Below are 288,358 nucleotides of genomic sequence, written 5' to 3'. Positions count from 1 at the left end.
CATAGATAATTGTAGCCTTGCGGAAAATCTGGGAACTTTTGATAAAGGAAAATTAGAACGTCTTGGACTGAACTTAACTATCAGTTTCTATTATATCCAGAAACCAAAGAGAGGACCAGAAAAGAAGGGGCAAGAACAAGACAGAAGGGAGACACATCTCGGTCCAAGATGCAACACAGGGCCCGGATACTGGTGGCTCTGTGGGGATGGCAGGGCCAGAAAGAGTTTACCCCAGAACCTGAAGGGACACTGTGTTCGGGGGGTACCTTGCACCTCAGATCAGTATATTCGAGGGAGCTTCGCCTCCCCGAGGGTTTTTGAGAACACCTTGGCTCCGTGTAAAACGGACTGAAAACCCACTAATTATTCGAGGTACTAGGTACCATAGTTTTGTCCGATGGCTAATCCCCTCTTTAGGGGTAAGCAAGTTTGGAGAAAGCTATCGTGAATATATCTGCTACATTAGAGGTTATAGAAAAAGCTACAATTGATGCAATTCAAGGGCTGCAACTGGAAATACAATCCCTAAGTAAAGTAGTACTCCAAAATAGAATGGGATTGGACATGCTTTTAGCAAAAGAAGGGGGCTTATGTGTAGTTATAAACCAAACCTGCTGTACCTATATCAATCAAAACCAATGAATTGAAACAGATCTTGAAGAGATATGGGAAAAGACTAGAATACTACATGAAGCTTCCCAAGATGACACTTCTTGGGACTTGACAGACATATTAGAAAAATTAACCTCCTGGTTGCCAAATTTGACATGGTTGAAGCAATTGTTTGTCACTATAATAATCATTATTCTCTTGTCTGTGGTTCTTGGCATAGTGGTTCGATGTGGCTTTTTGTGCTGTAGGAGTACAGGAGACTCTTACAGTGAATGGAAAAAGAATCAGTTACGACGAAAACTCGAGACCAACAAATACTTTGAGAAGATGCTAGATAGGGAAACAATGTATTAGAAGTACTAGGATTAGATATAGTAAAAGAATTTACTATTTTCTAGAAAAGGGGGGACTGAGACAAGGGGAGTCAAAAGAATCTCAGTAGACATAATAAAGGGGGATGAAAGGTGATGTTTAGCGCTTACATTGTTGAAATTAGCTGACATAGAGACAGTCCTTGATAAGAAGAGCTGGTCCTAAGAACCAGCCAATGAGGTAGAGACAGTTCCTGATAAGAAGCAGGGGCTGGCCCCAAGAGCCAGCTAAGACTGGTCTTGCGCCTTGGGTGAATACCAAGAAATCACTGAGCCTGCGCAAGAAGAAAGGTTACTAGCGGTGACGAAGAGGAGTCATCTATCTTCATCTCTGTGACCACCAGACGACCACCATTAAGAGGCACTGCGCAAGCACAGCTGAGAGGAGACTATGGAAATGACCTCTCGGAGCTAATTTTAATATGAAGCGGGGACAGGTCATGCATATGTATAGGCGTATTGTGAATATGTAACACTTGACCGTATAAACTTGAAGCGAACTGCCGAGTCGGGCGCCCACGACTTTGGTGGGACTACCCCCCATGCTGCCCAGCGCTGAATAAACATACCTACTTTACAATCTCACTGATTCTGGAGTCTGTTTCTGCACGTCACTATAAAAAACCGTGGAGACAAGCCATGGTGTGCACCCACCACTGAAGAATTGAAGACTGAGGACCAACGGGACACCGCTGGATCCGTGGTGGTGACTATCCTTGCAACTCTATCCCGACTGCTTGCTTGATTTCTGCCTTTTCTTCCATTCTATCCTATCGCTACTATTTTCCACTTTTGATAATAAAAACTCTTTTGGGTACATGGCATTTGACCTCGTTTGTGTCTTAATCTCGCTCTTGGGATCATATCAAAAACTTCCCCGACATTGGATCGGGACACCCACTTACTCCATGTGGCATCAGTTGCATGATGTGTAGAGGAGACTTTCCTTTTGAACATTCAGCCCAGAACCAGCAGTTGGGGTGCCAAGAGGAGCTGTGTTTCAGTACCAACCATTTCTGAGGCAGCTCGAACTCCTTCATATGCTGCCAATATCTCTTTTTCAGTTGGAGTATAGCAAGCCTCGGATCCTCTGTATCTCCGACTCCAAAACCGCAGGGGTCAGCCTCGGGTCTCCCCAGGTGCTTTCTGCCAGAGGCTCCAGGTAGGGCCATTCTCCCCAGCTGCAGTGTAGAGCACATTTTTAACATCTTGTCCTGCCTGGACTGGCCCAAGGGCTCCTGCATGAACAATCTCCCGTTTAATTTGTTCAAAGGCTTACTGTTGCTCAGGGCCCCATTTAAAATCATTCTTCTTCCTGGTCAACTTGATAGAGAGGGCTCACAATCAGACTGTAATTTGGAATATGCATTCTCCAAAAATGCACAGCACCTAAGAAGGCCTGTGTTTCCTTTTTATTAGTCGGTGGAGACATAGCTGCTATTTTGTTGATCACATCCATAGGGATCTGACGACGCCCGTCTTGCCATTTTATTCCTAAAAACTGAATCTCCCATGCAGGTCCCTTGGCCTTACTTTCTTTTATGGCAAAACCAGCCTTCAAAAGGATTTGGATTATTTTCTTCCCTTTCTCAAAGACTTCTTCTTCCGTGTTGCCCCATACGATGATGTCATCAACATATTGCAGGTTTTCCGGAACTTCACCTTTTTCCAGTGCAGCCTGGATTAGTCCATGGCAAATGGTGGGGCTGTGTTTCCACCCCTGGGGTAATCGATTCCAAGTGTACTGGATGCCCCTCCAAGTGAAAGCAAACTGCAGCCTGCACTCCGCTGCCAGAGGGATTGAGAAAAATGCATTAGCAATGTCAGTTGTGGCATACCACTTGGCTGCCTTTGATTCCAGTTCGTATTGAAGTTCTAACATATCTGGCACAGCAGTGCTCAGCGGTGGTGTGACTTCAGCCCACGATAGTCTACTATTAGTCTCCACTCCCCAGTAGATTTCCGCACTGGCCATATGGGACTAATAAAGGGTGAGTGAGTTTTGCTGATCACTCCTTGGCTCTCCAGTCGACAAATCAGCTTATGGATGGGAATCAGGGAGTCTCGGTTGGTGCGATATTGCCGCCGGTGCACCGTCGTGGTAGCAATTGGCATTTGTTGTTCTTCAACCCTCAGCAACCCCACAACCGAAGGGTCCTCACAGAAGCCAGGCAAGGCGGACAGCTGTTCAATTCCCTCCGTCTCCAGTGCAGCTATACCAAAGGCCCAACAATACCCCTTTGGGTCCTTGAAATACCCTCTCCTGAGGTAGCCTATGCCAAGGATGCATGGGGCCTCTGGACCAGTCACAATGGGGTGTTTATGCCACTCATTCCCAGTTAGACTCACTTCAGCTTCCAATACAGTTAGCTCTTGGGATCCCCCTGTCACACCAGAAATGCAGATGGGTTCTGCCCCTTTATAATTTGATGGCATTAGAGTACACTGTGCGCCGGTGCCTACTAGAGCCTTATACTCCTGTGGGTCTAACGTGCCAGGCCATTGAATCCACATTGTCCAGTAGACCCGGTTGTCCCTTTCCTCCACCTGGCTGGAGGCAGGGCCCCTCTAATCCTCGTCAGAGTATCCAGTACTCACTTCTCATAAAATTGGCTCAGAAGTCCCTTCAAGAGGATCAGAAATGAGATCAGCCCTTCTACTCTGTCTGGGGGACTGCTCACGGGAAACTGGAGCAGCATTTTTCCAAGAAGAATCCTCTTTTCTGATTGCTTTTTCTCACAAATCCCGTACCCATGCATCTAGGACTGAGGTAGGTTCTCCATCCCACTTCCTCATGTCCTCTCCATGGTTACGCAGGTAAAACCACAGGGCACTGTTACGGATGCACAACTAACCAAACCCAACAAGTGTTAAAGCTCAGATTTATTCTTCAGTAAAAAGTTAGTTAGAGGTCCAGTAACATTTTATAAAACCACAGGCTCAATGATGTAAAGGGAATTAATACTACATGGCTGACTTAAGAATCCCCGAGATTTAAAGTGACGGCTCAAAATGTGCATATCACTCACCTAAAAGCTGAGGGCTCTCTCCCTCGAGGAGTTACCTCGGGCGGTGCCCCGGCCCGAGGGGGAGTCCCCAACTGCATACCCGCTGCTCCGAGGAGGACTGCCAACATGTCCTCCGGCGGGACGCCGTTTATACCCCTGTCGAATCTGACCTGTGGTCATTTAATTCTATTGGCTAGGAGGGTCACCTCGGTGTACCTGGCGCATCTTGATTGGCCAGTTCAAATTTCAACCTGTGGCCTCCAGGGTTTCCTTCCCCTTCTCCCTTCCTGGAGAAGTTTTGTTTCCTGCTGGCAGGATGGGGGGGCGGGATGTACTGCCGCAGGCACCCCTTCATGTATACCTTCTATCTCCTCTCTCTTGAGCAGAGGAACGCTTACTCCTAATAGTTGCGACGTGGGCCTGTACAGGTGGGGAGAAGGACATATCCACTTTGAATTGCTGGAACTCTCGGGACAATTCCTCTACAGCCGAGACACAGGCCCATAGGGAGGAAGAGAGACTTCCTTCGTATTGCCGGAGTTGGACAGCCAATTCGTCCACCGTTTGTCCATAGCCTTCTTTCCAGGACATTACTGCCAATGAGTTGGCATAGGTCAGTGGTGCACTTCATAGACACTTCCGCTACATGGGTTGTGTGCATTGGACTTCATCTGGATCTGTGGGTGACTGCCCATTTTCTGGATCATTATAAATCACCTCCAGCACGGCTAATTCCCTCAGGTACTGGATACCTCTCTCCATGGTGGTCCACTTGCCTTGGTGACATGTAACTTCATCCTTGAAGGGGTATCTTTCCTTCACACCTGACAGAAGTCGCCTCCAGAGGCTGAGGACTTGTGTTTTTCTCCCAATTGCCTTGTCAATGCCCCCTTCCCTAGACAGGGATCCCAGCTGCTTGGCTTCCTTACCCTCGAATTCCACACTACTGGCCCCATTATCCCAGCATCGGAGCAGCCAGGTAACAATGTGCTCACCTGGGTGGTGGCCAAAATCTTTTCACATGTCACGCAACTCACTCAGGGATAGAGATCGGGTGATTATTTCAGGTTCTGCCTCTTCCTCCTGTTCTCGTGATGACCCTGGTTCACTTTCATCTCTCACTGAGCGAACTGATTTCTTTGCGTGTTTCTTCTTCTGTATAGGGGCGACTGATACTGGCACAGGTTGGTTCTCTGGTTTAGCTGCAGTGCCTGTAGCTGGGGTAGGGGTAGACATGGTGCCTGTCGCCAGGGTTGGGGTAGCCATGGTGCCTGTTGCTCTTTTTTCCGTCTCTTCCCCCTGAGGGTGCTGCCTAATGTCAAGCAGTGTTTGGTAGATACTGGCCAGGGCCCAGCATAGGGCAGTAAGTTGTGTGTCTCTGGAATAGCCACAGCATTTTCCTTTCAAATATTCTACCACTTCATGAGGGTTCTATAGTTGTTTGGGAGTGAACTTCCAAGCCACTGGAGGTGAGAAGTTCTTTAGATACCTGCCCATATCCTCCCACATGCCGTGCCACCCATGACTATCCAGTCTTGGGGCAGATCTCTGGGTGGTATTCTCTAAAAAAACTTTTTTGTAGCCCTAAACAAGATCTGAAACACATTCAGGTGACATAGCACTAACAGCATGCTGGCTTCCGCATCCCAAGGATATTCAAAATTCTCAAAAGCTGTTGTAATTAGCCTGAAGGAGAGAAGGGAGGTCAATTGACAGGGGGAAGTATCCCCCCCGACTTCCCCATAGATTGGGTACAATTACCAATAAATTCCGATAGAAGGCGCCCAAAGTATGGAAATGATATCACTGCGGCATACAGTTACCAGCTTAACCTCATGACCAGTGATGTAATCATTTCATAAATCGACATTGCCCAGTACAGCAAAATGATAATCCCGATCCCTTTCCCAGAGGTGATAAACGTAACTGCAGGCAATACATAGAGCATATAAGAACTTACAAAATGCCACCATATGAACAAATGAACCAACATTGTGACTAGCATCTATTTATCTAATATAAGAAATGCGTATGACAAATTTGTTTCAACACACTCTGGCCAGATCTGTCGTTATCTCAACCCTTCGTGTCCCACGTTGGGCGCCAAAAAGGACTGTCGTGGTTTCAGCCCAGCCGGTAACAAAGGACCACACAGCTGCTCGCTCACTCCTCCCACCCCGCTCCAGTGGGATGGGGAGGAGAATCAGAAAGAAGAAAAGAAAAAAACAAAGAAACAAACAAAAAAAAACCCGGAACCTCGAGGATTGAGATAAGGACAACTTACTGGGACAACACAAAAAGAGAAGTTACAACAACAACAACAGTAGTAATAAAATAATATACAAAATGAGTGATGCACAGTGCAACTGCTCACCACCCGGAACCCAACGCTCCACCACTTCCCCCACCGAAAGCCGAGAGGACACCCCCCAGCCCGCTCCCCAGTTATATACTGAGCATGATGTCACATGGTATGGAATAGCCCCTTGGCTAGTTCAGGTCAGCTGTCCCAGCTGTGCCCCCCCCTCCCAGGTTCCTGTGAAAATTAACTCTATCCCAGCTGAACCCAGGACACTGGCATTTCCAACTAATACCCAGTGACAACATGAAAAGGTTTTGCCGCAAAGCATTGGCATTTAATGATCATTTTGCTGAACCTCCAAGCAAATGAATGTTATCTAAATACAATATTTAAAATGTTTGAAATTGCATAACGGAAACGCCAAGAGCAAGATTTAAACTGTTGTGTTCAAATAGTGGAAAACTGTTTTAATCAAGGTACATGGGGAGAATTCATGAATTAACATTTGTTATCTTTAACATGTCTTTCTAAGAAATAAAATCCAGTGCAAGTAAAATTACTATCCTGACACACATACTGATGAGTAAAGATCTGAGTAAAGGTTTGAGTGAGTTACTGTAAATTCTATAATTGTCTTTACCACCCAGGATGTTTATCTGAGGATCAGTCTACCCCCCCAGCCCTGCAAAATCAGGTTCTCAATATTAAAGCACACTGAGTTTTTTACATTATAAAAGGATGACACCTTGATTCAGCTATTTGAAATGTGTTTCAGAAATAATTCAGAATGAAGGATGCATTTGTACACTGAAAACCATCTTAGATATCCTTATATGATCACCAGATTTCATGCTCCACAATGCAAGTCAGGCATGCACAAACCAAACAGTTCATTAATATTTTACAATTGCCCATCATACTGAAGCTTATGGCTATTAAAATTGATTTATCAGGTATTTGTTCAGGTTAGCTTGTAAAGAAATGGATTATCTCATTTAATCTCAGAAACTGAAGTACACAATCAATCAGAATCTTAATGCATATCCAGCACTTGCTCATTGCATCAGTTTTCTCTCAAGAGTCAATTTTGGGAATCCTCTGTTAGCAAACTACTAAAACAAAATGAACAACAACTAACCAGAATCCATACAAGATTATTCTTCAAACTGAAACAGTCTCCTCTCTTTCCATCCATTCAAATTAATTAGCTTTACTGTATGCTTACTTGGTATTAATTTTCACACAGCTAGGAAAGAAAAAGAACAAATTAACCAGGCAGGCAAGTAGATGGGCTCCTCAGTTCTATATATAATCTCTTCACAGAAGCCAGTCTATACCAATACAGACATAGTAAATTTGTCTGATAAAGGTACAGACAATTTGGTGGGGAAGGCTGCAGAAAAGCAAGCAATCACTATTAGATATCACACAGTGGGAAGAAAACATTAAGGTTGTCCTCATGACACAGGATATAAGCACTCCTCTAATGTACTTATCCTGGGAAGATAAAACAAGTGCCATTATTGCCAGTTAACAGTGAGAAGCTGAGGCACAGTAGGGATCTGTCTCATGTCTGTATATGCAACGAAGAACTGAGTTCCACAGACTAAGATGCCTTGACTGTACCCTGTAGCACTGCGTGAAGGCACCCACATGGATTCAGGCACAGTCACTCACCGATTAACTCAAATTTGGTCTCGGCCCTTAAGCTTTTCGCTAGCCATTCATAACAGATCTGTTTACGGGCGGTAATAAAAATTATACATGAAAAACACATTCAAAATGGAAAAGCAAAAAGTTTCTGGTACATACAACCCAGTTACAGCTATGATAGAAAACTGACAAATCAACATGCAATGCCATTAGTGTACTGAGGAAAAAAAATCCTATTCATTCTAGATGCTCAATCCTGCCTATGTGAGCTTATATTAAACCCAAAGGAGAAAAGCTTCAGCTCTAATATTGTATTTATTTCAGATTAATCTATAAAGTCGGATAGTTTAGATTAACAAGTATCTAGACAGATCTACTAAGGGCTTGGTAAAATTTACTCTACCATCACTAAATTGATATGTATGTATTAGCTTACTCCACATCTTCCTAACTCATGAAAATTCAAATTAGTTTCACCATGGATGCATTTCTTATTCCTATGCCACTACTTAAAAATAGTAAGTTATATTTTACCACATCTATCAACACCAGCCTGTGTGGCATGAAAAAAATTAACCCTGTTGGCACATCTAGAACTTACCCACTCTCACAAAGATGAATTTGTTCTTTGTTGTGGTGGGTTGATACAGGTGGCAGCTAAGCCCTCACCCAGTTGCTTGCTCACTGCCCCTGCAGCAGGATGGAAGAGAGAATCAGAAGAGCAAAAGTGAGAAAACTCATAGGTCAAGATAAAGACAGTTCAATAAGCAAAGGAAAGAGGAATTAAAAACACAAAACAAGTGATGCAGACATAATCACTCACCACCTCCCACAAGTAGACTGATTCCCAGCCAGTCTCTGAGCAATGGCTACCTCCGCAAAAAAACCCTCCCCTCAGTTTTTATTGTTGAGCATGACATTCCATGGCATGGAATATCCCTTTGGTCAATTTGAGTCAGCTGTACAGGTTGGGTCCCTTCCCAACTTCTTGCCCACCCCCAGCCTACTCGCTGGGGGGGAGGGCAGAGTGGGAAAAAAAGAAAGTCTTGACGCTGTGCAAGTACTGCTTAGTGATAGCCAAAACACTGGTGTTTTATCAACAGTATTTTAATCACAAATAAAAAACACAGCACCATACAGGGTGCTATGAAGAAAATTAACTCCATTCCAGCCAGACCCAGTACACCTGTAAAAATCTAATGACTTCTTTTAGAGAAACAAAAGGTACCATGAGATTTCTTGCTACTTAGTTGGAGGCCAAGAATGCAGGCTAGGGAAAAGTCATATTTGTGCCACTCATAACACTCCTTAATGATCTCCTTTTTGGAGACAAAACATGGCTGGACAGAGAGTAGTCCAGGATAACTGCTCATTTATACAATCATAGAATCATTTAGGTTGGAAAAGACCCTTAAGATCATCAAGTCCAACCATAAACCTAACACTACCAAGTCCACCACTAAACCATGTCCCTATGTGCCACATCTACACATCTTTTAAATACCTCCAGGGATGGTGACTCACCCGCTTCCTTGGGCAGCCTGTTCCAATGCTTGACAACTGTTTTGGTGAAGAAATTTTTCCTAATATCCAGTTAAAACCTCCCCTGGCACAACCTGAGGCCATTTCCTCTTGTCTTATCACTTGCTACTTGGGAAAAGAGACCAGCACCCACCTCACTACAACCTCCTTTCAGGTAGTTGTAGAGAGCGATAAGGTCTCCCCTCAGCCTCCTCTTCTCCAGACTAAACAACCCCAGTTCCCTCAGCCGCTCCTCATATGACTTGCTCTCTAGACCCTTCACCAGTTTCATTGTTCTTCTTTGGACACGCTCCAGCACCTCAATGTCTTTCCTGTAGTGAGGGGCCCAAAACTGAACACAGTACTCAAGGTGCGGCCTCACCAGTGCCGAGTACAGGGGAACAATCACTTCCATAGTCCTGCTGGCCACACCATTTCAAATACAAGCCAGGATGCCATTGGCCTTCTTGGCCACCTGGGCACACTGCCAGCTCATATTCAGCCGACTGTCAACCAATACCCCCAGGTCCTTTTCTGCCAGGCTGCTTTCCAGCCACTCTTTCCCAAGCCTGTAGCATTGCATGGGGTTGCTGTGACCCAAGTGCAGGACCCGGCACTTGGCCTTGTTGAATCTCATACAATCGGCCTCAGCCCATCGATCCAGCCTGTCCAGATCCCTCTGTAGGGCCTTCCTACCCTCAAGGAGATCAACACTCCCGCCCAACTTGGTGTCATCTGCAAACTTACTGAGGGTGCACTCAATCCCCTCATCCAGATCTTTGATAAAGTGTATTGGTTTTGTGTGGCAAGGTTTTGGTAGCAGGGGGGGTTATACAGGGGTGGCTTCTGTAAGAAGTTGCTGGAAGCTTCCCGTGTTCGAGAGAGAGCCAATACCAGCCGGCTCTAAGACGGACCCGCCGCCGGCCAAGGCTGAGCCAATCAGTGATAGCGGTAACGCCTCTGTAATAACATTTTTAAGAAGGAAAAAAGTTGGGACAGGCAGATTCGGCAGCCGGAGAGAGGAGTGAGAACATGTAAGAGAAACAACCCTGCGGACACCAAGGTCAGTGAAGAAGGAGGGGGAGGAGATGCTCCAGGCGCCGGAGCAGAGATTCCCCTGCAGCCCGTGGTGAAGACCATGGTGAGGCAGGCTGTCCCCCTGCAGCCCATGGAGGTCCACAGTGGAGCAGATATCCACCTGTAGCCCGTGGAGGACCCCACGCCGGAGCAGGTGGGTTTCCTGAAGGAGGCTGTGACCCCGTGGGAACCCTGCGCTGGAGCAGGCTCCTGGCAGGACCTGCGGATCTGTGGAGAGAGGAGCCCATGGAGCAGGTTTTCTGGCAGGACTTGTGACCCCGTGGGGGACCCACGCTGGAGCAGTGTGCTCCTGAAGGACTGCACACCGTGGAAAGGACCCATGCTGGAGCAGTTTGTGAAGAACTGCAGCCCGTGGGAAGGGCCCACGTTGGAGAAGTTTGTGGAGGACTGTCTCCCGTGGGAGGGACCCCACGCTGGAGCAGGGAAGAGTGTGATGAGTCCTGCCCCTGAGGAGGACGAAGCGGCAGAAAACAACGTGTGATGAACTGACCGTAAACCCCATTCCCCGTCCCCCTGCGCCGCTGGGGGGGTTGGTAGAGAATCCGGGAGTGAAGTTGTGCCTGGGAAGAAGGGAGGGGTGGAGGGAAGGTGTTCTGAGATTTGGTTTTATTTCTCATTACCCTGCTCTGGTTGATTTGTAATAAAGTGAGTTAATTTTCCCCAAGTTGAGTCTGTTTTGCCCGTGACGGTAAGTGGTGAGTGATCCCTCTCCTGTCCTTATCTCGACCCACAAGCTCTTTGTTATATTTTCTCCCCTGTCCAGCTGAGGAGGGGGAGTGATAGAACAGCTTTGGTGGGCACCTGGCAACCAGCCACGGTCAACCCATCACATAAAGATATTAAACAGAACTGGCCCCAATACTGAGCCCTGGGGAACACCACTTGTGACTGGCTGCCAACTGGATTTGACTCCATTCACCACAACTCTTTGGGCCCAGCCATCCAGCCAGTTTTTTACCCAGCAAACAGTACACCCGTCCAGGCCATGAGCAGCCAGTTTCTCCAGGAGAATGCTGTGGGAAACAGTGACAAAGGCTTTACTAAAGTCCAGGTAAACAACATCCACAGCCTTTCCCTTGTCGGCTAAGTGGGTCACCTTGTCATAGAAGGAGATCAGGTTAGTCAAGCAGGACCCGCCTTTCATAAACCCATGCTGACTGGGCCTGATCACCTGGTTGTCCTGTACATGCTGTGTGATGGCACTCAAGGTGGTCTGCTCCATAACCTTCCCTGGCACCGAGGTCAGACTGACAGGCCTGTAGTTCCCCGGATCCTCCTTCTGGCCCTTCTTGTAGATGGGTGTCACATTTGCTAACCTCCAGTCAACTGGGACTTCCCCGGTTATCCAGGACTGCTGATGAATGATGGAAAGTGGCTTGGTGAGCACTTCTGCCAGCTCCCTCAGTACCCTTGGGTGGATCCCATCCGGCCGCATAGACTTGTGTGTGTCTAAGTGGTGTAGCAGGTCGCTAACCATTTCCCCTTGGATTATCATACGGGGCTTCATTCTGCTCCCCATCCCTGTCTTCTGGCTCAGGGGGCTGGGTACCCCAAGAACAACTGGTCTTACTATCAAAGATTGAAGCAAAGAAGGCAGCATTAAGTACCTCAGCCTTTTCCTCATCCTTTGTCACTATGTTTCCCTTCGCATCCAGTAAAGGATGGAGATTCTCCTTAGCCCTCCTTCTGTTGTTAATTTATTTATAGAAACATTTTTTTTATTGTCTTTAATGGCAGTAGCGAGATTAAGTTCTAGTTGGGCTTTGGCCCTTCTAATTTTCTCCCTGCTTAACTCACAACATCCTTGTAGTCCTCCAGAGTTGCCTGCCCCTTCTTCCAAAGATCATAAACTCTCCTTTTTTCCTGAGTTCCAGCCAAAGCTCTGTTCAGCCAGGCCAGTCTTCTTCCCTGCTGGATCATCTTTCAGTACATAGGAATAGCCAGCTCCTGCACCTTTAAGGAACAGTTAAATTTGCCAGACAAGAAGGTATATTTTTACTTTTTATTAAATGAAACTACATGCTTCAAATGACACTTTCCCATGTATATTTGCAGTATCTGGACATATATGGTTAAATCCATATGTTACGGATGTACACATAACCAAATCCAACAAGTGTTAAAACTCAGATTTATTCTTCAGTAAAAAGTTAGTTAGAAGTCCGGTAACATTTTATAAAACCACAGGCTCAATGATGTAAAGAGAATTAATACTACACAGCCGACTCAAGAATCCCCAAGATTCAAAGTGATGGCTCCAAAACGTGCGTATCGCTCACCTAAAAGCTGAGGGCTCTCTCCCTCGAGGAGTTACCTTGGGCACTGACCCCTACCCAAGGGGGAGTCCCCGACTGCAGACCCGCTGCTCCGAGGAGGACTGCCAACGTGTCCTCCGGCGGGACCCCATTTATACCCCTGTCAAATCTGACCTGTGGTCACTTAATCCCTATTGGCCAAGAAGGTCACCTCAGTGTACCTGACACGTCTCGAATGGCCAGTTCAAATTTCAACCTGCGGCCTCTAGGGTTTAGGTTTTTTTTCCTTCCCCTTCTCCCTGCCTGGAGAAGTTTCGTTTCCTGCTGGTGGCATGGGGTGGGTGGGGTGGGGGGAAGTGTACTGCCACACAATCCACCCCATGACCACAGTCATGATTCAACTGGTTTCCTTGGAGTGGTGGTACAGTCACCTCTTGCCTCCAAAGTTAAAAGGGAGCACAGTCTGATTAATTTGATGCTCGTTGTGGGCCATCATTTCATTCTGGTCTAGAATTAAAGTGGAATATCTGACAGAGGAATATCCAGTGTATGGACAGGTTTTAAGGGTGTATACTTAACCGTTAGTACAGGCTTCGCTACCAAGTGTTTGATAGAACTTATTGCAATACAGATTACAGTAATCATAACTACAAGCATTATTAAAGATTAGAGAAGGCTGGTCGCCCACCCCATGAAAGAAAATCTGAACATATCAAAACTTTTCCCAACCAGTTGGTCCCTGGTGCAGAAGCAATTGCCTCCGAGTCTCTTGCCGTATTCGCTCGTTGATTTAGTCTTGAAGCCACATTGACACATTTGGAGTGAACACAGCAGTTGTCCATTGACATGTTCAAAACTTCACATACACCCTTCTCTTTCTTTGGCATCTAATCCAATACAGCCCACTTTTGATAGTCATTTTACCGATATGTTATAACTGATAGTTTAAGAGTCCCCAAATTGTCAGATGTAACGGTGGCTAAGGTTGATAGCTCTAAATTCAGTTCTAGGGTGCTCTATCAATGTTTCCTGAGTACCATACACAGTTGCCCCCATGGAATTTTAGGGTGTAGTGTAGTACCATTCCAATTCCACCCCGTGATCCCATGGGTTAGTTGGAGGATATAGTCACATCTGGTGTTTCATACTGAACTAGCATTTACTGCACCTGGTGACCAACTATAAACAACATGAGCATAACCTCCTCCCCCATCCAATCTGAACCTCCAACTATAATTGTTACATTGCTCTCATGCGAGGTCAAGGACTTGCGATATATTAATGTCCATCATTTTTGCCACGACATTATCATCCAGATCTTCACCATCCACGCCTGTCACCGTCATCACTGTCAGCAAAAGGACTGGAATGACTCGTTCCTTCATGGTCCTGTAAGAAAGCACAAACTAGGCCTCGGTCTTAAAACCGGGTCACAGGGTTAGAAGTCCGGTATTATCCACCGGGCACTGATGTGGTGGGTCTTTCCACTCCCATGAGGTAGTCTCAGAAGACCAATGTAATCAACCTGCCACGTGCTCCAAAGAGCCTTGCCTTGTCTAATATGCTGGGCCAGAGCTTGGTTTGGGTGATTAGCTTTAAGCCTTATTCGGCATTGCGGGCAAGCTGTAAGAATTGCTCCACAGGTTTTCATAGACACTGGCCAACCCCGAGATTGGCATTCATAATAGAGATCTGCTTTCCCTGAGTGGTCTCGCTTGATATGCAACCATTCTGCTAGTCTATCCCAATCTTCCTTCTCACTGGTGACCATCCTGATTTGAGCCAGGTGGTCCACCTGTTGATTCCATTTCGCAGCTGGGGTTCCATCCTGAGCATGTCCCTTCACCCATCCCACCTTTAAAGGTCGGGATCTCCCTATTGCCAGGAGACGTTGCCAGTCCTCTGTCCTCCACACTTTCACATGGCCTACTTCCCACTTACTAGATTCCCACTGACATATCCACTCTGTAGCACCCTTAAAGGTTGCGTAAGAGTCAGTATAGATGATGGTAGCACCATTGTCTACGGCCAGTAATAAAGCCTGTAGTTCTCCTACTTGTGCGCTACCGTCACCCTCTTCTTCGACTTTCTTCCCAGTACCAATCTCCAATGCCACTGCTTTATATTGCCATTTTGATCCCACTCGATGGGCAGATGCATCTGTGAACCACACTCCCTGCACATCTGAGCCTGCCACAAATTCGGGTGCCTCCTCAGTCGGAGAAGGTTTATACGGTTGACCCAGCAAGGCTGGGTCAGGGTTCACAGGTTGCTGTAGTTTGAAAACCTTAGTCGGACCCTCTTTTAGTGGGAGCAATTGGCTTATCCCTTCTAGGTATGCATACCATTTCTTTACTGTGGCCTTTTGGGCTACTCCCTCCGGAGGAGGTGACCCATTGAGGATTGAATTTAAGAGAGGGAAAGGACCCTGTACTATAACATCCTGTGAAGTACGCAGCTTTTCAGCCTCTTTAACTGCTCTAGTGAGGGAAAGGACCCCCTTTCCCCAATCTGAATATCATCGCTCCATCTCTTTAAATGCAGTGGAAGAGAATAATAATGGTCTAGCTGGTTCCTGTGGCCCCTTTTGAAACACGCCACGGTATGAGGCATGTTCAGCAAATCCCCATTCCACCCTTAACAGATCTCGTGGATGCAATGGACCTAGTCTCTGATAAGCCTTAAGCTCATCTTTCAGAGTGTTAAGGGCTTCCGTATGTTCCAAAGGCCAATCCCATTTTCTATTCTTTCGGAGGAAGTCATAAAGAGGGCAGGCAATCACTGAAAATCCTGGTATATGTTTTCTCCAGTAGCCCAAAGTACCTAACAGCTGTTGTAATTCCGTTTTATTGCCTGGAGTCTGTCCCTTTTCAATAGCTGATAGAGTGTCGTCAGGTACCGCAACTGCTCCAGCTATCCACCATGCCCCCAGGAATTTGACTTCTTGTCCCGGACCTTGACATTTAGAAGATGGAATGTCTAGCCCATTCTTGACTAAGATTCCAGATGGCCTCAGCCACTTGCCCTACCTGTTCCTTGTTGCCCCCACCAACTAGGATATCATCTATATATTGATATATGCAGACACCTGATGGTACTTCCACAGCATCGAGAAGCTTGGCTAAGGCATTGTAAGCAATAGTGGGGGAGTGCTTATATCCCAGGGGAAGTCGATTGAAAGTGTATTGGGTCCCTTCCTAAGTGAAGGCAAACTGGGGTTTGTCCTCTTCCCTTAGGGGAACCATAAAAAAACATATCCTTGACATCTAAAGCAGCCATCCATGGGTGGGCCGCAGCCTGTCTTGCTGTTATCACTGAGGTAATACTTGGAATGGCAGAAGTTAGTGGTGGGGTATTACTGTTCAATCTTCTATAATCAATTGTTAGTCGCCACCTTCCATCTGATTTGCGGACTGGCCAAACACGAGAATTATAAGGGGAATGTGTGCAACTGATGATCTCTCTTTTCTCCAGATCGTTAATTACTTCCGAAATGCCCCGTTTGGCCGCAGCTGGAAGTGGGTATTGAGGGACAGGGGTTACCTTAGATTGCGGTAGTGCAGGAGCAACCTGCAAGGTTCTCACACGAATAGCCTCTGCCTCCCTGCCCCCAAAGCTCCACACCCTACCATTGGGTAGGTCCCATTGTCTGCCTGCCAGCACATCAAATCCCAGTATATTTCCCTCATAGGGGCTTAAAGCCACCTCCACAGCTGTCATTCTTTTTTCCCCCCGGTAGCCAAAGTTGGGTTCGAGCTATGGGGCATTTTTCTGTCGCCCCTGTTACTCCTCTAATGTTTATAGCCTTTCTTGATGGCCTAATTCCCAGCTCACTAGCTTGTAGATCATTTAAAACACTAATTTGGGCTCCTGTATCGATTAAGAATTCCAAACTTATCTGTTTGGGGCTCACAGGAATGTGTATATAAGGCTCTTTATCAGCAGACCATTGGCAAGTATTCACTATGCAGATTGGGCGTCCTGAACGCCAAACCGCAGCTCCTAGTTTTTAGCCCTTCCAGTTCCTCTCTCAGTGCCGCGAAAGGGTCCCGTTCCTCTTCCCGAGGCGGCGGGGTTGCTGGCGCTTCCCTTTGGTCTCTAGCTTTCCCCTCCAGCAATCCCACTCCCGGACGCCGCCGGCGGACTGCCCGTGCAGCACGGCTCGGGGTGCCCCCAGTGCCGGTGCCTTCCGCCAGAGACCGTTCCTGCCGGGATCGCAGTTCCGACCCAACCGATCACCCGCGAGTTCGAGACCGCTCGGGGCGGGGTTTACAACCGGCTGGACGGACCTTCCTGCTGCCCTCCGTTAACTCCGACAGTCCCTTTTCCCGGATAGTAACAGATTCTCCTCCCTCCTTGGGGTCCACACCCCCAGCCCAGTAGGCTACTCGGGATGTTATCGACTGATCACCCGTCGGTCCAGCACTCAGAAACACTCCCGGTCCCCAGTAACCTCTCGCTTCATCATCACTCAACAGTATCCGATCCTCCCCCGTTAGAGAAACTCTTTGCAAATACTCAGTTTCGGTTTTGCCCGGCTTGCGCGAAAACTTAGCTTGCAACTCGCCGAGCTCGGGTCCGACCAAGGGGCCGTGCAAACAGCGCTCCGGGGGCTCCCACCGTGAGGACCCGCGTGCCCTTCTGTTTCAATAAGGGGCCACACGTCCCTTTCCTCCAATTCCACCTTCAGACAATCTATTTCCCCTTGCCTTTTAGCAGAATCACTCTTTCGGTTCTGTGCTTGAATCAAGCAGGCGCCCAGGAGGCTACACACACTGCCTTTGCCGTCTCGACTACTTCCGCAGCATAGTTCTACTCTCTCCACGACCGCTGCTGGGTCGGACCACTTCTCCTTCGCCCAGTCCAGACCTGGGGGAGAAGGGCTGCAGCTGTGCTTCTGTCATAATTCCTCCATTAACACTATCCTGCCGACTATGCCAATTTAAAATGTTACGGATGCACGCATAACCAAATCCAACAAGTGTTAAAACTCAGATTTATTCTTCAGTAAAAAGTTAGTTAGAAGTCCGGTAACATTTTATAAAACCACAGGCTCAATGATGTAAAGAGAATTAATACTACACGGCCGACTCAAGAATCCCTAAGATTTAAAGTGATGGCTCCAAAACGCACATATCACTCCCCTAAAAGCTGAGGGCTCTCTCCCTCGAGGAGTTACCTTGGGCAGTGCCCCGACCCAAGGGGGAATCCCCAGCTGCAGACCCGCTGCTCCGAGGAGGACTGCCAACGTGTCCTCCGGCGGGACCCCGTTTATACCCCTGTCAAATCTGACCTGTGGTCATTTAATCCCTATTGGCCAAGAAGGTCACCTCAGTGTACCTGACACGTCTCGAATGGCCAGTTCAAATTTCAACCTGTGGCCTCTAGGGTTTAGGTATTTTTTTCCTTCCCCTTCTCCCTGCCTGGAGAAGTTTCGTTTCCTGCTGGCAGGATGGTGTAAGAGACTGAATTGTTTGTCTCAAAGATTGTTAGGTGTGAGGGACTGGACTGTCATCTCAAGGAACTGTGAACTGTTTATCTCGAGCCCTTTGTCTCTGAGATGGCCTGTTTGAGCAGGACACTCCTCTGTCCATAAGGACGATTACCAGGCCATTGAGGCATCCAGGGGAGGAAACGGGGCTGGAGCTGATAAGATACTGGTTTCTGGTGTTGATCACCCGAAAGTCGTGTGATAGACGAAACCTGCAGCGGGTGACATCATCGAAATATGCCCTATAAAAACCATGGAGACAAGCCGTGGGGGCTCCCACCACCGAAGAATTGAAGATTGAGGACCAACGGGATGCCGCTGGATCCGTGGTGGTGACTATCCTTGCAACTCCCACCACTGACTGCTTGCTTGAGGACCAACGGGACGCCGCTGGATCCATGGTGGTGACTATCCTTGCAACTCTATCCCGACTGCTTGCTTGATTTCTGTCTTTTCTTCCATTGTATCCTATCGCCACTATTTTCCACTTTTGATACTTTTGATAATAAAAGCTCTTCTTGGTATATGGCATTTGACCTTGTTTGTGTCTTAATCTTGCTCTTGGGATCATATCGAAACCTTCCCCGACGTTGGATTGGGACAAATGGGGACATGGGATTTCACTTCAATTTCTCCAACAAACTTAAGCTTTAAGCTAACCAAAAGCATTCCTTAGAGATAGCTATGAAAAATGTTTTCATCTAAATACCTCAAGGGTTGTAGAAATCCAGACTCTGGAATCAAGCCCTCTCAGGGCTTGTCATCCATGGCCTCTCCCCATCGTGACTCACAGTGTTGACCAGTCTGGCCACAGTAATATGGCCAGGAGTTACCTAAGGACATTACCCTCAGTTACAAATTTCACCTCATCTCCAATATAAACTCAATTTATAGATGCAGCACCTCCTTATGATTTGCCTGCTAGGTTCTATCCTTCAATTTACTTACTCATATCTTTTACTGAAATCACACTGGGAATCTGCTAATTCTTGTTCAAAGACCTCAAAATTTATGCTTGGACCCAAACCATAAGTAAATATTATTTGTATATTCTGTTCTATGTTCAAGTTGCCAACCTATCAAACAGAAAACTTCTTTCAATAATGTGTACAACATTTATAGTTGTACACTGCTATAAACTGCTGGATAATATGTTTTAGAATTATTTCAACAGGACAATATATGAACAGAGTGCTAATATAAGGTTTTGATTTATGTGGGGGCTTTGTTTGTTTTCAGAAAACATAAAAGCAAGTGAACCATTCTCAAGCTCGCCTATTTTCCTGGTAAAAACAGTAAATTAATATAGAAAAATACCCCAGTGTTTTCAGTTTAAGCAAAGCAATATTGTAAGCTGTGTGATAACCCAGAATCGAACAGAAGCGAAAGCGTGAAACTAGTTAACGCTAAAGTTTAAATTGCATAAAGATAGAGCATTTGTCGTGGTTTAACCCCAGCCAGCAACTAAGCACCATGTAGCTGCTCACTCACTCCCCCCCCCCCCCACCCAGTGGGATGGGGAGAAAATTGGGGGGGGGGGGGGGAAGTAAAACTCATGGGTCGAGATAAGAACAGTTTAATAGAACAGAAAGGAAGAAACTAATAATGATAATAACAATAATAAAATTACAATAATAATAACAAAAGGATTGAAATATACAAAATAAGTGATGCACAATGCAATTGCTCATCACTTGCCAACTGAAGCCCAGTTAGTTCTTGAGCAGCAATTCCCCCCCCCCAGGCCAACTCCCCCCAGTTTATTTACTAGATGTGATGTCACATGGTATGGAATACCCCTTTGGCCAGTTTGGGTCAGCTGTCCTGGCTCTGTCCCCTCACGACTTCTTGTGCCCCTCCAGTTTTCTTGCTGGCTGGGCATCAGAAGCTGAAAAATCCTTGACTTAGTCTAAACACTACTTAGCAACAACTAAAACATCAGTGTGTTATCAACATTCTTCTCATGCTAAATCCAAAACATAACACTGTATAGCTACTAGAAAGAAAATTAACTCTATCCCAGTCGAAACCAGGACAGTATTATATAGCAGAAAAGTAAATTAGAATAAAAGTTACTTCACAGTCTTCTAAGATATCTTCAACAAAGATAAGCAAACTCCTTGTACTTGGTTTATGTGGCAAGGTTTTGGTAGCTAGAGGGAGGGGGCTGTAGGGGTGGCCTCTTTGAAAAGAGAGCAGGGGCTGCCCACATGTCAGACAGAGCCAGTTCCAGCTGGCTCCAAAATGGACCCACAGCTGGCCAAAGATGTGCCAATCAGCGATGCTGGTGGTGCCTCTGTGAAAACATTATTAAGAAAAAGTAAAAAACGCTGCACAGATGTGAAAGAGATAAATGATAAAAATGTAAGAGAAATAACTCTGCAGACACTAAGGTCAGTGGAGAAGGAGGGGGAGGACATGCTCCAGGCACCTGAGCAGAGATACCCCTGCAGCCCATGGAGAAGACCATGGCGATGCAGGTTGTTCCCCTGCAGCCCATGGAGGACCATGGTGGAGCAGATATCCACACTGCAGCCTGTGGAGGACCCCACACCACAGTAGATGGATATTCCCTGAAGGAAGCTCTAGCCCATGGAGAGCCCACGCTGGAGCAGTGTCCTGGCAGGAACTGTGGTCCATGGACAGGAGCCCATGCAGGAGCAGATTTTCTGGTAGGAACTGCGGCCTGTGGGGGATGCACGCTGGAGCAGTCTTATCCTGAAGGACTGCACCCCATGGAGAGGACCACTGCTGAAGCAGTTCTTGAATAACTGCAGCCTATGGAAAGGACCCCACGCAGGAGCAGGTGAAGAGGAAGGAGCGGCAGAGATGAAGTGTTATGAACTGACTGCAACCCCCATTCCCCATCCCTTGTGGGCTGCTTGAGGGTGGGAGTAGGAGATAGAAGAGTCAGGTATGAAGGAGTGAAGTTGAGACTGGGAAGAAGGGGGAGTGGGGTGGAAAGTGTTTTTACCATCCTACTCTGTTATTCATTGGCAATAAATTAAATTAGTTTTCCCTAAGTCGAGTCTGCTTTGCCCATGATGGTAACTGGTAAGCGGTCTCCCTGTCCTTATCTCAACCCATGAGCGAGAGGTGACCCATCACCTTATTTTCTCCCCCTTTCCTGTTGAGGAGATGGAGTAATAGAGTGGCTTGGTGGGCGCCTGGCAGCCAGCCAAGGTTAATCCGCTGCAGTCCTCTAGTACAATATTTTAACCAACAAATCTTATTTCTTATGAATAAATATTTACCACAAAATCCAAAATATTTTCCTATTCACCTCAAAAATCTTTCTTAAAATATACAGACATCAGTTTAGACTGTTTCATTAGTTAACTACAGATTTCTACACAGGTAATAGGCAGAGGCAATAGCACACCAGACATGCCACTGAGGATAACTCAGTATTTTGGGTTTTCTTTTTTTAAAATAATTTTTGCATTAAGATAAATTTGTAATTTAACACTGATAACAGTATATTTAATCCTGGTTTTGATCAACAGTTTTCTCCAGTCTTCCTAAAAACTTACTGCTTCATTATTCCTTGTAAGTTAATTCCTGGTTAGTTATTTAATTAGGTACATTATGTAAGCTGTCATAGCTTGACCAGTTTTGTAGTAGAGATGAAGGTGAGGACTGTAACAAGGGAGTGTTAGCACTGTCACAAAGTAAAGTTAATTCACTCACATTATAGATGTGTATGGTGTCTTCTAGAGTAGCAACAGTTAGAAAGTCTTAAAGCTGTCAACATCATCTACACTAAAGCTCTCACCAACATCTCCATCAAGCTGAATTACTACCAATGAAATAGTATCCATCAAAAAAGTAGTGTTTGGTATAGGAGATGAAACCATGGAAGACATACTCTAGATACTTGCCCAGAGGAATGCTATTAGTGATGGGCAGGCTGGTACTCCCTCGCCCTTCTCCTTGTAAACAGGCCTTTAACCCAGTACTGAGCACACGCAAAGCTCAAGAATCACTGACCTCTCTCAGCTATGGGACAGGTCATGTGTCAGGGCATGACGGTCTGACAAATTCAATGTCTCAAACATTTGTTAAAGAGCTTTGCTGGAGAAAACAGCCTCTGTAAAAATGCTGGAGTTTTGTGAACAGGACAATGTGGCCGGAGGAGAGGGCCCCACGGAGGGTGGGAACGCACTTCTCCAAAGCCCCAATTCTTTATCTTAAGTGACCAGGAGAAGGAACACAATTTATGCCTTCCTGGAGGAAGAAGGCCCCACGGAAGTTGGGACTGTGCTTCTATCTTAAGCGGTCATGCCAGCAGAAAAAGAGAGAGGCAACTCCACAATGAACCCCCCCCAAAGCTCACTGACCGATTCCAGTGAACCCCAGGTGTGGGAACTGCGCATGTTGAGATCATCAACCAACACACTATAAAAGAAGAGAGAACGACTTCTCAGTGCACGCCCTTCGGAACTGGATCTCTACGCTGGCTGGACCAACGCTGGACCCAGGACTGGTGAAACCCTTTTCTTCTCTCTTTCTTTCTTTCTTTCTCTCATTCTCTCTCTCCCTCTTTTCCTTCTCTCTTTTCCACAGTCCCTACACCTTATCCTTTTAAACATAAACCGTTGACCAAGTCTGAGACTAGGAGTGGATCTAGCCGCCCCTGGGCTCCTCTTTGACAAGAAGTCCAGAATGTAGCGTTGCTACATATCAAGGTGCCACGATTAGATCACTGGTCGACCCGGACCAGGGAAGAGACAGATAACACACATGGTGTGAGCGTCAACCTCCTCCTTTATTGCGCAGTTAATTCCTTTTATACTAACAACGGTAGGTGGGATCACTGATACGTCATAGGGAGGCGACGACTAGCCTTCTACCTTTCCATGACATCGCAAGATCTTCCGAACGCCATACCCTACATCTCCCCCTCCCCATGTCTAGTTAGCTTCTATTGCTATAAACAGTTACCACTTCTATCACCTTATAACGGGGTTTCTTCTGCTAAGGGTGTATAAGGAACATAAGCATATGCAAGCATGGTTTGCTGGACTAGTCTATTTAACAAGTTTCTAATAAACGCTAAGATACAGGGGATGAGCATACAAATAATCACTAACATACATAGACTTCCTGAAGTGAGTCTATCGTGTCGTTCACAGTCAAGTTCATCGGTGGTATGCTGATGTTAAAGCTTACTGTCTGGGGCGTCCAGATTTCCGCCTGTGAGCGATTTCGACTCTTCTGTTGACACTTGTTCGTACACAACATTTTCAGCTCCTTCTTTGACAGCCGGATCCCATAAAGACACGTATTGATGGGCTCTGAGAGGGATGTCATCCGGATACACATCGGGCCCCCCCAATTGGTTTTGCATCCACTGCCAGAAATTCATAGCAGATACCCAGAACGTCACAAGCCAGGAAAGGATGACAGCGATCTGTAAAGAAAAACACTCAAACACTACGAGGTTAGGGCAGGACGAACCATACGACTAGGGACCCATTTCAGTAGCCCTTCAGGCATCTGTACACAGGCGTACCCCCGCCCGAGGCAACGCAGCTCAAACGGTCCATCCCATTGGCGTGTCTGGGGATCACGCACACGGACCAATGGGTAGGGGCCTTTCTCTTCCATAGTCATAAAATGTCGTTGCGCCGCCGTCTGGTCCAGGTCCCCCCGAATTGTCTGATTTAATGAAGTTAACGCAGTTAACAGGAGACGCTGTGTACGGAGAACAGGTGAGTTATCCCGTAAGCAGGAGGGCTCCGCCTGCTCCCCCTCCCTAAGACGATCTAGCAGGGTCTTTAAGGTTTGATGTGCTCGTTCTACAATGGCCTGGCCGGTGCTGTTATAAGGAATGCCATGTACAAGGTCAATACCCCAGGTTGCACAAAATCGTTTCACCTTTTCCGCAGTATAAGCTGCACCATTATCCGTCTTGATCTGTTGTGGAATCCCCAGTTGGGCTATGCAAGCACGCCAGTGTTGTACAACCGCCAAGCTATTCTGCTTACTGTGCACTGTAGCGAGAATATATTTACTATAGGTGTCTATGGTAACATGCAAATACCGCAGTGGCTTAAAGGGAGCATACTCCGTAATATCTGTTTGCCAGATCTGATTTGGTCGTAAGCCACGAGGGTTGACCCCAGCTTCCCAAAGAGGTCCTTGAGCACAATGGGGACAGGCAATGACAATCTCTCTAGCTTCGGCACAGGAAATGCCCGTTAGTACGGCCAAACCTCGGGGACCGCAATGCAAGAGGCGGTGTAACATTATCGCGCGTGCCCTCGCTGGCATGCTGTTATCATTACCGACAGCAGCTAACAACGCTCGTGCCGCGTGGTCGACGCAGCTGTTCCCTTTGGCTAGCGGTCCAGGGAGACCAGAATGACTGGTGACATGAGTAGGGAAAACGGGTGCACTACGCAACTGTAAGGCGTTCAACAGCATACTGGCTATCTCCGTAGAAGAAGCTAGGGCCCATTCCCCCGCAACTAAGAGCTTACATGCATTTAGCTATTTTACTATTGGTTGCACACATTATTCACGCACTGTCCACGCGCCTAGTTACACTTAATGATTGGTTATATCAACACTGTACACGCGCATAAACATAAAACATAATTGGTTATACTAACTAAAACATGCGAGACTTGTCTCAGTCTAATTGGTCAAGATAAACTGCCGAATTGAGGTTGTTTGTGCCAAGTTCCCTTTATCGTGGAATGTGCACCTGTGTTTTTCTAATTGGTATCTTTCTTTTTTTGTCTTCTTGTTTATTCTGTTCAAGGCCTTCTAAAGGCGTCTGGACCACATGGCAGTGGTCGTGCGTTGTTTTGCACACCCCGGAGCCCCCTGCTGGGCCCCGGAGCGGCATTCCCGAGCTCTGTGCCCGAGCTTGCCACATTTCCAACAACGGAGGTTGCCCGCCCCCACCCCCTGAGCCGACCCTCTGGGTTTGGTTGCGCAATCCTTCGCTATATGGCCTCTACCCCCACATCGGTGACAAGCTCCTGCACCTGCCTGCAAAACTTGTTGCAAGGCCGCCACTACCGGACGTGCTTCCCGGTGTTGCTCTCTCTCCAGTACATGGCGCATCATGTTACCTAGGGACGAACCCGCTGGCAAATGAGAGACAAGCGCTGCGCTCTGTGGGTTAGCTTGAGCCCTAGCACATTCAAGCACAATCGCCTCTTTAGCCGCCTCCGGGAGGTTTGCCGCCTGCACAGCAAGCTGAAGCCGATCTAAAAAGGCAGTAAACCTCTCGGCAATCCCCTGCCGAACTTTCACGCAAGGGGGGTCCGCTCTATCCATGGCCGCGACACGCCTAAGTGCGGCCAAGGCAGTTGTTGCGACTGCCATAAAGTCACGTCCGCGCATGTAATAAACGGGTTAACTTTGTTCATAAAATCTCACGTGGGGTTAGGGACATTACCACCCCACTTTGTACTCTGGCTCCCATAAGTCCATGCTTGAACGAAAAGCCCTTCTATTTTTGTCCTAGTTTTAATCCAGGGAAGGGGTATTACAATGCACCTAACCAATATTACTGTACTTATTGGAACTGTGTTACAATTGCAGAATATTACTGCTAACCTTAACTTTTAGTCCAGGTGTTTTAAATAAAGTTATAGCCCTTGTTCAAAGCAAGATAGAATCAATCCAATTAATGATAATAAGACAACAATATAACAACTTAGATCTTACATACCAATCGGGAAGGAGGAAGAGACATATTGAGATTTAACAGATGCCCCGTGTAAATAACAAAGCTTGCTTAAATGGTGCGTAAAGGTCACGGGAAAAGGGCAACGGCTATAACTTACTAGCTAAGGAGGGAAAAGAACAACAGCCATAACTTACTAGATAAGGAGGGAAAAGACAACAGCTGCAATTTACCAGATAAGGGGATTAATTCTGCCAAGACTGTACTTCTCCGCATCAAAAGACATTCTACATCAAAGGACACTCATCCTTGAGAAGATCGACCGAATCTGCCTAGTAACAAACCTGCACGAGTGAAGAAAGAAGGAGCAGGACAAGGCGGAGACTTACAAGAAAGAGGTGCATGAACTGTATATAAGGAGTGTAACTATAACATAAAGTTGCGAGCTTTTGGCGGAGCACTGTCTCCCCGGCCGCCCAGCGCTGTTTTGCTCTCTTATCGCTTGCTAATAAATTCGATCTTTTTATTTAATACAAATTGGCTCCTCCAATTTGTCACGAGCCTCTATAACAGCGCATGCCTTGTGCCTGCGCCTGAGGCATTGCAAACTGTCCCTCCCCCCATAAGCTGCTCTATGGTCACCCCCGCCAGGTGATGACTAGGAGCCTGAGCATCGGCCACTACCTTAACGCATTGAGCCCGCCATTCCTCCTTGAACAGCAACAGCAATGACGGGGGCAATACTCCTCTCATTAGCTGCATCACATCAAAAGGCGCAACAGGTGTTGAGAGCAGACATTCAAACAAAGTGAGCGCCTGCGAAGAATTCACTCCATGCGCCTGCACAGTACTCGCGAGCTCCCGAATGGTTTTTATATCAAAAGGTGTCCACTCATACCCTCCCCTCGCTGCTGCCCGAATAGGGAGAACGACCGGTTGAAACTGAACCCCTGAGAGGCAACATTCTTTGGCCACCAGTTGCCAGTCTGTGCCCCTCTGGGTGTCCCCTTCCTGGCCATCCCCCGCCCCCGGCGTCGGAGGCATCAATAGCACCGCACGCTCCGCATTCTGTATAGCCCCCTCAAGCCTCCGCAACAAGCCCTGCAGTCTCTGCAAGGCGTCCTGCCCCCCTTCTGTCTGCACCGGTGGCGCAGGTTTCAGTGGCCTCCGTACTGCATTATCCGCCTTCCCCTCGTCAGAACTATCAGAACCGATCTGAGGTGGCACCTCACGCCACCTCCGGAAGGACCCAGACAAGGTTTTAATCCGCTCCGGCAAGGGCGCAGGTGATGGCTCAGCAGGCGTAGGCTCGGGTAAAGGTTCAGGAGGCTCAGTCCGCTCTCCCGGCAAGGGTGTCTGATTTTCCCCACGGGGAGGCGCCTTCCCCCCCCCCATAGCCTCCAGCCCCTGCAGCCTCGCAATTATCTCCTCCAGGGGTGGCCATTCCTCCCACTCTCTCAATTGGCGGTATAAATTGCCCTTGACATCCATGCCTGGGACCCAGTCTAAAAGGCGTTCTTCCAAGTCCCTCCGAATCACCCGCCGCAACTCCTCCCATGGATACTGTGGGGGAGGCGCATCAGGTCCCGCTGGTGCCGCCTCTACAGGAAAAACCTCCGTCTCCACCGCACCCTCCGTGCCCATGTCCGCAATCAAGGACGGACCACTCTGTGAGCCCCGCTCCACAGTCGCCTGCTCCGTCTGAGTCTGACTCACTGTCCCCGAGGGCACTGTCTCCCGCTGTTCCCGAGGCGGCGCTGCATCCGCAGACACAGCAGCTCGCGCTGCCAACAAGCACGCCTTAGCCTCCCGTACCACCGCGACCACCTTCTCTACCTTTCCCCAACTCTGTAATCGTTCAGCAGCTCGGAGCAAGGACTCCCGAATCTCTCCCCAATTTGGGGGGCTCAAAACTTCGCTAGGAGACCCAATGTCTCCCCGGCGCAGCAACCATTGGATGCATTCGCCCGTGGGGCCCTTCCTAATCGAACCGCAGGCACCCACCTCATCGGCTAATGCCTTTAATACCTTAATCACTTGTGCAAGCCTCATCGTCGCCTGTGCGACCGATCACGTCGGGGTCACCACTATGTAGCGTTGCTACATATCAAGGTGCCACGATTAGATCACTGGTCGACCCGGACCAGGGAAGAGACAGATAACACACATGGTGTGAGCGTCAACCTCCTCCTTTATTGCGCAGTTAATTCCTTTTATACTAACAACGGTAGGTGGGATCACTGATACGTCATAGGGAGGCGACGACTAGCCTTCTACCTTTCCGTGACATCGCGAGATCTTCCAAATGCCGTACCCTACACAGAAAGCAAGGGGGTCTGCTCTGAACCTCGTGACTCAACGGGAGGGCTCTCCTGACACAGTTTCATGTTCCTTTTTCCATTTCATTTTTCTATACTTCCCTTCTCTTCTCAAACAGCAGCTTAATGACATGTTGCAAGGTTCATATTGATAAGTTCACGTGTACTTGGGCAAGGTTAGCTAGGTTGACTAAATGTTGATTGTTGTTTGAACTCCCCTGGTGTCATTTAACAAACGTGTGGTTCACTGATGCTTCCGCAAAAAGGGAAGGAAAGACGTGGAAGTATCGAGCAGTAGCATTACATATTGATTCAGGGGAGCATATGATAACTGAGGGAGAGGGTAGTGCCCAAGTAGGGGAGTTAGTTGCTGTGTGGAGTGTAGTCGTTAAGGAAGCTGAGACAACAGAACCAGTATACATTTATACTGACTCCTATGCGGTGTTTAAGGGATGTGCTGAATGGTTACCGTTTTGGGAACAAAACCAATGGGAAGAAAACCAAGTGCCAGTGTGGCAACGAGACAAATGGGAAGAAATACTGAATATCGCCAAGCAGAGATCTTTCTTGGTAGGCTGGGTTGCTGCACACCAGGCAGGGGATAACCCGGCCCACCTCCTAAATAACCAAGTAGATTCCTTAACACGTCTAGCCAGTCTTGCCATCGATGGTGAAGCAGAGAAATGGGAACACCTTCTGGAGTGGCTGCACGTGAAGCGTGGCCATTCAGGAAGTAAAGACCTGTACAAAGAGGCTATTAGTAGAGGATGGGCCATTACATGAGAATTATGTAATACTGTTATTTCTGCATGCGGTCAATGTCGAGTTCGTTTGGAAAAATATAACCCTTTAAAGGAGCAACCCCTACATTTAAGGACAAACAAAGGTTTATGGCAAACGTGGCAAATTGACTATATTGGCCCCTTTTGGGTATCAGAGGGAAAACGATATGTGTTAGTAGGAGTAGAGGTGGTATCAGGACTAACACAAGCTGAAGCTGTATCCAGAGCAACAGGAGAAAATACAGTGAAAAGTCTTAAAGTATGGTTTAGCTGCTTACCCAAGCCTCAATCAATTCAATCTGATAATGGGAGCCATTTCACTGCTGGAGTGTGGACACATATTTAGCTAACATTGGTCACAAGAGCATTCCAGAGGCCTTTAGAAGACCTTGAACAGAATAAACAAGAAGACTAAAAAAGAAAGATGCCAATTAGAAGAACAGAGGTGCACATTCCACGATAAAGGGAACTTGGCACAAAGAACCTCAATTCGGCAGTTTATCTTGACCAATTAGACTGAGACAAGTTTCGCGTGTTTTAATTGGTATAACCAATTATGTCCTATGTTTATGCGCGTGTACAGAGTTAGTATAACCAATTATATCTTATGTTTATGCGCGTGTACAGTGTTGATATAACCAATCATATTTTATGCTTGTGAGCGTGTACAGTGACTTTGCAGAATATGTGACTATAAGTATGTGTGTGTTTTAGAAATAAAGTGTCGTCTGTTGTCTGCTCCCAAGATTACAGGCGTCCGTCTACTTCAATCTCCTCACTGGAGTAGTGCAAGAATGGGCTAAGGGTGAGGAAATCAAGTGGGCTTTTCACACCCCTTACTACCCTCAAGCTAATGGTATTGTGGAGAGAACAAACGGACTTCTAAAACGAGCTCTGAGGCCCCATGACCCAGGGTGGGCCTCGCAAGTACCAGAAGCAGTATACCGAGTCAATAGCCGGTGGGGGGCAAATGGCTGCCCCCAACTCCTAGCATTCTGTCCCACACCTCCTTCTATTGTCCCAGGGACGAAAGGTGACAAAGACCCTGCACACTTGCTCCACTATGCTGGACAACCAGTATTAGTGGAACTACCCAGTATGGGGCAAGTGCCCCTAACCCTAAAGACACCTCTTAACCTCTATTCCTGGGTGGCCACAGATGCCCATGGGAAAGAGCATCGTATCAATACCCAATGGATTGTCCCATCCTTCTAAGTGGACCTTCATGTTCTGAATTAAAGTTGTTCCGATGTTAAATGGCTGATAAGAATATGTTTTTTCTGTATCCCACTGGCTGGATTCTAACAAGCATATCAGTTAAGATGCACAATATAAACCTAACCCTCTGTTATAGTACTAAAACCATAGCTGCTTGATTGCTTGCTTATGTTTTTGTTACTCTGACTAGTGATGCTGTGTTGACTTCTCAGAATTCCTGAGTTGGGGGGAGGACACAGAGAGCTTGGCAGCAGACCGCGTTGGAGTTCTTGCAGCGGCACCTATGCCACGTTATCAGAAGCCCACGGCAGGACTTATGTTTTCACTTGATGAGTGGGCCATTACCTGTATTGTTTGTTTGATTTTGGTTGTGATATTTTTATGGTACAACAGGGAAAGATGGTTTGGAACTCCTTCCTCCTTGCCTTTCTTACTTTTGGTGCATCTGGACAAGGAGAAAGGGCCTCCAATTTAGCTTGAGAAGTGATACAAGGATTCATACATGTCTGGAATAGAACGGATCAGGGGATCTGTATTCAGATTCCTACTTCTGCCGAGCAGGGGATTAGATTCGGTTTGATACCCATGAGGCTCAATATTGGAAAATATAATATGAGTAATGGCATTATAGGGTTAGTAGATGCTCCGTTTGAGTATCAATATCGAAGTGATTATACCTCCTCTGGCAGATGGTGGCGAGATGAAGCAGCCTTCTATGAGATCCCTCGGGACACGGGGTGGCCTGACTTAATAAACAAAACTTGTAAGCGATGGAGATTGGAGGTCAGTCACGAAATTGGTATTAGTCATAGCCCGCCGTGTCCTCCTGGATTCAAGGAAGCCTATTCCAGACAATTCCCACCTTCTCCATCCTGGTGGAGAATAACAGGCTGCCCTTCCTATCACAATATATCTTGTAATCTAGTGCCCTTTTGGCCTGCTTCCCCGGAAATTACCCCTTTTGAATTACAATATAATGTAAGATGGGATTCGGCTTGGTGAGTTCACATACCTGAAAGGAAGGGACAATATCCATCAATGAATAGCACCCACACTGCTTGGGGATGGTCAGTGAAACACATGTTAAAAAACCAACCTCTTCACTTATTAAAGAAAGAATTTGTGGGCACACCTGACGTGCGGAAACGGACTCCACAATCAGTGAGATTGTAAAGTAGGTATGTTTATTCAGCGCTGGGCAGCACGGGGGGTAGTCCCACCAAAGTCGTGCTCGCCCGACTCGGCAGTTAGTTTCAAGTTTATACAGTCAAGTGTTACATATTCACAATACGCCTATACATATGCATGACCTGTCCCCGCTTCATATTAAAATTAGCTCCGAGAGGTCATTTCCATAGTCTCCTCTCAACTGTGCTTGCGCAGTGCCTCTTTATGGTGGTCGTCTGGTGGTCGCAGAGATGAAGATAGATGACTCCTCTTCGTCACCGCTAGTAACCTTTCTTCTTGCGCAGGCTCAGTGATTTCTTGGTATTCGCCCAAGGCGCAAGACCAGTCTTAGCTGGCTCTTGGGGCCAGCCCCTGCTTCTTATCAGGAACTGTCTCTAGCTTATTGGCTGGTTCTTAGGACCAGCTCTTCTTATCAAGGACTGTCTCTATGTCAGCTAATTTCAACAATGTAAGCGCTAAACATCACCTTTCATCCCCCTTTATTATGTCTACTGAGATTCTTTTGACTCCCCTTGTCTCAGTCCCCCCTTTTCTAGAAAATAGTAAATTCTTTTACTATATCTAATCCTAGTACTTCTAATACATTGTTTCCCTATCTAGCATCTTCTCAAAGTATTTGTTGGTCTCGAGTTTTCGTCGTAACTGATTCTTTTTCCATTCACTGTAAGAGTCTCCTGTACTCCTACAGCACAAAAAGCCACATCGAACCACTATGCCAAGAACCACAGACAAGAGAATAATGATTATTATAGTGACAAACAATTGCTTCAACCATGTCAAATTTGGCAACCAGGAGGTTAATTTTTCTAATATGTCTGTCAAGTCCCAAGAAGTGTCATCTTGGGAAGCTTCATGTAGTATTCTAGTCTTTTCCCATATCTCTTCAAGATCTGTTTCAATTCATTGGTTTTGATTGATATAGGTACAGCAGGTTTGGTTTATAACTACACATAAGCCCCCTTCTTTTGCTAAAAGCATGTCCAATCCCATTCTATTTTGGAGTACTACTTTACTTAGGGATTGTATTTCCAGTTGCAGCCCTTGAATTGCATCAATTGTAGCTTTTTCTATAACCTCTAATGTAGCAGATATATTCACGATAGCTTTCTCCAAACTTGCTTACCCCTAAAGAGGGGATTAGCCATCGGACAAAACTATGGTACCTAGTACCTCGAATAATTAGTGGGTTTTCAGTCCGTTTTACACGGAGCCAAGGTGTTCTCAAAAACCCTCGGGGAGGCGAAGCTCCCTCGAATATACTGATCTGAGGTGCAAGGTACCCCCGAACACAGTGTCCCTTCAGGTTCTGGGGTAAACTCTTTCTGGCCCTGCCATCCCCACAGAGCCACCAGTATCCGGGCCCTGTGTTGCATCTTGGACCGAGATGTGTCTCCCTTCTGTCTTGTTCTTGCCCCTTCTTTTCTGGTCCTCTCTTTGGTTTCTGGATATAATAGAAACTGATAGTTAAGTTCAGTCCAAGACGTTCTAATTTTCCTTTATCAAAAGTTCCCAGATTTTCCGCAAGGCTACAATTATCTATGTCCCCCCCAAATATTATCAGAAATATTTAAGCAACGGCCAGTAATTAAGACCTCTTTAGGGTCAGGTACCTCCAGATCAAAGCTGGGTCCCCGCTGGGTATTTCCCTTTCCATAAAGGCATAATCCATTCCTGTCTGGCCCATCTTTAATAAGAGATGTCCAATTTGTGGTTGGGACTCCTAGAAAGGGGAGTTCCATGTTCCCCTGAGGAAGGGGATTACATACCCAACAATCTGATAAATTTAGTACTTTTGAGATACTCTCTGTCATATTTAAATAAGTATTTCGATCCCAAGCCTGCCCCTTGGGCAAGGTCCAACTCAGGAGCATGACAATCAATGTCTTACAAATTTGAGCTTCAAAGGTCCCTTTTCTTGTGAAGTCCATTGTCCTTTGGGTGCCTTCTTCACCCTAGTGTGATGGAACCAGGCGCTCCGTTCCTTGATCCTAATCGCGGTGAAGGAGGTAAGTAATACTTGAAATGGTCCTTCCCACTGCGGCTCCAGAGTTTTTTCTGTAAGAGACTTTATATATACATAATCTCCTGGTTGTATATTATGTACAGGCCCATCCAAACCTCTCCCTCGAGTCCCTACCACATGCTTCCTGATTTTATTAAGTTGCTTGCCTAATGCTACCATGTAAGAAGTCATAATTTCATCCCCCGCTTGTACAGACACCCCTCTCTGTATCCCATAGGGTTGTCCATACAGAATTTCAAAGGGGCTCAGTCCTTCCCTCGCCCTTGGTCTTGTTTGTATACGCAAAAGGGCTAAAGGGAGAGACTGAGGCCATGTCAAATTTGCTTCTTGTCCCAATTTCACAATTTGCTGTTTGATTAAGTGGTTCATTTTTTCCACTTGACCACTCGACTGGGGGTGATATGGAGCATGAAGCTGCCAATCTATACCTAAATGGCGGCTAATTTGTTGTACTATTATTGAGACAAAATGTGGTCCTCTGTCAGAGGATATGGTTGCTGGAACCCCAAAACGTGGTATTATCTCTTGTACCAGTATTTTAGTTACCTCCCGAGCTTTAGCCGTTCTTGTTGGGAATGCTTCTGGCCAACCTGAAAAGGTATCATTTAATACCAATAAATATCGATACCCCCCTTTTCTTGGAAGTTCTGTAAAATCAATTTGCCATTGTTGTCCAGGCCCATTGCCTTTTCCAATCCGGCCCATTTCCGGCTTGGGGGTATTCTTAGGATTAGTCTGGAGGCAAAGATCACACTGTTGAGTCACCTGTCTCACCGTGGTGTATAAATTTCTAGCCACAATTTCTCTTATCAAATGATTATACAGAGCTTCTGTTCCCCAATGTCTTTTCCTATGTTCCTCCCGTATCAAATGCCATAATAAGCAAGAGGGAACGATTAGCTTTCCTTGTGGGATATGAGCCCACCCTTCCTCATTATATGACCCTTCTAAATCTGTAATGAGCTTCTGATCTTCCTTGGTGTATTCTGGCTTACCTTCTAGGGAGATCTGCCTATCCGGAATTAAAGCCCCTTCTGTTTTTACCTTTGTTTTGGCCACTTGTTTTGCCTCTCTGTCCGCCAGCTCGTTCCCTTTTTCCAAATCTGAGCTCACTTTCTGGTGTGCCTTAATATGCATAATTGCTACTTTCTTAGGGAGTTGGACAGCTTCCAGTAACTTCAGAATTTCTTCTGCATGTTTGATATTTTTCCCTTGAGAACCCAATAGTCCTCTCTCCTTCCAAATTGCTCCATGTGCATGTACAACTCCAAAGGCATATTTTGAGTCTGTATAAATGTTCACAACTTTGCCCTGGGCCAACTCCAGGGCGCGGGTTAGAGCAATTATTTCTGCCTTCTGTGCGGAAGTGTTCATGGGCAAAGCCCCTGATTCTATTACCTCTTGGCTGGTGGTGACGGCATATCCCGCATGTCGATTACCATTTAGGACGTAACTGCTTCCGTCTGTGAACCACGTTTTCCCGTTTTCTATGGGGCTGTCTTTCAGGTCTGGGCGACTGGCGTATGTTGCTTCAATGGTTTCCAAACAGTCATGATGTACCGGTTCTCCTGTGTTCCCGCTGAGAAAAGAAGCTGGGTTAACAATGTTAGTGACTACAATCTCCACATCATCCTGCTCTACCAATATAGCTTGATATCTCAGGAATCTTTGTGGAGAGAGCCAATGTCCACCTTTTGCTTCCAGTACTGCTGATACTGTGTGAGACACCAGAACAGTCATTTTCTGGCCCAGAGTAAACTTTCGGGCTTCCTGTATATTCAGTATCACAGCTGCAACCACCCGCAGGCATCCAGGCCAACCTTTTGCAGTCGTGTCTAACTGCTTAGAGAAGTAGGCAACTGCCCGTCGATATGGACCCAGGTTTTGTGCTAATATTCCCAGGGCAATGCCCTGCTTCTCGTGGGAGTAAAGAAGAAACGGCTTACTCACATCTGGGAGTCCTAAGGCTGGGGCCGACATCAAAGCCTTTTTCAATAGCTCAAAGGCTTGTTCGGTCTCCTTGTTCCACTCAAGGTGTTTCTGCTCAGTGGCTGTCAACGCATACAGTGGTTTAACAAGCAATCCATAATTATAGATCCACAATCGGCACCACCCTGTCATTCCCAGAAAAGTCCGTAACTCTTTTACTGTCTGAGGTCTCCGAGTTTGACATATTGCCTCTTTACGGGCCTGTCCCAAAGTTCTTTGTCCCGCACTAATTTCATAGCCCAAATAATTCACTTTGCGTTGCATTACCTGTGCCTTTTTCTTGGATACCCGGTACCCCTGGAGTCCCAGTAAATTTAACAGACTCACCATCCACGTCATACAATCTTTCTCTGTCTTGGTGGCGATCAGGATATCATCCACGTACTGCAACAGCTTCCCCTCCTCAGACGGGGCTTCCCAGGATTCTAAGTCTTTTGCAAGCTGATTGCCAAAAATGGTAGGACTATTCTTAAATCCTTGTGGCAACACCGTCCAAGTGAGCTGGGTCTTTCGACCACTCTTGGGGTTTTCCCATTCAAATGCAAATAATTTTTGGCTGGCTTCATGGAGAGGGAGGCAAAAGAAGGCATCCTTCAAATCTAAAACAGTAAACCAAGTCAATTCAGGTGTTAATACAGTCAACAGGGTATATGGGTTTGCCACTACTGGGTAAAGATCTTCAGTTATCTTATTCACCGCCCGTAAGTCTTGGACCACCCGATATGACCCATCGGGCTTCCGAACAGGTAATATAGGGGTATTGAATTCAGACTCACATTCTTTTAATAATCCCAATTGCAAAAATTTTTCTATCACTGGCCGGATTCCTTCTCTGTCTTCCTTCTTTAGGGGATATTGTTTAATTCTTACCGGCTTTTGGCCTTCCTTGATCCTAACTTCAACAGGTGGAGCACTTTTTGCTCTTCCAGGTGCATCAGTAGCCCATACCCCTGGGTACACTTGGTTTAAGATGTCCTCATTAATGCTTCCTTCTAGGGGGAGACTGGTTAAGGTTAGGCTCAATATTTGAACATATTGCTGATCTTTTACCTCCAGAGTAATTTCTCCCTTTTTGAATACAATTTTTGCTCCCAATTGTTCCAACAAGTCCCTTCCCAAAAGTGCCTTTGGGGAGTTGGGCATATATAAAAATTTGTGAATGCCCCACTGTTTTCCTAATTTATATTCTAAAGGTTTACAAAAATATGCCTTTTCACTTTGGCCAGTCGCTTCTTTCACCATGACATAATCATCTCCCAGGGGCATCAAGGCTTGGTTCAGAACCGAGTATGTTGCCCCCGTATCTACCAAAAATTCTACCTCTTGTTGTGTTTTCCCTAGCTTAATTATAACCAGTGGATCCGCTAGGGTAGATTCCCCAGGTTCCCGTCAATCTCCCTTCACATGGGCTACCGTTCTTCCTGTTTGAGCCCTCTGATCCTCCTTGTTCCTTGGGCATTCCTTTTTCCAATGACCGAATTTCTTACACAAAGCGCATTGATCCTTGCCCAGTCGGGGCAAGTCTCGTCTAGGCCCTCTTCCTCTTTCTTCCTGGATAACAGCCATTAATTTCCTTTGCCCTTGCCTATATCCTTCCTCTCTGTTACTAAATACTCTCCATGCTTCATCCAACAATGTTTCTAAATTCCTACTCTCTGTAGGTCGTAATTTCTGAAGTTTACGCCTTATATCCCTTGTAGATTGACCCAAAACCAGGGAGACTAATTGTTGTATTCCTACCTCTGACCCAGGATCCAGCGGTGTGCTGCGGCGCATCACATCCCTCAGTCGATCCAGGAATTCAGATGGAGACTCGGAAGGACTCTGTTTGACTGCATATAAAGCTGACCAATTTATAGTTTTGGGGATTGCTTTCTCCATTCCTTTTGCAATCCAATCCTGATACCCCTGCAATCTTTCCATATGTGCAGATCTATTAACATCCCACTTTGGGTCTTGGAGAGGGAAATATTCCTTAATGTCCCCTCCTGTAATCTTATAATGGTCTTCAGCAAGATTCCCTGCTGTTTTTAAAAATCAGCTGTTTCTCTGTCTCAGTCATATATTCCAATAATAGCTGTATATCCTTCCAATCAGGGTTATGCTGTTTTACAATAAATTGGAAATGCTTAGTTACACTTACCGGATCACTCCTATAATCTTTTGCCACCTTTTTCCATTCCCCTAGGTCAGCAGTAGAAAAGGGTACTTTGATTAACATCGTCCCACCATCCGGCCCCACCGCCTCTCGGAGAGGTGCTTGTAAAGCTGTTGAGGTAGTTTTCTTCCTAGTACGGGAAGATACAGGGCTGTCCGGGGGGGTTGGAGTTCTATCCGAGTCTACATCCTGTTGCTGTGATCGAGGGGGAGGCTTAAACAAATCAGTTAGATCTTGTTCTGGTACCTGATGGATTTTATTTGCCTTAGTACATCTTTGTCCGATACTACATGCCGAACAACACTGCCTCAGTTTACCTCTAAGCTCCTTGTTGTTCTCTCGCTCAAGTGCAAGCACCATGGGGTCCTGTGGGGATACCATTCCACAGTCCCTTTGCCATTCCGGATGGTTTCGGAGGGTGAAAAACATGTCTGCATACGAAACCTCATCCCATTTTCCTTCTCTCCTTAAAAACAGCATTAGTTGTAATAGAGTATTATAATCTACTGACCCATTAAGTGGCCACTTAGCATCACCTTCTAACTTATACAACGGCCACCATTGATTGCAATATTTAATAAGGTTCTTTTTATTTTCCGTACCTCCGGTCCCAACAATATCTTTCCAGTGGGCAATTACACAACCCAGAGGACTCTTCCTCAATACTCCTCCTTGATTGTTTCCCATCATAGAAGTGTGGAATTTGGGAAAACACTCAAGGCAGTCTGGTTTCCTCTGTTTGATGTACAGTACCACCTCCTCCCACAAGATTTACACTTCAACAAAACCCAAGCCGGATGCTACTTGGTAATTATTATATAGTCCAGTTGCAAGCCCACATACAAAGCAGGGAATCACCCCTATTAAGACGTAAAGACATTCACACATTAACAAACATACATACACCTATAAATTTCAACATATCATTTCCACACACCCACACAAAATCTTTAACATAAACTTCCAAACATTCACATCATACAATCATGGCTCCAGTTGACAACCTTTCAGCAGCTGCAAAAGTAAACCAAGCGCAATTGCGAGGGGGTCCGCTTACCCTTCTCCTGCCTCTTATATACCAGTCATCGACAGGTCCGTCCTGGCTCCCGATACTGGGATGCAGCGGTCACCCCGGATTTGCTCGATCTACCTCCAAGATCGCTAGCGGCCGCTCTATCGGTCAGCAAATCCCCCCTTTTTTTTACCATACAGGGTACCCTCCTCCCATACGGGGACTCTGCTGCACGCCAGACGTCTCTGTGCGATTTACCAGCTGCCCCGGCCTGTACCTTCACAGGCTCCCTCTGTGAAACATACCGTTTGGTCCGCGGCTTCAGGAGGTCGTTGTCCGCTCCCGCGGTGAGCGGCTGGCAGCGGAGGCTCCTCCGAGGAAAGTGCTCGGGGCGCGCCGAGGGGCGTCCGCTCCGCAGTCGGTCCCGCAGCCGAGCAGAGAGACTCCTGGCTGGCTCGCCAAACTGACGTGCGGAAACGGACTCCACAATCAGTGAGATTGTAAAGTAGGTATGTTTATTCAGCGCTGGGCAGCACGGGGGGTAGTCCCACCAAAGTCGTGCGCGCCCGACTCGGCAGTTAGTTTCAAGTTTATACAGTCAAGTGTTACATATTCACAATACGCCTATACATATGCATGACCTGTCCCCGCTTCATATTAAAATTAGCTCCGAGAGGTCATTCCCATAGTCTCCTCTCAACTGCGCTTGCGCAGTGCCTCTTTATGGTGGTCGTCTGGTGGTCGCAGAGATGAAGATAGATGACTCCGTCACCGCTAGTAACCTTTCTTCTTGCGCAGGCTCAGTGATTTTTTGGTATTCACCCAAGGCGCAAGACCAGTCTTAGCTGGCTCTTAGGGCCTGCTCCTGCTTCTTATCAGGAACTGTCTTTACCTTATTGGCTGGTTCTTAGGACCAGCTCTTCTTATCAAGGACTGTCTCTATGTCAGCTAATTTCAACAATGTAAGTGCTAAACATCATCTTTCATCCCCCTTTATTATGTCTACTGAGATTCTTTTGACTCCCCTTGTCTCACACCCAACCCCAATGATGCCCATTTGTTAAACTGTACCCACATTATAGATTGTACCACAGGTGCTGGCAATCCCATCGAAACGTGGATCAGTTTGGAAGTTAGAACCTTAATTCGAGATATGTGCACCTGTTGGGGGTATCCTAATTTTGGATACCGAAACCAAGGTAGACAATGTAATCACATGACCAATAATGTTAATATCTGGCTAAAATGTGGAATTCCCATTAACCACTTCCCAAGACATAAGGTGGGAGAGGATAATCAAATACCTCGGGGAGACACAGCTATTTGTCAAAACGCTTTGTATGCTGCCCCTGAGGGGACTGTCTGGGGGTTGCTCAGATGGGAAAATGTACTCGCACTTGAATGTTATCAAACATGCTGGATTGCGGTGTGGTTTGGGAATTCCTACTATGTGTCCCAGGCGAATCTTTGAATATACCACACCACCTATTCACAGGAAAAAATGAGAACTTGATGACCCAAGTAGCACCCAGAAGTGGATTCAAAGCATTCTAAAACCTGATTATTATACCTGGGGACAGAAAGTATCGTTAGAGCTAGAAGCATTCTTTGCACCATCTGGGTATATTGTTCGGCACCAATGGGTGCTAGAAAACCTAACTTGGTAAGTACATGTATTAAGTAATTGGACTTGATATGCCTTTGGGGAACTAAATCTGCAAGTGCAACAAGTATCAAAAATGGCGTTACAGAATCGTTTAGCCTTAGATATGTTATTGTTAAAAGAACAAGGTGTGTGTGGTATGTTGAACTTGACTGAATCTGAATGTTGTATTACCATTCATAATGCCACGACCTCAATTGAAGAAGCCCGGGCAAAGATGAAGGAGATTGCCGACCAGACGGGGGAACTCTTCCACGCAATGCAACCAGCTGACTGGTTTGATGGCTGGAATCCAAACTCATGGCTACATTCCATTTTGGGATCCTTGGGACTGACGGGATGGGGAAAATGGCTTGTAAATATTGGACTTATGATATTAATTGGATTTATATGTTTAATAGCAGGCTTTGCCATAGTAAGATGTATGATTAGCCGCTTACTAACCTCAGCTGTCTCTCTCTCTTCTCCTACTGTCCGCTATATTAAAATCACCACAGATGAAGATGATATGAACGAGAATCAAAGTACAGCGACTGTTTGAGCCACGGGGTGGTGCGACGGTCGGACAAATTATAGTCAATGTCTCAAACATTCGTTAAAGAGCTTTGCTGGAGAAAACAGCCTCTGTAAAAATGCTGGAGTTTTGTGAACAGGACAATGTGGCCGGAGGAGAGGGCCCCACGGAGGGTGGGACCGCGCTTCTCCAAAGCCGCAATTCCTTATCTTAAGTGACCAGGAGAAGGAGCACAGCATATGCGCCTGGAGGAGGAGGCCCCACGGAAGTTGGGACTGTGCTTCTATCTTAAGTGGTCATGCCAGCAGAAAAAGAGAGGCAACTCCGCAATGAACCCCCCCCAAAGCTCACCGACCGATTTGTCGCGTCCCAGAGTTGGAGCGACTCAGGTTCGTGGATTCCCTTTGTCAGAACTAAGGTGAAACGACACCAGGGGAGTTCAAACAACAATCAACATTTATTCAACCTAGCTAACCTTGCCCAAGTACAAGTGAACTTATCAATATGAACCTTGCAACATGTCGTTAAGCTGCTGTTTGAGAAGAGAAGGGAAGTATAGAAAAATGAAATGGAAAAAGGAACATGAAACTGTGTCAGAAGGAGAGCCCTCCCGTTGAGTCACGAGGTTCAGAGCAGACCCCCTTGCTTTCTGGACTCCTTCTCAGAGAGAAGGAATCGGTCGGAGAGCTTTGGGGGGGGGGTTCATCACAGAGTTGCCTCTCTTTTTCTGCTGGCATGACCGCTTAAGATAGAAGCACAGTCCCATCCTCCGTGGGGCCTCCTCCTCCAGGCGCATATGCTGTGCTCCTTCTCCTGGTCACTTAAGATAAGGAGTTGTGGCTTTGGAGAAGCGTGGTCCCACCCTCCATGGGGCCCTCTCCTCCGGCCACATTGTCCTGTTCACAAAACTCCAGCATTTTTACAGAGGCCGTTTTCTCCACCAAAGTTCTTTAACGAATGTTTGAGACATTGACTATAATTTGTCTGACCGTCACACGATTCCAGAGAACCCCGGGAATGGGACTGCGCATGTCGAGACCATCGACTAACACACTATAAAAGAAGGGAGAACGAGTCCTCAGTGCGTGCCCTCCAGAACTGGATCTCTACGCTGGCTGGACCAACGCTGGACCCAGGACTGGTGAAACCCTTTTCTTCTCTCTTTCTTTCTTTCTTTCTCTCATTCTCTCTCTCTCCCTCTTTTCCTTCTCTCTTTTCCACAGTCCCTACACCTCATCCTTTTAAACATAAACCATTGACCAAGTCTGGGACTAGGAGTGGATCTAGCCGCCCCTGGGCTCCTCTTTGAGAAGGAGTCCAGAAAGCAAGGGGGTCTGCTCTGAACCTCGTGACTCAACGGGAGGGCTCTCCTTCTGATACATTTCATGTTCCTTTTTCCATTTCTTTTTCTACACCTCCCTTCTCTTTTCAAACAGTGGCTTAATGACACGTTGCAAGGTTCATATTGATAAGTTCACTTGTACTTGGGCAAGGTTAGCTAGGTTGAATAAATGTTGATTGTTGTTTGAACTCCCCTGGTGTCGTTTCACCTTAGTTCTGACAAAGGGAATCCATGAACCTGAGTCGCTCCAACTTTGGGACGCGACACAGGGTAATGTGTAAATACCGTTTCCTGAAGTTTATAGCTATCATTTACTCAAACACATCTTGTCATTCACAAGAACAAGTCACCACAACTTTACAACACCATCACTACAACACCATGGCCTGCCTTCTTTTTAAGTGCCTGTTTTTGGATGGGGGTGGGGTGTTTCTTAAAAAAAAACAACCAACAACCCAAAAGTAAGAGCCAGGCAACAACCCTACAGGCCCAAGGTATATGAAAATCTGTCATTTGTCTCCAGTCCAGTTACACACATGGTAGCAGCAGTGAAAACTTTAGACATTGCCTACACTGACAGGATACCTCCCCACCATCAATGCCATTCAGCAGCACCAATAGAAAGCCAATGGCTTTTGAAGGAAGAGGTGTTGGCACTGGTTGGTATTTTAATCTCTGCCTTATCCACGCCTCCCTCACGCACATAGGATTGGATGGTGCCTGTGTGTGGTGGGTTGACCCTGGCTGGGTGCCAGGTGCCCACCAAAGCCGCTCTATCACTCCCCCTCCTCAGCTGGACAGGGGAGAGAAAACATAACAAAGGGCTTGTGGGTCAAGATAAGGACAGTTTAATAAAGTGAAAGCAAAGGTCATGTGCGAAAGCAAAGGAAAACAAATGATGTTATACTCTACTTCCCATCGGCAGGCGATGTCTGGCCACTTCCTGGGAAGCAGGGCTTCAGTATGCATAGTGGTTGCTCCAGAAGACAAACATAAAATAACGAATGCCCCACCTTCCATCTCCCTTTACTTAGCTTTTATATCTGAGCTGACGTCATATGGTATGGAATATCTGTTTGGTTAGTTTAGGTCAGCTGTCCTGGTTATGTCCCCTCCCAAGATCTTGCCCTGCCCCAGCCTGCCATTGAGGGGGGGCAAAAATGTTGGAGAGACAGCCTTGGTGCTGTGCCAGCACTGCTCAGCAGTAGCCAAAACACTGGTGTGTTATCAGCACCTTTCTAGGTACCAATGCAGAGCACAGCACTATGAGGGCTGCTATGGGGACTATTAACTCCATCTCAGCCAGACCCAATACAATCTCCACCCCTTATTCCATACCATTTGTGTCATGCTCAGGTCCCACATAATTTAATACACATATCTTCTAACCATGCCATTGTATTTATTTCCCGTTACTGAAATCCCTTCTTACCAACACTTACAACTGTAACTACATACTTAAACCACCTTTATACCCAACATACAGATTTATACATTCTTATTAATTACTATCCCCTGTCCTTTAAGAGATAGATATTCCATGGGCTTCTTCCACTCCTCCAGATGTTCACACACAGGTTATGACTTGGGCCCCATCCATCAAGATGAGTGGTCAGGACAGGAGAAGCAGTATGTTCGATGGTTGGGCACCAACACCGGCTTGGTTTGGGTCACCATTGCACTTGTCTGGTTCCTTGCGAAGTTCACTCCTCTGAAGTTCAGGTCATTCCTGCTACATTACTTCCTACAACATACAACTCACATCACAGATTACTTTTCCCCCAAGGTTAAATGTCCTTGAGGCACACACTGGGTCTCCCCATCCTTCCGCATTACCCACCAAGTACACCCAGGTCCTTGAGCAAAGACAATCCCATGAATGGGTGTAGTGGGTTGACCCTGGCTGGGTGCCAGGTGCCCACCAAAGCCGCTCTATCACTCCCCCTTCTCAGCTGGACAGGGGGGAGAAAATATAACAAAAGGCTCGTGGGTCAAGATAAGGACAGTTTAATAAAGTGAAAGCAAAGGTCCCGCGCGAAAGCAAAGAAAAAACAAATGATATTATTCTCTACTTCCCATCAGCAGGCGATATCTGGCCACTTCCTGGGAAGCAGGGCTTCAGTACGCGTGGTGGTTGCTCCGGAAGACAAAAATGCCCCCCCCCCTTCCGTCTCCCTTTATTTAGCTTTTATATCTGAGCTGACGTCATATGGTATGGAATATCTGTTTGGTAAGTTTAGGTCAGCTGTCCTGGTTATGTCCCCTCCCAAGATCTTGCCTAGCCCCAGCCTGCCATTGAGGGAGGGGGCAAAAATGTTGGGGGGACAGCCTTGATGCTGTGCCAGCACTGCTCAGCAGTAGCCAAAACACTGGTGTGTTATCAACACCTTTCTAGCTACTAATGCAGAGCACAGCTCTATGAGGGCTGCTATGGGGAGTATTAACTCCATCTCAGCCAGACCCAATACAATGGGTTTGCCTTTTCCCATGGAAGGAGCAATCCACACTGCCTTCCCCATCCACTTCCCCATGTGCACTACGGGGACCTTATCTCCTCCCACAGTATGAAGGGGTTTTGTTTGGGCAGGACCAGGACGGTTAGCAGATCCTCTGGTGTTAACTAGCCAAGTGGCTTCTGCTAAATTTGTATCCCAATGCTTCCATGTCCCATTGCCTAGCGCTCTCAACATAGTCTTCAACAGTCCATTATATCTCTCAATTTTTCCAGATGCTTGCGGGTGATAGGGTAGGTGGTACACCCACTCAATGCCATGTTTCTTTGCCCAGGAGCTTATGAGGTTATTTCGGAAATGAGTCCCATTGTCTGATTCAATTCTTTCTGGGGTACCATGTCACCATAAAATTTGCCTTTCGAGGCCTAAGATGGTGTTTCGGGCAGTGGCATGGTTTACAGGATATGTCTCTAGCCAACCAAGTAGTTGCTTCCACCATCGTGAGTATGTAGCGCTTGCCTTGGCGTGTTCGTGGCAGTGGTCCAATGTAGTCAATTTGCCAGGCCTTGCCATATCGAAAACCCAGCCACCGCCCTCTGTTCCAGGGAGACTTTACTCGGCTGGCTCGCTTGATTGCAGCACGTGTTTCACATTCATGAGTGACCTGTGTGATGGCCTCCATGGTCAGGTCCACCCCTCGATCACGAGCCCACCTATATGTTGCATCTCTCCCTAGATGTCCCGATGTCTCATGGGCCCATCGAGCTACAAATAGCTCACCCTTACGCTCCCAGTCCAGGTCCACCTGAGCTACTTCTATTTTGGCAGCCTTGTCTACCTGTTCATTATTTCGATGTTCTTCAGTGGCACGGCTTTTGGGCATGTGAGCATCTACATGATGTACCTTTAGAGCCATGTGTTCTACACGGGCAGCAATGTCCTGCCACAATGCAGCTGCCCAGATGGGTTTACCCCTGCATTGCCAATTGGTCTTCTTCCACTGTTGTAGCCACCCCCATAGGGCACTAGCCACCATCCAGGAGTTGGTATAGAGGTAGAGTACTGGCCACTTTTCTCGTTCAGCAATGTCTAGGGCTAGTTGGATGGCTTTCACTTCTGCAAACTGACTTGACTTGCCTTCTCCTTCAGTGGCCTCAACGACTTGTCATGTGGGACTCCACACAGCAGCTTTCCACTTTCGATGGTTCCCTACCACACGACAGGATCCATCAGTAAACAAAGCATAATGCCTTTCGTCTTCTGATAACTCATTATATGGTGGTGCCTCTTGGACACGAGCCACCTCCTCAGGCGTTGCTCCAAAATCTCTGCCTTCTGGCCAGTCCATGATCTCTTCCAGAATTCCTGGGCGGTTGGATTTTTCCCAGTCGAGCCCGTTGCGTAATCAATGCTATCCACTTACTCCATGTAGCGCTGGTTGCATGATGTGCAGAGGGGATGTTTCCTTTGAACATCCAGTGTAGCACAGGCAATCGTGGTGCCAAGAGGAGATACGCTTCTGTACCAACAACTTCTGAAGCGGCTCGAACCCCCTCGTATGCTGCTAGTATTTCTTTTTCAGTCGGGGTGTAGTGGGCTTCTGATCCTCGGTACCCCCGGCTCCAAAACCCTAATGGCCGACCTCGGGTTTCTCCTGGTGTTTTCTGCCAGAGGCTCCAGTTGAGACCATGCTCCCCAGCTGCAGTGTAGAGTACATTTTGTACATCTGGTCCTGTCCGGACAGGCCCAATAGCTACTGCACGAGCTATTTCCTGTCTGATATGCTCAAAGGCTTGTTGTTGTTCTGGGCCCCATTCAAAATAGTTCTTTTTCCGCGTTACTCGATAGAGAGGGCTCACAAGCTGACTATAACCTGGAATATGCATTCTCCAGAACCCCACAAGGCCTAGGAAAGCTTGTGCTTCCTTCTTGTTAGCTGGTGGAGACATAGTTGCTATCTTGTTGACCACATCCATAGGGACATGACGGCGTCCATCCTGCCATTTTATTCCCAAGAACTGAATTTCCTGTGCAGGTCCCTTGACCTTGCTTTTCTTTATGGCGAAACCAGCTTTCAGAAGAATCTGAATTATTCTTTTTCCCTTCTCAAACACTTCTTCTGCCTCGTTGCCCCACACGATGATGTCATCTATGTATTGTAAATGTTCAGGGGCATCGCCTTGTTCCAGTGCCGTTTGGATTAGTCCGTGACAAATGGTAGGGCTGTGCTTCCACCCCTGGGGCAGTCGATTCCAGCTGTATTGGACACCTCTCCACGTGAAAGCAAACTGTGGCCTGCACTCTGCTGCCAAAGGAATGGAGAAAAATGCATTGGCAATATCAATTGTAGCATACCACGTGGCTGCCTTTGATGCCAGTTCATATTGGAGCTCTAACATGTCTGGTACAGCAGCACTCAGTGGCGGTGTCACTTGGTTCAGGCCGCGATAATCTACTGTTAACCTCCACCCTCCATCAGACTTTTGCACTGGCCATATAGGACTATTAAAAGGTGAATGAGTCTTGCTGATGACTCCTTGGCTCTCTAGTTGATGAATCAGCTCATGGATGGGAGCCAGGGAGTCTCGGTTTGTCCGATATTGCCGGCGGTGCACCGTCCTGGTAGCGATTGGCACCTGCTGTTCTTCAACTCGCAGCAATCCCACAATGAAGGGATCTTCCGAGAGGCCAGGCAGGGTAGATAGCTGTTTGATCTTCTCTGTGTTTACAGTGGCTACACCAAAAGCCCATCGGTACCCCTTTGGGTCCTTGAAGTACCCTCTCTTGAGGTAGTCTATGCCAAGGATACAAGGGGCCTCTGGGCCGGTCACAATGGGGTGCTTTTCCCACTTGTCCCCTGTCAAGCTCACCTCAGCCTCCAATACAGACAATTCTTGGCATCCCCCTGTCACTCCAGAGATCCAGATGGGTTCTGTGCCCCTGTACCCTGATGGCACCAGTGTCTACCAAAGCCTTATACTTCTGTGGGTCTGATGTGCCAGGCCATCGAATCCACACAGTCCAGTATATCCGGTCATCCCTTTCCTCCTCCTGGCCGAAGGCAGGGACCCTCTATTGCTGTTCCTTGTCAGAGTATTCACTGTCTGACCCTTGCAGTGCCAGACCAGAAGTCCCCTCACCAGAATCAAGTGAGGTGGTTTCAGTTCTTCTGTGCCTGGAGGATCGCTGATTGCTGTCTTGGGCCTCTACAGCAATGACACTGACAGCCTTCTTGGGTGACCCCTTCTTAACAGCTGTCTTCCCTCTTCACATACATGGGCTTCCAGCTTAAAGGTGGGTTCACCATCCCACTTCCTCATGTCCTCCCCTTGGTCACGCAGGAAGAACCAGAGTGTACCACATGGCATATGCCTTGGGCTCCCTTTCCCTCAGACCGGGGCAGGAGAGGACTGATTTCTTGGAGCGTCCCTAACAGCCAAGGCACTGTCCTGTAGGGATGAGGAGACACAGAGATTTTCTTCAAAGTTTTGGAGCCAAGACGACACTTTCTCCACAGTTGGTGTTTCCATATCTGGGCAATACATTGCTGCCAAGCTGTTAGAATATGACGCTGGGGCACCTTGAATCACCTTCCTCCACATGGCCCATGTGCACAGGACATCCTCTGGATCTTTGGAGACTTCCTCATCATCTAGATCACTGTAGATGCCTCCACCACTGCTAACTCTCTCAGGTACTGGATGCCTTCATCTGCGGTAGTCCACTTTTCTGAGGAGTTCCTTGAATGGCTATCTTGCCCTCACACTTGAGAGGAGCCGGCTTCAGAGACTGCAAATTGCTGCCTCTTTTCAAATTCCTCTCTCAATTCCCCAGTTTCTAGCAAGGGATCCCAGCTGTTGGGCTTCCCTACCTTCCAGTTGCTGACTGTTGGCCCCATTATCCCAGCATCCGCTCACCTGGCTGGCTGCTGTAGTCTTTCTGCATGTCCCGAAGTTCCGAGTAGGTCAGGGACTGGGTAGTTTCCCCTTCCTGTCTAAATTCTCTCACTCCTTCCTCCAACTTCTTTATTGAAGGACTAGCTTCTTGATCAAACCTTTCCTCTTCTTCCTCTTCCCTTACTAATCGATGATATGGATCCGTTGATCTCCTTGTCCATTGTTTCTTTTTCACTACTGGGGCAATTACTTTGGTGGTTGTTGTTGTTTGGGTCCCTATCTCAAGCATGGTGTCCTCAGATGCAGTTTGGGTCCATGCCTCACCCACAGTCCTCTGAGAGTACTGTACTGTGGCTCGGTAGGCATAGGCCAGGCCCCAGTACAGTGCGAGAAGCTGCTGGTTTTCATTGGGATAGGCAAGGCACCCCTCTATCAGATGGTGCATCAGTTTACCAGGGTTGCTTGCCTGTTCGGGTATAAAGTCCCAGGTTATGGGAGATGATAACCGTCCTAGGAATCTGCCCAAATCCTTCCATATACCCTGCCACCCAGGGACCGGTCGCTTGAGGGCACATTTCAGTATTGCCTCACCCGAAACTTGTCTTCTCTTATACCAGGATGAGACCAGATTCTACAATACCCATAATATACCACCAGTATTAATTATTAGTATTGAACAGCTCACATAAGGGTGAACAAGGACCTTGGGATCCTGCACAGTAAAACCATTCACACCAATGCTTGGTAGGGAGAGGGAGATGTATTCCCTCATCTCCTCCACAAAATAGCTCCACCAGCACAGCAAAGCCATCAGTGCCAGGGCAAATCACATCATAGCCGTTATTTGTATTACTATGTTCCCAAGCTCATTAAAACAGAGATAAGCAATGCAGCCAACAAACTCCGTGACAGGCACAGGAGCTTGCCACTTAATAACTAGCTATAGCACACAATGCAAAACGACAGACCATGCCAGGCAGAAACCTCCCAGCCCTGCCAGGGCAGAGGCAGGCCGAAGTTTCTCCCTGCCTCAAGGCAGGAGGGCAGTTCCCTGGGGACCCGGCAACAGCAACTTGCACTCACTCAGCAGCAGTAACTTGAGTTCCCGGCGGGTGTCCTACTTGTCATGATGCAGCTGCCGTTTGATCTCCGGGCTGATACACTGCAACTGCTCCTTAGCAGAGATGCAGCAGCCGGTCATAGCCAGCAGCACCCCGGCTCCTGGTGCCAGAGGGGAGGTGAGGAAAACCTTTTCCCAGCTGGGGAAGTCTGGTTCAGGTGCTCTGCCAATGTCCCAGGAATCCACCTTACCGCATGGTAGGGAAATAGTTGACTCCTGCCTGCTACTTAGTTGTTCAGTGTCAGTGGGATCTGGGCTGAGCTATTTCACTGCTACTGTGAATCCTGCTAACAAGTAGCAATTATTAGCTTTATTACAAAAGGTGTGTTTGCTGTTCCTAAATATACAAAACGCTGACTTATTATAGAACCATCACCCACTCTTTTGAGGAATCGCAAGCTAGCTCCTGAAGTAATATAGTGCCAAAGGGAAAGAATTACTTAGTCAATTTTGCTAAAACTGCAAACATAACTGTATGCTGAGGGTGGTCAAGTTGGCAAGTCCTTCAGGTTAGAGATCCATGGGGTTTCAGGAATGCTTTCAGTTCAGCCCCTTATGTTCTGTGGGCAGAATAATCTCTAGAGCTGTTTTGCATTACAGGAACAGGTGTGTTCCTACATCATATGCCATGTCCCAGACATTGAAGACTCATAAATGAGTTTGCAAAAGGTGGTGAATGTGTTATGAGTTTCTAATTCTAATAAATGTCCGTAAAATCAGCACATAATTTTAAAATTGGTTAAACATGTATGTTTTCCAAGTTATTTCAGGTTTAGAAAGCAAATTTTCTGGTTTGTTATTAGTTTGTGGGGGTTTTTTGGGTTTGGGTGGGGTTTTGGTGGGGGAGAAATTTATTATACAGAAGCCAGACCCTCAAGTTTATAACAACACAGTGCATACATTAAAAATCAAATTCTCAGAGCTTTATCTGCTTTCTCTGTGTTTTTCTTCAAAGTTTTATTTGACTCTGATTCTTTACTTTGTCATCTTCCTATCATATTTTTCTTTTCTGGTTTATTCTGAAGAAAACAGAAACCCAGTAATGGTACTTGAGCTTTTGAACTTGCAATGTTTTAAATGCATTCAGTAACAAGCCTCAAAGTTTATGCAACAGTGATAGGTGAATCTGCTAGAACCATAAGTAAATATTTATTTAAAGAAGCATAACTGGTTGATTTGTTGATTTCTTGACCAAAGGTAGTTGTATATATTTATGTTTTAAACATAAAATATTTTTTTAAAAATATAAAGCTAAGTATTTCGAAGTCCACAAAAAACTATATCCACCTTCACCAATTAAATATGTGAGAGTAAGTAATTATAAAGAAGTTACTTCATAATTTGAAAGCTAAATATTTTTGTATTTTTAGTGATAGTAACTTTTTGTAATATCTCCCTAATATGAGAAAGAATGTGAGCAGGATTTAAAGGAGTCAGGATCCTCCAAGTTTGCTGATCCTGGAGTTTCATAGAAATGTGGTTATTTTGTGAATAATGTTATTCATTGCTAGTGCAGGTTAATATTTGCCTTGCCAAACAATATTTGTTGACCAGTACATACAGTTTGAGATAAATGTCAGAATTAGTTTTTTGGTGAATGACAGAAAGGTGTACACAGTAGTACAATTCCCACTACCCTAACAACTTTGAAAATGCACATCATATCTCTGTTCCCACATTAGTACTGGCTCTCCAAGGAAAAATTCAAAGTCAGTGTAATCCAAATTTTGTCTTAATGTACCTCCCTTACCTTTATTAGTGTTACTCAAAGGCAAAAATAAGCATCTACAGAAGAGTTTTCAGGATTGTGCTACATGAGGTTTTCTACTTGGTTCCACTGAAATACACCTGCTCAGTTCCTAAGGAGCAGCAGTAAAATTTTTTTTTCAAAACATGAGGATCCCAATTCCCTCATCAGTGATTCTTTAAAAAAGCACTTTAATGCAACAAGCAAAGGAAGGGAGAGGAAAAGAGAAGCTACACAGGTTCCTGTCTTATGGGTAGCAGGGAAAGGCTTCTAGCTCAGTGTGTCTTCAAAATACTTGTGTGCCATAATACAGTCAAATTCTGGAGAATTTCTCAGTGACTGTGGAGTTCCTTGTTGTCGTGGTTTAACCTCAGACAGCAACTAAGCACCATGCAGCCACTCACTCACTCCTCAGTGGGATCGGGAGGAGAACAGAAAACAAGTAAAACTCATGGGTTGAGATAAGAACAGTTTAATAATTGAAAAAAAATTATACTAATAATAATATAAGGAAGATAACAAAAAGAGAGTGAAATATAACCCAAGAAAGACAAGTGATGCACAATGCAATTGCTCACTACCCGCTGACTGATGCTCAGCCAGTCCCCAAGCAGGGAGCCACACCTCCTGGCCAACTCCCCCCAGTTTATATACCAATGCCATCAAGCTATAAAGGGGCAGAACCCATCTGTATTTCTGGGGTGACAAGGCGATCCCAACAGCTAACTGTATTGGAGGCTGTATTGGCTATGTGTGGCAAGGTTTTGGTAGCGGGGGGGGTGTTACAGGGGTGGCTTCTGTAAGAAGCTGCTGGAAGCTTCCCCTGTGTTCGAGAGAGCAAATGCCAGCCGGCTCTAAGACAGACCCACCGCCGGCCAAGGCCAAGCCAATCAGAGATAGTGGTAACGCCTCTGTGATAACATTTTTAAGAAGGAAAAAAAAAGTTGGGACAGACAGAAAACGGCAGCCGGAGAGAGGAGTGAGAACATGTAAGAGAAACAACCCTGCAGACACCAAGGTCAGTGAAGAAGGAGGGGGAGGAGATGCTCCAGGCGCCGGAGCAGAGATTCCCCTGCAGCCTGTGGTGAAGACCATGGTGAGGCAGGCTGTCCCCCTGCAGCCCATGGAGGTCCACGGTGGAGCAGATATCCACCTGCAGCCCCATGGAGGACCCCACGCTGGAGCAGGTGGGTGCCCGAAGGAGGCTGTGACCCTGTGGGAAGCCCGTGCTGGAGCAGGCTCCTGGCAGGACCTGCGGATCTGTGGAGAGAGGAGCCCACGCTAGAGCAGGCTTTCTGGCAGGACTTGTGACCCCATGGGGGACCCACGCTGGAGCAGTGTGCTCCTGAAGAACTGCACGCTGTGGAAGGGACCCATGCTGGAGCAGTTCATGAAGAACTGCAGCCCGTGGGAAGGACCCACGTTGGAGAAGTTCGTGGAGGACTGTCTCCCATGGGTGGGACCCCACGCTGGAGCAGGGGAAGAGTGTGATGAGTCCTCCCCCTGAGGAGGATGACGCGGCAGAAAATAACGTGTGATGAACTGACCGTAAACCCCATTCCCCGTCCCCCTGTGCCGCTGTGGGGGGTTGGTAGAGAATCCGGGAGTGAAGTTGTGCCCGGGAAGAAGGGAGGGGTGGAGGGAAGGTGTTCTGAGATTTGGTTTTATTTCTCATTACCCTACTCTGGTTGATTGGTAATAAAGTGAGTTAATTTCCCCCAAGCTGAGTCTGTTTTGCCCATGACGGTAATTGGTGAGTGATCTCTCCTGTCCTTATCTCGACCCACAAGCTCTTTGTTATATTTTCTCTCCCCTGTCCAGCTGAGGAGGGGGAGTGATAGAACAGCTTTGGTGGGCACCTGGCGTCCAGCCAGGGTCAACCCACCACAGAGGCTGAAATAAGCCTAACTGGGAATAAATGGCAAAAACACCCCATTGTGACTGGCCCAGAGGCTCCATGCATCTGTGGCATAGACTGTCTCAGGAGAGGGTATTTCAAGCACCCAAAGGGGTCTACCACCCCTATTTGAAATGGAAGAGAGAAATGAATCAATTTCCACTAGATCATACAATGACTATGGCAGAGTGGGAACAGGAAGCCTATTTATATAACTGGTTTCTGGTCAGATGACTAATCTTTTTCATCATAATTCAGTTTTTAAAAAGTCCACTTCAGATTGTCCACAAATTTGTGTTCTAAAAGTTCCTGCATATAATTTTTAGAAAAAGAAATTAGATTTTATTATTGAAGAGGTTAATGTCCCCCCCAACACAGTTTTCTAACACATTACAGGCAAGACCTTTAGGAGTAATTACTTGTTTTCTTTTTTAAGTCAATAGTTTATAACATCCTTCCTCCCTCTCTTCCTAACCATGCATGTGTCCCCATATATTTAATATCCTTAAAGCTTTGATTTACCAGGAACTAAAGACTTAGAAATTGTGTGTTTAACTGAGAATGCCAAGCAGCATGTTTTATGCACTCTTAGTACAGAGGTTGTAATCAGATATATCAATGCTCCTTTCCTGTAACTTATTCCTTGAGGTATAAGCTAAGTTACAAAAATCAACATATATATAAGTTGCAAGCCATATTAAATAAAGAGCTTTGAAAGCTACTGTTAAAATTTTAAATTGGGTTTAACGGAGAGCAATTAATTAAAGGGTTCACATAGGGATAGATGAAATAATAGTCTGAATTGTTGAGTGACTGAATTTTGGTTAAAATCTAAGCTGTAACCAGAGATTGCAGGAAACACTGAATTTTTATACCACAGTAGGAGTGAAATTCTATCCCAAAATAATCTTCACAGACTTGGATGAAACAGGTTAGGAATAAAACAAAATCATGTTTATGTCTGGAAATAAAGTCCATTGAATCAAAACCATATAAAATATTGAAAATAATTAAAATCCTGTAATTTATATCCATAAATTATATGGAAAGTAATATGAATGCTGCCTTTTATGAATATACAGGCTGGTCTCTAAAAGACAGCACTGTCGGTTTCTTTAAGATAGAACATTTTATGGTTCAATATGTTCTGCAAACCAGGCAGTGGAAATAGAACAGATGATTGCCTACCCAATTTAATTAACAAAAGACTGAGAAACATTAGTGAAGACAGGCTTTTGGATTCATTCAGTTAAATGAATTAAGAAAAGAAATCATCTATGAAATCAGTCACAAAGTTTCTGAAAATATTCAAGGTAAATGTTCAATAAGAATTAGACATGATACATAAAAGGAAGTTTGACTTAAAAAATTATAAGAAAAAGTGATTAAAATACATATTGCTAATTTTGCACAATGGAAAACACTAGAGCTGCTGGTAATATCAGCAGTAATGGCAAGTTCTGGCAATGCTATTTATTTCTAGGAGAAAAAAAGCTAATTTAACTGAAATATTAAAAATGTAGTAATCTTTTAAGGAACTAGATTATAAAAAAAGACAGACAAAGCTGGAGAAATGTACCTACTATCAGATTGAGTGTTGACTGGGAAAGAAACAGCAATGCCAAGTGATTCTAAGTTCTGCCCATTAGATTTTGAAATAGCTAAATATTATGGCTGATAAGGTCAGTAATGAAATAACTGTAAACCATATTTAAATATTTAAATTGTTTTCCCTCAAACGCAACTCAAAATAGATCCATTTGTGGCCAGAATAAGATACATTTCATAAAATAACAGACTAATATGTGCAATACTCTTGGCTCTTCCCTTGCATTTTACCTTGATGACACAAAAGCTCACCTTATAAATTGCCAGCTAGTCTGGGAAGAGAATCAAGGAAGATCTAGCATTTACCAGAGTACTCCTTTGAAGGTCTCAGGACAGATATAGACAGATATTTCTGATCGTAAGATATATATATTGTGGGAGATGATAACTCTTCCTGTGAACAGAATAATACAAAGCTAGCTTATAAACAAAGCATAAAACATTTAAAAGAAATGTATAATCAAAATAGAAGAACATGCTAAGGGTACAATATTTCTCAGTGTTATTTGTATCATCAAGATGTGTTTTGTAAATCAGTTATTGGCATGGTTGGTGATATCTAATGGCTTTGTGCCACTCAGCATGAGTTAAATAGTTATTTTCAGAACTACATTGTCCTGGTTTCAGCTGGGATAGAGTTAATTTTCTTTCTAGTAGCTGGTATAGTATTATGTTTTGGATTTAGCATGAGAAGAATGTTGATAACACACTGATGTTTTCAGTTGTTGCTAAGTAGTGTTTAGTCTCAAGTCAAGGATTTTTCAGCTTCTCATGCCCAGCCAGCAAGAAAACTGGAGGGGCACAAGAAGTTGGGAGGGGACACAGCCAGGGCAGCTGACCCAAAGTGGCCAAAGGGGGATTCCATACCATGTGACATCATGCCTAGTATATAAGCTGGGGGGGAGTTGGCTTGAGGGGATCGCTGCTCGGGAACTAACTGGGCATCAGTCGGTGAGGGGTGAGCAATTGCACTGTGTATCACTTGTTTTGTATATTTCAATCCTTTTGTTATTATTATAATTGTAATTTTATTATTGTTATTATTATCGTTATTATTTTCTTCCTTTCTGTCCTATTAAACTGTTCTTATGTCAATGCACAAGTTTTACCTTTTTCCTTCCGATTCTCTCCCCCATCCCACTAGGTGGGGGGGAGTGCACGGCTGCATGGTGCTTAGTTGCTGGCTGGGGTTAAACCATGACAACCTTGAAAGATTATCTGGTCCAACCTTTTGTGGGAAATGGAGCCTAGATGAGATTATCTAGCACCCTGTCCAATCACATCTTGAAAACCTCCAGTGATGGCGACATTGCCACGTTCCCTGGGGAGGTTGTTTCAGTGATTCTCACTGTAAAAAATGTATTTCTTATGTCAAGATGAAACCTCTCCTGGTGCAACTTGCACCCTTTGCCCCTTGTCTTCTCCATGTGTCTCCTTGTGAAGAGAGCCTCCGTCCTCTTTGTAGCTGCCCTTTAAGTACTGGAACACTGTGATGATGTCCCCCCAAGCCTTCTCTTCCCCAGGGAGAAAAGTCCTAACTCCTTCATCTTTCCTCATAAGGCAGGTTCTCCAGCCCTTTGATCATCTTCATGGCCCTCCTTTGGACTCTTTCCAGTCTCTCTGCGTCTTTCTTGAATTGTGAAGATCAGAACTGGACACAGTATTCCAGGCACGGCTTGACAAGCGCTGAGCAGAGTGGGATGATCACGTCTATATCTCTGCTATTAATGCCCCTGTGGATGCAGCCCAGCATCCAATTTGCCTTTGTTGTTGCAGCGGCGCACTGCTGACTCATGTTCAGTTTGCTGTCTACCAGTACCCCCACGTCCCTTTCAGCAAGGCTGCTTCCTAGCCTGTATTGAGCTCTTTGGTTATGTCATCTCAGGTGCAGGACCTTACACTATTCTATTAAAATGTTGAAAGCAAAGACTAAAAGAATATTAATAGATTGCAGAAAATGAAGTCTGGAACAGCTGATATGTATGCTATTTCATTAAATTTCTGATGAGAGAGAACTGTCTTTTTACTTGCTGTGCAATAAAAGAATAAATAAAGGACATATCTGTGGCTCTATAAGAAAACAAATCAAGACATATTATGTACTGGAGGGTTGAGGAGAGGAATTTACCTTCCATTTTTTAATAGCCTAGAATAAGGCAATCCTTATTCTTTATGTTCTAATTAAAACAATTGAATGAAGAATTAAAAGAATTAAGACCTAAAAAGATGATCAGCTAAGCTACTGAAGTCACAATTACATTTTCTAATAAGAATAACATTTTCTATTAAAAATAAATAAGAATGTTGTGAAATAATTGAATTATGCATATTTTGCAGGTCAACTATTAGAATTAGTTTCACTTAATTAATTTGGGATGCAAGTGTAGTTTTCCATGTCTTGCTGCATTGCACTGTTCCCCTCTGTTGCACTTTGGAGCTGTCATTCTGAACGCTCTACAATAGTATATATTATTGAACTCTGAACTCAGAATATGAGAGTAAGGGAGAAAGAGCTCTTAACCTGCATTACTTTTCTATCTTTTGTGACAAATTAGGCAAGAAATGTGATCAGTGTGATAGACAAGTGTGAAGGGAGAAGGAAGGAGTGTTTTGGCCAAGGAGACAGTAAACCTTGAATGTCATGTGCAGTGACATGGCATTTTCAATACCTTCAGAAAGAAGATTATTTTTTTTTCTTTTTAAGAACTTACTGGAAATAAACAGGAATTCATTTTTTTTCTGAGACAAATGAAAGCCCAATTCTTATTCTTTTCCATTTCTAAAACCAAGCATGACTTGTTGGCTTCAGTCTGAATACAGTTGGTTTTAGTCCATATTTACACAAACTTGTTATTCTTACAGGGGAGCAGAAAGTCTTTCTTGTCCTACCATTTTCTTTAAAGACTTTTTTTTCTGAATACAAATTAAATCAAGACCTTTCAAAGTGAAAAGGGCAATCCTCCCAAACCAGAATACCTAGTAGCCCATGAAGTGCTTAAAATGAGGGATTTAGATACTACTCACTGTTCATGGAAATTTCAGGATAAGGTTTTAAGAGGAGGGTAGTCTTACTCCTTGTTTTCTAACTTGTAAGCCTTTCTTTTGGCCACACACTTCTACCTCTTCCCTTTAGTCAGCTTGGTGCTTGTCTGAACCATTGATTAGCCAAACTGGCTCAAAAAAATGGAAAAGTAGAGTACTAAACCAGCCAAGCAAGAAGAGCAGAAATGTGTGGGGTTGTTTTCACCCAGTTTACTGGCTTACCAAGTACCAAGGGCTGACACAAGGGAGAGGGAAAGCACCATGTAACTGAGATCCAGGAACTGAGGAGGAATTAGAGGGTGGTTCATTTTGGCAGCAATAAGCTATGAAATTGGGTCAGCTGCTTTGTGAAACTTCACTGTCACTGATACCAGAAGTGTTCACGAGGAGCAGGCAACTGCATATTTTGTGGCAGATGAAGCTTTCTCTGTTTACAAATAGTCTGAAACTCCTAAGTGTTTGGGACAGTATAGTACAAAATGGTTTGGCAATCAGGTCATATGATAATAGTATGTGATGTAAGTTTATGTCACAACTATGCACAATTTATCACATAAATACAGTTTGTATATCTATATCACATATCAAAATATCACAACTTGCACTTGCATTTTTGTTGATGTTATTCTCACTGAGACATAAAGGTAAAATAAATCCTTCCTCACTGATCCCTCTCCTTTACATTCTGCAACAGGAAAGAAAAATAATTAGCAATTCACTGAAGTCCTTAGGCAAATTATTTGCATTCAAAGAATCTTATTTAAACTGTTGTAATCACATAATAGAGAACAAAGTCATTTTTGCAAGTGGCCTGAAATTCTGTTTCTACAGTGGTAAAGATGTGAGATCCAATGATTGTTGTTCAAGTATGAGCCAGAATCCTGAAAAGCAACATGTAGGCATCTTTCTGTTATACCTATCATCACATAGGCAAACAAAAAGATAAAATAAACAGTCTGATCTTGCAGTACTACTGCAATCATGAAAAACACTTAAGAAATTCACTTAACAGACTACAAATTCTGAAAGTTTTCTATTAATAGACATAGATTATTATTTCTTTTCCCCCATGCTTCTGAGTTTCTGTTGTACACAAGCCAAAAAAATTTTAGTAATAATGTCAAATAACTGTATTCACTGTACTGAACCTTAAATGTTTTGAACTTTCTGGCTGTAATAAAGATATTCAGGAAATTTTAATATATGGACAATGAGGACAGAGCATGTATAATTAAAAAAGTAATCACTGGAATAATACATCTATACAATATTTATCATATGAAACATTTTGGGAGAGCAAGAAGCCCAAATATATTTCAGAAAAGCTAAATGTCAAGGAACGAAGATACTGTAATACAAAGTTATGGCCAAAAATACTGTATTTATAACCAGCAAGATTTTTGAGGAACAGTATTTATGCATTAGTTTTTTCAACAAAAGACCAAAAAACCCACACCCTATTTTTGTCCCCCAAACAATAGACAATACATGCATTTAAATGACACTTTAAGAATAGCAAATATCTTTATTTTTTTAAACACTGCAAATTAAAAAATGTATCTGACCCCCTCATATATTGATCAAATAACCATTTCCTGCAGCATGATAAATAAGGAATCCAGCAATAGACTTCAGCTTAGACCATCTTTTGAGAGAGAGAAAAAAACACCACAAAACCAGCTTTAGAATAAGATTGATCTGGTTGAATTCTCTTGCATTTTTGACACTATCATCTTCAACATCAAATTTGCTCAAATAATTCTTCTATTCCTTTCTTTCCTGCAGCATGGCTACTGTGAAAAAGCTTGAGTGAAAGTTACAGTAAAATCCCTGTAACTAGATAAATAATGACCCTCAATGGATTACTGATTACATGGAAATGTTTGTTTTGATTGATACAACTCAAAATATTATGGGTAAATAAAAGCAAAAAAAAAAAAAAAAGATGAGATATCAGTGGTTCTTATCAAACCAAAACACATTGTTTTTCAAGATCTCTACTAAACTAACAAATTGGACAGGGACATATGACCTTAGTTGTTTATGTCTGAAGAGGGACCATATCTACAAAAGTGTGAATGTCTGAAATAGCCATTAAATATCTACAACAGGCCATTTTAATTTCTTAACTTGTGACAGTCTCTCCAAAACATATTTACTTTATTGGTTTCTTAACTAGAGGTAGGTAATTTGTAGGCCTTGTTAATATACTGTGCACACTTCATTAGTTTACTAATGTAATGCAGGATAACCATGCACAGAGCTCCAAGAACAGCAGCACATATAATAAATTATTTGGGCTTTTTTTTTTTTCATGTGGGTTAACATGTCTTTGTTTTCTCCTATTATTTCATTATTTCGTGAAGAATGCATAACAAGGGAAGGGGCATTAGGTTGAGTAATCTTAAAGTCTTTTGCATCTTACAACCAAAAGCTCAGAGTCTAGCAATGTCTTCATATGCAGCCCTTTTACCTCCTTTTAAAGTTTTTGCAAATCATGCAGTCAGTTCTGACTGATAGCCAGCATAAAGTCTCTTCTCCGCTTTCAAGCTTAAAAAAGTGTTTCACAATCATGTGGCAGTATGATTAAAAATTACAGTTCATACACCTTGAAAATCAAGAGAGTCTGAATTATAAAAAGTAAACTGCCCTTATATCTTCATCATCCTATATATGTCAGGACAGTGCCAGTTACTTAGTGAAAAAAGCAAGTTTAAGATTTCTGTAAAACACATATTATAGCTTGTTTGTACTAGTGAACACCTAGAATACACAGGTTCCCAAGATGTTTTCCTTCCCTCCTCTCCCATTTATGACATTCAATAAAAGCACATAATTTTGGCAAAGTTAAAAGGGTTTCTGTCTTGTTTTTGCCTTCAGTTTCATGTTAGAGGCACATACTTCTGGACTCAAGCACTATAATGCATAGTGGAAATCACCAATTAAAACAGCAACAGCAATGGAATATATTGCAAGTGGGAACAGCTATGTCATTTAAAAAGGAAATGTTTTTGTAAACACTGTCACACTGCAATGCTGTGTTAGGTGATTCATGTAAGGCTTGCATTAGCATGCTGAATATATATTTTTTCAGAATATGCTCAAATGATCTAAACATTGCCACAGGTTCAACTCAATTAAAATATACCAGAAGTAGCCCAGTGGCACTCACTCTTTAATTTTACAATCACAATATATCTATAAACCATGAGTAAACTTTTGTTTTGTTTTTATACAAAACTTAAAACCCCATTCTCTCCCCCCCCCCCAGTATCCCATAACAAAACAAAACAAACCCCAAACCTTCATTAGACACCACTGGCTTTTTTTTTTTTTTCTACAGTTCTATTTATATCACTAAATCCAAGGTGGCCAATGTATTCCCAGGTTAAAAGAAGGGATATTATCACGCACTCCAGAGTCAACAGTGGAAACAGAAGATTTGTTATGTTTATAAGCAAGATCAGGACCAATTTTATAATGACATATATAACAAGAATAACTGTTCTGATCACATATTTAGAATGTCAGTGTCACTTTTTATAACCTACAACTACCTGCTTTAGCTTTATTAAATAAAATTCTTTAACTCCTTAAAATTGTTAACACTAGCAACTTTGTTGTTGTTAGATCTAAGGTTTCTGTAATTTCTGAAATGTTTAACTGATCTGATGCTCTGTATTTTTTCATGATATTTTTAGGGAAATAGCATATACCCATTAGTACTTATGTTCAATAGTTTGAAATGTCTCTAAATTCACTTTTCTAATAAAGGCTATTAGAAAAGTAAAATTAACTGAAGTTGAATCTGCCAAATACAAATTCATATTTAAGAGCTTATGTTCCAATCCTAGATATAATGGCATACATTCTTCCAGCAAAAATGGTTTCTACATCTGTATAAAGCCCTGACAAGATTTAAGCGTTGTTTTGATTGTGATTGTGAATGTCCTCTGTGTGTCTCCAATTTACTTTTACTCAGGAATGTACAAATGATTTTATACAGCACGATGCTAGTACAACTCTGTACTATAATAAGCTTTTTTTGCTTTTTAAATTAAAACAACAAATCCCTAGTCAGAAATAAACTGACCAAATTTACATTCTTCTCTTAAAAAAGTAAATAAAATAACATTGTTTAAAATGTGAATTAGCTGTAAGACATACAATACAATTACATAGATACATATCAACACAGCACATCCAATTTGCCAAAAATTAATGATTACAAAGCCAATAGTGATGCTGCCATATATATATAGATGTATGTACAATGATTATAACATTCATAACTGCACTATACCTACAATCAGTTTTCAATTATAAGGTTTTTTATGAGGCAGCAAAAAAATAGCAACTGTTCTTGTTGTTTTGGAATTGGGAGGGTTAAGGATGAAAAACATCTCATTAGTATTTATTAACTTTGTTACTGATAAGTCATTCTTTTTCCACCTCTCCTTCGCAGCTGAGAGGCAGGAATTTCTGTGCTAAGTGCACTCTAGTGCTACTTGGCATTGTAATCAATCCAATTACATCTGACCTCTGAGTTCTCTGTAGCTTGCTAGCAATCATGCACCTGGTCAGAAAAACACCTTTCAACCTAAGCTGCTCATCTATGTGTGCTACATTTTTGTTGTTAAAAATTTGCATGTTTAAATTTCAAGAGTGATCTTTCCACTGTTTCATTTACATTAATAAATCTTTCTAAAGAACATCAAGAGAGGCTATTTTTATTTTGCATGAAGCCTATCAAATGTCTGTGAATCGGTTAAGAGGCAACCTTATTAAGAAAGGTTCCTGAATGTGATCACTCATCAATAATTTCATGCTGTACAAAGGTGCTTTGATATTATTACAGAAAACATTGTATGCAATCTCATGCCATCTCTGACATAAGGAGAGAGTTAAAATGTCTTCTATACATGTATACCTAGTAGCATATTCACTCACGCTTGTTTTTGGCATTAGAAAATGGAACACTTTCTAAAAAAGGGAACATATGAGCTGAAACTATATTTGTTTATCATTTAGCAGTTGACTCAATCAGGTCAGTACCCAATCCATCAATTTGGCATTTCAATTGGTATCTTATGTTTCAAAAATATTTGTTTTATAAAAAGCCAGATTTGGCAAGATTTTATACAACAAAAATATTTTTTCTACTGTGGAAGAACACACTTTAAAAAAGCTCTAACTTAAGAAAAAATGCACACAACTGAAAAAAAACCCAAACACCACTGTTTCAGGCTGTAGCCACTGGGGAAAATGTAGTGTCCATGACATTTCTGTTTGGCATTTGTGAATAAAGAAAAGAGAAAATAATGGCACATGACAGTTAAAAAGAGATTCTATGATATTCCATGAACATCCCAGGTTTGTGTCTTTAATTATTCCATTACTTTCTTCTATGCATCTTTCTGAACTGTGAAAGTATGGTTAAATTCTAAATCCATACACAACTATTTCTATTTTGCAATCCCAATATTGTAGCCTCAGAATTGAAGACAGAATGAAAACACCCATGTCAAGAATTTAAATATCACACTATCAATACTTTTGATCCTTCAGAGAAAGTACATTCTGTAAAATTTGAATGACTGATAACTTCAGTTCTGATGATAGCATTTTTCCTGACCAAATCACTCAACAGAAAATATTTTACCAAGGAATGCAACTGGGAAAACGGCCATTGTACCTTTAAAAACATAAGGGGGGGAGGAAGGAGGAAGAGAGAGAAAGGGTTAGGGAAAGAGGAAACTAGTTTAATTTTGCTTCAACAGCAAAAAACTGTTATCCTTTGTGAGTGTACGACTGAGAATTTAAAACACAAAAAATAAGAAAATGTACTGTGAATGCACATCAGCATCTTTTGGTTTTCCTCCATACAGTTTAAATAAAATCATAATATTAACTAAAAACTCTGTGGACATTCACAGAGTCCAGGCCAGCAATAAATTAGTATTATGCAATTTGTTTTCACAGATAATACAGTCCGTCTTGTGTATCTTCAATCACGCAAAGGTGGTCTTGGAGGGCCTCTTAGGCACAGTTAGACCAGGTTGTACTCCTTCAGGTTTAACTGTAGGATTGTGTCCTTGACAGCAGCAAAGACGAAGCGTATATTCTCTGTGTCTGTAGCACATGTGAAGTGGGAGTAGATAATTTTGTCACTGTCTGGATTCAGGTCTACAAACATCTTCAAGATGAACTCTCGTGCTGCTTGTGCATCCCGTTGTGGTCCTGATAATTAAGAAGAGAAAGTCAGTTTTTCCTAGTCAATTCAATATTTGAGCTTCTTTAGGAAGGGAACCTTAGGAGCAGAAAACAGAAGAAAGACTCAGTCTGTGACCCTCGTATAAGAGAAGAAGGGAAAATCTTTACTAATAAATACTACCATATACACTATTTTTTCCCAGTAGGAACCATTAAAAAATAAAAATGAAAGGAATTTCCAGAAGTTGATCATACAGGAGCTGTTCTTTTCCTGCTGACTATCCTCTTTCTTCCATAAGATGTTTAAAATGGAGAGATGAAATTGATCTATAACCACACAAAATGAACAACAGAAGAAATAGTTGCTTTATACTAATAAATATTTTAAAAAATTAATAGAATTGGTCCATTTTCAGTCTATATCTACTATATTTAAACTATATTTAAGTACATTATTTTAAAACATAGCATAATCAAGTTACATCCTAAACTGGTCTGACACTGTCTCCAATATAGCCTCATGCAGGTCAACAAGGGGAAGTGCTAAGTCCTGCACCTGAGGAGGAACAAGCCCAGGCACCAATATATGCTGGGGGCCACCCAGCTGGAAAGCAGCTTGACAGAAGAGGACCTGGGGGTCCTGGCGGACACCAAGTTGAACATGAGCCAGCAGTGTGCTCTTGTGGCAAAGACTGCAAATGGTATCCTAGGCTGCATTAGAAGGAATGTTCCCAGCAGGTCGAGGGAGGTGATCCTTCCCCTCTCCTCAGCACTGGTGAGGCCATACCTGGAGTCCTGTGTCCATCTCTGGGCTCCCCAATACAAGAAAGACATGGACATACTGGAGACAGTCCAATGAAGGGCCACAAAGATGATTAAGGGACTGGAGGAAAGGTTGAGAGAGCTGGGACTGTTTACCCTAGAGAAGAGAAGGCTCAGGCAGGGATCTCATCAATGTGTACAAATACCTGAAGGAAGGGTATAAAGAAGATGGGCCAGGCTCTTGTTGGTGGTGCCCAGTGACAGGACAAGAGGCAATGGGAAAAAGCAGAAACACAAGAGTTTCCATCTGAACATCAGGAAAACCTTTTTTACTGTGAGGGTGACCGAATACTGGAACAGGTTGCCCAGAGAGGTTGTGGAGTCTCCCTCCTTGGAGATATTCAAAAGCCTTCTGGACATGGTCCTGGGCAACAGGCACTAGGTGACCTTGTTTGAGCAGGGGGGTTGGACCAGATGATCTCCAGAAGTCCCTTCCAACCTCAACTATTCTGTGTGAATTTTGTCTGGGTTTTTTTTGGACAAGCATTTAACACAGGTGTATCTCCACTTGAGTGATGATAACAGAAAGGTCCATAGAGCCTTCTCACCTGCAGGATGTCATCTAGGGCACCTGTCACACTTGTAACTTGAAAGGGCAAGAATATTTTCTATTCAACTGTCAGTTCTCTTCTGTATAGTACTATCAAACTAAACTTACACTGACTCATAAGTATATAATAAGTATGGTCTGATCCTGCAAGCTGTTCACTGTGAACACATCCTTTCCTCTCAAAAAGGAAAAAAAATATAACTTTTTCCTTTTATCACTCTCTAGTTTTGAAAATGAGAGATTTAATCTTTTTTGTAGCTTTTGAATCTGCTTTTCACCCTCTGGTGAGACAAAAGATATGTTATTGTATGAATTTGATTTTTTTCTCTGTTACCAAAGCCTCCACTCACTTACCTTAGAATACCTAACTTTTCACCTCAGGATAACTTTCTGAAAGTACAGCTTCCTTAGAAACAGCTGTGTGTTCCACATAATGTTTTCTGGGACAAGCACATTAAACTTCACATAAGTAACATAAAATTAAAATAAAGGAATCAAAAAAGAAATGGTATAATGAAAGGGTAGGAGGAGTGATACTGGTTTCTCTGACAGCCACAGAGAATTTATGACACTTCTGTTCAGATATCCAACCTTAAACAAAAACAAAACAGCAAAAAATAAACAAACAAAAACAAAACAAAAAAAATCAAAAAAGAATATGTGAGACACTGTGTAAAAATGAGAAATGTATTTTTATGCAATTTTAGCTTTATACTTCAGTTCAAACCATCACCCCAACTTACGAACAAGGACAGAATAAGGTCCAATGCTAATATGATGTTACTCATCTAGAATCAATAGTTTCACATGAAAGGTACTGCCATCCTATCCACAATTATTGGAGGTATAAAATAAAATCCTAGTAATCTAGAAAATCCTACAAGACTTCAGTGACTTTAAAAATTTGGAGTATTAAAAATTGCTATTTTTAATAATTTTTTCCTTTTCATATAATTTTTTAAAAAACCATGACCAGCAAGTCATTCAACTACAAACTAACCATTTGGTGTACTAAGTAAAATTTTGTAAAGAAGAAAATGGGTGTAATGAAGAATGGGTGATAATCTTTGTCCTAAGAACCTCTAAGCAAAATATGGGCAAGGCTATTACATTTTTTCATTACCGCAGTATAAATGGGGCATGAGCTCTGGTGGCAATATACTTACCATCATACTCTGGGAAATAATCAACTAAATGGGAGTACATAATTTTCTCCTCTAAGAGATCTTTTTTATTTAAGAACAGAATGACTGAAGAATTCTGGAACCATGGATATGTGATAATTGTCCTAAAGAGTGCTTTGCTTTCTTCCATTCGATTCTGGAATAAAAAAAGAGAGACTAATTTATGTGGTCGTGAAAATAATTTTTTAAATTTTTTTTAAATCAATCCATGCAATTCCATTTCATTTGATAAAGAGATCCATTTCATGTTTTCCAGCTTCTTACTGAAATGTAAGATTTAACCGGTTCATTTACAATTCAGAGGTAAGTGGTAAATTAAATATGCAGGCAGTTTCCTTTTGCAAACTCAATGACACAAGCATAATTATTCTTTAAAACACAGGACACAGACATGATAGCTGTAACAGGTACTGTTGTAAATACTGACTATGCACAGTTATGATCAGCCAACAAATTCATGGGTACTGAAATGCATGTGGTTCAAGGCAGAGACAAGTGTGCAACAAGACATAATAACCAAGTTTTAAAAACCTTATTTATTTTATATGACTTTCCTGAACTTATAATGCAAGTAATCCTTAATTTTCTGAAAGATATCAGCTTTAAAATAGTTACAGGTAAATTTGGAATTTATTCATTGATAACCTGAGAATATTTCCCCAAATCAAAGGCTTGACATAACATATTACAAATGGTAAATTTGTTTCTAACATCATTGGGTTAGCCTTTACTTAAGCCTTGCTTAATTGCTCCTGAAAGGCAAAATGCATTATAGTGGAAATGTAAGTAAGTAAAGCATACAGTTGCTTGTAAAGGCTTTCTGACACTGTAAAATTCTGTTGTGCTTTGATAAAATTCTGAAGAACTGTTAGGCTGACATGATGCAGCTAATAAAGAGTTGGAACAAATTGAGTTCAGTACAAGGAATTAACTCTACTTCTTTCTTTATTTGGAAAACTCTAAGGCAGGCCTGATTAGCTACATATGCAAGTTTTTCTTAGGAGCTGCCTCCTGAAAACAAGTTTCACCACCAAACAGGCTGCCAGAGAACAAAATCAAGGAAGCAAATCCTGCAGATTCTGCTGTTGCTGAGCCATAGAACTGTAGAATCATAGAATCGTTTAGGTTGGCAAAGACCCTTAAGATCATCGAGTCCAACTGTTAACCTAACACTACCAAGTCCACCACTAAACCATGTCCCTGTGTGCCACGTCTACACATCTTTTAAATACCTCCAGGGATGGTGACTCAACCACTTCCCCGGGCAGCCCATTCCAATGCTTGACAACTCTTTTGGTGAAGAAATCTAAACCACCCCTGGCACAACTTGACGCCATTTCCTCTTGTCCTATCTCCAGCCACCTGACAGAAGAGACCAACACCCACCTCACTACAACCCCCTTTCAGGTAGTTGTAGAGAGCGATAAGGTCTCCCCTCAGCCTTCTCTTTTCTAGACTGAACAGCCCCAGTTCCCTCAGCCGCTCCTCATAAGACTTGTGCTCCAGGCCCCTCACCAACTTGGTTGCCCTCCTCTGAACACGCTCCAGCACCAAAATGTCTTTCCTGTAGTGAGGGACCCAAAACTGAACACAGTACTCAAGGTGCGGCCTCACCAGTGCCGAGTACAGGGGAACAATCACTTCCATAGTCCTGCTGGCCACACCATTTCTAATACAAGCCAGGATGCCATTGGCCTTCTTGGCCACCTGGGCACACTGCCAGCTCATATTCAGCCGACTGTCAACCAATACCCCCAGGTCCTTTTCTGCCAGGCTGCTTTCCAGCCACTCTTCCCCAAGCCTGTAGCATTGCATGGGGTTGCCGTGACCGAAGTGCAGGACCCGGCACTTGGCCTTGTTGAACTTCATACGATTGGCCTCAGCCCATCGATCCAGCCTGTCCAGATCCCTCTGTAGGGCCTTCCTACACTCAAGGAGATCAACACTCCCGCCCAACTTGGTGTCATCTGCAAACTTGCTGAGGGTGCACTCAATCCCCTCGTCCAGTTCATTGATAAAGATATTAAACAGAACTGGCCCCAATACTGAGCCCTGGGGAACAACACTTGTGACTGGCCGCCAACTGGATTTGACTCCATTCACCACAACTCTTTGGGCCCAGCCATCCAGCCAGTTTTTTACCCAGCAAACAGTACACCCGTCCAAGCCATGAGCAGCCAGTTTCTCCAGGAGAATGCTGTGGGAAACAGTGACAAAGGCTTTACTAAAGTCCAGGTAGACAACATCCACAGCCTTTCCCTTGTCCGCTAAGCGTGTCACCTTGTCATAGAAGGAGATCAGGTTAGTCAAGCAGGACCCGCCTTTCATAAACCCATGCTGACTGGGCCTGATCACCTGGTTGTCCTGTACATGCTGTGTGATGGCACTCAAGGTGGTCTGCTCCATAACCTTCCCTGGCACCGAGGTCAGACTGACAGGCCTGTAGTTCCCCGGATCCTCCTTCCGGCCCTTCTTGTAGATGGGTGTCACATTTGCTAACCTCCAGTCAACTGGGACTTCCCCGGTTATCCAGGACTGCTGATGAATGATGGAAAGTGGCTTGGTGAGCACTTCTGCCAGCTCCCTCAGTACCCTTGGGTGGATCCCATCCGGCCGCATAGACTTGTGTGTGTCTAAGTGGTGTAGCAGGTCGCTAACCATTTCCCCTTGGATTATCATACGGGGCTTCATTCTGCTCCCCATCCCTGTCTTCTGGCTCAGGGGGCTGGGTACCCCAAGAACAACTGGTCTTACTATCAAAGATTGAAGCAAAGAAGGCAGCATTAAGTACCTCAGCCTTTTCCTCATCCTTTGTCACTATGTTTCCCTTCGCATCCAGTAAAGGATGGAGATTCTCCTTAGCCATCCTTTTGTTAGTAATGTATGCAACATTCTGTTAGAAAACTCAGACAGTTTTGCTATAAGAGTATTTTCACTTGTATTAATTTACATTTTAAAGTGACCTGCTGAAGAATGGAAAATAGGAACTGTAAAAAAACCCACCACCTAAAAAATTCAATTTTGTAGAAGTTGATAGTTTAGTTATCTTGTATCACCACAGAATCTTCAAGAAATTTATTAATCTTTACAGCATGTTGGAGTGGTGAGTGAAAGTAAACAGACAGATTTATGGATGGAGAAACTAAGGCAGATAAGTAAAATCTTTGCTTTTTTGCAATCAGTTACATTGATTTCAATGGTGCAAGAATTTCATTCAAGAAGGATAAAAACTGAAATATCAACAGAGCTGAGCATAAAACATAAGTCCTTAGGTTAATTGTTAAAGCACAATTGTGACCATTCCTTTTATAACTTTATAATATATCGACCTAATAATAATATCATAGTTAAAACTCGAGGGGAGTCAGAGGAGGGGAAAAAAAGAGGGAATACATATCCTAAATTCACACAGTGTTTTTTTTATCATTTTTGTTTTCTGTGGTTGTTTGGTTTTTTTTTGTTTTTTTTTACTGCCACAAACTACACTTACACTATGGACAGTAGTACCTCTAACTATTAAGGGTTGAGAAAATAAAATACCTAACATGCTCTAAAGACAAGAGCATACCTGTATATTCTCCTGATGTCTTAGCGATAATAAATCCTGTAGGATCTAACTCTTCCATTTTATCCCTGTAATTGCCACCTTCAGGTGGGTGGTTGTTCCAAAACTGAGCCCCTCCTTAAGAAGTAAATAAAAATGTTTACCAGGCTTTTTCCCTTTCCCTGTTGTTATAAGGAAGGTAGACAGGATCTCATTAAACACATATTAAACTCTCAGCAGTTTTTAAAAACTGCCCCAAAAGCCATCACTGTAAACCTGAATTTAAAATGTATCATTATGAAAAACTATTAGCCTCTGGCTTCTATTAAAAGGCCCACATGAATAAAACGTTTTGCTTTTTGTAGTTTCTGTTTGATAGAATCAGAAAGTTTAAAAGAAAGCAAAGGCATAACAAAAGAAGCAAAGAGATGAAATGTTATACCTTAAATACTAATAGAAAGTAATGGACTTTTTAGGAAAATATTACAATTTGAATTTCTGAGTTTAAGGACTGTTTTTGTTAAACTTGTCACTCATTTACAATGAGGAGCAGGTGCAGCAAATTTATTTTGGGGTAGCTGATAAATATCCAATTTAAGCTTCAAGGATAAATATTAGGAGAATTAATTTCTTACTGTTATTAATTACTTATTATTATTCCTGGCTAACCTGCTCTAGCTGACCTTGCTTGAACAGGGAGGTTGGACTAGATGATCTCAAGAGGTCCCTTCCAAATTCAAGCATTCTGTGATTCCGTAATATGTAAACAATCTGGATTCAGCAAAGTACTTAAGCCTAATTCTAACTATAAATATGTATGTACTTCTGCAAAACTACTCCTTTGCTTATCATTAGGCATAAGTCAAGAGAGAAATTGTGCTGTAAGCTGCTCTGTTAGGAACTGAGTAGGAAAATATCATCATAGGCTCTTCTGTTGTTGAGTAGCTCTTCCCAAGAGGGAACCTCCTACATTCTTTGCACTAAGATACTGGGGCACTTACATTTGGAGAATTTTCCCTTTATTTCACCAGAAATTACTCATTATAAAATTAGGAATGGTAATTTACAGTTTATTTCCAGAATCAGACTTATCATACAATACTACTACTCCTACCCAATACACATGTAGAGTTTGACTACATGGGTGGCTTCAGAGTAAGGGTTAGGTCTATCAGTGGTAAAATGCTGCAGTTAGATGAGAGCAGTTACTTTTTGTCCTGGTTTCAGCTGGGATAATGTTAATTGTCTTCCTAGTAGCTGGTATAGTGCTATGGTTTTGAGTTAGGTATGAGAAGAATGTTGATAACACTGATGTTTTCAGTTGTTGCTAAGTAATGTTTAGTCTCAAGTCAAGGATTTTTCAGCTTCTCATGCCCAGCCAACAAGAAGGCTGGAGGGGCACAAGAAGTTGGCACAGGACACAGCCAAGGCAGCTGACCCAAAGTGGCCAACAGGGTATTCCATACCATGGGACGTCACATCTAGTATATAGAGTGGGGGCAGGGGGATTGCCGTTCGGGGACTAGCTGGATGTCGATTGGCGGGTGGTGAGCAATTGCACTGCGCATCATTTGTACATTCCAATCCTTTTATTATTACTATTGTCATTTTATTAGTGTTACCATTATCATTATTAGTTTCTTCTTTTCTGTTCTATTAAACCATTCTTATCTCAACCCACGAGTTTTACTTCTTTTCCCGATTTTCTCCCCCATCCCACTGGGTGAGGGGGGAGTGAGTGAGCGGCTGCGTGGTGCTTACTTGCTGGCTGGGGTTAAACCACGACACTTTTATAACCTAAAAGAACATAGAGAGCATGACTGTGTGTGTACAGCAGCAGGGATGCTGCTGCACTGAGACCATTAAGCACCATAGAACAAGTAACAGCCACATATTTAATCCATTTAAATGAAAACAGCTGTAAGTACTCACACCATCACATCTCACATTGAAACACCACTGAAATGACAGCAGAGTATTATCCCAGAAGTTTTAGCTGAAAGGAACCTCTGGAGCCCATCTAGTCCAGCCTTTCACTCAAGTAGGGTTATCAGCAACACGAGACCAAGTCAGTCATGGCTTTGTCTAGGCAAGTCCTCCAAGGATGGAGATTTCACCACCTCTCTGGGTTCCCTTTTCCAGTGCTAAACTAACTTCCAAAGGAAAACTGTTTCCTACAAACACATTAACTAAACTAGCTGTTGTGGTGGTGCATTCCTTCCCCTTCTCTGGGCTGATCTACGAACTCGGGAAGTTTCGCTAGGCCTTAGCATAAGTATAATGAGTTGGGTGGTTAAACATCCCTTGACCATACCAGGAACTCTTGCATGGCTAAGACAGGGAGTTGCACTGACCGTTCCAAGGACTCCTGCTGCTCAGTGGAGGCGGGGGATGGGAGTAGAGATAATTAGTCATTTCCTGACAACCTTGAGACATATGTCAGTCCTCTCCTAACTGCCTTGGAGCATGCCATATCTGAATCTTAAGTCATTCTCTGACAGCCCTGGAGCCTTCCTTATCTGAATCTTAAGTCATTCTCTGACAGCCCTGGAGCCTTCCTTATCTGAATCGTAACTCATGCATAACAGTACCGGCACAACTGGTATCCCAGTAATTTGGTGATGACTAAAGCCAAACATTTCCCAAACCTATAAGCAGCAGTACTAAGTGAGACCCTTTGAGCTCTACTGAACCACACTGGGCTGTGACCAGCATCTCCCTCTGAGTGGGACACCTCTCAGAGCTCGCAAACTTTCCTGCTTGCGAAGATTGGAGGTCTGTCGCTGAAAGCCAACAAGACTTGGGGCTGATACTCTCTGCTCCTTGAGGCTCAACCCTTCGCCCGTTGAGAAAGCTGCCGAAGCATTTGACGTGAATATTTTCACTGAACTTGAAGGGAATTTTTGACAGGTATACCTCTTGACTCGCGCATATATATCTCTTAGTGTCTTTATGCATGTGTGTGTACTTGTGGCAGGTACGCACCCCTGACAGGAAACGAAACTTCTCCAGGCAGGGAGGAGAGGAAAAAAATACAAACCCTAGAGGCTGCAGGTTGAAAATTGAACTGGCCAATCGAGATGTGCCAGGTACACTGAAGTGACCTTTTGGCCAATAGGGATTAAAATGACCAAAGATCAGATTCGACAAGGGTATAAACGGGGTCCCACCAGAGGACATTTTGAATCAGTCCTCCTCGAAGCAGCAGGTCTGCAGTCGGGGACTCTCCCCTTGGGTCGGGACACTGCCCTAGGTAACTCCTCGAGGTTGAGAGCCCTCATCTTTTAGGTGAGTGATATGCGCTTTTTGAGTCATCATTTTAAATCTTAAGAATTCTTAAGTCGGCTGTGTAGTACTAATTCCCCTTACATCACTGAACCTGTAGTTCACAAATGTTATCGGACTTCTAACTAACTTTTTACTGAAGAATAAATCTGAGTTTTAACACCTGTTGGATTTGATTGTATGAGCCTCCGTAACAGTACTAACCTGAATATTCTATAGCAAGTATATTACAAGTTATTGCTTTTCAAATCTATACTTAAATTACTGTCGTGAACTTTATTCAGCTGTGAATGAATCTCAGGCTGCTATTATACATATACTCATAATCCCTTTAGATATAAACCATTGACCAAGTCTGAGACTAGGAGTTGATCCAGCTGCACCTAGACTCCGACAGGAGTTTAGAAAGCAAGAGGGTCTCCTCTGAACCTCGTGACTCAACAGGAGGGTCTTCCCTACCCTTTTACATTCCTGATCTCCGTACAAATCATGAGAAATCAATTCTAACTCGATTTTTCTTTGTATGTTTCTCTTTTACCCAATTGCATCTTTGGTCTCTGTATACATAATTTTAGTTTGTTTCTGACTTAATTTTCCTTTGTGCATTTCATCCATGTATTAAGTAACAGAGTGAACCTTGCCATCAAATTCTGTGAAGTCGCGCTTTTATATAAATTCCTATTAAATCATTTTTACTAATACCATTGGAGGTGATTCTTTAAGTGGTCCAAACCACTCCATTTCGCGACAAATTGGCGTAGTCAGCAGGATGGTAAGTAGTATCACTGATTACTTACAAAAACATGGAATTAGTTCAAGTCCCAGATTTTCTGAGGAATGGGCTTGTGATAACTGGTATGATTGGAAATTTGTGGAAGAACAGCTAAAGCTAGCCAGGGGCCATGTAAAGGATGTTCCATTTTAACACAGAGGAACAAGCTCTAGCTCTTCATTATGCAAATGTTTCTTGTACTGATATTTTGTGTTCAAAAGATTTTTTATCTGCAGAAAAAAAGAAAATATATATATGCATGTGTGTGAACATGCATGAACAGATATAATATATACAGCAAATAATTTTGGCACAGAAGATAAATGTGTTATTTTCTCTAGTTTCCAAATAAACGAGTTCTGGAGATTTTATTTCCCATGGAAATAATATTTTAATCCTGTCTGAGAGTTCATATTATTCCTCTGCTCCATTCCCAATTATTCTGGACTGCTAAATGCTGATGAATAAAAAAAAGGCAACTAAATGTTTTACATGTTTTTTTACATGATGCAGAAAAAACAAAGTGCTCTGATCTCAACATCGTTTTCTTTCAGCCTTCATGGTAATCCATGTAGGACTAGCCTGTGAATAAGGAACTCAAAGTGCTGGATGAAAATTGGAAACATGCCTAGATGTGAACAGAAAGATAGTTCTGATGTAAAAATGAAATACATTCTTCAGATAATTGTCTCCACGAAGAATGAAAGTATTCTGAACTCTGTGGCCTCATGTCGTTTCATATTTTTGGCCCACATCAAAAGAAAGTGTGACTGGAACATTGTACCAATTTGTCAGAGCACACTGATGAATGCTACAGAAGTTCCATCTAGGCTTTGGACACTCATCTATTTTACAGATGTATTTTGTCCAGATTCAAAACATAAGCATATAGGCCTGCATCTACATACCTGTATACAAGCACAAATAAATACACACTAAAATACCTATCCTGTATTCATGTATTTCAAGTAATTTTAATACAACAGACTTTAACTTGAAACGGCAGCCGGAGAGAGGAGTGAGAACATGTGAGAGAAACAACCCTGCAGACACCAAGGTCAGTGAAGAAGGAGGGGGAGGAGATGCTTCAGGCGCCGGAGCAGAGATTCCCCTGTGGCCTGTGGTGAAGACCATGGTGAGGCAGGCTGTCCCCCTGCAGCCCATGGAGGTCCACGGTGGAGCAGATATCCACCTGCAGCCCCATGGGGGACCCCACGCCGGAGCAGGTGGGTTCCCGAAGGAGGTTATGACCCCGTGGGAAGCCCGCGCTGGAGCAGGCTCCTGGCAGGACCTGCGGATCTGTGGAGAGAGGAGCCCACATTGGAGCAGGTTTTCTGGCAGGACTTGTGACCCCGTGGGGGACCCACGCTGGAGCAGTGTGCTCCTGAAGGACTGCACGCTGTGGAAGGGACCCATGCTGGAGCAGTTCATGAAGAACTGCAGCCCGTGGGAAGGACCCACGTTGGAGAAGTTCGTGGAGGACTGTCTCCCGTGGGAGGGACCCCACGCTGGAGCAGGGGAAGAGTGTGAGGAGTCCTGCCCCTGAGGAGGATGACGCAGCAGAAAATAACGTGTGATGAACTGACTGTAAACCCCATTCCCCGTCCCCCTGTGCCGCTGGGGGGGTTGGTAGAGAATCCGGGAGTGAAGTTGTGCCCGGGAAGAAGGGAGGGGTGGAGGGAAGGTGTTCTGAGATTTGGTTTTATTTCTCATTACCATACTCTGGTTGATTGGTAATAAATTGAGTTAATTTTCCCCAAGCTGAGTCTGTTTTGCCCATGACGGTAATTGGTGAGTGATCTCTCCTGTCCTTATCTCGACCCACAAGCTCTTTGTTATATTTTCTCTCCCCTGTCCAGCTGAGGAGGGGGAGTGATAGAACAGCTTTGGTGGGCACCTGGCATCCAGCCAGGGTCAACCCACCACATATGTACAAACTAGACACATAATTAAGAGAGGAGAGATTATATTGTTTCTAAGCATTGGTTGTTAGAGGAGTCATGATACAACTTGGGTAGCTGTGCATGCTTTTCTTCCCATTGGAAACCTCCAATTCTTTAATTGCAGATCTTTGTCACTGGATTGCAATTCATGGATATATCATTTAAGCATCATCCTACACAGGGCTCTGAAAGACAGGCAGTCTGAACACTTGTCTCATTTCTGTGCATGATGTCCCCTTACAAATTAGTTGAAGACTTAACTCCTCTAAGGATATGAAGTCAGAAATGGTGTCTAACTCAATCCCAAACATACCCAGTAAGTAAAAGCCTTTGAGATACACTAGCGAAACCTCTCAACTTACTATAGCCTCATCTGATTTATAATCCAAATGTATTTCTCTTGAATAAGCTAAACAAGGAAAGAAACAGATTTACAGCAGAAAGTGTATCATGCAGTACGTTTTGAAAATACAAACCTGAGCCTTAAGAACTCTAAAACAGTTTCAGAATAATGAAGGGTCATATACACAAACACAGATGCACTGAATGGCAAATAATAATTCTTATAGATTTATATTTATACATGTGTCCTGGTTTCAGCTGGGATAGAGTTAATTTTCTTTCTAGTAGCTGGTACAGTGTTATGTTTTGGATTTAGTATAAGAATAATATTGATAACACACTGGGGTTTTCAGTTATTGCTAAGTAGTGTTTAGACTAAGTCAAGGATTTTTCAGCTTCTGATGCCCAGCCAGCAAGAAGGCTGGAGGGGCACAAGAAGTTGGGAGGGGACACAGCCAGGTCAGCTGACCCAAAATGGGCAAAGGAATATTCCATACCATGTGACGTCATGCCTAGTATATAAACTGGAGGGATTTAGCCTGGGGGGCAGATCGCTACTCAGGAACTAACTAACTAGGCATTGGTCGGCAGGTGGTGAGCAATTGCATTGTGCATCACTTGTTTTGTATACTGAATTCTTTTATTATTATTACTGTTATTTCATTATTGTTATTATTATCCTTATTAGTTTTTTCTTTTCTGTTCTATTAAACTGTTCTTATCTCAACCCATGAGTTTTACCTTTTCTTTCCCCTGATTCCCTCCCCCACCCCACTGGGTGGGGGGGGGGCAGTGAGTGAGCGGCTGCGTGGTGCTTAGTTGCTGGCTGGGGTTAAACCACGACACTCCTTTTTGGCGCCCAACATGGATCACGAAGGGTTGAGATAATGACAGATCTGACCAGAGTGTGTTAAAACAAATTTGTTACAAGCATTCATTATATTGGTCTAATAGTCACTGGTCACAATATTGATTTATGAGCTCTTAGAGTTGTTGCGCTCGATTTTAGAGTTCTGTTATGTATCACCTCACTTGCTGTATGTAGTCCCTGTGCTGCTGCTTATCATCCGTGGGAGGTGGATTAAGGTTTTCACTTTGATGTACTGTGTAATACTGGCTTATGGTATGATAAAATTATCGGTCGTGGAACTAATCTGGTATTTGCACTCAGCATTGTCATCACCTCTATACTTCGGGAGCCATCTGTTGGAAACTATTAATAATTACACAATTTACCTTTCGTCCTCGGAGAGCCAATCTATGGGCAAGACACTTTTCTTCCCCTTTCCCTTATCCTCCAGGCTAATTACAATAGAATTTGAGAATTTTGAAAATTTTTTAATATCCTTGGGATGTTGAAACCAGCATAGTCCTATTGCTAGGAACTAGCATGTTCCTGAATGTGGTTCAGGTCTTGTTTAGGGTTAAACAGCTATTGAAGAAGATCACCCAGAGGTCTGCCCCGAGGCTGGATAATTATGAGTGGCAGGGTGTGTGGGGTAGTATGGGAAAATGCCTAGGCCGGTGGGTACCTCCAATGTTTTGGAACTTCACCCTTGAACAACTGCAGAATACTGAAAAACTAGTAGAACATTTGGAAAAAACATGCTGTCACCCCGGCAATTCCAGGGATACAGAAATTAATGCAATGTGCTGGGGCCTGGCCCATGCGTATCGAGCCCTGTTCAACACTATTCAGTATCCTCAAGGGGAAGAGAAGGTCTCTGGATCTAACAACAAGGCGACAGGTACTGTGGTGACTCCAACCCCGCCAACAGGCACTGCAGTCACTCCAACACCGGCAACAGGCACTGCAGTTACTCCAACCCCCACGACAGGCACTGCGGCCACTCCAACCCCCACGACAGGCACTACAGCTGAACCAGAGAACCAACCTATGCCAGTATCAGTTGCCCCCATACAGAAGAAGAAATATACAAAAAAATCAGTTCGCTTAGCGAAGGATGAAAGTGAACCAGAGTCATCACAGGAACAGGAGGAAGAGGCAGAACCAGAAGTAATCACCCGATGCCTATCCCTGAGTGAGATGCGGGGATATGCAAAAAGATTTCAGCTGTTGTATAGGTGAGCACATTATCACCTGGCTGCTCTGATGCTGGGACAATGGGGCTAATAGCTTGGAATTAAAGGGTAGGTAAGCCAAGCAGCTGGGATCACTTTCTAGAGAAGGGTGCATTGACAAGGCAATTGGGAAAGGGACACAAGCCCTCAGCTTCTGGAAGCAACTACTGTCAAGCGTGAAGGAAAGGTACCCTTTCAAGGAAGATGTTATATGTCAACCCGGCAAGTGGACCACCATGGAAAGAGGTATGCAATACCTGAGGGAATTAGCCGTGCTAGAGATAATTTATTATGACCTGGACAACACACAACTACCGAAACATCCAGACAAAGTCCAATGCACACGACCCATGTGGCGGAAGTTTGCACGGAGCACACCATTGTCCTACGCCAACCCACTGGCAATACTGACCTGGAAAGACGAAGAGGCACTGATGGTGGATGAAATGGCTCGCCAACTCCGGCAATACGAAGAAAATATCTCTTCCTCCTTATGAGTGAGCCTGCATCTCAACTGTGGAAAAACTGTTCGAAAAGTCAAAAAAAATGATCGAACTGATCAAAAAGTCGTACTCCCTACCTGTATGGAGAAGTATCTCGGCTATTAGGGGTGAGCGTTCCTCTGCCCAAGAGAGAGAATACAAAAGGTATACACCATGGGGTACCCTGTGGTTTTACCTGTGTGACCACAGAGAGGACATGAGGAAACGGGATGAAAAAATCACCTCAGTCCTAGATGCACGGGTATGTGAGTTGCAAGGAAAAAACACCACAAAAGGGGATTCTTCCAGGAAAAATGCCACTCCAGTTTCTAAACAGAGTAGAATGGCTAATCTCATTTCTGATCTTCTTGAAGGGATTTCTAAGCAAATTTACAAGAAGTGGGTAATGGATACTCTGACCAGAATTAGAGGGGCCCTGCCTCCAGCCAGGTGGAGGAAAGGGATAACCAGGTATATTGGACTGTGTGGATTCAATGGCCGGGCACATTAGGCCCACAGGAGTACAAGGCCCTAGTAGACACCGGCGCACAGTGTACTCTAATGCCATCAAGTTATAAAGGGGCAGAACCCATCTGTATCTCTGGTGTAACAGGGGGATCCCAAGAGCTAACTGTATTGGAAGCTGAAGTGAGTCTAACTGGGAATGAATGGCAGAAACACCCCATTGTGACTGGTCCAGAGGCCCCATGCATCCTTGGCATAGACTGCCTCAGGAGAGGGTATTTTAAGGACCCAAAGGGGTATCGATGGGCTTTTGGTATAGCTGCCTTGAGACAGAGGGAAGTGAACAGCTGTCTACCCTGCCTGGTCTCTCTCAAGACCCTTCGATTGTGGGGTTGCTGAGGGTTGAAGAACAACAAGTACCAATTGCTACCACAACGGTGCACCGGCGGCAATATCGCACCAACCGAGACTCTCTGATTCCCATCCACAAGTAGATTTGTCAACTGGAGAGCCAAGGAGTGATCAGCAAAACTCGCTCACCCTTTAATAGTCCCATATGGCCAGTGCGAAAGTCTAACGGGGAGTGGAGACTAACAGTAGACTATCGTGCCCTGAATGAAGTCACGCCACCGCTGAGCGCTGCCATGCCGGATATGCAAGAACTTCAATACGAACTAGAGTCAAAGGCAGCCAAGTGGTACGCCACAATTGACATCACTAACGCATTTTTCTCAATCCCTCTGGCAGCGGAGTGGCAGCAACAGTTTGCTTTTACTTGGAGGGGCATCCAGGACACCTGGAATCGACTGCCCCAGGGGTGGAAACACAGCCCCACCATTTGCCATGGACTAATCCAGGCTGCACTGGAAAAAGGTGAAGCTCCAGAACACCTGCAATACATTGATGACATCATCGTATGGGGCAACACAGCAGAAGAAGTCTTTGAGAAAGGGAAGAAAATAATCCAAATCCTTCTGAAAGCCGGTTTTGCCATAAAAGTAAGTAAGGTCAAGGGACCTGCACAGGAGATCCAGTTTTTGGGAATAAAATGGCAAGATGGATGTCGTCAGATCCCAAGGGATGTGATCAACAAAATAGCAGCTATGTCTCCACCGACTAATAAAAAGGAAACACAGGCTTTCTTAGGTGTCGTGGGGTTTTGGAGAATGCATATTCCAAATTACAGTCTGATTGTAAGCCTTCTCTATCAAGTGACCCGGAAGAAGAATGATTTTAAATGGGGCCCTGAGCAACAGCAAGCCTTTGAAAAAATTAAACGGGAGATTGTTCATGCAGGAGCCCTTGGGCCAGTCCAGGCAGGACAAGATGTTAAAAATGTGCTCTGTAACGCAGCCGGGGAGAATGGCCCTACCTGGAGCCTCTGGCAGAAAGCACCTGGGGAGACCCGAGGCCGACCCCTGGGGTTTTGGAGTCGAGGATATCGAGGATCCGAGGCTCGCTATACTCCAACTGAAAAAGAGATATTGGCAGCATATGAAGGAGTCCGAGCTGCCTCAGAAGTGGTTGGTACTGAAACACAGCTCCTCTTAGCACCCCTACTGCCAGTGCTGGGCTGGATGTTCAAAGGGAAAGTCTCCTCTACACATCATGCAACTGATGCCACGTGGAGTAAATGGGCCACACTGATCACACAACGAGCTCACGTAGGAAACCCCAGTCGCCCAGGAATTTTGGAAGTGATCACGGACTGGCTAGAAGGCAAAGATTTTGGAATGTCGCCAGAGGAGGAGGTGACGCGTGCTGAAGAGGCCCCACTGTACAATAAACTGCCAGAAAATGAGAGGCAATATGCCCTGTTCACTGACGGATCCTGTTGCATTGTGGGAAAACATTGGAGGTGGAAGGCTGCTGTATGGAGTCCTACACGACAAGACGCAGAAACTGCTGAAGGAGAATGTGAATTGAGTCAGTTTGCAGAAGTGAAAGCCATCCAGCCAGCGTTAGACATCATTGCTGAAAGAGAAAAATGGCCAGTGCTCTATCTCTGTACTGACTCATGGATGGTGGCAAATGCCCTGTGGGGGTGGTTACAGCAATGGAAGCAGAGCAACTGGCAGCGCAGAGGTAAATCCATTTGGGCTGCCGCACTGTGGCAAGATATTGTGTCCCAGCTAGAGAATCTGGTTGTAAAAGTACGTCATATAGATGTTCACATACCCAAGAGTCGGGCCACTGAAGAACTTCAAAACAACCAACAGGTGGATCAGGCTGCCAAGATTGGAGTGTCTCAGGTGGACCTGGACTGGCAACATAAGGGTGAGCTATTTATGGCTCTGTGGGCCCATGATACCTCAGGCCATCAGGGAAGAGATGTAACATATAGATGGGCTCGTGATTGAGGGGTGGACTTGACCATGGACCCTATTGCACGTTATCCATGAATGTGAAACGTGCTGCAATTAAGCAAACCAAGCGGTTAAAGCCCCTGTGGTATGGAGGGCGATGGCTGAAATATAAATATGGGGAGGCCTGGCAGATTGACTATATCACACTCCCACAAACTCGCCAAGGCAAGCGCCATGTGCTTACAATGGTGGAAGCAACCACCGGATGGCTGGAAACATATCCCATGCCACCGCCAGGAACACTATCCTGGGCCTTGAAAAGCAGGTCTTGTGGTGACATGGCACCCGAGAAAGAATTGAGTCAGACAACGGGACTCATTTCCGAAACAACCTCATAGACACCTGGGCCAAAGAGCATGGCATTGAGTGGGTGTATCACATCCCCTATCATGCACCAGCCTCTGGGAAAATTGAGCGATACAATGGACTGTTAAGGACTACATTGAGAGCAATGGGGGGTGGAACCTTCAAACACTGGGATACACATTTAGCAATAGCCACCTGGTTAGTCAACACCAGAGGATCTGCTAATCAGGCTGGCCCTGCCCAGTCAGAATTTTACGTACTGTAGAAGGGGATAAAGTCCCTGTGGTGCACATAACAAATATGTTAGGGAAGACAGTCTGGGTTACTCCTGCCTCAGGCAAAGACAAACCCATTTGTGGGATTGCTTTTGCTCAAGGACCTGGGTGCTCTTGGTAGGTGATGTGCAAGAATGGAGAAGTCCAATATGTGCCTCAAGGGGATTTGATTTTAGGTGAGAACAGTCAATGAATTAAACTGTATGATGTTAGTTGCTATATAACCCTGCCTTTGTATTTTATCATTAATATAATTGTTATATGCTATATCCATAGTACTATAGTAAGAATCACTTAGATCAAGCAAGAATGAACTCTGATAAAACTGAGCAAAGCGCAGTAGTGATGGAACCAGAACTGACTCCAGCATGCAACAGTCCAACATTACACACCATCCTCCTGCTACGCCCAATGTCACCCGCTCACCATACCGCACTGAAGCCCGATCCTGCTCTGCTGACTGAGAGGACTTTGCACCATCCCTCCTGCCCAGAAAGACTGGTATGACAGATGGAGCCCAAAGTCATGGACTAAATGAACTCAACGGACATTTTATAGAGATGGCCTATAGGCTAAGGGAATGATATCTGTGTGTGTATATATATATATATATGTATCTCTCAAAGGACAGGAAAAGTGATGGTGATTAATTAGGATGTATTGGAAAGCATGGGACCTGAGCATGACATAAATGGTATAGAATAAGGGGCAGATATTGTCCTGGTTTCAGCTGGGATAGAGTTAATTTTCTTTCTAGTAGCTAGTGTTGTTTTGGATTTAGTATGAGAAGAATGTTGATAACAGTGATTTTTTCAGTTGTAAGTTTTTGAGTCAGATCTCTTACACAGATGACAGGCACAAGTATCGAATAACGATTAGATTCTATTATAGTATCACACTGATGCTATCCATAAGAAAAAAGTAGGACATTTATACACACTCTCTCACTTTCGTGCTGAAATTTTAATACTGTTTCACAGTTCAAAGGTTATTTGAATTTTGCAGAGTGTGAAAAAATATCCACTGACTGATTACCAAGGTTTCCAACTTCAATTATCTTCTTAATGAACCTTTCACATCAAAGTGAGGAATAAGAAAAATATTTCTTGTAAATTTCTTAATATAAGGTGAGAACTAACACATTTAAAACCTTTTCATATTTGTGTCACACCCACATTTTGACAAAAATACACTTTGCTTTATGTGGAATAAATAAATACATTCTTGCTTTCTGGTAGTGGAAGAGAAGGGAAAATGATGGGAATAAAACAGTGTTCTGGTATGCTAAAAAAATCCATTTAGAATCATAGAATGCTTTGGGTTGGAAGGGACCTTTAAAGGTCATCTAGTCTAAACCACCCGGCAATGAGCAGGAACATCTTCAGCTAGATCAGGTTGCTCAGAGCCCCGTCCAACCTGACCTTGAATATTTCCAGGGATGGGGCATCTGCAACTTCTCTGGGCAACCTGTTCTAGTGTTTCACCATCCTCATTGTAAAAAATGTCTTCCTTATATGTAGTCTGAATCTACCCTCTTTTAGTTTAAAACCATTACCCCTTGTCCTATCACTACAGGCCCTGTTAAAAAGTCTGTCCCCATCTTTCTTATAAGCCCCCTTTATGTATTGAAGGGCCTCAATAAGGTCTCCCAAGAGCCTTCTCTTCTCCAGGCTGAATAACCCCAACTCTCTCAGCCTTTCCTCATAGGAGAGGTATTCCATCCCTCTGATCATTTTTGTGGCCCTCCTCTGGACCTGCTCTAACAGGTCCATGTCTTTCTTTGTACAGAGGACTCCAGAGCTGGATGCAGTACTCCAGGTGGGGTCTCAGCAGAGTGGAGTAGAGGGGCAGAATCACTTCCCTTGACCTGCTGGCCACGCTTCTTTGTATGCAGCCCAGGATATGTGTATTGGCTTTGTGTGGCAAGGTTTTGGTAGTGCGGGGGGGGTTACAAGGGTGGCTTCTGTAAGAAGCTGCTGGAAGCTTCCCCTGTGTTCGAGAGAGCAAATGCCAGCCGGCTCTAAGACGGACCCCGCCGCCGGCCAAGGCCGAGCCAATCAGCGATAGTGGTAACGCCTCTGTGATAACATTTTTAAGAAGGAAAAAAAAGTTGGGACAGATGGAAAACGGCAGCCGGAGAGAGGAGCGAGAACATGTAAGAGAAAACAACCCTGCAGACACCAAGGTCAGTGAAGAAGGAGGGGGAGGAGATGCTCCAGGCGCCGGAGCAGAGATTCCCCTGTGGCCTGTGGTGAAGACCATGGTGAGGCAGGCTGTCCCCCTGCAGTCCATGGAGGTCCACGATGGAGCAGATATCCACCTGCAGCCCCATGGGGGACCCCACGCCGGAGCAGGTGGGTGCCCGAAGGAGGCTGTGACCCCGTGGGAAGCCCGCGCTGGAGCAGGCTCCTGGCAGGACCTGCGGATCTGTGGAGAGAGGAGCCCACATTGGAGCAGGTTTTCTGGCAGGACTTGTGACCCCGTGGGGGACCCACACTGGAGCAGTGTGCTCCTGAAGGACTGCACGCTGTGGAAAGGACCCATGCTGGAGCAGTTCGTGAAGAACTGCAGCCCGTGGGAAGGACCCACGTTGGAGAAGTTCGTGGAGGACTGTCTCCTGTGGGAGGGACCCCACGCTGGAGCAGGGGAAGAGTGTGAGGAGTCCTGCCCCTGAGGAGGATGAAGCGGCAGAAAATAACGTGTGATGAACTGACCGTAAACCCCATCCCTGTCCCCCTGTGCCGCTGGGGGGGTTGGTAGAGAATCCGGGAGTGAAGTTGTGCCCGGGAAGAAGGGAGGGGTGGAGGGAAGGTGTTCTGAGATTTGGTTTTATTTCTCATTACCCTACTCTGGTTGATTGGCAATAAAGTGAGTTAATTTTCCCCAGGCTGACTCTGTTTTGCCCCTGATGGTAATTGGTGAGTGATCTCTCCTGTCCTTATCTCGACCCACAAGCTCTTTGTTATATTTTCTCTCCCCTGTCCAGCTGAGGAGGGGGAGGGATAGAACAGCTTTGGTGGGCACCTGGCATCCAGCCAGGGTCAATCCACCACAATATGGTTGGCTTTCTGGGCTGCGAGCACACATTGCCGGCTCATGTTGATGTCAGGTATAGAAAATCCTGTTGTAGATTAGAAAATCCTGTTTTAAATTAAGTTAGTTAATCATTTTCAACTTCAAACAATTTTAATAATACCTAGAGAAGTAGCCAAGATCATTCTGACCCTTTCTGTTCTTCCTGATTGATGATACGTCCCTCTTGGCAGGAAAACGAACCATTGACCCGATACAGAGCGACTTAGTGGTCAAAGTGAGGAGGGGATACCTCCCCGACCACCGAAGACCACCTGAGACCCCCGTGCATGCGGAGAAGGCATTTGATGTGTCATGGTTATATAATCCTATGCATGTGCATTAGATAGTTTGAGTATGTACTAGGTAGGAGTAGTTTAATAATAAATTGTATGCAATTGTTACTGTATAAAAGAGACACACCTGATGAATCTGGTGTGCTTGATTTGTGGAAAGTCCACCGAGCACCCAGGCCTGAATAAAAAGCAATATCTCTCCTGAGTGTGTGAGACTGGTCTATTGCACACCGGGTAACGAATCCATTTTTAGAATCATAGAATCATTTAGGTTGGAAAAGACCTTCAAGATCATCAAGTCCAACCATTAACCATGCCCACTAAACCATGTCCTGAAGTACCCTGCCCACTCGCTTTTTGAATATCTCCAGGGATGGTGACTCAACCACTTCCCCGGGCAGCCCATTCCAATGCTTGACAACCCTCTCAGTAAAGAAATTTTTCCTAATATCTAACCTAAATCTCCCTTGCCTCAACTTGAGGCCATTTCCTCTTGTCCTATCTCCAGCCACCTGACAGAAGAGACCAACACCCACCTCACTACAACCCCCTTTCAGGTAGTTGTAGAGAGCGATAAGGTCTCCCCTCAGCCTTCTCTTTTCTAGACTGAACAGCCCCAGTTCCCTCAGCCGCTCCTCATAAGACTTGTGCTCCAGGCCCCTCACCAACTTGGTTGCCCTCCTCTGAACACGCTCCAGCACCTCAATGTCTTTCCTGTAGTGAGGGGCCCAAAACTGAACACAGTACTCGAGGTGCGGCCTCACCAGTGCTGAGTACAGGGGAACAACCACCTCCCTGTTCCTGCTGGCCACACTATTTCTGATACAGGCTAGGAGGCGATTGGCCTTCTTGGCCACCTGGGCACACTGCTGGCTCATGTTCAGCCAGCTGTCAACCAGCACCCCCAGGTCTTTCTCTGCCGGGCAGCTTTCCAGCCACTCTTCCCCAAGCCTGTAGCGCTGCATGGAGTTGCCGTGACCGAAGTGCAGGACCCGGCACTTGGCCTTGTTGAACTTCATACGATTGGCCTCAGCCCATCGATCCAGCCTGTCCAGATCTCTTTGTAGAGCCTCCCTACCCTCAAGCAGATCGACCCTGCCTCCCAAAACATTTTAGGACAACAATGTCCAGTTTTTCATCCACCAGTACCCTAAGTCCCTCTCCGCAGGGCTGCTCCCAATCCATTCATCCCCCAGCCTGTATTGATAGTGGGGATTGCCCTGACCCAGGTGCAGGACCTTGCACTTGGCCTTGTTGAACCTCATGAGGTTCACATGGGCCAACTTCTCAAGCTTGTCCAGGTCCCTCTGGATGGCATCCCATCCCTCAGGCATGTCAACCGCACCACTCAGTTTGGTGTCATCTGCAAATTTGCTGAGAGTGCACTCGATCCCACTGTCTGTGTCATTGATGAAGATATTAAACAGCACTGGTTCCCTGAGGGACACCATTCATCACTGGTCTTCATCCGGACACTGAGCCGTTGACCACTACTCTCTGGATGCGACCATCCAGCCAATTCCTTATCCATCTAACAGTCCATCCATCAAACCCATTTCTCTCCAATTTAGAGACAAGGATCTTGTGGGGGACCGTGTCTGAAGGCCTTACAGAAGTCCAGATAGATGACATCCGTAGCTCTTCCCTTGTCCACTGACGTAGTCACTCCATCGTAGGCAGCCACCGAATTAGTCAGGCATGATTTGCCCTTGGTGAAGCCATGCTGGCTATCTCGAATCACCTCCCTGTCCTCCATGTGCCTTAACGTAGCTTCTAGGAGGATCTGTTCCATGATCTTCCTGGGCACAGAGGTGAGGCTGACAGGTCAGTAGTTCCCAGGGTCCTCCTTTCTACCCTTTTTAAAAATGGGTGCAATTTTTAATTTTTTAATTTTTGCTTTTTTATTCTTTACAAAAGCTTGTGTCAAGGGCTGATTCTCAATAGATCGCAGCGAGGGAGCAGCTCTGCTATGTACGAAACCCTGACCCAGAATCAGGTCGTCTACGAATGATTTAGCGCCAAGTGCCCCACGATCATGCAGTATGTGACAGGGGAGAGGCAGCGCTGCATCTGCCCACCCCTCCAGTCCCGACCGATCACGAGCGGCGCTTCGCACTGGGCCCGCCAGCCGGCTGTCGCAAGCCCACCGAGGTGCCAGTGGCGCTGCAGTATCGCTACGGTCTAGGCGGGATTCTGACTCTAGAGGCATTCCGTCATAAGCCCGCAGATGGTAGCCTCGCACCAGTGGCTCCTCAGCCAAACGCATGCGCCAGGGGTCTGAATCTGCGGTTCCTCTCGTACTGAACAGGATTACTATTGCAACAACACATCATCAGTAGGGTAAAACTAACCTGTCTCACAACAGTCTAATAGACAGGATACAGCTTACTGAAAGCCAAAACTAAGCTGCCCAGATGGGTGCTTAACTCCAAGACAGGCTGGATCCACCCAAGAGCCAGAGGAACGCAGGCCTAAGGCTGCTGGAATGTACAAGTTTCTGTACGTATGACTTGAAAAAATGCTTTGAATTACAGTTATGAACATATTCCAAACTGAAAAACAAAAAGTTTCAAAAGTTTTTCACTGATGTTAATAAGGAACATAAATAGTTTAGCAGTGAGGTGGAAGAACCATCTTCAAGACAAAGAGGAGTTTTAGAACTTTTACCTCCACGTTTACCTCCAAAACGTTTTGTTTTGAAAGTGAAAACTTGAAAAAATCAAGACAGCTTTATGAGTAAGTTCTTTTTCATAAGAGTTGAAAAAAGGCATGGAATAATATTACTTCAGTCATTTCAAGGTAGTAGGAGAGCCCAAGACAGAAGGGAAATGTTCAGTCAATATGTTCGCAACATGTCCTTTGTTGTTATCAGCTAAAAGTGTTCACATGACTGTATACTCTGAAAGCCCAGGAAGATATTCTTCCATCTTCTAAAGAAGATGGCCAAGTTATAAATAATTTAACACACTAACATCCATGCAAAATTGTGAAAGTGAGGTTTCCCTTTAATCTCCTCCTAAAAAGACTATTTCAATGTATTTTTATTTACATTTACCAGCAACCAAAATGTTCACAAAGACTAGGAGCCTATTTATAGCACACATTACAGTCTTAAATTCATCTCTCTCTACCCCATTAAGCAGGATGCATTTTATGCTGCAAGCTATTTGCATTACTATTTTTCCTTGTGTCATTCATGTTCCACTCCATGTTCCATACTTGGGCTCTAGTTAAAAACACAGTACTGGTAGTGTGATTCTGTTAGATCAATACACTGAGAAAAATATTTAACATCACATGTGACACCCTACCTCCTGACACCCTGCCCCCTGACCAATATTGGCAGCGTAGACAGACTGCCAACACCCTGCCCCCTGACTGACATTGGCAGCGTAGGCAGGGTGCCACCCACATTATTCATGTGAGGTATGATTCTCTCAAATCACAGAACCATTGGTGGAGCCAAGGGGCAGTGCAACTCTTACTCACATTCAAAAGGCATTTGCACGATTGGCTGTTGCTGCCAGATGACCTGGACACCATGCCCTGCCCCCTGCCCCTTCCCTGTGAGCCTTGCAGTGCCTCACCTTCAGCCCCTCCTTCCTCTCTCTAAGGTGCTGCCTGAGAACTGGTGGGTGGGTGTCCACCACCAGACGGAGATCGCCTCCTAGTTCTGTTTCCCAGCAGACCTTTTTGCATACCCTATGTCCTAGCCCTGATTAGAAGTTGTCGTGAATGACCGGCACTCAGTTGTGGACACCAGGGCCCAAATCTCATCGTTGGATCACAGACTGTGATTTTGTATTTCAGGAAGTGATAATGCCCATGATGAGCCCGGAGTTGCTGACTCAGCCCAACTACTGGACCACCCTCGACGAATGGACTGATCTGTGTACTGGTTTTGGCTGGGATAAAGTTAATTTTCTTCATAGCATTCATATGGTGCTATGTTTTGGATTTATGACCAAAACAGTGTTGATAACATAGGGATGTTTTAGTTATTGCTGAGCAGTGCTTGTACAGCATCAAGGCCTATTCTGCTTCTCACACTGCCCCGCCACTGAGTAGGCTGAGGTGCACAAGAAACTGGGGGAAGGAGGACGGGAGGGGGACATTTGGCGTTATGACATTTGTCTTCCCAAGTAACTGTTAACACGTGATGAAGCCCTGCTTTCCTGGAAATGTCTAAACATCTGCCATCGTCAATGGGAAGTAGTGAATGAATTCCTTATTTTGCTTTGCTTGCATGCACAGTTTTTGCTTTACATATTAAACTGTCTTTATCTCAACCACAACAATCTGTAAAACTCCTCCTGCTATATTGCTGTTTATTGTAGTTGTTTTACTTGTACTACCGTCATTTATTCCAAGCAAGCCCCTCTTTTGAATATGCTGTGGATACTGTTCTTAGGGACAGTCCACCAGGGCCTTGCTGGTTGGGATCCTAACTTGTTAATTCTCACATCTCAGGCGCTGGCAAATGTCAGAAAGGGAACTGATTGTTGGATTTGTACACAACATCCTGCATCTGGGCACCAAGGGGTTCCTGTGGTGGGAATGCTGGTATTGGTAGAATTGTTGGGCCATGCACCTAAAATTTTTGTCAGATATTACTCTATTTGGGCTAATCTCTCAAACACCAACTACCCACTGCCGCCTTGGTAAAGAATGGATCAGAATTCTACGTCCTCCAGAACTTTATGGGCTATGCTCTGTCCCATGATCAACTACAAACCATGCGGCAGGGTCCATCCTACACCATGCAAACCTACCATGCCAATATTGACAATTGCCTGAAAGACACCACTTGCTGCCGTGACCTTAGCACAATAGGTGCCCCCAGCCTATACTGGCTGTGCAGCAGCTGTGCTATGAAAACCCTCCCATGGAGTGAGAGGGGACCCGCACACCCGGACTAATAGTGCCTAGGATGCATGTTGAAGAAAACCGCTCCGTGACTCATGTCTGCAATTACGCTGATGCCCTGCGACATCGGTGTGGTATTAACCCTTTGGTAGAATGAGGATCCAGATTTCACCAGTTTGCCCAGACCCTCCTTCCTTGGCTAGGGGTTTCTGAGCTGGAGAAAGCAATCATCAATCTCTCTGCTACCCTAGAAAATATAGAAAACATAACAACCAATGCCATCCAAGCACTGCAGCAAGAAGTTGCTATAGTATTACAGACTACCATTCAAAACCACTAGCCTCAGAGTACTTGCTGGCCACGCAAGGTGGCATTTGCACGTTAGTAAACACTACCTACTGTGTCTATGTCAACCAAGATCTACGCATTGAGACCAACCTTAAGAAAATCCAGGAACAACTAAAGCCCTTGCATCAGGTGGCAACCGAAAATATTGATTGGTGAATTGCGGTCATGGCTTACGTCTTGGTTCCCAGATGTCAGGGTAGTTGTCAAAAGAGTTTGGCTATATTTTTTGTAATTATCTTGTTTATTGTCATTGTTTGTGTTTTGTTTCATATCAGTGGATGGGGTTGTAGATTGTGCTGTAAAGCATTTTCCCAGTCATGGTCAAGCCAGTCCCTGACCCAGGTTGGGGCCACTAGATATAAGTGGATGCTGGTTGTATTCTCTTTCACAGCCTCTCTTGTAGCAATTGGGAAGATGCCGTAGTAATCACCTCCCAGATGCCTGCGCAACTGACAGTTGATAGAGGTGATTCTATGGTACCCACCTGTCCTGGTTTTGGCTGGGACAGAGTTAATTTTCTTCCTAGTAGCTGGTACAGAGCTGTATTTTGGATTTAGTATGAGAATAATTTTGATAAGACACTGATGTTTTAGCTGTTGCTAAGTAGCGTTTATCCTAAGTCAAGGATTTTTCAGTTTCCCATGCTCTGCCAGCGAGGAGGTGCACAAGAAGCTGGGAGGGAGTATAGCCAGGACAGCAGACCTGAACTAGACAAAGGGATATTCCATACCATAGGACGTCATGCTCAGTATATAACTGGGGGGAGTTGGCCGTTAGGGGCCAATCGCTGCTTGGGGACTGCCTGGGCATTGATCAGGAGGTGGTGAGCAACTGCATTGTGCATCACTTGTCTTTCTCGGGTTTTATCACTCTCTTTTTGTTATCTTCCTTTTCATCATCATCATCATCATCATCATTATTATTATTATTATTAATTTTATTTCAATTATGAAACTGTTCTTATCTCAACCTACGAGTTTTACTTTTTTTTTCCCCCGATTCTCCTCCCTATCCCACTGGGGTGGGGCAAGTGGCTGCATGGTGCCTAGTTGCCAGTTGGGGTTAAACCACGCCAGTCCTTTTTTGGTGCCCAACGTGGGGCACAACAGGTTGAGATAACGACAGATCTGACTGGAACACATTAGAACAAATTTTTTATAAGCATTTATTATATTAGTTCAATAGTCGCTGGTCACAATGTTGACTGCTCTCAAAAGTTGGTATGCTTGTTCTTAAAGTTGTGTTATGTAATACCTTACTTGCAGTATATGCTCCCTGTTGTGCTGTTTATTGCTTGTGGGAACTGGGCTAGAGTTATCATGTTGTTGTACTTTGTAACACTGGCTTATGATATGATAGAATTGCTGGTCGTGAAACTAGTCTGGTATTTGTACTCAGCATTGCCGTCACCTCTGTACTTCGAGAGCCATCTAGCGGAAACTATTAATAATTACACTTTTAACCTTTTCTCCTTGGGAAGCCAACCTATGGAGGAGACATCTTCCCACATCTTCCCCTTCTCCGCCAGGCTAATTACAATAGCGTTTGAGAATTTTGAAAATTTTGAATATCTTTGGGATGTTAAAACCAGCATGGTCCTATTGCTAGGAATCCTGAATTTGGTTCAGGTTTTGTTTAGGGTTACACAACTATTTAAGAATACCACCCAAAGATCGACCCCTGTGACAGGTACCACGGCTACTCAAACTCTGGCGACAGGCACTGCGGCTACTCCAACCCTGGTGACAAGCACTGCGGCTACTCAAACCCTGGCGACAGGCACTGCGGCTATTCTAACCCAGATGACAGGCACTGTGGCTACTCAGACCCCGGCAATAGGCACTGATCTCATGATGCACCAGCTTTCAACCTCTGACTATGTAACTTATAACCTGCAGGTGTTGGAGCATCAACCTCACCTAGCTTATTATATAACTAAAAACCCGCCAAAATAACACCCTAGCCTATAACTCCATGTCAAGTGATCATTTGAGAGAATCAAGGGGTAGAAGTGACACCCTGCCTCCTGATACCCTGCCCCTTGACCAATATTGGCAGCTTAGACAGACTGCCAACACCCTGCCCCCTGACCTACATTGTCACAACTCTTCTCCACATTCAAAAGGCATTTGCACAATTGGCTGTTTCTGCCAGAGGACTCAGACACCAAATGTCCCTGGCAGTCTAACATAGCCATGGCATCGCTTATGATCCTGTGTTCACTATCGGTGATTGGGTGAGTCGCTATATTGTGGAATTGTTGCTCATCTTTCTTACTTCCTCACTAAAGCTTTGTTTTATAACGTGTTGTCAGACTCTATTACTGTTTGGACCACAACATCAAAGATATATGTCTTACAAAACAAAATAAAAACATTCTGATACCCGCCAAGCTAAAAGAATACAAAAATAAATAACAAGATGTATTCACTATATAAGCAACTGAAAATTTCTTCTTTGTAACAGCTGTACTTTTTAAGGAGATGGTTGATGATATAAATAATGTAATGAGATTTCTTTCTTTTATGGGAAAAGTATAAATTTAAAAGCTTTCAGAGCTCCCAGTCTTTCTTAAAAAAATTAATACTGAAGAAAGTTGAGAATACAATCATGACTGTCTAGGGACATCTGTTTCACCTTGCTATGTCAACCGTTCTCTTAAACAATGAAATCAACATATACACAGTCATGAAGAACATTAAAGTGTTTTTTTCATCTAACTTCTGTAAATGAATGTTAAAAATTTGCATAGAACAGTGCTGGTGAGTAAGTTTGATGAATAATGGGAATAGTCTTTATGAAAGAAAAAAATCCAAATATTAAATTCCACCCCTACTTCGTAAAACTGTATACAAAATGATGGGTACTACTGCATTTTGCCTGCTTAGTTCATACATTACCACTCACAAGTTTCTTTCTTCTTTTATTCTTTGAAACAGCAATACAAGTAGAAAATATAAGCTAATATAAATCCTATACTTTAAGTTGATGGAATGAAGTTTACTACTTTAGGGTCTGTTCTAGCAAAGAACCTATGAATTTTATTTTAATTCCTACTGTCTATTTTTATGGCTCTGCTACGCAACACTAACTATGCAAATAGCTACAATAAGAACATTTATCTAGTCAACTATTCCACACCTAACACAAAATAGATAGGTTCCACTGACCCTCCATGGAGGAGATCAGTTTGTGTCATATTATTTGAGGATTAGCCTCTTAATCCCTGTAGAACTTCTCATTTCATTACATGTAGTTGCATATGACTGCTGGTAGACATTTGGAAAACAGCCAGGACTGGACAAGCCAGTCTGCTTTGAAAATGTCTTAAAAGAACTAACAACTTTGAGTTTTGCTGTTTAGCATGAAGTATTCAATCTATCATTATACTTTACTGGTCCAACAAATTTAATATCCAAATAATTATGTAAAAACACACACATTTCTACTGAAGCTCTCTACAAACTTGTGCTTTAATCAAATTTTAAATAATATGTAAAATTTAAAATTAATTTTAGTGAAATCATTTTTTCTTAAAAACTGGTGATTTATGCTGATGCTTGCTTACCTCATTGTCTGACTCCACAAGCACTTGATCATATTCACTAAGAGCTACTAGGAACATGATAGATGTGACATTTTCAAAGCAATGTATCCATTTTCTTCTTTCCGATCGTTGGCCTCCTACATCCACCATTCTGCAAAATTAACAATGATCACATCAACTCCACAAATACCTTAGCAGATAAACATACAATCACATATGGAACATTGAATTCAAGAATTTAGTTGAAAACACAATTTGGTTTGTTTTTCTTAAATATTTTACCATTTGTATTGAAGACTAATGGAATCTGTTATAAGTAAATGTTATTGTATTTGCTTTTTAGTCTGATGTGCTTTCTGAATTTGAATTATTATGGGTCTCAAAGCCTTCAAATTTCTGATATTCAAAACTCTCATCATTCTGAGCCACAATTCTAGAATGTATGCCCTGTATATTCAGCAGAAACACATGTCCACAGAATGAAGTTGGTGGCCTGCCTTTCTCCCAAGAAATTACCAGCCAGAATTCCAAACTTCTCAAAATTCCAAACTTGTCAAGGCTGCCTAATTTTAAGAGTATAAATAAAACACAATCTGTATTTACTAAAGTTGTTAATAGTCAAAATAAAAACTCAAATTTGCTGGCAGAGTGTACTCCAAATTCATTATGGATCTCAATGTAACTAGACACTCCGGTGTCTAACTTGAAATTGTAATTGCATAGTTATTCTTTAAGCAATTGTATTTGCACTCAAAATGAGCTGTGGGGAAAATTATTTGTAGGAGTAGTATTAAACTTACAAATTGTCACTTCTCTCTAAAAATCAAGTACAGAAGTGGTACCTTTACATTTCATAATTTATTATTCATAATAAAACTGATATTTTATTGAAAAATGACTTACAGTTTTTCCATCAATAATAACTACCTTCAGAAAAAGACAAGTCTGTTTGTCTCTCATCCTCTTGACATCTTTAACAACAGCTGCTAATCATATATGGACAAAACCATGAAAATAAAATGAACAAGCTCGAATTTTAAAAACATTGAGTAATTTGTACTTTTAACCAATATCCTATACACAGTATTACTAATGTAAAAAGAAACAAAAGAAACAAAGCAACAAAGCAAATGGGTGTTAAACTTTTTTTTCTACCTGAAAATGACACTTTGTAAGTCGAATGGATATTCAATGATCCCTGTTGTTGGGACTCGAACTCTAAGCACATCTTGCTGAGTTGGCAGATAGGCCAAATCTGCTATGCGGTCCAAGTCGTTAAGGTAACTATAGATGGGGAGAAACAACAGGAATGCAAGACAGTGATACCATAATCCCACTGAGGAAAAGAGAAAGGAAGACTTGGGAAAAGAAATGGGATGTGGCATAGAAAGAAGTGCAACAGAAAAAGAGCAATATTGACATAAAAGAGGGAAGGAAATATAAAGGAGTGCTCCATTCTCCCTTCCTAGTCATTTTCATAGCTTCAAGTAAATTCTACAAAAGGAGAGCATGATTATTATGATTTTCATATAAATTTACCTGGTTTTCACATGTTGAATCACCAACAATTCAAAATTTTCAGTTATTCAATTCTGGTTAATTTAAAGACAAATAATATGATAAAATGTGTAAGAAATATAAGACTATAATTTTATCTGAAACTATAACATATTTCTTGATAATTACTCTGCAATGTCTACAAAGGATAGATAAACATGAAACTCCCAAGTGATAGTGAACTATTAATTATCAGTTTTGAAATGGTAGGAGGATAAATGGCACTCTTCAGACATAAAAGAAAAAAACCCCACACTGACAAATTAAAAAACTCTGCACCTGAAATTCCTGCATCCAGACTGAAACTTCTGATCAAGTTAATAAGCCTGCAGTACATGAAATACATCCCAGTCAGTTAGCAAATAATCTGAAACTGCAATAAAATTGCTTGTAAGGGCTTGTCAACTACAACACACAATTCTTTTGCTATTGCTTAATGGTGATTTTCAAGTATAAAGCAGCAGTGCACTGGAGGTTTTAATTAACTTTCATAAGAGATGCTTCAAAGAAGAAGGGATAATATACCAATGTGTGATAGCCTGTTTGGGTCCAGGAGTCGCACATTCCATGAATTCAGTGCACCAGGCAGCTTGGGCTCTCCCCAGGGTAGATGTCTGGGAAAAAGACTGCTGCAGGAAATTAAGTTTTTGTGTATTTGATTACTTCCAAGCAGAAGAATGACCTAGTTGGTCAGAGTTAGCTACTGGTAAGATAACCTAAGGCTGCCCTGATTCATTCCAGGGGAGGGTAGCAATGTACTCCTTGCAATTTATCAAATCATTAAATATCACTAAGCTCTGAATGTATTCTTCATAGTTATTATTCAAGGTGTTCTTTTTTAAATAAATCCACACAAGAAATAATTAGACTACTTCTAGATACTCTGAATGATTTGTTATGCAATAGTGAAAGTAAATTGTTATGAACAATGACAGAAACAAAGAGATTTGAGTTCTACTTTACAGCAAAAATACAGAAGAATTAATTTGTTAACTCTGGGAGGGAGCCAAAAATATTATCAAATTTTCCTCACTATGATTTTATTCATGAAAGATTAAACTGATAGTAAATTTTAAATGTGAAAATATTACACATATTCATAAAGATGTATTGAACCATATATCTCAGAAAAATGTTCATATCCAGAAGTTACTACTCTGAAAATATTTTCTCAGAACCGTGACTAGCTTTTGCCAATAGGAAAAAGGGCTTGAAAATCTGAGCGTTTCATCTGCCCTTAGTTGTTTTATACAAAAAGCAGAATGGATAAGCTGATCATCAATTTGCTGGGAGGGGGAAATCCATAATAAATCCATAACCACCACAATAGGAAATCTAAAGAGATGCTGAAACACTAATTGGCCTCTTCTTCCGTCCCACCCCACCAAAAACATTGGGTTTGTTTTGTGACTTTATTTCAGAAAAAAAGAAGGGTACAAAGAAGCACTGTGGATCATTACATGCTATAGTGGTATTCATTAAAGCAGGAGAGCTTTAAGAGAATAAATTTGTAGGTGACCCATTCATACAATTGCTTGTTGCATTCCTTTGGAAAGCCTCAGCTGTAGTCTCCAATATGTGAACCTGGTTATTGTACCTCTGCACCATGAAAATTTTGAATATCCTTGGGATAGTGGACATACTACTAAGATATGCGGTAGTGCACATCTGACTTTTTTAGAAATACAATAATTTAAAGGGACATTATTAAATAGTCATGTCGCATTTGTGTTACTGGAAACTGTTTAAAGAGCAAAGTGTCCTAGCTAGTATCCTAGCACAAAACACCGATGTCATTAAGTTCCAGAAGCACTAATTTATCCTTTAAAATTACATCTTTTCCTCATCCTCATTCAGTTCTGCTCAAGTTCTGCTCTTACACATGTACTAAACAGAAAACTTCTTACTCATTTCACCAGTAGCACCTTCTAGAGGCTATACAGAATCCTTACACAACCTCATAGAGTCCTATTTCCTTCCCTGGATATCTTCACTTAACAGTTTAAAGGATGTAGGGCTCTCTACAAAGTCTCTTAAATTATGCATTCAAACCCATAATCATGGAAACAGTGTCAAAACCAGTAAGAGTACCTCACAGAAAAATTCATATAGTATGCACAAAATTATTGAAAAAAAAGCTTTGTTACTAACAAATCACAACCAGAATCTATAGTGCAACAAAAGCAATTTAGAATACATCCTGCAATTTTTTGTTTTTGAATAATGACAACACTTAGCCCCTACCACTTTTCCTTCTCACTAATTTAAAACTTAATGAATAAATATAACACTGTATTCATGAAAAAAGACTAATAATTCTTTGTTGCACAACCTTATTTTCAATCTTTTATTATTTTTATATTCCTGCCATGAGCATATAGAAAATATTCAATAAATTGTTTTAAAATAAAAATAGCTTTTTCCACTATACTGGGTCTGGATGGGATGGAGTTAACTTTCTTCATAGCAGCTGGTATGGTGCTGTGTTTTAGATTGGTGACTAAAACAGTGTTGATAACACACCAATGTTTTAGCTATTCCTGAACAGCGCTTGTACAGCTTCAAGGCCTTCTCTGTTTCTCACTCTGCTGCCCCAGGGAGTAGGCTGGGGGTGGGCAAGAGACTGGGAGGCGACATAGCCAGGACAGCTGACTCAAATCGACCGGAGAGATATTCCATGTCATATAACATTATGCTCAGCAATAAAAACTGGGGGTTTGGTCTTTTCCAAGGTAGCCATTGCTTGGAGACTGGCTGTGCATTGATCTGCTTGTGGGAAGTGGTGAGTGAATGCCTTTGCATCACTTGGGGGTTTTCCCCCCACTCTTTCCTTCACTTATTAAAGTGTCTTTATCTCAACCCATAAGTTTTCTCACTTTTGCTCTTCTGATTCTCTCCCCCATCCCTCTGGGGAAGAAGTGAGTGAGCAGCTAGGTGGGTGCTTAGTTGCTGGCTGGCGTCAACCCACCACATCCTCTTAAATTTTTGTTTTGTTTTGGTTTCGTTTTTTTAACAGAGACATTTGTGTAGAAGAATTACTTGGGCTGGAATTCAGATTTTAATGCAATTTGTACATTCTTGCTCTGAAGTAAAGGAACAGAGATTTATTTTAACTTTCTTCTCATCACCATATTTTATGTTACTTAATTTCACACTTTTGCAGGAGATTAGCCACACTTCCTGTTACCATATCAGTAGATATAACTTTCCATTCCTGTATCAACTTAGAGGGAATTAAACATGTTTCTGAAAATCAGACTGAAAGCTTTGCCTGCATCAGCAACACAAAATTCCTTTCAAGATACTCTAAAATCAATAAAATCTCCTTATATTTCTCTTTAAATCTCACGTCCCCTCTGATACAAAATAACATAATTAATTAAAAAAAAAATCATCATTGGGTAAGCATGTGTATCATCGGGATTGACATCAGGGTCTTTCTGCTGTACTTGCACCCACTGCTTTGTACCACATCTGAATACTATGCAAAATAGCAGAAATTAATTGTTTCTCTTTAGTCATGTACAATCTTCCCAAAATGCCAGTGGAACAAAATCAACACACTTATGCTCAATATCATTATAATGACTTTTGTATTAACTGCATAACAGTATACTTTTATGCCTCTAGAATTGCATACACAAAACCAAGACATTTTCCATTAGGAGGGATGGGGTGATGGTTTGATTTTTTTAAAACAACTTCCTTATTGGGTTGACAGAATATTTCAAAATGCTGAGCAAGAATATGGAAAGTGTAAACGAACAGAAGTGAATATTTACATAAAAAGGAAAAGACAACTGCAATGCCATTATTATTTAAACACACACTACCAGCAAGCGCAATTTTCAAATACCATTATTATAGCTGTTACGGTAACACAGAAAATTTAGAATTTCATTTATTTAGAATAGAATAGTTCCACTTGGAAGAGACCTACAAGGATCATCTAGTCCAACTGTCTGACCAATTCAGGGCTAACCAAAAGTTAAAGTATATTATTAAGGTTGTCCAAATGCCTCTTAAACACTGACAGGCTTGGGGCATTGACCACCTCTCTAGGAAGCCTGTTCCAGTGTTTGACCACCCTCTCAGTAAAGAAATGTTTCCTAGTCTGAACTTCCCCTGATGCAGCTTTGAGCCATTCCCACATGTCCTATCACTGGATACCAGGGAGAAGAGATCAGCACCTCCCTCTCCACTTCCCCTCCTCAGGAAGCTGTAGAGAGCAATGAGGTCGCCCCTCAGCCTCCTTTTCTCCAAACTAGACAAACCCAGAGTCCTTAGCTGCTCCTCATAGGACATTCCTTCCAGCCCTTTCACCAGCTTTGTTGCCCTCCTCTAGACACATTCCTTCTTAAATTGTGGGGCCCAGAACTGCACACAATATTCAAGGTGAGGCCTCACCTTAGATAACCCTCTAATAAAGGGTTTATCATAGTTTATAAGTCTTTATTGTTGCAGTGAATTATATTCAAGGCTTCTTCATATCAAAGGGTTGGATCAACAAGTTGAGTGGATCAACTGGTGGTGTGTGTTTCTCCCTGAGTTCATTAAGAGAGTGTGACTATCTCTCTGAATTAGCCAGACCAGCATGGGAGGAGTGTATACTTGGCTCAGCCCAATATAGAGTGTAAGAACTGAACAACTAGCAAAAGAATTTTGAGGAGAGCAACAGGCTTGAGCTGGTTTCAATCCACATATTCCTTCCTGGCACCTGAGGACACCCAGCGTCGTGACAGTGAGCATATTATAAAGAACAGTAATGGGAATCACATTGGTATTGACACTGGCACAAGCAGCAACTTTAAATAAAAACATCAAAATATCAAACACCTTTTCCAACTGTAACTGTGCAGGCCAAATCCCTACTCCAGCTGCTTCTCACTGTACCTTTTCCCAAAAGTCACAGTCCACCCCTAGCTGCTAGCTGTTGCACTTGTGCAATGTCTCCATAACCTATTGCTGTGAAAATGATTTGGAATAGCAAAGAAACACTATGGAAATTGTTCAAATTAAGCCAGCTCGTTTGACTGATACAGACTGGGGTGTGGGAAGTCTGTAACCTCCAGCAGGGAAGCAGGATGGAGTTACCTCTTCCACTGGTTTATCTGCAACTAGAAGAGGACTTGTGAAGACATTTAATTTATAAGACACCCAATGAAATTATAGGGCTACATGAAATGTCTTGAGAGCCTCTGTCTGAATTCAGACTGCTCTGGATGAAAAGTGAAAGTGAATACTATGAGAAAATGAAGATTTTTAATTATTTCTTTGTATAATTACTTATTAAAGACACAATTCACCATGGCTTTTAAGCACTCATCTACTGCAGTTCTAATCAAACTACTGACAAATACATTGCTCATGTGGGCAAACAAATCATGTGCACATACAAAAATTTTAAGCACATAACAGGCATGCATGAGGGATTTTAGGATAAGGGTCTAACTAAAAAAAACCCTACCCAAATAAAATTGTAAGCCCTTAGAAGCTTGCATGCACACATGCATGCACAAATTCTGCAATCAGATTTTGTGACACAACTGCTTCTCCAGTATACACTAGAAGTTGCTACATGCATGTACTCTTGCAAACAAACCAGGAAACTTGTCATAAACATGAACTTTCACAAAAAGTGTTGCCAACAACTGCCAAAACCAGATGTTTTCTTAGTTTATTAACTTCAAAATTTAAAACCATACTAAGGATATGGATATTGGAAATATCCTGGCCATTGTCTTAAGGTGGAGTCCAAAACCAGATAATCACAGTTATTACTGGGAAGTCAGTTATACAGTTAGCAGCAACTGTGCAAACAATTTAGGGCAGAACTACACGGCACTATGATTTTATTTTTACCACCTGCTAAGAAATGTCTTATTTTGACGAGACATATTGTAGTTATGACCTCTCACCCAAATGGTACTTATTCAGCTAAGCATTATACAAAAGAACAAAAAAAAAGGAAAATTGCATAAAATTACTTTAAAAAAACCCCAGTAACATAGGTCTGAGTAAATTTATACTACAAACCAAGTTTAAAAAGTTAATTATAGCTATAACTACTTTTTTAAAAATGAATTTGAATGGCTGCTGAGGTAATTTTCTGTGGGGTTGCTATAGCAACAGACAGAAGGTGTATTACCAAAGTAATGTATGTGTAACAAGCTGCTAACAATAGCTCTCTCTTAACATCAGAAAAAACTGCTAAAGTATCGTAGCATACTTGTGATCTGCACACTGATCAGAAATAGAAGAAAACCTTTTGTTTCCTAGTCAGTGCTGAGAAAGAAGTACTTATTTTTAATGAATTATATATTTCGTGTGACATGGGCCAAAACTGCAGCCAGCCTTCAAGGAAGTTACCAGGCTATGAAGGTGCTAATGATACCCTTGAAAGAGAGTTTCAAAGGTACTGTTTGTCCATATTACAAAATAAACAGGAAGAACGTGATAATAGGAATAGACTAATTAGCTCTGTATTTTCCCATGTTTTTCTCATATAGAAATCAGGCAAAGTGACAAGACTCCTAAATGTAATAAACAAACAAGAGTAGTTTTAACCAATAACCCTCTTGAAGAAGTTAAATATAACCCCATTCACCAAAATCTTGTAACTCAACATTCAGCTTTAATGAATTTCCCAGAATTATGCCACCTAATGAAGACAGACCATCAAAACTTATCTGAATGTACTTTCAATAAATGAAGTTTTGAAACATTTTCAACATGAACAAACATGGGGCAGGCACTTCAAACAAACACCCACCTCCAGCCATGAATTACTATTTTTCAGTATCTTTGAGGTCAGATTTCTGTTGGAAATAGTCACATGATATATTAGCATTTTCTCAGGAATAATTCCATCAGATGAACTACCCACCAGTCAGCCTCACCTCTGTGCCCAGGAAACCATGGAACAGATCCTCCTGGAAGACGTGTCCAAAAACATGGAGGACAGGGAGGTGATTCGAGAGAGCCAACATGGCTTCACAAAGGGCAAATCGTGCCTGACTAATCTGGTGGCTGCCTACAATGGAGTGACTACATCAGTGGACAAGGGAAGAGCTACGGATGTCATCTATCTGGACTTCTGTAAGGCCTTCAGACATGGTCCCCCACAAGATCCTTGTCTCTAAATTGGAGAGAAATGGGTTTGATGGATGGACTGTTAGATGGAATGGATATGGAGTTGGCTGGATGGCTGCATCCAAAGAGTTGCAGTCAATGGTTCAATGTCCGGATGGAGACCAGTGACGAGAGGCGTCCCTCAGGGGTCCATATTGGGACCGATACTGTTCAATATCTTCATCAATGACACAGACAGTGGGATCGAGTGCACTCTCAGCAAATTTGCAGATGACACCAAACTGAGTGGTGTGGTTGACATGCCTGAGGGACGGGATGCCATCCAGAGGGACCTTGACAGGATTGAGGAGTGGGCCCATGCGAATCTCATGAAGTTCAACAAGGCCAAGTGCAAGGTCCTGCACCTGGGTCAGGGCAACCCCCACTATCAATACAGACTGGGGGATGAATGGATTGGGAGCAGCCCTGCAGAGAAGGACTTGGGGGTACTGGTGGACAAAAAATTTGATATGAGCCAGCAATGTGCACTTGCAGCCCAGAAAGCCAACCATATCCTGGGCTGCATCAAAAGAAGTGTGGCCAGCAGGTCGAGGGAGGTGATTCTCCTCCTCTGCTCTGCCCTGGTGAGACCCCACCTGGAGTACTGCATCCAGCTCTGGGGCCCCAGCACAAGAAAGACATGGAGCTGTTGGAGCGGGTCCAGAGGAGGGCTGCAAAGATGATCAGAGGCCTGGAACACCTCTCCTATGAGGAAAGGCTGAGAAACTTGGGGTTGTTCAGCCTAGAGAAGAGAAGGCTCCAGGGAGACCTTATTGCGGCCTTTCAATATATAAAGGGGGCTTATGAGAAAGACAAGAGAGACTTTTAACCAAGGCCTATAGAGACAGGACAAGGGGTAACAGTTTTAAAGTGAAAGAGGGTAGATTTAGATTGGATATAAAGAAGAAATTTTTCACGATGAGGGTGGTGAGACACTGGAACAGGCTGCCCAGAGAAGTTGTGGATACCCCCTCCCTGGAAGTGTTCAAGGTCAGGTTGGATGGGGCTCTAGTCAAAGATGTCCCTGCCCACAGCAGGGGCAGTGGAACTAGATGATCTTTAAAGGTCCCTTCCAACCTAAGCCATTCTATGATTCTATGATTCTATGAATTCCTGTAACTGTAAACTCAATTTAGTATATACTCTAATTAATCAAGAGAAAGCACTAAAGGATGGGCAAAGGTAGACAGCTATAGCCTTCATCTATTTGTAAGACTCCTTTTCCTTTCCAAGACTAAAAATAAGGTTGTTCTATTCAGGAATACTGTCCAATAACTCTTCCCAAACTCATGCAATCTGATGGAGCAAGATGCTAAATTAATATTCACGAGCATATTAATAAACCCCATGCTTAGAAGGAATCCTGCTGGAAGACCTTATGAACACAGGAGAAATTCTTGGGGGATATACTGCCTCTGAAATGTACTACTGAGGAGAAGGAATGTGACTGGCACCACACTAGAAACCCTCCAAAAGAAATCTCTAAACAAAAAATATGTTGAGATAGAGGTGATTATTCACACTAATAAAAGGGTCAATCTAAGACTAGTAAAGATGATTTGTTACAACACAGTCAGCAAACAATTAGACTTTTTCTTAATCTATATGAGGAGAATGGGAGTACAGGGGAAGAGGGAAGGGACAAAACTCAAGAAACTATAAAGTTTACTGTTTAAAAGAAAGTTTGTTCAGGAGATTACAGGGAGGAGGTGAGTAGGTTGAGGAGTATCAGGGAGTCTAAGAAAGAGGCTGACTACTGGAACTGCACCCTACCTTCCCTGGGACAGACCTGTCAGGCAGACAGGACACATGATACGTAGGATTACCTATCCTCTCTCCACCCGGCAGAACATGGTGACTTAAGAGATGGGGGGGGATGGTGACAAGTTCCTGCCTGGCATAGCAGATGCATCTCCTCCGTGACTACCTCACCTTCCCAGGTGTCCTTATACAATAGATATGATGCTCTGCAAGTGGAACCAAACAATGATAAGGATAATAGTCCATCTAGGTTAGAGGTGTCACCAGTGTTAAGTCAGCCTACACCCCACATCAAAACCACTTCCATAAAGAAAAAAATACAGGTTATTGTCATAGGAGACTCTCCTGCGGGGAACAGAAGGCCCAATATGCCAACTAAACCCACTTCTTAGGGAAGTCTGCTGCTGCCCTGGGGCCAGGGTTAAAGATGTTACAAGAAAACTTCCTACCCTGGTACAGCCCTCGGATTATTATCCATTATTGCTTTTTCCTGTAGGCAGCGACGAAGTTGCAATAAGAAGTCCATGGGCGATCAAAAGAGACTTCAGGGCCTTGAGACGACTGGTTAAAGGATCAGGAGCACAAGTAGTGTTCTCCTCTGTCCTTCCAGTTGCAGGGAATGATGGAGTAAGAAACAGGAAGACCCAGCTGATCAAAACCTGGCTCCGTGACTGATGTCACCGGCAGAATTTTGGGTTTTTTCATCACAGGTCAGTCCACATGACACCAGCCTGCTAGCGACAGATGGGGTACACCTGTCTCAAAGGGGGGAAAAGGAACTTTGTTGAAGAGTTAGCAGGGCTCATTGAAAGAGCTTTAAACTAGATTTCAAGGGGGAAAGGGATAAAACCAGGCTCACTAGAGATAAGCCTGGGGGTGGCATGCCAATGTTTGAGGGACGGTGTGCTAGTAAGGTCCTTCAGTCTGCTCCACGACATGCTGACTGCACTGGAGCACATTTGAAATGGCCCTGTACTGATGCACACAGCACCTTAGCCATCACAGTGGAGGTAGGGGATGGAGATCCATGCGACAGCAAAGACACAAGGGTTGTTGATGTGTTAGAAACCATGGAAGCACCTGAGAACAGTCCCAAAAGAATTAAGGCTTCTCCCCCAAAAAAGGTGGTAGGATCAATAGCCCAACTGAAGTGCATCTACACCAATGCACGCAGCATGGGCAACAAACAGGAGGAGCTGGAAGCCATTGTGCAGCTGGAAAACTATGACATAGTTGCAATCACGGAAACATGGTGGGATGACTCAGACAACTAGAGTGCTGCAACGGATGGCTATAAACTCTTCAGAAGGGATAGACAAGGAAGGAGAGGCGGTGGGGTAGCCCTGTATGTTAGGGAGTGTTTTGACTGTCTAGAGCTTGACAATGGTGACAATAGGGTCGAGCGTTTATGGGTAAGAATCAGGGGAAAGGCCAACAAGGCAGATATCATGGTGGGAGTCTATAACAGACCACCCAAGCAGGATGAAGAGGCAGACAAAATATTCTATAAGCAGCTGGGAGAAGTCTCACAATCGCTTGCCCTTGTTCTCGTGGGGGGCTTCAACTTACCAGATGTCTGCTGGAAATACAATACAGCGGAGAGGAAACTGTCTAGGAGGTTCCTGGAGTGTGTGGAAGATAACTTCCTGACACAGCTGGAGAGTAAGCCAACTAGGGAAGGTGCCCCGCTGGACGTGGTGTTTCCAAACAGAGAAGGACTTGTGGGTGATGTGATGGTTGGAGGCTGTCTTGGGCATAGCGATCATGAAATGATAGAGTTTTCGGTTCTCGGAGAAGGAGGGGAGTTAGCAGAACTGCCACCTTGGACTTCCGGAGGCCAGACTTTGGCCTGTTTAGGGGCCTGGTTGACAGAGTGAGTCCCTTGGAAGGCAGTCCTGAAGGGCAAAGGAGTCCAGGAAGGCTGGATATTCTTTGAGAAGGAAATCTTAAAGGCACAGAAGCAGGCCATCCACATGTACTGAAAGACGAGCTGGCAGGGAAGAAGACCGACCTGGCTGAACAGAGACCTTTGGCTGGAACTCAGGAAAAAAAAAGGAGAGTTTATGACCTTTGGAAGAAGGGGCAGGCCACTCTGGAGGACTACAAGGATGTTGTGAGTTAAGCAGGGAGAAAATTAGAAGGGCCAAAGCCCAACTAGAACTTAATCTCGCTACTGCTGTAAAAGACAATAAAGAAAGGTTTCTATAAATAAATTAACAACAGAAGGAGGGCTAAGGAGAATCTCCATCCTTTACTGGATGCGAAGGGAAACATAGTGACAAAGGATGAGGAAAAGGCTGAGGTACTTAATGCTGCCTTCTTTGCTTCAGTCTTTGATAGTAAGACCAGTTGTTCTTGGGGTACCCAGCCCCCTGAGCCAGAAGACAGGGATGGGGAGCAGAATGAAGCCCCGTATGATAATCCAAGGGGAAATGGTTAGCGACCTGCTACACCACTTAGACACACACAAGTCTATGCGGCCGGATGGGATCCACCCAAGGGTACTGAGGGAGCTGGCAGAAGTGCTCACCAAGCCACTTTCCATCATTCATCAGCAGTCCTGGATAACCGGGGAAGTCCCAGTTGACTGGAGGTTAGCAAATGTGACACCCATCTACAAGAAGGGCCGGAAGGAGGATCCGGGGAACTACAGGCCTGTCAGTCTGACCTCGGTGCCAGGGAAGGTTATGGAGCAGACCACCTTGAGTGCCATCACACAGCATGTACAGGACAACCAGGTGATCAGGCCCAGTCAGCATGGGTTTATGAAAGGCAGGTCCTGCTTGACTAACCTGATGTCCTTCTATGACAAGGTGACACGCTTAGCGGACGAGAGAAAGGCTGTGGATGTTGTCTACCTGGACTTTAGTAAAGCCTTTGTCACTGTTTTCCACAGCATTCTCCTGGAGAAACTGGCTGCTCATGGCTTGGACGGGTGTACTCTTCGCTGGGTAAAAAACTGGCTGGATGGCTGGGCCCAAAGAGTTGTGGTGAATGGAGTCAAATCCAGTTGGCAGCCAGTCACAAGTGGTGTTCCCCAGGGCTCAGTATTGGGGCCAGTTCTGTTTAATATCTTTATCAAAGATCTGGACGAGGGGATCGAGTGCACCCTCAGCAAGTTTGCAGATGACACCAAGTTGGGCGGGAGTGTTGATCTGCTTGAGGGTAGAAAGGCTCTACAGAGGGATCTGGACACACTTGTGCAAATTTTTCAAAACTTCTAAATGGGAAATGGGGTTAAAAAATTATACAGATATTAAAAGCATATTTAGTAACACACACACAAAAATAATCCTCAAAGAAATGCATGCTATATACTACTTAATGTAATCTCACTTCAGTTTCTGAATTTCCCTAGTTCAATTGCTTACTCTTCAGTTTTTCTATAGGAAGCACCACTACACAGCAAATTCCACGTCTTTCTTCAGACCTTCCTTTTATATTTATTATGTCTATTGCATGATAGGTTAAGCACACTTCTACCACTACTACTTTATCTTAAGCTTCAGCCTGTTTCATGTGGTAAAGACCTATCATTTTTATTTGCTGTTTTATCTTATTGTAAACTATACACAAATTAGGTCATGTAAACTGTGAATATATAAAATCAGGGTCTGCTATTCTGCAGCACAAATTACGCAAAAATATAGCTTTAGAACCTTCAAGTACATTTTTTAAAAAGGGGAAAAAAAGCAATGAACAATATAAAAATGTTTATTAAATGATGGTACGCCTGTGTATATTATTATAAATCATGAGTATATGAGAATTTGGTTCTCGCATCAGACAAATAACTGTTTTTTACAGGTAGTTGTTCATAATTTACTATCCCAGTGATGTTAGCAGCATAACAAGTCTCTTCTTTTTATAGAGACCTGCAACAAAATTACACAGACGTGGGATGCCCAAAGAATTCCCTATAGTTTTATGAAACAAAAGATTTTATGTTCTGATCACCAGAGGCAATAGCAACTAACAGAGTAAAGTGTTGTAGTAATAACTTAGGTGTATATACTGATCTTTCTCCTTGTGGGTCCCTAATCACATTTTATTTAGCACACAATCAACTCCACTGAAATGCATCTACTTCTGAAGTGGAACATGGAAGCAAAATGTTACTTTTAAAGGATAGGTATGAGGAAATTAATTGTTCAGTAGAATCTATGGAGAACTTCAAACTCTGGTAGAATACCATCATACAAAAATTACTAGCTGACCAAAGCACTACAGTTAATACAATATTTTTTCAAAAGGTGACACATGAAGTTTAATGAGAAGACATAATCAGGATTGATCTCTTTCACTCCCTGTTAACAATCAGTGATATGCTGAAGATGTCCTGGGAGTCGCACACTGGAGCTCTGCATCACTTCTTATTACAAAGGAAGGTATTGGAATTTCTGCATTTATGCATTAACTGCCCAGCTAACTCAGCTCATGCTATCACAGATATATGCAGACTGTATTATCATACAATAACAATTTAGTTTTATTTGTCTTCCTTTTTAAAGTTGATGGCAAATGCAGAAACAAAAGCCTAAACGATTTCTCTGTATGTATGACTAAAACCAATGCATTAAATACTGACTGGCATAGATAAAGTGGGGTAGGAACTTGGGGGAGAATTATATTTAATTATCTGAAGTGTTATAAAACACAGTCAGGGAAGAGAAGCTAAACAAATATCCTCAGTGCTTGTGTAACAACCAGAAAACCCTTGGTTGGAGGTACACAATGACATAATTCTTCCATCCAAAGGGGCTAGCGAAGGTGAAGTTTTTTAGCAAGGTTATAGGAATATTTCTGGTTACATTCTAAATGCTTCCTATGGTCATGAGTCTCCACAAACTCTAGTTATAGCCCAAATTTTGCAAGTTGTAATACAAACGTGAAATGTTACTTCTAACAACTGTCTCTTCTTGGCAAGACCATTGCCTCTCTTCCCTTTAGACTTTGAAAAACCATGATATAATCAGACTGTTGACCGGTAACTTGTTTCTATTTGGGTTAAGGTCTGTAGAGTATATATATAGAGAAAGATCTCATCTCACACAGCTATTATTTCAGGCTATCCACACTGTGGTGTCGGTTTACATCTGTCTCACACTATGAATGGTATCTTTGAAGCCATAAAGGGAAGTGGTTTAGTGGTAAATAAGCGGGTAAGTCACCCAGTAATGTATATGGGAAGTGAATAATGTCTATTTATATGATGTGCTCTTGACTTTACTACAGCTACAAGTCTAGAAATTACTTGAAAAACAATATGAACATCCAACCCATTGGTGCATCCGTTAAGGGGAGAGAATGGAATGTATTTGCTGAGCTACCAAGAGGTTCAAATCAACTCCCACCTTTCAGGAAACTTACTTTCTTAGACACTCCTCTCACCTCTTCTGGTAAATACACATCTATCTGACATATTCTTCCAGTGTACTAGCAGTGGATATAAAACTTCAGAAGTGTTGCTAAGAATGACAAAGCAGGTCAAGAGATGACAGAAAGTGAAAGTATAGAAACTTACAGGATATATTAGAAGCTAGCAGCAGAATTTAGAAACAACAAGAGAAACAGAAAATACAGAGAAAGAGATTTAGAAAGACAATGTGTACTAACAGTAAGGGAAAAAAAAAAAGCAACACAGGGAACAGATTAAAAATACTACTACTGTAAAAACGCTGGGGGAAAAAACCTGAGAAGACTAAAGGAGAGACTCATGCAAGGGATGAAGGAAGAAGCAGCATGAGATTGACACATATGCTTCAAAACATATACAAGAGATCTGCTGGCCAACAAACTATTGTTTCGGTTTTATATATCAAGTCAGATAAAATTACTGAAGTCTCACCAAGTCAGTGAGCACTGGATGCTTACTTCCTTTTAAGTGCTTTGTGAATCCCAGTAGTAAATTTCAAGCATTATGTTTTGCTGCTTTGTGACATAGGGACTTAAAGCTAGCAAATTGTGTTTAGATGTTTTATCACTAAACACATGGACTGTATTTTTGAAACAATGTTTCTTTGGTTTCTGCTAATTGCTTTTTCTGGACTTACATATGTAAAGAAACTCTACTTGCAAGCATAAATATATGAGAAGCTCATATAAAGACTCATATATAGTGGTTCATAATTCTAATGTTTTATTACTCGTTCTAAAACAATTTTTGCAGAACTCCATAAAATGTACTATAATCTATTAAAATTAAAATCTACAAATCTGCAATAAATCATGTTGTTAAATGGTTACATATATCGAGCTTTAAAAATAACCAATCAACTAGTACATTTACCTTTTGGAAGAAAATTTATGAAAATTTTGTTTCTATAGCTCCTTAATGAGCTATACTATTTTAATAATACTCAAAAGATCTACTATGGTGATGATTTCATTAGAACTAGGTCAAAACTAAGATATTCAGTACAATTTGATCTGAAGTAGTATCAGATGCTCATTTCCTACTTTGGAGACTTACTAATTTTATTGTATTCCTCTAAGGCAACCATTAAAATATATAAATTTATTTCAATTTTGAAATCAGTATTATATCTATCATGGAATAAAAGTTAGGACCTACAAATATAAGAAATTAAAAGTATAAGAAAAGCTCTATTTCACCTCCTACTTATGTTTGCTGTTCATTTCAAAATGAAAACAATCAGAAAGTATAGTCAGCCTAATTTGTCTCTAAAATTTTCTTTTACCACTTATGTACCCTAAAGATTATCACTTATATGTAATTTCCTATGATTTTTAGCTTTCTTACCACTGAAAAATAAAACACAATATTGTATATTTGGGGACACTGAGAATCCATGCAATACAAGAGACATTTTACTGTACTTTGCACCACTGTGCACCAAAATATGCATATACAAATAATAAAAGTGGTAGATTGGGAAGGTAACCAGCTCTACAGGATAGCAGATTGCATAGGACAACAGGAACCCTGTATGTGGGGCTGATAAAGCAGAAGCAGAATGTGGTGTAGTAATAACAGCATCGGAGCAAATCTGAGCAGACCTAATTCATGCACTAGTAGCTCTCTAGCTGCCTAAATTGCATCAGCAAGATATTTTTAAGTTTGTCTTGACTCAATCATGTATAAAGGATTGTGCTAGATAAGGACCCTCAGACTACTGTGCAGATAAATCTCACCCCAGACTTCTGTTATGTGTATGGCCATGTTCCATTGACTTTAATGGGACCTTCATGGTGCCTTTCAGTTTCTTCTGTGCTTTCCTCAGTAAGAGGCTTCCTTTCATGCCAACCTGACATGAAGACTAGAATGATATAATCAGATTAATTTTCATAGCTAATCTAAAAGTTCCAGTGGAGACCATGTAAGTTTTTGCCACAGCTTTAATAACTAAGTATGCTAATTCTTTTTCTAGTGAGCAACACCAAAAGGTCATCCTCCTCTACCATCATCCTTTTTTTTTTTTTTATACAGATGAAAAATTTTACCAGAGCTATATAGTATATTACTCAGAGCAACTAAATTTCTTGGAGCCAACATTTAGACAGTGCTCAGGGTTCAATGTTAAATTCCATATTACTATTTTATCAGAATCCTGCCACAAGAGAGTACATGCATACCATTCAAGACCAAGTTTAGTCACATATGCATTTTCATTGTTGTTGATCTATAACAAATAGGATTTAACTTAAAATGCTTTTTTTCCACCCTTTACAAATTGAAGTCTGTTTTCAGTTATGTGTTTGCCTTCTTGGCAGCCATATTCTTTCAAGATTAGGTCTTGTTTGTACAAAAGAAAGACAGTTGAACAAAACACAAGAACACTTGCTTGATACTATTTACCTCATGACCAGGACCGCAAAAGAGAAAGGGGAAAAGGGGAAAAAAGGGGAAAAAGGGAAAGAAAAGGGAAAGGGAAAAACCTAGGAAAAGATATGTTCAAGGGCATTATAATTTTTATGAATTGCATGGAGGTCTACCCTTGATTGCACTTCCCTAGTAATAAACTTAATGTAAGATTTCAAATTATAATAGGCTTATGTTTTGGGAAACAAACACACACATAAATAATACTAAACTAGATACACTACCTTCCTTACAGTAGCCTTTACATTCAAGTTATTAAGTGTATGTTTGTGCTGAATATGCATGCACACACAGATACTTGTACACACACACACAAAAAACTGTACATGTACGTACACAAAAATATAGCGTAAAAAGATAACAAGTAAGAATTACTTTGTTAGAAAGAACAGAAAATAAGATACAGTTGTTTGTAACCACTATATACTTACTATTTAGTTGAATCCGATAACTGATATTCTCGTCGTCTATCATAACATTCCTGGATTCCAGGGTCATTCCATAAACTTCTTATTGCATCTACATAGGGGTTCTCAAAAGTTGACACCTTCTCTACATCGACTTCTCGAACTAACTGTGCATGAGCCTAATTTGAAACAAAGAAAACAATAAAATTTATTTTGTTTTCTATGTTTACAAATAGTTCATATACAGTGAATGTGATTAACAGGAATAATTTTTCAGACTGGCCATCTCACCAATGCGAGGTTATGAAAGAACGATGATAAGGTGTGTTCAAACAAAAAAAGTAATAGGGATGATATGAGAGAAGGTGAATTAATAAATGTGTATATGGGTCCTTATTTCAGAATAACCTTATCCTAATACAGTATTATTTAGCTGAAATGGATAAAATGTTCATATTAAAATTTATATTTAATTAAGCTAATTTTTAAGAAAGCTTTCATTTTTCAGGTACAATTTTAGGGCATATAACATACCTGCTTTTTAAATGATAACCAGTTAAGCAACTTGGCAGAGTTAGACTGATGGGAGCATAAAGAATGGGGAGGAGGGAAGAAATTTGTCTTTTAAAGAGATTCATTTATATGTACATACACTAAGAGAGAAAAAGAACAGAAGAAAACTTAGTCAACCAAAAAACCCAAGGGATTCTATTCTCCAATCTAGTCTTCATTTCAGACTAGACACATTTCAGCAATATGCTTGAGATGCAGTAGGCAAGGTTGTTTCATATCAATGGTCTGTGTGGACTAGCCGATTTTAAGATGCCCATTTAAAGAATCTCTCTCACATGGGAAAATATAGCTTAGCAAATATTTTCCATTTTATAACAGGATTTCCTAAACCTATAAGAAAAGTTGTAGCGCTTGGCCTGTCAGTAACTAAATCATCAAGCACGGTGGTATTAGGTAGGTCTGGATGGTATAATTCACATAGACTGCATAATTGATAGCAATGGCATGAGATCATATCCAAGCAGTCTGGGAGCTGAATGGAAGTCAGTACAAAAAGCCATCATCATGACCAAGAATTTTTCCCTCTTGTCTTGAGAGGACTAAAACCCTGAAGTGATTAATTTCTTGAGAATGTAGCTCTTGCTTATAGGAGAAACAATTATTTATGCTAGTCAACAGAAGTCATGAGTCATTTACAGGTTCAGACCCTGACGACTTGTAATCTACAACTGTGGTACATACAAATACCTTGCCTTACGAGGCTGTATAGCAAGATATGCAGCTTTGGAGGAAATCTTCATCTATCCTTTGCCCTTCTTTTCTTTTTCCTTGGACCTACTAAATCAAGAGCAAATGAAAAAGTAAAGACTTTCCTGCAAACCTGCACATAATTGCAACAGGTATAACATTCAAGGAGAATAATAGTAGGCTATATTTCACTGTCTTGAACAAGTAACAGATGGAGGATGTGTTCCTTAATGTATCAAAAATCATAAATCTCTGAGGACCAGTCCAAGGTAGGAAAGTGCTTTTACATAGCAGCCAAAGAGAACTAATTTGGAAGAGGACTGTAGAGAGATAGTCACTTCCTTTGAGCAACCCTGAAGCACAGAGTGGATTAGGCTAAACAGTAAGAGGTTTCATGATGTGCTACGCTGAAGAACTGTATATAAATTAATAAAATACATTGTAAATTGCTGGAAGGAGGCTTGGTACAATGCTAATCATCCTGCAGTTATTGCAAAAGATCAATAGGGTATCATAACTGCCTAAATAAGAATTTGACATCCTTTTGAAGTCAGATATATATATATCGTCATTGTAAAAAAGTGTCTTCCTTATATGTAGTCTGAATCTACCCTCTTTTAGTTTAAAACCATTACCCCTTGTCCTATCACTACAGGCCCTGTCCCCATCTTTCTTATAAGCCCCCTTTATGTATTGAAGGGCCTCAATAAGGTCTCCCAAGAGCCTTCTCTTCTCCAGGCTGAATAACCCCAACTCTCTCAGCCTTTCCTCATAGGAGAGGTATTCCATCCCTCTGATCATTTTTGTGGCCCTCCTCTGGACCTGCTCTAACAGGTCCATGTCTTTCTTGTACAGAGGACTCCAGAGCTGGATGCAGTACTCCAGGTAGGGTCTCAGCAGAGTGGAGTAGAGGGGCAGAATCACTTCCCTTGACCTGCTGGCCACGCTTCTTTGTATGCAGCCCAGGATATGTGTATTGGCTTTGTGTGGCAAGGTTTTGGTAGTGCGGGGGGGGTTACAAGGGTGGCTTCTGTAAGAAGCTGCTGGAAGCTTCCCCTGTGTTCGAGAGAGCAAATGCCAGCCGGCTCTAAGACGGACCCCGCCGCCAGCCAAGGCCGAGCCAATCAGCGATAGTGGTAACGCCTCTGTGATAACATTTTTAAGAAGGAAAAAAAAGTTGGGACAGATGGAAAACGGCAGCCGGAGAGAGGAGCGAGAACATGTAAGAGAAAACAACCCTGCAGACACCAAGGTCAGTGAAGAAGGAGGGGGAGGAGATGCTCCAGGCGCCGGAGCAGAGATTCCCCTGTGGCCTGTGGTGAAGACCATGGTGAGGCAGGCTGTCCCCCTGCAGTCCATGGAGGTCCACGATGGAGCAGATATCCACCTGCAGCCCCATGGGGGACCCCACGCCGGAGCAGGTGGGTGCCCGAAGGAGGCTGTGACCCCGTGGGAAGCCCGCGCTGGAGCAGGCTCCTGGCAGGACCTGCAGATCTGTGGAGAGAGGAGCCCACGCTAGAGCAGATTCTCTGGCAGGACTTGTGACCCCGTGGGGGACCCACACTGGAGCAGTGTGCTCCTGAAGGACTGCACGCTGTGGAAAGGACCCATGCTGGAGCAGTTCGTGAAGAACTGCAGCCCGTGGGAAGGACCCACGTTGGAGAAGTTCGTGGAGGACTGTCTCCTGTGGGAGGGACCCCACGCTGGAGCAGGGGAAGAGTGTGAGGAGTCCTCCCCCTGAGGAGGATGAAGCGGCAGAAAATAACGTGTGATGAACTGACCGTAAACCCCATCCCTGTCCCCCTGTGCCGCTGGGGGGGTTGGTAGAGAATCCGGGAGTGAAGTTGTGCCCGGGAAGAAGGGAGGGGTGGAGGGAAGGTGTTCTGAGATTTGGTTTTATTTCTCATTACCCTACTCTGGTTGATTGGCAATAAAGTGAGTTAATTTTCCCCAGGCTGACTCTGTTTTGCCCCTGATGGTAATTGGTGAGTGATCTCTCCTGTCCTTATCTCGACCCACAAGCTCTTTGTTATATTTTCTCTCCCCTGTCCAGCTGAGGAGGGGGAGGGATAGAACAGCTTTGGTGGGCACCTGGCATCCAGCCAGGGTCAATCCACCACAATATGGTTGGCTTTCTGGGCTGCGAGCACACATTGCCGGCTCATGTTGATGTCAGGTATAGAAAATCCTGTTGTAGATTAGAAAATCCTGTTTTAAATTAAGTTAGTTAATCATTTTCAACTTCAAACAATTTTAATAATACCTAGAGAAGTAGCCAAGATCATTCTGACCCTTTCTGTTCTTCCTGATTGATGATACGTCCCTCTTGGCAGGAAAACGAACCATTGACCCGATACAGAGCGACTTAGTGGTCAAAGTGAGGAGGGGATACCTCCCCGACCACCGAAGACCACCTGAGACCCCCGTGCATGCGGAGAAGGCATTTGATGTGTCATGGTTATATAATCCTATGCATGTGCATTAGATAGTTTGAGTATGTACTAGGTAGGAGTAGTTTAATAATAAATTGTATGCAATTGTTACTGTATAAAAGAGACACACCTGATGAATCTGGTGTGCTTGATTTGTGGAAAGTCCACCGAGCACCCAGGCCTGAATAAAAAGCAATATCTCTCCTGAGTGTGTGAGACTGGTCTATTGCACACCGGGTAACGAATCCATTTTTAGAATCATAGAATCATTTAGGTTGGAAAAGACCTTCAAGATCATCAAGTCCAACCATTAACCATGCCCACTAAACCATGTCCTGAAGTACCCTGCCCACTCGCTTTTTGAATATCTCCAGGGATGGTGACTCAACCACTTCCCCGGGCAGCCCATTCCAATGCTTGACAACCCTCTCAGTAAAGAAATTTTTCCTAATATCTAACCTAAATCTCCCTTGCCTCAACTTGAGGCCATTTCCTCTTGTCCTATCTCCAGCCACCTGACAGAAGAGACCAACACCCACCTCACTACAACCCCCTTTCAGGTAGTTGTAGAGAGCGATAAGGTCTCCCCTCAGCCTTCTCTTTTCTAGACTGAACAGCCCCAGTTCCCTCAGCCGCTCCTCATAAGACTTGTGCTCCAGGCCCCTCACCAACTTGGTTGCCCTCCTCTGAACACGCTCCAGCACCTCAATGTCTTTCCTGTAGTGAGGGGCCCAAAACTGAACACAGTACTCGAGGTGCGGCCTCACCAGTGCTGAGTACAGGGGAACAACCACCTCCCTGTTCCTGCTGGCCACACTATTTCTGATACAGGCTAGGAGGCGATTGGCCTTCTTGGCCACCTGGGCACACTGCTGGCTCATGTTCAGCCAGCTGTCAACCAGCACCCCCAGGTCTTTCTCTGCCGGGCAGCTTTCCAGCCACTCTTCCCCAAGCCTGTAGCGCTGCATGGAGTTGCCGTGACCGAAGTGCAGGACCCGGCACTTGGCCTTGTTGAACTTCATACGATTGGCCTCAGCCCATCGATCCAGCCTGTCCAGATCTCTTTGTAGAGCCTCCCTACCCTCAAGCAGATCGACCCTGCCTCCCAAAACATTTTAGGACAACAATGTCCAGTTTTTCATCCACCAGTACCCTAAGTCCCTCTCCGCAGGGCTGCTCCCAATCCATTCATCCCCCAGCCTGTATTGATAGTGGGGATTGCCCTGACCCAGGTGCAGGACCTTGCACTTGGCCTTGTTGAACCTCATGAGGTTCACATGGGCCAACTTCTCAAGCTTGTCCAGGTCCCTCTGGATGGCATCCCATCCCTCAGGCATGTCAACCGCACCACTCAGTTTGGTGTCATCTGCAAATTTGCTGAGAGTGCACTCGATCCCACTGTCTGTGTCATTGATGAAGATATTAAACAGCACTGGTTCCCTGAGGGACACCATTCATCACTGGTCTTCATCCGGACACTGAGCCGTTGACCACTACTCTCTGGATGCGACCATCCAGCCAATTCCTTATCCATCTAACAGTCCATCCATCAAACCCATTTCTCTCCAATTTAGAGACAAGGATCTTGTGGGGGACCGTGTCTGAAGGCCTTACAGAAGTCCAGATAGATGACATCCGTAGCTCTTCCCTTGTCCACTGACGTAGTCACTCCATCGTAGGCAGCCACCGAATTAGTCAGGCATGATTTGCCCTTGGTGAAGCCATGCTGGCTATCTCGAATCACCTCCCTGTCCTCCATGTGCCTTAACGTAGCTTCTAGGAGGATCTGTTCCATGATCTTCCTGGGCACAGAGGTGAGGCTGACAGGTCAGTAGTTCCCAGGGTCCTCCTTTCTACCCTTTTTAAAAATGGGTGCAATTTTTAATTTTTTAATTTTTGCTTTTTTATTCTTTACAAAAGCTTGTGTCAAGGGCTGATTCTCAATAGATCGCAGCGAGGGAGCAGCTCTGCTATGTACGAAACCCTGACCCAGAATCAGGTCGTCTACGAATGATTTAGCGCCAAGTGCCCCACGATCATGCAGTATGTGACAGGGGAGAGGCAGCGCTGCATCTGCCCACCCCTCCAGTCCCGACCGATCACGAGCGGCGCTTCGCACTGGGCCCGCCAGCCGGCTGTCGCAAGCCCACCGAGGTGCCAGTGGCGCTGCAGTATCGCTACGGTCTAGGCGGGATTCTGACTCTAGAGGCATTCCGTCATAAGCCCGCAGATGGTAGCCTCGCACCAGTGGCTCCTCAGCCAAACGCATGCGCCAGGGGTCTGAATCTGCGGTTCCTCTCGTACTGAACAGGATTACTATTGCAACAACACATCATCAGTAGGGTAAAACTAACCTGTCTCACAACAGTCTAATAGACAGGATACAGCTTACTGAAAGCCAAAACTAAGCTGCCCAGATGGGTGCTTAACTCCAAGACAGGCTGGATCCACCCAAGAGCCAGAGGAACGCAGGCCTAAGGCTGCTGGAATGTACAAGTTTCTGTACGTATGACTTGAAAAAATGCTTTGAATTACAGTTATGAACATATTCCAAACTGAAAAACAAAAAGTTTCAAAAGTTTTTCACTGATGTTAATAAGGAACATAAATAGTTTAGCAGTGAGGTGGAAGAACCATCTTCAAGACAAAGAGGAGTTTTAGAACTTTTACCTCCACGTTTACCTCCAAAACGTTTTGTTTTGAAAGTGAAAACTTGAAAAAATCAAGACAGCTTTATGAGTAAGTTCTTTTTCATAAGAGTTGAAAAAAGGCATGGAATAATATTACTTCAGTCATTTCAAGGTAGTAGGAGAGCCCAAGACAGAAGGGAAATGTTCAGTCAATATGTTCGCAACATGTCCTTTGTTGTTATCAGCTAAAAGTGTTCACATGACTGTATACTCTGAAAGCCCAGGAAGATATTCTTCCATCTTCTAAAGAAGATGGCCAAGTTATAAATAATTTAACACACTAACATCCATGCAAAATTGTGAAAGTGAGGTTTCCCTTTAATCTCCTCCTAAAAAGACTATTTCAATGTATTTTTATTTACATTTACCAGCAACCAAAATGTTCACAAAGACTAGGAGCCTATTTATAGCACACATTACAGTCTTAAATTCATCTCTCTCTACCCCATTAAGCAGGATGCATTTTATGCTGCAAGCTATTTGCATTACTATTTTTCCTTGTGTCATTCATGTTCCACTCCATGTTCCATACTTGGGCTCTAGTTAAAAACACAGTACTGGTAGTGTGATTCTGTTAGATCAATACACTGAGAAAAATATTTAACATCACATGTGACACCCTACCTCCTGACACCCTGCCCCCTGACCAATATTGGCAGCGTAGACAGACTGCCAACACCCTGCCCCCTGACTGACATTGGCAGCGTAGGCAGGGTGCCACCCACATTATTCATGTGAGGTATGATTCTCTCAAATCACAGAACCATTGGTGGAGCCAAGGGGCAGTGCAACTCTTACTCACATTCAAAAGGCATTTGCACGATTGGCTGTTGCTGCCAGATGACCTGGACACCATGCCCTGCCCCCTGCCCCTTCCCTGTGAGCCTTGCAGTGCCTCACCTTCAGCCCCTCCTTCCTCTCTCTAAGGTGCTGCCTGAGAACTGGTGGGTGGGTGTCCACCACCAGACGGAGATCGCCTCCTAGTTCTGTTTCCCAGCAGACCTTTTTGCATACCCTATGTCCTAGCCCTGATTAGAAGTTGTCGTGAATGACCGGCACTCAGTTGTGGACACCAGGGCCCAAATCTCATCGTTGGATCACAGACTGTGATTTTGTATTTCAGGAAGTGATAATGCCCATGATGAGCCCGGAGTTGCTGACTCAGCCCAACTACTGGACCACCCTCGACGAATGGACTGATCTGTGTACTGGTTTTGGCTGGGATAAAGTTAATTTTCTTCATAGCATTCATATGGTGCTATGTTTTGGATTTATGACCAAAACAGTGTTGATAACATAGGGATGTTTTAGTTATTGCTGAGCAGTGCTTGTACAGCATCAAGGCCTATTCTGCTTCTCACACTGCCCCGCCACTGAGTAGGCTGAGGTGCACAAGAAACTGGGGGAAGGAGGACGAGGACAAAAAACAGGTTTGCAAAACAAAACAGGGAGAAAAAGATAACTGAAGCGTCCATAAGCAATATAGCCTCTACTAAAAGGACCAACAGGCAGATGAAGTTAAATGAATCAGTCTTTCCATGATCTTAGATAACTTCATGTGTTAAAGTCTCTGCTATCGCTTTCTCTCAAAAGAAGGCTAGATTTTGGATGCTCATCCTAATTCTGTTGTTTGTGGTAAGTCTAAGCAGAGCAATTTACAAAGAAACTCTGAAAAGAGAACTGATAACTCCACATTCAATATGATACAAATCTTCGTGAACTGACAACTCTACAAAGCAAATATTAACATTTAGATTTTGTATTATATAATACAGTATTTTTTACCAAAAGATCTCAAAACACTTTATAAAGGTAATAAATAGCACTAGGAAGTGCAGTTATATAAAAGTATCACAACACACAGCTCTATCATTTTCACTGATGAAAGCATAAACCTATTAGTGTCCAAATAACAATAATTATTACTATATTATTATTACATCTCAGATAATTAATTACAAGAATAAAAGGAATGCCATTTAGCATTATAAAAAACCTTTGGTAAATACAAACTGATAAAAGGCACAAAAAGGTATTCTCAAATATAAGACAAAACTATTTTCTAGTGACTACTAGATCCATTATAATAAAATGTCAACAGTACAGGTACATACATGACTCATAATGAACTTGGTTTCAGTCCTGTAGAAGAAAATTGCTGTCAACTTGAAATGGTAAAAACTGGTTTATAAATATTTCTGTTACTGAGTGTCGTGGTTTAACCCCAGTCAGCAACTAAGCACCACGCAGCTGCTCGCTCACTTCCCCCCCACCCAGTGGGATGGGGGAGAAAATCGGGAAAAGAAGTAAAAATCGTGGGTTGAGATAAGAATGGTTTAATAGAACAGAAAAGAAGAAACTAATAATGATAATGGTAACACTAATAGAATGACAATAGTAATAATAAAAGGATTGGAATATACAAGTGATACACAATGCAATTGCTCACCACCCATGACCGACACCCAGTTAGTCCCCGAGCGGCCATCCCCCCACCCCCAGTCCCCCAGTTTATATACTAGATGTGACGTCACATGGTATGGAATACCCCTTTGGCCACTTTGGGTCAGCTGCCCTGGCTGTGTCCCCTCCCAACTTCTTGTGCCCCTCCAGCCTTCTTGCTGGCTGGGCATGAGAAGCTGAAAAATCCTTGACTTCAGACTAAACACTACTTAGCAACAACTGAAAACATCAGTGTGTTATCAACATTCTTCTCATACCAAACTCAAAAACATAGCACTGTACCAGCTACTAGGAAGACAATTAACTCTATCCCAGCTGAAACCAGGACACTGACAGAGTACAAAATCTGATCTATCTACATTATTAGTCATAGAAATACTAAATGACATACTATAGCATGCTACTCAAATACCCACACATAAACACACACACACATGTTGCTATACATCCCTGAATACAAAAACACACTTTGTCTAAACAATCACTTCAGTTTAAGGAAATTTATCTGTGCGTATATGAAGAAAGTTTCCCTTTGAGTAACAAGTTTTGCAGATAGAATACAATGTATGCTATAGGTTATTTGCCGCTTGTGGAAACAACTAAGTTTGTGTCTGACAGTCAGAGAATACTCTGTTCTTTGAAGCTGAAACATAGCTTTCTATAGCTAAGAGAATTCAGTCCCAGTTTCCTAATGTATAAGTTGTCTTTGAAAGGGTTTGAAGGAAAAATAAAAATTTCTTTTGTTGCAAGACCCAGGAAGCTCCCCCATCAAACCCATGACACTCCCTTTCATCTTTCTGTCAGTATTTGTTTATATTTCCTTTTCTTTGTTTTTCAGGACAGCTTTCTGTTCTTCACTGCTCAAATAAAGTTTTTCATTTTGCTATAGTGTACTATTTAAGTGTACTATTTAAAGAGAAGTGTTTTAGAACACTATGGCTCCAAGATGGGAAAGAGGGTAATTCTGAGATAGAATTATACATTCTCATCATTCCCTCTAACCAAAACACCATAGAATTCTACATATTTTAACAGATACACCAGAGAGCTGTGCTGCCATCCAGAAGGACCTCGAGAGGCTGGAGAAATGGGCAGGCAGGAACCTCATGAAGTTCAGCAAGGGGAAATGCCAAGTCCTCCATCTGGGGAGGAATAACCCCATGCACCAATATATGCTAGGGGCTGACTAGCTGGAAAGCAGCTCTGCAGAGAAGACCCTGGGGGTCCTGGTGGACACCAAGCTGACCACAAGCCAGCAATGCACCCTTGTGACAAAGGCGGCCAACAGCCTCCTGGGCTGCATTAGGAAGAGCATTGCCAGCAGGTGGAGGGGGGTAATCCCTCCTCTCTACTCAGCATTGGTAAGGCTGCATTGAAGAATACTGTGACCATTTCTGGGCTCCCCAGTACAAGATATGGACTTACTGAAGCGAGTCCAGCACAGGGCCACAAAGATGATTAAGGGACTGGAGCATCTTGCATATGGGAAGAGGCTGAGAGAACTGGGACTTTTCAGCCTGGAGAAGGGAAGGCTCAGGGGAATCTTACCAATGTGTATAAACACCTGATGGGAGGGAATGAAGAAAAGGGAGCCAGAATCTTCTCAGTAGTGCCCACTGACAGGACAAGAGGACACATGGACACATGAAAAGGACACATGAAGTTCCATCCAAACAGAAGAAAACACTTTACTCATTATTTATGTCATGTTAGGAGGCTAGATATTCTGCCCTGCAATTGTTCAAGACAATCTGCATATTTAAACATGCTATTCTATTACTGTCGCTTCAGCTGACGCCTTAAAAAAAACATACATGCAATTGTGTTCTAATTGTGAACAAAGGAATAGCTTCCACTTCTTTGATTATGGAATTCAGTACAGTCCATTTATATACATTAAGTGCTTGATTAGGACCTTATTCCATTAATTCAACAAGTTTATTTTGTTTTCCATGGTTTACCTAGTTTTACTTTGAATAAAATAGAGCAACAAGTAAATTTCAGACCCTGTAAGTAAAGGGTGATCCAGATTGCTGAGTTCCAAAGTTCTTTTACTACGTATTTTAAAACATTCTTTTACTACGTATTTTAAAACATGAGTCTTGTTTTGACTTGTTTTCAAAATGTTACTTTTACCACCAAATTTTCATAGGTTTTTACCAGAACCTTTTACCAGACGAAGGGGTGTCAAAATTATGGGATTCATGTTCTGGTTCAGAGAAATCCTTAAGGTTTCCAAGGAAGTAGTGGAAGATCTTGGTGAAGAAACCCTTACTGAATTTCTGAAGGAGTTTGAAATTAATTTCAGCATTTGGGTTCTAACATTGCTAATTTAAACAATCTGAACATAAAACTAAATCCAATTCTTCTCTTGGACATAGTCACTAGCAACAATCTTACAAGCCTCATGAAGTCCTCACAATTAGTAACTGACAAGCCCAAGTGGTAAAATCTTTTTCAAGTGGTAAAATCTATTTAAAATTTAACACAAATCTGCAATGACAGAAACAGACTTAAAAACATTTCAGGTTTGAATCAACATAAGAAAGAATTTACAACGAAATCTTCCCCCACAATAGTTATTGTAGCTAACATAAATAATCCAAATTACTGCTCTGTCTATATAAAGGCAGTATTATCAATAAATGTTTTCATAAATATATCCAAGCATGCGTATACAATCAGGTTTTCAGAAAAAATATCAATATCCTGGATATTTTTAATTTTTTTTAAGATCTGCTCTTAATCTAACATCTTCAAACAAATTTTGTTCAGTAATTAAACAAATAATTATGATACGGACACATAAGCAATCATACCATTGTTTCTCGAGCTAACTAATCCAGTTAGTATATACATGACAAAAATGAGCACTGCTGGACTGCTTCTTAGTGTTACTCCAGTTGAAACCCCAGATAAATGTCACTAAAGCTACTGTATCCAGCTTATATGGAGCAGAATAGAGTATACAAAGGCAGAGCTGGAGCTAGAAAACTCAAAGAACTCTATATTCAGCTGGTATAACCTGGGGCAGACTTGGAACTGCTTTAAACAGTGAGCAGAGAATGATGCCAGCCCCAGAGTCAAGGATGCCTTTTTCATTCCAATGTGCTTCCTCATCATGCATATTGTTCAATAGCATGTTCCTGACAAGCTGGTCACCAGGAAACAGGTATCAAAAGGCATATTGGACCACAGTATATAACATGGAAACAAACAAACCAAAAACACCCCCTCCCAATCCTTCCCAAAGCGCATCTTTCATCTGCTTTGCCCACAGAAAAAAAGAATGGATCTGGAAACCAATAGAGGTTAATAATAAATTGAATTGCCAATCTCTCTACATCTCTACAGTGACTTCACAAGAAGGTAGGATAAATCACTGTGTTGTTTTTTTTTTTTATTAAAACTAATCCTTCTATTTTAAATGCATCATGGGTTTTAGGAACTTTATAGCAAGCTTCATGTCCTAGCACCTGGTTCTGAAGAATGGTGTTCAATATTAGTATTGCAAATAATAGCAATTTTTTCTGCAATATTATTTTTATATAGTGATATAGTTGGCATTATTGAAGATAATGTTATGCAAACATGGACACACTCAAATTTTCATTCCATTTTCAAGTGAAATAAGTGGCTGTATTTGACAAACCCTGAAGAATCCACTTGCTTCAGTCAACTGTTGCAATACAATAGTGAGTGCATTTTAAAAAAAGTCTTGTGAATTCTCACCTAAGAAGCATACACATGCACAGAACTCCTCCTGAGCCTCACTCCTGTACAAAGCCTGAATGCATCTTGCAGAAGAGGTGTTTTTAAGGATCAGAGGAATAACAGCTTTGCTTGGCTTCATGGATTTAAATAGCTAGAACTGAAAAAACTGTATGCCTCTTTGTAGAGTAGAAGTTATGGTCAGTTGATTCAGGCAGTTCAGAAATTCAGCAATCCCATTCAATTGCCTAAACAAAGGAACTGCAGAAGTTTCACTGCCTTTAATATCTAGAGAAGAGCCTAAAATGTATATAGGACAGGCAGAGGGAAACAAATAGCAGATTCTTTTAAAAAAAATTATGCCATCATATCTCTGTTTCAATTTAGAAGAGGAAGTATTGCATTAAAAATAATCTGTACTTATAAATTATATTTATGAAATTTAAAACGGAGATAATTCAAATAAAAGCACTGCAAAGAGAAGCATTTATTCTCTGTACTTTTAAGCCATATTTTCTTGTATTTTCAAAGAGGGTGCCCTCTGCTGACTAACACATAGCAAAGAAAGCAATAATTTCAAACTGATATTTCTAGAAATACCAGGATTGGGAGGGTCCCTTTGAAGATAATGAATGATTCCAGTGGGAATTTTCCTCTGAAAAAATTGCATCAAACTTAAATGGTTGCATTTGTGTGTTTTCTAACCAAGATGACTATCTTTCTAAACAATTACCTCATTTTTTGGAAATAAACTCTGAAAATTAGATTCAGACTTATCCTAGGCATGTAAAGCTACATAGTATCTGATCACCTACTTCTTTTGGGTGCTTTCCCTAATCCCTTTATGCAAGCATTTGTCTAGAGTAAAAAACTGGCAGGACTGAATAAATGGTAAAATTTAATATCAGATGAAAAGCTGTTGTCTTGAACAGGGTCACGGAAGAATGAATTTAGTCTTTTTAAAGATAGCAACCCAACATTATTTTCTCCAGAGAAACCACAGACATATTATATATAGCATAGTAATGAGTAACTATTTGAAATGTGCCTTGAGGGAGATTAAAGTTTTATGTCATGTTTGACATAAAAAAGTGGTAGCTTCTTTATAAATTAGTCACAATCTTTTCATTGCTAGAAACATACCTTATTTCTGCTCTGTCAAATCAGATGCCAAGCAGAGCTCATTTAAAGAAGGACAGAAAAGCACTGCTGACTTGTCTTTCATGGCTTCAGGCAACTACCAGCCTCCTGAAACACCATGCCAACTTCCATTATTAGGAAGGAGGAAGAAAACCAAATAAAAACACATCTTTCCTATTTGCAAAAAAAATTGAGTCTTATATAAGAGCTTGAAAGCTTCTTCCTGTGTTGCCTGGTGTGTGCAAAACTGATCCATACTCTGACTTAACCAAATTAACATGTGTTTTAAAGTGATTAATTCTGTTTACTAACTAATCAGTATTGACAGGAAAAGGCCAAGGTAGGTTATTTAACAATCATTTGGGAAGGTTTATTTATATGCCAAAGCATAAATGGAGTATCCTCTCAAGATGTTAGCCAAAACTGGACATGGTCCCTATAAAATGGACCATTAGTCATGAAAACAGTTTCTGGAGGTTGGTTGGTTGGTTTGTATTATGTTTCTAGTAAGCCCCTGTTTTCAGTGGGTGTTTAATATATGTGAAGGAAAGCAAAACTGAGCTTTTTAGAATTAATTTAGATTAGAAGCTTTTGGGAACTGAATAAAAAGGGTAGAAAAGTGATAACATAGTCTATTGAGAAAAACTATGTATTCTCATTATTAGTATACCAAGATATCTATACTAAATTGCTTAATCATTCTGTGCAATATACTCTGGAGATTCTCCAGGATGCAACAAGGAGCTGAAGAACTTGGGACAAAGTCAACAGCAAAATACTGACATATTCTATCAAATCTCCTGGAGTCAAAAGGTTCTACTTAGTCACAAATGTTCTGAATCTACCCCCATAATAATTCTTTCACAAATGCCCAAAGCATTTTCCCAGAAAATCTGGGAGACAAATTAATCAAGTTAATTTAGGGAAAGTGTTGTTGCAGAAATCACAGGCTGTTTGTTAAATTCTACTATCCAGAAAGAAGCGTATTAATAGGACCTATCTACTCTGTCCATAAGTACTATCAGAGAGAGACAACTACTTAAGAAATCAGCATGCAGCTACCACACACACACTTTGAACTGGAATTACAGTTTTAATGCAAATTAAGATTGAACTAGAGAGTTAGCAAAATAGCCTGCAAGTCAAAACAGAAGATAGCATTAATCAACCTTAAGGAACAAGAGAGGATTATATTGAAAAAGCCAACAAAACACTATTGACCCAACCCAGTACCAACTGATGTTATTATTAAGATTTCTATTTTCTTCAGTGAGCTTTAAACTCCCCCTCAATAAGAAAATGATCATAATTCCTTTTTGGACCTGGCAAATAAGTATTTTCATTCAGAAAAAGAGGTCAGAAAGTCTTTTGCTCTTTGTAGGTCACCATCTGTTCAATTTAAGCAGCAAAAAGACAGAAATGTTTTTAGCGTCTGCTCCTGGGAGTCAATGCAAAGCTCCAGTATAATAGTGTGAGGGTGGAACAAAACCCTACACATGAAAAACAAAAAACTCTGGATAAGAATAGAAGGCTCTACCTATGCACATTTCCGTGGCTGCTGCTCTGCAGAAGCTGTCTCAGCCTCCTGCACTACAGCCACAGATATTGCAGTGTTGTGAGGGTCACAAATACTGTTTCAACTCTGATAAGTGGGCTCTGTGCACAATCTTTACAAGACCCATTAGTGAAGAAAAAAGTACCAAATGTTTATAAAATGTGGGCTCTTGAGGAGGAAACAAAAATCTAATTAAAGATCATAGAATCATAGAATAGTTTGGGTTAGAAGGGACCTTTAAAGGTCATCTAGTCCAACTCCCCCTGCAATGAGCAGGGACATCTTCAACTAGATCAGGTTGCTCAGAGCCCTGTCCAATCATATTTTGATTCCATAAAGACCAAAGGCTTAACAAGCAGTTTCATCAAATTGAGGCAAGCATACATTTCTGGTCAGCCTCTCAATGTTATCAGAGATCTCATTGTTTGTTTTTCTCCCATATAACCTACTATATTCACAGGAGCCCATGAATTCTGTCCATCAGTCCTGATACATCGTAAATACCATAAGTCCCTATAACTTCATCGCTATGACTGTGAGCAAAGCCTTTGATTTAAAAAAAAAAATAATCACAGTGATTGACTGATACTAACCTTTAAACCTACCAAAACCTTTTTCACCTCTATGACTAACAGTATCTTGGTTCTGGCACTAATACTTCTATGTCAATAAATAAATAAATAAATAATGAGCACTCTAGAAATTACTATCCCTACATGAACCAGATAAATTAGATAAATTCCATAACGGTCTTACAAAGATCTGGACGTTGTGTTTTTCTCCTTGCCTTGACATCAGACCATAATGGAAATCCAACTACCATATGTATTTGATGAATGATGATAACTGGTTCAAAAGGCTATGTTGCCTAATTACAACATTTTGTATGCTGAAAAGTGCCCTGCAATCTTCTGTAAGGATTATTCAGTGGCCTTAATTCACATCAAATCTACTATTATTAATATAGCAGATAATACTGCTACTCAGTACGTTCTCCTGTTGTAAGTACCATAAAAATGTGACAGCAACAAAGAGGAAGAGATGGGAAAGGAAATTACTTCTTTAAAGAGGACATCCTGTGGGCAGTGCTGTCTCTTACTGTCCTAGGAGTACAATTATAAAAGGAAGGGTGTATATCTTAAAACCAAGGGAAGTATTAAAAACATTCCTAAAACAATATTTTAGAAGCATATTTGAAATGATGCTGCTATATTGGTCTCCTCACTTTTATTCAGAGATTCAATGGATCAGGTAAATTATTTATTAAAAGTAACTGAGAAACACAGCTCTAATAATATTGGCTATATTTAGATTTTTAAAAATTATTTTTCCATGGTGAAGGCACCACCATATTGGCTGTTTTCATGTAGAACCCTCTCAAAACCTCATTACAGATAAGTCCATTTTCAGTATTAAACATTCAAGCTATGTTCTTGGTACCAAAACAGGAACTTGACTGCTAAACTTTAAAGGTTGCTAGGAGTTCACGCCCCTGAAAAAAAACCAGAGGTTGATAGCATTAGTAGCCCTTTTCTCTTCATCAAGAGGCCTTGCCCAGATTAATTCTGGTCCTTCCTTTCAACATGATGAGTAAATAAAGATGTTAGAACAAGCAACAAGCAGAACAAGTACTTTGGGGAAAAACAAATTACTTATCCAAACATCGGTGGCAGCTTGCCAAGAACTTGTGAGCCATACACAAATTGTAGAATCATAGAATCATTTAGGTTGGAAAAGACCCTTAAGATCATCAAGTCCAATCGTTAACCTAACACTACCAAGTCCACCACTAAACCATGTCCGTAAGTGCCATGTCTACACGTCTTTTAAATACCTCCAGGGATGGTGACTCAACCACTTCCCTGGGCAGCCTGTTCCAATGCTTGACAGCCCTTTTGGTGAAGAAATTTTTCCTAATATCCAATCTAAACCTCCCCTGGTGCACCTTGAGGCCGTTTCCTCTCATCCTATCCCATTACTTAGGAAAAGAGACCGACATCTACCTGTCTACAACCTCCTTTCAGGTAGTTGTAGAGAGCTATAAGGTCTCCCCTCAGCCTCCTTTTCTCCAGGCTAAACAACCCCAGTTCCCTCAGCCGCTCCTCGCAAGACTTGTGCTCTAGACCCTTCACCAGCTTTGTTGCTCTTCTTTGGACATGCTCCAGCACCTCAATGTCTTTCTTGTAGTGAGGGGCCCAAAACTGAACACAGTATTTGAGGTGCAGTCTCACCAGTGCAAAGAGACAATCAAACAGAGCAGAAGACAGCTGTCCCTAGAAATATTTCTAAACTCTTGGTGCAAATTAAAACATGGAGCTAATATTAGGAAACAGCAAATATAGGAAATGGTGTAGAAGGGATCCTAAGATACTTATCAACTACATCATGTCTCAAAATGTGCACTAGAATATCCCCAAAAGGAACAAACAGGGCAGCTACTGTGGCTTGAAGCAGGACCTAGAAAAGAACTGCATTTATTGACTTATGCAAAAATATGCACATTTATAGTCTAAATAAGATTAAAAAAAAATAGAAAAATAATCAGTGATAGAGGAAAACAGACACAAGCAAAAAACCCTTTGAGATTAGAATTGCTTTCCCTGATATCACGTAATATGGATGAAAGGGCATTCTCCATCTTATAACTAGAATCTATCATTTTGCTATTCTAACCTATAAAAAAAAAAATCACGTCTCTAATTAACAGCTGAAATCAGTGATCATGCATTCAGAATAGAGCCCCTTGTCTATATCACAATTAGCCTGGAGATTAATGTCTAAGTATTTATACTGCTCAGCTGGTGAAAAGAATAGTAGGTCATAAAAAACTATCAAGAAAACATATGTAATTGTGTTAATAACATGGTAAGCTGCTGGAATATAGCTTTCGGGTTACTTTGGAGCCAGACAGAAATCTTTTGAAGCCAGCAGAACTATTAAACAGACAAACCATCAAAACTGAAAGCTGTCAAGAAAATAAACAAACTCATTCATGTGCATTTCACCACTAAATTCCTATCAATATTGTTTGTATTTTTCACCCACACCATGCTCCTGTTCCCCCCCCCGCCCAGTCTTCTATTACCCATTACTTCTTTCTTTATTTTTATCTCACATTAAGCAATACTCATCCAGATATACAGGAATAACTTTTATATGAACAGCTCTGATCAACCCATTGCAATTTTTTAGTTTTGTTTATTGAAGGCCTTGTAGATGGGTTGATAAATTTGCCCCCCTTTCAGAAAAAGAAATAAAAACTTCATTTGTTACTGCACTGCAAAATTCTTAGCACTCTTACTTTTTTGTGAAACTCAGTTCAAGAGCCAGACATTTAACCCTTTATTTCCTTTCAAGCTGCTAAACTGTTATGGATTCTTTTAGACAGCTTGGAAGCCAGCTAGCTTTTATGGTCTTGAACATAGGCTTACCACCAAAAAAAGACTCATTTGGAAATAACCAACTTCGTTTCTGGATAAAAGAAACATTTAAATTGAGCTCATTCTCTGGCAGTATGAGTTTTTATTGACTCACAGGCTTTGCTGGATTCCAAAGCCACATGCATTTATCATGGAGTTCTTGACGAACAGGGTTTGAAATAATTGCTTTGAGTTTTTCTCTGGTACATTATACAGGCTGTTTTATATCACAGCTATAGCTCCAGTAAGTGCTATGCTTGCTGCAATTATGCTCACTGATTTATTTTGATATAGAATTAGGTTATTGCTTATAGAGAATATTTTTTTATATTTATATTTGCATTTCTGTGACCCCCTTTGTGAATAGTGAGAAATATGGTACCACACCATAAATCTCTTAAGAATAAATTAAGTACTCCCTATCTTCCACTTTTAAAAAATCTTCCTGTATTACAAGGCATCCTAGGTGCCACTCACTATCAAATCCGATGGCTTCTCCACACAAACACTTGGGAAAATTAATTGGAATTCACTTTTAAAAGGTTTATTAAACCACATTACATCATTGTGTAGACATACTCATTCAGTAAACAGTCTTTCATTCAGATCAGTCTTTGGAAACTAAGTCTACTCTTGAAAGGTTTTATTATTATTATTATAAAGAGCTAATCTTTGAGCTCTGCCCTAGTTTGAACCTTGATATAGAGGCATTTGAAATGTTAATACATGAAACATGCTAATAGAGATTGTTAGTTATCCTTTTCTCAATTACTTGGTCCAGGAATGAGAGATTGGAAAAGCCTTCTGTGGGATTTTTGGCCTCTTGAGAACAGGATGGACTAATGCAATTTTCAAGGTCCTAGATTTGCTTCTCTAGAGAAGTACATTACAATAAATGTTCAGGAGTTTGTAGCTAAATTAGGTCATTTAGATTTATCACTCACTGAACTATATATTCACTCTTGAGTTATATTTGCCTCAAAGAATCACTCAGATGGGACACTGCAGGTGGAAAGCCTGTAAGTAGTTCTGGCCAACATCAAAAAGCATCCCAAATCATGTTTCACTGTGAAAAATAATGGGAGGAGGAGGTAACCAGAAATGGTCGGTGTATTGTGTGTCCCTGCTGCAACTTCCACTACAGCAGTCCTTGCCCACCCACTGACAAAAGAGAAAGATGCAAGAATGACTGTATGGAACATTAATGAATCAAACACTAAGACAGAAACTTTTTTAATGTCTATTTCCTTTTTTCAGGTTTTTTTTTTTTTTTTTTTTTGCTCATGTTAGAAGAAAATATCTGCTAGAAATGTGACATATAAATGGTAATAAAAGAAAGTAACTTTTTTTTTTCAGGGAGAATGTAATTAGGCTTATGTTGTAAAACATTTTACAGTATTTTATTTTAGTACAATCTCAACAAAATTGTTCAAAATGTGCAATCCTTGGCTGACAATTTCAGAGGTGTTCTGATTTCTGACATCTAAACTACAATAATATCTGAACAAAGAGATTTACAACACGGCGTTTTTTTGTAAGCATAACAAATTCTCTCAAAAGCTGACCTAGGCTAAAGACCTTTTATTAAGAAAACAAAACAAACAAAAAACCCACCACACATCTTGGTTATTGTTTGCAATTTTTTAAATGAGATCCATTGCTATGTCAATATCGCTCCTACCTCACTAAAGAGAGAACATTAGTTATATATTTATTACACTACTAAAACAATTATTTTTGAAAAGTTGAAATCTTTAAATGGGGTTTGCTGTATTGGAAGATATGGACTTACATTATACTTGAAATAGAATGATTTTGTTTTGAAGGAAAATGTACAAGTCTTAAAATTTTTACTTTGTTATTCAGTATGAGTCTTAAGAACTCTCTTCCTGCCACTCCTTATTGAATGAAATGAATTTCCGGTGTTCATAGTAGTTATTGGGATCTCTTAAAAGATTCTGCAACTGAAACAGAACCTGCCCCTGTATATGACAAACACCTTTTATGGTATATTATACAACAACAAAAGATAGATCATTATATATCAAGTAAATCTTTCTATTAAGGGGGATTTAGTCTGATATTGATTCATCTAAATCCCACTTGGTTTGGAATGTAGGTCTTCACAGTTAAGATTTATATTTTATGTTTGATTTTGCATTTAGACGTTTAAACAGTATATACTGCAATCCATAGAAAATAATTTAAATTCAACAGAAGATTCTGATTAACTTTATCAAATATTTAAATCTGAGTAAGATGTAAAGTTATACTGGAAAACAAATTTTTAGCCTGGTCTTTGATGGAATACTAAAAAAATTAAATTCAAACCCCATGTATTCCTTAAACATGATTCCAACAAAATGTTGTGTCACAGAAAGATATGAAATATTTTTAAAGATGCACTAGGAAGGAGATTTTTCTAGGAAAAACCTGAAATTTGTAGAAAAGATTGAAATATATGAAGTTACTTCCTTGTCAAAACACAGTTGGGCCTGTAAATAAGAAGAGCTCAGAAATAAGTCAACAGAGATCCAATGCTATATGCAGATGCAGAAGAAAATCATATTGCTAGAAAAAAATCCTGGGAAATGAACATGTTATTTCCATATTATAATATGGAAATTATAATTATTATAAATATATAGTGATTATAATGCACTTAACAGTACAGCAGCGAGGACCGGATTTAGCCTCCAGTTTGAATATGCTTATTCAAATTGTAAAGGCTGAACACTAATTCAAAACAAGATAAATTCATTCAAAGTTGTACTGGTTTTGGCTGGGGTAGAGTTAATTTTCTTCATAGTAGCTAGTATGGGGCTATGTTTTGGATATGTGATGAAAACAGTGTGATAACATACTGATGTTTTAGTTACTGCTGAGCAGTGCTTACACAGTGTCAAGGCCTTTTCTGATTCTCACACTGCCCCACCAGCGAGTAGGCTGGGGGTGCACAAGAAGTTGGGAGGGGACCACTGCCCCAGGTAACAGTAACAAACACAAAGCTATCTTTATCTCATCCAGACTCTGAAATTTAACAAATTATTTGAGCAAAGTTAAGTTTGTTACTGTACTGTAACATAGTAACATTACATCAAAGTAATCCGGTCTTAAAACAAATTGCTCCAAAAGGACCATCCAACCACAAAAAAGGATATCTACATGTCTTCACCAACCAGTTGTCAAAACAGCAAATAAACCCATTTACCCAAATCCATGAAGTTGCAGAAGTAAAAGTATCACTGATCCACTGCAAATTTTAGTATAAAGGAGTAACTAGAAATAAAAGTACTCAAGAATGTGTTTGGCACAATTATAAAAGTGTTAAGCACAATGTCTCAATTTTATAAGTACTTATCACAGGTGTAGCTACAGAAACTTGCAGGAAAAAGAGTGTACATTTAAAACTGTTCTACTGATGTTAACTTCTTCAAATTATAAGGGAAAAAAAAAAAAGGAAATTAAAAGTCCATCATGTAATATCCTGGCCAATAGTTCTGATTAATGAGAAAGTAACAACAAAAATAGCAAACAGTGTCATTCTCTATTTAGGGCTTTTCCTTTAAGTATTTAAAAGCTTAACTACAGCTCAGCAAAATGGAGGTGAGGCGGGTGGATATGTGTGTGTACACAAAAGTCACTGAAATAGGACAGGATTCACTGACACAAAAATTGCTTTTTTTTTTTTCCTGCATTACATTTCTTGGCTGAACATTCCCTGTTGTTGAAACTGGAAGTGCTTGTTGTTTCTTTACTATTGGATTTAGATTCCCCAGAAGAAAGAACTTTTGTTCTTCTCTGAGCAGTGACCATTTAAAGCAACATTTTATTTCAATTCATCTTCATCATATTTGATCCAAATAATAGTTCCCTGTTTTCAGACTCATTAAGAAAATCATAGGGCTTTACACTTGGAAATATATAGCTATTAGTATGGAATAACTGAAATTATCTTAGTTTAAAATAAGTGAAAAAAATCAGAGAATGTTTCATACATCGGGAGGGGTGGGGTGGTGTCTTATCAATGTGTATAAACACCTAATGGGGGGAATGAGGAAGAGGGAGCCAGACTCTTCTCAATAGTGCCCACTGACAGGATAAGAGGCAATGGACGCAAATTAAAACACAAGAAATTCATCTGAACATAAGAAAACCCTTTTTTACTGTGAGGGTGACTGAGCACTGGTACAGGTTGCCCAGAGAGGTTGTGGAGTCTCCATCTGTGGAGATATTCAAAACCCAACTGGACTCAGTCCTGGGCAACCTGCTCTTAGCTGACCCTGCTTGAGCAGGGAGGTGAACTAGATGATCTCAATAGGTCCCTCTCAACCTAAACAATTCTGCGATCAACAGAATATCAGTCCTCTAGGGTATGTTGCATTGTACCACAATTTGAGAATTCGGGAAAAAAAAGTTGCTATGCATTTCAGTGCTTATCACAGTTGCTATCATCAATAACCAATATTTTAGTCTTTCTGTACAGTAATCATTTAAGCAAATCTCCAGACTAGTCAAATAAGAAAGTTGGAAGAAATTTTTCTACTGTTCTAGTTATTGTTTGTTAATCCCACTGAAGGCAAACAATAAATCTACGCAATTAAACATAATATATAGCACAAAGATAAACTTATTTAGTATATTATGCATAAGTAACCTTTGAACACAACATTAAAAAAACTGCAACAGTTTTGAAATCCTAAATCAAATTGTCTGAAATGTCACATTTTTCCAAATTTAAGTTTTCTGAAACATCAGTGGAAAAAGCAATAAAAATAGGAATAAATTCCTCATTAGGATTGTCCTGGTTTTGGCTGGGATAGAGTTAATTTTCTTTCTAGTAGCTGGTATAGTGTTATGTTTTGGATTTAGTATAAGAATAATGTTGATAACACACTGATGTTTTCAGTTATTGCTAAGTAGTGTTTAGACTAAGTCAAGGATTTTTCAGCTTCTCCTACTGCCCTGCCAGCAAGAAGGCTGGAGGGGCACAAGAAGTTGGGGGGGGACACAGCCAGGACAGCTGACCCAAACTGGCCAAAGGGGTATTCCATACCATGGGATGTCATGCCTAGTATATAAACTGGGGGGAGTTGGCCTGGGGGGTGGGGATCGCTGCTCAGGAACTAACTGGGCATCAGTCAGCGAGTGGTGAGCAATTGCATTGTGCATCACTTGTTTTGTATATTCCATTTCTTTTATTATTATTATTGTCATTTTTTATTGTTATTATTATCACTATTAGTTTCTTCCTTTCTGTTCTATTAAACTGTTCTTATCTCAACCCACAAGTTTTACTTCTTTTTTTCCTGATTCTCTCCCCCATCCCACTGGGTGGGGGGGAAGTAAGTGAGTGGCTGCATGGTGCTTAGTTGCTGGCTGGGGTTAAACTACGACAAGGATGAAACCCTTTTTAGAGGAATAAAAGGGTTAGATAGAATCCAAGGGATTTTTTTTTTTTTTTATGATGGGGGGGAAGCCTGAAGCAATTCCTACTTGTCCTTTGGTAACCCAGCAAATGAAATGAGTCAGAGGAACCTATTAGAACAGTTTGGAATCAACCAATTCTGGAGGCAAGTGCAGAAATATGCTCTCAGTAGAAGCTTTTACTGTGGATTTCTTCTGACAGCATAAGAGAAACGCCCCGATTACTAAACTATTTACAGGCTAACTGTTCTTGCTTTGAAGTCTCTGAGGACATATGAAAATGTCCAATTTCAACAAATGAAAAAAAAAAAAAAAAAAAAAAGGAGCAGCAACGCTTGATAGGTTATTAAAGATCTTGCAGGAGAACTAGGAGACCCTATATAAATGCTGAAACAAAAAACTTCAAGGAAAGGCGAGAACTATATTCCTTTTCTGATAATGTTTCCTTTATTTTTTATTATCCTTTTGAGAATACTAGTAGGAATAAATAACTGTTGAACTCTAAAACTGACACATATGAACTCTACCTGTGACAAATATTGATGATGGGAGTGTGATCACCTTTTAGATCTATTTACAAAAAGAAACATTTTTAATACAAAAGTTTTATTAAATTAGTTAAGATAAAACTAAGTAGGGTCTTATACTGGATCACATGCTGCTGTAACGCAAGTTATAATCATCTTATTTTTGCAGCCTCTACTCTATTCCTCTAGTATTCCTTTCCATTTTTCATGTATTTTCCATTGTTCCAAGTATTTCCTTTTTTATTTGCACCCTCTTCCCCTGTATCCTTTCAAGTTGCTGCCTGAACTTGTTAAACAGTTCACATTAGTCCCCAAATTACCTATAAACACTCCAGCTTCCAAAAGGTGTGTGCAGCTTGGTAACATGGAAAAATAGAAGTGTGCCCAGTGAAAACATCTGTAACTGATACATGCCTATGGTGATATATAATTGTATTACAACAGTATACTTAATATAAGAACTTACCTTTGATTTATCAACAAACTTTAAAGAAAAAAATTAGTTAGTATAAAAATCTTATCTACCTACACATTCAAGATTGTTGTCTATAACATTTTCCAACTCTTCATATATTTGAACCTTAAAAATGAGGGGCTTCCAGCACATTCTTGAGATTGGAATAATCTCCCAAAACTCAAACTTATCTTAAAAAAAAACAAAACAAAAAAAACCCCAAACACCCCCCCAACCAACCAAAGCCCCTCCCCCCAACCTACCCTTCCAGAAAAACACAGAATACACTGAGGTTTTAATGACTGAATACGTTTCATGTAATTACTAAGTCTAAGTTATCTGAGGGCAATTCTGAATATATTGGAAATTAATAAAACATGGTTCGATATGTCTATATTTTAAAACTACTGAGTGCTTATTCATGTTTTGTACCACAGTAAGGCCAAGGTACAGGAAACAAGAAACTTCCTGTCCTCTTAGAGCAGCACACCCATAAGCTTGGAATCTTGGCAGACCAAGAGATGCTGACAGAGCTCTTGGCTCCAGAGAAGACATTCCCCAGTGGGACAGAGTACTGGATGATTTTTTGTAAAACAATTTAGCAAAACAGTGCAAGGATAGTATCAACTATGTTTTTCAAGGAGTTCTTCCTCAGACTACTTCCTGTGCATGCCATCTAGTAAGCATACTTCCATATGATTAAACACCACAAGACTACGAATAAAGTAAAATGGAAACATTAGAGCAAGTGTTGGTAAGCTGTACGTTTTCCTTGACCTATATACATAGTTTGAATCAATTTGCAGTATGTTATTTGAATAAAAATAAAGGCCACATGTAAATGTTTTACTTCTTGCTGTCTCATGCGTATTCCTTTTATTTTTGGCATTATGGAGAATCACAGATGAATTTCAATTTTGCTTTAGAAGTATATAGACTCTGCTATTTACCTGAAAATCAGTATAAGATTAACCTTACCACCCACACACATACTGAACAACAATCAAATTATCAGCAAGAGAACATGATGAAAAAATTACAGTGTGTATTTCTGCTCTACTGGGGGGGACAACACTATATAGTGATATAACTATACAAAGTTTCATTATTGTATAATGAAATGTATAATAATATAGGCCCCAAACTCCTATGAGACTTCTAATTATACCCCTTCACCCTCTTCTCCCCCCTTTTTTTAGTTCGCATTAAAAAAAAAAACCCACACAAAAACCCTAAACAAATAAAAAAAAACCCAAAACAAAACCAAAACCAAAAAACAACCAACCTGCTAATTTTCATGAGGCTCAATACAAAAGAAGCAAAAAGCCATTTAGTGCATAGGACTGCTGAAATGCATAAAAAGTAAGAAATTTAAGAATTTTCCTGATTCTTTAGGCCCTAATTTATAATTAACTAATTATTTTCCTTCTTATTTCTAGAACATTTATTCATAACTCCTTAAGCACTACAAATGCTATAATATCTCAAGATATGTAATGTCATATACATTAATGTAGCTTTTTTAAAAAAACTTGAACCAGAATTAGGTTCTAAGTTTATTTTCATTGTTGCTTTTCTCATATAGCACACAGAGCTGAAGGCATTCTCTATGCTTTTAACTGAGATCATCCGAGATGTTGGGTTTTTATTACAATAGTGAAACATTTACAACCAAGTTAACATAAAATTATTTTAACACAGGTAATTTAGGATTGTCATAGTTTTATCCAGTTTGTTCCAAAATTTCTTTAACCATAAATATTGAAAGCATTCACGTTCATGAATTCTTATGTGAATAATCTGGTATCAGTTTGAGCAAGTACTCATCAACTTGATTAAGATGACAACCACTGGACTCGTCATAATTAACACTGAGTCATGAATGCCCTTGAGGGAGGAAAAAAAAATTATGGGCCAAATCTAGTTCAATTCATACTATAAAGTTTAAAGATTTCTTCAAATATTTTTTCAAATTAGTTTTATGAAAAGGTTTTTGCCTGAGGCTTCCACTAGAAGCACGCTTGGAGGAACACATGTCAAGAGGGACTCTGCCTGCAGAGTGAATACATGGCAAGAGCCCTCACATTTTTAGTTACAATTTCAACTACATGTTTCATCTTTATTGTTTTGTTGAGGTAAATAGTAGGAAAGCCTTTAACCATCCTCTTCTAATCTGCAATGCAGGTACTGGGGGTCCAGGATGAGCAGCTAAGTATTTCTTAACTGCAAAGAATAACTCACAACAGATAATCTTCATAAAATTCAGAGACAAAGGGGTTCCTATGCGAGAAAGAGCTCTGGGGTAAACTATCCTGTTAACTGCATGCAACTCACACAGCAGCTGAATCACAGACAGCTGGTCTGGGGTGGTAGTGGGGTATTGGTTTAAAAAAAAACAAAAAAAAAACAAAAAAAAACAACCAACCAAGTAACTGCAAATTAAATATGTAAAAATTGGGTGATTGAGCTGAGTGTTTTTCCTAGCAAGAATCAGCTTACTGTGTTTGCTCTGTAGACCCCACCCTGTCAGTACATCCAACTGAACTGACCTACCTATGCACTAAAGATTACATTTGTGTGAGCGTACTATTTGTATGGAAGTCACATGCACTATCAATACATATTGCGCACCAACACTGAAAACACAAATGGGGTGGAGGAAAATACTGGTTAGCTAAGTCAGTCTCTTTCTACCCGTGTTAGGCAATTAAAAAGAGGAATCTTCTCAGTACATTCATTGTACTCCTACTTGTCCATCTATTGGGCAAAAATCTATTTCTGGTTAACAGCATTCAATTAAAAGAGCTGGAAGATGATGAAAAGGAGTTTTTTATTCCTAACAGTTACATCTGATTTCTATTCAGTTGCAAAATCTATCCTTTTGTTTTCATATAATTGAAAAGTGATAGTGGAAAGCTAAAAAGGAAGTGCATTAAAAAGAGGAGGGAGAAAGGTAAGATGGGGAAAAAAAGGAGGATGATGAGGGAAAGCATTAACATTTATTTATTACAAATTGACTATGTACACTCCTGGAATTTCCAGAATTAGGACTCATTTATGAGAGCTGAACTAGCTCCTGTAATATGCAGAGCATGTATTTCTGTACTCCTGCACAGTGGCACAAGGCACTGAGCCACAAATACATGATTCCAGCATTAGCTTCTATGATCATACAGGTTTTGCAGCAACCCCAAACTAGTATGATTAACACTTTGGTACAATAAAGTTATAAAGGGAAGAAACAACTTTGTTTTACACAGAGGTGAAAAGAGAGGGATAAGAGAGACAATTAACGTATTCAAATTTATTTCTTTAAAGTTTTATAGCTTTAAAGTAAACAACATTAATGCAATTTTAAATTCTGTATGATCCAATCCAAGACCTATATTTAGGTTCTTAGCTGCCAATAAGTACATCAATTTCAATAGCTAGCATATGCTGCATTAAGTATGTAAAGCAAGTAAAACAAATTAAGGCATTATTATAGGATATTTAGATTGAATTACCCAAATTTAACAAGCATATTCAACACTTCTGGCAAAACTTGACTTTCTTGTGGCCACATAATGAGTTGCTGACAGAGACAGGGATCGAAGATGGAAGGATCCCTACGGCCCACCACACATCATTTACACAAAGAGGACCTAGTTCCAAAGAGATTTTTTACCTCATGGTAATCCAAGTCAGCATGCGCTGGGCATGCTACTGCTGCTTTCCATTCATGACTTTGCACCGTAAATCAAATGTTGGGTTATTCTGGGACTGCTCACTATGAGAGTGCAAGTAGGGCAAGGGATGCAGAAGCTGGGGCAGTGGATAGTGCCACAGTTCAGCACTCAGGGGGAGGGGGAGAAGAGGTCTACATTCAAATAGTCTTTCGCTAACAGCTTTGAACACTTTTCCAGCACTCTTCTTCATTTTAAAGTCTATTATAATATTTCAGTCCTACCCATTGGTCTCTAACAGCATTGGGCTGCTGAATAGCGAGATGCTGTAAAAGCATGAAATATAGCACAGACTAACACTCAAAATAGCAAGATTCCATCAAAACAGAAGAAACATTTTAAAGTGCACAAGCCTTTCCCTTATTCTATAATTGGTTATGCTGGGGAAAAAAATCTATACAGTGCAGAAAAAAATGCTTTGCTCAGTTACTGATTTTATTTATAAACTATAACAGTGCTGGCACCAGTAACATATCATAACAGAGACTTATTCTTGTTACTCATTACATTCACCTGCTGATGCACTGAGGCATAATTAGGAGATGGAGATAAATACAGATGTCTGAATTTTGGGTGTGATATGGTTCTGGTTAAGCACATTTTATTCAGCCTATCAAAGTATCTATAAACTCCATTTTCTGAGACAAAATTAATTCAGAGTAAAAATATGCATTACATTTTTGCTCTTCATAAGGAAAAGATACTGTTGCTTCTTTACACATAGCTTATAGAAGGGATGTTTTGTATTTTGTACAATACCATCAACTGTAAAGCCTAAAATTATGACACTGTTTTCTGTTTGGTTCCACAGTCACTTGGCATACTTATTTTAACAAACATTGCATTACAAATTCTCCAAAACTCTGCAGCTGGTATAACCCTCTCTCCACAAAATGAGTGTTTGAAAATACTACTAAATCAGAAAGACTGTACTTCACAGCCACCTTAGCTTCATATAGCTGGACAAAATGAGGTTATGTCAAAGAATGACCCCCATGTGATGAATTCCATGATCCATACTGCTGGAGAAAATTTCCTGAGAAACTTACCAAGTTTCAAAAAGACTAAATACTCGAAAGGAATATGGGAACCAGGAAAAAAGCAGCAGTATAACATTCTTGTTTATTTTCCTCCTCTTACTCTCTTCAGCAAAATACAATTGTACAAGATCAGATATGGAGAATACCCAAGGTGAAAGACCCCACCAACCTGCCCAGCCCCCAAACCACCATATGCACACACAACCCTAACATGATCAAAGAGATCTAATTGCCAAACCCAGAATAGGCAAAAAAGGTGTTCAGTGAAAAAACTTAATTTGGTATCCTGCTGAGAAATAACTGTCATGTTTAAGGAATAATGACTTAATGAGACCATCTGAACACTGGAGAAACATTACTGAATACACTTATTCAGGCATTAACCCTGACCTTAAAAGTAGGTTCAACAATTCAACCTGCATCTCAGCTATATCACTACCTTTATAGTGTCAAATCCCCTCCAAAGCATATTTATGTACATTTCCTCTCATTGGGATAGCTTCATATGAGAAATCTAATTTTCATTCCTTTCCCAAGGGGAAAGAAATCATACAATCCAATTCTCATGTAATTCAACCCAGTAATGCAAGACATGATGAAAACTTACATTAGAATGTGGAACGGCCACAATTTGATTACATTTTATGTTGAAAAGGCTTCTGTAGATGGCATCTGTTTCAGTACACCCATATGGTTGTAACATCTGCTTGGGATGCATTCATAAAAGGCTGTTTTCTACTGCCTATCCTAGCTAGTAGATGACAGAAATTAAAAAAGACCTACTGGATCACATAAATTCATTCCAGTGCAATTTAAGAAAGTAGTTATCTTAATAGAGCCAATCTCAATGAAGAATATTTAAAATATTGTTGCAGTTTTCTTATTTGTCAGATGGGTAAAACACCACACACACTGCTGATTCATATGGTATCCAAGAACAGTATACAGGAAGCTCTACAGGAAGACCACAAAAGATGACAAGCATCCAAAAAGGGACAGATAGGGTTCTTAGAAACTTCCTGAAGGCAGTTTAGAAACTACCTGAATGCTCTTCGTTCTCCCTTGCAGAGATCTCATTGTGCAAGAGACTCCTTTGCAACCCCTGAAAAAATCTGTCCATTCATGTATTCCTCAATTTCCTCATGCATATCCTTAAATACCTTTCCCCATGAGCAAATGTGAAAGAGAAGTAACTCAAATTTTCTTTTAGAAAAATCCATTTTATACTGTCTGCCACAATACATACATGTACTACATGTACTAGTCAAATGTTCTTCATATCTTTTAGTGATATCTCAGTCCAATACTGTTGGCACCTGCATTACCACAGAACCAGTTAACATTTTTGCTACAGAAAAGGTTTTAAAAAACACAACCTAGTTATGAAATGGTAGGTAGCTGAAAAAACTTTTTAAAAAAGAGAATAAACGTTGAAGTTATTTTCTTCACCAAATTGTTACTGCACATCTAAATTAAACGTTCCACAAACTACTTTTGAGAAATGTCACAACATTTCATTCTTCCCTATGTTCTTTTTATTTTAATTTGCAGACTGACTGCAAGAGAATTTATAAAGTTGTATTGGGTTTGTGTGGCAAGGTTTGGGGGGGGGGCTACAGGGGTGGCTTCTGTGAGAAGCTGTTAGAAGCGTCCCTTACATCCAATAGAGCCAATGCCAGCCGGCTCCAAGATGGACCCGTCACAGACCAAAGCTGAGCCAATCAGCAACGGTGGTAGTGCCTCTGTGATAACATATTTAAGAAGGGGAAAAAACCTGCTGCACACAGCAGCTCAGAGAGAGGAGTGAGAACATGTAAGAGAAACACCTCTGCAGACACCAAGGTCAGTGAAGAAGGAGGGGGAGGAGATGCTCCAGGTGCCAGAGCAGAGATTCCCCTGCGGCCCGTGGTGAAGACCATGGTGAGGCAGGCTGTCCCCCTGCAGCCCATGGAGGTCCACGGTGGAGCAGATATCCACCTGCAGCCCGTGGAGGACCCCACGCCAGAGCAGGTGGATGTGTCCAAAGGAAGCTGTGACCTCGTGGAGAGCTCAGAAATAAAAACATCAAAATAGTCATGAAGTGGTGTAATTGGCACCACAAAGACTGCTATGGGATTCACCTGGGTTACACAACTGCTGTGTTAATACCTCTTACTCCATGGCATGTTCCCATTCTCCCTCCACCCAGTATATAGCTCTACCAGAGTCCAGAAGGGAAGCAAGTATGACCAAGACTTTTTTTATGCTCCAGTGACAGACAGTTACTTTTTTGCACAACCTGTACAATTGGCAGCACTTGGTTCTCTGGTCCAAAAAAATAGCTGGATAACGACTGAAGGCAAGACGCAAAGAACATATGCACACCCCAAGAGCACTCATTTATCTGCTTGTACAGCCAACAATACATATTGAGAGCATATGTTCTCAAAACAAGGGTCATACTTTATTAAAGAAAATAAAATCTAAAAATAACATCTTCAAACAAACTACTTGGCACATAATTTACATTTTGAAAATTTTCAAGAAAAACTCCAGATTTGCAAAACACGTACATGCAATCTATTGTTACATGTATATTGTATACAAATTAGCTAACAAGGTTAACAAAAAAAAAACAAGCCAAATTTTAACTCTGCCCTATTGGTCACATGAAGAAAAATGGAAAGTCATCAACCTGAAAAAAACTTAGTTAGCATGAAAAAAAACCTTAATCATAACAGCTTTTTCACAGTATTACTTGCCCCAGCCAAGGCATACATTTCATGAACTCTGATGCACAATACAGACTAAGAACTGAGAAACTGAGAGCCACATGAGAATGAGAGAAGTGTAAAAAGGGATTCTAAGCAACTCGGTCTCTGTTACCCTTCCAACCTAATACTAAACTCTGTTTTGTCAAACTCAAGACTGTTCACAGAAGTCACTTGCTCATAACAAATCATTTTCTACTTATCCAATATCTTAGGTCCACCATAATATTAAATAATCTACAAAAAACAGTCAAAATGTATATACATTTTTGCCAAACGTGCTTTGATTCTGGAAAAGCATATTATCAAAAGGAAATTAAAACAAACACCAATAATGTCATACTTAAGATTTTTCTTTGCCAACCTCCTTTTCAAGAAATAAAACACTGGGCCTTTGTCTCATGCCTCACCTTTATTTATGTAGTCACTTAAGGTTAGACATTGTATTCACTTTACTGTAAGAATGGAGGTACATGGGTCCATATTCTGAAAACAGGTAGGCATGTCATCAGAATTGCATAGTGTGAATATGTAATCAACTCTAATGTTTAGACTTTATACCTACTTTAATCAGGGAGAAAAAAAATGCAAGAAAAAAGTAGACAAAGTAATTATGTGAATACCTCTATCAGGCAATACATCCCACTATAAATACAAAGCTACTACTAAAAAAAAAAAAAAAAAAAAAAAAAAAATCAAGCATTTGATAAAAAAAGTTGGTTAATTTATAATTTTTTTAAAAACCGCAACTCATTTGCTTAACAATTAGCCAATTTTCTAAACCAAAGCTGAATTGTATAATAAGAGGAAGCTTTCTTGCATTTCAGACATTACGACTTTTACCACATAGGAAGTGCAAACTGAAAAAGAGAGACTGACAAAATCTTCAGAAAAAATAGCCCATTTTAGCTGATAGTTTCTTAATTCATGGCAGTAAATCTTATTTCTTATTTCAAGCAAATCTTGTGAGTTAGAAATGAACAATGAAGACACGAGACTGAAGAGTTTCTAATAATTTTATATAACGTAAATGGAACATAACTGGATCTGGAACAGTTTCCCAAAAAATGTTTACTGGGGGAAGGAAATATTTTCTTAAAGTTTCAGAGGAATTTTAAGAAAGTATTTCAATCTGAAATTATTTCAGAATTAAATGCTGGATTACCTAAACACATAACTTGTACAAATGAATGAACTAATTCGGAAGTTAACAAATATTTTACTCTAAGAAAAAAATATTTATATTTGTATATTAAATATTATATATAATATAAATGCCCATAGTTATATAACTACTGTTAATAAAGGAAAAAATCAGAATTGTTCCAAGACTGTGACATCTCACTCATTACCTTCAAATAAACTGCAGACCACTATTACATAGAAAAGTTGCCTCGAGAGTATTTCACATTTTTATTGTCAGAATGCATGCTCACATGACTGTTTCTTTTCAGACACACAATAAGAAAAATAACTGTGACAAATACATCTGAAGTAAAAGAGAAAATACTTATGAAAAAGAAACAACAATGACCAAAAAAAAGCTAGAAACATCTTCCTATAGTTATTGTCCTTTAACCCCTGAAGAAGCGATCGCAAAATCTACAAGAATCTGTAAGCAAGCATTTTCACCACCCATTCTCTCTACTAGCAGTAAAATGGTGGAATTAGAAAGATAAAACATGGACATCACACCCCACACATATGCTTTTGTATATGACTTATCACTTCCCATTAGCAAAGGGTAGTTAATCACTTAAAATACTATGTTTTAAAAAAAATAAAGTGCTTCTCTTAAAATGAAATATAAAAGGAGGAATGAAGAAATTTTAATGCACTGCAAAATGAGTAGCTAACATCGAGTTTTCAAATTTATGTCTACAGTATCCTATATTTGGCATATATATTCCATAATCAAGGTCCTACTCTTTTCAAAATTAAATGTTAGCATGTGCATGAACTTAAATGTGATTAATCCATTGAATTTTTGGGGCTCACAGCTGTTCTAAAATGTGAACATTTAAGTTTGCAGCATTGAAGACTTAGACAGTCTTCTCATTTCATATAGGTGAAATTACCTATAATTTTACTGGGAAGGTGAAAAATGTTTGCTTGTATATTTATGTGTTTAGTTTTAAGAAAAATATTCTCAGCTCTTTGAGTGACCCTGCTAACCTACCTTACCTGTGATACACAATCATTTTTCCTACACTTGTGTTGCCTCAAGCCTTTAAAAGACTAATTAACAAATAAGAAGGCAGTGATAGCTTAAAGAAAAAAACTAAAACATGTGAAGTGTGGTATGCTTGCTATTCAAGGACTGTTTAGATTGTGTATAAAGTTTATCTAGTTTAAGATTCTGCTTACAATAGAGGATGCTTAAGGAGTGTTTGGATAATAGTCAAGGCACCAGATAACAGACATTTCAGAGTCACAGACTTGCTAATTAAGGACATACATCCTCCTTGGGCATTGAGAAATGAGGGGGTGGCAAGAGAAACAAAGACCCTGGTGTCCTCAGATGACCCATGACCATAAAAGGACAAAAGGAGTAGGGGTATTCTTCCCCAAACAACCACCAAAGACCACCAGAGTCCCCGGCGCAGGCGTAGAAGACTCTGGGATGACTGCTCAAGAGAACAACATGTCATGCTTGCTCAACATAATGAATATGCAATAGTTAGGTGTAACATATGTATTAGATAGGCGTGGAGTTTTAACTGTAGTGTATAAGTATGGACTGAAAACCTCGATAGGTGTGCTCCATTTGTGGAAATCTTCCACCTGGCACCCTGCACAGAATAAAGCAATGTCTCCTCTCTAAACATACTTTGTGTGTTTCGGGAGTTACTTTCTGATCAGGTAACACTTGGAAAAAAATAAATCTAAAAGTCACTTCTGTTGGGATAAAATATGAAATAGTAAAGTAGAATATAAGAGATGGAAACAAGTAATTTACAAATTGGATGTCAGATACAGAAAATCCTGTTGTAGATTAGAAAGTCCTGTTTTAAATTAAGTTAGTTAGCCAAGATGATTCTGATCTTTTCTATTCTTCCTGTTTAATGGTGCCTCACCTAGAGCACCAATTCTGATCCTTTCTATTCTTCCTGATTGATGATGCAACCCTCTTGGCAGGAAAATGAACCACTGACCCAATACAGAGCGACTTACTGGTCAAAGTGAGGAGGGGATACCTCCCCGAACGACCACCGAAGACCACCCAAGACCCCGTGCATGCGGAGAAGGCATTTGATGTGTCATGGTTATATAATCCTATGCATATGCATTAGATAGTTTGAATATGTACTACGTAGGAGTAGTTTAATAAATTAGATGCAATTGTTACTGTATAAAAGGGATACACCTGATGAATCTGGCATGCTTGATTTGTGGAAAGTCCACCGAGCACCCTGCACAGAATAAAGCAATATCTCTCCTGAGTGTGTGAGATTGGTCTATTGCACACCGGGTAACGAATCCACTTTTAGGACAACAAATTCATTGGAGCAATACAGACAAATGCAAGAAATCTCTGTTCTAACCAAAAGGTAAACAAATGAGGGAAGTAAGCAAAATGGTAGGAGGAGGCCAGGAGACAAGTTACTACATTGATAAAAAGATGATTTTTTTAAAAGTTTGCTTCAAATATAATGAAAAATGAAAACAGTAGAGAGTAGGACAATATGGTAAGGTCACAGGTAAATAGATCAAAACTTTATAAGGTCAAATGTAAAAAGACTGGAGAGGCCAGCTAGGCACAAGAGGAGTAAATGAGAAGCTATCAGCAAAGTAAACTTGGCATTGAAGATAATGTCAGTAAGATTTTGGACTTTAAAAACATTTTCCTATATCTGCTTATTTTAATTTTTAAACATTTCCTATAGGAAATAGGATTAAATACAGAAACAACTTCAGCAATGGAACCATTCTTTGAAACTTACAGCAAACTTTTTGGTCTACAATAAGACGTGATTTTATGTTTTCAGTCTCTATATTTTCTTGTAACCTGTTCTGTTACTATCTTACTCACATTAGGTATCTTATTATAAATATTTAAGAAGTGTCACAGGAAATTACGGGCATGGATTCAAGTAAGATTTCCTGCCTGCTAACCACTACTGAGTGACACCTTCCTGACAGTCTATAAGAAGAGGCAACCGTCTTCTGGAAATTACACTGAAAGAGAACAATAAGGGGTAAAATTGGTAGTAGTTCTTTAGTACAGTAGTAGATTTATTTAGCAAAACTTCTGTAACAACAGGAGAGAAAAAATAAAAAGCCATCCTTCCGCAATATTAGACATGAAAATAGATAGAAAAGGAGAAATGGGGGACTACATTACCTGGAGCAATGGCTTCTAAGCCACTATGGACAACACTGGGAATGTCAGAAGTTAAAAAAAATTGAGTTAATGGTTTTCTTACTTCAGTATTTGAAAGGACTGACAGGAACATAGATACACAGGTCAGATTTCTAAAAAGACAGTTTTTTAAAAGATTTTAAAATATATACATCTATATATTAGATTTTAAAAAACTGTATTTGGATGTCAGTGGTTGCACATGAGTTACTATTGTACATTCACAAAAATTTTGCAGACAGGCAATTTTGAGAATTCCTTACGTCCATTTCTGTAAAAACACAGAACAAAACAACAAAAAAAAACCAAACACCTAAGGCTTTTCTGTATTTTATAAACTGCTTCTCCAAAATTCAAGGTGCATATAAAAACTTCACATCTTCTGGTTAAAAAATAATGGAAACACAGTAACATTTACTCAAAAGGCAACTAAAAACCAATCCATAAGCCACCATTTCCTATGTCACATCCCTAAGAGAAGAGATAATCCTCACCCATTATCTTAAACATCAGCAGAGCTCATATTCTGGAGTTGACAAGAGAAAGAAGTGCGATGAAAAGTGTGATGAAAGAAGTATGATACAATGCCCTGCCATCAGTTTTGAGACATTACAATGTAAACACTAATATTTACATTTCTCAATTGACTTTCACTATTCTGATAATAAATCTTTCAAAGAGCCTAGATTATTATAATATAGGACAATGCATTTCAGACTCTGCCTCTTTATATTGGTGACTATGAAGCCAACAGAACACTGGAAGAACTAGCTTCCTTAACTTAAATCATGCCTCTTCCTACATTGATGATATTAAAATAATCCAGCCTAGATGTCATTTTTTATACTGTACAAAGATCCCAACTGCCTACTTAACTGAACTTTTTGAATTTGATAAAAGGGTCACTTCACTCTCTTTTCTTTAGGCTCAGCCACATAAACATCAGCTTGAGCTGTAGTTTTCTAAGCTATTGTGTAAAACAAGTACTGTGCTAAAAATACGCTGTTAATCAAACTTTGAGATATTCTCTCCAGAGACTGAATTTCCTGATATGAGATTCAAATTAATAGGAAGTACCCTTCCTATGTTTTTTAGGTTGCAAGGCTAATGAGTTCACTTTCAATGGAGAGAAAAAAAAAAGGGGGGGGGGGGGGGGACGGACCAAGTTTGCATTTTTTAATTCCCCTGAATAAAAAAAATCCCCGAGTTCTTAAAAGGAATTGCATCTAGAACCTGACAACTTTGGCAAGTTTTACTTTACTCCACACCTAGCCCTATTAGAACTGATGGGAATGCTTGTGAAGTAGCTGAGCACAAAGACAGACTCGCTCACTTTCAGTCAAGTTATTTTTATATAGAGAAAGGGAACAGCTCTAATTAGAAAGGTCTGGCCACATGTAAACAGCTATGCCACATCTAACTAATTCACTTCAACTATATAAAAACATTCTATATAAATTCAACACTCAATTGGAACGATAACTGTAGAATATATACTTTGTAGTATAATACAAGGAAATAATTTACTGATTTATGATTAGGACTTTCATATACTACAGCAAAGTGACAGTCAATACCAATTCTGAAGAAAAATGTGCGCTTCACAATCAACTACCTTTATAAGTCAGCTTGTTAGGAAATTCAGTGCTTTATGTACAGCAAAAACATGGAGCTGAAATACACATGCAAATTTCCTTTTTAATACTAGTTATAGCAGTTATACATTTGATTTCAATTTCTGAATGGAAAAAAATGGAAAGAAGTTAGGCTAATCAAAGATAAACCTTACAAAATGCTTTAAATGTATTTTCTCTTTCTAAATTTCAATGATATCATCACTTTCAAAAGAATTTGCTTATTCTAAGGCCTTGTATCAAAAGTTTTATTTCATAATATACTCACACACAGATATCCCCACCTATTTTTCTAATAATTTTATTTTTTCCCCATATAATATTAATGGAAAGCCTTAAGTAGTACTGGTACAAACCAGAAAAATGGCTTAACTGTGCTCTGGCCAGAACATGGGCTGGGAGGAAAGGAAAAAAGACAACTAAAGTCACAGGCAAACACCAGCTTGCCCTTTACCCTCTCACTATGACAAACCCCCCCAGACATCTTTTTAAGAACAGCACCTGTGTTGTCAGAGCATTGCAAAGGGCAGAGAACTAGAGGCAGGACTGGAAGAAGCCATTTTCTTCTAAACTTTAGGTAAAATATAATTTGTACGTGATATATAATTTTTAGTGACCTCAGTACATTTCCTAAAAATAAAAGAGGAAAAGTTTCAGCTATGGAAATAAACAAAAATCTCACCTTATTATGTTCATACTTGTATGGGATTTTGAGGGTATCCATGGCTCTGATCATGGCCTGCATTGCTGTAAATATATTCTGGTACACCAATTTTGTAAAGCCCCTTTTGTCTTCATCAGAGTAACCTGATCCATGAATGATTCTCATCTGTTTGATGAACGTGCTTTTGCCACTCTCTCCTGTGCCTGCAAGACAAATAAGAATATACTTCAGCCACTGGACACAAACATGACTTTTCTGCACAAAGCAGACAGCTTTGTCCAGGGCAGAACACTGTCAAGTGGTTATGGTGCTTGCAAGGTGCTTGCTACAAGCACCAGTTCAATATCAAAACAGCAGTAACACAGTAACAACTGAAGCAACACTGAATTAAAACTTTTATTTTGAAGACAAAATAGAAGTAGAAAAAAAGACAGCAATGAGTTAATAACTAAACTAACAACTAAAACAAAATATACACTCCAAAATATCTAGAATATACCACTGTGTATTTAAAATAATAAGCATAAATTTGCATTCCTGAAGATATAGTTCTCAACAACTAACTTTAGGGAATTACTATGAGATGTTCTATCACAAAAATTCATAGAGTAAGAAAAAAACTTATCTTGCTTGGCCAACTGTCCTGGTTTCAGCTGGAACAAAGTTAATTTTCTTCCTAGTAGCTGGTATAGTGCTGTGTTTTGGATTTAGGATGAGAATAATGTTGATAGCACACTGATGTTTTAGTTGTTGCTAAGTAGCGTTTAGACTAAGTCAAGGACTTTTCAGCTTCTCATACTGCCCTGCCAGCAGAGGCTGGGAGTGCACAAGAAACTGGGAGGGGACACAGCCAGGACAGCTGACCCTAACGAGCCAAAGGGGTATTCCATACCATATGACATCATGCCCAGTATATAAACTGGGGGGAGTTGACCAGGGGACACTGTGGCTTGGGGACTGGCTAGGCATCAGTCAGTGGGTGGTGAGCAATTGTACTGTGCATCACTTATTTTGTATAGTCTATTATTACTATTATTTTCCCTTCCCTTCCTTTTCTGTCCTATTAAACTGTCTTTATCTCAACCCACGAGGTTTTTTTTGGTTTGGGTTTTTTTTTTTTTCCAATTCTCTCTCCCATCCCACTGGGTGAGGGGGGAGTAAGTTGCTGTGTGGTGCTTAATTGCCAGCTGGGGTTAGACCATGACACCAACCTTCAGGACATTTATGGTAAGCAGCAATATACAACCAATACATAAATTTGTTAGAAAGGCAAATAATATAACAATTATAGTTCTGCAAGCTTCAACATCAGAAACATATAAAATCAGCTTTAATTAAAATTTGGCTCATATTTGTTAGTGGAGAGTCATTACTTCCTTTAAATTTCTTTGCATCTTTGTACTTTACACAAAGCACATATAATAAGTTATAAATTAACATTCTGAATGTTTAACAATTTAAAGTTAAGATCTGCTTGTTGGGAATTTAACACAGCATTTTTTTCCTTTGGCCCAATTAAGTCTCTCTGTGATTAGGAGAGCTTATCTAAGCAAACAAATCATATGAATAATTAGAAGGAGGAATTGAAATTTAGAACAAACAGTTGCACAGCCATATGAATGCTGTATGTTCACCTAGCTACTTAGCCCCCTAAGAAATGCAATGCATTCACCTGCGTGCAGTGCTGCTTAGCCTTTCAGCCTGGATTTTATTTTGATCATTTTTATAAAGCTTTCATGCCTCATTCATGCTCTAATATTTGGCTTCCTGGACAAAGAAAGCCTTATGCTTTACATAATGTTTTAGTTGCCTCGGAGTAGTGTATTTCATAAGCAGTGCAATGTAAGGTTAAAGCATGATGCTGTGCTGCCAACCCTTAAGTATTTCTGAGGTAGTACACTGCAAAATCTAAACTGGAAGCCTCTAAAAGCTTTTGTCTTTACTGTGCGTGACTGTTCACTCAACTCCTGCTTAGATTTTTGGCTAACCCAGCTCATGCTAAGGCCTGATGTATGCTGGGAGCAGCGCCATTAGGTCAAAGCCAGAGCACCATGTAGGCAGGACAGGTGGCCAGAAAGCGCTAAGGGGCTATTGTACAGCCGTTATCACCTGCAGATTGCTGTCTCCTGCAGCCATCATCTTTTGTCCGGTAGTCTCCTCAGAATCTGCTAACTTATGGAAACGGTATAGACCAAACCTCCAAGCTAGAAGGTATAAAACATTAGCTTACCCAAAAAGCTATTGAAGCGGATCCAACAGCAGCTGGACTGCTGAGGCTTTCATGCTTCCTGGTGTGATACAGGGGATGCCTGCACCGTGATGGAGGAGGAAGGATGAGCACTCTCACTGTCGGCTAGATAACTAATTATTTTCTTTTGCTCATAGGTACACGATATTAAGAGTTATGGGTTATAAGTTACGAAACCTTATGACTTGAATGGTAAATAAGTGAATTCACGTGCTAGACTAGTCTAAGCAAAAGGGGATTGAGCCCCTGTTTGTCGTGTTTGTTTGTTGTATTTCTTAATGAGATCATGAAATAAAGTTTAAATCACAGAGTACGTTGTCCTGAAAATTTGAGATCCAAACAGACCATGACACTGTGGACTTTGTTGTGAAGCCTTTAGCCCCATCTCCCACATGTATAAAACAAACTTCTAACACAAGTCTTCCTTACACACACATTCACAGAAAATCAAGCACAATGTTATATACAGACCTATTTTACTTCTTCTGTGGAAACACAAATGGTTGCTATTGCAATCAAACTTCTCCAAAGTTGAAAAGTTAGACCAAGCCTGCTTCCACAATCAGCCTTCACTATGATCCCCAGACTGTGCTGTGGTCAAGAGTAAAGCACCAAATACACAGACCATCTCTGCAGGGCATTGACTGGCCACCAGGATGTAATCTATCAAAGGGGAGAGAACATGACTTTTCTCAAGAGTTTATAGAATTACAGACCTAGGCAATGCAGAACTACTGCATACAAAAAAAATGCTTCAGGCTACCCTTAGATCTCAGTTTTTCCCTTTTTCTGAAACCTATAAAATGAAGTCATGTTCTTATATATGAAGTGAAATCAAGTACCATATCACACATTGCTTTAATAATTCCATAATATTTTACACTTTTTCCTGCAAGATATATGTCACACATTTAGTACAAAGGTCTGTTCAATATGAACCCATAAAGCACAGAATAGTATATGGTATGCCTTTTTGACATGATTAACTCTTATCGAAAATTTTGCTTTAACTAATGCGTAAGAAAATTATTTGCACCAAATGTCTCTAAATCATTGGAATACAAAGTAACTTCCATTTTTGCTCAACATAATGCTTCTTTAAGAGGGAATCCATATTACTCAAAAAAAAAAATCATTAAGTACAAATTTAGCCACTGAGATGGTAAGAACATGTTTGTATTATCTACTCTGTTTTAAAATAAAATAAAAATTGAAGCTTGTAATTCTTTTAATTCTTTGCTGGAAGTTTAGGTAGCAATCAAAATCACACACAACTGGAAAGAAAACATGCTGATAAAGCCATCTGTATTACATTAAAGACGACAGTATTTCAGATTATTTACACTTTCTAAGTCTATAAAAATTGCAATATATAGGCAAACAAATTAAAATCCAAAGAAGAAAGTAAAACCTAAGGAGTCTATATCTTATTCAGCTTTGTGGTTCTTTAATTGGGTGGCACTGTACTAAGGCTTTGTCAGCCTAAGGCTGATGATAAACTGTATTTGGAGATCTAAAGGTATGCTAAAACTTGCAAAGACTATGATTCACTGGTGCTGAATTAAAACTGTTTCTACTCCTATCTTCAGCTTTTCTAGAAGTCTGTAAGGGAACAGAATTGGACCAAATGTCTTTGTTCATATAGCCACACATACACAAAAAAAGTATACTACTACACATACACATATAAAAATGTCATTTCTCTCTGCTTATGTGCTTCCTCAAGTCTGTCCCTTCTTAAGTCAATGCTCAATAAACCATCCTGTTTCTTCCCACAGACTAATCTTGTGGTTAAGCCAGCAGCAAGAGTGAAGAGAACGTTTCTAGCTCTCCTCAACTGCATGGAGTGTCATATGTCCTGCACTTAGGTCACAACAACCCCATGCAATGCTACAGGCTTGGGGAAGAATGGCTGGAAAGCTGCCTGGAGGAAAAGGACCTGGGGGTGTTGGTCCAGTCGGCTGAATATGAGCCAGCAGTGTGCCCAGGTGGCCAAGAAGGCCAATGGCATCCTGGCTTGTATCAGAAATAGTGTGGCCAGCAGGACTATGGAAGTGATTGTTCCCCTGTATTCGGCACTGGTGAGGCCGCACCTTGAGCACTGTGTTCAGTTTTGGGTCCCTCACTACAGGAAAGACATTGAGGTGCTGGAGCATGTCCAGAGAAGGGCAACCAAGTTGGTGAGGGGCCTGGAGCACAAGTCTTACGAGGAGCGGCTGAGGGAACTGGGGTTGTTTAGCCTGGAGAAAAGGAGGCTGAGGGGAGACCTTATAGCTCTCTACAACTACCTGAAAGGAGGTTGTAGTGAGGTGGGCGGTGGGCGTTGGTCTCTTTTCCCAGGTAAAAGGTGATAGGACAAGAGGAAATGGCTGAAAGGGCTATCAAGCATTGGAACAGGCTGCCCAGGGAAGTGGTTGAGTCACCATCCCTGGAGGTATTTAAAATATGAGTAGCCATGGCATGGCGCTTAGGGACATGGTTTAGTGGTGGACTTGGCAGTGTTATGTTAACGGTTGGACTCAATGATCTTAAGGGTCTTTTTCAACCTAAATGTTCCTATGATTCTATGTACAGGGGCAAAGTGTGAAAAGTAGTCCTGGTGAAAAAGGAAATAATGGAAAATTTCCAGCACAGAATGCACTAAAATAGAATAAAAGAATATGAATTATAGATCTAATAAAATTTATGGGATTGCACAGAAATTATTAGGAAGTTGTCGTGGTTTAACCCCAGCCAGCAACTAGGCACCACGCAACTAGGCTCACTCACTTTGCCCCCACCCAGTGGGATGGGGGAGAGAATCAGGGAAAAAAAGTAAAACTCATGGGTTGAGATAAGAACAGTTTAATAGGACAGAAAGGAAGAAAATAATAATAATAATGATAATAATAATAATAGAATTGGAATATACAAAACAAGTGATGCACAATGCAATTGCTCACCACTCGCTGACTGATGCCCAGTTAGTTCCTGAGCAGCAGTCCACCCCCCCAGGCCAACTCCCTCCCCAGTTTATATACTGGGCATGACATCACTCGGTATGGAATACCCCATTGGCCACTTTGGGTCAGCTGCCCTGGCTGTGTCCCCTCCCAACCTCTTGTGCCCCTCCAGCCTTCTTGCTGGCAGGGCAGTAGGAAAAGCTGAAAAATCCTTGACTTAGTCTAAACACTACTTAGCAACAACTGAAAACATCAGTGTGTTATCAACATTCTTCTCATACTAAATCCAAAACTTAACACTATACCAGCTACTAGAAAGAAAATAAACTCTATCCCAGCCAAAACCAGGACAGAAGTGAATACAGTCATTTTCAGCACAATATACAGGAACTTATGAAATCTTCACATTAATAGCTTCTCTTAGATTGTTATGATCAAGGGGAAGAAAGTCAATATTTTTATACTGTTACAAGAAAAGCACACAGAAAGAAAGTTTCAAGTATTTTTTTTTTTAAAGAAGAACACAAGCAACATTATTAACTACAACAAAACAAGGAAAAGGTGGGAATAATGAATCTCCAAGGTTATCTAAGCAAAGCTGCAATGATTACAGCATTATTCCTAGTGGAGCGTGGGGTTTAAAACTATTACAGCACTGAAATCAAACCTTGATTTCACTATTTTTATATATTTTTGACCTTTTAAATTCCCATGATTGGCATTATGAGAAGATCAAAACATTCACTGATACCACACTCATAGCAGAGCCAGGAAGGTAGTCAAGTTGCTTAAATGCAGCAGTAACCCCTTATACACAAACATCATGCACAAATTATTGCATTACTACTATTTTTTCTGGCGCACACCCTGCAAAAATTAAAGTACAAATTGGTAAAGCAGAATATGCTTTGAATCATGGAATCATAGAATATCCTGAATTGGAAGGGACCCATGAGGACCACAGAGTCCAACTCCTGACTCCACACAGGGCAACCTAAATGTTAAACCGTATATCTAAGAGCATTGTCCAAATGCTTCTTTAACACTGACAGGCTTGGGGCCATGACCACTTCCCTGGGGAGCTTATTCCAGTGCTTGACTACCATCTCAGTGAAGAACTATTTCCTAATATCTAATCTGAACTTCCCCTGATGCAGCTTTAAGCCATTCCCTCAGGTCCTGTCACCAGACACGGCAGAGAATAGATCAGCATCTCCCCCTCCACTGCCCCCCTTGAGGAAGTTGTAGACAGCAATGAGGTCACCCCTCAGTCTTCTCTAAGCTGAGCAAACCTAGGTATCCTCAGCCACTCCTCATAAGTCATGCTCTCAAGGCCTTTCACCATCTTTGTTGCCCTCCTTTGGACACATTCTAACAGTTTGATGTCCTTCTAATATTGTGGAGCCCAGGTGAGGCTGCACCAATCCTGAGTATAATGGGACAATCACTTCTTTCGACAGGTTAGCTACACTGAGCTTAATGCACCCCAGGACACAGTTGGCCTTTCTGGCTGCCAGGGCACATTGTTGACTCATATTGAGCTTACCATCAACCAAAACCCCCAGATCCCTTTCTGCAGGGCTGCACTCCAGCCTCTTGTCCCCCAATCTATATGTACACCCAGGATTACACCAATCCAGGTGCAGAATCCAGCATTTGTTCTTGTTAAATTTCACACAGTTGGTGATTGCCCAGTGCTCTAATCTATCAAGATCTCTCTGTAAGGCCTCTCTACCCTCGAGGGAATCAACAGCTCCTCCTAATTTGTCCTGTTGTCCCCCTCCGGCCCCACTGACTAACATTTTTCTCCACTGAATGAAATTTCAGTCATTATAACTGGAAAAGATGAGCCTGGATCTCTTGATGTTTTCTAATATTATACGTAATTATCATGTACCAAAACATATCTAGGAAACAAAAAAACCCACATTTACCTCACAAATACAACTTTATACTTTGTACATTCTGCTTTCATGAATTGTAGATAAAATATTTGGTGCTCGATTTTCTAATTGATATTTTAAATAAGTACTGTAATTTCTGGAAAGTATACTTGATATATATTTGTATACATCAGAAAAGCAGATTAAAACCCAGTATGTTATATAATTTGTTAATTTTTAATAATATGTTAAAAACTGAAGTGCAAAAACATAAAAATACACTTTCCAAAGGGGGGGGGGGTGATGGTAATATTTAACATATTTTACATTTGTAAGGTCTGTTTTGACAGCCTAACATTAACTTTTGACCTCCCACTTGTATTAAGGGCCTCCATCCAGGAAATCAAAGGATACTGCAGAGCATTTTGTTTCTTAGAATGTATAAATGCTTTCAAAATGAATTGTTTTATCATACCAAAGCCAGCATAAACATCTCTTTACTGAAAACAGAAGTCATAGGAATAGTTATACTTCTGTTACAGTGCAATATTTATGTCAAGCAGCATTTTTTGTATTATTAAATATCACTATCTTAAATGAGAGACTAAGAACAGCAAGTGCTTCTTAGTGCTTTCATGTTTTTTTCCCCTCAAAAATGGTTGGCCACTGTTTCCAGAAGAGATATTCACTCAAATTCTAGGCTTTAGCCTAGGTATCATGGAGCATTCCTTCTGAAAAGAATTACTTTTCCTTATAATAACCAAACACAAATAGAATCATAGAATGGCTTCGGTTGCAAGGGACATTCAAAGATCTAGTCCAATCCCCCTGCCATGGGCAGGGACATCTTCCACTAGACCAGGTTGCTCAAAGCCCCATCCAACCTGGACTTGAACACTTCCAGGGAGGGGGCATCCACAACTTCTCTGGGCAACCTGTTCCAGTGTCTCACCACCCTCATTGTAAAGAATTTCTTCCTAATATCTAATCTGAATTTACCATCTTTCAGTTTAAAGCCATTACCCCTCATCCTGTCACTACAGGCACTGGCAAAAAGTCTCTCTCCAGCTTTCGTATAAGTCCCCTTTATATACTGAAAGACCACAATAAGGTCTCCCTGGAGCCTTTTCCAGGCTGAACAATCCTGACTGTCAGCCTTTCTTCATAGGAGAGGTGTTCCAGCCCTCTGATCGTTTTTGTGGCCCTCCTCTGGACCCACTCCAACACTCCAATCTTTCTTGTCCTGGGGACCCCAGAACTGGATGCAGTACTCCAGGTGGGGTCTCACCAGAGCAGAGTAGAGGGGGAGAATCACTTCCCTTGACCTGCTGGCAACCGATACTTTGGTTTAGAACCTTTTTATATGTTATTTAGTTGTGCAAAAGAAAGAACATTATCATATGGGTTTAGGTGGTACAAAACATAAATGCAGATCAAGCTGGTTCTTCTAACATGATGGGTTAAGAACATTTCTCCCATGCAGCTATTTGGGATCTCATTGTGCTATATAATATACTCCTGGGGAAGATAGTAAAACTATCCCCCATGACTCTTCTGCTTGTGCTTTTTGGTTGTTTGTGCTTCAGAACACTCCACATCCTTTGTGCTAGTAAGATAAAAACATGATAGCTGTTTATGAATACATAATTAGACAGTCAACTTACTAGTATTATTATCAACTTATGTTAGAAACATAAAGCTACTATATATCAAATATCAGTATTCAGATGCTTGTCTTATAGTTTCCATTATCCATAACTTCCATTTGCTCAGTCAGCACTACACCCAAAAGAGAGAAGGAAGTTTCCAAGGCTCAAACATACCACCTGTACTAAAATGATAAAGTAATTCTTACTTCAATCAAACCACAAACAAACACAAAAAAATAAAAGTCCAGGGTCTTGCAACCAAAGCCTCCCACCAACTTGAATCCTCATGGATAACATGAATTTTAAAAAAAATATACTTTACAATATTTATTACTCACTGTATATCTTTATTGGTTTCCAAAGAGAGTACATCTTGAGAGTACCATAAACATAAATATTTAACTTACACTGTTAAGATAGTATTAAGTCTTACAGTAAATATTTTCTTCTCATATTTAACCCTTTTCCTTGTACCAGTGTAAAGAACTTCTTCACGCTCCTCTTTCTTATTAAGAAGACTGAACAAGCAGTAACCATCTAGACCTACACCTACCTAGTTTCAAGGCAACTCATAGACGTTTCTTAAAAGAGCATTCATCTCACTCCCATATACTTGTCATCCTGGCTACTCTATTGTCTCAGATTTGCCTCAGTGTCATTACATGTGATTACATAATTAAACTTCAGGTAAGGGGGGGGGGGGTACATTAGCCATTTGATAAGGAACAAACAAAAACACTCTTCCATAAAATTAAATAAAATAAAATTAAAAAAAAAAAAAAAAACCACACATACAGAGGAATCTTTACCTAGAAATCATATGGATAATTCTAGCCATAACCTCCAATAAAGGAATAGAATAGGAGGTAATCTGAGGGAGGTGGGAAGGCAAGGCTAAACTAAAGAGGATATAACTTTCCAGTTACCAGCCTTGAGAATGCACTGTGAAATCCTTTCCCTCTTTCCCCTCACATTAAGGCTCTAAGACTGCAGCTATTGCTTCCTTGGCTATGCACAAAACATAGTTCTTCCTTATGAAAGCCACTGTTCAAAGTGACAGTTTCTCACAGGATATTAAGAAATGTTAAGAGAGGCTATGTCCCCGAAAGACCTGTTCCTTAAAACTAATAATATTCTTTCATCCTTTCTCCCCCAGTGAGTATGCACAGACCAAACTAGATGAAAGTTCACAATAAGGAGCTCTGACATGATAGGAAGATGAAAACACTACTCAGTTTTTATTTTCATCTCTCACATAATCTGAGGGACTCAAGTGTTGAATTTGTATTTCCCCTTGGTCCTAAATTTAAAGGGTCACTTACAGTTTTATCTGTCTCACAACACCCACCCACACGCATGTGCACACAGAGAAATCCATACTGGTTCCAAGGGCAACAGCATTATAAATCCACCCAGAGGGAAGCACAGTTCCAAATATTGTGACACATTTCCTACTGCTTACAGTGGGTTGTCCTTAACTTCAGAGTGCTTTTCAATGGCTATTTCCCTTGGAGAGAGTCACCAGCAATTTATTTTTTGCTGTCCTCTTGCACTTCTATGTCTTCACAGCCATTGCAAGGAGCTGTATATGAACCAAGCAGCCCCTCTCAAAGGAAACTAGCCCCTCCACAGACTTTATCCACCAGCAAGGAGAGGGGGGAGCCCAGCCAGCTCCCCTTCACCAGCACTCCTCATGGAAGCTGGCCATGTTCCCATACAGATTAACCAGGGCCAGCCAGCTCTCTAGCTGGACAGGAACAATACAACTTCTATATTATTGTATCTCAGGAGAGACTCCAAGTATAATTTCAACCATTTCAAATCTAGCAAGACAGGTAATAATAAGTCATTAAATAAATTCATGTTTTAATCATGTTCCTTGTATATTTTAATATCAATATACCTATGTGCATACTTTCATGTGTGTACAGACACACACAGAGTGATGAAGACTTTATAGATACAAATTACCACTGGTACTCTGCAGGTTTAAGAAATCAGGTCAAGGGCAATATTATCAAAGAACAAGTTTATAATTAAAATAATAATTAGATTCTACACACACACACAAAGAAATCCCTGCTTTTTCTTAAAAAAAAAAAAAAAAAAGAGCAAGAGAAAGCAAATTGAATAGCTAAGTTCTGAGATGATATCCTTGCTAGCCTTATGCACTATACCATATAGGTATTTTGATGCTAACTACACGATTACTGAAATGCAATGTCACTTTCAGGTGCAGTATTTGCTCATGAAAATAAATGAAAACTAAAAAAAAAAAAAAAAAAAAAAAATTAACCTTGGGGGAAAGGAAGGACATAAGCTTTTATTGGGTCACTAAGAACATGAGATTAGAAGACACCAAGGACAAACAGCCAGCTTTTACCAGTCAAAGCATCTGGTCACTTCATTTTGCATTTGCATTCATAACAGCACAGTGTATTAACACACCGTGTCATTTAAAGCATTGCTTTCATATGCCTGAAAAGAACAGCATAACATTCCATTTCTTCTGCAAAATTATTAGCAGCACAACAGAGCATTGCATTATTACCCGGACAGCATTCACCTGTAGTGCCCATTCAGCCAGACGAGCTTGAATTCAGCTCTATTCTGTCCACCTGCTCAGCTGAGCTAATTCAATAGCTAAAAGGAAAATTGTTTCCGGCCTTTTCAGACAAATCAAAACTAATGGTTCTAATACTCCCAACATTCTCTTCAAGAAAAGCTGCTGCTTCTCTTTATAATTACCTAGCAGCTTGTTATAGGCTGAAAGTACGTATTTATTTAGATTTGATGACGTAACCTTGTATATACCAAATCAGCAACACCTCAAGAAGTTTTTATAATTTTTTTGCAATGTTTTTATAGAATTTATATATACACACACATAAAATATCAACCAAAAATGGCTAGATTAATAAATAACTGCTCCCTATTAAAAAGGCATTAAAAAATCATAAGATTATCTCAATCAGAACACAATGGAAATTATAGATAAGCGGTCTTCCTTATTGCTTTTCAGAAACAGTATCTACTCACTGATACTTTTACAGTATGAGAAGTCTTAATAAATGCAAGAATTAGAAGCACTGAGTTACAACTACTGTTTTATTCAAACAGCATCAGCTCTAGCAAATAAGCTATACTAATGAGGTACAGCTTTATGTATCTTATAAAAAGCCATCTCCTTTCTCTCCCAAATTTTCGTCATAGTTCTGCTCTCACTTGAAATGTTATGTGGCTTTTTGTTTAATAGAAGTCCACAAGCTGTTCACTGGCATAAAAGTAAGTTATTAACATTATAAATCCTGCTTTAAATCTGCATCTGAGGAAAAATTCTAAATTCACTTAAGTCACTGGCTAATTAAGGTTTTATAAGCATTTCAATATTTCTACTTTTCACTAGTGGTGCCCACCAAAGCCAATCTATCACTCCCCCCTCCTCAGCTGCACAGGGAAGAGAAATATAACAAAGAGCTTGTGGGTAGAGATAAGGACAGGAGAGATCACTCACCAATTACCATCACAGGCAAAACAGACTCAACTTAGGGAAAATTACCTCAATTTATTGCCAATCCACCAGAGTAGGTTAATGAGAAATAAAACCAAATCTCAGAACACCTTCCCTCCACCCCTCCCTTCTTCCCGGGCACAACTTCACTCCCGGATTCTCTACCAACCCCCCACAGTGGCACAGGGGGACAGGGAATGGGGTTTACGGTCAGTTCATCACACGTTATTTTCTGCTGCGTCATCCTCCTCAGGGGGAGGACTCATCACACTCTTCCCCTGCTCCAACATGGGATCCCACCCACAGGAGACAGTCCTCCACAAACTGCTCCAGCATAGGTCCCTTCCACGGCATGCAGTCCTTCAGGAGCACACTGCTCCAGCGTGACTCCACTGTGGGGTCACAAGTCCTGCCAGAAAACCTGCTCCAATGTGGGCTCCTCTCTCTCCACAGATCCGCAGGTCCTGCCAGAAGCCTGCTCCAGCACGGGCTTCCCACGGGGTCACAGCCTCCTTCGGGAACCCACCTGCTCCAGCATGGGGTCCCCCATGGGGTGCAGGTGGATATCTGCTCCATCGTGGACCTCCATGGGCTGCAGGGGGACAGCCTGCCTCACCATGGTCTTCACCACGGGCTGCAGGGGAATCTCTGCTCTGGCGCCTGGAGCATCTCCTCCCCCTCCTTCTTCACTGACCTGGGTGTCTGCAGGGTTGTTTCTCTCACATGTTCTCACTCCTCTCTCCGACTGCCGTTTCTGTTGCACAGCAACTTTTTTCCCCTTCTTGAATATGTTATCCCAGAGGCACTACCACTGTTGCTGATTGGCTCGGCCTTGGCTGGCAGCGGGTCCGTCTTAGAGCCGGCTGGCATTGGCTCTGTCAGACATAGGGGAAGCTTCCAGCAGCTTCTCACAGAGGCCACCCCTGTAACCCCCCTGCTACCAAAACCTTGCCACACAAATCCAATACATATACTTACTTCTGGTTTTGCAAAACTGACTCAAATATATTTCTAGTCATTTTTATTTGTTAGGGAACAAGATACTTAAGAACATACTTAGGTAGGGAATCAGTCCCTATTCTGATATCCTGACAAAGAATCATAATGCAATTTCAGCTCACACAAGGAGGGGGGAGGACTTGTAGCTTGTTTGTCTTTTTTTTTTTTTTCCTTTTTCGAAAGGAAACTTTTACTTCCAGGAAATAAACATTTATTTTATATGTCATTCCTTTTCACAACAGTCAAATGAAGAGTGTTCAAGTCCAGATTTTTAGCTTACATTTTCAGCTATTAAAGCGTTATCCACACAAGTCAACATTCTTCATAAATTTTTTATATTATAATTTCAGTTCAACCAAAAAAACAAGTAACCAGGCACACAACCAGCTGTCAACGACACCACACAACAGCTGTCAACTGGCTTATTTAAAATTACACCAAGCCTGTAAGTCCTCCTTCAGCAACTGTAAGAAGGCACATGTACATGAACTTGTGGAGGAAGCCTAATTGATCTTAAATTCTTTTAAGTTAAAAATAGAAAAACTTTTTGATGAATTTTAGTCTCTAAATCAGATAAAACAGATTTAGAGGCTACAGTTTAAGTGGGATTGGAACACTGTGTCTTGTGAAAAACAAACTCTGGGAAATACAACAGAAGTTAAGAATGTTTTCTTTGTTCTCAGGCCTGCCCTGGACACACAGACAGAAACTACAGATAATAGCTTATAATGACTAAAAAAATAGCCTAGCCCTTTTAGATGTATAAAAAAGTAACAGCATAACACTACTGTTGCCCTAAAGGCCTTCAATCTTTTATAATAAAAGTCCCTTTGAAAACTATTATTTTTCAACACAAGGAAAAATATTAATATAAACACTACTCCTTCCACTAACTTCATAATTTCTGATTAACAGACTCCCCATATGGCTTTGGATATCATTTTGCAGAATTTACAATTTAGAGATCCCCATTCACCACCAAAGAATGAAGTATCACCTCCATTGACTGTGTGCCATTCAGACACAGCTCCTTCATACAAACCCACATCCAGCTGTTCAATCTCCCCCTGAAGATCTTTGAACCATGTGTCGTGCTTTAACCCCAGCCAGCAACTAAGCACCATGCAGCTGCTCACTCACTCCCCCCCCCAGTGGGATGGGGGAGAAAATCGGGGGGAAAAAAAGTGAAACTCTTGAGTTAAGAACAGTTTAATAGAACAGAAAGGAAGAAAATAATAATGATAACAATAATAAAATGACAATAATAATAAAAAGAATTGGAATATACAAAACAAGTGATGCACAATGCAATTGCTCACCACTTGCCGACCGATGCCCAGTTAGTTCCCAAACAGCAATCCACCCCCACCAGGCCACAGTGCCCCCAGTTTATATACTAGGCATGATGTCTTATGGTATGGAATCCCCCTTTGGCCAGTTTGGGTCAGCTGTCCTGGCTGTGTCACCTCCCAACTTCTTGTGCCCCTCCAGCCTTCTTGCTAGCTGGGCATGAGAAGCTGAAAAATCCTTGACTTGAGACTAAACACTACTTAGCAACAACTGAAAACATCACTGTTATCAACATTCTTCTCATATTAAATTCAAATCATAACACTATACCAGCTACTAGAAAGAAAATAAACTCTATCCCAGCTGAAACCAGGACACCATGTAAGTGAACAGAAGAGAGTTTCAGACCATTTTCAATAATAATAATAAACCATTTCATGATCTCCTGTTACCAATTTTACTGTTTTCAGTAGTACAGCAAATATACAGTCACACTTCTTCAAAAAATTAAGTTACAGAACAGCTTGGAAAAAATAAATTAAGGAAAGTGATAATGACCTCAGGAAAGGTTAATCATAGAAACCTTATTAAGGATTTTATTCTTACATCCTTACTCTTTAAGTATTCCCAACAGATTACTGCAAACTATGGCTCTATTAATGTAAATAAGGGTAGAAAACTTATAAAGATAATATATTGCAAGGGGTTTTAATCATTTCAGAGGCATTCTTTAAAAATAAAGAATAAAAAGCATTAGATGCTTTAGAAAAATTTCTGCACATCACTTAGTAACCCAAGTATCTAAATAGCTTTTTAAAAAGGGAAGAAGGAATTCAAGAACCAAGTTACCATGGTGTGAATAGTTATCACATATCAGCTGCTCCACAATAATTTTTTTTTTTGCATGTGTAACTTAGTTATGTACAAATACCAAGCTTTATAAATGCTGTCCTGAAAAGTGACTTCATCTTTAGACTTGGGGAAATTAATCTAATTTATTGCCAATTAATTGTAACATAGTAGGATAGTAAGAAATACAAACAAAACTAAAAACACTTTACTCCCACCCCTCCCTTCTTCTCAGGCTCAACTTCACTCTTAACTCTTCTACATCCTCCCCCCCCAGCCATCCCCAGGACAGCCCAGGGGAATGGGGGTTGCAGTCAGTTCATAACACTTCCTCTCTGCTGCTCCTTCCTTACATTTTTCCCCTGCTCCAGCATGGGGTCCCTCCCACAGGACAGAGTCCTTCACAAACTGCTCCAGCATGGGTCCATTTCCTTCAAGAACAGACTGCACCTGTGCGAGCCCCTCTCCACAGGCTGCAGTTCCTGCTAGGAGCCTGCTCCAGCATAGGCTCTCCATGGGCTGCAGCTTCCTTCAGGACATATACACCTGCGGTGGTGTGGGGTCCTCCATGGGCTGCAGGTGGATATCTGTTCCACCATTGTCCTCCATGGGCTGCAGGGGGACAGCCTGCCTCACCATGGTCTTCACCACGGGCTGCAGGGGAATCTCTGCTCTGGCACCTGGAGCATCTCCTCCCCCTCCTTCTTCACTGACCTTGGTGTCTGCAGGGCTGTTTCTCTCACTTCCTCACTCCTCTCAGCTGCTGTTGTGTAGTGTTTTTTTACCCTTTCTTAAATATGTTATCATAGAGGCGCTACCAGCTTTACTGATTGTCTCAGCTTTGTCCAGCAGCGGGTCCATCTTGGAGTCGGCCGAAACTGGCTCTGCCCAACATGGGGGCAGCTTCTGATGAATTCTCACAGAAGCCACCCCCGCAGCCCCCCCCATGTAAACCCAATACAGGGAAAGAGATGTTATTAAAGAATAATGTTGTCTTGGCTTTTGCTAGGAAGGATTGCTAACATAAAAAGATGCATCTATTCATATTTACCATTATGAATTTAACTGGTAATCTTAGAAACTAATACATGATGCAATTACACTATGATTTGTTTACTTGAAATTATCATCTTTCTAATTAAATTCAGGAGATATTTATTAATTTTCTTTGAAACCATAAGAGAAAAATTGTCTGAGATTCTCTTGGTCCATGAAGTTGGAGAATGATCGACAAGAACGTTCATGTTTTATATTTCCATGTCCTGTGAATTCAGCTAGCTCATTTCCTAGGTCCAAATCCAGTCTTGTCTCAGTTTCCACCCAATTTGCTTTGTCTTCTTCATCTCACTTAATAAACAACTATTTTTCTTATTATTTAAAAATAATACATCACCTATAGCAATGTTCTATAGCCTACCTAAGGATGGGAGCCTTTTGCTGTCAAGACCACAATTAGGGGAGTATTTGACTCTTATAACATTAGAGTGTAATAGTTCACTTCCTTACAAACTCAGCTGAGTAAGATTTTTTTTTTTTCCCTTCTAATTAGTCTAGGATATTTTCTGAGACACACTTCTCCAACACTCAACCTATTCTATTATCTATCTGACCAAAAGCTTCCCATCTCTTTATTAACTTAAACTGTTCCTTTTCCACTTTTATTGGTGACCAATAACCTTTGTAAAGCACTTCTGAGAAACGTGTAAAAGATAATTGTAAATCAAGTTACAGACACCTGGCCCAGTTTAAGTGTAGGAGAAAATTCAGAAGTCAGGGTCATTTTGGTAGACTTAGAACTAACACATGGGAAAGTCAACTTCAAACCTCTCAATCTAAGAATACTGTTGTGCAGCTACACATATCGCCTAGGTCAAAGTTAATTTAAAGGCTGTGTGAATATACATGCACATGCAAAGAGAAGCAGAAGGGGAGCTGTCTTTTGTTTCTTCCTGACAAAGACAGCTTGAAAATTTTGTTTGCAGTTTTCCCTGCTTGCTTTCTTATTTTTAAAAACACCAGAAACATTAATTCTCGTCTCCTACTTCACTGATGCTTCCCTTGAATTCAGTGATGTGAATTGACAGTAGTTATAACCATTACCTGAAAGGAAGTCAAATCAAACAAAAAAAGACTGGTAATTTAGGTGTCAACAAAGACAAATAACTGAATAGTTTTGACACTGTCTGATCAAAGAATAAAAACTTCCCTAATCAATTAGGTTACCATATAAACTTTCTACAGTCTAACGTGGAAAGCAAGGCAATGGACAAGTGAAACACCATCAATGGCTTAGACAATTTAAAATATAGAAATACCATAAAGAGTACAAAACATTCAAAGTGTTTTCACCTAACAGACTAATGATTTTGATGTTATTACTGACACTGATATACAGAAAAAAGAGAATACGCAGCTCAAGTTCTTCATGAGAATCAGATGTAATTAACAGATGTTTCTAAAACTAAATCGATCTATTTAAAGGATTAATATTTCATTATCACCCAGCACTAACAGGGAAGGAAAGTTCCTGAGGTGAAATGCCAGTTCTACCACTTTTGTGCAAAGTAGTATTCAATCACTAGGGCCAAGTTTTTATTCTGTGTACATAAAACACTACTTAGAGATGTCCAGCAAACATAAGCCTTTTGCCACTTGAGCTGTGCTTAGCAGCTCTGAAAATCATAGAATCATAGAATTGTTTAGGTTGGAAAAGACCTTTAAGATCATCGAGTCCAACCGTAAATGAATGCTTGGCTTTCTCAGTCTGTAGGCATGGCAAAACTCCCACTTGAAATCACTGTCCAGAGTATCCCTTTGGACCTAAGTTAGGTTCAGGAGCACACTTTTGAAGTGAACCTCCCGATTGTCCCTGCTTACTATGCATATACTATTCATTAGCAACTAAGAATCCCCAAGTGAGGAACTGGATTCCTTTAGAATGAAATTAAGAAGGGAAATGGAAACTAAGTACATCTTGAAAGATGTACTCCAAGACCACACTTAATACATTCTAGCCACAAATAGGCATTTAGTCCCTGAGATCAGACTAGACTTGGTATGAAGCAAAAAAAACCAAACAACCCCAAGCCCTGGAACATGGACATCAGGATCTCAACACGTACTGTTTTGCCCTACAGACCCACTCTCTCCTGTCCACACTACTTGCTAATGTAGACATAGCCTTTGTCTCCATTGCCCCACCTACAATCACTGGGATAATAATTACCTACTTACCTGCCTCACCAAGGTGACAGACTGATTAGCTAGTGGATGTACAACACACTGAACATGTAAAGTGCTAAATAACTATTCCCTTTTATTACAAATACTATTGAGCTGTTACCATCCAAAAAGAAAGCAGAATGAAAGCAAGAATTAATTTGGAATATCTTCAATTTCTCTATTGTTAAACTTTGTTCCAGTTGATTAAACTCTGATCATAGCATATTTATTTCATAAAAGTTGATAAAATTCTGACACATCCACACAAAGTGCGTTTGTTGATTTTAGTTAGGATACTGCTTTGTAAAGTAGAAGTCTGCCCTTTATATAGTAAAAGTTTTTCATAGGCCTGAGAAGGATATTTAATACCTACCAACCAGGAATAAAAAAAAAAAAAAAAAAAATTAACTGAACCCTTCTCAATGTCATTGCTACAAAACCAGAAGCAACAAATACCAGCTAGTATTTTGTTAATCTACTCTATTTATTAATTCTTGCTTAATTTGACCAAAGACTATGTAAGGAATGTGTGGATATTAATTAACAAAACAGCTTTTTCAAAAATATCTTTAACATATCTATTTAGCATTATATTTAGGCTTCCAAAGTTCCTTAACTAGTCAGATTTGGCAGTACAGCAATAGTCTGCTGTGAATCTGAAGACCCAAACTTGCAGACCCCTGAATGTGAGGCAGAAGATGATAGAGCAATACACATACTATTACAAAAAGTCACTCATTAGGTATGTGATGAGAACACATTTTCTACCTGGAAACTAGGGCTCAGAACTGAGGCTTTGACTTACACTCCAGATGTGCATCCTGCTGTTCTTTTTGAGAATTTCACTGATTATCCTTAGCGGGGCCTTTGTCAACGACTGTAAGACATGTTCAGTCTGAATTTCCCTTCACAGCAACAAGAAAAGAAAGAATGGTTTGGGATTTAGGCCCAACTCCACAAATGCAAAGTCTCTACATATCTGCTCTGCTGTTCTGTATTTCTACTGTGCAAAATCCATACTGCCTCTGGTTTTGACATTTAAGGTCCCCAGAAGGTTAGGATTTTGCTTCTGACATCCTAAAGCATCCCATTGTTGACAAGACAAAGGAGTTTAGTCCCACATTCTTAAGCACCAGAGTCCAGAAACTAAAACATCTTTTTACCAGAGTTTTATCTACCAAAGCAAGCTTGTCATACAGTGTGAGGGCAATTTCTCTGCTTCAAAATACAGACAGGAGGCAATAACCTCTTCTGCATAAAACAGCTTAGTCTTTAGCAGAGTCATGCTGAATGTGGAAAAGTTTTAATTCATTTGCCTAATACAATTCAAACTCCTATCTTCAATCTCTCAAGAAAGCAAACTCACTATCAGTCTACACTGCAGTATATCTTCCTTCCATGTATTAAAAAGTAGGAAGCATCATCAGATAAAAGGAACCATGTTCTCACCATCAGTCAAAAGGTAGAGTCCTGGCTTCTGATTCTGCCTTGACCTCACAGTTCTTATTATTTATACATGTACCTACTCACTAATCCTATTCTGCCTAGGCTTCTAAATCAGGTCAATGGGCAAATAAGTCAGGTACTGAAGTGCTCCCTGATGGAGGACCCAGTTCTCTCTGAGAATCCTGGAATCACTTGAAATAGATTCTTCATCTACACAATGTGACATGATGAGGATAAATGCATGCATTCAGGTGTGCAAGTCTGCCAATAGCTGCAGTGTGAGGAGCCAGTAACTAAAGACAGATGTACCAGAAATAAACGCCTTGAATTTCAGTGGTTTTAAACAGACATTTAGAGGAGACAGTGACAGGACCTTCCATATACACATTCAAAAATATTAGTCAAAATTATTTCCAAACACCAGTATGACTGCATAGTCTAGAACATCTCATAATAAGGTTTTTCAGAACAAATGACTACCGGTGCCACCAAAAATATTAGCACCTCTCAGTAATCAGTACAAAAGGGTGAAAAGTTTTCGGCCAGTTTAGAGAGCTGAAATGAGGGGTCTGCTAAGTACCAGAGCCAGCACTGGGGGCAGCAGACTGTGTGCTGAAACTAGGATTATTTCTTCCAGCTGCAGCAAGATCAACCCCATCCTCTTGCGGAAGATTGCTTCCGTCAGACAACTGACACATGCAAACAGCATATACAGATAATGAAAGGGTAGATTTGCTGATTAACTAGGTTCTTTTCAACACAGCCACACAATGCTACAGGTGAAATAAAAGCATTTTTGTCACCTGCATTTTTGCAAACTGTTGTAAATTTTCTTTCCCCCCTCACTTTTGAATAGCTATATTTAATTGTTATATTTTGTTTTCTTGACTTCTGGTTCCTTTCATTTTCTGAACTATTGCAACTTATTTAAAACACAACTTTTTGTCTAATTCTTCATGAACATTTCTAAGCTTCAGAAATATTTACAAGCAATAGTTGCTGGATTACTCTGCTGTTTTACTCATGCAAACTAGTTTACAGAAATCTCTATATTTATATCCTTTGTTGCATCTTTCAAGGAAGTCCTATAAATAGCAATTTTTAATGGAATTATAACAAGATGATGTTCCCAATATATTTAAATGTGAAGCTTAGTTCAGACATTTAGTGAAGTCTGGGTAACGTGAAAATCTTACTACTCCTTGGCAAGCATTTCTAGTGCAACATAAATTACTAAAAGCTACCGCTTTGGTACCTTGGTCACTTCTCCATCTCAGCGTATAAACTGGATAATAAGATAGATGGGGAACAGTATCATCTACAAGAGTAATATCTCCTTCCTCTTCTCTCCTCCCCCAACTCGAATACTTAGTGTCAAGTATGATACTTTTCCAAAGAAAAAAGTTGTTATATGAAAATACTGACCCAGAGTCCTCAGTTGAAGGCAAACTCCTGATCATTTAGAAATAGAATCATCCAGCAAGATCCAAGCCATAGTAATTAAGTGGTTCAAAGACAAATTGCAATGTTGGTCTGACTCCCTGATAATTTACAATATCAAATGCGCTATAAAGCAAATGGGAAAGAAAAAAAAAACCACACACACACACACAAAAAACCCAAACACTAAACACCACTACCAAAAAAAACCCAACACCCAAAACCTAGATCAGCCTGAATCAGTGTTTTGTTTGAGAAATGATGGTGAGTGTGGATCCATTAAATTGATCCAGGAACAAAGCCTAGTGTCATTTCCAGCATTTTTATGAAGAATTATAATTACAATGAGATTACTGGGAGGAGAATAACACCCACAATATTTATCATTACAGAGATACTGTTAGCTTAAGAAAAGAAGAAACACTCCTAGGTGACATTTATGTCACAATATAGAATTGCAATAGTCTGCATTATTAGAAAAACAATCTACCTTGCTTGCTGACAGACTTAAAGGACTGCCCAAATCCAGAACAAGATTACTGTGAAAGCATTAAATGCTTGAATTTGCAATATCAATTGGTCAGGGAGGTCTTCCACTTCAAAAAGACTTGGAGAGAATCATTTTCCCCTCTGCTCTGAGAGAAAATGCTAAGGAAAATAATTAAATATTTCCTGTCTGGTTTTAAGTAGCCTTCCTATAGACTTAATCTCTTCAATTAAACTATCCAAATTGGAAGAGAGTGAGAAAGATCCTGACCCATGATCTCCAGAAAGAGGATTCATTAGTAAGGCAATTGAATAAAAAAGGAGAATGGCAGGAAAACCTTCATTTACAACTGCAATCCTAAACTTAATTTCTAGACTTCCTCATTACAGTCCTCTCAATGAAGGAAACCTGGGATATTCTAGAGTACTTCATCATAGGAGAAGATATATTCGAAAACTAACAGGTTCACTATACTTGGCTGGAGGAAAAGTGCACACCTAAAGCTTCAAGGTTTTTTTCCATTTCTTCTATTCAATAATATGGAAGTTATTTTGTGTGGGGTTTTTTTAAACAATTTATTCTGTAGAGAAAGAGAGACTGAAAGACAAATCTTTATAGCAAACAAAGGCCTTAGTACATTTAAAGCAGGCTACTGGGAAAGGACAGGAAAAAGATAATCCAGTATTCAAATGGATTTTTTCTTATCATTTATGGATTTTCAGAGAGAAAGAAAATAGTATAGCATCAAAAAGCCAACTCCACTAATAGCCATTATTGGAAACAGCTAAGGAGAGCCTGGGAAATGACTTGTCATTATTTGCTTTTTCAGCTCAAGATGCAAAGAAGTTCCACAGATTGAGGGCTCAGAAGATCACTACAAATAAAAACAAAACACAGGGATATAAAAGGAAAAATCAGAAGTCTGCCTGCCCTTTTTAGAAAATAATGGCAAAGAGCCAAGCATGACTACTTGACGGCTAAAGGAGATCTCCTGTTTGTTGAGGCCTAACCCTCTTCAAGGATTTCACTGCCTAGTTACCATAAGAGCACTGAGCATCAGTTTTACATTAAAAAAGGAACCTACAGATAGATCTTGGCCTTTGCAAGATCTCCTGACTTTGTAGCACATTTATGTTAGCGAGAGTGTTGGGAGGGAAAGAGAAGAGAGTGTTTTTATCTTGTGTTACCTAAAAAAGTTTTTGTTTTGTGCACAAAGGGAATTTGCTGGCAGTAGACAGAGAGCACCTGAGCACTGGGCAGAAGAACCAAGTTTTTTATCATGATCAAGCATTATTTATCAGGATGTGTTGGTACTGACCTGGGCTTATGTGCACAGTATCATTAAGTACTTCACATACGGCATTAAGGGCATTGCCAACCTGTGTGTACCTGAGTTGGAAGGTCTCAGTCCTGCTGTGACCACTCCATTAGTAATTATTTGCCAAACCCCTTGCACAATGATGCTGACCACACTGGAGATACTGACACCAGGTCAGTCCTGAAGGTGCCTTGGCTTACAGTCAACTACTTGAAGCTACATTCTGCCTCAATCCTGTAGATGTTCAGGGCTCAGTTGAAACATAGACCTAGGCTACCCAATAGAGCCCATAATCCAGAGTAACAAGATATCCTGCTGTCTACCCCACATGATAGATTACCGGCACAGAGGCTGCTATTCCCTGAGAAGTGTACTGGCTTACTACTGCTGGAAGCCCTCCAAACTGCAGAACTAAGGGTTTCACTAATTTTCCTCAAGTAGCCAGTCACAGTGGCCCAGGAGTGTCTGCAAAATAATCTTTTTTAAATCCTTTAGCACATGAGCAACTGATAAGTGAGGGGCAGCATAGTAAGATTCCAGCCACGCTAATTAAAGGTCTGGGTGAACTAGCAACATAGCTCATACACATCTGCAAGATGATGCTGCAGCACATTCACTGTGGACTCACTAACCCCAAAATCCCTGCCCACCAAGCAGAATGAGTCAGGGGTTTAAATGTTCTACTAGACGAGGAAACTAATTTCCAGGGGGTAAAGGAGCTCAGGCTGCATGTGTCAGTGCTGGAGAGCAGGAGTCAAATCCCAACCATGCTTCAGCTGTGTTCATCCACATATGAAAATTATGCACAACCTGCTGGTCACCACAAGCACATAGGACAACGTAGTCCCACAGGCCCCAAATCCTAATTTTGGTAAGATTAAGTCTGGCCATGACCAAAAGCTAGACTATGATCAGAGAGAAAAGGTATACTGTAAGCATCCCAGACTCTTCCACTTGCAGTTAAGTCCTGGAGCATTCAATTCCTTCAGGAGAACCACACAGCTGTTAAGGACACACTTGAACCCTTTGCAGACAATGCAGAAGGCCTTATAACAGTCCTCCAAAGTCACTGTTTCTCAAGGTGTAACATGACACTTTTTTCATATTTCACAGAAGTGCTAAATAGCTGCTGCCAACATTCACCAAGCATTGCCCCTTGCACAAAGGCATTGGTGTATAGTCATATAGTGCTCCTGAGGTACATGAGCCACGAGCACAGTGCATATAGTACATAAGATAAATGTGCAGGTATCCCAAGGGGTAGGTGCATACGGCTGGGATAGCTATTCCATTAAAGTGCACTCTATTTGGATCCCTGACAATAGATCAAGGGACTTGCATAACTATATTTAACACAGACAATGACAGCAAAATTGAACATATGTGAACATGTCATCTGTGAGTATCCACTGATGATACTTCAGTTTTACTATCAAACCAATAATTTTGATTCTTCCAAATCATAAATATCTAAACACCCCACATTTATTAGCTTGACACCCAATTTAAACAACAATCCTGTTCCATATCAGGAGAAAAAAAAACCACCACAACACCTAGAGGTGAACTCCTGGACAGGTAAAGAATATACGATAGAGAGTTTTGTTTTGGGGAACAGTCACTGGACATATATGGAAGATGGAGTTGTGGAGTTTGGATAGTTCTCATTGTTAAAAGGAACAACATTCAGAAAGACAGACCAGCCAAAGAGGCCAGAGTATCATTTCACTACTGAAAGGGAAGATTGAGAGGGAAAACAATAGTGCACTTATTTGGCAGAAAAAAAAAAAAAATAATAAGATTAAAATTAAACAAAGCATCAAATTAATAGAGGAAATTCAACTGCCTGTACAAAAATGCTAGATGTGTAGGTGATAAACCCAAAAATTAGCTAATATTCAGATTAAATTTGAACAGGGAAGTATAACTGAAGCAAAGATTTACATGAGTGAAAGTTCAGCGATTAACATTTCTGTGCTTGAAAATTGGCTTCTAGCCAGTGATATTTAAGGTTTTCAGTTTAAATTCTAATAGATTGTATTGGGTTTGCATGGCAAGGTTTTGGTAGCGGGGGGGCTATGGGGGTGGCCTCTGTGAGAAGCTGCTAGAAGCTTCCCCTGTGTCCGACAGAGCCAATGCCAGCCGGCTCTAAGACAGACCCACCGCCGGCCAAGGCCGAGCCAATCAGCAACAGTGGTAGCGCCTCTGGGATAACATAATCAAGAAGGGGAAAAAAAAGTTGCGGCAGCACAGAAACTGCAGCCAGAGAGAGGAGTGAGAACATGTGAGAGAAACAACCCTGCAGACACCCAGGTCAGTGAAGAAGGAGGGGGAGGAGGTGCTCCAGGCGCCAGAGCAAAGATTCCCCTGCAGCCCATGGAGGTCCACAGTGGAGCAGATATCCACCTGCAGCCCGTGGAGGACTCCACGCCAGAGCAGGTGGGTTCCCGAAGGAGGCTGTGACCCCGTGGGAAGCCCGTGCTGGAGCAGGATTCTGGCAGGACCTGCGGATCCACAGAGAGAGAGGAGCCCACACTGGAGCAGGTTTTCTGGCAGGACTTGTGACCCCGTGGGGGACCCACGCTGGAGCAGTGTGCTCCTGAAGGACTGCATGCCGTGGAAGGGACCCATGCTGGAGCAGTTCGTGAAGAACTGCAGCCCATGGGAAGGACCCACCTTGGAGAAGTTTGTGGAGGACTGTCTCCTGCGGGAGGGACCCCATGTTGGAGCAGGGGAAGAGTGTGATGAGTCCTGCCCCTGAAGAGGATGAAGTGGCAGAGACAACGTGTGATGAACTGACCGTAAACCCCATTCCCTGTCCCCCTGCACTGCTGTGGGGGGTAGGTAGAGAATCCAGGAGTGAAGTTGTGCCCGGGAAGAAGGGAGGAGTGGAGGGAAGGTGTTCTGAGATTTGGTTTTATTTCTCATTAACCTACTCTGGTGGATTGGCAATAAATTGAGGTAATTTTCCCTAAGTTGAGTCTGTTTTGCCTGTGATGGTAATTGGTGAGTGATCTCTCCTGTCCTTATCTCAACCCACAAGCCCTTTGTTATATTTTTCTCTCCCCTGTCCAGCTGAGGAGGGGGAGTGACAGAGTGGCTTTGGTGGGCACCTGGCATCTAGCCAGGGTCAACCCACCACATAGATACAAAAATTAATACAAAAGCTGGAGCCATGACAGATGACCAAGTCACAGCTGATTTGACAGACAACTAAGTGGGGCTCTTTAAACAGTTAAGTTTAATGAAAAGGGAAGAAGGTAATAGTCTCCCAGGGGTACGTAACTGATGCTAAAAGTCTCAAGCAAATGACCTTGGAATTTCTGTATTTCAGAAATTATAATTTTCTAACACAGAAAAGCACCATACAGAAATACATCTTAGCATAGTAAGAAAAAGAACTTGTGGCAGAACTGAAGTAAAAAGTAACTTTTAGAGGATGTGATCATGACTCGATTACATTTGCTATGTGCAAGCAAAAGAAGTCCAAAACCAGTAGTACAAATACTTCCTGTTTCATGAGAGATACTTGAACAAAAGCCAACAGAATTAGGAGTGAGAAGAACTGCATTTAAATTTAAAATGGGAACAACTGAGAGTCATTTCAGAACACTTCATTAATTAGCTAGAGGGCCTCAATTCCACAAAACAAGCAAGCCTGAAAAACAATAAAAGCAGTCTGGATAACAGGGGAGATAAAAAGAGAAAGCTGAAATAGGTAAGCCAAAACCTTGGGAAGTATTAAAAATTGGGGGGGGGGGGGGGGGGGGGGGGGGGGGGAGAGGAAAAAAAAGTCAAATTAAGAACTCAAGGGTTCCAGAGATTATTTTTTGTTGTTGTTTTTTAAACTTCACATTTTCATACAAAAAAAATACTTAAAACAGCATTAGTCCTTTACTAAATGGATATTAACATAGAAAATTCACACATAGTTTGTAAATATTTATTTTGTTTTTAGGGAAACACAGATCATATTTAAAGTGACAATGAAAGAGTTTCCACTACAGCAGTTACTGAAGATGTTACAGAGCAGTTACTAAAGTTAGAACACTGTTACTCAGCAGGTCAAGACACCTCTTATCAAAGAGTTTTAGAAGAACTGACTGAGAAGCCCTCCTGCCTTATAAGTCTTGAAATATCACCAAAAAAAAAAAAAAAACCACCACCACACAAGGATGGGAATGGGATGAGAGACAGATTGCATACCAAGAGTTATGCAGTTACAACAGTTCTAATGGTTTGGTTTATAAATGCAGCAGTTCTGAGGAACTAGACTTCTGCTAAGCAACTGATTTGGTGTCATACAACAAACAAACGTAGCACACATTAGAGTTGTTTGAGCAGTAAGTATTAAATTACATAAGAGAAAGTCCTCGGACAGCTCTGTTTCTAATAGGATCCCAGTGATACCCCCATCCTGATAAGAAACTTAAGTATCTTTACCCACAAGATAGAAGAAAAATCTAAAATTATTACTGACAATACCTATAGGTGACACAAAAGCTGTGAACTGGTAAATTAAGAAGAGGATATGATGTGAAGTAATTGGAATAACCCGTAAACCAGGAACAGGCAGAGACTGTGCTTCTGAATACAGCTAAATGTAAGGTTAACTATACAGGAACAGAGAAAGCACGTTGCAAATGATGAATGAATCCACCCTGAAAAGCAATTCATTTGAAAAATATTTTAGTTATGGTAGATAGTCATCTAAACACAAATAGTTTGATGCCATGACTAAAAAGGCTGTTGTATTCCTTGTAGAAATCTCAACTAGCAGAAGAGAAATTTTACTTCTGTACTTGTAGTAAAGAATATATACGACTCAGTGTTCATTTCTCATTGTCTGTAATTCAGAAGTAATGTTAGAAAGGATTAAAAACAGAACTATAAGAATGATTAAAGGATTCAAAAATTCACCCTACAGTTAGCATTAGGAAATCAATTAATTTAGCTTCAGAATAGATACAAAGATTAATGAGTATCTTGGTCTCGGTTTCTAAGTGTCCACTGGTCAGATATCTAATATCAGAGGTCAAAATAAACAAGATATAATAACAAGTGACTAGAAGTAAATCCTGGATAAATCCAAGCTAAGAACAGGGACAATGTTTTACAGGGGAAAATTATTTTTTATAATATACCAAGAATTGTGCAAGTACCTCCATCTCTAAGAATTTTTAGCTCAAGACTGCATTTTTTGCCCTAAAATTAATGGTCTTGGTCATACATTTCCTATTTGAAGAAAAAAAAAATATCACAGAGTCGTCTTTTCTCTTACAGGTTCATATATATCGCAAAAGCTTCTGTACAGGTGAATTCATACACCCACATTGACCCTCTAAAAGCCAATGGGCAGGTGAATGCTCAACACCTTTAAATAGTGGGCCACAAGTTCAACTACTTGCCACTGTAGAAGATTAACCCTCAGGCATTCACATTCACTCTCTCCCCTCCCCCTCAGAACCTGCTGAAGATGCATAAGCCATTCCTTTATTTTTAACACTGTGGTGGGTTGACCATGGCCAGCAGCTAATCATAGAATCATAGAATCATTTAGGTTGGAAAAGACCTTTAAGATCATCAAGTCCAACCATCAACCATGCCCACTAAACCATGTCCTGAAGTGCCTTGTCTATGTGCTTTTTGAATACCTCCAGGGATGGTGACTCAACCACTTCCTTGGGCAGCCTGTTCCAATGTTTGACAACCCTCTCAGTAAAGAAATTTTTCCTAATATCCAACCTAAACCTCCCTTGCTGCAACTTGAGGCCATTTCCTCCTGTCCTATCACCAGCCACCTGACAGAAGAGACCAACACCCACCTCACTACAACCCCCTTTCAGGTAGTTGTAGAGAGCGATAAGGTCTCCCCTCAGCCTCCTCTTTTCTAGACTGAACAGCCCCAGTTCCCTCAGCCGCTCCTCATAAGACTTGTGCTCCAGGCCCTTCACCAGCTTTGTTGCCCTTCTCTGGACACGTTCCAGCACCTCAATGTCTTTCCTGTAGTGAGGGGCCCAAAACTGAACACAGTACTCGAGGTACGGCCTCACCAGTGCCGAGTACAGGGGAACAATCACCTCCCTGCTCCTGCTGAGCCCCCACCCAGTTACTTGCTCACTCCCCCCACAGCAGGATGAGGAAAAGAATCAGAAGAGCAAAAGCTGAAAACTTGTGGATCAAGATAAAGACAGTCTAATAGGTGAAGCAAAAGCCACACGTGCAAGCAAAGCAAAAAGAGGAATTAATTCACTACTTCCCATCAGCAGGCAGATGTCCAGCCACTTCCTGGAAAGCAGGGCCTCAGCATGTACAATGGTTCTTTGGGAAGACAAATGCCATAACCATGAACATTTCCCCCCTTCTTCCTTCTTTCCCAGAGCTTGTATTGCTGAGCATGACATCATACGTTATGGAATAGCTGTCCTGTCTGTGTCTCCTCCAAACTTCCTACCCACCCACACACACACACTTATTCACTTGCGGGGGGGGGGGCGGGCAGAGTGGGGAAAAAAAGAGAAAATCTTGATACTGTGAAAGCACTGCTCAGCAGTAGCCAAAAAATTGGTGATATCAATACTGTTTTAGTCACAAATCTAAAACACAGCACCATACAGGCTGCTATGAGGACAATTAACTCCATCCCAGCCAGACCCAGTACAAGCATTTAATTTTTGTTGGTCTATGACATGAAGTGGCACACATAGTGCTTAGTAAATCCAGTATCAGAGTAAATAAAAACAAAAAAAGTCCCATATTAGATCCTCAGTTTTCCCAAGCCTGATAGGTTCCTAAAAGTACAAGGAACGATGGCATCTTTCCCAACTTTTATGCATTTAAGTTTTTCTGGCCTTATAAGTTAGCATTTGCTGCTACGGAAACCTTCTGTCTGACTTTCTGGCCAACTCCCATTTACCCAGAAACATGGGTTGAAATAATTTCAGGCATTCTTATCCAACATTCTCTAACATGAGCAAGAGAATTAACATTCAGATTAAAGACTTAAGAGTTGAAATACTCTCACAAGTATAGATTGGGAGAGGAGTGGCTGGAGAGTAGCCCTGCAGAAAGGGATCTGGGGGTGCTGGTTGACAGCAGGCTCAATAGGAGTCAGCAGTGTGCCCTGGCAGCCAAGAGGGCAAACCACATCCTGGGGTGCATCAAACAAAGCATAACCAGCCGATCAAAAGAGGTGATCATCCCTCTGTATTTAGCGCTGGTGCGGCCTCACCTTGAGTACTGCGTGCAGTTCTGGGCCCCACAATTTAAGAAGGATGTGAAGGTCCTTGAATGCATCCAGAGGAGGGCAACAAAGCTGGTGAAAGGGCTGGAAGGAATGTCCTATGAGGAGTGGCTAAGGACTCTGGGTTTGTCTAGTTTGGAGAAAAGGAGGCTGAGGGGCGACCTCATTGCTCTCTACAGCTTCCTGAGGAGGGGAATTGGAGAGGGAGGTGCTGATCTCTTCTCCCTGGTATCCAGTGATAGGACACATGGGAACAGTTCAAAGCTGCGTCAGAAGAAGTTCAAACTTGACATTAGGAAACATTTCTTTACTGAGAGGGTGGTCAAACACTGGAACAGGCTTCCTAGAGAGGTGGTCGATGCCCCAAGCCTGTCAGTGTTTAAGAGGCATTTGGACAATACCCTTAATAACATGCTTTAACTTTAGGTCAGCCCTGAATTGGTCAGGCAGTTGGACTAGATGATCATTCTAGATCCCTTCCAACTGAAGTATTCTATTCTATTCTTAAATTTAGCTTGAAAAAAAAAAAACCAACCAAAAAAAAACCAAAACACCCACATCTATGTTGTTCCTGGAACTTCCCTAGTAACTTTTAAAACTTTCCAAACTGTAGTATCACTTAGACTCATGCTCTTCAGTATTAATGTATCTCATTTCTTTGCATGGGGTTAACACAATACTTAAAGCCTGCTGCACGCTTACTTATTTGATCTTAAGAATACCGTATATATGGCTTCATAGTATTTCCTACATTCAAGTCTTTCCCCAGATTTGATATTGCTTTCTTGCTCTTGATTTTAAAAGTCTGACTAGCAAGAATAAGTAGAGCAAATAAAAGGTGAATGTTGAAAAACTTCCCATAATTTTATTAGCAACAGTTGTTCATAGTCTTGTTCAAGTATGAGAACACATCTTTCCTGAGTGTTATTCCATTCAGCAGAGCAAGAAACACACATCTACCTTATAATGCTATTTTCACACCTTCCTGGGATTAATATGACAATCTCTGCAAAATTACTTCAAAAGAAATGCTGTCCCTTATGAAATTGCCATTGCCTTTATACACCAACAAAAATAATTTGAAGTAGCTAAAAACACAGAATTATTTCTTAACATTACAATATATACCCAAAAAGTCCCTTCTCAAGAGATTCCTCTGTTCAGCATATATGTTTCCCTCCTGTACAAATTCAATACTGTTTTTAATGGGAAGTACAAATTTGGGGTCCCTTGGCTTTTTGACATATGAGCAAAATTAAGTTAGTCAGAATTCTTTGACTACTGAGGTTCTAAGCTAATTTCCATTAACTACAGTAGATCACTTCTAAAGAAGGAAAATCAAAACAAACAAAAAAAACCCAACCCACAAGAAAATCCTTTATAAGGGCTGAAAATAAAATATTCCTTTATCATGCATTAAAAAAATTAATATGCTCTTTTCCAGAAAATGTGAAATCATGATATCACATTGATACCAAGATGACAATTCATGTTATCCTCAAAACCAGTTATTTTTATATATGGATGTATATGTCTATATATAATAGACTATATCAGTGTTTGTCATCCAGAATCAAATTAGATAACCTTAGAAACAGCTTCTCCAAAGTAAGAGATACTTACCAGTCTAGTTTCAACACATATCATCAAGATTTATATTAAGTATTTGTTTGTTTTCTAATCATAAATACATACTGTTGGAACTACCTAAAATTATTTTCAAGTGTTCAGTGCGAATATAAGTATGGATCAATACAAGATAATAAGAAAAGGTTGCAATGCTGTTTCAAAATAATTAAGTTTTCTGCTTTAATGAAGAGAAAAGAAAATAGCCAATTAAAATACACTATCCAATATCAGCATTTTTCTCTTGTGTGCATAAAACTGAAACATGCATAGTATCAGTTTACCTACTTATATAAATAGAGGAGAATGTCTACTTGCATAGGTATTTCAGATTACAGCAGGGAAGGAAGATTCACTGTTGGCTTGATGGGCCCACTTCCTCTTCAAGTTTTTTTTAAGTCTAAGTCTAAGTCTAAGTCTTTGCTAATTCACTGAGTTCTTGTCCTGGTTTCAGCTGGAATAAAGTTAATTTTCTTCCTAGTAGCTGGTATAGTGCTGTATTTTGGATTTAGGATGAGAATAATGTTGATAACACACTGATGTTTTCAGTTGTTGCTAAGCAGTGTTTAGACTAAGTCAAGGACTTTTCAGCTTCTCATACTGCCCTGCCAGCAGAGGCTGGGAGTGCACAAGAAACTGGGAGGGGACACAGCAAGGACAGCTGACCCTAATGAGCCAAAGGGGTATTCCATACCATATGACATCATGCCCAGTATATAAGCTGGGGGGAGTTGGCCAGGGGACACCATGGCTCTAGGATTGGCTGGGCATCGGTCAGCAGGTGGTGAGCAATTGTATTATGCATCACTTGTTTTGTATATTCTATTATTATTATTACTACTATTATTTTCCCTTCCTTTTCTGTCCTATCAAACTGTCTTTATCTCAACCCACGAGTTTTACTTTTTTTTTTTCTGACACTGGGTGGGGTGGAGTGAGCGAGCTGCTGCATGGTGCTTAATTGTCGGCTGGGGTTAAACCAGGACAGTTCTTTCAGCTAACACAGGTATTTAAAAAAAACAAACAAACAACAAACTAACCCAACCAAACATATATATATATATCCTGTAGGTTTGGAGAACCAAAAAAAAGTCTTCCAGTTAAGACTAGTTGCAATTCATGCTAAATTCAAATGGTTTACCTCCCACCTGTTTCCTTTGGTAACATATAGAGAATGAAATGATACTCATATTTGACACCTTGCTTCACTGACTCATCTGCTATTTCAAATAGAAAGAATACCTTTGCCTTAAGAGCCATGTTTTGCACATGTCACAATACCTTCAAGCATGATACAAAATAGCAGACACACTGTCAAGCCCTCCAATACTTAATTTTGCCAAAGCTTATAGATATATAGACATAGCTAGCAAGATATTGCTAATTATTTTCTTAGATACTCCAGATACTTTCCTGATGAGAAAATAATGCATAAGTATATACAGTGTACAGGCATAGTATGTCCAATAGTGAAAGTTCATGGCTACAATCTAACATTTAGGCCCAAACATTGTTTTCTGAGACCAGGCAAAACTTCCACTGATGACAGTCAAAATGATATACATAGAAAGCTAGAGCACATGGCTCTTACTACTTAACAATAAATACATACATACATGCTTAAAACACAAGCATGCAGAATACTGTACATTGTTTGGTACATACCAATATAAAACACCTCATTTTTTTCGTACTATAACATTAAATGTTTTTACAACAGCAAACAACAGATGGATATTAACAACTTTATGCTCTGGAGAACAATCATAAGGTTTTACAAAATGTTCAGTAGTAATGAAATCCAGAAGAATTTGAAAAATACAGGAGATGAAAACCAAATTCAGTGGAAGACTGAATTTGTTCCAAAGTACCTTAAACATTACAGCCAAGTTATGCTAGCTGAACTATTACTATGTCTTTGTAATACACTTTAGTGCATATGTCAGAGTTCTCACTTTTTAGAATTATAATAAAAAAGATACTTTGCTTAATTTTTAGAATAGATTAGAACAGGACAATGATGTTCAATGCAGTACCTAAAAGTGTTATTTTAATGTTTAATCATGGAGAGGGTTTATTTTTTAACTAACAATTTAAAATAATCTTACCATGCAAAAAAAGTTTTCCAGAAATTACTTTCAACATTTTAAACAATTTGATCCCATGAAAAGTAAAAAGATATCATTATTAATACACAAGAAGGGTGTACACAGCATAGTGTGTGTCACACAGTAACAGTAACCTACACAGTTAGGAGGGAAATATTTCACTTTGCAAGGAAGCACTTTAATTTCTACAAGTTAAGGAGGAAAAAAAAAAAAAAAAAAAGAAAGAAATCCTCTTTTCTGACCCAGAATTTTTTCTTTATATTTGCTACATATGTGCATTTGTATGTACATCTAATTTTTAAACAAGAAAAAAAATGCGGCATAGATATGATCATTTGTTCCTTAAAACCTTTTGAGTTAATACCTTTTACTCTGCACTTGCAACAAGTTCAAAGAGCACACATGGTCAATTAACACATATCAGCTTAAGCTGTGTTCTCTCCCTATGATCAAAAGGATATACCTTTGTCCCATATTCAAAAGCCTTTAACCCACTTAGGCTTCTAAGTCCAACAACATTTTTCGAAGCGGGACTAAGAAGTTGGCACTTTTGAAAAAAGTTTGCCTAACATTTACATAAAATAGAGTTAAGCAATACTGCTACTTTAAGTTTTGAGGGACAAAGATATGTAATGGGACAGTAGAGGTCAAGTCAATTAAAAAAATGGATAACTTTAAGCAATTTCAGACATTTATGTTCCCAGTCTCACCATTTTAATTATTATTTTCCTATTTTTAAAATGGTTTTGTCCATCTCAACCATATGAATGACCCAAACAACACAAACTTAAGAACTGAACAAATGACTATGCTGGGGAAGCAGTGAGAGTGACTGAAAGAAGTACTGTCAGATACCCAAGAGAAACCCGCTAATTAAAACAAATTTTTAGAAAGTTTTGTTGTAGGGGCTTTTTTTTTTTTTAGTAAATTGAAATTTGAATCTCTATCCAACCCCATGACTTCAACAGTGGTTCACTGCTATACTGCGTTTTACAAGATGAGATTATTAACTGTTAAACAGCTGCACATGCACAAACACTTTCAATTAAATATATGACTGAGACTGATAAAGTACAATATGAAAAATGTGTACACAATAAAAATTTCTATACTGGTTTCTACTCAAATACAGATATGCTATTAAGCATGAAGCAGAATGTTTACCTCGGTTTCTCATACATCATGCTTACATCTTCAGAAGCATGGTTTATACTGATACTGATATATGCAGAAAACGTTCATACAGGCAATCAGTGAGTTTTCTCCAAAGCTAAGTGATAGCTTCTTATCTATTTGCTCTGAAAACACCTTATTACATTTGGTCTAAAGTAATGCCACAATTAGGCCCTAATCTACCATTATCCATACACTTAATGTTACCAGTGGGTGGATCTTATAAAACAATACAAGTTCTGCACTACTGATTGTAGAACCAAATCTCTGAATTCCTTCTCTGGGTGGTATATGTTGGTATCATTCAAAAAGTTTCATGCATTTTTAAAAACTTGGGAGAAACCTCTAGCATTACTGCAAGAAAATCAGGAAATGCAGAAACAATTTGGACCTGAGTAACAAGTCAAACATCAACTGCCTTTCCTGTAACAAATGTATATAGTTAAGTAATTATACTTAAACATCCATAAAATTAAACAAATGCAAGCTATCTGTCCTCTATTTTATCTTGGGTTTGGATCTTGAAATAGCCACAACACACACTTCCATCAAACAAAAATTAGGCCAAAATGAGACAGAATGTTATTACTGGTAGCATTGTATCTGTCTCCACCCCTCCTTTTTCCACATCAGTTAAGGATCCCAATACCTTTCTCCACATACAGAAGACCAACTATTATTTAAAGTAGGAAATAACACATTAATAAGCAAGCATTAAAATAAATTCTGACTTCCTTTCAACTCACCTTATTGAAAAGGCAGTTTATTCCCCCAATATAAATCATTACTTTCATGTACATGATCCAAGACAAAATTCTTTAGCATAAACACCCCACATCCACTTGGAACATTCCCATTCATCCACACACCAAACACTGGTGCAGACATATTTCAATGCCTGCTAGTCTAAGGCAGAAGCTGTATTACCACAAGAACTACACAATGTAGTAGAGCACATCAGATATAGACAAATGTATTTTAATTCAAAAGGCTTATTTTAACACAAGCCAAATTCCTATTAAACAAACATTGCCTTTGCACACTTGTGGCTCCAAAATAACAACCTCTGTTTTAATTAGAGAGAAATTATATGAGATTTTTATTTCCTTAACAGTGGGTGGATTCCAAAGGTATTAAAGATCCTGTTATCCTCCAGCATACTTAAGGTTACTCTTCAGCTTCATGGGTGCATCTGGGTCTTTATGGTTTCTTTCTCCTTTTGCTTTAAAAATCAGTCTACAGTCCGGGCATAAGCCCCTTATTCCAGTTTGCCTCCTTAAATAAAAATCACAATTTAAAAAATGCAACCGGTGACCCGACAACCTTTCCAAGGCTCACAGAACAATGCAGATATTAAAGCCTGTCACCATCAATCTGCAAAGCAACTCCCCCTGCGAGTTATTTCATTAATCTGCTTCCTTAACATCACTCTCCTACACCCATCATCGCCGATATTCCCCCAAAACCCCCTCACCAACCATCCTTTCCCTCTCCATTTTGGAAGTTCAGGTTCCCTACCATATCAAACCCACCCATAGGAACCACAGTTATTTACCCAGCTACAAGCGCCTCCGTGAAGCCTTCACACGGACGCACACACACAACGCGACGGCGGAGGAACGACGAGCGGGTCACCGTCGCCATCGCCACGGCCGCCCCGCAGCGAAGGTGGCGAGCGCCCGGGGGAAACCGAACCGACCGCGCCATGTAACGCACCGGTGGGGCCAGCCGGAGGGAGCCCGGGGCGGCGATGTCTGGGCTGCACCCCCAGCGGCACTTAAGGCGTGTGTGCCGACTACGGCCCGCACTCACCCAGCAGCAGCAGCTTCAGTTCCCGACGGGCGTCCCGTTTGTCCCGGCGCAACTGCCGCTCGATCTCGTCGTTGATCCGCCGGGCTTCCTTGGCCTCCTCGCTCAGGCAGCACGCCATGATGGACTCCAAAGTCATTCTTCCTAACTGGTTCAGACACAACCCCCAACCCCCACCCCCCACCCTAAAAACGCGCGCGCGCACACACACACACCCCCCACCAGAGCACTAGCCCCGGGGGACGCAGACGCTCTCTGGCCGGGAGCCCCCACCCGGGCACTGCAGGGCAAGTGCAGGGAGCTGCCTCGATGGCACACACGGGCAAGAAGAGAGGGAGGCCCCCAGCAGCAGATTCCCCGTTCCCTGCCTCTAATAGTCGCCGCTTCCAACTCCTCCTCTAAATTATGCACCAAGCAACATGAAAACATCCACCACAGCAGCCGCGGCGGCAGCAGCGCTATCTAGGCAAGCCAAGCTGCTCGGCACAGTCACCCCTCTCCCTCCTTCCCTCACCGCTACCTCTGCCACCGCTTCCTCCTCCTGCAACCAACGCGGTCCCCGAGTGTCCCTCGCAAACCACCCCCCCACGGAAATACTAATGGCCGTTAATCCCTCCCTCCCCCCCCACTTCCCTGTCGCTCCCTCTGTCCTAAAGCGATAATTGGGCTCCTCCGAAAGTGGGCAAGCCTGCCTCCGCTCGGCAATCTCAGCGTGCGCCTGGCGGGATAACTTCCTACGGTGGACCTTTCTTCCAGGCACGGTCGCTCGCCCCTCTCGCAGGGAGAGCTGCTACCAAAGAGCTGTTGTGGCTCGTTCCTGCCCTAACAGTAAGAAAGAGAGAGGGGGCGGGTAGAAAGGGCGCCACCAGAGAGTAAGAGAAGGCAGGCAGAGACTGGGGTATGCACACTGTGAGCCCAGCTCGCCGGGCTTTTCAATGGCTTGGCTCTGCGGGCGTGGTGAGGCAGAAATATGGCGGACTGTCTCTCCCGCTGCCTCTCCCACTCTTCTCCTGCGCCGCTGCACGCCGGGAATAAGCGGCTGGTGGAGCAGGAACTCCCAGGATGCTGCCCCCGACCAAGCCCGGCGCTCGAAGGCCGCCCCTGCCAGGTCTGCAGCCGTCGGGGAGGGGATGAGACGGGAGGGGAGCAGACGGTCTCTCACACCAAACGGCCGCGAGGAACACAGCCTTCTCTTATTTGTCCTGTAGGGCAGATATTTTTTTACATTCTGCACGTTTTATTTGCTTTTGCTACCTTTGGTTTTAGTCGATAATGCACATTTTTATTATACCCTTGCATTCTCTTCCTGGAAGAGATGTCTTCGGTTCATAGAGAAAGGGGAAAAATGTAATAATTTACATGAGGGGAGAAGTATCTTCTCCACCTTCAGCTGGAAATTAAAATGTGGGGGATAAAAGTATACTAGACACTAGTAACTTTTTATGCTGGTAATCCTGAAAATGGTATTTGAATAGTTCTGTCATATACAGAAGAAATAAAAGACGTTTACAACAAATAAAAACAGTAGGATACTTCCCTTGCTTATAAGAACCTAATATTCTATCAAGGCATCAATATATTGCATTTTATATTCTGTTGTTGTGACCTTTATTTAACCAATGCTTTTAACTACCATCCTTTTTCACAACCCCAGACCAGCTTGCTTTCGATTCCAGTACTAGAAAGCCTGTCTTAAACATAACCTTTAACATAGCCCCAGAGTGATAGCACACAATTTGATGGACATATTAAGTTCTAGTTTTCATGGATTTGTAAAATATTTCAAAATTCCGACACCTGCCCTACCTTTTCCCACCTCCATATTAAATTAGCTATCTGGGAATGTTGCAAAATCTTCCAGGAAAGTCATAGTAGTCTATTAAGTAGGTAGAGGGGTGCATCACTCTGTATCTTCTAGTTTCATGTGTGCTGTCCTCTCCAGTACCTGTTGTCATCTGTTTTGAAAATCACGTGCTCTTTCTTACAACTGTTCATATACGCTGACGATATCAATTGAGTCGAGTCCACCATAAGGTGTAAGACTAAGAGGAAATTAAAAAATGAAAATGTAATAATCAGTAGAATAATATAGTTCTCAGTTTTTAAAGCATGAAAATGTCTTTTGTTACTTTAAAAATGCATGATTTTTGTTTAGATCTATATTGTATTTTTATGTATAATGTATAAAAGCATTTGAGAAAATTTGGAATATTTTTACAAGTATGTTTCTTATTCCAGTAAATGAATATGTGAATTTTATTCTAAATTCTGTAATCCTATTTATTAATCAAAAATGATATTTCAGTAAAAGCATCTTCTTTATTTACCTGATGTGGATTTTAAAATTCATATGTATGTAGGTATATGTATGTATTTATCTGTCTATCTTGTGGTCCCAGATTAATGTGTTAATATTAAATTCAGTGATAAAGATTTCTATACATTGAATTACAAATATGATAAATGTAAAAATGCAAATAAGTAACCAAAGGGAAAAGTTTTTTCTTCATGAAATAAATTGTCAACATATCAGAATTTCCTCCTAAAAGTTGTGGCCCAAAAAGATGAAAATGGGTGTGTGGTGCAGGTTACAAGAAATATTCAATGGATGTACAACTGCTCTGTGCCTGAAACATTGCTGCACTGAGTTCAAGTCCACAGCAAACAGCATCTGGCATCAAGTCTAAAGAAAGGCTATGAATGGGTCAATGAATTTGTGACATATGGATCAACTGATCAAAATCCCTCCCCAAACTGAGGGCACAGCAGTCCTATGAAAAAACTACATACCTCAAACAATATTGTAACCTTCCCCAATAGATGAAGTCTGACTCAGCTTTCTTAACCAACTCTTTTACATGCTCAGTGTAGAAGGCATGAGCACTTTGTGTACCTCAAATGTGAAACAGTCATTTAATTTTGCATTTTTAGTGAGAAAAGACACCCCAGGGGCCATAAATTTAATCTGTATATACCACTCCCATTGACATCATGGATTCAAAATCACTACTTAATAAATATCTTCAGATTCTTAATGGATGAGCCATGTAGTCCTGAATCAGGCATCAGCTGATAGCCATTACACAGTTTTACCCATTTGCTTTGTGACTTAGTGGAAGTTAGAAGAACTCCCATAACGGACAATTATGTGATAATAAACCTATGAGGAATTTTTTTTCAGCCCTCATCTCCATAATGGTTGGCTTTTGTTTTGAAACATGAAACAACCTTTATAAATATTTTATCCTAATAAGAACTGTCAATAAATGACAGATACAATTATTACCCATGCAGATTATTATCCATAGATATTATCCATACTGTTACCTAATCCTGTACAGATACTTCCTGATAAACCTTCCCTGTAACATTAATAATTTCATATTCCTCTATCCAAGTAATGTCTTATAGCAAACCCATTGCCTGCGAGATGTTTTAATGTTTCTCACTGTCACAGGAAATTAAAAGTTAAAAGTGAGACTGTCAGAGGGAGCAAAGTATGATATTAAACATGCTGCATCTTCAGTATTCTTGCTCACAAGCCAACAAAGATTGGGGAACCACCACACTATCATATTTGTATCTTTCTTTGCACTAATCAAGCCCAGTCTTTCATTTTTTCCATATACCTAAAGATATTTATTGTTTGAGATATGTTTTCTGTGATGTTTTGAAAGATTGCAACTAGCATCTGAACTTGGTACTCGCATGACAGTAAACCAGCAGACCATATATAACAGCATTGTTGATTTTTATTGTTAGTCAACATCCCATCTTAAGCAATGGAATATTTTACAAGTCCTTTTTGGTTGCCATTGTGCATTAGGAAGATGTTTTCACAGTGCTATGCATAATTATATCTCAGTCTTGAGTGCTTACAATTAATTTAGAGGCCATCAGTATGTCTGAGTAGAGCAAATTACCCTTCCAGTATGCCTTCCTAATAATTTTTTTTTTTTAGAAGAACAAATTGTATCTGCTGGTTGTCTACTGTTAAATGAGTAACATTCAGTATTTGCAATTCCTTTCAACTGAAATAATCAGTTTGTTCCAGTATGTTGTTTATGAGTTCCCCAGTGATATTTATTTAGAAGTAATAGCTATCTGCCAAGGTCCTAAGGTATAGACTAATGACTAAGAAAGGGTTAAAAAAGTATTTTTTAATTTGTTGACAATGCAACACAGAAAGGAAAAGAAAATACACACAAGAGAAACTATCAGAAGGGGATTGCTTGCCAGGCAAGTATATAGCCTCACTCCTATGTTGTGCATAGAGCTGGGTTCAGTACACTGCAGATGTATCCTACGTATCTTTCTGACTATATAGAACATTTGAAAGAAGGAAAGTTTGTGTATGTATGTATATATATGTTTGTGTAAAACTAATGGGAGATTTTATTTCTTGAAGAATGTTTAAACCCTGTTACAACTTCCCTCACTTGTAAAGACTAAGGCATTTTGAGAGCATTTAGGTAGAACCTGCTGGGTTTTAGTGATGTGCCTCCCTCGGGGCGACACCCGTGCCCCTGGGCGCCCCTCTCTGAGGGAGAAGGGAAGCCAGCCTCCACTGAGGGACGGCCCTGAGGAGGTGCCACGCCCCTGCGGCGCAGCTGCGACGCCACCTGCCGGCTAGAAGGCATGCCACTGCCCCGCGCAGCCCGGCTTCCCTGCTGACCCGGATTACCCCCCGTGAGCCCGCGCTACACCAGCCAGGGCAGAAGGAGGGAGAGAGAACGGTGCCCAGGGTACACACGGTGATCCTGCCCTTTTCCTGTTCCTTCTTTGAAACGGGAATAGTAACTTATCCCTCTGTCCCTCACTCAAGGACCCTTATGATGTTATTATCTTTGCTTTTCAGTTCAAATCCCGAGCGGGGTGAGCATTAGTTCTCCTTGGCTTTGCATGGGGAATGGTACCTTGTGTGCTGGTCACCTCGCATTATTCTGTATCTGTCCTGGGCACCCAACAGGGGGCACATTGCCATATTGGTTTACTGCGACATACTAGCTACTTCTAGAAACTGTGCCTTGTAGCCAAGAGAAAATCCTCTGTAAAATGTCTCCTTATGGCCTGTTATTTGTCTTCTGGTGTCTCTACTGAAGAGAGGTAGTTTGAGGTCAGGGCAGTATAAAGTCTTGTCCACAGCTCAATTTTCCTCTGGCTCAAGAGTGTAGGGAGAGGCTGATGAGAAGGGAAGGTGCCATGGCAACTGCAGGGGCAAAAAAGACATGGAGGCCTGGTGCCAGGCTCTGTGTGCAAGATGGCTCCTGTGGGCAGCGGGCTCATGAATTAGTGAAGTAATGAATTAGCAAATTCACTTGTTAGACTAGTCTGTACAAAGGGGATTGAGCCCTTGTTTGATTTGATGGTTGGGGTTTTTTTTAACTTAATGAGCTCATGAAATAAAGTTTGATTTACAGAGTAATCTGTCATGTAAATTTGAGAGATTCAAGTGGACTGTGACAGTGTGAGATGGCTGCCATGAGCAGTGGGCTCTGTGGGTGATATGGCTTCTGTGGAAAGAGGGCTCTGGTGCTCACAGTGCAGTCAAGTGGGACAGAAAAGACAGAGGGAGATCCTTCCCTCCATCAACCTCTGTTGCTCCCTTCCCTACTCTGCACCATCTCATCCTCTTCCTCTCTTTTGCCAGCTCTAGTGCTCAGGAATTACATTGGAATAGGAGTTGCATTGGCTTCCCAAAAGTTCAGATGAATCTTAGAACCAGTGCAAGGGAAATGGCAGGGAGGTGGGACCACCCAGTCTGTGGCAATGAGCCACTGGATCAGCTGCATCAGCCAACTGTTCCCATATAGTCCACATAGGTCTGGTGGAAAAGGATCTTAAGTTCCAGCAATGAAAAAACACTTGACATAGCCATATGACACAAATTACACCACTACATCGGTAGAGTACAAGTTGATACCACAGTAATTCAGCAGCTCAGAAAAGGGAGATAGTTAAGTGTTCAATATGAGCATCTGCCACTTCTTTGATGACTTTTTTCCTCTTGTTTATCTACTGTCTTTATCGTGAAATGGATGCCAAGCAACCTAAATTATAAATCTGTATTTTGACAGCCTAGGAATACTGTCACTTCTATCAAGATTCCTTTTATGCTTATTTATCACATTTTTCAGCATTCAAGTACATCTATCCTTTCAACTTCTTGAATTAGCACTACTTTTTAAAAGGCAGCTTTTATTCTTTATAGGGTTTTTATTTTTGTGCAACTCAAACTCTTGGGCATATGATTGTGCATTCTTATTAACCTATAGACACTTTCCGTACTGACTAGTTTATTTGCAGCCATCTCATGCTTTTCTGGGTTATAAATGTTAACAACATTAGATGCTGGGGATATGTATCTAAGACCAAAACCATTCTTTTCCTGCTGTAGCTTTTACTCTTCTCCTACAGTCTATTATTTGGTCTATGCAGCCTACTTCTGATTTCATTCAAGTTTTAAAGAACTGTAAATACATCATCTTCAATGGAATTACATTGTTTTTCACCATTTGTGGTGGGTTGACCCTGGATGGATGCCAGGTGCCCACCAAAGCCGTTCTATCTCTCCCCTGTCCAGCTGAGGAGGGGAGAGAAAATATAACAAAGAGCTTGTGGGTCAAGATAAGGACAGGAGAGATCACTCACCAATTACCATCAGGGGCAAAACAGACTCAACTTAGGAAAAATTAACTCAATTTATTACAAATCAACCAAAGTAGGGTAATGAGAAATAAAACCAAATCTCAGAACACCTTCCCTCCACCCCTCCCTTCTTCCCGGGCACAACTTCACTCCCGGATTCTCTACCTACCCCCCACAGCGGTGCAGGGGGATGGGGAATGGGGGTTGGGGTCAGTTCATCACACGTTGTCTCTGCCACTTCATCCTCTTCAGGGGCAGGACTCCTCACACTCTTCCCCTGCTCCAGCATGGGGTCCCTCCCATGGGAGACAGTCTTCCACGAACTTCTCCAAGGTGGGTCCTTCCCATGGGCTGCAGTTCTTCACAAACTGCTCCAGCATGGGTCCCTTCCACGGGGTCACAAGTCCTGCCAGAAAATCTGCTCCAATGTGGGCTCCTCTCTCCACAGATCCGCAGGTCCTGCCAGAATCCTGCTCCAGCACGGGCTTTCCATGGGGTCACAGCCTCCTTCGGGCACCCACCTGCTCCGGCATGGGATCCTCCACGGGCTGCAGGTGGATATCTGCTCCACTGTGGACCTCCATGGACTGCAGGGCGACAACCTGCCTCACCATGGTCTTCACCACGGGCTGCAGGGGAATCTCTGTTCTGGTGCCTGGAGCACCTCCTCCTCCTCCTTCTTCATTGACCTTGGTGTCTGCAGGGTTGTTTCTCTCACATGTTCTCACTCCTCTCTCCGACTGCCGTTTCTGTGCCCTCTGCAACTTTTTTTCCTTCTTAAATATGTTATCACAGAGGCACTACCACTGTTGCTGATTGGCTCGGCCTTGGCCGGCAGTGGGTCCGTCTTAGAGCCGGCTGGTATTGGCTCTCTCTCGAACACAGGGGAAGCTTCCAGCAGCTTCTTACAGAAGCCGCCCCTGTAACCCCCCCCCACTACCAAAACCTTGCCACACAAACCCAACACACTGGGCACTGGTCGGCGAGTGGTGAGGAATTGCATTGTGCATCACTTGTATATTCCAATTCTTTTATTATTATTTTTGTCATTTTTTATTGTTATTATTATCACTATTAGTTTCTTCCTTTCTGTTCTATTAAACTGTTTTTATCTCAACCCACGAGTTTTAACTTTTTCCTTCCGGTTGTTTCCCCATCCCACTGGGTGGGGGGAAGTGAGTGAGTGGCTGCATGGTGCTTAGTTGCTGGCTGGGGTTAAACCACAACAGTCCATTTTGGCACCCAATGTGGGGCACAAAGGGTTGAGATAACGATAGACCTGACCAGAGCATGTTAAAACAAATTTGTTACAAGGATTCATTATATTAGTTTAATAGTCACTGGTCACAACGTTGATTTATGAGCTCTTAGAGTTGTGAAACTCGTTCTTAGAGTTCTGTTATGTATCACCTCACTTGCTGTATGTAGTCCCTGTGCTGCTGCTTATCATCCGTGGGAGGTGGATTAAGGTTTTCACTTTGATGTACTGTGTAATACTGGCTTATGGTATGATAAAATTATCGGTCATGGGACTAATCCAGTATTTGCACTCAGCATTGTCATCACCTCTATACTTCGGGAGCCATCTGTGGGAAGCTATTAATAATTACACCATTTACCTTTCCTCCTCGGAGAGCCAATCTATGGGTGACACACCTTTCCTCACCTTTCCCTTCTCCTCCAGGCTAATTACAATAGCGTTTGAGAATTTTGAAAAAATTTGAATATCCTTGGGATATTGAAACCAGCATGGTCCTATTGCTAGGAACTAGCATGTTCCTGAATGTGGTTCAGGTCTTGTTTAGGGTTAAACAGCTATTGAAGAAGATCACCCAGAGGTCTGCCCCGAGGCTGGATAATTATGAGTGGCAGGGTGTGTGGGGTAGTATGGGAAAATGCCTAGGCCGGTGGGTACCTCCAATGTTTTGGAACTTCACCCTTGAACAACTGCAGAATACTGAAAAACTAGTAGAACATTTGGAAAAAACATGCTGTCACCCCGGCAATTCCAGGGATACAGAAATTAATGCAATGTGCTGGGGCCTGGCCCATGCGTATCGAGCCCTGTTCAACACTATTCAGTATCCTCAAGGGGAAGAGAAGGTCTCTGGATCTAACAACAAGGCGACAGGTACTGTGGTGACTCCAACCCCGCCAACAGGCACTGCAGTCACTCCAACACCGGCAACAGGCACTGCAGTTACTCCAACCCCCACGACAGGCACTGTGGCCACTCCAACCCCGGCGACAGGCACTACAGCTGAACCAGAGAACCAACCTATGCCAGTATCAGTTGCCCCCATACAGAAGAAGAAATATACAAAAAAATCAGTTCGCTTAGCGAAGGATGAAAGTGAACCAGAGTCATCACAGGAACAGGAGGAAGAGGCAGAACCAGAAGTAATCACCCGATGCCTATCCCTGAGTGAGGTGCGGGGATATGCAAAAAGATTTCAGCTGTTGTATAGGTGAGCACATTATCACCTGGCTGCTCCGATGCTGGGACAATGGGGCTAGTAGCCTGGAATTAGAGGGTAGGTAAGCCAAGAAGCTGGGATTGCTTTCCAGAGAAGGGGGCATTGTGAAGGCAATTGGGAAAGGGACACAAGCCCTCAGCCTCTGGAGGCGACTCCTGTCAAGCGTGAAGGAAAGGTACCCCTTCAAGGAAGATGTTATATTTCAACCAGGCAAGTGGACCACCATGGAGAGATGTATCCAATATCTGAGAGAATTAGCCGTGCTAGAGACGATTCATTATGACCCGGACAAACCACAATTACCCAAAGATCCAGACGAAGCCCCATGCACATGACCCATGTGGCGGAAGTTTGTACGGAGCGCACCATCGTCCTATGCCAACTCACTGGCAATACTGACCTGGAAAGACAAAGAGACTCGCCAACTCCAGCAATACGAAGAAAATCTCTCTTCCTACCTACAAGCCTGCATCTCGGCTGTGGAGAAGCTGTCCCGGGATTTCCAGCAATTCAAAGAGTATATGTCCTACTCCCCACCTGCACAGAGAAGTATCTCAGCTATTAGGAGTGAGCGTTCCTCTGCCCGAGAGACAGAATATAGAAGGTACACACCGCGAGGTGCCCTGTGGTTTTACCTATGTGATCACGGAGAGGACATGAGGAAATGGGATGGAAAACCTACCTTGGTCCTAAATGCACAGGTACATGAGTTGTGAGGAAAAACTACCACAAAAGGGGATTCTAAGAGGAAAAATGCTGCTCCAGTTTCCAAACAGAGTAGAAGGGCTGATCTTATTTCTGATCCTCTTGAAGGGACTTCTGAGCCAATTTTACGAGAAGTGGGTAATGGATACTCTGACCAGAATTAGAGGGGCCCTGCCTCCAGCCAGGTGGAGGAAAGGGATAACCGGGTCTATTGGACTGTGTGGATTCGATGGCCTGGCACATTAGACCCACAGGAGTATAAGGCTCTAGTAGACTCCGGCGCACAGTGTACTCTAATGCCATCAAGTCATAAAGGGGCAGAACCCATTTGTATTTCTGGTGTGACAGGGGGATCCCAAGAGTTAACTGTATTGGAAGCTGAAGTAAGCCTAACTGGGAATGAATGGCAGAAATACCCCATTGTGACTGGTCCAGAGTCTTTGTGCATAGACTTACCTCAGGAGCGGGTATTTTAAGGACCCAAAGGGTTATCGGTGCGCTTTTGGTATAGCTGCCTTGAGACAGAGGGAATTAAACAGCTGTCTACCCTGCCTGGTCTCTCTCAAGACCCTTCGATTGTGGGGTTGCTGAGGGTTGAAGAACAACACGGGCCAAATGCTACCACAACAGTGCACCGGTGGAAATATCGCACCAACCGAGACTCTCTGATTCCCATCCATAAGTTGATTCGTTGACTAGAGACACAAGGGGTGATCAGCAAGACTCGCTCACCTTTTAATAGTCCCATATGGCCAGTGCAAAAGTCTAATGGGGAGTGGAGACTAACAGTAGGCTATCGTGGCCTGAATGAAGTTACGCCACCGCTGAGTGCTGCCGTGCTGGATATGCAAGAACTTCAATACGAACTAGAGTCAAAAGCAGCCACGTAGTACACCACAATTGACATTGCTAATGAGTTTTTCTCAGTCCCTCTGGCAGCAGAGTGCCGTCCACAATTTGCCTTTACTTGGAGGGGCGTCCAGGACACCTGGAATCGACTGCCCCAGGGGTGGAAACACAGCCCCATGTGATGGGTTGACCCTGGCTGGTTGCCAGGTGCCCACCAAAGCCGTTCTATCACTCCCCCTCCTCAACTGGTGTATTGGGTCTGGCTGAGATGGAGTTAATAGTCCCCATAGCAGCCCTCATAGTGCTGTGCTCTGCATTAGTAGCTAGAAAGGTGTTGATAACACACCAGTGTTTTGGCTACTGCTGAGCAGTGCTGGCACAGCATCAAGGCTGTCTCCCCAACATTTTTGCCCCCCCTCAATGGCAGGCTGGGGCAGGGCAAGATCTTGGGAGGGGACATAACCAGGACAGCTGACCTAAACTAACCAAACAGATATTCCATACCATATGACGTCAGCTCAGATATAAAAGCTAAATAAAGGGAGACGGAAGGGGAGGCATTTTTGTCTTCCGGAGCAACCACCATGCGTACTGAAGCCCTGCTTCCCAGGAAGTGGCCAGACATTGCCTGCTGATGGGAAGTAGAGAATAATATCATTTGTTTTTCTTTGCTTTCGCGCGCAACCTTTGCTTTCACTTTATTAAACTGTCCTTATCTTGACCCACGAGCCTTTTGTTATATTTTCTCCCCCCTGTCCAGCTGAGAAGGGGGAGTGATAGAGCGGCTTTGGTGGGCACCTGGCACCCAGCCAGGGTCAACCCACCACAGTCCTTTTTGGCGCCCAACGTGGGGCACGACAACGGCAGTTTTGCATTAAGGGTGCCTTACCTAGTTATTAAGTGGCAAGCTCCTGTGCAGGTCACGGAGCTTGTTGGCTGCTTGCTTATCTCTACCTTGCTGAGTTTGGGAACATGGTAATGCAAATAATGGCTGTGTGCTTTGCCCTGGCACTGATGGCTTTGCTGTATTGTGGAAGCTATCTTGTGGAGGAGATGAGGGAACACATCTCCCTCTCCCTACCAGGCATTGATGTGAATGGTTTTATTATGCAGGCTCCTGAGGTCCTTGTTCACCCTTATGTGAGTTGTTCAATACTAATAATTAATACTGGTGGTATATTATGGGTATTGTGGAATCTGGTCTCATCCTGGTATAAGAGAAGACAAGTTTCGGGTGAGGCAATACTGAAATGTGCCCTCAAGCGACCGGTCCCTGGGTGGCAGGGTATATGGAAGGATTTGGGCAGATTCCTAGGACGGTTATCACCTCCCATAATCTGGGACTTTACACCTGAACAGGCAAGTAACCCTGGCAAACTGACGCACCACCTGATAGAGGGGTGCCTTGCCTATCCCAATGAAAACCAGCAGCTTCTCGCACTGTACTGGGGCTTGGCCTATGCCTACCGAGCCATAGTTCAACACTCTCAGAGGGCCACGGTTGAGGCAGGGACCCAGACTGCATCTGAGGACACCATGCTCGAGATAGGGACCCAAACAACAACAACCACCACAGTAATTGCCCCAACAGTGAAAAAGAAACAATGGATAAGGAGATCAACAGGTCCATACCATCGATTAGTGAGGGAAGAATAAGAAGAGGAAAGGCTTAATCTAGAACCTGGTCCTTCAATAAAGAAATTGGAGGAAGGAGTGAGGGAACTTAAACAGGAAGCGGAAACTACCCGGTCCCTGACATCCTCAGAACTTCGGGACTTGCGGAAAGACTACAGCCGCCAGGCAGGTGAGCGGATCCCTGCCTGGCTGCTCCGATGCTGGGATAATGGGGCCGACAGTCAGCTACTGGAAGGCAAGGAAGCCCAACAGCTGGGATCCCTCGCTAGAAACAGGGGAATTGAAAGAGGAATTGGAAAAGAGGCAGCAATTTGCAGTCTCTGGAGCCGGCTCCTCTCAAGTGTGAGGGCAAGATATCCATTCAAGGAAGATCTTGTGAATTCCTTAGAAAAGTGGACTACCGCAGATGAAGGCATCCAGTACCTGAGAGAGTTAGCAGTGGCGGAAGTCATCTACAGTGATCTAGATGATGAGGAAGTCTCAAAAGATCCAGAGGATGTCCTGTGCACACGGGCCATGTGGAGAAAGGTGATTCAAGGTGCCCCAGCGTCGTATTCTAACAGCTTGGCAGCAATGTATTGCCCAGATACGGAAACACCAACTGTGGAGAAAGTGTCATCTTGGCTCCAAAACTTTGAAGAAAATCTCTGTGTCTCCTCATCCCTACAGGACAGTGCCTTGGTTGTTAGGGGCGCCCCAAGAAATCAGTCCTCTCCTGCTCCGGTCAGAGGGAAAGGGAGCCCAAGGCGTATGCCACGTGGTATGCTCTGGTTCTTCCTGCGTGACCAAGGGGAGGACATGAGGAAGTGGGATGGTGAACCCACCTTTAAGTTGGAAGCCCGCGTACGTGAACTGAGAGGGAAGACAGCTGTTAAGAAGGGGTCACCCAAGAAGAAGGCTGTCAGTGTCATTGCTGTAGAGGCCCAAGAAAGCAATAAGCGATCCTCCAGGCATAGAAGAACTGAAACCACCTCCCTTAATTCTGGTGAGGGGACTTCTGGTCTGGCACCGCAAGGGTCAGACAGTGAATACTCTGATGAGGAAATAGCTCGTGCAGTAGCTCTTGGGCCTGTCCGGACAGGATCAGATGTACAAAATGTACTCTACACTGCAGCTGGAGAGCATGGTCTCAACTGGAGCCTCTGGCAGAAAACTCCAGGAGAAACCCGAGGTCGACCATTAGGGTTTTGGAGCGGGGGGTACCGAGGATCAGAAGCCCACTACACCCCGACTGAAAAAGAAATACTAGCAGCATATGAGGGGGTTCGAGCCGCTTCAGAAGTTGTTGGTACAGAAGCGTATCTCCTCTTGGCACCACGATTGCCTGTGCTACACTGGATGTTCAAAGGAAACATCCCCTCTGCACATCATGCAACCAGCGCTACATGGAGTAAGTGGATAGCATTGATTACGCAACGGGCTCGACTGGGAAAATCCAACCGCCCAGGAATTCTGGAAGAGATCATGGACTGGCCAGAAGGCAGAGATTTTGGAGCAACGCCTGAGGAGGTACCTCGTGCCCAAGAGGCACCACCATATAATGAGTTATCAGAAGACGAAAGGCGTTATGCTTTGTTTACTGATGGATCCTGTCGTGTGGTAGGGAACCATCGAAAGTGGAAAGCTGCTGTGTGGAGTCCCACACGACAAGTCGTTGAGGCCACTGAAGGAGAAGGCGAGTCAAGTCAGTTTGCAGAAGTGAAAGCCATCCAACTAGCCCTAGACATTGCTGAACGAGAAAAGTGGCCAGTACTCTACCTCTATACCGACTCCTGGATGGTGGCTAATGCCCTATGGGGGTGGCTACAGCAGTGGAAGAAGACCAATTGGCAACGCAGGGGTAAACCCATCTGGGCAGCAGCATTGTGGCAGGACATTGCTGCCCGTGTAGAACACATGACTTTAAAGGTACATCATGTAGATGCTCACATGCCCAAAAGCCGTGCCACTGAAGAACATCAAAATAATGAACAGGTAGACAAGGCTGCCAAAATAGAAGTAGCTCAGGTGGACCTGGACTGGGAGCGTAAGGGTGAGCTATTTGTAGCTCGATGGGCCCATGAGACATCGGGACATCTAGGGAGAGATGCAACATATAGGTGGGCTCGTGATCGAGGGGTGGACCTGACCATGGAGGCCATCACACAGGTCACTCATGAATGTGAAACACGTGCTGCAATCAAGCGAGCCAGCCGAGTAAAGTCTCCCTGGAACAGAGGGCGGTGGCTGGGTTTTCGATATGGCAAGGCCTGGCAAATTGACTACATTAGACCACTGCCACGAACACGCCAAGGCAAGCGCTACATACTCACGATGGTGGAAGCAACTACTGGTTGGCTAGAAACATACCCTGTAAACCATGCCACTGCCCGAAACACCATCTTAGGCCTCGAAAGGCAAATTTTATGGCGACATGGTACCCCAGAAAGAATTGAATCAGACAATGGGACTCATTTCCGAAATAACCTCATAAGCTCCTGGGCAAAGAAACATGGCATTGAGTGGGTGTACCACCTACCCTATCACCCGCAAGCATCTGGAAAAATTGAGAGATATAATGGACTGTTGAAGACTATGTTGAGAGCGCTAGGCAATGGGACATGGAAGCATTGGGATACAAATTTAGCAGAAGCCACTTGGCTAGTTAACACCAGAGGATCTGCTAACCGTCCTGGTCCTGCCCAAACAAAACCCCTACATACTGTGGGAGGAGATAAGGTCCCCGTAGTGCACATGGGGAAGTGGATGGGGAAGGCATTGTGGATTGCTCCTCCCATGGGAAAAGGCAAACCCATTCGTGGGATCGTCTTTGCTCAGGGACCTGGGTGTACTTGGTGGGTAATGCGGAAGGATGGGGAGACCCAATGTGTGCCTCAAGGACATTTAACCTTGAGGGAAAAATAATCTGTGATGTGAGTTGTATGTTGTAGGAAGTAATGTAGCAGGAATGACCTGAACTGCAAAGGAGTGAACTTCGCAAGGAACCAGACAAGTGCAATGGTGACCCAAACCAAGCCGGTGTTGGTGCCCAACGATCGAACATACTGCTTCTCCTGTCCTGACCACTCATCTTGACGGATGGGGCCCAAGTCATAACCTGTGTGTGAACATCTGGAGGAGTGGAAGAAGCCCATGGAATATCTATCTCTTAAAGGACAGGGGATAGTAATTAATAAGAATGTATAAATCTGTATGTTGGGTATAAAAGTGGTTTAAGTATGTAGTTACAGTTGTAAGTGTTGGTAAGAAGGGATTTCAGTAATGAGAATTAAATACAATGGCATGGTTAGAAGATATGTGTATTAAATTATGTGGGACCTGAGCATGACGCAAATGGTATGGAATAAGGGGTGGAGATTGTATTGGGTCTGGCTGAGATGGAGTTAATAGTCCCCATAGCAGCCCTCATAGTGCTGTGCTCTGCATTAGTAGCTAGAAAGGTGTTGATAACACACCAGTGTTTTGGCTACTGCTGAGCAGCGCTGGCACAGCATCAAGGCTGTCTCCCCAACATTTTTGCCCCCTCCCTCAATGGCAGGCTGGGGCAGGGCAAGATCTTGGGAGGGGACATAACCAGGACAGCTGACCTAAACTACCCAAACAGATATTCCATACCATATGACGTCAGCTCAGATATAAAAGCTAAGTAAAGGGAGACGGAAGGGAAGGCATTTTTGTCTTCCGGAGCAACCACCACACGTACTGAAGCCCTGCTTCCCAGGAAGTGGCCAGACATCGCCTGCTGATGGGAAGTAGAGAATAATATCATTTGTTTTTCTTTGCTTTCGTGCGCGACCTTTGCTTTCACTTTATTAAACTGTCCTTATCTTGACCCACGAGCCTTTTGTTATATTTTCTCCCCCCTGTCCAGCTGAGAAGGGGGAGTGATAGAGCGGCTTTGGTGGGCACCTGGCACCCAGCCAGGGTCAACCCACCACAGAGGAGAGAAAATATAACAAAGAGCTTGTGGGTCGAGATAAGGACAGGAGAGAGATCACTCACCAATTACCGTCACGGGCAAAACAGACTCAACTTGGGGAAAATTAACTCAATTTATTACAAATCAACCAGAGTAGGGTAATGAGAAATAAAACCAAATCTCAGAACACCTTCCCTCCACTCCTCCCTTCTTCCCAGGCACAACTTCACTCCCGGATTCTCTACCAACCCCCCCAGCTGCGCAGGGGGACGGGGAATGGGGTTTACGGTCAGTTCATCACACGTTGTCTCTGCCACTTCATCGTCTTCAGGGGCAGGACTCGTCACACTCTTCCCCTGCTCCAGCGTGGGGTCCCTTCCACAGGAGACAGTCCTCCACGAACTTCTCCAATGTGGGTCCTTCCCATGGGCTGCAGTTCTTCACGAACTGCTCCAGCATGGGTCCTTTCCACGGTGTGCAGTCCTTCAGGAGCACACTGCTCCAGCGTGGGTCCCCCACGGGGTCACAAGTCCTGCCAGAAAACCTGCTCTAGTGTGGGCTCCTCTCTCTCCACAGATCCGCAGGTCCTGCCAGGAGCCTGCTCCAGAGCGGGGTTCCCACGGGGTCACAGCCTCCTTCGGGAACCCACCTGCTCCAGCGTGGGGTCCTCCACGGGCTACAGGTGGATATATGCTCCACCGTGGACCTCCATGGACTGCAGGGGGACAGCCTGCCTCACCATGGTCTTCACCACGGGCTGCAGGGGAATCTCTGCTCCGGTGCCTGGAGCATCTCCTCCTGCTCCTTCTTCACTGACCTTGGTGTCCGCAGGGTTGTTTCTCTTACATGTTATCACTCCTCTCTCCAGCTGCCGTATACTGCCTGTCCCAACTTTTTTCCTTCTTAAAAATGTTATCACAGAGGCGTTACCACTATCACTGATTGGCTCGGTCTTGGCCGGCGGCGGGTCCATCTTAGAGCCGGCTGGCATTGGCTCTGTCGGATACAGGGGAAGCTTCCAGCAACTTCTTACAGAAGCCACCCCTGTAACACCCCCCCCGCTACCAAAACCTTGCCACACAAAACCAATACACCCCACTATTCTCCATGGACTAATCCAGACTACACTGGAAAAGGGTGAAGCTCCGGAACACCTGCAATACATTGATGACATCATCGTATGGGGCAGCACGGCAGAAGAAGTCTTTGAGAAAGGGAAGAAAATAATCCAAATCCTTCAGAAAGCTGGTTTTGCCATAAAAGAAAGTAAGGTCAAGGGACCTGCACAACAGATCCAGTTCCTAGGAATAAAATGGTGGGATGGACGTCATCAGATCCCAATGGACGTGATCAACAAAATAGCAGCTATGACTTCACCACTAATAAAAAGGAAACACAGGCCTTCTTAGGTGTTGTGGGTTTTTGGAGAATGCATATTCCAAATTACAGTCTGATTGTGAGCCCTCTCTATCAAGTGACCCGGAAGAAGAATGATTTTAGATGGGGCCCTGAGCAACAACAAGCCTTTGAACAAATTAAGCAGGAGATTGTTCATGCAGGAGCCCTTGGACCAGTCCGGGCAGGACAAGATGTTAAAAATGTGCTCTAAACCACAGCCGGGGAGAATGACCCTACCTGCAGCCTCTGGCAGAAAGCACCTGGGGAGACCCAAGGCTGACCCCTGGGGTTTTGGAGTCGGGGATACACAGGATCCGAGGCTCGCTATACTCCAACTGAAAAAGAGATATTGGCAGCATATGAAGGAGTTGGAGCTGCCTCAGAAGTGGTTGGTACTGAAACACAGCTCCTCTTGGCACCCCTACTGCCAGTGCTGGGCTGGATGTTCAAAGGGAGGGTCTCCTCTACACATCATGCAACTGATGCCACATTGAGTAAGTGGGTCAAACTGATCACACAGCGAGCTCACGTAGGAAACCGCAGACACCCAGGAATTTTGGAAGTAATCACGGACTGGCCAGAAGGCAAAGATTTAGAATGTCACCAGAGGAGGAGGTGGCACGTGCTGAACAGGCCCCGCTGTATAATAAACTGCCAGAAAATGAGAGGCAACATGCCCTGTTCACTGACGGATCCTGTTGCATTGTGGGAAAGCATTGGAGGTGGAAGGCTGCTGTATGGAGTCCTATATGACAAGTCGCAGAAACTGCTGAAGGAGAAGGTGAATCGAGTCAGTTTGCAGAGGTGAAAGCCATCCAGCTAGCGTTAGACATTGCTGAAAGAGAAAAGTGGCCAGTGCTCTATCTCTATACTGACTCATGGATGGTGGCAAATGCCCTGTGGGGGTGGTTACAGCAATGGAAGAAGAGCAACTGGCAGCGCAGAGGTAAACCCATTTGGGCTGCCGCATTGTGGCAAGATATCGCGTCCCGGCTAGAGAATCTGGTTGTAAAAGTACGTCATGTAGATGCTCACATACCCAAGAGTCGAGCCACTGAAGAACATCAAAATACCCAACAGGTGGATCAGGCCGCCAAGATTGAAGTGTCTCAGGTGGATCTGGACTGGCAACATAAGGGTGAGCTATTTATGGCTCAGTGGGCCCATGATACCTCAGGCCATCAGGGAAGAGATGCAACATATAGATGGGCTCGTGATTGAGGGGTGGACTTGACCATGGACACTATCGCACAGGTTATCCATGAATGTGAAACGTGCTGCAATTAAGCAAACCAAGTGGTTAAAGCCCCTGTGGTATGGAGGGCGATGGCTGAAATATAAACAGTGGGAGGCCTGGCAGATTGACTATATCACACTCCACAAACTCACCAAGGCAAGTGCCATGTGCTTACAATGGTAGAAGCAAACACCGGATGGCTGGAAACATATTCTGTACCCCATGCCACCGCCAGGAACACTATCCTGAGCCTTGAAAAGCAAGTCTTGTGGCGACATGGCCCCCCAGAGAGAATTGAGTCAGACAACGGGACTCATTTCCGAAACAACCTCATAGACACCTGGGCCAAAGAGCATGGCATGGAGTGGGTATATCACATCCCTTATCATGCACCAGCCTCTGGGAAAATTGAAAGATACAATGGACTGTTAAAGACTACATTGAGAGCAGTGGGGGTGGAACCTTCAAACACTGGAATACACATTTAGCGAAAGTCACCTGGTTAGTCAACACCAGAGGATCTGCCCATCGGGGTGGCCCTGCCCAGTCAGAACTCAGAACTTGTATGTGCTGTAGAAGGGGATAAAGTCCCTGTAGTGCACATAAAAAATATGTTAGGGAAGACAGTCTGGGTTACTCCTGCCTCAGGCAATGGTAAACCCATTCGTGGGATTGCTTTTGCTCAAGGACCTGGGTGCACTTGGTGGGTGATGCGAAAGTATGGGGAAGTCCAATGTTTGCCTCATGGGGATTTGATTTTAGATGAGAATAGCCAGAATTAAACTGTATGATATTAGTTGCTAATATAACCCTGCTACTGTATGTTATCATTACTATAATTGTTATACGCTATATCCGTAGTACTGCAGTAAGAATCACTTAGATCAAGCAAGAAGGACCGGTGATAAAACTGAGCAAAGCGCAGTAGTGATGGAACCAGAACTGACTCCAGCATGCAACAATCCAACATCACACGCCATCCTCCTGCTGCGTGTACAGTGTTGATATAACCAATCATTAAGTGTAACTGGACGCGTGGACAGTGCGTGAATAATGTGTGTAACCAATAGTAAAATAGCTAAACGCATGTACGGATGTAACCAATGTATAAAATGATGTCTGATGCTCTAGTAAAGTGGGCTTCACCTGATCACATTGGTCTGTGTGTGTTGTCCTGTGCCTCCGCAATTGGTTCCCGAACAGGGACCCTCGGATCGGTGTTGAATTCTTCGACGAGAGCCGACGGAGAGAGGGAGTGGAGAAGCCGGCCGAAATTATTCCTGCTGCCCCGGCAGGATGACCAGCTGAGCTGGGGCTGACAAAGACCGCGCGCGCGGTGGAAAAGGGGAATCTTACCCTGGTGGATCTCGCCCTAATCAGGTGAGCAGTCGGAGAAGGAGATGGGGTTGGACAAAGAGCAAGAAGCGGTCCTAAACCTCCTTCAACATATTCTCTCTACGAGAGGGTTGAAATGTGATAACTCCATTATAAAGGAGTTACTTTTATGGGCTTGGGAGAGAGAACTTATTCCGAGTATAAATGTTGCATTTGAAGTAGCAACTTGGGACGATGTAGGCAAGGCACTGTGGGACACTATTAGCGCCGGGGGAGATAAGACAAAGGAAGCAATCAAATACGCAACGCACTGGAAGGTAGTTCGGGATGTGCTGCAGGCAATGAGGGTGGAACGGCAGGCAGCCGCTGCTGTCTGCGCGGCCGTGACCCCTTCTGATGCCTCCATGTCAGCCGCGTCAGCCTATCCCACTGCAGTTAGAGGAAGATTTTCTACGCAGCTGTCTCTACCCCCCCGAGCATCCATTTCTGCTAGTGCTGAGACGTCTGTACAGACACAGCCTTTGCCTATACCCAGCCAGGTCGCTGGTGCCGAAAGTATCCCCCTGCCTGTTACTCCACGAGAGATGGAGGAATTAGGGGGGGCCGTTTCTCGCCCGATTGATTCGGACGAGGCAGACTCGGAAGTGATTAATGTGGATAGACAGATTGTAGAAGCTATCGGAACCTCCCTATGGGATGAAATTAGTGACGGGTCTAAAGAAGTTAAAGGTCTTGCAACTTTATGGAAATTAATTAAGACAACTCTACAAGAAATGAAAGCAGATCGTAAAGCGTCTGCGTCTGCTTTTGCTGCTCTCTCTCCAAACACAAGCGAAGGGAAAACGCGGGGAGAAAAACATAATGCAGCGAGAGAAACTTTTGGCTTTCCCGGAGCTTGTCTGCCTGCTCCTGTGCCCTTGAATTCTGCTCCACTCCCTGGGACTGCCGATATTAATCAGCCATCTGACAGTTCCCAAGCCTCCCTAACCGTACACTTAAAGGAAACCCTACAGAATCAGGAAGCGAGTAAAAATCTGCCTAGGAAAAAACAGCCCCCAGATATCGCCGCTCAACATGAACAAATTATACCTAGCATATACCCTCCGTTGCCTTCGTCTACGCCCGGGTCGCCTCAAGAGCACAAAGAGGGGCCGGAGCTCACTTCGCAGCACTTGCCGTCAGTAATAGAAAAGCTGGCACAGCTGGAGCCTGCTGTGAAGCGAGAAAAACCACCAGCTGTATCCTTTGATGCACCCCTTTTACCTGCGCGGGGAATTATTCGCGATGCCTTAATTGAGGGAGAAATCATAGCAGCTCCCACAGCGTTTCTGGTTATTGCTGGGGCTGGGGGTAGACCTAATCAATGGGTTCCATTTGATTAGAAAATCATAAAAGAAACAAAAGTTACAATTGCTCAGTATGGTTTAAAATCTCCTTTTACGCAGACAGTTTTGTCCCATACATTTTCTGGGTCACTTTTAACTCCACATGACTCGCGAATGCTTGCTAAAACCTTGTTGTCGACATGGAAATTTATTTATATTGCGCTGGTGCATTTGCAGCCGGCAGAGAAAATAATATCAATACAACCTGATACTGCTTTTGAGGAGGCAGTTTGTAAGCAGACCGATAACGAGCAGGATTCTGATTCCGATAATAATTCTTTTGCATCAGGCAAGGTGGACTCTGAAAAAGAGCCGCATTTATATCCCTCATTACCTCCACCGCTGCCTGCCACGGCCACCCTACCGCTGCCTCCCGCGGCCTCTGCGCGGCCGGGACCGCTGCCGGGACCGCCGCCGTCCCCCACCCCCCCACCCCAATCGCCTGGTACTCCCTCTCCAGGCTTTGCTGAACTTAAAACAGAACCTGACTTTACTGCACTACCTGTATCTCCTTTTCCTACTAACCCCTCTAACTCTATGCCTCTGTCTAATCCGTGGCGATTCACTTAATGATTTGGGAAAAAATACACATAGCTTGATGAAACGCTGTCAAGAAAAAGCTCTACAGCAAGGAGATACCATGTTTACTTTTCCTGTTGTATGCACACCTGCCTCAAGAAATGCAAGAACCTCAAGAGTTAGAGTTGTTAGGATCAGTCATCATGAATGCCTGTGTGATGCTTAATTACATCTATAACACCACTCGAAAGGGTCAGAATGTAAATGCTATTTTGCCTGTATATAGAAATGCTACAGCTTGGTGTAACTATATCTATTCCAGAATATCACACTCTTTTTTCTATTCCAGCTGCTTTACCTACGCGGATGTTCTTAATTTGTGGGAATAGAGCGTGGGAGAGGAATTCCATCAAAACTTAACGGGAGGCCATGTAGCCTCAGACAACTTACGTTACTAACACCCGATATCAATATGATTCACAGTAAAAGGCTCACGATAACTGACACAGCTTTAAGTGGATGGCTAACAAGTTTTGGAATTACGGGATGGTTGAAAGATTTGCTTATACATAACTTAGTTATTTTAATTGTAATATTAGCAGTTGTAATGATTGTACCACGTATCATAAAATAGTTGAATGTATGATTGCAAAAGCGTTTCTTGTAACTTGGCTTGCAAAAAAAAAAAAAAAAAAAAAAAAAGTGGGGAAACAGTGTGGGGTAAACGTCCGGATGCCCAGAAGTTATCAGATTATTGACAAGACATGGAACGACACAAGAAGGTATTAGGTGCGCCACCGTTGGTGGAAACACTTTGCTGCCTCATCACAATATGTGCGGTGGTACAGCCATCATTACCATTACACCGAATTAACCCAAGGCAAAATATGTGGATAACCTGGGCCACCCAGACAGGACAACAGTCTTTTTGCCTCTCAATGAGTACACCTTCAGATCCATTTCGAACATGTTTGGTGGGAGTGCCATATTTGTATCTGCCAGATTTTCGAGCATGGGTTTCTGATGGCAGTGCTTTGAATGAAACAAAGATCAATGAGACCTGTTACAGCTTGTATTCGTCGCACATCCCACAGCAGCATTGTCAAAATCTTACAGGGGTAGCAACTGCAAAGATTATCAATTCTCTTAATGTTACATTGCCCTGGGATCCGCAAGAGCTTGATTTAGTAGGATCAACATATGGTAATAAGTCATGTGTATATTTGGCAGGAGGGTTTAGCACAGGAATTAATTATTATCGGCAACACAATATGTCGGGGTGGACAAATGTATCTAGTCCAAGCTCTTGGTATAAGTTTATGGATAGTAGGGATTATTGTGTAGGAGCCGTGGGAGCAGAAACCCAGGGGAGTAAGATATTTATAGGTACTAATTATACTGCCAAGGCTTTACCAAGAGGATATTTTTTTTTTTGATATGCGGTGATCGTGCTTGGCACGGCATCCCAGTGAGATCTTTTGGCGGACCATGTTACTTGGGTAAGCTTACATTGTTTGCACCCTCTATTATTCAGTTACTGAATTTAACAGACAATCAAAGACACAAGAGATCTATAGAAAATCTTGGGCCTGATTGTAACGATAACGTACGACTGTTAGGCAAGGCCACAAGAGTGCTGCTATCTCTTTTTACACCAGGGGCTGCAGCGGGTAATGCGTTATGGGAGTTGCAACGTTTAGCATGTTGGACGTCGAAGCAATTAAATCTTACATCTAGTATTATAAATGATCTCTTAGAAGACACAGAAAACATAAGGCATGCTATTTTACAAAATAGGGTGGCTATAGATTTTTTTATTGTTAGCACAAGGACATGGCTGTGAGGATTTTGAAGGAATGTGCTGTATGAACATATCAGGTCATTCGAAGTCTATACATGAAAAGTTGCAGCAGTTGAAAGATAACATGAATAAAGTGGTAGTAGAGAAGAACCCCTTGGATGAATGGTTTGGGTCATTAGGGATAACAGGTTGGTTTAAAGAATTACATCACATGGGTATTGTTGTAGTTATCGTGATTTTAGCTATTGTAATAATTTTACCTTGTTTGGTTAGCTTGTTGAGGAAAATGGCATCCCAAGTTATTAGTCAAGTCTGGATTGCTCATAAACAAAAGAAGGGAATTGTGGGAGATTTCATGGAAAATAGGGGAACATTTCTTTGAACCTGATTATTTAGATTTAGCATAAGTAGGCCGCAGTCAACATGAGTGGACCGGAGTATGTGACAGCTGCAGTATGAACGGACCTTTGAACCACCAGAAAAACAACGGACATGAGGAACTTGGACAGTGGAGCAATTAATAAACAAGATAACAGAACTGCAGAGGCAAGAAGGAGCTGCAAGGGTTTCAACGCAATTAAGAAAGCTGCCATTTCGGCTTAGAACATTTAGCTGTGGGATGGGGACTTAGGAGTTGGTTTGTATCTTTGTTAAAAATCGGGGTTTCTTTTATTCTTGTGTATTTTATTAGGTATAATGTTGCTTTTACTGTGTTTTAATTAATTGTATTCATAGATATTTGCAAAGGGCTGAGTTCACAGGCCCACGATGGACTCCCGCTCGATTTGTACGACCATCATCATCTGGAACACCCTAGATGGTGCGACAATGTGAATACCACCTCAGCCAAAAACTAACGTGTAGGTCACCTTGACCAACATAACAGGTCAAGATTCTCTGTGCATTGCAACCGCATCACAAAGCCCGTGAACCAATAGACAGGATGGCTATGACTAGTGCAGCGCGCCTGGCCAGTGAGCGCATGCATCATAGGCTCCCCATGTTTCAACCGAGGCGAATTTTAGCACCCGCTGGCCATGTGTGCTGAAATCCGTTCCTCTGCAAATGTATAAATACCGGGATTTTCCGAAGAGCATCGGGTTGGTGTACGGCAAGGCCATCGTTGCCTCTGTGGGGACGCGCACGTAAAGCTGGCACCTACCGATTGCTGGGCTGAGTTCGCAGATGGTAGTGACTAGATCTGTTAATGCTCTTTTTAAAGAAAAAGGGGGGAAATGTTGTGAAACATTTTTAGCTAATGGTCACAAGAGCATTCCAGACGCCTTTAGAAGGCCTTGAACAGAATAAACAGAAGACAAAAATAAGAAAGATACCAATTACAAAAACACAGGTGCACATTCCACGATAAAGAGAACTTGGCACAAACAACCTCAATTCGGCAGTTTATCTTGACCAATTAGACTGAGACAAGTCTCGCATGTTTTAGTTAGTATAACCAATTATGTCTTATATTTATGCGCGTGTACAGTGTTGATATAACCAATCATTAAGTGTAACTGGACGCGTGGACAGTGCGTGAATAATGTGTGTAAACCAATAGTAGAATAGCTAAACGCATGTACAGATGTAACCAATGTATAAAATGATGTCTGATGCTCTAGTAAAGTGGGCTTCACCTGATCACATTGGTCTGTGTGTGTTGTCCTGTGCCTCCGCAGACCATGCTGGTTTCAATATCCCAAGGATATTCAAATTTTTTCAAAATTCTCAAACGCTATTGTAATTAGCCTGGAGGAGAAGGGAAAGGTGAGGAAAGGTGTGTCACCCATAGATTGGCTCTCCGAGGAGGAAAGGTAAATGGTGTAATTATTAATAGCTTCCCACAGATGGCTCCCGAAGTATAGAGGTGATGACAATGCTGAGTGCAAATACTGGATTAGTCCCATGACCGATAATTTTATCATACCATAAGCCAGTATTACACAGTACATCAAAGTGAAAACCTTAATCCACCTCCCACGGATGATAAGCAGCAGCACAGGGACTACATACAGCAAGTGAGGTGATACATAACAGAACTCTAAGAACGAGTTTCACAACTCTAAGAGCTCATAAATCAACGTTGTGACCAGTGACTATTAAACTAATATAATGAATCCTTGTAACAAATTTGTTTTAACATGCTCTGGTCAGGTCTATCGTTATCTCAACCCTTTGTGCCCCACATTGGGTGCCAAAATGGACTGTTGTGGTTTAACCCCAGCCAGCAACTAAGCACCATGCAGCCACTCACTCACTTCCCCCCACCCAGTGGGATGGGGAAACAACCGGAAGGAAAAAGTTAAAACTCGTGGGTTGAGATAAAAACAGTTTAATAGAACAGAAAGGAAGAAACTAATAGTGATAATAATAACAATAAAAAATGACAATAATAATAATAAAAGAAATGAAATATACAAAACAAGTGATACACAGTGCAATTGCTCACTACTCACCGACCGATGCCCAGTTAGTTCCCAAGTAGCGATCCCTTTCAGGCCAACTCCCTCCAGTTTATATACTAGGCATGACGTCTTATGGTATGGAATCCTCCTTTGGCCATTTTTGGGTCAGCTGTCCTGGCTGTGTCCCCTCCCAACTTCTTATGCCCCTCCAGCCTTCTTGCTGGCTGGGCATGAGAAGCTGAAAAATCCTTGACTTAGTCTAAACACTACTTGGCAACACCTGAAAACATCAGTGTGTTATCAACATTATTCTCATATTGAATCCAAAACATAACACTATACCAGCTACTAGAAAGAAATTTAACTCTATCCCAGCCAAATCTAGGACTCTGAAATACAAAAAAAGATGAAATCAAGAGAAATTAACCTTTTATAATATGTTATCATTGGCATTTTGGTTTCTTTTTCTTCTGAAGTTACTTCTATCCAATGTGTTAAGCAAGCATTGTACTAAGTTTAGTATATGAATAGCTGTCAGAAAAATGTTTGGTGTACAGTTCAAAGAGAAAATCCTGAAGCTAAAACTTGTTGGGTTTTTTAAAAATTTTTTTTTACTTAATACCAGGCCCACAGTCAGACAAAACAGAATATTTTTGTAAAATGTCACCATTTGTTTCCCTTGCATAAATTACAACTTTAAGGAAATGTTTTAATGGTTAGGGCCTAAATGTAATCAAATCAAAACAAAACAAATATGGATTTTAAGAGAGGAATAATTGGCACTCTACATATATGTTGGACAATATTAGAGCTATAGAGACAGAGAGGAAGAAGGTTACATATCTATCTGTCTAGATAGATGAATGAGCATAGATATTGTCTTTTGTATCAAATTTGCCTGAATAAAGATTCAGTAGTGTCCTGGGTTCAGCTGGGATAGAGTTAATTTTTACAGGAACCTGGGAGGTGGGGGGGCATAGCCGGGGCAGCTGACCTGAACTAGCCAAGGAGCTATTCCATACCATGTGACATCATGCCCAGTATATAAATGGGGAGTGGGAGGGGGGGAGGGCTCTCCTGCTCTCTCTCTCGACTTTCGGTGGGGGAAGTGGCGGAGCGTCGGGTCCCGGGTGGTGAGCAGTTGCACTGTGCATCACTCGTTTTTTTGTATACTCTTTCATTAGTACCGTCGTTGTTGTTGTAACTTTTTTTGCGTTGTCCCAGTAAACTGCCCTTATCTCAACCCTCGAGGTTGCAGGTTTTTTTTCTTTTCTCTCCTCCGTTCTCCCCCTATCCCACCGGAGGGGGGCGGGAGGAGTGAGCGAGCGGCTGCGTGGTCCTTTGTTACCGGCTGGGCTGAAACCACGACAGTCCTTTTTGGCGCCCAACGTGGGGCACGAAGGGTTGAGATAACGACAGATCTGGCTAGAGCGTGTTTGAAACAAATTTGTCATACGCATTCCTTATATTAGATAAATAGATGTTAGTCACAATGTTGATTAATTTGTTTACATGGTGGCGTTTTGTAAGTCCTTATATGCTCTATGTATTGCCTGTAGTTACGTTTCTCACCTCTGGGAGAGTGATTGGGATTATCATTTTGCTGTACTGGGCAATGTCGACTTGTGAAATGATTACATCACTGGTCATGAGGTTAAGCTGGTATCTGTATCAGGCAGTGATATCATTTCCATACCTCGGGCACCTTCTATCGGATTTTATTGGTAATTACAGCCAATCCATGGGGAAGTTAGGGGGGGATACTTCCCCCCGTCCGTTCGCCTCCCTTGTCTCCTTCTGACTAATTACAACAGCTTTTGAGAACTTTGAATATCCTTGGGATGCACAAGCCAGTGTGCTGTTAGTGCTATGCCTCCTGAATATGTTCCAGGTCTTGTTTAGGGCTACAAAAAGGCTCTTTAAGAGTACCACCCAGAGATCTGCCCCAAAGCTGGATATTCATGGGTGGCACGGCATGTGGGAGGATATGGGCAGGTATCTAGAGAACTTCTCACCCCCAGTGGCTTGGAAGTTCACTCCCAAACAACTACAGAACCCTCATGAAGTGGTAGAATATTTGAAAGGAAAATGCTGTGGCTATTCCAAAGACGTACAACTCGCTGCACTGTGCTGGGCCCTGGCCAGTATCTACCAAACACTGCTTGATATTAGGCAGCACCCTCAGGGAGAAAAGGGGGAAAAGATGGAAAACAGGACAGCAGGCACCATGGCTACCCCTACCCCGGCAGCAGGCACCGTGGCTACCCCTACCCCGGCAACAGGCAGCGCGGCTACCCCAACCCCGGTGACAGATACTGCAGCTAAACCAGAGAACCAACCTGTGCCAGTATCAGTCGCCCCTGTACAGAAAAAGAAACACACAAAGAAATCAGTTCGCTCAGTGAGAGATGAAGATGAACCAGGGTCATCACGAGAACAGGAGGAAGAGGCAGAACCTGAAATAATCACCCGATCTCTATCCCTGAGTGAGTTGCGTGACATGCGAAAAGATTTTAGCCGCCACCCAGGTGAGCACATTGTTACCTGGCTGCTCCGATGCTGGGATAATGGGGCTAGTGGTGTGGAATTAGAGGGTAAGGAAGCCAAGCAGTTGGGATCTCTGTCTAGGGAAGGGGGCATCGACAAGGCGATTGGGAGAAAAACACAAGTCCTCAGCCTCTGGAGGTGACTTCTGTTAGGTGTAAAGGAAAGATACCCCTTCAAGGATGAAGTTACATGTCACCAAGGCAAGTGGACCACCATGGAGAGAGGTATCCAGTACCTGAGGGAATTAGCCGTGCTGGAGGTGATTTATAATGATCCAGAAAATGCGCAGTCATCCATAGACCCAGATGAAGTCCAATGCACACAACCCATGTGGCAGAAGTTTCTACGAAGTGCACCACTGACCTATGCCAACTCATTGGCAGTAATGTCCTGGAAAGAAGGCCATGGACAAACGGTGGATGAATTGGCTGTCCAACTCCGGCAATACGAAGGAAGTCTCTCTTCCTCCCTACGGGCCTGTGTCTCGGCTGTAGAGGAATTGTCCCGAGAGTTCCAGCAATTCAAAGTGGATATGTCTTCCTCCTCGGCTGTAGAGGAATTGTCCCGAGAGTTCCAGCAATTCAAAGTGGATATGTCTTCCTCCCCACCTGTACAGGCCCGCATTGCAGCTATTGGGAGTAAGCATTCCTCTGCCCAAGAGAGAGGAGAGAGAAAGTACACACGACAGGCTAACCTGTGGTTTTACCTGCGTGACCATGGAGAGGACATGAGGTAGTGGGATGGAAAACCTACCTCAGTCCTGGATGCACGGGTATGGGAGTTGCGAGAAAAAGCAACCAGAAAAGAGGATTCTTCTTGGAAAACTGCTGCTCCAGTTTCCTGTGAGTAGTCCCCCAGATGCAGTAGATGGGCTGATCACATTTCTGATCCTCTTGAAGGGACTTCTGATTCACGTGTGCGAAAAGTGAGTAACGAATATTCTAACCAGGATTAGAGGGGCCCTGCCTCCAGCCAGGTGGAGGAGAGGGACAACCGAGTCTACTGGACAGTGTGGATTCGATGGCCTGGCACATCAGACCCACAGGAATATAAGGCTCTAGTAGACATTGGTGCACAATGCACCCTAATGCCATCAAGTTATAAAGGGGCAGAACCCATCTGTATCTCTGGTGTGACAGGGGGATCGCAAGAGCTAACCGTATTGGAAGCTGAAATGAGTCTAACCGGGAATGACTGGCATAAACACCCCATTGCAACTGGCCCAGAGGCCCCGTGCATCCTTGGTATAGATTATCTCAGGAGGGGATATTTCAAGGACCCAAAAGGGTACCGTTGGGCTTTTGGCATAGCTGCATTGGAGACGGAGGAGATTGAACAGCTGTCTACCCTGCCTGGTCTCTCTCAAGACCCTTCGGTTGTGGGGTTGCTGAAGGTTGAAGAACAACAGGTGCCAATTGCCACCACGACGGTGCACCGGCGGCAATATCGCACCAACCGAGATTCCCTGATCCCCATCCATAAGCTGATTTGCCAATTGGAGAGCCAAGGAGTGATCAGCAAGACTCACTCGCCCTTTAATAGTCCCATATGGCCCGTGCGGAAATCTAATGGGGAATGGAGACTAACAGTAGATTATCGTGGCCTGAATGAAGTTACGCCACCGCTGAGCGCTGCTGTGCCAGATATGTTAGAGCTTCAATATGAACTGGAATCACAGGCAGCTAAGTGGTATGCCACAATTGACATTGCTAATGCATTTTTTTTCCATTCCTTTGGCAGCGGAGTACAGGCCACAGTTTGCCTTTACTTGGAGGGGTGTCCAGTACACCTGGAATCGACTGCCCCAGGGGTGGAAACACAGCCCCACCATTTGCCATGGACTGATCCAGGCTGCACTGGAAAAAGGTGAAGCTCCAGAGCACCTGCAATACATTGATGATATCATCGTATGGGGCAACACGGCAGAAGAAGTTTTTGAGAAAGGGAAGAAAATAATCCAAATCCTTTTGAAGGCTGGTTTTGCCATAAAAGAAAGTAAGGTCAAGGGACCTGCACAGGAGATCCAGTTCTTAGGAGTAAGATGGCAAGACGGGCGTCGTCAGATCCCTATGGATGTGATCAACAAAATAGCAGCTATGTCCCCACGAACTAATAAAAAGGAAACACAAGCTTTCTTAGGTGTTGTGGGCTTTTGGAGAATGCATATTCCAAATTACAGTCAAATTGTAAGTCCTCTCTACCAAGTTACCCGGAAGAAGAATGATTTTAAATGGGTCCCTGAGCAACGACAAGCTTTTGAACAAATTAAGCGGGAGATTGTTCATGCAGTAGCTCTTGGGCCAGTCCGGGCAGGACAAGATGTTATAAATGTGCTCTACACTGCAGCTGGGGAGAATGGCCCTACCTGGAGCCTCTGGCAGAAAGCACCTGGGGAGACCCAAGGCCGACCCCTGGGGTTTTGGAGTCGGGGATACAGAGGATCCGAGGCTCGCTATACTCCAACTGAAAAAGAGATATTGGCAGCATATGAAGGAGTTCGAGCTGCCTCAGAAGTGGTTGGTACTGAAACACAGCTCCTCTTAGCACCCCTATTGCCAGTGCTGGGCTGGATGTTCAAAGGGAGGGTCTCCTCTACACATCATGCAACTGATGCCACGTGGAGTAAGTGGGCCGCACTGATCACACAACGGGCTCGCATAGGAAACCCCAGTCGCCCAGGAATTGTGGAAGTGATCATGGACTGGCCAGAAGGCAAAAATTTTGGAATGTCGCCAGAGGAGGAGGTGACATGGGCTGAAGAGGCCCCGCTGTATAATAAACTGCCAGAAAATGAGAGGCAATATGCTCTGTTCACTGATGTGTCCTGTCGCACTGTGGGAAAGCATTGGAGGTGGAAGGCTGCTGTATGGAGTCCTACACGACTAGTCGCAGAAACTACTGAAGGAGAAGGTGAATCGAGCCAGTTTGCAGAGGTGAAAGCCATCCAGCTAGTGTTAGACATTGCTGAAAGAGAGAAGTGGCCAGTGCTCTATCTCTATACCGACTCATGGATGGTGGCAAATGCCCTATGGGGGTGGCTACAGCAATGGAAGAAGAGCAATTGGCAGCGCAGAGGTAAACTCATCTGGGCTGCCGCACTGTGGCAAGATATTGCTGTTCGGATAGAGAAGCTAGTGGTAAAAGTACGCCACGTAGATGCTCATGTACCCAAGAGTCGGGCCACTGAAGAACATCAAAACAACCAGCAGGCAGATCAGGCCGCCAAGATTGAAGTGTCTCAGGTGGACCTGGACTGGCAACGTAGGGGTGAGCTATTTATGGCTCAGTGGGCCCATGATACCTCGGGCCATCAGGGAAGAGATGCAACATATAGATGGGCTCGCGATCGAGGGGTGGACTTAACCATGGACACTATCGCACAGGTTATCCATGAATGTGAAACATGTGCTGCAATTAAGCAAGCCAAGCGACTGAAACCCCTGTCGTATGGAGGGCGATGGCTGAAATATAAACAGTGGGAGGCCTGGCAGATTGACTATATCACACTCCCATGAACCCGCCAAGGCAAGTGCCATGTGCTTACAATGGTGGAAGCAACCACTGGATGGCTGGAAACATATCCTGTGTCCCACGCCACTGCCCAGAACACTATCCTGGGCCTTGAAGAGAAAGTCTTATGGCAACACGGTACCCCAGAAAGAATCGAGTCGGACAACAGGACTCACTTCCGAAACAACCTCATAGACACCTGGGCCAAAGAACATGCCATTGAGTGGGTATATCACATCCCTTATCACGCACCAGCCTCCAGAAAAATCGAACGATACAATGGACTGCTGAAAACTACATTGAGAGCAATGGGGGGTGGAACTTTCAAACATTGGGATACACATTTAACAAAAGCCACCTGGTTAGTTAATACTAGAGGATCCACCAATCGGGCAGGCCCCTGCCCAACCAAGACTTCCACATACTGTAGAAGGGGATAAAGTTCCTGTAGTGCACATGAGGAGTATGTTAGGAAAGACAGTCTGGGTTAGTCCTCCCTCACGCAGAGACAAACCCATCCAAGGGGTGGTTTTTGCTCAGGGACCTGGGTACACCTGGTGGGTGATGCAGAAGGATGGGGAAGTTCGATGTGTACCTCAGGGAGATTTGATTTTGGGAGAGAATAGCCAGTGAACTAGGCTGTATGATATTTAACTGCTAAATAACCTGCCAATGTATGTCATTGTATCTATAGTGTCTATATGCCATATCAAGGGTATTACTGTAAGAATTACCCAAATGACTGAAGAATGGACTTTGAAACTGAGCCAAGAACAACAGTGATAGAACTTGAACTGGCGCCCAGCAATTTCCTCAAGATCAACATCTTCGACCTGCAGACCAAGGGTGTGGGTTGCATCAAATGTACCAGCCAGAAGTTCCAGAGACAGCATACAACAACCCAACACCTCACACCATCTCTCTTAGCCTGAAGAAGTGTTACAACAGATGGAGCCTCAAAGTCATGGACTAAATAAAATTGATGGACACATTGGAGGGATAACCCATTGACTAAGGGAATACTATTTGTATGTGTGTGTGTGTGGGGGGGGGTCCATATACATATATATCTATATATAAGACAAGGAAAGTGGTAGTGGTTGATTGGAAAATGTAAGATCCGGGCATGATGTAAATGGTATAGAATAAGGGGTGGATAATGTCCTGGGTTCAGCTGGGATAGAGTTAATTTTTACAGGAACCTGGGAGGTGGGGGGGGCATAGCCGGGGCAGCTGACCTGAACTAGCCAAGGAGCTATTCCATACCATGTGACATCATGCCCAGTATATAAATGGGGAGTGGGCCCGGGGGAGGGCTCTCCTGCTCTCTCTCAACTTTCGGTGGGGGAAGTGGCGGAGCGTCGGGTCCCGGGTGGTGAGCAGTTGCACTGTGCATCACTCTTTTCTGTATACTCTTTCATTAGTACCGTCGTTGTTGTTGTAACTTTTTTTGCGTTGTCCCAGTAAACTGCCCTTATCTCAACCCTCGAGGTTGCAGGTTTTTTTTCTTTTCTCTCCTCCGTCTCCCCCCTATCCCACCGGAGGGGGGCGGGAGGAGTGAGCGAGCGGCTGCGTGGTCCTTTGTTACCGGCTGGCCTGAAACCACGACAAGTAGTCATTGAATAAGGATAGCAGTATTTAGTATTTTAATATAAATATTTTAGCAATATATTCAAAATTGTTAATTGCCATGACCTAAACTCAGAGTTTTGTGCTTCTTGCTGAAGGCCTAGTTATTTCATCAACACCTGGTAGAAATAGCTTGTAATCTTAGAATCAAATTTAGCTAAAAATTCCATGTGACTAGAAATATTTGTCTCTATAGAAAATTCTTTCAGAAACTGAACTCTACATAGATAAATTTGTCAAATGTCAAAATCAAATGAAATTAAAATCCTTGTTGAGATGCTTCAAGTACGACTGGCTCTAAAGTTTATGTAATTAAATTGTCCATTTAGACATTTAACATAATTATTTTGCAGTATTACAGGAAGTTGCAAACAGAAAGACCAGAAGATTAGAAATGAGTTAGGGACTTCCCTTTATAATATGAGTTTGCTTTTTTGAAGTGCTAGAAAAATGCAGAGATCTACAGGCGAGTCAGTTCTTTACATCTAACCCAGCAATGAAAAAGTAAAATTATATTGTAGAGGCAAATAAGAAGTAACAGAAAGGAAACATTTTATAGAATTAGAGATTTTTTAAAATGTTGCATTATTTTCCCTTTATTTGAGGCAACAAATGCTACTGTGCTATTTGTGAATCTGTTTTATAGCACTTGGTTCATTTTTCAATTTAAATCAGAATAAATTTCCATCAGTCCCCAAAATCAGTTCTCAGAAACTAATCTAACTGTTGGTCTGAAATTTTGTGCATCATACAAATCAGTAAATATTGGTGCATTTGCACGTGATAAATTTCATTTATTTTGCTAGATAGCTTTCAAAAAGCATGATTTATTATTTTTTTTTCGTCAAGTGATTGGGGAATTCCCACATTGTTGCAATTTCTAATAAATTGATTACCCTCAAATCTACTTTTTGATGTCACTTGCTTTACTGTCATTTTAAGTAACAAAGAGTACTCTAAGACTTAAAAGTCTGATCCTTATGCTCATTCACATGAATTCATTTCACAGAAACTAAATTTTAATCTCAGTTGCTGAATTTGTTTATAACAAATTCTGAGTTCAAGATTGTAATCAGTACTCATGATTATAGCATTTTTTTTCTGTTTATTAGCATGTTCTTTGTTAAATAAGACTTTTTTTTTTTTCCAGAAAAAAACGTTATCCTATCTTTGCACAAACAGAGCTATAGTTTAGAGTCTAGGCTTACATTATTTTAAACAGCTGCAAAATACTAACATGCTAGATATCTCGGACATTAATGGTTATTATATCCATCCTCATAAATTTTCTCCTAGACTCTTCATAGGTGGCATTAAGGTGATAGTGTCATAAACAACCATAATTAGGTAAAATTCTCTAGTATATCTTGTATATTGGTACTTATGCTTATGTTTCTCTATTCAGTTCAAAAATTTTTTAATGAAATCTCCTTTTTAATCAACCTGATATCCTAAAATTAGTTCAGCAAACCTCTATTTCTTTGGTCTCATAGCAACAAATATCAACTTCTTGCACTCTTTTCAAAATGATCGTGTTGCTGGTTTGGTCATTTGTGCTAGTTAATGAAAAAATAGACCAGCAAAACCAAAATATTGGGTTTTGCATCCACTTTGAGGTTTCATTAGAGAGATATCTCTCCAAGATTCATAAAGAAGTAATTTGTTTTTAACCTCAGATCATTCACAAATTTACTGTGTCCTATATCACATAAAGTAAAAATTAATTACAGTTTTAATTCTGGTTTTCTGCTGCAAAAGTACCCAGTTATTCTTTTTCTTTTTACCTTTATGATTTCTAGTTCAAGCATTGAACTGAGTTCTATTTATTATTCGAATTCTATGTTATAAACTCCAGATACTAGTTATTACAATTTGCTTAATGTCTCTTACATTCCATTTTTGTCTTCATTGCCCTATTTGGCTGCTTTGTTCATCTGTTGTGTCTTTTCATAAGTTAATACCAGATCTACTTTATAACCCATGTGGATAGACAGCAATCAATATTTTAGGAGTGGATTTCTTTTTTTTTTCTGTAATTCTGTTCTAGTACATTGGGATTGCATTCCTAACTGGTAGTAGTTGTAATACAAATATACGTAAAGCCCTGTGTGCTAATATAGGTATTTCAACAAAACTAATTTTCTCAATGGATACATTTCCTCCATATATTTCTATACATCTATACCACCTAGACAGGAGTACAAACTGAGTTCAGAGAAAACTTCAGTCATGCTGCAAATATGCACAGAATAATACATCTAACAGGTATACTGTAACGGTTACACTGTTCGGCTGATACTGAACTCCTCACACTTTTACATATTAATATTTAAAATAAATGTTATGCTGCTATTCATTATTTATTGATACTTAAGCAGTAGATGATAGGACTTCTAAATAGAGATATTGATTGGACTTTGTTTTTAGTGGGAGAAAAAACACATTCTTTTTATGACCTGCATTAATGTAGATTATCAATTTAAAGGCTGTATTTTTTTATTTGCAGTGGACATGTTTCTGAATATTTCTGAAACTCTGAAATATCAAACTGTCCATGCTAATATAGAAGAAAAGGGAAAAAAACATTGGTTGAGCAACTTCTTTCCTCAGTATTCAAAATAATGGTTTTATTGCAAAGGTAAACCTTGGTTTCAAGTGTTGTCTCATGAAACATAATATTTATGAGGCTTTAATGAGAAGATAATTCAGCATAATGAATGCCTTTGCAGTTCTGCAGAATTTTACATCATCTAAGCATCATACTTGCTAGTCAAAGTTCATAAAAAATTGTCTTGTGGCATATGAACACAAAACTCTGTTAACACATCTCTATGATCTTTATTGCAGTTCTTGAATAACAGACTCAAATTAAGGCTCTGGAAATGTTTTTTGAAATGGACCAACATAGAAAATATTTGTTTTGGGTTTACCTGGCAAGGTTTTGGTAGCAGGGGGGTGATGCAGGGAAGGCCTCTATGAGGAGAGACCAGGGGCTGCCCCCATGTTGGACAGAGCCAGTTCCAGCTGGCTCCAAGAAAGATGCACCGCTGGCCAAAGCTGAGACAATCAGTAAAGCTGGTGATGCCTCTGTGATAACATATTTAAGAAAGGGTAAAAAACAGCAGCAGCTGTGAGAGAGAGTAAGAAAAATGTGATAGAAACAATCCTGCAGACACCAAGGTCAATGAAGGAGGGGGAGGAAGTGCTCCAGATGCAAGATCAGAGATTTCTCTGCAGCCTGTGGAGAAGACCACGGTGAAGCAGGTTGTCCTGCTGCGGCCCATGGAGGTCCACATCAGAGCAGATAGCCACACTGCATCCTGTGGAGGACCCCACGCTTGAGCAGGTGGATGTACCCTGAAGGAAGCTGCAGCCCATGGAGAGTCCATGCTGGAGCAGACTCCTGGCAGGAACTGCGGCCTGTGGAGAGGAGCCCACGCAGGAGCAGGTTTTCTGTCAGGAGCTGTGACCTCGTGGGGAACCTGCGCTGGAGCAGTCCATTCCTGAAGGACTGTACCCCGTGGAAAGGACCCACGCTGGAGCAGTTCTTGAAGAACTGCAGCCCATGAGAGGGACCCCATGCTGGAGCAGGGGAACACTGTGGGGAAGGAGCAGCATAGAGGAAGTGTTATGAACTGACTGCAACCCCCATTCCCCATTCCTCTGGGCTGCTCAGGGTGGGGGGGAGAATGTAGAAGAGTCAGGAGTGAAATTGAGCCTGGGAAGAAGGGTGGGGGAAAGGTGTTTTTAGTTTTGTTTTTGTTTCTCACTATCCTACTGTCGTGGTTTAACCCCAGCCAGCAACTAAGCACCACACAGCCGCTCACTCACCTCCCTCACAGTGGGATGGGGGAGAGAATCAGAAGGGTAAAAGTGAGAAAACTCATGGGCCGAGATAAAGACAGTTTAATAGGTAAAGCAAAAGCCGTGCATGCAAGCAAAGCAAAACAAGGAATTCATTCACTACTTCCCATTGGCAGGCAGATGTTCAGCCATCTCCAGGAAAGCAGGGCTCCATCATGCGTAATGGTTACTTGGGAAGACAAACACCATAACACCAAATGTCCCCAGCCTTCCTTCTTCCTCCCCCAGCTTTATATATTGAGCATGAAGTCATATGGTCTGGAATATCCCTTTGGTCAGTTGGGGTCAGCTGTCCCAGCTGTGTCTCTGTTGCAAATATTTTGATAAAGAAATTAAAATTTGATTATATAAAAGAGTTTGGTTTGATTAAGAAGTAGAAAATTGTGAAGCATAGGTATGGGAGCGTTAAGTTTGAAATGTAGTCATAGGAACTTTAGAAAATGTACTATGTGTAACCATAAGAATTCAAGTATTGTCTAAAATCAGTTAACCACAGAAACTTTGACAAAGATTTGTTGATTTGTAGTGTTTTGTTTTAGGAAACTAAGGAAACCGTTATGGACACCAGTTTGCTGCTTGGAAACCCTTCCCACCTCGATCTAATTATCGAGGATTCCAATCAGTAGAGTTAAGTGAGATTAACCAATGATTGTTTTAACATAAGAATATTAATAAGATGGTGTGACTGAAGGACCAATTATTAGAAAGGTTAAATTTAAGAATAGACATAGTATGCATTTTTATGTAAACTAATATAGATGATGGTGAGAATCATACTGCGCAGAATCACCTAAGAGAGGTCAAGAAGCAGACAAGTGAGGAAGACTATGGAAGACCACCAGAGGGCTCCTGAAGACCACCAGAGACCTTCACTGCGTCTGCGTGAAGAGACATTTACATATGCTAATGATTTATCGGAAAGTTAATGATTATGTATAACATTTTCCAGAAATTTAGTGAATATGTATAACAGGTGTGTATTTAACCTGCACAGTTAGACTAGACAGGTACACACAATAGGTGGAGCGATCCCCCGCGTGCCCAGCGCTGCAATAAAGGAGTGCCTGCTTCTTAACTTCTCATTGCTGTTAAGGAGTTTTATTCCGGATTTCGGCAACATCTCCTCCCAACTTCTTGTGCACCCCCAGCCTACTCGCTGGTGGGGTGGGTTGAAAAGCAAAAAAGGCCTTGACTCTGTGTAAGCACTGCTCAGCAGTAACAAAAACATCTTGGCATTATCAACACTGTTTTCAGCACAAATCCAAAACATAGCCCCATACTAGGTACTATGAAGGAAATTATCCCAGCCCAAACCAGCACACCTACTCTTTAATTAGCAATAAATTACATTAGTTTCTGTTGTTTTAATTCTGTTAATTCTGGTGTTTTGCCCATGACAGTAATTGGTAAGTGATCTCCCTGTCCTTATCTCAACCCACAAGCTTGTCCATCTTATTTTATCCCCCTTCCTATTGAGGAGGGGGAGTGAGAGTGTGGCTTGGTGGATGTCTGGCAGCCAGGCAAGGCTAACTAGCACACTGCCACACTACTTTTTTTCTGAGGCAAATGTGATTGTGTCTTTATATGTTCCTGTTGTGAAAGTGTTCTTGTCCTTGGCTACAGTTTTGAAAAATATTACTTTTTAAGCAGACACATCAGGATGTTTCTCTTAGTGTTTTCTAAATTCCATCAACCATATATACACTACAGTTAATTGCTAAAGTCCTTGTTTTCCATTTTCCTATATAACCATAAGCTTGAGAAAGTTCAAGCAGTATTGCAGAATCCTCAGTGAGTCGTGTGAGTTTGTTTACTGTAACAGATGAAGCCCCCCTTATTTATTTTGTGTTCAGTTTTTGAATTTGGATTATATTGAATATATTTGAAGTACTAATAAACACCTTCTTTTGTTTCTGATTAACTTGTCACCTCCCAGGTTCTTAAACAATAATAATAAAACTCTTCCTTAATTTTCTGCTCCCTCCCAATTGCTTCATCTAGCTCAGTGAATCCAAAACTATGTTCTGTTTCAGGCTCTTTTAAATAGTTACAGATATTAGATGGATGTACTAAGTTGCGCTGTGTGACCTTTGAAGCAGCATCCAGCATAATGTCAAAGATTTGTGATAGGGCCCAAGTAAAAAGTAGGTACATTTTTTTTTACATGGAAAGGTTTTGGTATTGGGAGGGGGGGGGCTGCAGGGGTGGCCTCTGTGAGAAGAGGTCAGGGGCTGCCCTGTGCCAGACAGAGCTGGTTCCAGTTGGCTCTGCAACGGACCCATCACAGGCTGTAGCTGAGACAATCACCCAAGTTGGTGGTGCCTCTGTGAAAACATACTTATAAAGGGTAAAAAATGCCACACAGTGAGAGGAGGAGGGGAAAAAAAAAAAGACAGCAAGAAACAGCAGTGAGAACACCAAGGTCAGAGAAGAAGGAGGGGGAGGAGGTGCTTCAGGCCCCAGAGCAGAGATACCCCTGCAGCCCCTGGAAGACACCACCCTGGAGCAGGTATCCACAGTGCAGCTTGTGGAGGATCCCACACCAGAGCAGTTGGGTATTTCCTGAAGGAATTGTGGCCTGTGGAAGGACCCACGCTGGAGGAGGGTAAAAGTGTGAGGAGGAAGGAGTGGCAGAGAGGAACTGTGCCTCCCCCCTGTGCTGCTCGGGGCAGGAGGGGTGGAGATAGAGGAGTTGGGAGTGAAGGAGTGAAGTTGAGTCTGGGAAAAAGTGGTGGGGGGAAAGGTGTTGTTTTAATTTTTTTCTTTGTTTCTCACTAGCCAAATCTATCTTAATTGGCAATAAGTTAATTTTCCCCAAGTTAAGTCTGTTTTGCCCTAGACGGTAGCTGGTAAGCAGTATCCCTGCAAATCCTATTTCTGCCCCATCCTGTTGAGGAGGGGTAGTGAGAGAGCAGCAGGGTTGGGAGTTTGGCCACAGGTTATATTCACAATTATAAAATATAGGATATTTTAAATAAAAATAAGAAATCTAGTCAAAGAGAAAACACAAAATACTACAGTAAAAAATCCAAGTCTCGATTTTTAATACTTTAATGAGACAAAATTAAATAAATAGCCTTCACAATGTGGTCAGAATATTGTCAGAAGTGCTACGCTGGCAATTACTGAACATGAATAAAAGAAATACAGCAAAATGGCTTACTCCAAGACCCAAGTGTCCTAAAATACATGTTTTTACAAGGTGTCCTGGTTTCAGCTGGGATAGAGTTAATTGTCTTCCTAGTAGCTGGTACAGTGCTATGTTTTTGAGTTCAGTATGAGAAGAATGTTGATAACACTGATGTTTTCAGTTGTTGCTAAGTAATGTTTAGTCTTAAAGTCAAGGATTTTTCAGCTTCTCATGCCCAGCCAGCAAGAAGGCTGGAGGGGCACAAGAAGTTGGGAGGGGACACAGCCAGGGCAGCTGACCCAAAGTGGCCAATGGGGTATTCCATACCATGTAACGTCACATCTAGTGTATAAACTGGGGGGAGTGGGGGGGGGGGGGAATCGCTGCTCGGGAAGTAATTGGGCGTCGGTCATGGGTGGTGAGCAATTGCATTGTGCATCACTTGCATATTCCAATCCTTTTATTATTACTATTGTCATTTTATTAGTGTTATCATTATTAGTTTCTTCTTTTCTGTTCTATTAAACCGTTCTTATCTCAACCCACAAGTTTTACTTCTTTTCCCGATTTTCTCCCCCATCTCACTGGGTGGGGGGGAAGTGAGTGAGCGGCTGTGTGGTGCTTAGTTGCTGGCTGGGTGTCCTAGTTTCAGCTGGGATAGAGTTAACTGTCTTCCTAGTAGCTGGTACGGTGCTATGTTTTGAGTTCAGTATGAGAAGAATGTTGATAACACTGATGTTTTCAGTTGCTGCTAGTAGTGTTTAGACTAATGTCAAGGATTTTTCAGCTTCTCATGCCCAGCCAGCGAGAAAGCTGGAGGGAAACAAGAAGTTGGCACAGGACACAGCCAGGGCACCTGACCCAAACTGGCCAACAGGGTATTCCATACCATATGACGTCCCATCTAGTATAGGAACTGGGAAGTGGGGGCGGGGAATCGCTGCTCGGGGGACTAGCTGGGTGCCGGTCGGCGGGTGGTGAGCAATTGCACTGCGCATCATTTGTACATTCCAATCCTTTCATTATTGCTGTTGTCATTTTATTAGTGTTATCATTATCATTATCCGTTTCTTCTTTTCTGTTCTATTAAACTGTTCTTATCTCAACCCGTGGGTTTTGCTTCTTTTTCCCGATTTTCTCCCCCATCCCACTGGGTGGGGGGGGAGTGAGTGAGCGGCTGCGTGGTGCTTAGTTGCTGGCTGGGGTTAAACCACGACACTGGGGTTAAACCATGACACAAGGCTATTATATATATTACAGGCTTAAAAATATTTAAATATTACTGAACTGTATGGATAGGTATTAAAAAGTAAAAAAAGAATTCTTCATTGCTGATGAGTTTTTCTCCTATATATACCAATGAAGAAATGCAAGAAATACAGGAAAACTATTATAAAATGCAATATTAGTGTCAGTATCTTGTCAATCACAAAAAGCGTATGCAAAAATTCAGCTCCTTTTCTAGTACCTTGAATAAGCATTTTTTAAGTCTCAAATGTGGCAAACTTTAATGCTCTAATGCATTTGTTTATATTCTGTCTTATATTTGCTCTTTCTACATCAAATGAGAGACTAGCATAACTATATGGAACCCTGTGACTATAAAAGACTATAGAATATTTTTGTATGACAGGAAGATAATATGGCTTATTTTATCATTTGCAAAACAAGCAAGATTGTAGTATACTCAGCTCACATAATACTGTTGAAGTGGACAATGCTTGCCCATGTCTTTTTTTTTTTTTTTCCCCTGGACACCTAGAAATGTTCATGAATGATAATATTTTATTAAACCTTTTATTAAATTATCAGCAAGCCTTTATGCTATTTTCAAAGCCTACAGTGGCCATAAAAAAGGATTACTTTAGTTTGTAGACTGTGAAAATCCCACAGATGAAATATTGGGATCTGGAATGAGACATCAACTGTAGATTCAGCATTACACATATTGCTATTGTCTAGTTCATAAAGCCTGCATGTAGAGCTGACAATGATTCACATATACAGGAGCACTTTTGACACTTTCTCAGCACCCAGCATTTTTGGTAGATCTGCGCCACGTGTACCAAAACTTGATTTAAATAAGAGAGATGTAAAAAAATCTTAAAATTTAGAGTAATAAGTATAATCCAAAGCAAATACAATGAATCAAACATTGAGGAAAAGGTTCACTCAGCACTATTTTGTAGAGAAAAGGAGCTTGGCAGGGAGAAACTTGTAACAGATTCTCTGCAATATCATGAATTTCAGCTTTGGAGATGTCTATTTACTGACAAGATAAATTCCCTTTTGAGTGTAACTTAAATATGATATATGCAGCCTGCAGTTTGAGAGATCTAGTGTGACTGTTAAAAGGCTATATCTAATAAAGGATATGGAGAATAATTTTGACATGCTACAAAGTAATAAGAACTATATTAACAGTGTAATCACTCTTCATCTTGCTTTTATTTCAGGCTTATTCTTGGTGCACAACACATGACTAATCACTTGCACACAGAAAAGCTTTTTACTTCATTTACATGGCAATGACAGTGCTGCTGTGATTCAAAATTCATCTTGAAATCCCAGTCTCTACAGCTGACAACAGAATGCAAGGCTGGAGAGTCTCCAATATATGTCTGTAGACACCAAGTCTGTCTCTCCAGGAATCTTCAGAGATGCTTTCTATTTTTCATAGCTTAATTCTGAGATATTACTTCTGAAATATTATATCAAGCATTTTAGATTAATTTCCCAAAGAAAATGGGGAAATGCCTACAAATTCTACCCATAAGTGATTATAAAAGATGTAGTTATCATCTCACACCTTTGAGTATTTAACTGTCTCTCTATACAAAAGCAAAATCCTAACTGAGTGAAAAGATTGTCCAGAGAAATGAGATGAATGAAGGAATTTAAAGAAATACAGAAGTGATTAAGAACATATTAATCAAAGAGGAAATTTAAAATGCATTTGGACTAGCAGTGAAGTTGTATTATAGCTCTGCTTGTTAAAAAGTGATTTAACTAAATATCACTAAATATCAGGCAAAGTCAAAATGAGTTCACAAAGGGAAAGTCCTGTTTAACTAATTTGATATCCTTCTATGATAAGGTCACCCACCTAGTGGATGAAGGGAAGGTAGTGGATGTAGTTTTTCTGGATTTTAGTAAGGCTTTTGATACTGTCCCTCACAGCATCCTTCTGGACAAGTTGTCCAACTGTGGGATGAGCAGGTTCATGGTGCACTGGGTGAAGATCTGGCTGAAAGGCAGAGCGCAAAGGGTTATAGTGAATGGGGCTACATCTGACTGGTGACCAGTCACCAGCAGTGTTCCTCAGGGCTCAATTCTAGGGCCAGTTCTGTTCAATATATTTATCAATGATCTGGATGCAGAAGTTGAATGCACCATTAGCAATTTTGCTGATGACACTAAACTGGGAGGTGCTGCTGACTCTCTCGAGGGACGAGAGGCCTTGCAGAGGGATCTAGATAGACTGGAGCATTGGGCTATGATTAATGGGATGAAATTTATCAAGTCAAAATGCCGGATTCTGCACCTGGGACAGAGTAATGCTGGACACAAGTATAGATTGAGAGAGGAGTGGCTGGAGAGTAGCCCTGCAGAAAGAGACCTGAGGGTGCTGGTTGACAGCAGGCTCAATAGGAGTCAGCAGTGTGCCCTGGCAGCCAAGAGGGCAAACCACATCCTGGGGTGCATCAAACAAAGCATAACCAGCCGATCAAAAGAGGTGATCATCCCTCTGTATTTAGCGCTGGTGCGGCCTCACCTTGAGTACTGCGTGCAGTTCTGGGCCCCACAATTTAAGAAGGATGTGAAGGTCCTTGAATGCATCCAGAGGAGGGCAACAAAGCTGGTGAAAGGGCTGGAAGGAATGTCCTATGAGGAGTGGCTAAGGACTCTGGGTTTGTCTAGTTTGGAGAAAAGGAGGCTGAGGGGCGACCTCATTGCTCTCTACAGCTTCCTGAGGAGGGGAATTGGAGAGGGAGGTGCTGATCTCTTCTCCCTGGTATCCAGTGATAGGACGCATGGGAATGGTTCAAAGCTGTGTCAGGGGAGGTTTCTTTACTGAGAGTGTTACTGATTTGTCATTAATTTGTTATTAGTTAGAATTAATCATATTTAGTTTTAATATTTTAGCAAAATCATATGTATGTTGTATTTTATATATTTAACCACCAACCAGTGTCTGCTGTGAAATCCCCTGTATAGCCCCGTATCAAGGCCAGAGAAATTGGCTAAAATCATCTAGTAGGAACATTTAGAACTTAGAGAACAGGATAAAGAAATACCTGACAACGGGGTGGTGTAAGAGTTGTCAGTACGTTACCTGACAACGGCCTGTTTGGAACGCAGCGGCCGATCTCCAAAGATAGAATGTGCAGTACAAGGCTCCTGGAAGGTCCCTGGCTAGAGCCGTTAGAGATAACCGCATAGCTACTGTCAAAAAGGATGGATTGCACCTGTTGCCATAACATCGATGAAGAAATCATAAACTCTAGACGAACTTTGCTTCATTATAATACCAAAACACACCTCCTGGTCAAAAGCTACCCGCCTCCAAGACTTACCACGCCTCGGAGAGACCTTCACTGCGCCTTCGTAAAGGACATTTACATATGCTAATGATTTCCCGGAAGTTTAATGAATATGTATAACTTTTCTTGGAAATCTAATGAATATGTATCGATAAGTCTTAATATAAGGTGTATTGTTTTGAAGACAGGTGTGCGTGGTTCGTGAGAGGACTCGCCCGCGCACCCGGCCGTCAATAAAGAAGTGTCTGCTTATCTACACTAAATTGGTGTTGATAAGTTCTTCATTCCGAGCTTTTCGGTAACAGTTTTGGCGACCCAGATGGGACCTCGCTGAGAGAGACCGGAGGAGTCGGGGACCGATCGGTTCCTGCCGGCACCGAGGATTTCTCGGGGATACCCATCGATCCCCGATCCATAAGGCTCTTTGCGACGTCCCCTGGATTTTGGTAAGACACTTCTTTTAAATATTAAGGATAGTGGGTTAGAGTCCCACCGGTATTGTTTGGGGTTGGAGTCCCCTGAGTGGGTTAGAGTCCCACCGGTATTGTTTGGGGTTGGAGTCCGCTGAGTGGGTTAGAGTCCCACCGGTATTGTTTGGGGTTGGAGTCCCCTGAGTGGGTTAGAGTCCCACCGGTATCGTCTGCCTGTCAGACGCGGCGAAAGCTGCGCAAGGTTGGACAAAAGGATCCTGAAGGAAGTGGAAGCCTAGGCGTCTGCCCGTAAGACATAAGCGAAAGCTATTGCTGGGTTGGACAATTTGGAAGTGGGAAGGAGTCCCACAGCTTTTGAGGATTCTGGGTTAGAGTCCCAGCTTCAAAAGCATTTTGGAAATTTTGGGTTTGAGTCCCAAATTCTAGAAGAAGAAAAAGGAACGGGGAAAAAAAAAAAAAAAAAAAAAAAAAAAAAGAGAAAAAGGAAAGAAAAAAAAAAAAAAAAAAGAGAAAAAAAAGAGAAAAAAAAGGAAAAAGTGAGATATATTGTGTACTTGGAAGTATCGTGAGTGTTGTAAGTGTGGGATGTGCAATTGAGCATGAAGTGAGTCTTGGCAACGATTGTAGTGTTTCTTATTGAAGTTGGAAGTTATAAAGTGTGAATATATTTGTTGGTTAATAATCTTGCCAGGGGATATTGGTTATGACTCTTGCTTAGGGAAGTCGGCTTTGTCCGTGCCCTAGGCAAGTAGGTGGACTCCATTACCTGGCAACAATTGTTATTTGTATTTATTTAATATCTGGTGTTTGATATATGTATTTGGTATTTGAAACTTTGTATTTGATATTTGGCATTTGGTATTTGGTTTGGTATTTAACATCTGACAATTGATTATTGATTTTTGATATTTGTTATATATTTAATAGATATTTAGTATTGGGTATAAACATAATGGCATTTGCGAAATTATTTAAGAGTAAGAGTATGGGAAATTTGTCCACTGATGGAAAGATACCGAAAACATCTCCGTTGGGATGTTTATTGGCACATTAGGGTGAATTATATGATGATTTACGTAAAAATCAAATGATTGAATACTGTAATCATTGGTGGCCTCTGTATACATTAGAGGATCAGGAAAGGTAGCCCGTGAATGGGACACTGAATTATAACACCATTCTGCAGTTAATGTTGTTTTGTAGAAGAGAGGGGAAATGGAGTGAAGTACCTTATGTGGATTTATTTTTTTTACTTAAGGCAGAGACGAGATTGGCAGAATGAGTGCAAGCTAGTTAGTAGGGACAATTTGGTAATGGCTATAACTTTTGATAATAAGAAAGAGAAGAAATGTTGTCTGGCATGTGATATTGCCCTCAAAGAGGATGAAAGGCCAGAGTTGAATATATCCCCTCCCAGGAGAGGAAGGAATTGGAGGTGAGAGCATAGGGAACAGATGGAAGAACCAGAAAACAGTGGAATAGAAGATGCAGGGGAAGGACCATCTGAAGTTGTGATTCATACCCCCATTTCTCGAAGGACCCGACAGCAGACACAAACAATAGCTCCCTTGAAGCAGGGAGTTGGTAACAATGGACCAGTGTATGTAAAGGTGCCCTTTTCGGTTGTGGACTTGATGGCTTGGAAGCAGGCAGCTGGAATATATAGAGAAGATCTTGAGAGAGTTGGCAGAGTAGTGGATACTATAATTAAAACGCAGAATCCAGACTGGAGTGATTTACAGGTGATCTTGGATAATTTATTGGATGATACAGAAAAGCAGATGGTACTAAAAACTGGCAAAGCACAGGCAGAAGTGGCAGTATTGAGTGGGACAATAGGTGGAACATTAGAACAGAATTTTCTGTCTGGGGATCCGCAGTGGGATCCAAATAACGTGGAACATAAAGAAAGGCTGAGTCGGTATCAGAAATAGATTTTATATGGAGTTAAACATGCTATCTTTGAATTGGTCTAAATTATATGAGGTGAGACAAGATAAGAATGAATCTCCCTCAGCGTTTCTGGAAAGATTGAAGGAAGCTGCCAGAAAATATACTGATTTAAGAGTAGAAACAGAGGCGGCTCAGATACAGTTGGCTTTGATTTTTATGGGGCAGTCGGCACCAGACATAAGAAAGAAACTTCAGAAGCTGGAGGGAGAGGATTCAAGGAGTTTGAATAAAATGTTGGAGACAACATGAAAAGTATATAATAACAGGGAAAAAGAGGAAAGGAAAATCAGAGAAAATAGATTACTGGCCGTAATGACAGGAACAACAGACAGAAGACGAGGTGGCAGTGGACGGAGAGAATTTATGAATTTTAGCAATCAGAATTTTAACACCCCCTTAGGAGTGAATCAGTGTGCTTTGTGTCGGGAGGAAGGACATTGGAAAAAAGATTGTCCTAAAAATGTGCAGTGTTCAAGAAAAAATATTCAAAAGAAGGTAGCCAGAATGATGGGTTTGGATGAATGAAGGGGACCGGAGGGGAACCCAGCTGAGCCTCTGGTTATAATTAAGCTGAGAGAAAAAGAAGTCAAATTTTTAATAGATACAGGAACGACATTTTCGGTATTAAATACCTGTAAAGGAAAAATTGGAACAAAACGGCAAACATAGTAGGAGCAACAGGGAAAGAAGAAAACAGACCCTTCCTGCAACCTCTGGATTTGAAATTTGGAAATAAAATAATTACACATAAATTTTTGTATGTACCAGAATGCCCGATACCCTTGTTAGGAAGGGATTTGTTATCTAAATTAAATGCACAAATTGTTTTTGAGGAAGGAGAACTCTTTTTGAAGATACCTGAGTCAAAAACAGGAGAAATCCTAATGATACAAAAAAAGTGGAGGAGCAAGAAATTCCACCAGAGGTGGATTTTGCAGTGATCCCTACAGTGTGGGAAACAGATATTCCTGGTAAATCAAAATTAGCAGTACCTGTAAAAATAGATCTAAAAGAAGGTGCAGGAACAGTAAAAATTAAACAATACCCAATTAAACCAGAGGTCAGGCAGGAGTTAAAGAAATTGATTGACAAATTTTTGAAGTATAAAATTTTGGAAGAATGTGAATCTGAATATAATACTCCTATTTTACCAGTTAGAAAACCCTCGGGAGAATACAGGTTAGTACAAAATTTGAGAGCAGTGAATCAAATAGCCAAAGACACATATCCTGTGGTTGCAAATCTTTATACATTGCTAACAGTATTAAAGGAGACTCATCAGTGGTTTACAGTGTTTGATTTAAAGGATGCTTTCTTTTACATATCCTTGGAGAAGGAAAGCAGAAAGTTGTTTGCTTTCGAATGAAAAAATCCACAAACTGGGTGAAAGATACAGCTGACATGGACAAGACTACCCCAAGGATTTAAAAATAGCCCGACAATTTTTGGAAACCAGCTGGCAAAAGAGCTTGAAATCTGGAAACAGGACAAACCAAGGCCTGAACATTTACTTCTACAATATGTGGATGACATATTGATTGCTACAGAAGAAAGATCTACCTACATACAGGTAACCATTGATGTCTTAAATTTTCTGAGACTAAATGGGTACAAGTTATCCAGGAAGAAAGCTCAAATAACATGTCAGACTGTGATATATCTGGGCTTTGAGATTTCGAAAGGGCAGAGACAATTAAGAAAAAATCGCAAAGAAACCATCTGTAGTATACCTGAGCCGAAAAATATTCATGAACTTAGAACGTTCTTGGGAATGGCAGGGTGGTGTCGTCTTTAGATCATGAATTGTAGTCTAATAGCTAAACTGTTATATGAGGCCCAAAGGAACTCTTCCTTTGTGTGGGGTCCAAAACAGCAAAAGGCCTTTACAGAGTTAAACACGCGCTTTAATGTTAACACCTGCTTTAGGCCTCCCTGATTTAACTAAAGATTTTCAGCTGTTTGTTCATGAAAGACAACACCTGGCTCTTGGTGTGTTAACCCAGAAGATGAGGAACTGGAAACGACCAATCAGCTACTTCTCCAAACAACTGGACACAGTGAGTAAAGGGTGACCAAATTGTCTTAGAGCAGTGGCTGCAACAGTGATGATTATACAAGAACCTCGGAAATTGACTTTGGGAAAAACAATAACAGTCTATGTCCCACACATGGTGAAAACTGTTCTAGAACAAAAGGGGGGACACTAGCTATCTCCGAGCAGAATGATGAAGTACCAAGTAATATTAACTTAACAAGATGATGTAATTTTAAAAGCAACTAACCTGGCAAATCCAGCTGTGTTTTTAAGTTCCATACAGGAAGGAAGACAATTGGAACATGATTGCCTGGCTGCTATTAAGTATGTTTATTCCAGTCGTGAAGATTTGAAAGATGTACCATTGGAGCGACCGGACTGGGAACTGTATACAAATGGTAGCAGCTTTGTAGAGCAAGGAGTTCGATACGCTAGATATGCGGTAACAACAGACACCACAGTTATAGAAACAGAAGCATTGCCAAGTACCACCTCAGCTCAGAAAGCGGAACTTATTGCTTTGATTCGAGCTTTAGAACTAAGTGAAGAGAAGAAAGTAAATATTTGGACAGATTCAAAGTATGCTTTTGGAGTGGTACATGTCCATGCAGCATTGTGGAAAGAAAGAAGATTATTGTCCTCCCAGGGATCAAATATTAAACACCAAGATGAAATTTTACAATTATTACAAACAGTTCAGAAACCAGATCAGGTAACAATCATACACTGTAAAGCACATCAAATTAGAAACACAAAGAAAATCACTGGAAATAATTTAACCGACCAAACGGCAAGAAAGGTAACAAAAAAACGAGCATTGCAAATAGCATTAATTCCCTCCAAAACAGTAACTCTCCCTAGAGAAAAACGAAAATACTCAGAGGAAGATGATAAGCTAGGTCAATTATTAAATGATAAGAAAAACCTAGCCAGATGGTGGGTAACACCTAAAGGACAGGTAGTAGTTCCACCCTTTTTGATGAGAGAAATAATTCAAACAAAGCATCAGGAGTTTCACTGGAAAACAGAAGCCTTAGTAACTTCCTTACAAAAAAACAAGTGATATCACTCAGAATGTTAGGAATAGCTAAAAAAAAAATAACTGCAAAATGTGAAGTATGTTTGAAAAATAATCCAATAATCAGGAAAAAAGTTCAAAGGGGTCGAATAAAATCTAGTACAGAGCCTGGAGATTATTGGCAAGTAGATTTTTCAGAACTACCTAGACAGAATGGGTATCGGTACATCCTGGTCGGAGTTGATACTTTTACAGGATGGCCAGAAGCTTTTCCCTGTCGTTCCACACGAACAAAGGAAGTAGTAAAATGGTTACTACGAGAAATAATTCCAAGGTTTAGAGTTCCTATTGGAATTTCTTCTGACAGAGGTCCATACTTTGTTGCAGAAGTGGTCCAAAATGTTAACAAAATTCTGGGTATCACATGGGATTTGCATACCCCATGGAGGCCACAATCCAGTGGGAAAGTAGAAAGAGTGAATCAAACCTTTAAAAGACAAATAAGCAAAATTTGTCAAGAGACTAATTTAAAATGGCCTCAAGCACTTCCATTGACATTATTACGAATCAGAATACAGCCAAAGAGTGGAACCTCAGTCAGTCCTTATGAATTATTGTATGGAAAACCTTATGAATCTCCAGAACCAAACCCGAACATGCAGGTAAAAGGAAAACAAGATGTGTATAACTATTTGCTTTCCTTAGAAAAAACTTTGACTGCAATTCGAAGAGCAGTGGTATAGAATAGACCATTATCCCTGGAAGTTCCGGTGCATAACTTACAACCAGGAGACTATGTCTATGTGAAAACGTGGACTTCCGAACCCTGCAGGAACATTGAAAAAGACCCTTCCAGATACTGTTAACCACCTTCACAGCTATTAGAATTACAAAATCAGATGTTTGGATACACTACATTCAAGTGAAGAAAACACCTACTCCATGAAAAATTATTAGCCGGGATCCAAAAACTTTAAAACTGACTCTGAAACATGTCTAATTTTTCATATCTGTTTGTGTTTGTTCTTTTTATATTAGTTCAGCAGATAATGATAGTAGAAACCTGGACTGATTTGATAATCAGGAACAAAAAGACAAGTAGAAACAAAACAATTGATTAGCATTCCTGAAAAAAATGTCTGAAGAAACAATTTACCAATAGAATTACAGTAAATTGCATGATCATGAGAAAGGTTCCAATTGTTCCACCAAAATGCATTCCACCACCAGTATATGCCGAAACAAATATTGACTCTCAGAATAATAATAAATAAATATTAGATAGATGATGTGAAAGTATTGAAATAATTTTCAACACTTTCAAAGGGGGGAAATGTTACTGATTTGTCATTAATTTGTTATTAGTTAGAATTAATCATATTTAGTTTTAATATTTTAGCAAAATCATATGTATGTTGTATTTTATATATTTAACCACCAACCAGTGTCTGCTGTGAAATCCCCTGTATAGCCCCGTATCAAGGCCAGAGAAATTGGCTAAAATCATCTAGTAGGAACATTTAGAACTTAGAGAACAGGATAAAGAAATACCTGACAACGGGGTGGTGTAAGAGTTGTCAGTACGTTACCTGACAACGGCCTGTTTGGAACGCAGCGGCCGATCCCCAAAGATAGAATGTGCAGTACAAGGCTCCTGGAAGGTCCCTGGCTAGAGCCGTTAGAGATAACCGCATAGCTACTGTCAAAAAGGATGGATTGCACCTGTTGCCATAACATCGATGAAGAAATCATAAACTCTAGACGAACTTTGCTTCATTATAATACCAAAACACACCTCCTGGTCAAAAGCTACCCGCCTCCAAGACTTACCACGCCTCGGAGAGACCTTCACTGCGCCTTCGTAAAGGACATTTACATATGCTAATGATTTCCCGGAAGTTTAATGAATATGTATAACTTTTCTTGGAAATCTAATGAATATGTATCGATAAGTCTTAATATAAGGTGTATTGTTTTGAAGACAGGTGTGCGTGGTTCGTGAGAGGACTCGCCCGCGCACCCGGCCGTCAATAAAGAAGTGTCTGCTTATCTACACTAAATTGGTGTTGATAAGTTCTTCATTCCGAGCTTTTCGGTAACAAGAGGATGGTGAAACACTGGAACAGGCTTCGTAGAGAGGTGGTTGATGGCCCAAGCCTGTCAATGTTTAAGAGACATTTGGACAATGCCCTTAATAACATGCTTTAAGTTGGTCACCCCTGAACTGGTCAGGCAGTTGGACTAGATAATTGTTGTAGGTCCCTTCCAAATGAAATGGTCTGTTTATTCTATTCTATTCTAATCACAAACATCAAATCTTATAAGTAAAGTTTCTTGAGAAGATTTACTTGTTGCTTGATTTCAGTCTGTGGCACCCAGTGGTATGAGAAGCAGCAGGTATATTTTGTCATACAGTCTCTAGTCAAGAAATCAACAACTGCTGTTGACATTTGCTTGATTATTGCCCAGTGTATTGCTTGTCTTTTCTGTTCAATTTGCAAAATGTCATGGTGAAACACCTTGTAAAGCTGGTGGCCTCAGACTTACTGTTTCAGTAAGTCTCACACACTTGATTACAGTACTCAGAGTGCTTCAGTTGCTTCTGATGTTAGTTGAAGATTATGTGTAATATTACATCTGTGTGAACATACAGTATTCTACCAATGTTTTAAGGGCATTAACCTGTTTATTTTCTCAGCTTTATATTTTAATCCTCTTGCCTATAAGAAGACTAGAAACATAACTTGTTAAATAAGCAAATTGCTCTTATTTATCAATTTATAGTTGTGGTGGGTTGACCCTGGCTAGGTGCCAGGTGTCCACCAAAGCTGCCCTATCACTCCCCCTCCTCAGCTGGACAGGGGACAGAATATATAACAAAAGGCTCGTGGGTCAAGATAAGGACAGTTTAATAAAGCAAAGGTCGTGCGCGAAAGCAAAGGAAAACAAAAGTTTTTATTCTCTATTTCCCATCAGCAGGCGATGTCTGGCCACTTCCTGGGAAGCAGGGCTTCAGTACATGTAGCAGTTGCTCCAGAAGACAAATGTAAATAACGAATGCCCTCACTTCCTCCTCCCTTTACTTAGCTTTTATTGCTGAGCTGTCATCATATGGTATGGAATATCCTTTGGGTCAGCTGTCCTGGCTATGTCCCCTCCCAAGGTCTTGCCCACCCCCAGCCTGTCAGTGAGGGAGGAAGTGTTGGAGAGACAGCCTTGATGCTGTGCCAGCGCTGCTCAGCAGTAGCCAAAACACTGGTGTGTTATCAACACCTTTCTAGGTACCAATGCAGAGCACAGCACTATGAGGGCTGCTATGGGGAGAATTAACTCCATCTCAGCCAGACCCAATACAGTAGTAATCATTTTCATAAGTAGTTGGCAACCCTATCCATGAATGAATTGCAAATTCTAGGATCAATGTATAGACTACATTTGAGTCATTTTGCCTTAAACAGTCCACCTTATAATGCTCCCCACTGAATGGTAATGAGAACTCAGATCTAAACTGAAGTCAGATCTATCTAAAGTAAAATAGTAAATTAGTAAACTAATGAGAAATGTAGCTGTGAAGGAGGAGGAATTTATTTCCTCTAAGACTGATCAGACTAGCTGACTGCAGCTACTGTTGTAAATCAAAATGTTACAACATCTATAGAGCCAGTTATTTGTATAACACATTTTGCTGATAATAGTTATGCACAGTGTTTATAAAGACCTATTAAAAGACAATGTCATGTAAATGTGCTTTCATCTAGCCCTGCATTCAAAGTTTTTTTAGAAAACATTAGTTTCTGTTTAGCTGTAAAATTTCTGTCTAAAATCTCTGCCAGATCCCCCTTATCTGGCTTCCTGCTATGGTCTAAAAACACGTGATGTTCATGTGGGGACAAGGGGGAAAATATTAAACTTACCCTGTCGACAGCATGAGCATTTATGAGGTAATAATGACTAAAATAACTAAATGTACCTTATTAACTCCTCAGATGCCTTGGGTGCAAACCAAGCCGGCCACTTCCAAGGTGTATGGCTACGGCTGGGAGCTGCCGGGACTGAGAAGGAGCCGGGACTGGCGGCCAGCCACTCCCGGCCTACGGGGGGCCAGCTTGCCCCTGTTACCAGGTGGCGCTCGGACACTAGAACTGGGTGGACTGGAGAAGGAAGAAGCTCGTCGCTGTCGCTGGGGCTAGGCAGGACCGAGGGTACCTGTCATACACGAAGCCCGCGGTTACGGGGCCACAACCACCCCTGAGGGCAGTCCGTCCGGCGGGCTGCCAGTGCTTCCCTCCCGCTGCGGCCAGTAAGCGCCTGCGGTCATGGAGCAAGTCACGGAGTTACGGCTACAGCGGCGGGGCGTGCGTACGTGCCCCCGAAACGGTTTGCAGCGCCCTGAAGCGCAACCGGGGGCGGGGCGGGGTGGGGCGGCTGTTGGGCGCGGCAATTTTGAATGTATGAAGGCAGGAGGCTAGATGGGGGAGATGGGTATCTTCTTCTGAACTGGTTGTCAATAGGGGTGCTTGTTTTAAGGTCTACGTGGGCGGAGGGCGGGCTAGGGATGGTTGGGATCCCAGGGAAACCACCGCATGCACAGGAGCGTCTCAGTGCTCCTGTGGAGATGGACGGCTTCCTTAACGGTTCGAGTTCGCCGTGGCGCTCGTGGGGGAGGCGCGAGATTAGTGCCAAGGCCGGCGGCGCGCTTCAGCGGGCTAAGGCATGGTGGCTGGAGGAGGCGGCAGGTAGTTCCTGCGTGGTCGTGTTTGTGCGAGAGGAGAGGAGGGGGCTGGCCGCCCAGCTGGGAGCCCGCCGGGGCTGACAGAGACCCAGCCTGGGAAGGCGGGAGCGCGCGCGGTTTAGGGGGAGTGCGTATGGGGGGGGGGGGAAGCGACCGTCTGCCTCCTGGTCCCTTCTTTCGCAGTCCCGTGGCTGCTGGTGAACAGTTCATGCTGGTTTAATGCCGTACTTTGTTAGGGAAACAGAGCACTTAAGTAGTTCCCTAGGTAGGTGGCAATATTGAGCGGGTGCAACATTATAAAATATTTTATTTTACCAGGTATAATCAGAGTTGTTTATTTGTGTGTGTTCGGTGGGTTGCATACATTTACTTGCATACAGTGGTCCTGCAGGTCAAATAAAATGTTTCACCCCTGCAGGCCACCAGGAGATGCTCCTGGAGCAGGAGGTGATTTGGGGAGGAACAAGTGGGAAAATAAAGGGGTAAGAGGATAAAAAGGGACAGATAAATAGTGTAATGGCATGTAAATAGTTTGCTGGTCAATATACTTGTCTGGATATGCCCCATGCCTGATCAGGGAAGTCTGCCCTATCTTCTTATTAAATGAAATTCTAACGCTTTCCTGAGTGAGGGCTCTCTATTCTGTGTGCACATGTGTGTATGGGGGTCTGAGTGCCAGCAACTGGAATCAGATCACGAATTGAAGGGCCTGTGTGCCAGCAACTGGAGCAAGTGTGGGTCTGTGAGTGAAGATCAAACCAGACTAGTTGGTGAGTAAGTAAAGTGACCTGGGAGCCAGGGGGATGAGTAGGTCTCTAAGGGCCAGCTCTGGGTGTGAGAATGCCTGTGTGTCTCTAAGTGTGAGCACAGAAGTGTTGGCTATGAGACATGGGGAGTCCTGGTCAACTCTGGGTGGGCAGACCGAGCGTCCACCTTGTACATATTCTCACTAGTGGACCTCCATCCTGCCTCAACCAGAGAGGGGGGCAGGATGAAGCTGTTGGTGCTGTGTTCCTGTGAGGGCTCTGTCTGTCTGTGATCTGTATGGCCGGCCATGTGTATGTGGTGTATATGTGTGCTCTGTGTGCATGTGCCTGATGGGTATACATTTTCAACCTCCCTACTGGTTAGACCTGGGGATATGGAGCAGCAGCAGCCTTGCCTTTCTTGGGCTGTTGGATCCGGCATGATATATTTTATTCTAACAAAATCCACCTGGAGATGAAAGGCTAATCTGTTGTGCACTATTACACCACCTAAATCAGTGGTGCTTTACAAGTGAGGGTCACTTTCCATATCTGAAGTACTGGGTTGTAATTTATTTATTTCTATTCCTGTGACCACAATGTTCTCATTATCTAATGGTTGTAAATCAGAGAGGTAAAATAAAAAGGAGTAGAGGAACTAAGTGCAATGTTGCTACAGCTTCAGTCATACAAATATTTAAATGATTTTTTTCCTCAGTGATATTCTTAGAAATGACTGTCATCACATGTTTGTGTTTCTCCATTGATTCTTGTCCCATGCTGACATGCAGAGTGTTTCAAAGGATCATTGAAGCTTCCTAATCTGAAACAACATAAAAAATTTTGGTAATGTGAATCTTAATGTTTTGATATCCTGTGTGGAATACTTAATGCTGTCTTGAGCACACAAAAAAAGAGCAACTAAACCTTTTTGGGCTCTCTGTTTAGAGACAAATGTTACTGTCTGACAGTAACAAGTGTTACTGACAAGTGTTCCTGTTGAGGCCCTAGAATTATTTATTCTATTAATAGCTGTGCATTAGTAGCATTTAGAGAGTCTACTTGGGAGTTAGCACTGTTCTGCTACATGGGTACTAATCTGTAACAAAAACTTATGTCTTAAAGAGCTTTCCTAAATTTACTGAGACAAGTATATAAGGTATGCAAGAGCAAAAATTAAGGGAAACACTAATTTTATTCTATGTTATGAGAATTTAGATGCCTGATTGCAGTAGTAGAGAAGCTCACAAGTAGTTCTGGGGGTGTAAATAGTGTTTGGAGTAGTTCTTTGTATTCCTTGGTGTTGGGTCAGGGAGTGTCCAAGGCTTTCAGCAATCTGCAGACTTTGTATGTTACAAAATTAAGTTTTAAGAGGAAAACTTTACAGCAGTTAGTGTTTGAACATTGGGCTGGAGGGGGGGAATAAAAATGTGTCGTCCCCCCCCCAATTCATTCAGCTGCACTTAACACAGGTAGAGAGCATCACAAGACATTAATGTTATACCTACCACATCAAAGATGTAGGCTGGGGTTGCACAAGAAGTTGGGAGGGGACACAGCTGGGACAGTGTCGTGGTTTAAGCCCACGAAGCCGCTTGCTCACTCCTCCCCCCCAGCCCCAGTGGGATGAGGAAGAGAAAATATAAAGAAATGCTCATGGGTTGAGATAAGGACAGGGAGGGATCACTCACCAATTATGGTCATGGGCAAAAGACAGACTCAACTTGGGGAAGAAACAAAATCAATTTAATTTACTACAAATCAAATCAAAACAAGGATAATGAGAAGTAAAACCAAACCTTAGAACGCCCCCCTCCCTCCTTCCCAGCTCAACTCCACTCCTGGTTCTCTCTACCTCCTCCCCCCAGCAGCGCAGGGGGATGGGGAATGGGGGTTGGGGTCAGTTCATCACACGTTGTCTCTGCCGCTCCTTCCTCCTCAGGGGGAGGACTCCCCACTCTTCCCCTGCTCCACCGTGGGGTCCCTCCCACGGGACACAGTCCTTCACGAACTTCTCTGGCATGGGTCCTTTCCACGGGCCGATCTTCAGGCACAGGCTGCTCCAGCACGGGCTTTCCCATGGAGTCATGGCCATCTTTGGGGGCATCCGACTGCTCCGGCGTGGGGTCTTCCACGGGCTGCAAGTGGGCATCTGCTCCACCGTTCACCTCCATGGGCTGCAGGGGGACAGCCTGCCGTCTCACCACGGGCTGCAGGGGCATCACCTCCTCCGGCACACCTCCCCCCCTCCTTCTTCCCTGACCTTGGTATCTGCGTAGGTGTTTCTCTCACCTTCCAGTCTCCTCCCCCGCTGAAGGTTCCCCTTCTTAAACATGTTATCCCAGAGGCGCTACCACCATCACTGATTGGGTTGGCCTTGGTCAGAGGCGGGTCCGACTTGGAGCCAGGGAAGCGTCTAGCAGCTTCTCACAGGAGCCACCCCTGCAGCCCCTCCCCTGCTACCAAAAACCCTGCCACACAAACCCAAAACAGACCGCTGACCCCAAATGACCAAAGGGATATTCTATACCATATGACATAGTGCTCAGCATTAAAACTGGGGATTGTGGAGGTTGGCCAGGCCTGCCACTGCTCGGGGATTGGCTGGGCATTGGTCGGTTGGTGGTGAGCAATTGGGTTTTTTATTGTATCACTTATTTTTCTTGTTATTTTTTTTCTTTGTTGTTTTCTTTTTCCTCTTTTTTATTTATTAAACTGTCTTTATCTCAACCCATGAGTTTTCGCACTTTTACCCTTCCGATTCCCTCCCCATTCCACTGGGTTGGGGAGTGAGTGGGCAGCTGTGTGGTGCTTAGGTGCCTACCAGGGTTAAACCACGACAGTCCTTTTTGGCACCCAACATGGGGCATGAAGGGTTTGAGATAATGACAGATTTGATTGGAGTTTGCTAGACCAAATTTATAGCTGTTATAGCTGTTTAGCTATTAATTGGCAGGCTCCTGTGCTTGCCATGGGGCTTGCTTGCCTTACTGTATATTAGAGTCTAGTGCTCGTTAGTGACTGCTTTTTACTTTTGCTGTACTGCTTATCATCTTACTCTGCTGTGCCTGGGAACATTTTGGTAACAGCAATGGTCATGCACCTGGGCTGGCAGATGGCCAGGGCATTGCTAGTCTTCATGTACTGCTGTACTGGGCAGGATGGAACTCCAGTGTGAACTCAAATCAAAGCATCTGTGACCTGTGGATAAGTCGTGCCAGAGAAGGTACGCCTTAAGGCATCTGTGGTTGTAGATAAGTCCATGACACAGCAGGTACACCCCTGAAGGGACTCTGTGGCCATGGGTAAGGCCACGCTGGAGCAGGTACACTCCTGAAGGGATTGTGGCTGATGGATGAGGCAATGCCGGAGCAGGTACACCTCAGAGCAACTGTGGCTATGGATAAGCCCAGGCCGCAGCAGGTATACCCCTGAAGAGACTGTGGTCCATGAATTAGTCCATGCTGGAGCAGGTACTCCTCTGAGGGACTGTGGATAAGTCCATGCCAGAGCAGGGGCAAGGGGAGTTCATTGCAATGTTAAACCCTATAACTTTGTCCAAAGGGATCAGGGTGGAGATTGTAACAGATATACCTTTAAATTAGTGTAACCCATGATTTGAGTTGCATGTTATAGGAAGCACTATAGCAGGAACAACCCGAACTAATGGAGGACATGCCTCAAAAGGAGCAGTGCAAATGCAGCAGTGACCTGACCTGAGTTAGCTTCAGTGTGCAACAGTCCAACACAACACACCACCTCTCCTGTCCTGAGTGGCCCCCACAACAGATAGTGCCCAAAGTCATGGACTAAATTAACTCAATGGACATTTTATCGGCCCATAGACTAATGGAATGATATCTGTGTATATATATCAAAGGATGGGAAGGGGGGTGGTGGTTAATGATTGGATAGTGTGAGACCTGAGCATGATGTAAATGGTATGGAATAAGGGGTGGAGATTATACTGGTTTTGGCTGGGGTAGAGTTCATTTTCTTCATAGTAGCTTGTATGGGGCTATCTTTTGGATTTGTGATGAAAACAATGTTGATAACAGGGATGTTTTAGTTATTTTTGAACAGTGCTTACACAGTGTCAGAGACTTTTCTGCTTCTCATACTGCTCCGTCGGCAAGTAGGCTGGGGGTGCACAAGAAGTTGGGAGGGGACACAGCTGGGACAGCTGACCCCAACTGGGCATCGGTCGTTTGGTTGTGAGCAATTGGGTTTTTTTATAGCATCACTTGTTTTTCTTGGTTTTGTTTTGTGGGGTTTTTTTCTTCTCTTTGTTGTTTTCTTTTTTTCTCTCTCTCTCTTTTTTAAAATTTATTAAACTGTCTTTATCTCAGTCCCTGAGTTTTTGCACTTTTACTCTTCCGATTCTCTCCCCATCCCACTGGGTGGGGGAACAAGCGAGTGGCTATGTGGTGCTTAGCTGCTTACTGGGATTAAACCACAACAGATGATATAAAAAATTAGAAGGAGAATTCCAGCCATTTGATCAAAAGATTGACTATAGCCAACTATGCAAATCTGTCAAAGGCTGTGAGTATATCAGATGTAGTAAAAAACTTGGAACTGCAGCAGTTGCCTCTGACAGAGAGAGATGTAATACATTTAACAAAAGTGAGAATATATTAGTGTACAAATAAATGAAACCATGCTTAGAACCTAGAGAAGCAGCAACTCAATTTTATATGTATTTGTCACAGATGGAGATATGCCTGTTCTCTGAGACATTTTTGTATTCTTCCTCATATGACGGATTCTGCAGAAATACAGAGAGAGAGAGAGAGAGAAAGTTAGTTCAGTCTTGCTGAACTTGTAAACTTTCCCTTGCCCTGATTCATCAGGGCTTACGAGAAGGTTCTTACAGCATCTCTGCCATGTGTTTGAGGCATATAATTTATACTTGTGTGGCGGGTTGACCCTGGCTGAATGCCAGGTGCCCACCAAAGCCATTCTATCACTCCCCCCTCCTCAGCTGAACAGGGGAGAGAAAAATATAAGAAAGGGCTCGTGGGTCGAGATAAGGACAGGAGAGATCACTCACCAATTACCGTCATGGGCAAAACAGACTCAGCTTGGGGAAAATTAACTCAATTTATTACCAATCAACCAGAGTATGGTAATGAGAAATAAAACCAAATCTCAGAACACCTTCCCTCCACCCCTCCCTTCTTCCCGGGCACAACTTCACTCCCGGATTCTCTACCTACCCCCCACAGTGGTGCAGGGGGATGGGGAATGGGGTTTACGGTCAGTTCATCACACGTTATTTCTGCCGCTTCATCCTCCTCAGGGGCAGGACTCCTCACACTCTTCCCCTGCTCCAGCGTGGGGTCCCTCCCACAGGAGACAGTCCTCCACGAACTTCTCCAACATGGGTCCTTCCCACGGGCTGCAGTTCTTCACGAACTGCTCCAGCATGGGTCCTTTCCACGGTGTGCAGTCCTTCAGGAGCACACTGTTCCAGCGTGGGTCCCCCACGGGGTCACAGGTCCTGCCAGAAAACCTGCTCTAGCGTGGGCTCCTCTCTCCACAGATCCGCAGGTCCTGCCAGGAGCCTGCTCCAGCATGGGCTTCCCATGGGGTCACAGCCTCCTTCGGGCACCCACTTGCTCCGACGTGGGGTCCTCCACAGGCTGCAGGTGGATATCTGCTCCACCGTGGACCTCCATGGGCTGCAGGGGGACAGCCTGCCTCACCATGGTCTTCACCACAGGCTGCAGGGGAATCTCTGCTCTGGCGCCTGGAGCACCTCCTCCCCCTCCTTCTTCACTGACCTTGGTGTCTGCAGGGTTGTTTCTCTTACATGTTCTCACTCCTCTCTACGGCTGCCGTTTCTGTCTGTCCCAGCAACTTTTTTCCTTCTTAAAAATGTTATCACAGAGACGTTAACACTATCGCTGATTGGCTCGGCCTTGGCCGGCGGTGGGTCCGTCTTAGAGCCGGCTGGCATTGGCTCTGTCGGATACAGGGGAAGCTTCCAGCAGCTTCTCACAGAAGCCACCCCTGTAACACCCCCCCCGCTACCAAAACCTTTCCACGCAAAGCCAATACAACTTGTGACTGAAACTACTGTGCATGTACACAGAAGAGAAGCTGTGGGGCACCAAGCAGCTGTCCAAGGTGTGTGATCAGAACATTTTCTCCAGAATGCTCATGAGTGGCTTCTAGGAAAGGAGGTGCCTGCTTGTTGCCTGCAGGCTAGGGCTCATATGCTAAAAAAATCAACCAGCTTAAAGGTTCACTTCCCCCCTCTGATGTCTTGCAGGGAAGCAGGAAGTGTTCTGAGCAGTTTGGGTGTGTCAGTCTCTTCTCTATTTGGTTGTTGTTGTTCAAGTGTTCTCCTTGCTTTTTCAAGCCGGTTAAAACTTTATTTTTTTTATTTTTAATTTGAAGGGCTTGGCCCAAACTTCACCTCTGGAGAGTATCTCTTTAGTCCACTGTCCAATTGGAGGGAGATGGAGGATTAGAAAGTAAGTTAAAAACAAAAAAAACCCCTGTAAATATACCTCTCCTGTCTTTCCCACACCCCCCTGCCCTGCTTTAAATAAGTAAAAAAAAAAAAAAATAAAATCAGTTTTTCCATTCTTGTTTTAAACTTGTTTACAGTGATAAACCATGACAGAGTGTTATTTTAAACCCCAGCCAGCAACTAAGCACCACGCAGCCGCTCACTCACTTCCCCCTCCACTCAGTGGGATGGGGGAGAGAATTGGGAAAAGAAGTAAAACTCATGGGTTGAGATAAGAATGGTTTAATAGAACAGAAAAGAAGAAACTAATAATGATAATGGTAACACTAATAAAAATGACAATAGTAATAATAAAAGGATTGGAATATACAAATGATGCACAATGCAATTGCTCACCACCCACCGACCGACACCCAGTTAGTCCCCGAGCAGTGATTCCCCCACCCCCAGTCCCCCCAGTTTATTTACTAGATGTGACATCACATGGTATGGAATACCCCGTTGGCCACTTTGGGTCAGCTGCCCTGGCTGTGTCCTGTGCCAACTTCTTGTGCCCCTCCAGCCTTCTTGCTGGCTGGGCATGAGAAGCTGAAAAATCCTTGACTTGAGACTAAACATTACTTAGCAACAACTGAAAACATCAGTGTGTTATCAACATTCTTCTCATACTGAACTCAAAACCATAGCACTATACCAGCTACTAGGAAGACAATTAACTCTATCCCAGCTGAAACCAGGACATTATGCCATAATAAAGGAAAAAAATTCTGGTTACCAATGTAGATAATTATTTTCAAATTTATTGGAAGACTCCTTATATTTAAATGGCAGCTAAGACAAAGGAATATTGTATTATCCTAGCAGCCCTGTGTAGCTCTAGTATAGTAGATTATAATTGCAAATGATTGGGTATAATAGATGGTAAAGTTTTGTGCAGTTTCCAGGAGAGGCTGAATAGCTTAAAGGAAAAAATCCACTGAAGATGCCTACAAACCAAGATACTTTCATTGTCCTAGCTGAAGTACTTATTAAGACAGTGTTGAGAAATGACTATATGCTTGCTGTGCTTTTACTCAGGTATTGTACAACAGCAGTGTAGGGTGCGAGAAGACTTTGTCACCCTCATCCGAGTATGTAGAGTCCAAAGTACATCTTAACTTGTTACAGTAACCCAGGATAGTTCGCTTCTCCCCATCTGCACGTACCCTTGCAAGGGTGCCAACGTGGCAGTCAGCTGCGGATCTCAGAATTTGGACAACAGGACCTGCATTACATCAGCAAGTTTGCTAATGAGCAAAACAAGACATTGCATATGTATGATATGTTAATCAGTGCAAGTTTTATTATCCACCCCTGTGGTGCTTTCCCTTGAGCCTCACCCCAAGCAGAGCTCCGCTGCATCAGGTTTCTCCATTTTTACTAGCATCAGTGCCTGGGGCTCCCACTGTGGAAATGCTATGCTTTCAATATAGCCAAAGCTTTCACTCACTGAGTGTTGTGCCTCGTCCCTGAGGGATCCACACCTGCTTTTCACTTGTTACACCTAGACAAGAGGCATACTACTGGGCTAGATGAACTTTTGATTTAACCCAATATAGCTGCTGCTTTATGTGTGTAGGAAAACAAAATTAAGCTGTTCTTGATCTCAAAAATTTGTAGTTTAATTTTACTCTTTCCATCTTGTACTGGGTCTGGCTGGGATAGTTAATTTTTCTCAAAGCAGCTGGTATGGTGTTGTGTTTTGGATTTGTGATTAAAACAGTGTTGATAACACACTAATATTTTCACTGTTGCTGAACAGTGCTTGCACAACGTCAAGGCCTTCTCTGTTTCTCGCTCTGCCCCCCCAAGAGAGTAGGCTAGGGGTGGCAAGAGGCTGGGAGGGGACACAGTCGGGACAGCTGACCCGAACTGACTGAAGGGATATTCTAAACCATATGACATAGTGCTGAACAATAAAAGCTTGAGGAAAGGAGGAGAAAGCGGAGGATGTTCACAGCTATGGCACTTGTCTTCCAAAGTAACTGTTGCACGTGCTGAGGCCCTGCTTTCCAGGAAGTGGCTAAACATCTGCCTGCCAATGGGAAGTAGTGAATGAATTACTTATTTTGCTTTATTTGTGTGCACAGCTTTTGCTTTCCTTATTAAATTGTCTTTATCTTGAACTATGAGTTTTCTCACCTTTGCTCTTCCAATTCTCTCTCCTATCCCACTGTGGGGGGAGTGAGTTGGCTTTGGTGCCTAATAACACAGTATGCCACCTCTCCTGTCCTGAGTGACCACCATAACAGATGGAGCCCAAGTCATGGACTAGAATGAACTTGATGGACATTTGATGTATGTGGCCCATAGACTAAGGGAATGATATCTATATATATGTCAAAGGACAGGAAGGGGTGTGGTGGTTAATGAGGATGTATTGGATAGTGTAGGACCTGAGCATGACAGAAATGGTATGGAATAAGGGGTGGAGATTGTACTGGATCTAGCTGGGATGGAGTTAATTTTCTTCATAGCAGCCTGTATAGTGATGCATTTTGGATTTGTGACTAAAACAGTGTTGATAACACACCAATGTTTTGGCTGTTGCTGAATGTTGCAGCATCAAGGCTCTCTTTTTTCCCCCACTCTGCACCCTCCCCAGTGAATAGGTTAGGGGTGGGCAAGAAGTTGGGAGAGGACACAGTTGGGACAGATGACCTGAATTGACCAAAGGGATATTCCATACCATATGACATCATGCTGAACAATAAAAGCTCAAGGAAAGGAAGAGGAAGCAGGGATGTTCGTGGTTATGGCGTTTGTCTTCCCGAGTAACTGCTACATGTGCCGAGGCCCTGCTTCCCAGGAAGTGGCTGGACATCTGCACACTGTTGGGAAGTGAATAAATTCCTCTTTTTTGCTTTGCTTGCATGCACAGCTTTTGCTTCACCTATTAATTTGTGGCTCAAGATAAACACTTTTTTTTTCTTGCTTTTGCTCTTCTGATTCTCTCCCTCATCCTGCTGGAGGGGTGTGAGCAAGCAACTGGGTGGGTGCTTAGTTGCTGACCATATTGGGAGCCTTGTGGAACACATTGTATTCGAGGAGTTAGTGATCTTGACCAGGTCACATCTGTTCTATTGGACCTCACACTTATAGCTTGAGAAGCCCATATGTTATTAATATAATCTGTAATTTATAATCTTTGGGAAAGATAAACTGTATGTGGAAAAAGGGGTAGAATGCAGTGATCCTGACCGGGAGACCACTGTACATCAAAGAGTTAGTGATCCACATAACAGTTAACCTAAGTAAGCCCAGGCCTGTGCTGTGCTGCGCTATGCTGCACATACAGCTTGGCCTTTAGGTCTCTCATGCTGCACAAATTACTTGCCTGCAGGGTAAACTCAGCCAGCTCATTGTAACAGAGGAGCCTGCAGGCAGCTCCCACTCGGTACCGGCAATTATGCCACATGCATAGTCTTGTCTTTATCTAAAAGCACAGCAAAAAGGTGTCATGCGAACATCCTTTATGAATAGAATTATTTTCTTATAAGAAAATCATATAATAGCTTGAATGACCAAAAAGGAGGAGTTTCTCTTCATGGACAGAATCTGCACATCATGCTGTGGGGAAATCCATACGGGGTCCATTCAATGCTGCATGAATGGGGGGTTCCCAACATCTGAAGGGACATGAGATTTACTGTCTATCTATATTCCTCTTTTTATTCTGTCTTATTAAAACAGCTATTTTATTAAGCCATTTGTTTCTGGACCTTTCTTACTGAGATCCAGAAAGAACCCTGCACCATCTCAGTCTCTCACCTCACACCCCTACCCCATGCCCCCCAGTGCAGAGCACTGGCCAGGAACAACCCACCACACATCTAAAGATTTTTGTAGTTGAAAATGAAGAGTTTGCTTGTCTTGGGAGCTAGATCAAGCTATAGACCCAGTAAAACTTATTCAAGGATTATTGGAGTCCAAAGTTAGAAAAAAAAATCTTCCAAATGATAAATTTGGACTAAGGTTGAGTAGTTAGAGCACAGTAGTTTCATCTTGCTTAATCTTCCTCATGCATTTGGTGGGGGGCGGGTAGAAATAACTTCATCATACTGTTCCTAGTACTCTCATGTGGAGTTTAGAGCTGTCTGATTGAGATAAACTTTGCATTAATATCAACTGCATTTCTTGGGACAGCAGCTTCTGTAGTAGACTTTCTACTAACTGTAGCTTAATGCACACTAAAACCAAAGTGACAGTGTAACTTAAGAATATCTATGTGGAAGAATAATAATAATTTGTATTGGGGGAAGGGGAACCTTTTAAGAATAGAACTGTTACCGTAAGAAAACAAAGTTTGAAATACAGAAATTGCCTTTGATTATCACTATGTCTTAATTTTAGTTTGGATACTTTTACTGTGTAAGGGTGAATTTTCATTAGAGGCAGTGAAAATTACACTTCATATTTTTAAAAATACTTAGGTAATACAAAATCATGTTAGGGAAGTGTGGTGGGTTGACCCTGGATGGACACCAGGTGCCCACCAAAGCAGCTCTATCACTCCCCCTCCTCAACTGGACAGGGGAGAGAAAAATATAACGAAAAGTTCATGGGTCGAGATAAGGACAGGGAGAGATCATCCAGTAGAGAAAAATCAGGAGTGAAGTTGAGCCTAGGAAGAGGGGAGGGGTGGGGGAAGGTGTTTTAAGATTTGGTTTTATTTCTCATTATCCTACTCTGATTTGATTGGTAATAAATTAAATTAATCTTCCCCAAGTTGAGACTGTTTTGCCCGTGATAGTAATTGGCGAGTGATCTCCCTGTCCTTATCTCGGCCCATGAGCCTTTCGTCATATTTTTCTCCCCCGTCCACCTGAGGAAGGGGAATGATAGAGCGGCTTGGTGGGCACCTGGTGTCCAGCCAAGGTTAACCCACCACACTCTGCTACCCTGAAAAATATAGAAAACATAATAACCAATGCCATCCAAGCACTGCAGCAATAAGTTGTTCAACTACCACAGACTACCGTTCAAAACTATCCAGCCTTAGAGTACTTGCTAGCCACGCAAGGTGGCATTTACGCATTAGTAAATATTACCTGCTGTGTCTATGTCAACCAAGATCTACGCATTGAGACTGACCTTAAGAAAATCCAGGAACATCTAAAGCCCTTGCATCAGGTGGCAACCAAAAATATTGATTGGGGAATTGGCAAATTGTGGTCATGGTTCCTCTTGGTTCCCAGATCTCAGGGTAGATGTCAAGAGTTTGGCTGTACTTTTTAAAATTATCTTGTTTGTTGTCATTGTTTATGTTTTGTTTCGTATCAGTGGATGGGGTTGTAGATTGTGTTGTAAAGCATTTTCCCAGTCATGGTCAAGCCACTCCCTGACCCAGGTTGGGGCCGCTAGATATAACCAGCGGATGCTGGTTGTAATCTGTTTCACAGCCTCTCTTGTAGCAATTGGGAGGACACCATAGTAATCACCTCCCAGATGCCCGCACATCTGATACTTGATAGAGGTGATTCTACGGTACCCGTCTCATGATGCACCAGCTTTCAACCTCAGACTCAGGACGTTATCAGTGCCTAGTGTGGAGAGCATACAGCTTTGACTATGTAATTTATACCCTGCGGGTGTTAGAACACCAACCTCACCTAGCTAATTATATAGCTAATGAACTACCAAATAATATCCTAGCCATGACTCCATGTCAAGTGATAATTTGAGAGAATCGAGGGGTGGAAGCGACACCCTGCCTCCTGACACCCTGCCCCTTGACCAATATTGGCAGCTTAGACAGACTGCCAACACCTTGTCCCCTGACTGACATTGGCAGCGTAGGCAGGATGCCACCCACATTATTCATGTGAGGTATGATTCTCTCAAATCACACTGCCATTGGTGGAGCCAAGGAGTGGTACAACTCTTACCTGCATTCAAAAGGCATTTGCACGATTGGCTGTTGCTGCCAGATGACCTGGATACCAAGTGTCCCTGGCAGTCCACCGGAGCCATGGCATCGCTTATGAACCTGTGTTTGCTATTGGTGTTTGGGTGAGTGTCCTGGTTTGAGCTGGAATAAAGTTATTCTTCTTAGTAGCTGGTATAGTGCTGTGTTTTGGATCTAGTATGAGAATAATGTTGATAACACACTGATGTTTTCAGTTGTTGCTAAGTAGTGTTTAGACTAAGTCAAGGACTTTTCAGCTTCTCATATTGCCCTGCCAGCGGAGGCTGGGAGTGCACAAGAAACTGGGAGGGGACACAGCAAGGACAGCTGATCCAAACGAGCCAAAGGGTTATTCCATACCACATGATGTCATGCCCAGTATATAAACTAGGGGGAGTTGGCATGGGGACACCGCAGCTTGGGGATTGGCTGGACATTGGTCAGTAGGCGGTGAGCAATTGTACTGTGCATCACTTGTTTTGTATATTCTCTTAGTAGTAGTAGTATTTTCCCTTCCTTTTCTGTCCTATTAAACTGTTCTTATCTCAACCCATGAGTTTTACTTTTTTTTTTCCCGATCGTCTCCCCCATCCATTCCCTCCAGCCTTCTTGCTGGGTGGGCATGAGAAGCTGAAAAATCCTTGACTTGAGACTAAACACTACTTAGCAACAACTGAAAACATCAGTGTTATCAACATTCTTCTCATACCTAACTCAAAAACATAGCATTGTACCAGCTACTAGGAAGACAATTAACTCTATCCCACCTGAAACCAGGACACCATCCTAAACTAGGAACCTATACTAGTAAATTGATGATCACATCTATCCATGTGAAAGCTTAGCTTTTTGAATTGCTCCAGAAATCTGTCCATCTCAGCTATTAGGCCACTGAATGCTAACTAATTAAACAGTTGACTGCCCAGCACTTGAAAATTACCTGCCACATCTCTCCATGTTCATGACTGGGAGATCTGTTAGATGGCTTAATCTTTACCAGGAAAGGTGAATTTTGAAACTAGACTGAGCAGATCCCAGAACATGTGTGGTAAGAAGCAAATGTATATTGACAGGGAAATGGTGTGGGCTCTCTGATTTTTTTTTTGACTCAGTTTTTAAGCTGTTTGCAGAGATATTGTGAGATTTCCTCTCAAGTGCTAGGTATTTCAGTTTTGGGTACTTTCCATAACGAGATTGCTCTGAAATTTAGAAGCATATGTGGGATTTTAAGCTTGTTGGCCCAGGAGATGGGATACTTGTATTCTGTTCTCTTCTTTCAAGGGTTTCCAAACTGTCATCTCCCCACCATGTGTCCTAATGAACAGATGGCTCTGGAATAGGGAAGGCACTTTCAACTCCTTGTCTTGAAGCTCGTTACTGGACAGGATACAATTTGAAGTATGACCAATGTGTAGGAAGAAGAGAAAGGTTAACTGTAATTTAGGCATTGGGAACTTCTATAAGAAAGTCTGTTTCAAGGACATTTTACACGTATGCCTTATTTTAAGCAGTCACTAGATATGCATAAATAATTCTAGGAGTAGAAACCAGAACTTGGGTGTCCCTGCTCCTGCTAGTCATGCTCATTTTTCTTCCCTCTGATCCAAGTTATACCATGTGAACTGGGAAGAGTGGTAATAGAAAAGACAAAGAAGGACATTTCCCATATGAGTTAGTCTATTAACTGATAATTAGGGCACTCACTTGGGAGATGGGTTTATATCCTCGGAGGCATAGGATGGAAATGAACTTGCATCTTCCCCATCCTAGGGCAGCTGTAAATAAGGGGAGAGGCAATAGCAGCACTTCCTACTCCAGTGTTTTGGAGGGGAAAAAAAAAAAAGGCACAGCAACAATTTGTTTTACATGGAACCTGGTCTGTGCTGGCAGGGCATGTCCAGATACTGCCTGCTGACAGAGGTGAATGTTAGTTTTATAAATCCCTTGTGGAGTTTAAATGAGAGGTAGGTAACCTTGTGTTCAGCTTGGGCAAGACTGAAATGCTTCTGGGGATGCACAGAAACAGAGCGTTAGAGAACTTTACCAGTGAGAAATTGGATGCTGCTATGGTTACAAAGGCATCTGGAGGATTCTTGGATCCAGTGCCTAAATTCATATGTGTTATGTGTTTGTGTGGCATGGGGTTTTTTTGGTATTGGGGGAGGGGGCCGCAGGGGTGGCTCCTGTGAGAAGCTGCTAGAAGCTCCCCCAGCTCCAAGTCGGACCTGCCTCTGGCCCAGGCCGACCCAATCAGCGACAGTGGTAGCACCTCTGGGATAACATATTTAAGAATGGGAACCGGTAGTGAGTAGGGGGATTGGAATGTGAGAGGAACACCTGTGCAGATACCCAGGTCAGTGAGGGAGGAGGGGTGCCTGAGGAGGTTGATGCCCCTGCAGCCCGTGGTGTTACCGAAATCCGGAATAAAACTCCTTAACACCAATGTGAAGTTAAGAAGCAGGCACTTCATTTATTGCAGTGCTGGGGACACAGAGGATCGCTCCTCCAAAGGCATGTCCAACTTAGTATCAAAATCCATCAGTTTTTATAGACTTTTTCTGTCAGGTCATTGTTACATAAGCTCTTTACATAAAAATGCATACTATGCTCATTCTTAAATTTAACCTTTATAATGATTGGTCCTTTGATTATATAACCTTATCAATATTCTTATTTAAAAACAATCATTGGTCAGTTACACTTAGCGCTACTGACTGGAATCTTCGATACTCAAATCAAGATGGGAAGGGTAAGGGGGTTTCCAAGCAGCAAACTGGTGTCCACGATGGTTTCCTTAGTTTCCTGAAACAAAACAGAGAAAAACCAGCCACTTCCTAGTGAGGTTTCTAGGGTTAGCTATTTCCAACTTTAACAATATTAAGGTTCCTATAGTCACACATAACACAGTTCCTAAAGTTTCTATGGCTACATTTCAAACTTAACAATCCTACACATTATGCTTCACAATTTTACTTCTTAATCAAACCTAACTCTTCTATGTGATTAAATTTTGATTTCTTTACCAGAATATTTGCAACAGTGGTGAGATTGCAGGCTGTTCCCCTGCAGCCCGTGGAGGTGAACAGTGGAGCGGAGGCCCCTGAAGATGGCCGTGACTCCATGGGAAAGCCTATGCTGGAGCAGTGTGTGACTGAAGATCGGCCTGCAGAAAGGACCCACACCAGGAAAGTTTGTGAGGGACTGCAGTCCACGGAAAGGACTCACATTGGAGAAGTTCCTGAAGGACTGTCTCCTGTGGGAGTGACCCCACGGTGGAGCAGGGGACAAGTGAGGAGTCCTCCCCCTGAGGAGGAAGGAGGGGCAGAGACAATGTGTGGCGAGCTGACCCCAAGCCCCGTCCCCTGTTCCCTTGCACCGCCAGGGGGATGAGGTAGAGAGAACCGGGAATGGAGTTGAGCTGGGAAGGAGGGAGGGGTGGGGGGCAAGGTGTTCTAAGGTTTGGTTTTACTTCCCAATATCCTTGTTTTGTTTTGATTTGATTTGTAGAAAATTAAATTGATTTTGTTTCTTCCCCAAGTTGATCCTGTCTTTTGCATGTGACCATAAGTGGTGAGTGATCTCTCCCAGTCCTTATCTCAACCCATGAGCATTTCTTTATATTTTCTCCTCATCCCACCATGGCTGGGGGGGGGGAGGCGAGGCGAGGCGAGGTGAGCCAGCAAGCAGCTGCGTGGTGCTTTGTTACCAGCTGGGCTGAAACCATGACAATGTGAAAAAAATTTATTTTAGACCCCCTATGGCAGTGGTTTCCAGTTTGGGATTGCAAACCTGATGAGAATCCCTTGAGGAAGAAGGACTTCCAACCAGAAGGGTGTTTGCAAGCCTGATGATAGCTCACCACAGACCATTTTGAGAACACTGGCATATTTTTCTTGTAGATAACTTTATCTTGTTGCCAGGAAAATATAATGTTATGTTACATAACAAAATCAGTCTCAGCTTGTACTTGGAAGTCCAGTGTTCGAGTAAAATTACATGCAAGGAAAATTACTTGCCTTCAATGACCTTTGGTTTTCCTTTTTGTCTGTCTCAAATTCCTGACCTGAGCACTTGGAATCTTAATCCAGATGCATTTTATGTCTTTTACTGTGCTAATGAGACTGTTCATAGGGTGGAGTTTGACTTTGTACCTGATGTCAAAGGAGCAGTCTTGGTTTGTGACCTGTGATCAAACTTCCTGTCCTGACCTGTGTATGTTTACAAGGTACAGTATCAGAGACAGTGGCCGTGCAAAGCATTTTCAAACTTGCATATGCATATAATTAGGCACCTCTAAGTCTCTGGATGGCCAGAGATGCTGAGCAATGAAATCATTAAGGAAATCATATTTTGTTAATAGCGTATCTAATAATGAATATAAACACTGAAATATGAAATTTAACAAAACATGATTTCCAAGTTATCTATTGTGTTTTTCAATAAAAACATTGAACTATGAAATAGCACATGCTAATAGCTCTCCAAGATTATTTGTCTACTGCATTGTCTTCACTGATACTGTAGCTGGCAAAGGTATTTTCTAAATCATAGTCTATAGATAGTGTATATGGTTATAGCAGGGCACTGTGAATCAGAATTATTTTTTTGGTCCTGCCTCTGACATGGACAATCCGTAACCACTTTTAAGCCACTGAAGTTTCCTGTGCCTCACAACTACTGTCTCTGTTTTATAGATAATACAGAGGTAGAATATAGTACTTGCTTACATTTGTAAAGTATGCTATGAGCGGGAAATGTTACTGACTTGTGAACAAGGGAAGCAAAGCATTTGAACTTTCTTATCTGTGTAAGGGAAAAGAAGGGACAATGGTTAGTACATTCATTTTTGTGAAAAATGATCATGTCCAAACCAGGATTCTAATTAAAGTTTACAATTTATTACACGAATAGAGGCAAGCAAACAGCGCTGGGTGCACCGGGAGCCTCTGCTCTACCAAGGCACACACCGTCAGGTCTAATTGTGCAGGTTAAGTACAGGTTCTACATACATATTCACTAGATTTCTGAGAAATGTTATACATATTCATTAGTTTTCCGGGAAACTATTAGCATATGCAAATTTCCTTTACGCAGGCGCATTGAAGGTCTCTGGTGGTCTTCAGGAGTCCTCTGGTGGTCTTCCATAGTCTTCCTCACTTGTCCACTATTTGACCCTCCTCAGGTGATTCTGCGCAGTATGGTCCTTTACATGTTTTGATACATTAGTGCTTGTTAGTGTTCTTATTATCTAAGTTCTCATTAGTGGTATAGAACCATATGGTTAGTTTAAGCTAAATTATCTACAAGGATGGGAACAAAGGCAGGAGTTCTTATCTTTTGCGGCCCTGTCTATTCAAGCAAGGCCTCTACTTGTGCCTTCTTAACAAGATCGTAAATTCATCGAACACTTAATTAAGTCTTGTGATCGCTCTTGGTTCCTTCTTGCTCCTCATTCCCAAGTACCAGTCTCTGACAGGCTTAATCCTTGACAAACACCAGTCCTTGGTATGTAAAGTTACAGAGAGACAATCATTAAGCAATAAGCAGTTTGTTCTCTATATCAATCCCCCCCCTTTTCTTTAAACCTTTGCAAATTCTTTTGCAACTATAGGATTCCACTACTTCCGAGAGACTGTGTAAAGTATTTTTCGATTTCTACTTGATGTCTGATTTTATTTCGTTTCCAACTTTCGTAATTTCCTACTGTTATATGGCTTTTGCAGGAAGCAAGAACTATATACATACTCTCCTACTTCCCTTAGGCCTACGGTTATACAAGATCAAGCAAAAAGGTTAAAGATTACATATGCAGAGAGGGTCACATTTCACCATGCGGCCCTAGCATTGTTTTATATTGACACGAATCAGGTGAATATATTTCACAATTTTGGCTTTTCCTGATCTGCCTCTCTTTGAACAGGTGGATCATATGATGCCTCTTTTGAAATGCCAGATTAGTTGAAAAAATTGAATTGAAACTGAATTGACTGAAATCAGAATTTCTCCCAACTCCTCTGACCCACAGCTCGTTTGTTTTCAACACATTCTCCAAGCTGTTCAGTTTAGTTATAAGCCAGGCATACTATACAGTTCTAAGACCTAATAGCGACTGCATGTAGCAAGTTCTTCTTTTCTTCTTTCTGTTAAAGTTTGGCATGGCATGATTTTTGTGGGGGGCTCGGAAGAATGTTGGCTGTGCCATTATAATAGTACATGAGGACTTGCTGGGATTTGCACGGAAAGAATGCCCTATAGTACTGGATTACAAAACACAAGCAATGAATGGCTCTTTGTATAACACTCCACCATGCTACAGATAACTTACTCTGATATTTAATATAAATATCTGCTGCTATTGTTGAGAAAAGTTCTGACACTATATTCTTTTAGAAGTACATAAGGATCTAGTTCTCTGCTGTCCTGCATGAATACAGGTCTAATCAGTTGAGTGATAATGCTTCCATCACCACTAGTAGATAATTTGGCCCTTAGTCTTGCTTCTTGAACACTCAGTAGAGATTTGGTTTAATTTCTTCCTGAGCAAAGAAACCCAGCATCTATCTCATATGGGAAGACCCCAGAGGAGGGTGTAATCTCTGCCAACCCTTGCAAGGATCATGGGTTTATTATTTTTTTTAACCTGTCCAAGCAGTCAGGAGAACTGAAGTTCCCTGAGATATGTTCAAGCCTGTTCACCTGAACATAAGCCTTCTGCCTCTGCAATAAGCGTAGGCTTCCCTTTTTTTTCCAGCTACCCTCAGGACAGAACAGGCCATACAGTGGATTTTTATGGTTGTTGGGGAGAAAGTGCTTGGCATTATCAGCATGCTCCTACTCCCATTTCTTTAAGTGTCTAATGTCTGTATAAGGTCTAGATGAGATTAGGACAATGGCTGATCCCTTGCTGGGAAGTAAGAAAGAAAGGTTTGGGATCCTTTCGTACATAGAAGCCTGAACATATACTATACATAAATACATACGTACATGCATATGCCAAAGTTGTTCTTAGCATTCTGAATCTCCAGATCTTTCTGTATTTTCTTTGCTGGAAAATAGTAAATATCATTGTTATTAAATATTTAATAATATAAAATACTAGAAGAGTACATATTATTTTAAATACTTTTTTTTTTAATATTTTTTGTTATAGCTACATCATTCACTGTAGTGGGTTTTGAAATGGAACTAGAACATAAAGTTAAAAACAGCATTTTAGCCATTGGTTTGCTTTATTTTCTGGCACAGCTGTACTGGATCTACCTGGGATGGAGTTAACATGACAGGGACCCAAACCACACCTGAGGAAGCCATGGTTGAGATATGGACCCAAAACCCAACTACAGTAATCGCCCCAATAGTGAAAAAGAAACACTGGATATGGAGGTCGATGGGTCTGTATCATTAATTAGTATGGGAGGAGGAAGGGTCTGATCAAGAAGCTGGTCATTTGGCAAAGAAACAGGAGGAAGAAGTGAGAGGAATCACACAAGAGGTGGAACCTACCTGGTCCCTGACCTCAAGAGAACTTCAAGACCTGCAGAAAGATTACAGCCACCAGCCAAGTGAGCCGATTCCTGCCTGGCTGCTCTGATGCTGGGATAGTGGGGCCAACAGTCAGGAATTAGAAGGTAAGGAAGCCCAACAGCTGGGATCCCTTGCTAGGGACTGGGGAATTGACAGAGGAATTGGAAAAGAGGCAACAATCTGCGGTCTCTGGAGGCAACTCCTGTCAAGCAAGAAGGCAAGATATCCATTCAAGGGAGATCTTGTGAATTATCAAGGAAAGTGGACTACCGCCAAGGAAGGCACCCAATACCTGAGAGAACTGGCAGTGCTGGAAGTCATCTACAGTGACCTGGATGACAACAAGGTCTCCAAAGACCTGAATGGGCCATGTGGAGGATGGTGGTCCAAAATGCACCAGAATCATATTCCAACAGCTTGGTGACAATGTATTGTCCAGATTCTGATACACCAACTGTGGAGATGGTGTCTCACTGGCTCCGACATTTTGAAGAAAATCTTTCTCCCTCCTGATCCCCACAGGCCAGCATATCAGCTGTCAGGGGTGTCCCACAGAGCCAGCCCCCTCCCCCCCAGCCAAAGGGAAAGGGAACCCCAGGCATACACTGTATGGCACTCTTTGGTTCCTCCTGCGTGACCAGGGGAGGATGTGAGAAAGTGGGATGGTGAGCCCACCTTTGTTAGAAGCCTGTGTACATGAACTGAGGGGGAAGACGGCTGCTAAGAAGGGGTCACCCAAGAAGGCTGTCAGTTTAGTCACTGTTGAGACAGAAGGTGGCAACCAGCAATCCCCCAGACATAGAAGAAGGACTAAGATTCCCTCTCCTGATTTTGGTGAAGGGACTTCTGGTCTGGCACTGCAAGGGTCAGTGAGTCCTCCAACTGTGAACAGAGGGACCCTACCTTTGGCCAGGAGGAGGAAAGGGATGACCGGATATACTGGACTGTGTGGATTTGATGGCCTGGCACATCAGACCCACAGAAGTATAAGGCTTTGGTAGACACTGGTGCACAGTGTACGCTGGTGCCATCAGGGTACAGGGGCACAGAACCCGTCTGGATCTCTGGAGTGACAGGGATGCCAAGAATTGTGTGTATTGGAGGCTGAGGCGAGCTTAACGGGACAAGTGGCAAAAGCATCCTACTATGACCAGCCCAGAGGCCCCTTGTATCCTTGGCATAGACTACCTCAGGAGAGGGTACTTCAAGGACCCAAAGGGGTACGGATGGGCTTTTGGTGTAGCTGCTGTGGATACAGAGATTAAACAGCTGTATACCTTGCCTGGGCTCTTGAAGGATCCTCTGTTGTTGGGTTGCTGTATGTCAAAGAACAGCAGGTGCCAATTGCTACCATGACAGTGCACCGTCATCAATATTGCACCGACTGAGACTCCCTGGGTCCCATACATGAGCTGATTCATCAGTTGGAGAAGTGACACCCTGCCCCTTGACCAACATCGTCACATAGGCAGGATGCCACCCACATCATCCAAAATGATGTATAGGACGTGGTACTTCCATGTGAGGTATGAGTCTCTCAAATCACACTACCATTGGTGGAGCCAAGGGGTGGTGCAACTCTTAACCACATTCAAAAGGCATTTGCACGATTGGCTGTTGCTGCCAGATGATCCAGACATTAAATGTCCATGATAGTCCACTGGAGCCATGGCATCGCTTATGAGCCTGTTTGCTATCAGTGATCAGGTGATTCGCCATATGGGCGCATCGTTGCTCAACTGCCTCAGTAAAGTTTGGTTTATAACGTGTTGTCAGGCTCCATTACTGTTCGGACCACACTAATTGGTGTCATGGACAGGATGGAATCTCTCTGGCAACTACTGGAGGATTTAGGAAAGGAGCAAGGTCAGAGCTCCCCGCCTCGGATGGGTGGAGGATTGTGTCCAAGATAATTGGATGAACCCCCAGGCTACCAGGAATGAATTTGAATGGTGTCATAAGGCTGGCTGTTGTAAACAGGATAAGAGCAAAGGTGCCTTGATCAGCCTCCCAAATTGCACCCTAGATGCTGCCCTGGCTGAAATTACCAGGCTGTGTAGTGCCCTTGAATGGGCAGAAGAAGCTAAGCAAGGGGCCAAGAGGAATGCAGCAGCATGGCGATCCAATTGCTTGGCCTCTTAAACCCAGGTATTGATACTAGAGCATAAGTTAGCCCCCTTGGCCCAGTGGGCCCTCGAAGCCCAGAGCAATCATCCCCGTACAACAGCCCAAGACAATGATAATTGGGACAGGGATGTTTTTGGCCCCGGACCAGACCCTGACCCTCTTCCCAACCTTGTGGAAGATACACCTGACCCTCCATATTCCCCTCTACTCTTATATCCTGTGATTAAGGAGGAAATTGCTGACCCCACTCCTAGGCCTTGGTGCGGTTGTAGCCTAGGAGCAGGAGCCCCTGCCCTCCCCGCCTCAAGCTCTCGCCCAGTGCAAGCCTATACCTAGGAACAGTTATACTCCCTGGATGACCGGTTTCATAAAAAGCCAGGGGATGGCTGGTGGAGTGGCTCGGGAAGATCTGACACACCGAGGCAGCTCTAACTTACCTCAGTGAGGGGGACCGTGGTGGTGCTCAGGGGCTGCCCTGCATCCCTGCAAGGCTGCTGCACTGTCTGCCAGGTTATTGGCTGGGGGGTGCCCACAGGTGTGGGACACTGGGGCTCTGCACAGCCTGGCTACAGCGGTGGGTGCTGTGGCAATGGCTTCTGTTCCCAGGAGTCAGATGCAGAGGAATTGTCACCCGGTCAGAGGATGGGGCACCTGTGCTGGCCAGAGAGGGGCTGCCTCTGGCAGCTCCTGCTTGAAAGGGGGGTTCCATCCCTGCCCCCTCCCCTGCAAAAATTGATAAATCGCCAAACAATGTTTTGTTATAGCTTTTGAATGGCCTTCAGCAAGTGGCCCCCATGAGCCACATAATACGTCCCAGTGCCCCAGTGTTAACCCCTTCAGCCCCTCCCTCTCTCTCTAAGGCGCTTCCGGAAACTGGTGGGCATGTATTCGCTGCCAGAGATCTGCCTCCTAGCTCAGTTTTCCGTCAGACTCTTTTCCTTACCCCATGTCCTAGCCCTGATTAGAAACTGTTGTGAATGACCATCACCTGGTCACCTTTGTTATGGACACCAGGGGCCAAATCTTGTTATTGGATCCACAGACCACCCCTTTGGACTGTCCTAGAAGTGATTTTGTATTTCAGGAAGTGATAATGTCCATGATGAGAGCAGAGCTGCTGACTCGGCCCAACTACTGGAGCACCCTGGATGGATGACGTGATCTGGAAAACTCCTCCTGCTATATTGCTGTTTATTGTAGTTGTTTTACTTGTACTACCGTCATTTATTCCAAGCAAGCCCCTCTTTTGAATATGCTGTGGATACTGTTCTTAGGGACAGTCCACCAGGGCCTTGCTGGTTGGGATCCTAACTTGTTAATTCTCACATCTCAGGCGCTGGCAAATGTCAGAAAGGGAACTGATTGTTGGATTTGTACACAACATCCTGCATCTGGGCACCAAGGGGTTCCTGTGGTGGGAATGCTGGTATTGGTAGAATTGTTGGGCCATGCACCTAAAATTTTTGTCAGATATTACTCTATTTGGGCTAATCTCTCAAACACCAACTACCCACTGCCGCCTTGGTAAAGAATGGATCAGAATTCTACGTCCTCCAGAACTTTATGGGCTATGCTCTGTCCCATGATCAACTACAAACCATGCGGCAGGGTCCATCCTACACCATGCAAACCTACCATGCCAATATTGACAATTGCCTGAAAGACACCACTTGCTGCCGTGACCTTAGCACAATAGGTGCCCCCAGCCTATACTGGCTGTGCAGCAGCTGTGCTATGAAAACCCTCCCATGGAGCGAGAGGGAACCTGCGCACCCAGACTAATAGTGCCTAGGATGCATGTTGAAGAAAACCGCTATGTGACTCATGTCCACAATTATCCTGATGCCCTGCGACACTGGCATGGTATTAACCCTTTGGTAGAATGAGGATCCAGATTTCACCAGTTTGCCCAGACCCTCCTTCCTTGGCTAGGGGTCTCTGAGCTGGAGAAAGCAATGACAGTCTCTCTGTGTATTGGGTTTGCATGGCAAGGTTTTGGTAGCGGGGGGGCTACAGGGGTGGATTCTGTGAGAAGATGCCAGAAGCTCCCCCCCATGTCTGATAGAGCCAGTGCCTGCTGGCTCCAAGACGGACCCGCCGCTGGCCAAAACTGAGCTAATCAGCAACGGTGGTAGCGCCTCTGTGATCATTCTCTCTCATCATTTCACAGGACTGCAAGGTTACAGAAAGGTCTAATCAATTGTCAAACTCTCTTTTATCTCCGAGAAGGTGGTAAAAAAACCTAACTTCCCTGCTGTACAGGGGTCTTCTGACTACACAGCACCCTTTTTCACATACAATGCTACCATGATTAATGACCTCTCACCTCAGACCATGCTAAAACCTGTTCTTTAAAGCAAGCTGGTGTACCACAGTGAGAACAAAAGCAAGTTTGCACAAATTAATGAGTTCTCACAACCTCCAGCATGTCAGCTGTCATTATAGATGTCATCTGAATGACTGGAAGATAGAGAAAAATAAATATTGCATTCTGTGACCTTTTGCTTCTAATGACCACTTTTCAACATTTTTGAAGGCATGATTAAGTTTTGATAACTGGGGAAGTCACTCTGAGCAGGCTGAAATAGAGATAATTTGAGTGAGGGTCTCACATCTCAGCGGAGAGCAGGGAACTTCTTAGTGTGTGAATCGCACTCTGAAAGAGATGTAAAAGGGAGGCTGGTTTAACCAGAGGAGCTGCTGAAGCACAGGAATAGTCAGGGATAATTGCAGCCTAAGTAGAAATCAAAGGCTCAGCAAGCAGCTTTTTCTGTCTGCTTGATTGGCAGCTGCTGACCTGATGTCCAAAACCTTTGAACCCTTACAACAGTAATACCATTGTCAAAGCAATTTGCTTGCAGCTTTCTATGACCAGTTATTTCATCTGTGGAACTGGGATACCCAATTTGAAAGGGTAGTTTGCTCCTTTGCTGCAGTAGAAGCTGGGCAGAACAGCCTCATTATTTTTTATTACTTTATTTTTGAATCCTTTACCTACACCCCACCCCATTTCCAGTTCCTCTCTTCCCCAGCACACTCCACATACCACATACATACCCTGTTGTATGGATGAAGTGTCAGATCAATTTAGCTGTTGATTGCAACAAGGGAAGCGGAGGAACCCCAAACTTTAAAACACCATGATTTCATTGCATGAATGGAACTTCCTTGATGCCTGAATTGGTAATGCCACAGGACACGTGAAACACAATTATGTTTGGAGTTCCTTTCACTGGATTTAGAGGATTCAAAGACAGCATATTCAAGCTCTTTAATGAGTGGTTGGAACAGCACCTCTTGTAGTTAAAAAAGAAGGATAGTATACCTGTGACAGAGATAACTAACATACTGCCATTCCCATTGCACGTTTCTATTTACTCAGTGTACAGATGTAGCATTTTGTTTGTGCTAGCAAGAATTTTGTGACTTAAACTGATGTTTAGGGGAATCATAATAATAATAATCCCCTGAATTTGTAGTAGCTGTTGAGGCAGATTTCATGTGGTGGTGTTTTTTTTTTTTTTCTTTTAGGGAGGTAGGATAGCTGAAGAGAGAGCAAGAAGACAGAGTGGAAAGCTTGCAGTCTTATTCCAGCTGATAGTGCGAATTAGTGTTGCTCTGCGGTTTTTGTTTTGTTTTTTTTTTTTCCTGGGAAAGACCACTTTCTCTTTTTAAACTGATCAGTCTCCCTGGGTCTAGTATTATACCAAAGACCAGGATAGCTGATGTGACTGGGTTTTTGTAATAGTATGGGGAAGGAGAGAGTGTCTGTTCCTTTAAGGGTATCTGGTCAAAAACCTTTTCAGTGCAAAGAGGATAATAAAGAAAGGAAGCCATAAACAAGAACATACAGAGACGCAAACCTGACAGGCAAACATAACAAAGGCAAAGACTAGAAACAAACCTCACTGAGGAGATTGAAGTAGACGGATGCTTGTGTATTGGGTCTGGCTGAGATGGAGTTAATTCTCCCCATAGCAGCCCTCATAGTGCTGTGCTCTGCATCAGTAGCTAGAAAGGTGTTGATAACACACCAGTGTTTTGGCTACTGCTGAGCAGCGCTGGCACAGCATCAAGGCTGTCTCTCCAACATTTTTGCCCCCCCTCAATGGCAGGCTGGGGCAGGGCAAGATCTTGGGAGGGGACATAACCAGGACAGCTGACCTAAACTACCCAAACAGATATTCCATACCATATGACGTCAGCTCAGATATAAAAGCTAAGTAAAGGGAGACGGAAGGGGAGGCATTTTTGTCTTCTGGAGCAACCACTACGCGTACTGAAGCCCTGTTTCCCAGGAAGTGGCCAGACATCGCCTGCTGATGGGAAGTAGAGAATAATATCATTTGTTTTTCTTTGCTTTCGCGCGTGGCCTTTGCTTTCACTTTATTAAACTGTCCTTATCTTGACCCACGAGCCTTTTGTTATATTTTCTCCCCCCTGTCCAGCTGAGGAGGGGGAGTGATAGAGCAGCTTTGGTGGGCACCTGGCACCCAGCCAGGGTCAACCCACCACAGCTTGTAAAGTTGAAAGCAGACGACAGACGACCCTTTATTGCTAAAACATACACATACTTATAGTCACATATTCTGCAAAGTCACTGTACACGCGCACAAGCATAAAATATGATGGGTTATACTAACTCTGTACACGTGCATAAACATAGGACAGAATTGGTTATACCAACTAAAACATGCGAAACTTGTCTCAGTCTAATTGGTCAAGATAAACTGCCGAATTGAGGTTCTTTGTGCCAAGTTCCCTTTATCGTGGAATGCGCACCTGTGTTCTTCTAATTGGCATCTTTCTTTTTTTGTCTTCTTGTTTATTCTGTTCAAGGTCTTCTAAAGGCCTCTGGAATGCTTTTGCAACCGTTAGCTAAATATGTGTCCACAATTCCCCTTTTTTTGTTTTTTGACAATTAACAACATGCTGTATTTCCCTTTGCAAAAACCTATGAACACAGTTAATTAAACACGGCAAAAGCAACATTATACCTAATAAAATACATAAGAATAAAAGACACACAAAAAGAGGTTTGATTAATAGCTTTAGCCAGTGTCACCCAAACATTCTTACTGTCCCATGGCGTTAAACAATGTGGATCAATCACCGGTGTCACTGTCACGCTGCTTACTACAGTCAGTGTGTTCCATATCAATCTCAGCATAAGGTTTCGTCCATTTAGTTGGAATCCACTTTGGCCCATTTTCTGTAATGACACAAGCATAACCTCGGCCCCACGTTATTACTTTAAAAGGTCCTTCCCATTGCTGACGCTCAATATTTTTAACCCAGACTTTCCACCCATTATCAATATTTTGAATCCCACTATTCATTGTTTGAAAATGCCGAACTACAGGGGGAACAACTGACTCTCCACGCAGGGTCAAAAAATTCATCACATATATTGCTTTCATGATTCTATTTGAAGGAGGTTCCCCTAATTCCCCCGTTTTTTGTTTTTCCAAAAAATCTTTTAATACTTTATGAGTACGTTCAATTATAGCTTGACCTGTGGGAGAATGAGGAATGCCAGTAATATGAGTAACTCCCCATTGCTGAAAAAATTCCTGAGTCCGTTGTGCTATAAAACATGGTCCATTATCTGTTTTTATCTGGGCCGGGACACCCATTACTGCAAATGCTTGTCGTAAGTGTGTTTGTAGATGTCGACTTGTTTCGCCCGCAAGTGCTGTGGCCCATATCATCGAGGAATATGTATCAACAGAAACATGAACATAACACAATTTTCCAAAAGCTGGTACATGAGTCACATTTGCAAGGATCGCAGACCCCTAGGATTTACAGCGCCATCTCCGTGCCCAGATAATTTCTGGCACTCAGCACAGGATTGAATGATGGATTTGGCATCTGCTATAGAAATTTGAAACTGTTTGGCTAATACTTTCGCTGGTTGGTGGAAAAAACTATGAGCTCCACGTGCCTGTAGAAGTTTATTGGGGGGTGGCCCAGTCCATACAGGATTAGCTAGTAAATCAGCTCGTTTATTCCCTTCTGTGATCCATCCAGGCAAACTGGTGTGACTTCGCACATGCATTATATAACACTTTGTCCGTTGGTTTAACAGAAATAGCAACATCTTAAATTTTTCAAACAATGTGATATTATCAATTTCTTTCAAATAAGCCCGTCTCAAGCGTTTTACTACACCTACCACGTATAAAGAATCAGCAATAATATTGACTTCAACATCCTGCCGCTTTTTAAATACTTCTATTACAGCTTGAAGTTCCACCACTTGGGGGGGAGCCTTCACATGTGATAATGTGATTTTTCCATACCTGACCTTCTTTCCAAATAACTACTGCCTTTCCTGTTTTTCCACTGCCATCCGTAAATACTGTAGGACCATCAGTAGGTAACTCTGCACACAATTCTTTTTCTTCTAGTTGTATATTTTGTAGCAAGGTAAACATTTTGTGTGCAGGAAGATGAATATCTATCTTTCCTTTGAAATCTGCAAAAGCAATTTGTAAAGTTAGACTATTCTGTAGACACCATTGTAAATATCCTTGAGTCAAAGGAACGACAATCGTGTGTGGTTCTTGTCCACAAATCTCAATAATCCGACGTCTCCCCTTTATAATTAATTCTGAAATCATTTCAATTCGAGAAAATATGGTTTTTCGGGCCTGATGAGCTAAAAAGATCCATTCTATTATTAACAAGTCTTTGTGACTCCCCTCCCATTGATATATGATCCCGAGGGGTTGTTTTTCTCAGTTTAAAATGCTAAGATTAATGTCAAGATTTTCTTTAATCCTAAAAGCCTGACTCTGGGATATTATATCTGCTATCTGTTGTAATGCTTGTTTACCTTGAGGGGTCAATTGTCGAGGTGCCGTTAAGGTAGTGTCGCCTCGTAACATTTCAAATAAAGGGGTCAGAAGCTCATTATCTGTTCCCAACAGTGTTCGAACCCAATTGATTGTCCCCAGTAATTTTTGCACATCATTCAATGTTTCAATCTTGTCTGTAATTTCCAGTTTTTGTGGAACTATAGTTTTTTCTAAAATCTTCCAGCCTAAATATTTCCATGGTTGCATTTTTTGTACCTTTTCTGGTGCTATTTTTAAACCAAAATCAGACAATTGTGTAGTCAATTCTTTGAGCTTTTCGGATAACTCTCTTTTCCCTGCTATCAAGATATCATCCATATAGTGATAAATAATCAAGTCTGGATTTTGTTGTCTAAACCCTTTTAGAGCTTGGGATACATAGGATTGGCATATGGTTGGAGAATTTTTCATTCCTTGTGGCAGAACTACCCAATGATAACGTTCCATGGGTTCCTGTTTGTTTATGGTGGGGATAGAAAAGGCAAAGTTTTCCGCATCCTTCGGGTCTATATATATTGTAAAGAAACAATCCTTTAAATCAATAATCAAAATGTTCCATCCTTGTGGAATCATAGTAGGCATGGGTAACCCTAATTGAAGGGCTCCCATATTTTCCATTACTTCATTTATTTTCCTTAAATCATGCAACAGTCTCCATTTCCCAGATTTTTTTGGAATGACAAAAACTGGTGTATTCCAAGGGCTTGTGGTATTCACCAAGTGCCCTTGTTCCAATTGCTCCTGTACTAACTGTTTCAAGATGGCGATCTTAGATTCAGTTGGCGGCCATTGATCTACCCAAACCGGTTCCTCTGTTTTCCATTTCAGTTTTAGGCATGGTCGCCTGTCAATGGCCACGCCACAAAATTGTCTCCTGTACTAAGCACACATCCCATTTGACTTAATGCATCCCTGCCTATCAGGTTCATAGGGATATTGCTTACATAAGGTTTTATATAAGACACTGAATTTTGACAAATCAATTGAACCATATATTTGCTTTGTTGAGTTTTTGATAATCCTCCCACACCGAACAGTTTCGAATCCATCTCAGAAAGCTCCCAAGTGACAGGCCAGTCCTCCCACGACAGAACCGTTACATCTGCTCCAGTATCCACTAATGCTTGTAATTTTATTTTTTCTGGCCTGTTCTTTGCATTTTGTAACTCTACTGATATACTAGGTTTTGTTTTATTGATCTCCATTGACCACATAATTTGAGCTTCTAATCCCGTAGATCCAAACCCTGCATTGCCACGCTGTTGATTAACCTTACATGGTACATTTGCTTTAAAAGGGACTAGCTGTGCAATTCTGCTTCCTTCCTGTATCGATACTGGTGGAGATGGCGTCCAAATCATAGCATAAATGCGACCTGTGTAGTCCGCATCAATCACCCTGGGAAGCACAAAAATTCCTTGTAATGTTATACTAGATCGTCCCAACAACAGGGCACTAAGCCCATTACCTAATGGTCCTTGTGCGTTTACTGGCACACGGTGTACCTGAGAGTTCCATAGTAGAATGGTTTCTATTGTTGAGACATCCACTCCAGCACTTCCAGCTGTTCGGGCTGGCAATTCTGCCAGACATCCTTCTCGGCGCCGTTCTGGGATCCTTTCGGAGCTGTTGGGGTCATCGCACCGCTCCTCGTGCTCTTCTTGTAGTTTCCCGGCGATGGGGTACCTCGAGGTGGCAGAGCTACACCTTCACTTGTAAAACGAGATCTACATTTGTTAGCATAATGTCTCCCTTTATGACAACGAGGGCATATATTAGGCCCAACTTCCACTTTGTTTCACCCTTCTTTACACTGAAATTGCAAATGTCCCGGTTGTCCACATTTATAGCATTTCTTAACATTTTTTGTATCCATTCGCATGGCTACAGCAAAAGCATTGGCCATTAATGTAGTTTTATGCTCCAAAGACCCAACTTTGTTACAGGCCTCTATCATATCTACTAGCGTCACTCTTCCTGGCGTCGATTGTAGTATTTTTTTACAGTCTGCATTTGCATTTTCCATGGCCAATTTTATTATCAATGCTTCTTTGGCATCAACATTATCTATTTGCTTTTCAATAGCATCTCACAGACGATCAATAAAGGACATATAAGGTTCCGTATTACCCTGCCTTATACTTGTAAATGATTGTTGTGGCTTTCCGGCTTCAGGCAAGGTTACCATTGCCTTCAGAGCTAAGGAAGCTGATTCTTGTAATGCTTCCACCGGTAGCCTTGCTTGCCTATTAACATCTGCAAAGTCACCAGTCCCCATCATTTGTGCAGTAGTGATCATATACTGCGGATCTCCTTCTGGGCGGTCCAAATTTCTTAGTGCCGCTAAATCACATAATTCTGCCCATTTCACCTTCCATAATAGACGCTGAGTCGGGGTTAAAATCATTGTAGCCAATTGTGTACAGTCAAAGCCCGTTAAAATCTGACCAGAAAATATATTCTCCAATAACGCCTGACTAAACGGAGCAGACAGTCCATTAGCCATTACTGTTTTCTGTACTTCTTTTATTAAATCCCAATTGAAAGGTTGCCACACGTTTGGGGCATTCTGCCTGACTGTAACTGGAAAAGCCACAGGATTTAGACCTTCAGTTAACATTTTATCATTTATGTCCTTCCATCGCTTTTTTATAGCTTCTCCTGGGGATGTATCTGCCTCATAGGGAGGTGCAGAGGGGATAGGTCCCTGCTCGAGAGGCAGGTTACTTAAAGGTTGATCGTTGCCTCCATTAATGACATCTCCCTCGGTGGTTAATTCCTCATCACTGTCCGAATTATTTACCACCTTGCCACACACACTTTTCTTTTTTTCTGGGGTATCTTCAATTGAAATTTTTACAGCAGCAGCCACCTCCTTTTCTGCCTTAAGGGCTTTCAACGTTTCCAGCACCAATCTCCACGTAGCGGAGATTTTCTGAGCCTTCACATCCCCACGTGATACAAAGTCCCAAATTACTTTTCCCATTTCTTCCCAATTTTTAATTTCAAAGACTTCTACATTCGAAGTGGGGGCACCATGGTCCTTAAGCCACTTCAGCATCATACGTAAAGTATTTGAATCATACTTAACCCCTCTCATGGAGAGGATATGCGAAAGCATTTGTACAATTGCCCCTTCTTCCACAGACATCTGGGCACCCATTTTAATCCTTCTAGCTGCTCACCTTCCTTCCAAACGAGCAGGGTGATTGATCTCCCGGGAGAAGGTTGTCCGCTCAGTCCGGCTGGCTAGACGATTGTTCCGCTAGAGTCTCCTCCGGACGCACTTCCAGCAATTCCAGTGTTTTCTCGGCCCACAATCATGTTGGGGTCACCATTTGAGGAGATTGAAGTAGACGGACGCTTGTAAAGTTGAAAGCAGACGACAGACGACCCTTTATTGCTAAAACACACACATACTTATAGTCACATATTCTGCAAAGTCACTGTACACGCGCACAAGCATAAAATATGATGGGTTATACTAACTCTGTACACGCGCATAAACATAGGACAGAATTGGTTATACCAACTAAAACATGCGAAACTTGTCTCAGTCTAATTGGTCAAGATAAACTGCCGAATTGAGGTTCTTTGTGCCAAGTTCCCTTTATCGTGGAATGCGCACCTGTGTTCTTCTAATTGGCATATTTCTTTTTTTGTCTTCTTGTTTATTCTGTTCAAGGTCTTCTAAAGGCGTCTGGAATGCTCTTGCGACCGTTAGCTAAATATGTGTCCACACCTCACCAGTCACACTAATTAATGGGCTATCAAGAAATTGCAGGAAAACCAGGACTTTGTAACTCATAAGGATGAAAACCTGAGGGTCCAGGATGTTGGAGAGGGTTTGGTGGAACTATGCAAGCTTATGAAGGAATAAGTAGGGGAAGGGAATTGGAGAGGAACAAAAGATGGGGGCAGACAGAAAGGGGTATAAAAGGGGCTGGTTGCATGTAAAACAGGGCCAGTCAGTACGCTTGTCTGACTGAGCCATGTGCCTGATCACCACAGTCTGTCCTATCTTCTTATTAAATCCTTTAACTATCTACATAATCTCACTCTCTATCCTATGTGTATGCATGCTGCAAGGACTAAGGGCCAGCTACTGGTGAGGCTAACATGAGTGGATTTGGGGCCAGCGACTGAAGTCAGACCAGGGGTGTAGGCACCCTGGGCCTGTGGTTTCACCAGTTGGAGTGAGTGGAGGTCTCAGTGCCATCTGGAGCAGGTGAGGGTCTTGGCCACCAGCCACTGGGGTGGGGACAGTGTGTGTGTGTCTCAAAAACCAGTTACTGAGAGGGACAAGCATGAGTGAGGTTATTGAGGGGGCTTAGCGCCAGTGGCTGGAGTGGGACTGTGAATCACAGGCCCATGTGCCTGGTGCCAACTCTTGATGTGGGACTGAATATCTGTATCTTCCCCAAACTTGGTGTGCATGCGTGTGTGTGTGTAATTCACTAACAAACTTCAAGCTGGCCTAGCTGGTGAGTAGGAGGCCCTGGGTCTGGGCAGGGGTATCAGGTGGTCAGAGGGTCTGTGGTGGTAGTCAGGGGGGACCTGCGAGTGTAGACTACCTGTGAGAAGAGTGTGTACATGGTTGCTAGTGAGCATCAAGCTGGACTAGCCAGAGAACAGGAGACTTGTGAAGCAGATAAGATGGCAGGGGTATTGGACAGACAGGGGGGTTGTGCTGGTACTTGAAGAATCCATGAATGTGCATGTGCTTCTGAATCTAGAGCGTCGTGTGTGTGCTTTCACTAGTAAACTTCTATCTCTACCAGCCGAAGATGAGGAAAGGGACTTGTCTGTCTGTGTTCATGTTTTATGTGAGTCCTATATGTAGGTGCTGTTGAAGGCAGCGCCTTGCTTGTGGAAGTCTGTGTAGCCAGCTGTGTCAGTGTCCTCTCTGTGTGTCTCTAGGATATGTGCTTAACTTTGCTACTGGTTGAACCTCAAATGGGAAAGTAGCAGCCATGTCTCTCAGTCTGGGCAGAGGCCCCCAAGTACACAGGCCTGGGCTCCAACGGCTGGGCAGGAGGAAGTCCTGAGCCCGAAACAGCGGGAGGTGGTGACCACTCCTAACATCCCTTTAGAGTTTTGATGTGACAGTGTACTATTTCTGCAAAGCCTTCATCTAGGATTTTATAAAAACAATTTTTCACATGGAAATGAGGGTCAGTTGTTACTAGTTAGGCATAATTAGGCACCTGCTGAATATTAATACTTTTTTTATTAGGTGATTTAGTCTAGTGGCATCTTGGAGCATGGCTAGAAGAATAAGATAAGCTCAGCTGTGGATTGATAACATGCTGACTACTCCATGGTCCACACTCTTACCTTCACTATATGACTGGAGCCACATTTATGCTCACACAAATCTTCAATGCAAGCATTCACTTGGGAGGAGGCATTGGATGAGAAAACAGTGGACTAGGTGAAACTGCATTTGGGTAAATTGCTCTGTTTTGGGAAACAGAAAGAAACTTAGCAGGCTGTGCTCAGGGGTGATGAGGCCCTGGTGAATTTAAGGTCAAATGTAGTCAGGATGATAGTGATACTCTCAGTCTGTCTTCTAAGGGCCAAGGTATAATGCCCCCCAAAGGGGTAAGAGCTGTCTCTGCCAAAAGTTCTGTTAGCTTAGGTGAGCATCTGCCACAAGTCTAAGGACCATGCCAGAAAAGCAGCAGAAACTGGCTGCCTATGTGTAACAGAGCACTTGGTCCATTTCCATTATCAGCATCTGCAGTAAGGTGCAAAGAATTCATTGCATTCGACAGAACTAAGGGAAATGGGGATTTTAGAGTCTAACATTAACATATATACATTATCAACATTTTCTCTAGTTGGGCTTTAAAGCACCTATCTAATCATTTACATATGCAGTTACCTAATATTGGCACACAGTCACAGTGCATATAAAAGCAAAAATAGACATACAACTTATTAGTTCCTGAGTGAATTTTGGAAATGTAGGCCCTGGAATGCCTTCCTTGAGGGAGAAAGATGGTTTAACAAGTTACTTGAGAAATCTGTAGGATACAGCAAATCAAAATAAAACATAACTTTGCAAATGTCTAACAAAGAGCAGGTATGAAGGAATTTACAAATGTTATAATAAACTGAGAAGGAAAACAAGTGCCCATGGCTTTAGACAGTTAACCTGCTGTTATACTGATTCTGAGAGTACAGGGGAGGATTTAGAAAGAATTGAAGTTTTTCAGGATTCAATGGGATCTGTCAGTCACAGCTCCCATTCTGATTTCTGTTGCCCATTTCTTATCAGTACTTAAACAGGCACTTTAAAACCAAAATACAGCTTCTAGAGTTTCAAAAGCAGCCAAAAGATCCCTTCCTTTGGACAAAGGAATTTTAAAAAGCAGCTACAAGTTATGCGCAGCACTGTGATACGAGATTGCCTAAAGCCCATGGAGTCTACTACCCTTTAAAGCTATGGCACCATACAGGATTCTTTCAGATGAGACAGAGAGGTCTATTTGGGTGGGATTCAGCTCTCATTTAAGAGTTAAGGCATTTAAGATGTATCAGGTCTTAAAATGTGTGAGGTATTTCTCAAATACCAAAGCTGAAGAAACCCTGCTTTAAGAAAAATAAGTGAAGATATGTGGAAAGTAGAAGAAAGGGATACAAACACCACACAAAAAGATCAATCTGATGGCTGATACAAATTAATTTGCTCATAATTTTATGAGTTAAAACCCCTTATTCTCCATCCTCCCTATAACTATTCAGCACCCCTTATCTTGGTCTACATTCACTGTCTTGTATTTTGCTATCAGTTTGAACTCACTCCCCTTATATCTATCAAACTGTTTCCTTCCCCTCTTATAAATGAACAGAATAGTAGGATCCTAAAAATAGATAGATAAATGGATCATTTAGCCAGCTAGTTTCTCCTCATCAACAAAGAAATGGTCATTTGGGGGAGATTTTACTGAGTATCTTTGCAGACCAGCTTAAGAAGGGCATGCCCAAGAGAAAAATGTGGCCAAAAATCTGCGTGAAAGGTGTAGGGAATGACAAAATAAGAAAGTGGAGAGGAGAAGTGAAGGTAAATGAGATCAGAATTAGGCCTTGTTTGTTAAGAGATGTGAATTTAACAGTGCAGCATGTAGCTGTTAGCAGAATTACATTAAGGTCTTATTTACCCTCTTGCAACTTAAACTTCATACTTGTCCATTATTGTAAATCTCATCTGCAGGTTTTAAAAACCTTCAAAGTGTGCTTTCTTTAAAGGGAAGTGTTTTGGCATGCATTTTGTTAGGTTAAAAACATAACAGCCACAGCTGTTATTATACAGTTATATATGACTTCAATAGAGAGATGACTATTTATAGCAGCCAAGAGTCTGCCCCATCATACTTAACTGTATTGGAGTTTTGATGATACCAGAAGTCAAATAAGCTTTGTTCTCATGGCCAGTTACTGCATAATAACTGGAGATCCAAAATGGCCCAGTTTCTGCCATCAACCTTTTCAGTTACATAGCAAACAGAGCCTATATTTGTACAGCTCTCTGGCTTCAAATGATGACTTATGTAACATCTTCTCACACTGAATTAAATAGTACCCTAAAAGTCTAATCCTTATTTATTATAAGAACCTTTTCACATATATTCATAAAGCATGTTTCCCTCTACTCCCTGTCAGAGTATAGAGGAGACTTAGCGCAAATCAAAATCTATTCCTAAATACACAAAGAGATGAAATAACTGGGTAATGTACTGAAATAATTTCCTCAGTGCTGCAGAAGATATGTGCCTATAAACCCTTCTCCTTGCATGTCTATTTCTACATGTATGGGAACATTTATTTGAATGCCGTTCTTCTTTAAAGGGCTTCCTTCATGCTTATCATATAGATCATAATTAATAGCTGAGGGAGACCAATAACAGTGTCTGTCCTCATAGGCCAACATGAATAAAGACAAGGGTGGAAAATCAATAACATCATTAGGTCAAGGGCACTTGGTAGTACAGAGCCAATAAATGCCTCTTACCCATATATGCACTGAATAGGTGAAAAAAAAGAAAGATTTTGAAAAATATAATCTCTGCTCATGTGAAAATCCTGAGCCTTTGTGACTGTGGAAGTTACTATACAGTATGTATTTCTACAGTCAGACTTCTTCTGTTAGTACATTTAAACCATGAAGTGCTTTTGCTGCTGATTTGCCTATTATTGGAGGAAAATGACCTGTAAAGCTGTTTCAAGAAGCTAAGTGCTTTGCATACATTATGGCAATGTGAGACATAAAGAAAAGTGGTAAGAAAGAAATTTAGTAAAGTTGCTACAAGCGAGCTTATTCTCCATATCACAGTAAGGACGTCATAATCTTCTAAACTAAAGGGAAACAAGTCTGTAAAGATAAACACTCATAGAATTTGGGATTTGCATAATCAGTTTGGAAAACATTCCCTACCTGTCAAGATAAACACTCACAAAATTCAGGATTTGGAGAATCAGTTTGGAAAATGATCCCACCTGGAAAAAAAACCCACACAACTTTTAAAATTACAAATGTGAAACATTCAGCTGTGTTATTAGACAATGTTGCCAAGCAGGGAGCACAAGTAGTATAGGGACAACTTTAATTCAGTATAAGAAGACACGAATCTTCAATGCAAACTACCAATGGAGGATGGCTTCTGACCCTTCAGAGCTGTGATTGTCTTACTTGCCATTTCTTTCTGAATGGAGGAAGGTTTATTTATCAAACACATAGAAACACTTTGGGCCCATTTACAGACCACTGGTGTAGGTCCCCAGAATAGATATTTATCGACTCACAGGCCTCTGGCCACTCATTATGGAGTTATACATTGGGGAGCATCTGTGCTCCAAATATTCTTATAATCTGGAGCGGCAACTTGGAGGTCCCTATCAGAAATATGAGTATAATAACTTCCATGGGGTGTCACAAACTTGATCTATGTTTAATTTTAAATTGTCCACAAAGTGCTATGAAAGTCAATCTGTGTAGGTATGTTTGGATCAGGGTCAAAGTGCTCAGCGCTTTGACTTCTGTGGTCATGATATCGCTGCTGTTTAAAACAGACAGGAAAACCAAGGTTTCCCTAACAGAAAAGTTAAGCGCTTTGTCTAAGGCCAGGCATAAAGTCAGGCATAAAGCAAATCATTATGGCCTAATTTCTGGCTCCTTTTCCTGATCAACATTAAGAATATTGAAAAGAAATAATGAAAGCTTCAAATTGCTAACTAGCTATTGGGTGAACAAATTTCAGTACTGTTCAGATTCAATATGGGGCTTGTGCTAAAAGCCACCTTATGACTTTGTTGACCTGCTGTAAAGTAGTGACAAGCACTCTGCTTTGGACTAGGGAGCAGCAGCTGCAGCAATGGAAAAGAAAGAAACACCCACTAGGGTAATAAACATTTTCAGGGAAAGTTATTTATGCATCAGGACTGTGGCAGCTATGAAAAAAAGAGATGCGGCATGCCAGAAAGATGGGAATCTTGCATAAATACTGCTCATAAACAAATCAAGAATTAAAGAGTAAGCAGTAGTATAGGCACAACTTTTATCCAAGATAAAAAGTGACAGGTGCCCCACCCCCAGCTTCTGGCAGAAGTTCTGCCTCCCTGCATGCAACCTCAGGGGGCATTTGCCCCAGAAGTCACTCCCCTCTTCTGGTCACGTGGTCTGTTGTGATTGGCGCCCCTTCCAGTTTATCCAGAAGTACATTAGACCGGGAAGTCCCTTCCCCTACATACACAGGAGACCAACATTTTCTTTCAGGCGCCATTTTATGTCAGGGGAGCCAACATTTTAAAGCAGGGAGCTGCCATTTGGTTAAAGATAATAGCCCATGTGTTTTCATACTGCTCTGTGACTGGTTGATGGTAATTTCTTGACACTGTCATACCCAAGTGTTCTCAGGCAGCCCTGTGATTGGCTGGCAGGACTAGCCGCTCCTACCAGTGTACCCAGAAAAGGAAGCCCCCACTGACTACTTAGAGGGAGGCTGCCATTTTTGATAGCATCATTCCCCATGTTTTTTCATACTGCTTTGTGATTGGCTGTTGTCCATTTTTGACACTATTATACCCATATGTTCTCAGATCTCCTTATGATTGGCTGCCTAATTCCTTTGGATCAGGAAGTGCTCAGAAATAAAAATATATACATTTATATACAATATATACTGTAAGGGTATGTGGAAGGAGAGTGTCTGTTCCTTTAATGGTATCTGGTCAAGGACCTTTTTCAGTGCAACAAGGGATAATAAGAAAAGGAGGAAGCCATAAACAAGAACATACAGGGACACAAACCTGACTGACCAACAAATGCTAATGGAGGCAGTGATGATAACCAAACCTGGTCAGTCACACTGATTGATGAGGGCATGTGAGAGTGTGAGAATGTTTATTACAGCAAGGTTATCTGATCAGGGACCTTGTCAGTAAAGAAACTAAGGGAAAAAGGGGGAAACCAGAAGCAAAATATGCAGAGACACAGACCTGACAAAGCAAACATGGAGAAAATGACAAGAAACAAACAGATACCAAAAAGCCGGTCGAAGAAACTCTCTAAGACTCGTTTTGGAGTTTTAGAAAGCAGGCATTCTTTATTGCAGCGCTGGATGCACGGGGGATAATTCCACCCAGTGTGCATGACACAGCTTTAGCACAAACAGGTTATATAGAATAACTAATTGCATATTAATCAGATTAGTATACATATACATAAAAATTATTATAACTGATTATCATAGTACTGCCTACATCCGATCATGCGCAATGAAGGATCCATTTGAGTCGAAGGGCTGCTTTTGCGACCACTGACCCATTTGAAGTTCTTGCTGGCTGTCCTTGAAGTCTTTATTCTTGTCCTTGTTCTTTGATCTTGAAGCTTAATGCAGTTTCAATCAGATGTGGTCAGTCTCAACATTGTTCTCATCTAGCGTACAGGAACATCTAGTCATAAGAGTAAAGAACTGCAAAACTTATGAATAATTACTAGTTAATCACTTGACTAGACTTTGTAATTATCTCCCCGGTTACCCTTTGTCTATTGTTTCAACCATAATGTTAATATATGATCATTTATCAAATCTCACTTGCACAGTCACCTAGCAGCAAATCAGTTTTCATAGAAGCTACAAAATATTAAAACCATAAAAGTTTGAACAAATCACATGAAATGTATGGACATATACTATCAGTTTCCCCCTTTCTGTTTGAGGCTACTAATTCTTTTAGTAGTCTCACCTGAATACAGATCGTGTCACAGCTCGTTTAAGACAACTAAAGGCGACACAGATTATAATAATGACGATAACAATCTCAATTATATTTTGTAAAAGCCCAGCTAACCATCCAGTCAGAGAAAATCCAAAGTTTTGAAATATTTTGTTTAGCCAAAAACTTTCTATGTTTGATCTCAATTCCCTACTACTTTGAGCTACATGTCTTATTCTGTCTATCTGATGGTTTAAATCATCTGTCACATTTGGTATGTGGATACAACACGAATCATTTGAAAATCCAATGTATCCACATACCCCATGTTCTTTTAGTAGTAGTAAGTCCAAAGTTAACCGATTTTGCAATGCCATTTTACTAGTAGCCTGTAATTGTGCATTGAGTTCATTTAGCCCAGTTTGAGTAGCATTAGCTAATGTTTCTACTTGGAGTGAAAGATTGTGGAGAGTAATTTTATTTTGAAGAGTTGTTAACTGTGGTAAGAAAATAGATTCCAATACCCATCCGATTTTGGTTCCAGTACTTGGTGATTGCCAGGAATCATCTTCTCGTTTTACCCGATTCCACCATCGAGGCTGTAAAGGGGATTTCTTCCAGAGAGGGCATAAAGTCAGTAAGCCTAAAGTCCATTGTTTACTCTTGTCCTTCATGGGAAGGTGAGTGGACCAGGTACCATCACTACTCACCCAGTTAGTCCTAAACTTTCCACCTGTCCTTTAATACAGTCAATCCCAGGCCAAATTCTCCTTCCATTATTAAGAGGGGACCAAGTATCATTTAAAATATTGCTATAATTTCTACAAGCACATCCCCATCTTAGAGCTTTAGCTACTGAATAAAGTCTCTGAACTTCTGGGTCAGAAGAATTACAAGTATAGACTTTCGTACAGTTCTATTTAGGATGTGTGATTTTCTCTGTTTCTCTAGTCCAATCCAAATTCCCATAAATAGTTCTGGTTCTGGGTGGATCTAATAAGGGTCCTGTAACTCCAGTAAATTCCAAACACCATTCTATATTTTGAATATGATCCCAAGTTCCTCTCTGCACTTTTCTCCATGGTTTTGGCAATTGGCAGCCCCAAGGGAGTGTTTGTACAAGTTTCTCCTGAAGGACGATAAATTAATTCTTTTGCCCACAAGGTGGATGGTTTGGTAATGTTACAATTCAAAATGCTATAATTCCTCCTTTCAAAGTTTAAAGAATAATTGCCATCCAAATCCGTCCAATTTAATCTGCTAAACTGATTCTCATTGTCCCACATCTTTTCCCAAGTTTTGGTTAAATTCAATGTCAATATTCCCCATGGAACTGGATTTTCAGCTGACTTTGTGTGATGGGTTGACCCTGGCTGGTTGCCAGGTGCCCACCAAAGCCGTTCTATCACTCCCCCTCCTCAGCTGGACAGGGGAGAGAAAATATAACAAAGAGCTTGTGGGTCGAGATAAGGACAGGAGAGATCACTCACCAATTACCGTCATGGGCAAAACAGACTCAGCTTGGGGAAAATTAACTCACTTTATTACAAATCAACCAGAGCAGAGTAATGAGAAATAAAACCAAATCTCAGAACACCTTCCCTCCACCCCTCCCTTCTTCCCGGGCACAACTTTACTCCCGGATTCTCTACCAACCCCCCCAGCTGCGCAGGGGGACAGGGAATGGGGTTTACGGTCAGTTCATCACACGTTATTTTCTGCCGCTTCATCTTCCTCAGGGGGAGGACTCATCACACTCTTCCCCTGCTCCAGCGTGGGGTCCCACCCACGGGAGGCAGTCCTCCACGAACTTCTCCAACGTGGGTCCTTCCCACGGGCTGCAGTTCTTCACGAACTGCTCC

The 288,358-nt window shown here is 42.3% G+C and overlaps 2 protein-coding genes and 2 long non-coding RNA genes across 5 annotated transcripts in view; 2 read left to right on the top strand and 2 right to left on the bottom strand.

Annotated features, from left to right (window-relative positions):
* Positions 1-25,551: 25,551 nt before the first annotated feature.
* Positions 25,552-28,008, bottom strand: LOC121232853. Its single transcript, XM_041121323.1, has 3 exons — positions 27,961-28,008; positions 26,535-27,519; positions 25,552-25,670 (listed from the first exon to the last, which is right to left on the bottom strand). Exons 1-3 carry the CDS (start codon positions 28,006-28,008, stop codon positions 25,657-25,659), a joined length of 1,047 nt encoding a protein of 348 aa, XP_040977257.1. The 3' UTR covers positions 25,552-25,656.
* A 33,207-nt stretch (positions 28,009-61,215) lies between these two features.
* Positions 61,216-190,446, bottom strand: LOC121232877 (guanine nucleotide-binding protein G(q) subunit alpha). 2 transcript variants are annotated; one of them, XM_041121379.1, is made up of 8 exons: positions 189,886-189,981; positions 154,870-154,948; positions 152,658-152,842; positions 113,410-113,564; positions 95,842-95,970; positions 94,708-94,837; positions 66,678-66,831; positions 61,216-64,166 (listed from the first exon to the last, which is right to left on the bottom strand). In XM_041121379.1, the coding sequence occupies exons 3-8, from the start codon at positions 152,802-152,804 to the stop codon at positions 63,976-63,978; spliced, it is 906 nt and encodes a 301-aa protein (XP_040977313.1). In that variant the 5' UTR covers positions 152,805-152,842; positions 154,870-154,948; positions 189,886-189,981; the 3' UTR covers positions 61,216-63,975. The 2 variants fall into 2 exon arrangements, with proteins under 2 accessions (XP_040977313.1, XP_040977312.1); XM_041121378.1 differs by lacking the exon at positions 154,870-154,948 and having other exon boundaries at positions 189,886-190,446.
* On the top strand, positions 136,107-151,107 carry LOC121232892. The gene is made up of 3 exons (XR_005931748.1): positions 136,107-136,229; positions 143,485-143,491; positions 151,096-151,107. It is a non-coding gene; the product is annotated as an uncharacterized LOC121232892 (long non-coding RNA).
* A 97,254-nt stretch (positions 190,447-287,700) lies between the features above and the next one.
* The window catches only part of LOC121232890, a 1,388-nt gene continuing 730 nt past the window's right edge, over positions 287,701-288,358 (top strand). Inside the window, exons 1-2 of the long non-coding RNA XR_005931746.1 lie at positions 287,701-287,849; positions 288,177-288,184. This is a non-coding gene — a long non-coding RNA (uncharacterized LOC121232890). The remainder of the gene's footprint in view (positions 287,850-288,176; positions 288,185-288,358) is intronic.

The sequence above is a fragment of the Aquila chrysaetos genome (assembly GCF_900496995.4).
Source record: "Aquila chrysaetos chrysaetos chromosome W unlocalized genomic scaffold, bAquChr1.4 W_unloc_1, whole genome shotgun sequence".
In the NCBI taxonomy this organism is placed as follows: domain Eukaryota; kingdom Metazoa; phylum Chordata; class Aves; order Accipitriformes; family Accipitridae; genus Aquila; species Aquila chrysaetos.
This window is presented reverse-complemented; position numbering and strand designations above follow the sequence as displayed.

Coding starts and splice junctions, on each gene's coding strand:
- LOC121232853 (XM_041121323.1), bottom strand. CDS start 28,008: ATGAGGCTTGCACAAGTGATTAAGGTATTAAAGGCATTAGCCGATGAG. Junction 27,520..27,960: donor TAAAGGCATTAGCCGATGAG/GTGGGTGCCTGC, acceptor CCTCCCCCACAG/TATCCATGGGAGGAGTTGCG.
- LOC121232877 (XM_041121378.1), bottom strand. CDS start 190,021: ATGACTTTGGAGTCCATCATGGCGTGCTGCCTGAGCGAGGAGGCCAAG. Junction 113,565..152,657: donor ACAAGTATGAACATAATAAG/GTGAGATTTTTG, acceptor GTTTCAAATTAG/GCTCATGCACAGTTAGTTCG. Junction 95,971..113,409: donor TTATCGGATTCAACTAAATA/GTAAGTATATAG, acceptor CCCCATCTATAG/TTACCTTAACGACTTGGACC.